This window comes from Salvelinus fontinalis, chromosome 9 (assembly GCF_029448725.1).
Source record: "Salvelinus fontinalis isolate EN_2023a chromosome 9, ASM2944872v1, whole genome shotgun sequence".
NCBI lineage: Eukaryota > Metazoa > Chordata > Actinopteri > Salmoniformes > Salmonidae > Salvelinus > Salvelinus fontinalis.
Genome location: NC_074673.1, coordinates 57177552 through 57465909, shown reverse-complemented (window position 1 = coordinate 57465909; position 288358 = coordinate 57177552). Strand labels below are relative to the sequence as shown.

The 288358-nt window shown below is 42.5% G+C and overlaps 2 protein-coding genes, 1 long non-coding RNA gene and 1 other non-coding gene across 6 annotated transcripts in view; 2 read left to right on the top strand and 2 right to left on the bottom strand.

The window, feature by feature from the left end:
- Positions 1-51746, bottom strand: part of mrpl23 (mitochondrial ribosomal protein L23) — a 100803-nt gene extending 49057 nt beyond the window's left edge. The window contains exons 1-4 of the mRNA XM_055934948.1: positions 51635-51746; positions 30806-30928; positions 15158-15240; positions 9660-9733 (exon numbers count right to left, since the gene is read on the bottom strand). Coding sequence (XP_055790923.1) covers positions 9660-9733; positions 15158-15240; positions 30806-30928; positions 51635-51651 — 297 coding nt within the window. The 5' untranslated portion in view covers positions 51652-51746. The remainder of the gene's footprint in view (positions 1-9659; positions 9734-15157; positions 15241-30805; positions 30929-51634) is intronic.
- Positions 51747-82883: 31137 nt separating this feature from the next.
- osbpl5 (oxysterol binding protein-like 5) lies at positions 82884-197574 on the top strand. 3 transcript variants are annotated; one of them, XM_055934945.1, is made up of 23 exons: positions 82884-83344; positions 100740-100801; positions 132084-132248; positions 132775-132848; positions 142062-142142; positions 142761-142862; positions 143002-143205; positions 144234-144318; positions 144523-144685; positions 167363-167558; positions 167899-168083; positions 168296-168377; positions 171304-171402; positions 182860-182956; positions 183141-183239; positions 187717-187814; positions 190450-190539; positions 190765-190901; positions 190998-191177; positions 191391-191526; positions 191909-192023; positions 192557-192659; positions 194481-197574. In XM_055934945.1, exons 3-23 carry the CDS (start codon positions 132107-132109, stop codon positions 194614-194616), a joined length of 2604 nt encoding a protein of 867 aa, XP_055790920.1. In that variant the 5' UTR covers positions 82884-83344; positions 100740-100801; positions 132084-132106; the 3' UTR covers positions 194617-197574. The 3 variants fall into 3 exon arrangements, with proteins under 3 accessions (XP_055790920.1, XP_055790921.1, XP_055790922.1); XM_055934946.1 differs by lacking the exon at positions 100740-100801; XM_055934947.1 differs by lacking the exons at positions 82884-83344; positions 100740-100801 and adding an exon at positions 120330-120719.
- Positions 144933-157172, top strand: LOC129862878 (uncharacterized). The gene is made up of 2 exons (XR_008760841.1): positions 144933-153660; positions 154615-157172. It is a non-coding gene; the product is annotated as an uncharacterized LOC129862878 (long non-coding RNA).
- Positions 197575-269337: 71763 nt separating the features above from the next.
- On the bottom strand, positions 269338-269413 carry trnaa-ugc (transfer RNA alanine (anticodon UGC)). Its single transcript has one exon. It is a non-coding gene; the product is annotated as a tRNA-Ala (tRNA).
- Between the last annotated feature and the right edge of the window lie 18945 nt (positions 269414-288358).

The window sequence follows — 288358 nt, the reverse complement described above, 5'->3', positions numbered from 1 at the left end:
ACAGGAAGCGCCCGTGCTCATGTCTGTTCAACGCTGGTCCGACCAATCGGATTCCACGCTTCAACATTGCTTCGATCACGTGGACTGGGATATGTCACGCATAGCGTCGGACGATAACATTGATGAATACGCTGATTTGGTGAGCAAGTTTGTTTAGCAAGTGCATCGGTGATGTTGTACCCAGAGCGTCTATTAAAACATTCCCCAACCAGAAACCGTGGAATGATGGCAGCATTCGCGCAAAACAGAAAGCGCAAACCACTGCTTTTAATCAGGGCAAGGTGACCGGAAACATGGCCTGAATACAAACAGTGTAGCTATTCCCTCCGCAAGGCAATCAAACAAGCTAAGTGTCAGTATAGAGACAAAGTAGAGTCGCAATTCAAAAGATCAGACACGAGAGGTATCTGGCAGGGTCTACAGTCAATCACGGACTACAAAAGGAAAACCAGCCCCGTCGCGGACCACGATGTCTTGCTCCCAGACAAACTAAACAACTTCTTTGCTCACTTTGAGGACAATACAGTGCCACTGACACGGCCCACTACCAAAACCTGCAGACTCTCCTTCACTGCAGCCAACGTGAGTAAAACATTTAAACCCTCGCAAGGCTGCCGGCCCAGCTGGCTGTTTTTTTTTACGGACATTTTCGATCAATCCTTATCCCAGTCTGCTGTTCCCAAATGCTTCAAGAGGGCCACCATTGTTCCTGTTCCCAAGAAAGCGAAGGTAACTGAGCTAAATGACTATCGCCCCGTAGCACTCACTTCCGTCATCATGAAGTGCTTTGAGAGAGTAGTCAAGGACCATATCACCTCCACCCTACCTGACACCCTAGACCCACTCCAATTTGCTTACCGCCCCAATAGGTCCATAGACGACGCAATCGCAACCACACTGCACACTGCCCTAACCCATCTGGACAAGAGGAATACCTATGTAAGAATGCTGTTCATCGACTACAGCTCAGCATTTAACATCATAGTACCCTCCAAACTCATCATTAGGCTCGAGACCCTGGGTCTAGACCCCGCCCTGTGCAACTGGGTCCTGGACTTCCTGACGGGCCACCCCCAGGTGGTGAGGGTAGGAAACAACATCTCCACCCCGCTGATCCTCAACACTGGGGCCCCACAAGGGTGTGTTCTCAGCCCTCTCCTGTACTCCCTGTTCACCCACGACTGCGTGGCCCTGCACGCCTCCAACTCAATCATCAAGTTTGCAGACGACACTGCAGTGGTAGGCTTGATTACCAACAAGGACGAGACGGCCTACAGGGAGGAGGTGAGGGCCCTCGGAGTGTGGTGTCAGAAGAATAACCTCACACTCAATGTCAACAAAACAAAGGAGATGATTGTGGACTTAAGGAAACAGCAGAGGGAGCAGCCCCCTATCCACATAGACGGGACAGTAGTGGAGAGGGTAGTAAGTTTTAAAGTTCCTTGGCGTACACATCACGGACAAACTGAAATGGTCCACCCACACAGTGTGGTGAAGGCGCAGCAACCTCAGGAGGCTGAAGAAATTCGGCTTGTCACCAAAAACACTCAAACTTTTACAGATGCACAATCGAGAGCATCCTGTCGGGCTGTATCACCGCCTGGTATGGCAACTGCTCCGCCCACAACCGTAAGGCTCTCCAGAGGGTAGTGAGGTCTGCACAACGCATCACCGGGGCCAAACTACCTGCCCTCCAGGACACCTACACCCCCCGATGTCACAGGAAAGCCAAAAATATCAAGGACAACAACAACACGAGCCACTGCCTGTTCACCCCGTTATCATCCAGAAGGCGAGGTCAGTACAGGTGCATCAAAGCGTGGACCGAGAAACTGAAAAACAGCTTCTATCTCAAGGCCATCAGACTGTTAAACAGCCACCACTCACATTGAGTGGCTGCTGCCAACATACTGACTCAACTCCAGCCACTTTAATAATGGAAAAATGTATGTAATAAATGTATCACTAGCCACATTAAACAATGCCACTTCATATAATGTTTACATACCCTACATTACTCATCTCATATGTATATACTGTACTCTATACCATCTACTGCATCTTGCCTATGCCGTTCGGCCATAGCTCATTCATATATTTTTATGTGCATATTCTTATTCATTCCTTTTTAATTCCCTGAAGTATTTACATGGTATGTAACTTACAAGTGATACATAGTGTAACTGTCATCCATGTACATTTTGTATATTTATGAGAATTGTATTTTTGCCATAAACGTATATGTATTTAATTGTTGTACCTGTACACTGTATGTACTGTTTATTATTCCTACTGTAACGGTATTTCATTATGCTCATTGCTTTATACTGTATTTACTGAAACGCTGTACCACTTTACTGATTTCAAAATATCTACTAATTCTATTTCATTCCAACAAAGCTATCTGAATATGAATTTGACAGAGAGAGAGACCGAGACAGAGACAGAGAGACAGACCGAGAGAGAGAGAGACAGACCGAGAGAGAGAGAGAGAGAGAGAGAGAGAGAGAGAGAGAGAGAGAGAGAGAGAGAGAGAGAGAGAGAGAGAGAGAGAGAGAGAGAGAGAGAGAGAGAGAGAGAGAGAGAGAGAGAGAGAGAGAGAGAGAGAGAGAGAGAGAGAGAGAGAGAGAGAGAGAGAGAGAGAGAGAGAGAGAGAGAGAGAGAGAGAGAGAGAGAGAGAGAGAGAGAGAGAGAGAGAGAGAGAGAGAGAGAGAGAGAGAGAGAGAGAGAGAGAGAGAGAGAGACAGACAGAGAGAGACAGAGAGAGAGAGAGACAGAGAGACAGAGAGAGAGACAGAGAGAGAGAGACAGAGAGAGAGAGAGAGACATTTCCTGCATATCCTGACCACATGTAAAAAATATAAAACAATGTGTCATTTCCCCACATTAAAAAAAATAAAAAACTTATTGAAGGTTTCAAAGACCTCTCTGATGAGAGTAGGCTACCCGTCCTGTTGGGGGAGGACGCAGAGAGCTGTGGGTTGGCAGCGCACTACATTGCTGCCTGCCATAAGACAAGGGACAGTGTCTGACAGACCAACCTGCACATGTCCTCTATGCCATAGTATTGTTATTGTCCATTGTATAGCTATTTTTACCCCGGATTATTGTTGTTAAGGATGATCCGTTTGACAATCTTGGTTATTATTATTTAAATTATGTTCATATTTTAAATCAATCACTTAATCTCCAAAGTACACATCTGGCAACATGTACATTGTTAAGTAATGCCAATAAAGCAAATTGAATTTAATAAAATTGAATGTAACAAAATTGAGATGAGAGAGAGAGACAGACACAGAGAGACACAGACAGACAGAGACACAGAGAGAGACAGAGAGAGACAGAGAGAGACAGAGAGAGACAGAGAGAGACAGAGAGAGACAGAGAGAGACAGAGAGAGACAGAGAGACACAAACAGAGAGAGACACAGACAGAGAGACAGAGAGACACAGACACACACAGAGAGACACACACACAGAGAGACAGAGAGACAGAGAGACACACAGAGACACAGAGAGACAGAGACACAGAGACACAGAGACACAGAGACACAGAGACACAGACACACAGAGACACAGACACAGAGAGACAGACAGACAGAGACACAGACAGACAGACAGAGACACAGACAGACAGACAGAGACACAGACAGACAGAGAGACAGACACATAGACAGACACAGACAGACACAGACAGAGACACAGACAGAGACACAGACAGAGACACAGACAGACAGGCACAGACAGACACACACACACACAGAGACACAGACAGAGACACACAGACAGAGACACTTACATTACATTCGATTATTGACTGTTACCATTTTATTGTTACTATTTTTATATTTAATTTTTGTATTATTATTTACAGACAGACAGAGTCATTGTTTATAATTTTATTACAGATGTAGACTGTAGACATTGTTGACTTTGGCAGACATTGACACAATGTTTTTCATGCCAATAAAGCAGCTTGAATTTGAAAAAAATTGAATTTGACACACAGACAGAGACACAGACAAACACAGACAGAGACACAGACAGACAGAGACACAGACAGACAGAGACACAGACAGACAGAGACACAGACAGACAGAGACACAGACAGACAGAGACACAGACAGACAGAGACACAGACAGACAGAGACACAGACAGAAAGACAGACAGAGACAGAGACACACACACACACACAGACAGAGACACACACACACACACACAAAGACACAGACAGAAACATAGACACAGACAGAAACATAGAAACAGACAGACAGAGACACACACACAGACAGAGACACACAGACAGAGACACACACACACACAGACAGACAGGCAGACACAGACAGAGACACAGACAGGCAGACACAGACAGACGAGACAGACACAGACAGGCACAGAGACATAGACACACACACACAGACAGACAGAGACACAGACAGACAGACACAGACAGGCAGACACAGACAGGCAGACAGGTAGACACAGACAGGCAGAAACAGACAGGCAGACAGGCAGACCAGACAGGCAGACACAGACAGGCAGACACAGACAGGCAGACACAGACAGGCAGACAGGTAGACACAGACAGGCAGAAACAGACAGGCAGACAGGCAGACCAGACAGGCAGACCAGACAAGGGGGGGGGGGCAAGTGGGCAGTGAGTGAGCTTGTAATGGGAAAGAAAGAAGCAAGAAGGAAAGCAAGAGCCCTTCCATAATTCTGCTGGAATATTAGCTGATGGAGGGAGGAAGGGGAAGAAGAGGAGGAGAAGGAGGGGGGGGATAGGGGAACCGCTGTGAGCATCGGGCCTCTGAACACTCCCCCACATGTGGTGTCAATTAGGAACAATCTTGTTTTCTACCCACCGCTGCAGAGAAAGGAGGGTTTTTGAGTAGTGTGTGTACGTGCGTTTGTGTTTTTTTGGTCTGCAGACCTGCCAGAGAAACAGGCTAGATATTCGTTTTATATCAATGTCTTTAACTTTTAAGCACAAGTAGACTCAGCCTTTTCAGGCTGTTCACACGAAGACGAGCAGGCCCTCAAACGAGCACAATCACACGAGCATACAACACAAGTAAAGCGTGGACGACGCGCATCGGCTCGAGGGCTCAACACGCTGCTGACTGTACACACAAAAAAGGTGAATGCGCACGGAGTTAAGTGCTGATGGAATCATTTTTAAAAGGTGCATAAAAAAAAGTTGTTCTAATTTACTGGGAAAGTCCACAAAAAGTGAGACTTTGTCCTCGTGTTTCTTGGCTATCTACATTGTTTTGTTCACAAGCTCGGGTTGCTAGTGAAGAGAGATGCCGTTTACTACTAGTCGGATCCAAAATCACAAGTGACATGACTTGAGTGACCCGTTACCGCGGTAACCGCCCCTTCTTAAAAGGGTCCAGCTGAACATTTTCGTCATCTCATAAAAACGTTGTCAAAAGTCTCAGGTCACAAAAACATTATTTTTTTTAATGAGATGTAGCAATATACCACATTACTTCTTACTAATAGAGGTCTGTTTTAGAAACATTACAATGCATATCAAAAGATCTGTTTTTTTATCTACCTGCAGCAGTGGCTGGTGGACAAACGTTTTTATTTTAGGCCCTTATCGGGGTTTCCGTTAGCCGGTAATTGCCGGATGTTGGCTGCTTATAAGCTGATAAATACAAATCGTAGCCGGGGCTTCGGTTTCAGCACCATTCTCTCACTCCTTGCACGCCGTCTTACGTGCATGTGCCTGCTGCTGAGGAGAGCGAGCGCAAGAGAGGAGCCTTGGCATGGCCAAATGCAGGCTACGGTGCAACTCGCTAATCAGGTAGGATGCAATTATTACGTTTGGATGCATTTATTTTCATCGTATTTATAAATCATTTATTTAAAAAAAAATCGGCATTATTAATGTATATCGTTGTTTTTGAAACTCCACTCTTGGTTAAGGGCTTGTAAAGTAAGCATTTCACTGTGAGGTTGTATTCGGTGCATGTGACTAATAACATTTGATTATTATTGTAGGCCTATTTATTTATTCATCTAAACCAGTTCTTTAAAAATGTCAAATGTGTTCGATTTCATTCCGTTGACATTTTCGGTGGCTAAATGAAGTTCAATCTGTCTTCTTAATTGTGCAGGCCCGTAGTAAAATAAATATAATTATTGTCTTATTGCTGTCATTTGTTGGGTAAAGTAAGCACTAGCCTTTCTTGGTAATTGCTGCAATATAGCCCGTTCAAAACGTTAGTGACGGTTTAAACCAGTCCGTATGTGTTTTGTTCGTTATTCCGTTGAGCCAATTTAAGTTACAACTGTAATGTTGTGTTTGCCTCAAAAGAATATCCTGCTCGTATTTTCCATATAATTGCTCGACTTATTTTCGATATTACCCTGACAATGTTTACAAACTTTTGTGAAGGTTTTGTGTGGTGCGACTATTAGCCTACTATACTGCAGGCCTACGATATGAATGCAGTGCACGCCGGCGCACCAACTGACTCCGACAGTTGAACTTGAGGTGAGGAAGAATGTGTTAGGCCTATCAGAGATACTCCTATAATCTAACAATATCATGAATATTTTTATAAAAACGTACAAATTAGGCCTCCCGAGTGCGTCACTACAGCCCCGGGTTCAATCCCAGGCTGTGTCACAGCCGGCCGTGACCGGGACAGGGGGAGGGTTCGGCCGTAGGGTTAGTTGCAGCGATGAGACAAATCTGTAACTACCAATTCGAAAAAATCACGAAATTGGGGAGAAAAAGGGGGGTAAAAATACATATGTTAAAATATTAATAGGCCTATCAGAGAGTGGATGCCTAAGCCTACAGTGCTCAACTCTCCGACAGCTGAACCGAGACGGACAATTGCTTTGGGAGAGTAAAAAACAATAAAATAATATGCTATAAAGTTTTGCATATGCTGCACACCGAAACACAAGGAATAGTATTAGTAATTTGTTATATTTGTAGGGATATGTAAATGTGGCTGATATGGCCAATAACTCTTGTTTAATGATGGTGCTGGCTGCGTGGGTGGATGCCGTAACGGGTTACACACCCAATGCATATGGACGACCGGTACATTTCTCAAATCGAGATCTCGGGACTTTAGATGGTTCTTAATGTAGGTGCAGTCAGATTCGAGAAGAAGTGCATGTCAAGTGTCAAATGAAAACATCTGCAGTTCTATCTGCATAAACCCATTTGAACTTGGCACGACAAGGTTCTATCTGCAATCCAATCACGAGCCTGAACAAATAGACGGGCCAATCAGAACACATCTTTGCCATCTCTCTCTCTAAGTATGGTTAAGACTAGTCTAGCCAGAAGTAACGGCACACAAGCAAAAAAACAAGACTGTCGGAAATCTTAAAGTAAATGATCACGTTGCTGTTCAGTGATGGCAGGTATTTGTCGGACGATCATTTCTTAATGTATTTGATGACGGGTTCGGACTATCTTGGTAAAACTGTTTGATCATTTATGCATTCAATTGCCATGAAGTTTAATCTGGGTACCTTTAAGGTGAGGACCTTGATGGGTTATGAAATAAGAATTCACTACAGAACTGTTGAGATCTGGGACGTGAACAATTTGAGGTTCAAGATCTCAGAACTACAGTATGCTTCGCGAAAGATAGAGCTTTAGTCCTACGGTCACGAAATATCTGATCAATGAAAAACTTCAAATGAAAATCACATGTCCGGTGCCAAATGTTTCTAAGAGAAAACTCTGGTGTGCCTGTATGTGTGTGTGTGTGTGTGTGTGTGTGCCTGTGTGCCTGTGTGCCTGTGTGCCTGTGTGCCTGTGTGCGTGTGTGCGTGTGTGCGTGTGTGTTCGCTGGGAATTAAGGATGTTTTATTGCCCCGTCATGCATACTCACACGGCTGATTATGCTCTGGGACTGGTTGCGAGGCAGACGCGTCACTGGACACACATGCCGTCACACACACCAAACACACACTCTCTCTCTCTCTCTCAGGAAGTTCTGCTTGTTTCAGACAGACAAGAGGAAGTCTCCCCTCTAAAAGATTCATGGGCGTCCTTCAATTATGTATCCCCTTTCAAATTGTCCTGTTTAGACAACGTGAATTATTCATCCCTTCGTTGGCTCCCAGATGGATGGTTCCCTGTGCTGCCTTTGATAGAGGGAGTGATAAACCAGCATCTACACCACTGTTGACTTACAAATCGACTATCCCCCATACTATCAAGCAATGTCAATCTACAATCCTCCATTGGTCAGCTTGTGAAGAAATAGCCTGTTCCAAACAGACTGACACAGTTGTAGGACGATAGATCCCTAATTCGTGAAACCAGTAGGAATAGGCTGCATTAAAAAAAAAATGAAAATAAAGTGTTGATAAACGACTATGTCTTCACATTACAAGCGCAGCAATGCACACATGGCAGTTCGTTCCATAATGCAATTAGGCACTGTACATGCGGGAGGTTTCGTGTGACAGAAATTAAAATAGCAGTTTGAAATGTAGAAAGAAGGGAGATAAAGGTGCAACAATTAGCATGGGTTGATAAAGACTAGGATTGTGCCTTTGGCTACTGGACTATGAAATAAAGCGGATTTGAAAACCAATAGAGCAATTGCATATGGAAGTCTTTATAAAAGAATGGCCTCCACGTTTCTATGGTGGTATTTTGGCTACTTTGAAGCAAGGTAAGACATGCCTCATAACGTGCAGTACAACTTGCAGGTTTCAAAAAAAAAAATGAAGGACGTGTTTTCAAAATGCCTACTGCCTCTAGCTCATTGCAAAGTGGTGTGTGAAGTGCTCAAGTCTGCCTACCGTTGCCAATGCACTTGAATGACGAATGGGAAGTAGTCATCAATAACAAGTTGAGAAGGAAAAAAAGTTGCTCTTTTTAAATCGTGGCCATCGAAGCGGTTTTAAGAAGTGATTGCGTATAGAACTGTTGCGCAGTGATTGGGCTTATTAAAATCATGTTTTCACTCCAGCAGCACACAGGAGCAGAAAGTGCTGGGCCAGTTAGTCCAGACGATAACCATACCTCTGGCGATGTACTTCCTGTAATAAGTCTGGCATGTAACTAGAGACGACCTTTTGACCCCTGGGCCGGCTAGACAGACAGACAGACAGACAGACAGACAGACAGAGAGACACAGAGACACAGAGACACAGAGACACAGAGACAGAGAGACAGAGAGACAGAGAGACAGAGAGACAGAGAGACAGAGAGACAGAGAGAGAGAGAGAGAGACAGAGAGAGAGAGAGAGAGAAGCAGGGCTAGTCTGCGTGTAGGAGAAGGAGTGCATGGAGTCTATGCCGAAGCACCAGGTGTGTGTGTGTGTGCGCATGGGAGGGGTGGGGGGGTGGGTGGGGGGATAGACACTGAAAACAGGGTTGGGACTTAAGGTACTGAGCCACAATAAGGTGAGGGGGTTTGAGTGCTCTCCCCTTCAAAGCCTATCTGCCTTGGGGCACTCTTGGGGGGAAAAAAGCCCTCACCCCTCTTACAGTCCCTCGACCTCCCAAAGACTAGCCTCTGCAAAAGACAAAAGAGGGCTTAGAGGGGCAAAAGCACCCTGTCCTACTGACTGTTCTCTTTAATAAGCCCCCCCCCCCTTCCCACCCCAATAAAAGTATGTGTGAGCTAGAGAGTGTGTGTGTGCGCGCCTTAACTCACCAGCTGAACGTAGGCCACTTTATAATCCGGCCTCTTCACTTTCTGGTTGAGGTGGTTTCTCTTCTTATTCGTACCTGTGAGATGAAGCGAGAGAGAGAGAGAGAGAGCATGAGAGACAGAGCAAGAGAGCGCTGTGGTTAGTAAAAATAAAAAAAAGTTGCAACCAAGTAAAATAGAGCAGATCCTGGTCCTGTTGACTGAGGAATGCAGGTTAACCTCTTACTTCCCCAGTCGGCGGTAATGACATCATGCGTATCAGCGAGAGAGAAACGACCACAACCAAACGAGAGGGACTGTTGCTGTAGATTAGAGTAAGCTTCATGTATTATGGAAGGATGTTTGCATCTTGCTGTTGACGACGCAGCGTGTCAATGTTTAAACGGTAGGCCTATAAACTATTAGCAGAACTATGGAAAAGTATTTATTTTTTTTATTTTTTTATTAGGATCGCCAATTACGTGGCTACTGTTCCTGGGGCCAAAACAGGAAACAAAACACAAGAAATAAAACACAGAACACGACATAATAAAACGTAAAAAAAACAATACAAAATACATCAAAATGTCTCTCTTCGTAGTCCCCATCATGCCGTAAGGTGTTCTTTTAAAAAAGAAAAATAAATAAATACTATATATATATATATATATAAATAGAGATGTTTTTATTGCTAGCTTGAGTTACCTGTGGTGGCAGAGAGTTCCATGTAGTCATGGCTCTATTTAATACTGTGCGTTTCCCAGCCTCTGTTCTGGCTGGACCTGGGGAATTTGAAGACACCTCTGGCTGCATGACCTGCACGGTGCCGATGAGGGTCCGAACGGTGAGCCAACTGCTTGAGCAGACATTTCAGTACCCTTAACCCATCAGCACCTCACACAAAGACCAACAGTGATGCAGTCAGTCTCTCCTCAGCTTTGACCCAGGAGAGATTGACATGCATACCCACTGACATTCGCCCTCCATCTACATCTAAACGCTGCACTGTTTCTGGGCCAACTGCAATTTCCCTATGCCCTTTGGCGCACATGACCACACATCTGGGCAGTAGTCCAGAAGTGACAAAACGAGGGCCTGTAGGACCTGGCTGGTTGATTTACATGTCAAGAAAGCAGAGCAACGCCCTACCACGGACAGACCTCTTACCAGTTCAGCAACCATTGAATCTATACGTTTTGACCAGGACAGCTTGCTATCTTCGGGTTAGTCTGCACTTGCTCAATTGACACATTATTCAGTAATAGATCTAGATGAGGTTTAGGGTTGAGTTAGTGATTTGTCCTAAAAACAATGTTTTTAGTTTGAGATATTTAAAATCACCAGCCTAATGCAATTTACCATTCTAAAACTAACTGGAGCTCTGGGTGAAGGGTGTTAGAGGAAGTGTACCTATTAAACCCACCAAAATGTTTGGACTTTTCAAACATACACTGCCATAGTTTCTGTAAGAAACGTGGAGAGAAAATTTAAGATGACTCTCTCATGTGATGTTTTATGACATTACTTAAAACATTGTTTTATAAGATATACAAATATTTGATCAAATGTGTAAAGTCCAACTGGGCTTCATGGGTACCGAAGGTACCGTTTAAGCCCATGGGTGTTCTAAATACGCCCACCTCTGAAATACATTTTGAAACTTTAAAAAACGTGCAAACTTACATTTCTGATGTAAAATGTGATTCTATTCATCTAAAGTTATTAATATAAACTGATCATTACTATTCATCGTGAAAGTAGCACTCATAACGGGGGGGGGGGGGTCCAATCGTATCCACAGAGATCAATGTGGACTTAGGCTTTTGTTCTTGCCAACCATTACACACCAGATTCAACTAGAGACTTCAATAAAGACATGATTAGATGAATCAGGTGTGTTATTGCTTGGCTAAAAAAAATGTTTTAACTGTCACCAACACTGGCCCTAAGTGGATAAGAAGCCATGTACAAAGACCATAAAACACGACTTTCAATGACTTTGCTGTTTGCTGTACTTTGCTGTACTGCTATTCTTGTTAATTAGTTCAACAACGCCCCCACCACGTCCAATAGTCATATTCTTGTCCTTCATTTGTTTGCATTTTTGTCACCTACTTGTAGGTCTTCTATTCCAGATATCCCTGAACCCTGCTCTTATTCTTCTCTCTCTGCATCAACGGAGGTTTCGAATTGTTGCAAATCTGGGCAAAAGCACCATGGCTAGACGAATAAAATGCACAAGTGTGTGCGTTTGAATCAAATTATGAACAAATAAACAATTTACGCTCATGTTCATTGAATAGTAGGGAAATCAAAACACTATATCCCATGTGTTTCGATGCAAACCGGGCTTAACAGGAGCATACCTGGGCTTAAACGGAACAACCGTGATTTGGGGTGAAAAAGACAGAACAGCAAAATCTAACCAGAACATTTTTGGACACCAATGGTTTGGGGTAGAAATATGCACTATACACAATATTAGACAACGTTAATAATGATCATATGGAGCTATATTTACATTCGGTGAAGGAATGCTTTTTGTGCTACCCTTTAAGCCCTCCGGAGATAAACATGTCAAATTAACAAACAAAAAATATATATATATGCATTGTGTCTTATTCGACTGTTAAATTAACCTTGCATTGTTATATATATATATATATATATTTTTTTAACAATGCAAGGTTAATTTAACAGTCAAATAAGACACAATGCATAAAAAAATGTAAGCTGTGAATGCCTGAAATCTATTATCTTGTTGTAGTTATTACTACTGTGTGACTGACATGAAGGCACAACTGCTAGCATGGACACCCCATATTCCAATTGGCAAGAAATAGTAAATAATGCCAATGAAATATGCTATCGTGTGCATTCATCTCTTCATTTTACATAGAGTATGATCGCTTATCTGAAAAGGTACACAAAATATGTTTATCTGAGCATCGACACACCTTTTTTTGCAGCTTTGAAATTGAAGAAGAAATCACATTTAACTGTCACTAACTTAATAATAAAACATCTGACTGACTTATGGATAACAACCAGATGAATTGGTATAATTTTTTATTTTTTATTTTTCAATCAAAAGATTGAAGTGGGCCTAATAGGTAATAGGTATTTTACTGTCGTAGCTGACGTGTATTCGGTTGAGTCGTCAGCGTACATAGACACACAAGCTTTATTCAAGTGGAAGGTCATTCGAAAAAAAATAAAACGGCCCAAGCAGGCTGCCCTGCGGGACACCACACTCAACCGGATTTGCATTAGAGAGGCTTTTCTTAAAGAGAACCCTCTGTGTTCTATTAGATAGGTAACTCTCAATCCATAATAAGAAAGAGGATGTAAATCCACAACACCTACATTTTTTCCGCAATAGGTTATGATCAATGACAGCAAAAGCTACACTGAAATCTAACAAAACAGCTCTCACAAAATTCTTCTCAATAAAAGCTGACCAAAGCAAATTCCCCATGTTCTCACAAACACAAAAGAACAACCCAACAAGCCATTTGTGGGTTTTTGCATATTTAGAACTCCTGTTTAAACATTCGCCTGGTCTTCCAGCCATCAGGCAACTGATAACTCCCGTTAACATGGGAGCAATTTATGACATGAAAAACGAGGGAAACATTCCGCTGTAGTGAGTCACTTGTGTGTGTGTGTGTGTGTGTGTGTGTGTGTGTGTGTGTGTGTGTGTGTGTGTGTGTGTGTGTGTGTGTGTGTGTGTAATGATCACCAGCCAGGCAGCCCACAGCTCAGGGAAAGCCCTTACCAGGGTCGTAAAACGCCCCATCACAACCCCTACCTATGTGGAGGCCCCCCGTGTGGGTGTGAAAGATAGGTGAGAGTAAGTGTAGGGGGGGACCTTCGCCCCCAACTCAGAGTCAGGTAATTAGGTAGGCTAAGTCCCCATGATGGTGTTGTTTGTCATACCCCCCCCCCTACCCCAAGTTGCACCACTACATTCACCCCATCCTACCACACAAAAGCGTGTGCATGCACACACACAAACTATTTTTTTGAAGGGGGATTGTGGTTTGGCAGCAGACTACCACGTTACAAATCCCAAAGCCGGAGGGGTAGCCATGGCAACGCCTTCCAAAATACCCGAGCCCGCCTGCCGCCCAGGCAGAGAGGGAAGAAAGGGGTCATTTGCGTCCCTCTCTCTCTCTCTCGTTCCCCTCTTTAGGCTGCCAATGGCATGGAACCCCTGACGCAGGCAGGGATACCTTCGCTGACGCACCTCAGGATCGCTTGGGCCCCCCTCGCCAACTCAGTTATTTTTTATTTCCTTCTCTCGCTCTCCCCTTTCTTTCCCCCCCTTGCCTTTAATGCAGCTCTCGTAAATGAGAGGTCTAATGGGTTCTTTTCCATATTACATAGGCCTGGCGTCTCGCTGTCTCCCTCTGCCGCTCTCTCTCTCTCTGGGGTTCTCTCTCTCCATCTTTCTCTGCCCCAAAGAGAGAGGGGGCTCCTCTTGGCCCTCCTGGCCCAGCAGCACGCCTTCCTTCTCTGGCCCTCCACCCTCTGGTCTCCAGGCCTCTCTTTCTGCTCCTCTCACTTTTTCTCTCTCCCTCCCTCCCTCCTTCCAGGAGCTAGCAAATTCGTAGCCTCGTAAAAGAGCCTCTAAACAGCCCGTGCTAACCCCAAATGTTTCCTCGCCCATGAAATGCCAAGAGAATAATTTAGTCAATCATATAACCCCTCTCTGTGGCTTTGTGATTATCTAAACTTTAAAAGAAGGGGAGAATGGGAGAGAGGGATGGATGGATGGAGAGAGGGGTAAGGTTGTGTAACCCTGCTTGGCCCACTTTTAGGCCCTTGAGAAGTGTTTGTGTGTTACGCCTTGGAGCAGGAGGAAGAGTGCAGGGACACCTTGGGACAGCTGTAGGCCAGAGTGCTGCAGCAGCAGATTCTGTGATAAGCAGCTGTGTGATGGAAAGTCCAGACAGGCACGCTAACCGTAATCACCGCTTAACAACTCTGCTTATCAATGGATACTCGATAGCTAAACATGCTAACCAATGCTAACGACCGCAAAAAAAACACTTTTGTCACTGCTCACCAACTGATCAAAAGATGAGCTAGACAGCTAACCACAAAAAATGCATTTCCCTCACTGCAATAGGTTAACACGCTAACAACCTAAAACCCGCTCTTCTTAACAAATAAAAATAATACCTCTATAGCTTACTGCTAAGAACACTCCTCTCACTGTCAATGAATTAATAAATGGGGTTAGCTAAACATGCTAATCACTGCAAAAAATACCATTTTACAAATGCGGTGAGAATGGTCTTGGATTGTGCTCAAAATAGTCTTGTTTGTCACTTTCTTTTTCTAAAACTTAGGTCAGAGAGCTTTGTTTTGTGTTATCCGCAATGATGTGATGTGTGGTTTAAATTCTTTTTTTTTTTTATTGGTCATAAAAATGCACAAAATAAATCTAACAACCAATCATTTAAATACGGATTTTCCCTTGATCGACATATGGTATGTTTAAAAATGGTACTCACAGTATTGGATCCTTGTGCGGACAGCTCCCACTGGAACGCTGTAAAGCTTCTCCAGGTAGTTCCTCACGTCACATTTGGTCATTCTGTCCACAGGTCATGAACAGACAAAGAGAGAGGAGCCCGAGGGGGGAGAGAAAGAAAAAAAATCCACAGAGTTAGCCTGTGGAAGATAACGTCCAGGTGAAGTGGCCTCTTTTCGACAGACCAAACATCAGCTTCACAACAAGTGGAGCGACATGATCCACAGATGTAGGACAGACGTATTTTTTGGGACATATGGCTTAGGCCCACACAAAGCAAACTCTTAATGTAGACCTGGGTATTGTTCAAACAGTCCTGTTTTCTTCCATGTTGTGCCTAGTGAACACGACCCTGCGCTCGTAAGGACCTACTGGCCCCGCTCATTCACATTACAATGCTGACAGTCTAACGCTAACATGATAGAAACCCGGGTGTTTATGACCCTACTTAGGCTAGTTTGAATACATTAACCCACCATTTCACCAGCAGTGGTGCAAACAAAGTGGAAACACAAATGATCCTTAGAGGACTGCGGTGCAGTCAGTGTTCGCCAAAAGTCCAGCTTCTTATTTTCTACTTTCGTTTATTCAGTAAACATTTTCTCCACTCTTTCTCGAACTGCATTGTTGGTTAAGGGCTTGTAAGTAAGCATTTTCACGGTAAAAGGTCTCCAACTTGTTGTACTCGGCGCATGTGTGACAAATAAAATGTGATTCATCTCCAAATCAACACGGATCTCTTTCGGGGAGGGGAAGACAAGAGGGACTGAAACCTCTTCAGGCTAGAATAGCAGAGCAGTCCGAGAGCCAAGGGACAATAGCCATTCTGAAGGGGAAAAAAAAAAGTGTGAACACATTTAAGATCATTTATTTATGGGGACCCGGAACAGTCTCTTTAGAGATGCAACACACAGATGCGTCTCCGTTTCCATTCCTCCTTCCCCTAATCCCTCCATCCTGTGTGTGTGTGTGTGTGTGTGCCAGAGGTTAGTGAAGCAGAGTAGAGTGGCATTAGGAGAGGAGAGAAAGAGAAGCAGGGCAGAGAAAAAGGGGTTAGAGAAGGAGAGAGAGAAAGAGTGGGTTAGAGAGTGGGAGAGAGGGCACTTGAGAAGACGAGGGAGAGAAAGAGTGTGGGATTGTGTGAGTGAGAGGATTTCCTAGAAAGCGGAGGGAGAGAAAGTGTGAGTGGAGGGGGGGGGGGGTTGGGGAATAGTCCTCTCAGGGTCATTAGAGCGAGAACACTGATCCTGATTAAAGAGAGGAACATTCTCTTAATCCCTGCTGTCACACACTCCAATTATCCTCCTGCCACACACTCACCCACTCAGAGGGGCAAGGAATTTCACTCAAGCAACAGCGCCCCCCTCTGATGGACGAGATAAAACAAACTCAAACGAGTGCAGCGATAAAGGTAGACGATAGGAAGAGTCAACACTCCACAAAACCAAACTGCCAAAAGGGTCAGTGACTCAGAGCTCGAGCCTACTGCCCAAGTAATGCAGTCCTCACGACAACGTCGCCCGGAAACTCCAGAAACAGAAGGAGCCGTAACCTTTCATCACCACTCCCAGGAAAGAACAAATACCTGTCTTAAGGCAGCTGTCAAGGCTGAGTGCATCATCGCCTCAGATACTGCTATATTTATACACAAACACACGGTTCCGCGCATTCCCCCACAGTAACACTATCCCGCGGATGACGGAAGCTTTCCACCCGGGCAAAAGAGAAGGGCATCAGATAACGTCGGGAATGGTTTCAGATTTGGCCGGCGTATGTGGAGCAGGTTGGAGACGTCGGGGACATTGGCGTGCCAGGCTTTTTTACGGATCAAAAAAGGGCTGAGGTGGTGGGTGTGGCAAAGGGGGAGTGGCAGGGGCATGGCCGCGGTGGGCCCGGCAGCAGGGCCGAATATTAGAGACTATTTTAGAGGCCCTCATCTTGGTGGTGTAGAGACATTTTAGCACATTTAAGCTTATTCACTCCAGTTCTACACATTTCTCCATGCAGCCGAGAGAAAATGTTGCAATTTGAAAGCACATTCTCTCAGAGTCTACATACTCTGCCATGGAGCTGAAAGCAGTTTTAAAGCAAATGTCCTGGAATTCTAGGCACTTTTTGGACTAAGGCGTCCCAAAAAAAACGCTTAGGCTGCCCGCCCAAGGATGTGAAGAAAAAAAATCCCTGCGTCAGGCCTCGGGGGGGGGGGGGGGGATTAATAAAGTTGTATTGTTTCGTATTGTTTTGGCCATAAATCTGATATTAAAGTTGAGTCAAAGGGAAATGGAGGCGAGTGTAATCGATGCAGCTTCCTGTGAGAGAACAGAAGGGAACATTGTGAACTTTGGGTCTTTGTCTCATGGTCTTTGTTTCCTACTAGAGTAACATATTTTGGTGGATAGATAACAGTTCAGCTATATCCATTAGGGCAGCGGATCCAAAACTCTCTTGGTTACTGTCGCACCAACTGAATTTTGCTCTGCCCTGAGTACCTCTGAAATACGCCCCTCGTGTGCATTTCATCGGTAGGCCTATGATCTCGTGAGTCTTCAAGTACCCCCTGTGGAAAAGCCTAGTACCCCTGGTTGGGAACCACTGAGTTAGGGGATTAGTCTTAGATGGTAGATGGGGGGGGGGGGGGGGGGGGTAGATTTGCAAAACTCCTGGTCATTCCCCAAACTTTTCAGAAAATGTTCAGACTTTAGTTTGGAGAAATGTGAAATGGAGATTGTCTACAGTAACTGCGTCGAGAGGGCACGTGTTGCCTACACATGAAATTCAGCAATTACATTTATACAAGCAAGTAAGTTATGTTTTCTATTGGAGACTTTATTTTTAGTAAATATGGTAAGCTGCTTGCATTGTGATGACTGGTCTAATTTATGAACGAAGCCAGAGAGTTGATATGTCCATTTCATACAACTACACCTAGAAGGCCAGCATCCCGGAGTCGCCTCTTCACTGTTGACATTGAGACTGGTGTTTTGCTTGTACTATTTAACGAAGCTGCCAGTTGAGGACTTGTGAGGTGTCCGTTTCTCAAACTAGACAATCTAACGTACTTGTCCTCTTGCTCAGTTGTGCACCAGGGCCTCCCACTCCTCTTTCTATTCTGGTTAGAGACAGTTTGCGCTGTTCTGTGAAGGGAGTAGTACAGAGTGTTGTACGAGATCTTCAGTTGCTTGGCAATTTCTTGCATGGAATAGCCTTAATTTCTCAAAACAAGAATAGACTGACGAGTTTCTGAAGAAAGGTCTTTGTTTCTGGCCATTTTGAGCCTGTAAATCGAACCAACAAATGCTGATGCTCCAGATACTCAACTAATCTAAAGGCCAGTTTTATTGCTTCTTTAATCAGCTCAACAGTTTTCAGCTGTGCTAACATAATTGCAAAAGGGTTTTCTAATGATCAATTAGCCTTTTAAAATGATAAACTTGGATTAGCTAACACAACGTGCCATTGGAACACAGGAGTGATGGTTGCTGATAATGGGCCTCTGTACGCCAGTCGATTCCAGCTACAATAGTCATTTACAACATTAACAATGTCTACACTGTATTTCTGACAATTTGATGTTATTATTTAATGGACACAAAATCTGCTGTTCTTTAACCTGTTAGGCGGGCTCTCCCGACGTCGGTACAAATATGACAACATCCAGCTCATGTGCAGGGCGCGAAATTCAAAAGCTATTTTTTTAAAATATTTAACTTTCACACATTAACAAGTCCAATACAGCATTTGAAAGATAAACATCTTGTCAATCCAGCCAACATGTCCGATTTTTTAAATGTTTTACAGAGAAAACACCACATATATTTCTGTTAGCTCACCACCAAATACAAAAGTGGACAGACACGTATGATTATGATTATGATGTATGAATTATGATTCAAGTAGCATGCACAAGCCAACCTAAATAACCTAAAACCAACCTAAAGAACCTAGAAAAAACTACCTCAGATGACAGTCCTATAACATGTTACACAATAAATCTATGTTTTGTTCATTAAATGTGCATATTTTAGCTATAAATCAGTTTTACATTACTGCTCCCATCATTGCTACAGCATAGCTACAGTCTGAAATCAGACGGGAGTAGCCAGAGAAAATACAGACACCAACGTCAACTACTAATTACACCTCATAAAACATTTCAGAAAAACATATGGTGGATAGCTAATGAAAGACAAATATCGTGTGAATAGAGCCAATATTTCCGATTTTTGAAGTGTTTTACAGCGAAAACACAATATATCGTTATATTAGCTTACAACATTAGCTAGCATACGGCAGCATTGATTCTAGTCAAGCGCTAGCATAGCACAGTTCGACAGATATATGAAAAAGCATCCCAAATTGGGTCCTTATCTTTGTTGATCTTCCATCAGAATGTTGTAACGGGGTCCATTGTCCAGTAAAGTCTTTAGTTGGGTTCCAGAACGAAATATTTCCCTCTTTGGTTAGCAAGCACAACGGCCGTGCGGCGCTAATCTGTCTTTCTTCAAAAAATTCTTCCGTCGCATGACATCTAAAGTCCAGAATAAATTGCAATAATATAATTAAAGTATATTGAAAAAACATACTTTAGGATGATTTTGTGACATGTATCAAATAATATCGTAGGCAGAGGTCATATTCACCTTTAACGAGCGGATTCCAGGAGCCGAGTCCAGATTCTGCCTCGCGCCCGGAATTTTTTTTTAACTGCGCAGGTCTCACAAGAAGATGTGGTATTCAGTCCATGGAAGAGATATTCGACTCCTTTCAACTCTCACTTCCGCATTACACCCAGATGAAGGCGTATGACGTGTTTCTACGGTCCTAAGTGTCATGACCTTGTATAGACAAGGTCTTAAAGAGACACATCGCATTTTGGAAATCTCAATTCGGCTGGGAAAATGGCTGTATAAATAGTTCTGTTCCACTTAGAGAAATAATTCAAACGTTTTTAGAAACTATAGACTGTTATCTATCCAATAGTAGTAAATATATGCATATTGTAAAATCAAAAATTTCTTAAGAGGCCGTTTGAAAATGTGCACATATTTTCCAGTTTTTTCAATATTCACCCTGCAGCCTGAAGAAGTAAAAAAAACAAGGATATTTCTAAGTGACCCCAAACTTTTGAACGGTAGTGTATGGTCATTACCTCAAATACCTTGTACCCCTGCACATTGATTCGGTACCGATATTTCTTGTACGTAGGCTCTTTTTTTCTTCTTTTTTTACATTTACTTTTTTTATTTAGCTTGTTGAAGGCTACCCGAAACGTTTGACCCAAGTTAAACAATTTAAAAGGCAATGCTACGAAATACTGATTGAGTGCATGCCAACTTCTGCTCCACTGGGAATGTGATGAAAGAAATAAAAGCTGAAATAAATCATTCTCTCTATTATTCTGACATTTCACATTCTTAAAATAAAAGTGTTGATCCTAACTGACCTATGATAGGGACATTTTACTAGGACTAAATGCCAGGAATTGTGAAAACTTAGTTTAAATGTATTTGTCTAAGGTGTATGTAAACTTCCGACTTCAACTGTATATAAATGGTTCACGGTACCCGCCTTTATTTCACTCTCAGGAAACAGGAAAGTGCTTGGTCGGAAATCAAAGGATACCGGTTAAGGTATTAAACTCCTGGGTTCGCCCCCAGGCTCTGTCGCAGCCGGCCGCGACCGGGAGGTCCGTGGGGCGACGCACAATTGGCATAGCGTTGTCCGGGTTAGGGAGGGTTTGGCCGGTAGGGATTTCCTTGTCTCATCGCGCTCCAGCGACTCCTGTGGCGGGCTGGGCGCAGTGCGCGCTAGCCAAGGGGGCCAGGTGCACGGTGTTTCCTCCGACACATTGGTGCGGCTGGCTTCCGGGTTGGAGGCGCGCTGTGTTAAAGAAGCAGTGCGGCTTGGTAGGGTTGTGCCTCGGAGGACGCATGGTTTTCGACCTTCGTCTCTCCCGAGCCCGTACGGGAGTTGTAGCGATGAGACAAGATAGTAATTACTAGCGATTGGATACCACGAAAATTGGGGAGAAAAGGGGAGAAAATGTATTTAAAAAAAAAAAAAAAAAAAAAAGGTATTAAACCCTAACCTACATACCTCAGGGGTGTACTTCTACTGTACACATTTTCTTTCTGTCTCTATCTATCCATCTCTTGTTTTCTACCGGTTACTACTGTGGGGATGTTTTTCAGCGGCAGGGACGGGGAGACTAGTCGGGATGTAGGCAAAGATGAACGGAGCACAGTACAGAGAGATCTCTCTGCAATCCACGAGGACACCGCGTGGCAGGCTGATCACCTGTTATGCGAGTGCAGCAAGGAGCCAAGGAAAGTTGCTAGCTAGCATTGAACTTATCTTATAAAAAACAATCAATCTTAACATAATCACAAGTTAACTACACATGGTTGATGATATTACTAGCTTAACTAGCTTGTCCTGCGTTGCATACAATCAATGCGGTGCCTGTTAATTTATCATTGAATCACAGCCTACTTCGCCAAACGGGTGATGATTTAACAAAAGCGCATTCGTGAAAAAAGAACAATTGTAGCACCAATGTCACAAGTTAGAACCATAAACATCAATGCCTTTCTTAAAAAGTTGCGAACTGTGTGAACAATTTCTTCCTAACAAAGACCATAATTAATTTGCCAGAATGTTACGTTATTATGACATAACATTGAAGGTTGTGCAATGTAACAGCAATATTTAGACTTAGGGTTGCCACCCATTCAATAACATATGGAACGATTCCGTATTTCACGAAATGAATAAACATTTTGTTTTCGAAATGATAGGTCATTAATATGGTCAAATTCAGAAACGAAGGCTTGTATTTCTGTGTGTTTATTATATTATAATTAAGTCTATGATTTGATATTTGATAGAGTAGTCTGACTGAGCGGTGGTAGGCAGCAGCAAGCTCGTAAGCATTCAATCAAACAGCTCTTCGCAATGCTTGAAGCACAGCGCTGTTTATGACTTCAAGCCTATCACCTCCCGAGATTAGGCTGGCAATACCATAGTGCCTATAAGAACATCCAATAGTCATAGGTAAATGAAATACAAATGGTATAGATAGAAATATTCCTATATAACTACAACCTAAAACTTCTTAACTGGGAATATTGAAGACTCATGTTAAAAGGAACCACTAGCTTTCATAAGTTCTCATGTTCTGAGCAAGGAACCTAAATGTTAGCTTTTTTACATGGTACATATTGCACTTTTACTTTCTTCTCCAACACTGTTTTTGCGTTATTTAAACCAAATTGAACATGTTGTTTCAATATTTATTTGAGACTAAATTCATTGTATCTATTACATTAAGTTAAACATACATACATACATACATACATACATACATACATACATACATACATACATACATACATACATACATACATACATATATATACACTGCTCAAAAAAATAAAGGGAACACTTAAACAACACAATGTAACTCCAAGTCAATCACACTTCTGTGAAATCAAACTGTCCACTTAGGAAGCAACACTGATTGACAATAAATTTCACATGCTGTTGTGCAAATGGAAAAGACAAAAGGTGGAAATTATAGGCAATTAGTAAGACACCCCCAAAAAGGGAATGGTTCTGCAGGTGGTGACCACAGACCACTTCTCAGTTCCTATGCTTCCTGGCTGATGTTTTGGTCACTTTTGAATGCTGGCGGTGCTTTCACTCTAGTGGTAGCATGAGACGGAGTCTACAACCCACACAAGTGGCTCAGGTAGTGCAGTTCATCCAGGATGGCACATCAATGCGAGCTGTGGCAAAAAGGTTTGTTGTTTCTGTCAGTGTAGTGTCCAGAGCATGGAGGCGCTACCAGGAGACAGGCCAGTACATCAGGAGACGTGGAGGAGGCCGTAGGAGGGCAACAACCCAGCAGCAGGACCGCTACCTCCGCCTTAGTGCAAGGAGGTGCACTGCCAGCGCCCTGCAAAATGACCTCCAGCAGGCCACTTTTGTCTATTCCATTTGCACAACAGCATGTGCAATTTATTGTCAATCAGTGTTGCTTCCTAAGTGGACAGTTTGATTTCACAGAAGTGTGATTGACTTGGAGTTACATTGTGTTGTTTAAGTGTTCCCTTTATTTTTTTGAGCAGTGTATATATATATATAAAATACAGCTTTTTTTGGTCCTCCAATAAATCTATATCGGCGTTGAAAAATCATAAAATCGGCCGACCTCTAATCTGAATAATTTCCGAAGGCACTGTACATTGTGTAATTTACTAATGGTCCTTAACTAGCACCATAAGGATATTGAATATCAAACCAAATTGAACGCGGGCATTACAAATCGGGTCAAGTGCAGCTGAGCTCCAAATGATTACTTGGATGCTGCAAGATGTGGGCATGTGGGTCGGATTAAAATAAACCCAACCCAAGGAAAACTGTTACGGTACACTTCATTCCGCGATACCATTTTTCTATCATCTCGCAAATCTTCGTTTTGGACGAGACGGACATTGTGACCAAAATGTTCCTATTTACACTTTGTGGTCAATTTTGACACTAGAATAAATGCATAGGCCATTTTCTAAACGAGAAGTTGCTTTATGGGAGAAGTTTCTCTTTAAAGGGGCAGTTGAACATTTGTCTCACTAAGTGAATCAAATATTTGAGGGTACATTGTGCTTGACTGAGCATGTAACACCCCAAAAACCTTTTATTCATGAACTTTGTCATTAAAACACTATTACGCAAAATACTTTAAAATGTGCTCAAAAATGTATTTTTGTAAATGTGCTCCTTGTAAATGTGATCCTTGTGCCCAGCACACACACACACAACGTTTTAACCGTGACAAAGTCCAACACAATAAACAGGGCACAACTCAAAAACATGAAATACCAAGAGACTAACAAAAGGTTTGCACGGATGGAAGACATGAAACCTGAGATGAGAGAAAGAAGAAACAGTTGATAGATGACATTCGGGATGTCCTGCGTGAGGAGATAAGCAGCAGTTCACACTTCATGTTATTATATAAAAGGTAAAAAGGGTAACAAGGTCTCCAACTCCCCCACACACACACATACACACACACACAGAGATGTGGAAAACTCAACCATTTCAAATATTATGCTGAGTCATCGTTTAGGAGGACACATGAAACAGCGAAGGCCAGGCACAAAATGATTTGTAGTGACATTTCCTACAGAGAGAACTGCAAATAAGCTGTGAGAGAAGTCAGCCAGTTGAGGTGGATTTAATGAAGAGGTCCACCTGCATTATCTCCCGTTTTACAATTTACATAAACTACTACGCTCAATCGTTTAACTTTCAGTGTTTGTCACTACATCATTTAGCTATTTGATTTAGATTTTTATTTTATTTTTATTTTTTATAAAATATTGATTTTGCCCATTACCACTAAAGCCCATAGAAACGCATGAAAAACACACTGATAAATGGCAAAAAGGTCAGTCCAAAAAGGTCTGTCCTAAATCTAGGAGATTACACATCATCGTCGTTTTCGTCCCATTAGTATGTAGCCAAAACGGTTCGGAAGCTACCAAACAGAAGTTGGCACGTCGACATTACAGAGTTCAGACGAGTTTCCTGACACTTGTGGGGGTTGTAGAGCGAAACGGAGAACACCATCGTGTGTGAGAGAGTCTCCTCATTTCATAGACTGGTCATAATCGTTTCTAGGCCAAACCGTTCGGTTGCTACAGAGGTTTTCGTGAGAATAGCGGGTTTTTTCGGGATGTCTCAGGGTCTGACAAACACTGCTCTAGCTCAGTCACCTTTCACAGCAGATGCGGAAGTCGTGGATTGAGGATTTCGGTGCAATGAGACCGTTCCAATGCAACAAAAAAAACAGATCTCTAGCTTAAACTGACAGATTTCGATAGGGATTGTTATGTCATTTAGATTGATGCACAGGTATTTAAATTAAGATGTAATACTATAAACTAAATGTGATTTCTGTCATTCTGAGAACCGTGGGGGGATTAAATGCCATTTTTTCAATTCAGAGACTCAGAACGTGTAACCATGGCAACCTCCTGGCAAAACAACAACACTGTTATTTTGTTCAACAGGTAGAATACATGATCCCAAGTTCACAGAATGGATGAATACATCGTAGAGATCCTATAAAATTACTAGAGGGGCTATGTCATAAACCCTCACAGTTCCAGAATTGGGTGAAAATGGCAGCCATATTGGTCAGGGAGAAAGCAGTGTAATTGGCATAAATGGCAGTGCAGGCCTATTCCGATCAGAAATTGTGCAGTAAAATTATTGTCAACTTAAAATAGTCATAATTATAAATACAGTTTATACAGGTTTTATACCGATGTTCTGTACAAACCTCTAAAATACTGTATATGTAAACAGACGACAAATGTTAAAAATGTTGCTTTCGTGGAAAGCTGTGAATGCTATGATATCAGTACAACTGATTTCCCGCCGGCTGTGGATTGACTATTGTTTGAATGGAATTGTGGCATATTGGCAGTTAATTTGAAACATTTATGGAATAATTCCTCTAAAACTGGCTGGCTGGCTAGCTAACAGACATAGGGTGCAGATACATACTTCAAATTCCTTATTTTTACACAATATCTTATCACAGCACTGGCAAACCATAGTTGCCCAACTCCCTGACCAAAATTGCTGACCTTTAATCCCATCATAAGAAGGTTCATGTCCATTATAGTATTCTAATTCCTAATTATATGGAACACATACTGTATTGTCTATGTTAGTGAGCAACAGACATTTCTCAACCCCCCCACCCCACCCCAAAGAAACTCACATTGAACTGCACAAGACAAGAGTCCACTAAGTGCGTGTGTATCCTGAAATCTGAAGCCAGTCACTGTTCTCTTACACAAGAATGTGTATGCAAACCAACGATGGCGCTGGAGAAAGGAAGAGATACTTCAAGACCACAAAATGACTCAACGAACACTCAAAATGACAAAGGAAACCAAACGACCTCAGCACTAAGGAAGCGAGAGAGAAACACTCGCCGGTTGTTTTGAGCCATTGAAAGTGCCAAGGAAGGATTAGGAGACGGCTGTGTGGTTTGAGGAACGTTTGCAGAGCGTTTGGGAAGTGTATAATGATAAAGCGAGGAGAAGAGAGAACGAGTCGAGTTCCGTCCTGTGAGTCCACAGAATAACATAGGACCTCTATGGGTGTGTGTTCATTTCAGGCCCCAGGTGCTAGGCAGACAAAGCAAACCTTGTGTTCGTCCTGAGAAAAACGAAATTAAAGCACTCAAGAAATGCTCACTACAAAAACGCTACTACCCACGGCCACAATCGCAATCAACACTTTATTGTAGTGACGGCACAGTAGTCACAGGGTTTCCGTTAGAAGGTAATAGCCGGCTTTCGGCTGATAAAAAAAAAAAAAAAGCTGATAAATAATATTGGGGGAGGCCATTGCGAAATAATGCATTTTAGCCTAATAATGAAATACCAGTTGATGTAGCGCGAGAGCTGCCAAAAACAGCTCAAACAGGTGTTTGTTTCTGCTGGAGTGAAACATGCTTTAAATAAACCCAATCAGTGTGGAACATTTTGAAAAGAAATCGCGTGTAAAAAACAACAAAAAAAATAATTCCCATAATTATAAAGGAAACATTTAATTGTTAGAATGCGGGAACGTTTTACTACATACGAGGCATGTCTTACCTTGCTTCAAAGTAGCCTAGCCAAAATCCAACCGAACGTGCAGGTTTTTATTTTAGAAAAACTTCCATATGCCATTGAAAACATTAGCCGTTTCCTCTCATGTTCTATCGGTTTTCAAATAAACTTTCTTTAAATTGTCCAGTAGTCATATTAGCAACCCATGCTAGTTGTTGCATGTTTACATGTCCCCTCTTTCAAATTTTCATGATTGATATTGTCATTTCTGTCACATGAAACCGCTCACAGGGATGTTTCCCCACTAATTCGATTATGAAACAACATTCGCGCGGAGCCTACTACCTTGTGCGCATTGCTGCGCTTATAACTTGAAGAATAGTTTACCCCTTTAAAAAAAATAACAAAAAAGATTGTTTAGCACCATTTTAACATTCTAATCTGTTGCATGAGCCTCCTTGCTTTTAAAAAAAATGTTGGATGTAGGCATATTGTATGACTTTTGGATCTATCATCCCACAACTGTCCCAGGGTCTGTTTGGAACAGGCTATTTCTTTCAGAACGACACGCTGACCAATAGAATAGGTCAACTTGCTATATTGGGGAGGTAGATTGACATAGACTAGTCATTTCTCAATGCAGCACGTAGTTACTTAGAGTAGGCATCGGCCATATACATTCCTTCTCTCTTTGCACAGGAAAATGTTGGCCTTTTATAAAAACACATTTCATGCAATTCTACCACACGTTATATGACTGGAGACCTTGGCGGAATATGTTTTAATACAACAAAAATGACAGGGTAGCCAACTCTGCCGACACTGACAAACATATCAATAAAAACTATTTTGTGTGATCATGCATTAGGCCTTGGAAAAGGGGAGACAAACACAACGACGGTAATCTAACCTGGAATCAAATCACATGCGACGAATACAACAGGTGTAGAGACCATACAGTGAAATGATTACTTACAAGCCCTTAATCAACAATGCAGATAAGACAAATACCTTAAAAAAAGAAGAAATAAAGTAACAAATAATTAAAGAGCAGCAGTAAAATAACAATAGCGAGACTATATACAGGGGGTACCGGTAAAGAGTTAATGTGCGGGGGCACTGGTTAGTCAAGTTAATATATGTGGGTAGAGTTATTAAAGTAACGTATGCATAGACAATAACAGAGAGTATCAGCAGTGTAAATGGGGGGAGGGGCAATGCAAGCAGTCTGGGTAGCCATTTGATTAGACGTTCAGCAGTCTTATGGCTTGGGGGTAGAAGCTGTTTAGAAGCCTCTTGGACCTAGACTTGGTGCTCCGGTACCGCTTGCTATGCGGAAGCAGAGAGAACAGTCTTTGACTAGATTGGCTGGAGTCTTTGACAATTTTTTGGGCCTTCCTCTGACACCGCATGGTATAGAGATACTGGATGGCAGGAAGCTTGGCCCCAGTGATGTACTGGGCCGTTCGCACTACCCTCTGTAGTGCCTTGCAGTCAGAGGCTGAGCAGTTTCCATACAAGGCAGTGATGCAACCAGTCAGGATGCTCTCGATAGTGCAGCTATAAAACCTTTTGAGGATCTGAGGACCCATGACAAATCTTTTCAGTCTCCTGAGGGGGAATAGGTTTTGTTGTGTCCTCGTCACGACTGTCTTGGTGTGCTTGGATCATGTTAGTTTGTTGGTGATGAGGACACCAAGGAACTTGAAGCACTCAACCTGCACCCCTACAGCCCAATCGATGAGAATGGGGGCGTGCTCGGTCCTCCTTTCCCTGTAGTCCACAATCATCTCCTTAGTCTTGATCACGTTGAGGGAGAGGTTGTTGTCCTGGCACCACACGGCCAGGTCTCTGACCTCCTCCCTATAGGCTGTCTCGTCGTTGTCAGTGATCAGGCCTACCACTGTTGTGTCATCGGCAAACTTAATGATGGTGATGGAGTCCCGTGGTCCCGTGTGGCTCAGTTGGTAGAGCATGGCGCTTGCAATGCCAGGGTTGTGGGTTCAATTCCCATGGGGGGACCAGGGTTCAATTCCCACGGGGGGACCGGGATGAATATGTATGAACTTTCCAATTTGTAAGTCGCTCTGGATAAGAGCGTCTGCTAAATGACGTAAATGTAAATGTAATGTAAATGAGTCGTGCCTGGCAGTGCAGTCATGAGTGAACAGGGAGTACAGGAAGAGGATAGTGAATGATAAAAACGGTGAATATGCACACTTACCGGGGATTTGACCGATCTCCGCTGGCGCCAATACTTTTTGCTCAATTAAGTTGAGAATTTTGATAACGAACAGACTCCAGTCTGTCTTTTTAGTCGTCTTCTCTTTACAGCAATAGCCATTTGTTTTCCAAACAGTTTCTCCACTTCCGACTGTAGGCTATGCGATTTAAAACAATCCACAGCCTTCTTTATTTTTAAGAAGCGAATGATCCTCTGTGGTCAAATCATGCTTTCTGGTGTAGTAGCCTATTTTGAAGGATGTTATTGATTTCTGTATAGACAGGAGTACGCTAATTAGGCTATACAATTTTGGCATTTGAACGCAATTTTCTTTAGGGAAGCTTAGCTTCCTAGCCGTATGGATGCTCCGCCTATGCATCTTCAAATTCCTCACTGGTATTCGGTAAGAATTACGCACGCCGTTACATTCGAGCTGCATGTTCCGTTAAGATGAAATACCATAAACTAAACGTGATTTCTGTCATTCTGAAAACCGTAGGTGGACGCCCTAATCAGGTCACCAAACCAATGCGTATGGGTCCGGTAAATTTCTTACATGTCCTGTAAAGGAAAAATGCTGCCGGTCAAATGTCCGGCGCCACATTTTCCAAATGGAAACCCTGAGTAGTCATCGATATCATGTACATTAGGTGATCCGGGGAGGGTATAGATGTGTGTAAGCGAGGGAGAGAGACAGTGTGTGTGTGTGTGTGTGTGTGTGTGTGTGTGTGTGTGTGTGTGTGTGTGTGTGTGTGTGTGTGTGTGTGTGTGTGTGTGTGTGTGTGTCTGAAGAGGATCAACAAGGTGTAGTAAACACACAATGTTTCGAGGGGTGGAGGTACAGCAATCATGTGCCTCTCCCTGGCCCAGGCAAATGCCCCAGGGGAAAAAAACGAATAAAAAACATTTCACCCACACACACACAGACCGACCTTTTAAAACAAGCACTCTGGAGTCTGGGGCTGGAACCCAGTACCTGAATGAATAGATTAGGAATAATCCCCTGCATAGACTGGTTTGATGCTCCACTTGAAGCATCAATTTAAATTCAGTGGAGTCAGTGGACTGTCTGATGGTCGAATAGCAGATGACTTGTGACGTCTTGGACCAAGACAATGGCGTTGTGGCAAGAAATGTAATGCCAACAAGACCCCAATAAAATGATAGTACATCTCTCAACTCTTTGTATCTACAGCTCTGGATGGTAATAATCGTTCCCTGTACATGCTTGATGTCATGTTTAAGTTGTGCGAGCGTTGATGAACTGAGCTAGCATAGCAATAAAGCAAACACTCACAGTAAGAACAAGTTGCCCTTGAAAATATACCTGACCCTGAAACAATAGTTTGGGGAAGCCACTAGCTTCTCAGTTCTGTTCTTCCCATCTCATGCTCAGTCAAATCAACTCAGCAATGGGGTCAGAGGAACAACCTACAGTAGCCTGAAGCCAATGGCTGCCGTTCATTTCTTTAGGTTAGCACTCCATCTAGTGGCCAGGATGCAGACCAGCACTTGTTCACTCCACCTCATGGAAATGGACTGGTGTAAGAAATACAGTGAAAATTCTTACACACCCATCTAATGCTTTTAAATCTATGAGGGGACGGGGAACATGTACACTAAGGAAAAAAGGAGGGGAAATGGAATTGGGTTCTGAGCTGGGGTCCGATTATCAACCATTCTCCCCCTTCAGTATGCCCTCAATCATTTGGACACACATTTAATTTACAACTCGTGTTACAGGTCAATTTTTAAAAAACAGACTTACTCCATGGGGATTCTGAACTGCACTGTGTCCTGAGGCTGCTCCTTCCCTGGTCGGACCAGAGTCAGGGAGAATGGCGGCCGGAAGATCCTCAGTTGGGGGTTCCCGATCTGGTACAGCGGGTATCTGTACGGAAAACAGGAGACTGGGTTGAAGGAGAGCCCAAGCACACTTTCCAGGGTCAGTATCCCAGACCACTACTCCTGGACTAAAAGGTATGCTCAATATAGATGATCAATGGAAAGTGTTTTTAGTCCAAGAACAATTTTAATAATCTGGCTCCAGTAAACTGGTCCATACAATCAATGCTTATTTGACACTTTTTTTGGCTATAGCAATGCTTTTGGCCGACACAGTCTTCTTCCGAACATAACAGATTAACAGTGAGAGTAGAAAGTGAGCAGGTGCAGTCAGTACAATATAGGGAAGGGGACTAAAGTCATTGGACCCATGTCAATGGGGTACATTTCAATAGTCCTGGTCCTCCCCTCTCCTCCAGTCCTAGGTGCATGAAAGGTGAAAATGTGTCAAGGAGTCTCTAGCTTTCGAGTTAAAGAAAGTCTGTTCAATCAATTTGCCAATATCAAATACAAATATTTTTTTACCACAAGTAATTTTTACAAGCCAACTGTCCCTTAGCCCGACTACCCATCCACATCAAACTACCTTTTCTTCTCCACAATGAATCAGGGTTTGCTGCTCGGAGCACATCTCTGAAGCCTCTGAGCATGTATCAATCCTGCTATAGGACTCATTGCGGCTAGCCTAAAGATTCCGACCTTACAGTCGACGTAAATACACGTTGTGCCATCTGCTGATGTAAGTAAAAAGGTCTTTATAAACACATTTGATTAATTGATTTTCCCTCATGCCATCAGCAGGTTACAGGAAGTTGAATGTAAGACTAAGACCTTTTATTGCACTCACAATAGCACCTTTGGCAGCGATTACAGCCTCAAGTCTTATTTGGCATGATGCTACAAGCTTGGCACACCTGTATCTGGGGAGTTTCTCCCATTCTCCTCTGCAGATCCTCTCACGCACTGTCAGGTTGGATGGGGGGGTGTCACAGCACAGCTATTTTCAGGTCTCTCCAGAGATGTTCAATCTGGTTCAAGTCCAGAATCTGGCTGGGCCACTCAAGAACATTAGGGGACTTGTCCCAAAGCCACTCCTGCGTTGTCTTGGCTGTGTGCTTAGGTGAACCATCGCCCCAGTCTGAGGTCATGAGCTCTCTGGAGCAGGTTTTCATCAAGGATATCTCTGTACTTTACTCCGTTCATCTTTCCCTTGATCCTGACTAGTCTCCCAGTTCCTGCCGCTGAAAAACATCCCGACAGCATGATGCTGCCACCACCATGCCTTTTACTGAGGAGTGGCTTCCGTCTGGCCACTCTACCATAAATGCCTGATTGGTGGAGTGCTGCAGAGATGGTTGTCCTTCCGGAAGGTTCTCCCATCTCCACAGAGGAACTCCGGAGCTCTGTCAGAGTGACCATCGGGTTCTGGGTCACCTCCCTGACCAAGGACCTTCTCCCCCGTTTGCTCAGTTTGGACAGGTGGCCAGCTTTAGGAAGAGTCTTGGTCGTTCCAAATGTATTCCATTTAAGAATGATGTAGGTCTCTGTGTTCTTGGGGACCTTCAATGGATGCAGACATTTTTTTGTACCCTTCTTTTTTTGCATCCTGTCTGGTGCAGATATCAACAAGGCCTATGGTGTCATCACTACCGTGTCTCGCCACCTTGGCCTGGATGAGGGCAAGGTTCTTGGCAGTCTGGCGAAGTACACTTCCAAGCAAGGGCTTTGGGATGGAGATGCAATATGGCAGTCATGCCAAAATATCTCATCAGCCACCTGGTGGTAGGGACTTTGTGGATCTGAGGCTCTTTCCCCTGTTGCCTCCATCATCCTCCAAATCCCACCAACATCAGCCGCCTCAGAGCGCAACTGGTCCTTGTTTGGGAACACACACAAAAGCATGCAACAGGCTGACCAATACCAGGGTTGAAAAATTGGTGGCCATCCGGGCAAATTTGAGGCTTTTTGAGCACGACAACGAGCCATCCTCAACAAGGTTGGAAAGTGACACTGAAGATGAGGCCTCAGAGTCTGATGTTCAAGAGGTGGACATTGAGGAAGTCCAGGGAGAAGACATGGAAGCCTGAGAGGAAGACAGCCTAGAAACTAAAGCTTTGGTTATCATTTTACAGATGTATCTTGAAAATGTTTTTGGGAGATGTGATGGATCATTGGGGATCATTCAATATTCCCTTTCTTTTGTTGTTCAGTGAAATCATCCCATGTGAAGAGTCAACTCATTTAATTAAAGTTCAATTTGTAACTAAATCGTTTTTTTATTTATATTTGAAGGATTTAATCATTTACAATTATGTCTACCTATCATAAGGTAAAAGGTTTATGTTTCTGTCTCCATATGATATGGTAGATTATAAAAAACAGAGCTGGCGCACACCCAATAATTTTTTGTGTGTGGAGGTGCTAACTAACGGCGAATAAACTATAAAAATAGTTCGGCATAACTGTGCCTTCCACAGGGTAATTACATTTACATTTAAGTCATTTAGCAGACACTCTTATCCAGTGCGACTTACAAATTGGAAAGTTCATACATATTCATCCTGGTCCCCCCGTGGGAATTGAACCCTGGTCCCCCCGTGGGAATTGAACCCACAACCCTGGCGTTGCAAGCGCCATGCTCTACCAACTGAGCCACACGGGACTGTAATGTCATGAATACATGAGTTGTCATGTCATGAATTACCCTGAGAAAGGCACAGTGATGCCGAAACGTTGGTAAATACACATTAAATTGCTGGAAGTTAAATACATGGTGTGTGCAACTTTCTTTATTTTGATAGTTTACAGTCCATATGATATGGTTTTTAAAAAACACAGCAAACAAAGAAACGTCCCTTTTTCAGGACCCTGTCCTTCAAAGATATTTGTATTTTTACAAATTAGCTTCACAGATCTTCATTATAAAGGCTTTAAACACTGTTTCCCATGCTTGCTCAATGAACCATAAACAATTAATGAACATGCACGAACGGTCGTTAAGACACCAACAGCTTACAGACGACAGGCAATTAAGGTCACAGTTATGAAAACTTAGGACACTAAAGAGACCTTTCTACCGACTCAAAAACACCAAAAGAAAAATGCCCAGGGTCCCTGCTCTTCTGCGTGAACGTGCCTTAGGCATGCTGCAAGGAGGCATGAGGACTGCAGATGTGACCAGGGCAATACATTGCAATGTTCGTACTGTGAGACGCCTAAGACAGCGCTACAGGGAGGCAGGACGGACAGCTTATCGTCCTCGCAGTGGCAGACCACGTGTAACAACACCTGCACAGGATCGGTACATCCAAACATCACACCTGCGGGACAGGTACAGGATGGCAACAACAACTGCCTGAGTTACACCAGGAATGCACAATCCCTCAATCAGTGCTCAGACTGTCCGCAATAAGCTTAGAGAGGCTGAACTGAGGGCTTGTAGGCCTGTTGTAAGGCAGGTCTTCACCAGACATCACCGGCAACAACGTCGCCTATGGGCACAAACCCACCGTCGCTGGACCAGACAGGACTGGCAAAAAGTGCTCTTCACTGACGAGTCGCGGTTTTGTCTCACCAAGAGTGATTCGCGTTTATCGTCGAAGGAATGAGCGTTACACCGAGGCCTGTACTCTGGAGCGGGATCAATTTGGAGGTGGAGGGTTCGTCATGGTCTGGGGCGGTGTGTCACAGCATCATCGGACTGAGCTTGTTGTCATTGCAGGCAATCTCAACGCTGTGCATTACAGGGAAGACATTCTCCTCCCTCATGTGGTACCCTTCCTGCAGACTCATCCTGACATAACCCTCCAGCATGACAATGCCACCAGCCATACTGCTCGTTCTGTGCGGGATTTCCTGCAAGACAGGAATGTCAGTGTTCTGCCATGGCCAGCGAAGAGCCCGGATCTCAATCCCATTGAGCACGTCTGGGAACTGTTGGATCGGAGGGTGAGGGCTAGGGCCATTCCCCCCAGAACTTGCAGGTGCCTTGGTGGAAGAGTGGGGTAACATCTCACAGCAAGAACTGACAAATCTGGTGCAGTCCATGAGGAGGAGATACACTGCAGTACTTAATGCAGCTGGTGGCCAGATACTGACTGTTACTTTTGATTTTGACACCCCCCCCCCCGCTTTGTTCAGGGACACGTTATTCCTTTTTCAGTTCATGTCTCAGTTGTTGAATCTTGTTATGTCATACACATATTTACACAAGTTTGCTGAAATTAAACACAGTTGACAGTGAGATGACGTTTCTTTTTTTGCTGAGTTTATATCCAATGCATATCTACATTTAAATGGTATTAACATTCATTCCCATATATTCCTGTGGAAAGTTTCTACCTCTGAATATTCCCCAAAATGTGCAACCCTATATGCCACACCTGTCTGGTGGATGGATTACCTTGGAAAAGGAGAAATGCACACTAACAGGGATGTAAACCAATTTGTGCACATTTGAGAGAAAAACAGTTTCTGTACATATGGAAAAATGTGGGGATCTTTTATTTCAGCTCATGAAACATGGGACCAACACTTTACATGTTGCGTTTCTATTTTTGTTCGGTGTAGCTAACTAGCCACTTAATTTGCGCTCGCACTCAAAACACAATTCCAACAGCAGAATTATAGTCCGTGTACAAAATTTTAGGGAAACATTCCTAATATTGAGTTGCAGCCCCTTTTGCCCTCAAAACAGCCTCAATTCATCGAGGCATGAACTCTACAAGGTGTCGAAAGCGTTCCACAGGGATGCTGGCCCATGTTGACTCCAGTTCCTCCCACAGTTGTGGCAAGTTGGCTGGATGTCCTTTGAGTGGTGGACCATTCTTGATACACACGGGAAAGGGTTTATCGTTGCAGTTCTTGACACACTAACCCGGTGCACCTGGCACTTAATACCACACCCAGTTCAAAGGCACTTCAATCTTTTGTCTTGCCCATTCACCCTCTGAATGGCACACGTACACAATCCATGTCTCAATTGTCTCAAGGCTTAACAATCCTTCTTTAACCTGTCTCCCCCTATTCATCTACACTGATTGAAGTGGATTTAACAAGTGAGATCAATACGGGATCATAGATTTCACCTGGTCAGTGTGTCATGGAAATAGCAGGTGTTCCTTACGTTTCAAATACTCAGGGTTTCTGAGAAATACTTATAGCATTACAAACGTAGCTGCACACAATAATAACAAAGTCAAGATCAGCATGTGAAGTAGATGGTTTGAATAAAAATCGCCTAAAACAAACTGCACTATCAATTTAGGAGTCCACAATCTCACCATGTTCAACCTGCAGATCGACGTGCCTCGCAGAGTGGAGTCTGACATTCGCAACGGCACCATGCAATGCACCCTGAACTGAAGAGGCAGACGCGAAGGAGAAATGCGGTGGGCCCTCTTAAAAATTACACATTTCTTAAGGTAGGAATATCACCAAAAATATGATCAACGGTATATCCGAGAGAAGAAAAGCTCTCGCGTTAGGACATCGCCGGTATTGAAACCTGACATGTATGACAGACGTTTTCGCAATCTCCTCGAGCGTGGTTTTGATGACAAGCTATATTGAATACATTTCGTTGGTCAAAGGGTCGTGAAACGTTCATATGGACGTAAAGGGGAACCAATAGTATTGATTCAGGTAGGAAAAATAATAGTTAAAATAATAATTTGGAGTTGTGAGATTTTCATCCAACAGCGACAGTATAATAATATAAAACTATGTAACTGAAGTGATTTGGTAAAATGTAAGTTACTTTCTACAGAAATTACTTAAGAATACAGCCCACAGCAGCACATTAATACCCACCTACGGGGAGCGGGACTGGGAGTCAGACGCGAAACAGGGAAAGGGAATATACTTTCATTGCAGGAAGCAGGTTAATGCACATTACTTTTAACCAAAGAATGGTTTTTAGAACCAAAACATCTGCAGAAACATTGTTTACCCCAATCACCAAAAGTATCGACATTAGCAAAATTGCTTCGGTATGAGGGCAATGTCGGTACTTTTCAGTATCATTCCAGCTAAAGTTATTGTCTATCAAATTGTATAGGCTTATTAGGCTACTTTGCTCTCCTCCATCTTCAACGGCCCGACTCGCACACGACACAGAGGCGCCCACGTGGTTGTATAGCTCTCTAACATCTTGAAAGAGTGCATCGGGTATTATTTCATGTTCATTTTTTATAAAGAAAATGTCAAATACCACCCACAGACCTCACCACACCCCACACCAATCTCACCCCAACGACAAGCATATACAATCAGTTCTCCGTGTTCGACAAGTAGTATGAATCTGCGGCTCACAATAACTTCTTCTTCATCCTATGGAATGTATTCTCAGTGAATTTGTTGATGTCGTCGTCCCCCCCCCCCCCCACGTTCAGAGAAATTAGTAATTGAAGTTGTTGGGTCCCATTCTACATTCTACATCCATATTACCAGGTTCTGACTACTGGATATTAAGCAAGGAGATAAACAAAAGCAAAGCACGGGTTGTGGTCCTACCTCCACCATGGACTTCTTACTGGGTAATTTGGGTGAACTAAGAATGTTTGTTCATATCCCCATTAGTGAGAATTTCTCCTTTGCCAAGATAATCCATCCACCTGACAGGTGTGGCATATCAAGAAGCTGATTAAACAGCATGATCATTACACAGCTGCATCGTGTGCTGGGGACAAAAGGTTTTACACTAAAACGTGCACTTTTGTCACACAACACAATGCCACAGATGTTTCAAGTTGAGGAAGCGTGCAATTGGCAGGCTGACTGGAGGAATGTCCACCAGAGAAGCATGGAATTCAAATGAGGAGATGGAGAGATGAGAGAGGGAGAAGAGAGAAAATCTCCACTTAGGAGAAAGGAGTAGACCTGTACCACCAACGCGACGACCAAATGCTCTTGGACTAGGAGAGAAACCATGGTCAGATGAAGGAAGAGCAGCTGGACTAGCAGTGTTCTCTGGGGTGATCCATGTCTCCATCAGGGACAAAAAGTCAAGGGACTGGAGGGCAGCATAGGCTGAGATGAACTCAGCATTCTTGACCACAGATAGCGTTTGGAACTGCCTGCCAGAGACCCGGAAATACAGTGTATTCGGAAAGTATTCAGACCCCTTGACTTTTTCCACTTTGTTACATTACAGCCTTATTCTAAAACAGATTTAAAACAGGTTTGTTTCATCATTAATCTATACACAATAGCCCATAATGACAAAAAAAAATGGTTTAGAAATGTTTGCAAATTTATAAAAAATATCACATTTACATACATTTAAGTAGTCTATTCAGACCCTTTACTCAGCTCTTTATTCAATCACCTTTGGCAGCAATTAAGCCTCGAATCTTCTTACGTATGACGCTACAAGCTTGGCACACCTGTATTTGGGGAGTTTCTCCCATTCTTTCTCCCAGATCCTCTCAACAGAGAGGGCTTAGCGAGGTAACTTCGGTCAACTCTGGGTACAACTTCATCCGGAAAAACCAGACGTTGAATTGCATTGCATTTCAGGCAGATTTTTGATCTTGTGCGCATGCTTTAAGTGATAGAAATCTGAACGTACTACTAGAGCTTTGAAAAGTTGATGTAATTACACTTTCCTGTGGATATATACTCACATTCCTACCTGCAAAAATAATCAACCGCACGGACAACCGGAAAAGCACTTTCCTGATTGAAATGCTAATTTCTGCCCAGCATAGAAATCAACTAAATGTTTCCAGGCAAGTTTAAACTCAGGCTAACTGGTACAATGAACGTGTCTCACCATTTAGCTAGGTACATTTCAATGTCAACGAATGCTTCAGAACAAACCTAATCTGGGGAAGGTTAACTAAGGACTTGCTCCATTTATCCTTCATGAAGTGTCTGAGCCACAAGTTGAGAACCAATTACATCAGATAAACCCCCCCCCCCCCGCTCGCAAAGATTGAGTTATCATCCCCTTCATTTGAGATAGACAACCAATTCTATATTTTATTGATCAAGATGTTTGTGTATAAAAAAAAGTAGTGTTAAAATCAGGGGTTGGAACTAGAGGTCGACCGATTAATCGGAATGGCCGATTAATCGGGCCGATATCAAGTTTTCATAACAATCGGAAATCTGTATTTTTGGGCGCCGATTTGCCGTTGTTTTTTTTTTTTTTTTGCAGTTAACTAGTCCAATGCTCTAACACCTGATTACATTGCACTCCACGAGGAGCCTGCCTGTTACGCGAACGCAGTAAGCTAAGGTAAGTTGCTAGCTAGCATTAAACTTATCTTATAAAAAACAATCAATCAATGACTGTCATCGCTCCAATGTGTACTTAACCATAAACATCAATGCCTTTCATAAAATCAATACACAAGTATATATTTTTAAACCTGCATATTTAGCTTAAAAACATCCAGGTTAGCAGGCAATATTAAACCTGTGAAATTGTGTCATTTCTCTTGCGTTCATTGCACGCAGAGTCAGGGTATATGCAACAGTCTGGCTCTTTGCAAACTAATTATGACATAACATTGAAGGTTGTGCAATGTAACAGGAATATTTAGACTCATGGATGCCACCCGTTTGATAAAATACGGAACGGAATAAACATTTTGTTTTCGAGGTGAGAGTTTCCAGATTAGCCAAAGGTATATGGTTTAGAGAGAAATAGTCGACGCGTTATAATTCCTGTAATAACTTACGGCTGAATTTGAAAGGGGTTCCTTCGTTATTTTACCGTTCATGTCTTCCATAGAGAATGTCTTGATCTACTTCAAATAAGGTCTGTGTTTCGTGCAGGCTTAAACCGCCTCGGCGTTTTGATACCCGTGTAAATCTCACTAGGATAAGGAAACGTTTGTCAACATATTTTCAGAAATCCACTCTACAAAAAAAAATGTTTGCTTATATTTAGCCAATATTGATCAGAGTTACCTTGTCCTATGGATATCTACACAGTTATAAACTTGGCGGTGTAAGCCTACATGAAACAGACCTTATTTTAAGTGAATCTAAAAAATATCCTATGGAATAAATGAAGGAACCGCTTTTCAGACTTTAGTATCATTGTCACTTCAGAGCTGTGTGCGTGTGTGTATTTATGTATTATATTAAAATAAAAGTGTTCATTGTTCATTCAGTATTGTTGCAATTGTCATTATTACAAAAATGTGTGTGTGTGTATGATATATATATTTTTCTAAAAAATATATATATATATAAATAAATAAATCGGTATCAGCTTTTTTTGTACTCCAATAAATCGGTATCGAAAAATCATAATCGGTCGACCTCTAGTTGGAACCAAAATAATTGTACAATATTTTTGTTCTGAACAGAACCACAAATTCTTTTCCCCCATTTGGTTCCAATGTTCCAACTAGCAAAATAAAGTTCTGAACTGGTTCAAACCAAAAGAAAAGTACCGGTTTATATCATTCCTTTCTGTTCCTTCTTCAGCCTGTGCAAACAATTTTGTACATTTGCTCATTAAATGACTTCACCAATAAGTGCAGATAGCTCGCTTGCTCTAGTTGTTTACACGCACGACCAACAGACAAGTGTAGCTTATGACGCAACAGATATTTTGCAGGTAGGGAGAGAGCAAGAGAGATTTGAGGAGGAGGCTTGAAGTACTGGGAATATTGTTATGAAATGCATTATCTGAATTAGGTCCACAGAATTATACCTAGGAGGAGAGCGGCTTCTATGCAGGGACTTTGAATGTTCTTTGAGCTAGCTAGCTAACAAGCTTGTGTGTGCAAAGCGGCATCATAAAACACATGACCTTTTTGTGGTTAATAAAACCTAACGTAAAAATGTGATAAATAGACCAATGATTCTTCACACAATGAGTGCTTATTGAGTCACATTCAGAATTTAGGCAAGCTATTATAATTTTACAACCAGGAAAAGGCGGAGCTATTTCTGCATAATAAACCTTCAACTAGCATTGGACAAGTTAATCCTTTCTTCTCTAGCTAATTAAATATCTCTTTCCTTATCTTCTGAATAATGCTTGAAACCTTCAGTACAGTAGCCAAGTGTCGCACATTATACCGGTAATATCATGGTACCAAACGTCATGATACCAACATTTTAGAATATTATAGTACCGTTTCGTATGATACTACCAACTTTTTCAGCCCTATCGATCCAAACAACCTGCCGGCGCCTGTTAAAAATGTTTATAAAGTCAGTTTTGTATAAAAAAAATATGTTTAATTTAAGCAACAGGTCCAATACCCACTTCACTTTCATGCACATATCACGTGTGGCAGCTGTAATTAGCCAGCCGCATCCCCTACCAGCCCCACTCATCTGCTTCTCTCCGTGCAATCTCCACGCGTGTCTATTCCGGGGTAAAGTTTATTCATTGTATCATTTCATTGCCTGTTTTAACTATGAGCACAGACCAGTCTGAGTAGACTTTGCAAGTCCACTGTCATGCAGCCTCAATTTAAGAGAGGGAAAATGGTACACCACTTTGTGACAGGCATGCTTGCAGCTTTATAGCAAGGAAAACGACTTGTCTCTAGCCAAAAGATTTTTTTTTTTTTTTATGACCCATATTACTGGAGAAGGGGGTTTTTCTTTCCATCTTGATTCATATAATTTCACAAACCATGTCGCGGGCCGTTTTAAACTAATCCCAGGTCACTATTTATTGGTCTGATCACAAACAACGTTGTCCAGTCATGTAACCTACAGTTGAAGTCGGAAGTTTACATACACCTTAGCCAAATACATTTAAACTCAGTTATTCACAATTCCTGACATTTAGTCCTAGTAAAAATTCCCTGTCTTAGGATCAACACTTTATTTTAAGAATGTGAAATGTCAGAATAATAGTATAGAGAATGATTCATTTCAGATTTTATTTCTTTCATCACATTCCCAGTGGGTCAGAAGTTTACATACACTCAATTAGTATTTGGTAGCACTGCCATTAAATTGTTTAACTTGGGTCAAACGTCATTTTCGGTAGCCTTCCACAAGCTTCCCACAATAAATTGGGTGAATTTTGGCCCCATTCCTCCTGACAGAGCTGGTGTAACAGTCAGGTTTGTAGGCCTCCTTGCTCACACACGCTTTTTCAGTTCTGCCAACAAATCTTCTATAGGATAGAGGTCAGGGCTTTGTGATGGCCACTCCAATACATTGACTTTGTTGTCCTTAGGCCATTTTGCAACAACTTTGGAAGTATGCTTGGGGTCATTGTCCATTTGGAAGACCCATTTGCGACCAAGCTTTAACTTCCTGACTGATGTCTTGAGATGTTGCTTCAATATACCCACAATTTTCCTTCCTTATGATGCCATCTATTTTGTGAAGTGCACCAGTCCCTGCTGCAGCAAAGCACCCCTACAACATGATGCTGCCACACCCGTGCTTCATGGTTGGGATGGTGTTCTTTGTCTTGCAAGCCTCCCCTTTTTCCTACAAAACAGAACAATGGTCATTATGTCCAAACGTTATATTTTTGTTTCATCAGACCAGGGGACATTTCTCCAAAAAACACGATCTTTGTCTCCATGTGCAATTGCAAACCCATAGTCTGGCTTTTTTAATGGCATTTATGAAGCCGTGGCTTCTGCCTTGCTGAGTGGCCTTTCAGGTTATGTCGATATAGAACTCGTTATACTGTGGATATAGATACTTTTGTACCTGTTTCCTCCAGCATCTTCACAGGGTCCTTTGCTGATGTTCTGGGATTGATGTGCACTTTCCACACCAAAATACGTTCATCTCTAGGAGACAGAGCGCATCTCCTTCCTGAGCGGTATGACGGCTGCGTGGTCCCATGGTGTTTATACTTGCGTACTATTGTTTGTACAGATGAACATGGTACCCTCAGGGGTTTGGAAATTTCTCCCAAGAATGAACCAGACTTGTGGAGGTCTACAATTATTTTTCTGAGGTCTTGGCTGATTTATTTATATCCTATGATGTCAAGCAAAGAGGCATGAGTTTGAAGGTAGGCCTTGAAATACATCCACAGGTACACATCCAATTTAATCAAATGATGTCAATTAGCCTATCAGAAGCTTCTAAAGCCATTACATCATTTTCTGGTATTTTCCAAGCTGTTTAAAGGCACAGTCAACTTAGTGTATGTAAACTTCTGACCCACTGGAATTGTGATACAGTGAATTATATGTGAAATAATCTGTCTGTAAACAACTGTTGGAAAAATTACTTGTGTCATGCACAAAGTAGATGTACTAACCGACTTGCCAAAACTATAGTTGGTTAACAAGAAATTTGTGGAGTGTTTGAAAAACGAGTTTTAATGACTCCAACACAAGTGTATGTAAACTTCCGACTTCAACTGTAGATAGCTAACAACCTGGTAACTTGACAGTAGGTTTAGGCACATTTGATTGGCACAGGAAGAAAGGAAAAGGGTCTGCTACTCATGAAATGTGCTTCAAAAGGTAGGATTCATAGTAGAGGTTAATTAGGGACGATTTCGAGTTTTCAAAACAATCGGTAATCGGCATTTTTGGACGCCGATTATATTGCAATCCATGAGGAGACTACGTGGCAGGCTGACCACCTGTTACGCGAGTGCAGGCAGCAAGGAGCCATGGTAAGTTGCTAGCTAGCATTAAACTTATCTTATAAAAAAAAAAAAAACATAATCACTAGTTAAACTAGCAATATCATCAACCATGTGTAGTTAACTAGCTTGTTCTTGCGTTGCATATAATCAATGCAGTGCCTGAAATTGTGTCACTTCTCTTGCGTTCAGTGTAAGCAGAGTCAGGGTATATGCAGCAGTTTGGGCCGCCTGGCTCGTTGCAAACTGTGTGAAGACCATTTCTTCCTAACGATGACCGTAATTAATTTGCCAGAATTTTACATAATTATGACATAACATTTAAGGTTGTGCAATGTAGCAGCAATATTTAGACTTAGGGTTGCCACCCTTTCAATAAAATACAGAACGGTTCCATATTTCACTAAAAGAAACGTTTTGTTTACGAAATGATAGTTTCCAGATTTGACATAAGGCTCGTATTTCTGTGTGTTATTATATTATAATTAAGTCTATGATTTGATATTTGATAGAGCAGTCTGACTGAGCGGTGGTAGGCAGCAGCAGGCTTGTAAGCATTCATTCAAACAGCACTTTCCTGCGTTTGCCAGCAGCTCTTCGCAATGCTTGAAGCACAGCGCTGTTTATGACTTCAAGCCTATCACCTCCCGAGATTAGGCTGGCAATACCATAGTGCCTATAAGAACATCCAATAGTCATAGGTAAATGAAATACAAATGGTATAGAGAAAAATAGTCCTATAATAACTCCAACCTAAAACTTCTTAACTGGGAATATTGAAGACTCATGTTAAAAGGAACCACTAGCTTTCATTAGTTCTCATGTTCTGAGCAAGGAACTTAAACGTTAGCTTTTTTACATGGCACATATTGCACTTTTACTTTCTTCTCCAACACTGTTTTTGCATTATTTAAACCAAATTGAACATCTTTATTTATTTAAGACTATATTGATTTTATTTATGTTAAGTTAAAATAAAGTGTTTATTGTCCATTCAGTATTGTTGTAATTGTCATTATTACAAAAATATATAAAAACACATTTTTATTTTATTTAAAAATTATAAAAATAAAAAACAAAATCGTCGAAATAATCGTTGTCGGCATTAAAAAAATCATAATTGGTCGACCTTTAATTCATATAGGCCTAATGTAAGCCTAAACTACATCAAAACTCGATTTGTTTTTGGTGCTCCTTAAATTCTGTTTGGTGCATAATGTTTTAAAAGTTGGGAGCAGTCTGTGGCGGTCGCAAAATGTTGTCAGCCGGTGATCATCAAGCAAATAACTGCCGGGCTCACAGTAATTGAATGTTAATTAGCATAAACACATTAAGCATCTCCTGGCTTCTACGCATAGTCTACAAGCCACAGATGCAGACCTTTAGAACATACTTTTTTAAATGTATAATAAATCCATTTAATATAGCCTACGCCGTCACAATATATCCATTATTTATTTTAGACAGGTCTAAAGAAACATTAAATGAAGAAAATGTAGTCTATTTCAGAAGAATGGAATACTCCGAGTTGTCTTTATGTTAGGCCCTGATCTGGCTATGCCAAATGGCTGTGGCCTACACTAGTTCATTAGCAGACAAGATGTGCTTACAATTCAGTGGCATTATTTTATAGTATGAAGAATATATTTGAATAAGGCTGAATATAACAGAAAGGATCTCAAAGGAAGTCCGCAGATGTGGCTATTCTGTGTATTCTGTTTTTAGGTGTAGATTGAGGATAAAAAATAAAAACGCATAACAAAATGTGGGAAAAAGTAAAGGGGTCTGAATACTTTCCCAGTCACCTATTCCCCCAGTCTTATCACTCCTTTTATCTGTGGAACAGCTTGTTACGTTGTGGCCATAACCATTTAATCCATAGAAGGGTTTTGGAACCTCTAACCTTGGCAATTTGAAAATAAATGAACATTTCCAAGGAACAGAAACGGAACACAAGTGATCCATACTGTTCCAGAACAGATGAAGACAGAGGAAGAGGCGAAGTGAGAGGTTTCACTCTCTACAAAATCTGTCCAATGCGTTTCTCTGGGCTTATTTTGGGCCTAGGCTTGTCGCCTGCCTTGGAACGACTCCCATTGTTAGGGCGGAAATATAAGCATCTCGTCATTATATACACACATCTCTGATAGTATTTTCTGTTGGTCATGTCATTTTACTGTTTGGGAAAAAAATGGAACCGTTTGTTGACCTGTTAAATGAGGGTCAGTTATTCGGCAGCAAAGTTGACTGAAATTTGCATCCCTACTTCTTTATTATTTCCCCTAATCCAACCATCCCTTCCCTAATTGGAGTAAAATAATGGGTAACGATATTTAGGCTTTCACTTCCAGCTTATACATACTACACACATTTCAAGGGCAACATATTTTACATGAGTTATATTTTGTTTGTTTTTAGTCTCAGCCTTCTGCTACACTCCTCAACCCCTCCCATCCATCTCTGAAGACCATCCAGTTATGACTTCTAGCTGACATATTGTTACACTATGCTGCGGTGTTTCACAAGGGCTGAAACTTTCTATTCTTATAGTTTCGACAGAGTGTAAATGAAAAGACAAACACCTTTGCTAAGAGTATTATATTATTGATCAATTGACTATGGCTTATCATCTCACCTAACGGTGCTATTTGAAGAGTTAGCTCCAAGTAAATGTTGCATTTCCTGAACCTGCGACCAAAAACAAGCTACATATGGGCAGCACCAAAACAAGTGATCTAATGATTCTGTCTCTTCGCAGCAAAATCTGCAAAGCTGGGATGTTTGTTTCCATGTAAACTCAGCAAAAAAAGAAATGTGCCTTTTTTCCAGGACCCTGTCTTTCAAAGATAATTTGAATAACTTCACAGAATGACTTCACAGATCTTCATTGTAAAGGTTTTAAACACTGTTTCCCAGGCTTGCTCAATGAACCATAAACAATGAACATGCACCTGTGGAACGATCGATAAGACACCAACAGCTTACAGATGGCAGGCAATTAAGGTCACAGTTATGAAAAATTAGAACACTAAAGAGGCCTTTCTACTGACTCTGAAAAACACCAAAAGAAAGATGCCCAGGGTCCCTGCTTATCTGCATGAACGTGCCTTAGGCATGCTGCAAGGAGGCATGAGGACTGCAGATGTGGCCAGGGCAATAAATTGCAATGTCCGTACTGTGAGACGCCTGAGACAGCGCTACAGGGAGACAGGACAGACAGCTGATCGTCCTCGCAGTGGCAGACCACATGTAACAACACCTGCACAGGATCGGTACATCCAAACATCACACCTGTGGGACAGGTACAGGACGGCAACAACAACTGCCCGAGTTAGACCAGGAACGCACAATCCCTCCATTAGTGCTCAGACTGAGAGGCTGGACTGAGGGCTTGTAGGCCTGTTGTAAGGCAGGTCCTCACCAGACATCACCGGCAACAACGCCGCCTGTGGGCACAAACCCACCGTCGCTGAACCAGACAGGACTGGTAAAAAGTGCTCTTCACTGACGAGTCGCGGTTCTGTCTCACCAGGGGTGACGGTCGGATTTGCGTTTATCTTCAAAGGAATGAGCATTACACCGAGGCCTGTACTCTGGAGCGGGATTGATTTGGAGGTGGAGGGTCCGTCATGGTCTGGGGTGGTGTGTCACAGCATCATTGGACTGAGCTTGTTGTCATTGCAGGCAATCTCAACGCTGTGCATTACAGGGAAGACATCCTCCTCCCTCATGTGGTACCCTTCCTGCAGGCTCATCCTGACATGACCCTCCAGCATGACAATGCCACCAGCCTTACTGCTCGTCCTGTGCGGGATTTCCTGCGAGACAGGAATGTCAGTGTTCTGCCATGGCCAGCGAAGAGCCCAGATCTCAATCCCATTGAGCACGTCTGGGACCTGTTGGATCAGAGGGTGAGGGTGAGGGCTAGGGCCATTCCCCCCAGAAATGTCCGGGAACTTGTAGGTGCCTTGGTGGAAGAGTGGGGTAACATCTCACAGCAAGAACTGGCAAATCTGGTGAGGTCCATGAGGAGGAAATGCATGTAGTACTTAATGCAGCTGGTGGCCACACCAGATACTGACTGTTACTTATCATTTTGAACCCCCCTTTGTTCAGGGATACATTATTCCATTTCTGTTAGTCACATGTCTGTGGAACTTCTTCAGGTTGTGTCAGTTGTTGAATCTTGTTATGTTCATACAAATATTTACACGTTAAGTTATCTGAAAATAAACGCAGTTGACAGTGAGAGGACGTTTCTTTTTTTGCTGAGTTTATAACAAGAATTTTGACCCTTGAATTTTGCATAATCATTTAAATTGAAAAACTAAGTTTTGAATCCGGCGTTGTTTTGGGTATCACTTCATTAACCATGTGCCATGGAATCGGTACATCGAAAATCTCCTCAATATTTTTCAGCCTGTATGGCGCAGCAGTCAATTTTTTTGTCCTTAAATGAAACTAGTATACACTAACGTTCAAAAGTTTGTGGCCACTTAGAAATGTCCTTGTTTTTGAAAGAAAATCAAAAGCTTTGTCCATTAAAATAACATCAAATCGATCAGAAATATAGTGTAGACATTGTTCATGTTGTAACTGACTATTGTAGCTAGAAACGGCTGATTTTTTAGAGAATATCAACATTGGCGTACAGAGGCCCATTATCAGCAACCATCACTCCTGTCTTCCAATGGCACATTGTGTTAGATAATCCAAGTTGAACATTTTAAAAGGCTAAATGATCATTAGAAAACCCTTTTGCAATTATATTAGCACAGCTGAAAACTGTTGATCTGATTAAAGAAGGAATAAAACTGGCCTTCTTTAGACTAGTTGAGTATCTGGAGCATCAGCAATTGTGGTTTCGATTACAGGCTCAAAATGGACAGAAACAAATAACTTTCTTCTGAAACTCGTCAGCCTATTCTTGTTCTGAGAAATGAAGGCTATTCCATGCGAGAAGATGCCAAGAAACTGAAGATCTCGTAGAACACTGTGTACTACTCCCTTCACAGAACATTGCAAACTGTCTCTAACCAGAATAGAATGAGGAGTGGGAGGCCCCGGTTCACAACTGAGCAAGAGGACAAGTACATTAGAGTGTCTAGTTTGAGAAACAGACACCTCACAAGTCCTCAACTGGCAGCCTCATTAATTAGTACCTGCAAAAACACCAGTCTCAACATCAACAGTGAAGAGGCGACTCCGGGATGCTGGCCTTTTAGGCAGAGTTCCTCTGTCCAGTGTCTGTATTCTTTTGCCTATCTTAATCTTTTATTTTTATTGGCCAGTCTGAGATAGGGCTTTTTCAGCAGAAGGCCAGCATCCCGGAGTCGCCCCTACACTTTTGACGTTGAGACTTGTTATACGGGTACAATTGAATAAAGCTGCCAGTTGAGGACTTGTGAGCCATCCATTTCTCATTATTCACTTTGAACTGGACTGTGTGTTCACAGGCAGGTGCAACAGCTCGACGTTAGATAATTAGAACACATTTGCCAAAAGCCAAAAAATACACCGGAATTGATTTCTGCGAATATGTAAATACCAAGCCATAAAAAAACCAAGCCATGAGGTCGAAGGAATTGTCCGTAGAGCTCCGAGGCAGGAATGTGTCGAGGCACAGATCTGGGAAAGGGTACAAAAACATGTCTGCAGCATTGAAGGTCCACAAAAATACAGTGGCCACCGTCATTCTTAAATGGAAGAAGTTTGGAACCACCAAGACTCTTCATAGAATTGGCCACCCAGCCAAACTGAGCAATCGGGGGAGAAGGGCCTGGTCAGGAAGGTGACTAAGAACCCAATGGTCACTCTGACAGAGCTCCAGAGTTCCTCTGTGGAGATGGGAGAATCTTCCAGAAGGACAACCATCTCTGCAGCACTCCACCAATCAGGCCTTTATGATAGTGGCCAGGGAAGCCACTCCTCAGTAAAGTCACATGAGAGCCTGCTTGAGACCAAGATTGAACTCTTTGGCCTGAATGCCAAGGGTCACATCTGGAGGAAACCCGGCACCATCCCTACGGTGAAGCAATAGGGTGGCAGCATCATGCTGTGGGGATGTTTTTCAGCGGCAAAGGCTAGGATCGAAGGAAAGTTTAACGGAGCAAAGCACAGAGAGATCCTTGATGAAAACCTGCTCCAGAGTGCTCACGACCTCAGACTGAGGCGAAGGTTCACCTTCCAACAGGACAACGACCCAAAACACACAGCCAAGACAACGCGGGAGTGGCTTCGGGACAAATCTCTGAATGTCCTTGAGTGGCCCAGCTAGAGCCCGGACTTGAACCCGAATGAACATCTCTGGAGAGACCTGAAAATAGCTGTGCGGCAACGCTCCCCATCCAACCTGACAGAGATTGAGAGGATCTGCAGAGAACCTCCTCAAATACAGGTGTGCCAAGCTTGTAGCATCATACCCAAGAAGACTCAAGGCTGTAATCGCTGCCATTGGAGCTTCAACAAAGCACAGATTAAAAGGTCTGAATACTTATTAAAATGTCACTTCAGTTAGTTGTTTCTAAAAACCTGTTTTTGCTTTGTCATTATGGGTAGATTGAGGGGGGGAAACTATTTAATTCCATTTTAGAATTAGGCTGTAACATAATAAAATGGGGGAAAACTCATGCGGTCTGAATACTTTCCCAATGCACTGTATACTTGCTTGTGACTTGTAGTACAGCACATCATAGGCGATATGGTAGCTGGCCAAAATGATTAGAAATTACAAATCAATGCATGGGCCAAATAGAAAAGTACAGCATCATGCCTTGAGCACAGACAGAACAATGAGAGAGACATTTCACCGGATGTATAAATGTGAAGCATTCGCTTAGCGTTTCCACTCACTATCAAATATGGTAGCGAGAAGAAGCCCACTGGCAGGCACCATGAGAAGATGGAATGAGATGGCTTTTGGCTGACATTTTCTCAACGATGAAACTTTTGATCTCAATAAAGTTCTGTTCCAAAACTAGAATCTGTTATGAACAGAGTGGACTACGTTTTGTATAATTTACCTTTTGCAAAAGTGTAATTGTATATATATATTTTTTTTCATTGTGTTTATGCGTTCAAAAGCAAATTGAGTCATTGCACGCGAGCATTTCTGAAGAGGCGTTCCCTAACGGGAATATGTAGACGATCTCGCTAGCACGTGCTTGGCTATGCCCACCTCCTTGCTTGTTCCGCACACTTTGACTAATTTGTTCCTATTGGAAACGAGACTGTGGTCTATCTTGGTTAAGTGATACAAATCTTTGCTTTGAGTTTAACACGTGCGCTAGCCTATTAGCCACGTTATGACAGACTTGTGATCATTGCACTTGCTAGTTTGATTGTATTGACATTCCCAGACTTTTTTTTCTTCAGAATATTGAGTCATTGAAACAGTGCATCCCGAAAGGGTGGTGCTGCAAACAACGTACCAGGCCATCTCTGATACAACCTGAGAGCAATATTTGTTGGATTGCCAAGAAATGTATTGGTGAAATATATGAACCATGCATTGAACAGCATCCATCTATTCTGCCCAACAACGCCTTAATGTACATTTTTATTTAAAATGTAACCTTTCTTTAACTAGGTAAGTCAGTTAAGAACAAATTCGTATTTACAATGACGCCTTACCGGGGAACAGTGGGTTAACTTGTTCAGGGGTAGAAAGACAGATTTTTACCGTGTCAGCTCGGGGATTCAATCCAGCAACACTTCGGCTACTGGCCCAACGCTCTAATCACATCATGGATTTTTTTTGTCAAATATGATTTATTTTTAAAACCTCTTATAAAGTTGGTTTTGTAGCATAAACTGGGAATTTGATACTATTGACTGACATGATTGTCTTAATATACGCAAAGCAGTTAACGCTGTCAGTTCCACTTTAACTCGTGGAGTTGATGTTAATCAGCTAAGCAACATACTGTTTGACAAGTAAGCAACTAACTAGCTAAATAATATTGTTAGTTGGAAAGATAGCTTTCTTGATCTGCAGAAAACTAAACTAACGTTACTTGCCTCTGTCTATGGTCTTTTTACAACAATAACTGGCGATTTGGCTAGCTACGGTATTAGATACCTTTACAGTTACGGCAGCTAACTAACTAGCCTACATGTAAAGATAACGTTTGCTAGGTGAGCAGACTGATTTTTCTGAAGGCGACTCGAAGCACAGTGGCATTATATATAATAACTGCAACTTACATTAATCTTCTTGCCATGGTTGTAGCCCCGTGTTTTGATAAATAAACTGTCTGTGTGTGTTATATTTTCAAGGACTTCCAAACAGCTTCTCCACAGCGACAATAAAGAAAGTACTTCCGGGTCACGGAATATCGAAAATGTTCCAAGTAAAGGTCCCCCACTTAAAAGTAGGAAAGTGTAATTAACCTGTATTTATTCATAATCTATACAGTACCTGTCCAAAGTTTCGACACACCTACTCATTCAAGAGTTTTTCTTTATTTTACTATTTTCTACATTGAAGATTAATAGTGAAGACGTCAACACTATGAAATAACACATATGGAATCATGTAGTAACCAAAAAAATGCTAAACAAATCAAAATACATTTTATATTTGAGATTCTTCAAAGTAGCCACTCTTACATTGATGATAGCTTTGCATATGCATGGCAGTCTATCAACCAGCTTCATGAGGTGGTAACCTGGAATGCATTTCAGTTAACAGGTGTGCCATGTTAAAAGTTCATGTGTGGAATTTCTTTCCTTCTTAATGCGCTTGAGCCAATCAGTTGTGTTGTGACAAGGTAGGGGTGGTATACATAAGATAGCCTTATTTTGTAAAAGTTCAAGTCCATATTATAGCAAGAACAGCTCAAATAAGCAAAGAGAAACAACAGTCCATCATTACTTTAAGACATGAAGGTCAGTCAATGGCAGAAAATGTCAAAAACTTTGAAAGTTTCTTCAAGTAGTCACAAAAACCATCAAGCGCTATGATGAAACTGGCTCTCATGAGGACCACCACAAGAAAGGAAGACCCAGAGTTACCTCTGCTGCAGAGGATAAGTTCATTAGAGTTACCAGCCTCAGAAATTGCAGCCCAAATAAATGCTTCACAGAGTTCAAGTAACAGACACATCTCAATATCAACTGTTCAGAGGGGACTGCGTGAATCTGGTCTTCATGGTCGAATTGCTGCAAAGAAACCACTACTAAAGGACACCAAAAAGAAGAAAAAACTTTCGTGGGCCAAGAAACACAAACAATGAACATTAGACTGGTGTTAATCTGCCCTTTGGTCTGATTTGAGATTTTTGGTTCCAACCGCCGTGTCTTTGTGAGACGCAGAGTAGGTGAACGGATGATCTCCGCATGTGTGGTTCCCACCGTGAAGCATGGAGGAGGAGGTGTGATGGTGTGGGGGTGCTTTGCTGGTGACACTGTCTGTGATTTATTTAGAATTGAAGGGATACTTAACCAGCATGGCTACCACAGCATTCTGCAGCGATACGCCATCCCATCTGTTTTGCACTTAGTGGGACTATCATTTGTTTTTCAACAGGACAATGACCCAACACACCTCCAGGCTGTGTAAGGGCTATTTGACGTAGAAGCAGAGTGATGGAGTGCTGCATCAGATGACCTGGCCTCCACAATCACCCGACCTCAACCCAATAGAGATGGTTTGGGATGAGTTGGACCACAGATTCCTTCAAGACTGTTGGAAAAGCATTCCAGGTGAAGCTGGTTGAGAGAATGCCAAGTGTGTGCAAAACTGTCATCAAAGCAAAGGGTGGCTACTTTGAAGAATGTCAAATATAAAATCCATTTTGATTTGTTGAACAGTTTTTTGGTTACTACATGATTCCATGTGTTATTTCATAGTTTTAATGTCTTCACTAGTAAATAGTAAAAATAAAGAAAAACCCTTGAATGAGTAAGTGTGTCCAAACTTTTGACAGGTACTGTTTATATATATATATATGTATTTATTTATTTATACACACATACACCAGCATTCAAAAGTTTGGGTCACTTACAAATGTCCTTATTTTTTTTAGAAAAACAGACTAGAAGGCCAGCATCCCAGAGTCGCCTCTTCACTGTAGACGTTGAGACTGGTGTTTTGCGGGTCTATTTAATGAAGCTGCCAGTTGAGGACTTGTGAGGTGTCTGTTTTTCAAACTAGACACTCTAATGTACTTGTCCTTTTGCTCAGTTGTGCACCAGGGCCTCTCACTCCTCATTCTATTCTGGTTAGAGACAATTTGCACTGTTTCGTGAAGGGAGTAGTACACAATGTTCTAAGAGATCTTCAGTTTCTTGACATTTTCTCACCTGGAATAGCCTTCATGTCTCAGAACAAGAATAGACTGACGAGTTTCAGAAGAAAGTTATTTGTTTCTGGCCTTTTGAGCGTGTAATCGAACTCACAAATGCTGATCCTTTTTCCTACAAACGTAACGATGGCTATTATGGCCAAACAGTTATATTTTTGTTTCATCAGACCAGAGGACATTTCTCCAAGAAGTAAGAATTGTGAAGGTCTATTATTTTTTTTCTGAGGTCTTGGCTGATTTCCTTTGATTTTCTCATGATGTCAACCAAAGAGGCACTGAGTTTGAAGGCAGGCCTTAGTAATATATCCACAAGTAGACTCAAATTATGTCAATTAGCCTACCAGAAGCATCTAAATCCATGACATAATTTTCTGGAAATGTCCAAGCTGTTTAAAGGCACAGTCAACTTAGTGTATGTAAACTTCTGACCCACTGGAATTGTGATACAGTGAATTATAAGTGAAATAATCTGTCTATAAACAATTGTTGTAAAAGTACTTGTTTCATGCATAAAGTAGATGTCCTAACCAACTTGCCAAAACTATAGTTTGTTAACAAGAAATTTGTGGAGTAGTTGAACAATGAGTTTTAATGACTCCAACCTAAGTGTATGTAAACATTCCAGCTACAATAGTAATTTACAACATTAACAATGTCTACACTGTATTTAGATACATTTGATGTTATTTTAATGGACAAAAAAAATGGCTTTTCTTTAAAGAACAAGGACATTTGTAGGTGACCCCAAACTTTTGAACGGTAGTGTATATATATATATATATATTGTGGTATCCCAGGAGGTCTCCCCCGGGGGATTGAAATAGAGGGGAGGTACGTGAGGCGACGTTGGCTCCCTCTGCTGGGAATACGGGAGCTAGGCACCCCGACACAGACAGCTCGAAGTGGAGGTAATTAGAGGAAAGTGCCAACCAGCTGTAGAGGCCAAATAAATGGAGCGCGGTGACACACCGCGAAGGAGAACGGGGAAAGCCCGACACCCAGCCAAGCCTAAGTGATTTTCTTTGTTATGTTTATTTTCTGTCTTAGAAAAGTTGTTTTTGCGGACTAAAGCCTCCCTGTCTCTGTGTCAATCTCTGCACGCTCAACCCAACACCCCATGGTTTACCACAATATATATGTATTGTCTAAACATGAACAGTTATTCATATTTTCTCATATATAAGTGACATTTGCATTACATTTGGTTCCAAAATGTTTTGCCAAATAAATGCCCCCAATGCAATACACTGTATATGAAATACATATTGGCTTACAGAGAGAAAATATTCTAGTTGCCGAAGTAGACCTAGCGAAGACAGCTATGGAACATGGCTGATGAAAAAATGTATTCATGCGGTTGAAAAAATTATGAGATGGGAGTTCTGTCGGGATACCACCGGGACGCCAGCAAAGCTGGGAGAAGATGAATATTGGGACGGAGACGGAAATGTGGATTTCGGAAGCGGAATGGAGGTGAAAAGAGGTTGAAGTGAATGAGCAAAGCAGAGGTTGAATTTGAAGCTGATCAAAGATGGTGATAAAAAGGAAGATGGTCAAGTACAAACCGAGTGAGCTGTCCTCCATATACCGAGTTCTGGAGGTAAAATGGAAGTGAATGAGAGAGATTTCAGTGAGGTGGAAGGTGTGGTGAGGAACTCGGAGCCCGAACCTTGCATCGGTTATGGACATGGCTATGATAAAGATGAGTTTGGCCACAGTGGGAGTGGGATTCTTGGAGAAAGTGGATCCAGGCCTTTTGGCTGATCCATATTTGTTATCAGGTTGGGTGGGAAAGATGTTAGGTACTGTTAAACTGATGAAGGTAACCCTAAGTGGATTTGTGATGTTTGTTTGTGTTTCTTCCTCCCAGAGTGAGCAGGCTCTCTGTGCCACGCAACTCGGGTCAATATCTGTTTCTTGCTTTGCTCATAGGAACAGGGCACCATTGAAAGGACTGATTTCTGGGGCATCGTTATGTGTGGAGGTGGAGCAATTGAAGTTAAAGATTCCTGGTGTTTGTGAGCCCGCCGCTCCCAGTGGGGAGCGTGGTGAAGCAGAGTTGACACAGTCTGTCCTTTTGAGTTTTGAAAGAGAGTCTTTACGCCGACAAAGTCATCTTAGGCTATATCAGTTGTCCTGTTAGATATTTTGTGCTGGACCTACTGCAGTGTTTCGGGTGGCATGTTTATGGTCATGTTGTAGGAGTGTAGGAGGGAAATTCCAATACATGTGAAGTGTGCAGGAGGGCATGGGACAGAGGACTGTGTAGTTTTGGTGCAAAAAGTTGTATGTGTCAAATGTAGGGGTGCCCATGTTGCTGGGGATTGGAAGTGTCCGGGTGCGAGAGAGGCAGGTTGAGGTGGCCAGGATCTGAGTAGTGCAGAAGGTGTAGAGAAGGATGGCGAAAGGCCTGTTTTGGCTGCATGCTGTTCACTGACAGATTTGCCACGCGTTCCCGACCGTAGGCAATTGCCTTGTTATGGGCCACACACAATCCAAGCTAGGCTATCAAAAAAAAGGTATTGATCCTCTGTGGCTAAATTATAGGCCTAATGCTGGTGTAGTATTCAGATGTATTTGATTTATTTCTGAACAGATGGCAGTAATTCTATAATTTTGGCAAATGTATTTCAATTCATCAGGGGTGCTGCAGCACCACCAGCGGTGCTGCAGCACCCCCAGCATCCTTCCCATGGCTCTGGTTCTATAAGGAAATAAATGATGAAGTGCAACTCTGGAGGGATGGTAGTTGCAGGCTCATGTCTATCAGAGCAGAGAGCGGGAAAGATGTCATACAAAGTGAATCTCATTCTGATAGAGATACTGGCATTGCTTCTCTCTCGCACCACACCAACTGCAAGGAGTTGGTCTCTAGGCTACAATGTTGCTCAAATCATAAACCCGGGCTGGCCCAACCCGAATCAATTCTAGGAATGTCAGGCACGAACTAAAAATCTATTTTTTCACATAAGGCTACGTTTTTTTTTAGGTGGCAGGATAGGAGGCAACTCGAATTAACCGGGATCGATTTTATTCACATTTTTACATTGCAAACAGTGAAAACGTGGTTTCATGCCACGAGAGGTACCGGATCCTGGCAAATAGGTTCCGGAAAGAAACAGTCCAAAATTGAGAGGTGCCGGATCGTTTCCCAGTTGTCTTGAGCGCACTGAAGTCGGATGTCAGAGATTTCCAAGTTCCCACTTCACAGTTGTTTTGAACGCCGCAGATATGCCCAGCAACACTTTTTACTCCAACAACTCCAATGGTCCCAATGCAATACACTATAGTCCTATAAATTTCATATTGGCTAGCCTCGTCGCAAAGTCCATGGCAAAAAATTGTTATGGGTGGGAACCTAGTGTAAATCAATGACGCCTCACAACACGTCAAACCAACCAAATACCTTGCTTGGGTGGAGATCCAATCGTACTCACTAGAATCAAATCAAATTGTATTAGTCACATACTTCGTAAACAACAGGTGTAGACTAACAGTCAAATGCTTACAGGTCATTCCTTGATTTTTTAAAAAGTGTACTTTTTACCCCTTTTTGTGATATCCAATTGGTAGTTACAGTCTTGACCCATCGCTGCAACTCTCGTATGGACTCGGGAGAGGCGAAGATCGAGAGTCATGCGTCCTCTGAAACATGACCCTGCCAAGCCACACTGCTTCATGACACACCGCTTACTTAACCCGGCAGCCAGCCACACTACCCTCTGTCGGAGGAAACACAGTCAGCTTGCAGGCGCCCGGCCCGCCACAAGGAGTCACTAGAGCACGATGGGACAAGGAAATCCCAGCTGGCCAAACCCTCCCCTCTCCCGGATGACACTGGGCCAATTGTGCACAGCCTCATGGGTCACCCGGTCATGGCCGGCAGTGACACAGCCTGGGATCGAACCCGGGGCTGTAGTGACGTTTCAAGCACTGCGATGCAGTGCCTTAGACCGCCGCGCCCCTCTGAAGGTTACGGGCCCTTCCGTAAAATGCAGAGAGAAAGAAAGAATGATAGAAAAGTAAAACAAGTAATAATAAATACACAATGAGTAACGATAACTTGGCTATATACATATGGAGTACCAGTACCGAGTCGATTTGCAGTGGTACAAGGTAATTCAGGTAGATATGTACATATAACTAGGAATAAAACTACAGATAATAAACTGTAGCAGAAGTGTATGTGATGAGGCAAAAAATTTAGATAATAAAATGTTTAACTAAATAGCTCCCAGGACTAACTATTTAACAATCATACGTCTTTGGGGTAGAAGCTGTTCAATGTGCTGTTGGTTCCAGACTTGCTGCATCGGTACTGCTTGCTGTGCAGTAGCAGAGAGAACAGTCTATGACATGGGTGGCTGGAGTATTTTTTTAGGGCCTTCATCTGACACCGCCTGGTATAGTGTTCTGGATGGCAGGCAGCTCATCCCCAGTGATGTACTGGGCTTTACACCCTACCCTCTATAATGCCTTACGGTTGGATGCCAAGCAGTTGCCATACCAAGCGGTGATGCAGCCAGTCAAGATGCTCTCAATGGTGCAGCTGTAGAACTTTTTGAGGAACTGAGGGCCTGTCATGCCAAATAGTGTCCCCCTCTACATCACAATGGGATTCGATGAGTCCTAGATTCTGTTGCTAGGGCTGTTACTAGAACTTGCAACATTCTGAATGGGCAGTTCTAGTTTTATTTCACCCCATAAACGCTCGCTCAGTCCGCGCAAAATGATTACCTCAGAATTGATCTCCAAGGACGATGTTTTTGACATTAGAGAAGCTTCCATTAAAGAAATCCCTTTGAGTTCTATTAGATAGATAGCTCTGAATCCACAATATGGTAGAGGTTGAAAAGCCATAAAACATAAGTTTTCTCAACAACAGGTTATGGTCAATAATATCAAAGGCTGCACTGAAATCTAACAGTACAGCTCCCACAATCTTCTTATTATCAATTTCTTTCAACCAATCATCAGTCATTTGTGTCAGTGCAGTACATGTTGAGTGCCCTTCTCTATAAGCATGCTGAAAGTTTGTTGTTAATTTGTTTACAGAGAATAGCATTGTATGTGGTCAAACACCATTTTTTTCCAACAGTTAGCTAAGAGCTGGCGACAAGCTTATAGGTCTGCTGTTAGAACCAGTAAAGGTCGCTTTACCACTCATGGGTAGCGGAATTACTTTGACTTCCCTCCAGGCCTGAGGACAAAGACTTTCCTCTAGCCTCAGATTAAAGATATGACAGATAGGAGTGGCTATGGAGCCACCATCCTCAGTAGCTTTCCATCTAAGTTGTCAATGCCAGGAGGTATGTCATTATTGATCGTTAACAATCATTTTTCCACCTCTCCCACACTAACTTTACAAAATTCAAACTTGCACTGATTTTCTTTCATTATTAGTTTTTTTATGCATGAATATGATGGCTCACTGTTTGTCGTGGGCATTTCCTGCCTAAGTATGCCGACTTTGCCAATGAAATAATTATTAAAATAATTGGCAGCATCAAATGGTTTTGTAATGAATAAGCCTGATTTGATTAAATATGGAGTTGAATTTGTCTTTCTGGACATAATTTAATTTAAACTTTTTTCCCATCATTCTTTATATCATTGATCTTGGCTTCATAATACAGTTTCTTCTTTTTTGTCGTTGAGTTTAGTCACAAAATGTCTCAATTTGCAGTAAGTAAGCCAGTCAGATGTGCAGCCAGATTTAATAGCCACTCCTTTTGCCCCATCTCTTTCAACCATACAGTTGTTCAATTCCTCATCAATCCATGGAGCCTTAACAGTTCTAACAGTCAGTTTCTTAACAGGTGCATGTTTATCAATAATTGGAAGAAGCAATTTCATAAATCCATCAAGTGCAGCGTCTGGATGCTCCTCATTAATCACATCAGACCAACAAATATATTTTTTAACATCATCCACATAAGAGTCACAGCAAAATCTTTTGTATGATCTCTTATACACTATTTTGTGATCCCTGCATCCGATGGGTACGGACACAGCTTTAGAACACAGTTATACAGTATTATTCCAAATGTGACATGTTTGTATGTAGCTTGCAGTTCAACGGCATCCCTCGACGAGATTTTATTTTATCTCTCCAACCAAGCTAAGTACGATCAAGACACCACTGATCTCGACCAGAGACGAAACATTCAGAGAAATTCACGATTCAGGGTAACGGTAAGCAGTTAACTTCAATTAGATAACTGGACAAATTTAGCTACAGTATGTACAACCATTTTTCAACAACCATTTTCTATCCTAGCTAGTTGCTAGCTATACATATAGTTCAGTGGAGGCTGCGGAGGGGACGACTGCTCATAATAATGTCTGGAATGGAGGAAATGGAGTGGTATCAACCAAGTGGTTTCCATGTGGTTGATAGCATTCAATTGACTCCATTCCAGCCATTACTATGAGCCGTCCTCCCCTCAGCAGCCTCCACTGATCTAGTTGTATTTCTGTCATATTGAGGTGTCTAGCTATAAGTTAAACTTGATCGATCAAATGGATAGGTGTAAACTAGATGTCTTCGCTAGACATACATAGAAAGGGGGGGGAAGAAAGGATGAAAGTGAGAGGGAGAGAGAGGTGGGGAGAGAGTGTAAGACAGACAGAGAGAGAAACAGAGAGAGAAAGACAGCAGTGCAAATATACTTAGACTTGAATATTTCAACAACTCTTCTCTTCCAACTTGTTAGGCAATCATATCTACCTACGGGGGAAGGATGGCCAGCCACACAGGAGGGTGATTTTTACTAAGGAGGAGAAGGAGGCCATGCTGACAGAGATGAATGCAGGACATTTCGGAGTGAAGCGCATGATTTCCAAAATCAACCTACGCTTCTTCTGAACGGGAATTATCAAGGAGGTGGACAGCTGGGCAAATGAATTAACCTTTTGTTTATCAATCACATTCTATTATGTCTGAAATCATTGTGATTTCAATTAATGTCATATCTGAGAGCACAAAATGTTCAATGTGTCACTTTTTGCTTAAAGGTCAGTACCCTGTCTAGCCTGCCAGAAGTTTGAGAGGGCGAAGACTGTGGCGCCAGAGTTGAAGCCCATCAACATTGTTTCACAATTTTATTTTTTTTATTTTTTTTTATTTCACCTTTATTTAACCAGGTAGGCTAGTTGAGAACAAGTTCTCATTTGCAACTGCGACCTGGCCAAGATAAAGCATAGCAGTGTGAACAGACAACACAGAGTTACACATGGAGTAAACAATAAACAAGTCAATAACATGGTAGAAAAAAGAGAATCTATATACAATGTGTGCAAAAGGCATGAGGTAGGCAATAAATCGAATAATTACAATTTAGCAGATTAACACTGGAGTGATAAATCATCAGATGAACATGTGCAAGAAGAGATACTGGTGTGCAAAAGAGCAGAAAAGTAAATAAATAAAAGCAGTATGGGGGGTGAGGTAGGTAAATTGGGTGGGTAGTTTACAGATGGACTATGTACAGCTGCAGCGATCGGTTAGCTGCTCGGATAGCAGATTTTTAAAGTTGTTGAGGGAGATAAAAGTCTCCAACTTCAGAGATTTTTGCAATTCGTTCCAGTCGCAGGCAGCAGAGAACTGGAAGGAAAGGCGTCCAAATGAGGTTTTAGCTTTAGGGATGATCAGTGAGATACACCTGCTGGAGCGCGTGCTGCGGGTGGGTGTAGCCATCGTGACCAGTGAACTGAGATAAGGCGGCACTTTACCTAGCATAGCCTTGTAGATGACCTGGAGCCAGTGGGTCTGACGACGAACATGTAGCGAGGGCCAGCCGACTAGGGCATACAGGTCGCAGTGGTGGGTCGTATAAGGTGCTTTAGTAACAAAACGAATGGCACTGTGATAAACTGCGTCCAGTTTGCTGAGTAGAGTGTTGGAAGCTATTTTGTAGATGACATCGCCGAAGTCGAGGATCGGTAGGATAGTCAGTTTTACTAGGGTAAGTTTGGCGGCGTGAGTGAAGGAGGCTTTGTTGCGGAATAGAAAGCCGATTCTTGATTTGATTTTGGATTGGAGATGTTTGATATGAGTCTGGAAGGAGAGTTTGCAGTCTAGCCAGACACCTAGGTACTTATAGATGTCCACATATTCTAGGTCGGAACCGTCCAGGGTGGTGATGCTAGACGGGCGTGCGGGTGCAGGCAGCGAACGGTTGAAAAGCATGCATTTGGTTTTACTAGCGTTTAAGAGCAGTTGGAGGCCACGGAAGGAGTGTTGTATGGCATTGAAGCTCGTTTGGAGGTTAGATAGCACAGTGTCCAAGGAAGGGCCGGAAGTATATAGAATGGTGTCGTCTGCGTAGAGGTGGATCAGGGAATCGCCCGCAGCAAGAGCAACATCATTGATGTATACAGAGAAAAGAGTCGGCCCGAGAATTGAACCCTGTGGTACCCCCATAGAGACTGCCAGAGGACCGGACAACATGCCCTCCGATTTGACACACTGAACTCTGTCTGCAAAGTAGTTGGTGAACCAGGCAAGGCAGTCATTAGAAAAACCGAGGCTACCGAGTCTGCCGATAAGAATATGGTGATTGACAGAGTCGAAAGCCTTGGCCAGGTCGATGAAGACGGCTGCACAGTAATGTCTTTTATCGATGGCGGTTATGATGTCGTTTAGTACCTTGAGCGTGGCTGAGGTGCACCCGTGACCGGCTCGGAAACCGGATTGCACAGCGGAGAAGGTACGGTGGGATTCGAGATGGTCAGTGATCTGTTTGTTGACTTGGCTTTCGAAGACCTTAGATAGGCAGGGCAGGATGGATATAGGTCTGTAACAGTTTGGGTCCAGGGTGTCTCCCCCTTTGAAGAGGGGGATGACCGCGGCAGCTTTCCAATCCTTGGGGATCTCAGATGATACGAAGGAGAGGTTGAACAGGCTGGTAATAGGGGGTGCGACAATGGCGGCGGACAGTTTCAGGAATAGGGGGTCCAGATTGTCAAGCCCAGCTGATTTGTATGGGTCCAGGTTTTCCAGCTCTTTCAGAACATCTGCTATCTGGATTTGGGTAAAGGAGAAGCTGGGGAGGCTTGGGCGAGTAGCAGCGGGGGGGGCGGGGCTGTTGGCCAAGGTTGGAGTCGCCAGGAGGAAGGCATGGCCAGCCATTGAGAAATGCTTGTTGAAGTCTTCGATTATCACGGATTTATCGGTGGTGACCGTGTTACCTAGCCTCAGTGCAGTGGGCAGCTGGGAGGAGGTGCTCTTGTTCTCCATGGACTTTACAGTATCCCAGAACTTTTTGGAGTTAGAGCTACAGGATGCGAATTTCTGCTTGAAAAAGCTGGCCTTTGCTTTCCTGACTGACTGCGTGTATTGGTTCCTGACTTCCCTGAACAGTTGCATATCGCGGGGGCTCTTCGATGCTATTGCAGTTCGCCACAGGATGTTTTTGTGCTGGTCGAGGGCAGTCAGGTCAGGAGTGAACCAAGGGCTATATCTGTTTTTGGTTCTGCATTTTTTGAACGGAGCATGCTTGTCTAATATGGTGAGGAAGTAACATTTAAAGAATGACCAGGCATCCTCAACTGACGGGATGAGGTCAATATCCTTCCAGGGTACCCGGGCCAGGTCGATTAGAAAGGCCTGCTCGCAGAAGTGTTTTAGGGAGCGTTTGACAGTGATGAGGGGTGGTCGTTTGACCGCGGACCCGTGGCGGATACAGGCAATGAGGCAGTGATCGCTGAGATCTTGATTGAAGACAGCAGAGGTGTATTTGGAGGGCAGGTTGGTCAGGATAATGTCTATTAGGGTGCCCATGTTTACGGATTTAGGGTTGTACCTGGTGGGTTCCTTGATGATTTGTGTGAGATTGAGGGCATCAAGCTTGGATTGTAGGACTGCCGGGGTGTTAAGCATATCCCAGTTTAGGTCACCTAACAGAACAAACTCTGAAGCTAGATGGGGAGCGATCAATTCACAGATGGTGTCCAGGGCACAGCTGGGAGCTGAGGGGGGTCGGTAGCAGGCGGCAACGGTGAGAGACTTATTTCTGGAGAGATTAATTTTTAAAATTAGAAGTTCGAACTGTTTGGGCATAGACCTGGAAAGTATGACAGAACTTTGCAGGCTATCTCTGCAGTAGATTGCAACTCCTCCCCCTTTGGCAGTTCTATCTTGACGGAAAGTGTTATAGTTGGGTATGGAATGGCACATGATCGGTAAGTGTCCCATGGACTGAGAAGGATGTGTTTTTTTTTTTGACCAGGTAGAAATAATTGCCCACTGTTAATTTATTTTATAACACTGCACTCATCCATCAAATTGTCTCACAGGTAAGTGTAACTTGTGTGTTTGCTTGTTTACGTCTCTGTCTCTTACCCTGTTCCCTGTTCTCCAGGACCTAGGGGTTCTGCCCAACACCCAGACGCGGATCCACCTGATGTCCTCCATTACCAACCACCCTCCAACTTTTCATTACATCATCTACAGCTACTGTTATTGTCATGTTGTCATTATCTGATAAGGAAGTTTTCTTGCTCTATCATACTGGGCACATAATATGTGAGATACACAGATGAACTAAAAACACTAGCACTGCAAACACTCAGAGAAAAGAGAGCAGCAGTGCCTGGTCTTTGCAGTCTCCCTCTTCCAGTCCCCCGTTCTGAGACTGGCTGCCTGTTGAGAACAAGTGACAGGCAGAATTCCACACACCAGAATTCAGTATTACAGTCTATGACTGCCATGTGAGTGCACAAAAACGATCAAAGTTTATGTATTTAAACCTTAAATATTGGCAGGTTGGTTGTCACAGCGGTTTCACAAGGTTATTGTAAGTTGTAAGGTGTCCTTTGATGGTGTTTATTTGTTCCACATTATTCATTGTTGTATACTAGGACCTACATGTACAATAGATACATATATGAGCATAAAGAAATGTATCATAACAGAGGACTACTGAAATGATATTATTTCCGTGTAGACAAGGGAAGGGTGGTTTGAAATAAAAACATGACATCCAGACATGCCAGTTTATGAATCAAACGTATTTGAATGGAGTGGATATTAGCTGACTTTGTGATCTGTAAGGTGAGTAACTTTAATGTGTCAAGCAGATTACATGTTTTTATTTGCCATTTCCAAAACGTAGCAACGTTTAAGAAATGGATTTCATGTTGTAACGTTAACAAGACACCCAAAAGTAGTTTGAAGTAATGTTTTCATATTATTAGCTAAATAAAAACTTGTTTAAACAGCAAAATTGTCACGGAAATCAGCCTTGTTTGCATAGCGCTGATGAAAAGAAAGTCATTTAGGCTGTAATGATCTCCAAAATTCAAATCATTAGGTCATCACACCGTTGATATAGCAACGGACGCTAATAGTTTATCAAATCCCGTTGTGACGTAGAGGGGGACACTATTTGGCCGAGGGACATTATTTGGCATGACAGGTCGGCCCATGCCAAATCTTTTCAGACTCCTGGGGGGGGAAGAGGCATTGTTGTGCGCTCTTCACAACTGGGTTGGTATGTGTGAAATATAGATGATAGATCCTTAGTGATGTGGACACTGAGGAACTTGAAGCTCTCGATCCGCTCCACTACAGCCCTGTCGAAGTGAATGCGGGCGTGCTCTGCCCTCTGTTTCCCGTAGTCAACAACGGACGCTAATAGACCTAATGATTCTGGGTCCGGTTCCAGTCCGTGGTCCACCAGTTAAGTATGTAGGTAGTACACAATAGGCCCATGAATTACATATTGGCTTATAGAGAGAAAACTAAAAGTTAAGAAAAAATGGGGGGAAATTAAATAAACGTTTGAATTATCATGCTATCTCAATGGCAATACATTACGTTATGCAGCATAATGTTCCTCCCACAACTTCCTCCCACAATTTTGGGAGGAAGTTGCCAAAACTTTGCAATGGCCAATTGGAAAACCCATTACCACTAAACACAGTGTCAAAAATCTTAGGAATTTATGGGACAAGAATTCAAAGGAAACATTCAAGGTCTTAATTAGATTGAGGAACAGGTTGAGTTGACCAACCCTTTAAGCCCGTCAACCATATGTAATAAAATAGGAGATGACGACCAAAGCAAATCAAATCAAACTTTATTAGTCACATGCACATTCAAAAAGGCACTTGCACATCTGAGCAATCTTATTTGCAGGTGCATGGCAACAATTGAACAAGATGAAGGAAAAAGGAAACCGCACACTCCTCTTGATAGTATCACCGATATGTAATAAGCTTTACGTATCGGCCACACGGCCTTCGTCAGAGCTTTTGGGATTTTTTGAAAGTTGCACCCTTATGTAGACCTGGCCCCACCCACATCCGTTCTACATATCGAAGGGGGTTGGAGGCAAAGGAAAAAACAAATAAGTGCTACCAAATATAACAATATGCATTTCATAAATATTACAAAAGTGTATAAATAAGGCGTATTGAACACTTCTGTATAATCTCAATGAGGACATAGCAATTTTTCATTAGTCATTGGGTACATCATATGAAAAACGTCAGAATAATCTACGAGACACAGATGTCATGTTCCAATTCACAGCATAACATACATAGGCATTTCATCATTAAATCCTTTAGGAAATAATGTCTGGAGGGTGAAAATCCCAAAACATTCTCTTTTACTCAGAGTATTATTAATATCACCTCCCCTGTCTGATATCTTAACTTTCTCTATGCCACAAAATCTAAAGGTGGAAATGTCATGCTTCATGTCATTGAAATGTACAGCGACTGGATAATCCCTGTCGTTTCTCCTGATTGAACTTTTATGTTCACTAATTCTCTGTTTGAGAGAGCGGGTGGTTTTACCTGCATAACATAGCCCACATGGACATTTAATAATGTAAATAACATGGGTGGTGGAACACGTAATAATGTCATTTATTTGGAACCTTTTTCCTGTGTTAGGGTGACAGAAATATTCACACTTTATCATATTGTTGCACTGTGCGCATCCTCTGCATTTATAGCTACCATTTGGTAGAGGGCGTAAAAGAGCTTGGCTAATTTTCTTAAGTGGCTGGCAGTTGGCATGAACCAATTTATCGCGTAAATTGCGACCTTTCCTATACACAATAAGTGGTGGATATTTAAATTCAGCCGGCAAAGCTGGGTCCGATGATAAAATATGCCTGTGTTTCTTGACCACCTCTCCCACTTTTCGCGAATTCAAAGTATATGTAGTTGTGAACATTACGGAGTGTTCTGTAGCTTTAGCGCGTCTTTTTTTGTAGCAGTTCATCTCGTGTTTTTCCAATGCCAAATTATGAGCTTCATCCACATATTGTGGAGAATAGCCTCTTTTTAGAAACCTCATGCGCATCTCCGCTGCTTTTTCTAGATAATCATCTGTGGAGTGGCATATACGGCGCAGTCTAAAAAATGGGCTTCTTGGAAGTCCTCTTTTTAATGGCTCAGGGTGGAAGCTGTCACCCTGTAATAGAGTATTTCTGTCCGTTTCTTTTCTACACAGACTTGTAAACAAGGTTCCATTTGATTTCTCAATCCACATATCGAGATAATGAACACGTTGAGTGTCACGTTCAATAGTGAATTTGAGATTAGGGTCAATGTCATTGAGTAGTGCCATAAAATCTGAGAGTTCTTCTTCAGTTCCTACCCATATACAAAACATGTCGTCAATTTATCGATACCACTTCAGGACTTTATTCAAAAATGGATTCTCGTTTTCATTATTAACAAAACGTTCTTCAAAAAGACCCATATAGAGGTTAGTATAGCTCGGAGCAAATGTAGAGCCCATCGATGTTAGTATTCATCATCAAACCTGAAATAGTTGTACGTCAAAACATATTCAGCCAGCTCTAGAATGAAGTTTGTTGGTGGATATTCATTAGTATCTCTGTCTCCCAAATAGTGTGCTAGTGCTGCCAGCCCCCCCCCCCCCCCCCCCCCCCCCCACATGGGGAATGCTGGTATATAGACTCTCGACATCTAATGTGACCAAAATACAGTCTTCTTTTAAACCCGTTATTGGTGAGATCTTGTTTATGAAGTCTATAGAGTCCTTTACATATGATGGAAATGATTGCACATGAGATTTAATAAAAGAGTCTACAAAGTTTGACAATGGCTCTAGCATTGAGCCTATTCCTGCAACCACTGGTCTGCCTGGATAGTTGCCTTGTTGTGTTTTGGGTTTGTGTAATTTCGGTAAAATGTATAAGCATGGACATATGGCACATTTGCAGCAAAGATATTCATATTCAGGTTTTGAGAGGGTTGTTTAATAGGGCTTGCTCCAAATTAGAGCAAATATCCCTTTGGAACACCTGTGTGGGATCAACACTCAGTATTCTATAGAAACGTTCATTGCTGAGTTGTCTCTGAATTTCTTCTTTATATTTTTCATAGTCTAAAACAACCACAGCACCCCCCTTGTCTGCAGGTTTTATAACCGAAGATGAATCTTTCATTAATTCTTTGAGTGCCAGTTCTCCTGTTCTAGTGAGATTCTTCTGCATATGGTTTGTTTGTCTCGTATATACTGACATGGCTTCTTGTTCGACTAACCTACAATAGGTATTAATCGAGGAGTTGTTAACAATGGGACAGAATTTGCTTTTGGGCTTAAAATGGGTGCCAGTTCTTTGATGTGTTACTAGGCCCGAATCAGTGTTTTGCGAAAACACATGCTTAAGTTTAATCTTGCGAAAGAATTTAAACAGATCTACTTTCGTATCGAATGGTTTATCTGTACATGTAGGTACAAAAGAGAGGCCCTTAGATAAGACTGAGACTTGAGCGTCAGTAAGGTCTTTTTTGGAGAGGTTAATTACCGCGTCCCGCTGTAGCTCCGTGTCCACGGCCTGTGTTCCTGGTCTCCTCTTCGACCGCTTGCCTCTCCTGCATCGTTTCTTTTAGTTCGTGGAGCCCTCTGTTGCTTCCGGGCTAAAAAAACGGATTGTGTGCCATGGAAGCTGGAGTCACTGTCTGTAGGGAATTCGCTCTCGGTGGATGCCTCTATGTCCAAGTTTCCATGTCCTCCCGCTGCTGCGTATCTGCTTCCCCCGATCCGCGGTGCGTCCCTCCGTCGGCCTCTCTGTGCTCCTGTCCTTGGGCCTTCCCATGCGTACACCTGGTTGAGCTGGTAATCCTCTGTGTCTCGCTGGTATTTCTTGATTTTTGTTGCTTGTAGAGAGTCTCTGTATTTCCCAATGGACTGCTTGATCGTGTCGTCTATGGCTGTAAAATTAGGGCCTAGAATCTCCTTCATTATAGCCTCATGTTCGCTAATCTTAACTTCAACTTCTTTCACTTCCTTCGACACATGCTCCACGATAAGTAGCATTAAATCTAATGAGCATTTGTTGAGTATTTCACCCCATTGCTGAACGAAAGTTTTGTCGTTTTGACCTATTGTAGGCTCCTTCTGTATTCTCAGTCCTCTTGGAATGCGCTTGTTGCGCCAATACTCACTAAGAGTGGTGCCATGCAGGAACAAACGTGTTTCTTTCTCTTGGAGTCTCTGGAGTTGGATTTTGAGTTCGACAGTTGAGTGTGGAACTTGGTTGTCCATGTTGGAGGTAGGAAAAAGAATCTTATTTGCGTCTTCTTGTGTGAATGAAAGGGTACTCGCACAATGCGTGGTAAGTGAGTTGATCTCTCGTAGTGGATCCATTGTATACTTGGTACGTCTTTAACTATTGTGTATACTCACATGCACCAAATACAACAAGTGTAGACTTTACTGTGAAATGTAAATTGTCCAGTGGTGATTTTTATGAATTTTTCAGCAGTCTAATGGCTTGGGGGTAGAAGCTGTTGAGTAGCCTTTTGGTCCTAGACTTGGCGGTCCAGTACCGGACATCATAAACTTAAATCAGTGCAACAAAGTCAAAAACAATAAACTAATTGATACATCAATCAAACAGAGTGGGGAGGAGATACGCAGTGAAACTTAAATATGGTGAAGAATGGGTCACACAGCACAAGAAACCCAAAACACTCTTTTGTTTCTGGAAATGATCAAATAACAGTAAACGAGCAATGCTAGCATGTGAAATCTGTGCAAATAGGTGTCAGTTTGATTGTGTTGGCCTATTCCAGACAGTCAAAAGGATGTAGAATCGGCTACGTTTCTATGCAACTCAGAATCATGTCAAGTTCAAGTACAGCCATTGCATGATGTAATTAGTCTTAAAGGGGACAGTGATACATTCAACTGCTTAGTGACAACATGGTGAAACTTAACAAAATGGTAGAAGAAATATGTAAACGAGCACAAAACCTATTGCCCGTGGAGAGTTTAAAGGAGGGAATGTCAACTGTTCGAAGTCCCTCAGACTGCCAACTTAATATGCAAAATATACACACTTTTGGGGATAAATAACCTGCTTCTTATGTTCATCCTGATGTAGCCAATAGTTGCTATGATGCAGTGTCAGTGGTGCAGCCCCATCAAGCCTTAGACACCCATGATATTGGGAATGAATACTCCGAGTTAGAGACAGATAGTTGTGGTAGACGTGTATCAGATGAGGAAATCGTAAGCTGTATGAAAACTGAATCAGCAGCGTGCAACTGGAGAGGTTGACATCGAAATAAGCGAGGACCCACTGAAGTGTGTTTTGTAAGGTTGAGGCACATTTTGGAGGGTTCAGGTTTACCACTAAACCAGGTCTACAGACCCTAATGAGTAATTCCCAGTGGTGTAAAGTACTTAAGTTAAAATACTTTAAAGTTCTTAAGTAGTTTTTTGGGTATCTGTACTTTATATTACTATTTGTATTTTTTACAACTTTTACTTCACTACATTTCTAAAGAAAAGTCGGTACTGTTTCCTCCGTACATTTTCCCTGACACTCAAAAGTACTCATTACCTTTAGAATGCTTAGCAGGACAGGAACATTTTCAAATTCACACACTTATCAAGAGAACATCCCTGGTCATCCCTACTGCCCCTGATCTGGCGGACTCACGAAACACTAATGCTTCGTTTGTAAATTATGAGTGTTGGAGTGTGCCCCTGGTTTCTAGTTAACACTAGAAGCTTATTACCTCAAATGGATCAATTGAAAGTGTGGGTTCACAGCTCCGATCCAGATGTGTTGGTCATTACTGAGATGTGGTAAAGAAAGAGTGTTTTGAATACTGACGTTATGTCACGTTCTGACCTTTATTTCCTTTGTTTTGTCTTTATTTAATATGGTCAGGGCGTGAGTTGGGGTGGGCTGTCTATGTGTGTTTTTCTATGTTGGGGTTTTGAGTTCGGCCTGGTATAATTCTCAATCAGAGGCAGCTGTCAATCGTTGTCCCTGATTGAGAATCATACTTAGGTAGCCTGGGTTTCACTTTTGAGTTGTGGGTGTTTGTCTTCCGTGTCAGTGTTTGTCGCCACACGGTACTGTTTCGTTTGTTCACATCGTTTATTGTTTTGTTTGGTGTTCTGAGTTTAATTGTTACGATTGATGAGGAGAATGGGTGAGGAGTCAGGCGCAGAGAGCAAAGATATGGGGGAAAAAACACACTTTAATGTCCAACCAGAAGAACAACTGGTAACGTCAAAACATAAGCGTTAAATCCACTTGAATACAGTACACAATGGAAAATAAATCCAGACAGTGGAAAACCCCACTAATACGAACAACCTCATACAAAAACAGAAAGACAAGCCCGCACAAACAGAAGCGGGCTAAACGAACTTAAATAGCACCACCCTAACAACCAAACAATGAACAGGTGAAAACAATTAGACAAAACCAAACGAAAAGGGAAAAAGGGATCGGTGGCAGCTAGTAGATCGGCGACGACGACTGCCGAGCGCCACCCGAACAGGAAGGGGAGCCACCTTCGGTAATACTCGTTACATTAATTAAAAACATCATCATGAACATCTACCACGCTGTGCTTTGGTCCTCCTCTCTTTCTCCCGAAGACGATCGTTACACGTTAACCTTTCTGGTTATAGACTTTTTCGGCAAGACATATCTTCCAAAGGTGGGGGAGTGGCAATCTTTACCATGGATCACCTTCAGTGCTCGATTGTCTCCACCAAGTCTGTCCCAAACAATTAGATTTTCTGGTTTTAAGCATTAAACTTTCAAATAGCTCTTTGTTGACTGTTGCTGGGTGCTATCGTCCTCCAACAGCACCGGCCTGTTCCCTACCTGCCCTAAACTCTCTCCTGGCCCCTTACACTAAGTGTGCATTTGTTCTGCTAGGTGACCTAAACTGGGACATGCTTAAACCACCTGACCAAGTCCTAAAGCAATGGGACTCGCTAAATCTTTCTCAGATTATTACCAATCCCACATGGTATGACTCCAAACACCCAGAAAAGGCTTCTCTCCTCGATGTTGTCCTCACAAATAATCCTGATAGGTATCAGTCTGGTGTTTTCTGTAATGACCTGAGTGATCACTGTTTTACAGTCTGTGTTCGTAATGGCTGCTCAGTGAAACGACCTGTCCTGATTTGTCATAGACGCTTGCTAAAAAACTTTAATGAGCAAGCCTTCCTTCATAAACTGGCCTCTGTGAAATGGTATAGAATCAGCTTGATCCCCTCTGTCGAAGACGCTTGGACCTTCTTTTTTGATATTTTCAGTGGTATTGTTAACAAACACGCCCCCGTAAAGAAAATGAGAATTAAAAACAGGTTCGGCCCCTGGTTCGACCGTGATCTTGCGGAGTTACTCCACCTCCAGAATTGCATTTGGCGAAATGCTCGTCACACCCATACTCAAGCTGACTGGCTATCGTTCAGACAAATTAGAAATAAGTGCACTCAGGCTATCTGGAAGGCCAAAGTTAATTAGGAGCAGTTCTCTCTCTGTGGGACTAACCATAAGAAGTTCTGGGAAAATGGTTAAAGACCTAGAGAATAAACCCTCCTCCTCACAGCTGCCCATGTCCCTTAATGTTGATGTGGTGGTTACTGACGAGAAGCACATGGCTGAGCTCTTTAATCACCACTTCAATAAGTCAGGATTCCTATTTGACTCAGCCATGCCTCCTTGCCTGTCCAACATTTCCTCATCTTCCACCCCTTCTAGTGCAACTATCCCTGATGCTACTCCCTCTTTTTGCCCTGCCCCGCTAATAAGTTTCTCCCTGCAGGCAGTCACTACGTCCGAGGTGCTAAAGGAGTTCCTTAAACTTTACCCCCCAAAAACATCTGGGTCAGATGGTTTAGACCCTTTCTTCTTTAAGGTTGCTCCCACTATCATCGCCAAGTCTATCTCCAGCCTTTTTAATTTGTCTCTCCTTTCTGGGGAGGTTCCCATTGCATGGAAGGCAGCCACGGTTCGTCCTTTGTTTAAAGGAGGAGATCAAACTTATCCTAACTGTTATAGGCCTATTTCTATTTTGCCCTGTTTATCAAAAAGTATTGGAAAAACTTGTCAATAATCAACTGACTGGCTTTCTTGATGTCTATAGTATTATCTCTGGTATGCAATCTGGTTTCCACTCAGGTTATGGATGTGTCACTGCTACCTTAAAGGTCCTCAATGATGTCACCATTGCCCTTGATTCTAAGCAATATTGTGCTGCTATTTTTATTGACTGGGCCAAAGCTTTTGATACGGAAGACCATTCCATTCTTGTGGGCCGGCTAAGAAGTATTGGTGTCTCTGAGGGGTCTTTGGCCTGGTTTGCTAACTACCTCTCTCAAAGAGTGCCATGTATGAAGTCAGAAAATATGTTGTCTCAGCCACTGCCTGTCACCAAGGGAGTACCCCAAGGCTTGATCTTAGGCTCTTCTCAATTTACATCAACAACATCGCTCAGGCAGTAGGAAGCTCTCTCATCCATTTATATGCAGATGATAGTCTTATGCTCAGCTGGCCCCTCCCCAGATGTTGTATTAAATGCTCTACAACTAAGCTTTCTTAGTGTCCAACAAGCTTTCTCTAACCTTAACCTTGTTCTGAACACCTACAAAACAAATGTCTTGTGGTTTGGTAAGAAGAATGCCCCTCTTCCCACAGGTGTTATTACTACCTCTGAGGGTTTAGAGCTTGAGGTAGTCACCTCATACAAGTACTTGGGAGATTGGATAGACAGTGCAATGTCCTTCTCTCAGCACATATCAAAGCTGCAGGCTAAAGTTAAATCTAGACTTGGTTTCGTCTGTCCTAATCAGCTGCCAAACTAACTCTGATTCAGATGACTGTCCAACCTATGCTAGATTACAGAGATGTAATTTATAGATTGGCAGGTAAGGGTGCTATCGAGCGGCTAGATGTCCTGTACCATTCGGCCATCAGATTTGCCACCAATGCTCCTTATAGGACACATCACTGCACTCTATACTCCTCTGTAAACTGGTCATGTCTGTATACCCGTCGCAAGACCCACTGGTTGATGCTTATTTATAAAACCCTCTTAGGCCTCACTCCCCCCTATCTGAGATATCTACTGCAGCCCTCATCCTCCACATACAACACCTGTTCTGCCAGTCACATTCTGTTAAAGGTCTCCAAAGCACACACATCCTTGGGTCGCTCCTCTTTACAGTTCGTTGCAGCCAGCGACTGGAACGAGCTGCAACAAACACTCAAACTGGACAGTTTTATCTCTTTATTCAAAGACTCCATCATGGACACTCTTACTGACAGTTGTGGCTGCTTTATGTGATGTATTGTTGTCTCTACCGTCTTTCCCTTTGTGCTGTTGTCTGTGCCCAATAATGTTTGTACCATGTTTTGTGGTGCTACCATGTTGTTATGTTGTGTTGCTACCATGCTGTGTTGTCATGTGTTGCTGCCTTGCTATGTTGTTGTCTTAGGTCTCTCTTTATGTAGTGTTGTGTTGTCTCTCGTTGTGATTTGTGTTTTGTCTTATTTATATTGTATTTATTTTAATCCCAGGCCCCCGTTACCGCAGGAGACCTTTTGACTTTTGTAGGCCATCATTGTAAATAAGAATTTGTTCTTAACTGACTTGCCTGGTTAAATAAAGGTTAAATAATATAAAAAATGTAAATGTAGGAAAGTGCCCATTTGGCAATGTCTGATTGTCTTTATTTACCACGTCAACCACTAATAAGCTGAGCTTCTCAGTAATTTTTTCTATACCTCACATTGTTCACAAAGTCTGTTTTTTTTAACATCCATTGAGAATGATAGTTTCTCAGTATTTGAAAAATCTTTCCAACACTCCCCAGCTCAAAGCAAAGTAAGAGCAAGAGCAAAGTATCATGATCTGATTATCCCATATATCCAGAGGAAACTTAAACAGCTGTCTGAATAGTATAGTTGATACAATGTTGCAAGCTAGCTACAGCTTCTGGCCAGACACAGTTGATGATTTGATAAAATGTTGCACTTCACCAGCAATATCTCAAGTCAAAGGGATTAATATGATTAAAATAACCAACATTTTCTTCAGGATATTTTCTACTGTTCTTATTTGTTGGCTTTAGGCATATGTATTTTACTTAGTTGATGATGGAAGTTATAGCCTTACTGCTGCATTGGCCTATAGGCCAAGCTTCCTACCATCCAGGACCTCTATACCAGGCGGTGTCAGAGGAAGGCCCTAAAAATTGTCAGACTCCAGCCACCCTAGTCATAGACTGTTCTCTTTGCTACCACACGGCAAGCGGTACCGGAGGGCCAAGTCTAGGTACAAAAGGCTTCTTAACAGCTTCTGCCCCCAAGCCATAAAACTCCTGAACAGCTAATCACACGGCTACCCAGACCCCTATTTTATGCTGCTGCTACTCTCTGTTTATTATCTATGCATGGTCACTTTAACTCTACCTACATGTACATATTACCTCAATTACCTCGACTAACCAGTGCCCCTGCACATGGACTCTGTATTGGTACCCCCTGTATATACAGTGGGGAGAACATGTATTTGATACACTGCCGATTTTGCAGGTTTTCCTACTTACAAAGCATGTAGAGGTCTGTAATTTTTATCATAGGTACACTTCAATTGTGAGAGACGGAATCTAAAACAAAAATCCAGAAAATCTACCTCTCCTTAATGCAACCGCTGTGTCAGATTTCAAAAAAACTTTACGGAAAAAGCAAACCATGCAATAATCTGAGACGGAGCTCAGAACAATAGTCAAATTAGCCGCCATGTTGGAGTCAATAGAAACCAGAAATTACATGATAAATATTCCCTTACCTTTGATGATCTTCATCAGAATGCACTCCCAGGAATCCCAGGTCCACAATAAATGCTTGATTTTTTTCGATAATGTCCGTTATTTATGTCCAATTAGCTACTTTGGTTAGCGCGTTTGGTAAACAATTCCAAAGTCACAAAGCGCGTTCGTGACCTGACGAAATGTCCAAAATTTCCGTAACAGTCAGTAGATACATGTCAAGTGATGTATTGAATCAATCTTTCGAATGTTTCTGTACAGCACTTCGAGACATTATCTGATGTACGAAGGGCTATATAAAATAAAATTGATTGATTGATATAACTTGAATAACGTTCCAACCGGAGAATTACATTGACTTCAGATGAGCGATGGAACGGAGGTCCTCCTCATGTGAATGCGCATGGTCAAAGAATGTTCACCTCATGGCAGTGGTGACTCATTCTACTCTCATTTGGCTCCCCTTCACAGTGGAGTCATCAGACAAAGTTCTACAGACTGTTGACATCTAGTGGAAGCCGTAGGAAGTGAATACTCATTCATATCTCGCTGTGATTTCAATGGGATCTTGGTTGAAACTCGACAAGCCTCAGAATTTCCACTTCCTGTTTGGATTTTCTCTCAGGTTTTTGCCTGCCATATGAGTTCTGTTATACTTACAGACATAATTCAAACAGTTTTAGAAACTTCAGAGTGTTTTCTATCCAATACTAATGCATATATTAGTAACTGGGACTGAGAAGCAGGCCATTTACTCTGGGCACCTTTCATCCAAGCTACTCAATACTGCCCCTGCAGCTATAAGAAGTTAACTGCACTGTCCAATTTACAGTAGCTATTACAGTGTAAGAAGAACATGCTATTGTTTGAGGAGCGTGCACAGTTAAGAACTTGAAAATGTATTAATAAACCAATTAGGGGCCTCCCGGGTGGCGCAGTGATCTAGGGCACTGCATCGCAACGCTAGCTGTGCCACCAGAGTCTCTGGGTTCGCGCCCAGGCTCTGTCGCAGCCGGCCGCGACCGGGAGTTTTTTTTATTTTTTATTTATTTAACCTTTATTTAACCAGGTAGGCAAATTGAGAACACGTTCTCATTTACAATTGCGACCTGGCCAAGATAAAGCAAAGCAGTTCGACACATACAACAACACAGAGTTACACATGGAGTAAAAACAAACATATAGTCAATAATACAGTGAAAAAGATAAAAAAAATAAGTCTATATACAATGTGAGCAAGTGAGGTGAGATAAGGGAGGTGAAGGCAAACAGATATATGTATAAATAAATAAAAATATAAAAAGGCCATGGAGGCGAAGTGAGTACAACACAGCAAGTAAAATAAAAACTAAAAAAAACACTGGAATGGTTGGTTTGCATTGGAAGAAAGTGCAAAGTAGAGACAGAAATAATGGGGTGCAAAGGAGCAAAATAAATTAATAAATAAATACAGTAGGTAAAGAGGTAGTTGTTTGGGCTAAATTGTAGATGGGTTATGTACAGGTGCAGTAATCTATGAGCTGCTCTGACAGCTGGTGCTTAAAGCTAGTGAGGGAGATAGGTGTTTCCAGTTTCAGAGATTTTTGTAGTTCGTTCCAGTCATTGGCAGCAGAGAACTGGAAGGAGAGGCGTCCAAAGGAAGAATTGGTTTTGGGGGTGACTAGAGAGATATACCTGCTGGAGCGCGTGCTACGGGTAGGTGCTGCTATGGTGACCAGCGAGCTGAGATAAGGGGGGACTTTACCTAGCAGGGTCTTGTAGATGACCTGGAACCAATGGGTTTGGCGACGAGTATGAAGCGAGGGCCAGCCAACGAGAGTGTACAGGTCGCAGTGGTGGGTAGTATATGGGGCTTTGGTGACAAAACGGATGGCACTGTGATAGACTGCATCCAATTTATTGAGTAGGGTTTTGGAGGCTATTTTGTAAATGACATCACCGAAGTCGAGGATTGGTAGGATGGTCAGTTTTACAAGGGTATGTTTGGCAGCATGAGTAAAGGATGCTTTGTTGCGGAATAGGAAGCCAATTCTAGATTTGACTTTGGATTGGAGATGTTTGATGTGGGTCTGGAAGGAGAGTTTACAGTCTAACCAGACACCTAGGTATTTGTAGTTGTCCACATATTCTAAGTCAGAGCCGTCCAAAGTAGTGATGTTGGACAGGCGGGCCGGAGCAGGCAGCGATCGGTTGAAGAGCATGCATTTGGTTTTACTTGTATTTAAGAGCAGTTGGAGGCCACGGAAGGAGAGTTGTATGGCATTGAAGCTCGCCTGGAGGGTTGTTAACACAGTGTCAAAAGAAGGGCCAGAAGTATACAGAATAGTGTCGTCTGCGTAGAGGTGGATCAGAGAATCACCAGCAGCAAGAGCGACATCATTGATGTAAACAGAGAAGAGAGTCGGTCCAAGAATTGAACCCTGTGGCACCCCCATAGAGACTGCCAGAGGCCCGGACAACAGACCCTCCGATTTGACACACTGAACTCTATCAGAGAAGTAGTTGGTGAACCAGGCGAGGCAATCATTAGAGAAACCAAGGCTGTCGAGTCTGCCAATGAGGATGTGGTGATTGACAGAGTCAAAAGCCTTGGCCAGGTCAATGAATACGGCTGCACAGTATTGTTTCCTATCGATGGCGGTTACGATATCGTTTATGACCTTGAGCGTGGCTGAGGTGCACCCATGACCAGCTCTGAAACCAGATTGCATAGCGGAGAAGGTGTGGTGTGATTCGAAATGGTCGGTAATCTGTTTGTTGACTTGGCTTTCGAAGACCTTAGAAAGGCAGGGTAGGATAGATATAGGTCTGTAGCAGTTAGGGTCAAGGGTGTCCCCCCCTTTGAAGAGGGGGATAACCGCAGCTGCTTTCCAATCTTTGGGTATCTCAGACGACACGAAAGAGAGGTTGAAGAGGCTAGTAATAGGGGTGGCAACAATTTCAGCAGATAGTTTTAGAAAGAAAGGGTCCAGATTATCTAGCCCGGCTGATTTGTAAGGGTCCAGATTTTGCAGCTCATTAAGAACATCAGCTGACTGTATTTGGGAGAAAGAGAAATGGGGAAGGCTTGGGCGAGTAGCAGAGGGGAGGGCAGTGCTGTTGTCCCGGGTAGGGGTAGCCAGGTGGAAAGCATGGCCAGCCGTAGAAAAATGCTTATTGAAATTCTCAATTATAGTGGATTTGTCGGTGGTGACAGTGTTTCCTATCTTCAGGGCGGTTGGAAGCTGGGAGGAGGTGTTCTTATTCTCCATGGACTTTACGGTGTCCCAGAACTTTTTTGAATTTGTGTTGCAGGAAGCAAATTTCTGCTTGAAAAAGCTAGCCTTGGCTGTTCTAACTGCCTGTGTATATTGGTTTCTGGCTTCCCTGAAAAGTTGCATATCACGGGGGCTGTTCGATGCTAATGCAGAACGCCATAGGATGTTTTTCTGTTGGTTAAGGGCAGTCAGGTCAGGAGAGAACCAAGGGCTATATCTGTTCCTGGTTCTAAATTTCTTGAATGGGGCATGCTTATTCAAGATGGTGAGGAAGGCATTTTTTAAAAATGACCAGGCATCCTCTACTGACGGGATGAGATCAATATCCTTCCAGGATACCCCGGCCAGGTCAATTAGGAAGGCCTGCTCGCTGAAGTGTTTCAGGGAGCGTTTGACAGTGATGAGTGGAGGTCGTTTGACCGCTGACCCATTACGGATGCAGGCAATGAGGCAGTGATCGCTGAGATCTTGGTTAAAAACAGCAGAGGTGTATTTGGAGGGCAAGTTTGTTAGGATGATATCTATGAGGGTACCCGTGTTTACGGAATTGGGGTGGTACCTGGTAGGTTCATTAATAATTTGTGTGAGATTGAGGGCATCAAGCTTAGATTGTAGGGTGGCTGGGGTGTTGAGCATGTTCAAATTTAGGTCGCCTAGCAGCACGAGCTCTGAAGATAGATGGGGGGCAATCAGTTCACATATAGTGTCCAGAGCACAGCTGGGGGCAGAGGGTGGTCTATAGCAGGCGGCAACGGTGAGAGACTTGTTTTTAGAGAGGTGGATTTTTAAAAGTAGAAGTTCAAATTGTTTGGGAACAGACCTGGATAGTATAACAGAACTCTGCAGGCAGTCTTTGCAGTAGATTGCAACACCGCCCCCTTTGGCCGTTCTATCTTGTCTGAAAATATTGTAATTGGGGATAAAAATGTCTGAATTTTTGGTGGTCTTTCTAAGCCAGGATTCAGACACGGCTAATACATCCGGGTTGGTAGAGTGTGCTAAAGCAGTGAACAAAACAAACTTAGGGAGGAGGCTCCTAATGTTAACATGCATGAAGCCAAGGCTATTACGGTTACAGAAGTCATCAAAAGAGAGCGCCTGGGGAATAGGAGTGGAGCCAGGTACTGCAGGGCCTGGATTCACCTCTACATCACCAGAGGAACAGAGGAGAAGTAGGATAATAGTACGGCTAAAAGCTATGAGAATTGGTCGCCTAGAGCTACCAGAGCAGAGAGTAAAAGGAAGTTTCTGGGGGCGATAAAATAGTTTAAAGGAATAATGTACAGACAAAGGTATGGTAGGATGTGAATACAGTGGAGGTAAACCTAGGTATTGAGTGATGATGAGAGAGATCTTGTCTCTAGAAACATCATTGAAACCAGGTGATGTCATCGCATATGTGGGTGGTGGAACTGCAGGGTTGGATATGGTATAGAGAGCAGGGCTAGAATCTCTACAGTGAAATAAGCCAATAAACACTAACCAGAACAGCAATGGACAAGGCATATTTACATTAAGGAGAGGCAAGCTTAATCGAGTGATAAATAAGGGTCCAGTGAGTAGAGGTTGGTTGGGGTCGTGGCGATCCAGACAGCTGGCCGGGTATATGGCTATCGGTAGCAGCATAGGATGGAGGTCTGTTTGTAGATACCTCGTGCGTTTCCGTCGGTAGGTTCCGTGTAGTGGGGTTTTGTTCAGATAGCAGCCGATAAGACAGCTAACGATTAGCGGGCCTCAGATGAGCGTTCAGGTAACGCCGGGACGGAGGTGCCGGTTGGATAAATCCCTCGGGCAGATAACGTCGGCAGTCAGTCGTGAAGGCCCGGTGGGGTTCCGTATCTGCAGCAGCAACAAAGAAGCGGGTCCGGATGGTGATGGAACTCCTCAGCTGGCTAGCTCCAGCATGATTTGAGTTAGCTCCGGGGTCGACGTAAGCCAATAGTCACACGGTATGCAGCTAGCTAGCTGCGAAATCAAGGTGCAAAATAGAGGCTGAGGCTGCGGTTGGAATCCGGGGAAACTGAGAGAGAAAAAAGTCCCGGAATGCTCCGGTCCGAGTCGCGTTGCACTAAAGTGCCGGTAGATTATCGAGCTAGAGGAATAGCTGATGACCGCAAAACGTGGGCAGCTGAAACACCAACGCTAGCCAGCAAACCGGCTAATTTCGGGGCAGCTACAGATTAGCTTCTGGCTAGCTATCGGAGTAGCTTCTGGATTAGCTTTCAGGCTAGCTTCTGAATTAGCCCCTGGCTATCTTCCACGATGGATTTTCAGATTGAGGTGAATAGTACTTATTGTAATTGGTGAAGCGGGTTGCAGGAAAGCTTTTGCAGGAAAGCTTTTGTAGTTGAGTTCTTGGATAATAAAATAAATAAAAGATATGTGAAGAAAAGGTGTAAATATATATATATACAGGACACGACACGACAACACGGAAAAATACGTCTGAACTGCTAAGCTACCTTGGTATGAGTTCCGTGGGGCGACGCACAATTGGCCTAGCGTTGTCCGGGTTAGGGAGGGTTTGGCCGGTAGGGATATCCTTGTCTCATCGCGCTCCAGCGACTCCTGTGGCAGGCCGGGCGCAGTGCGCGCTAACCAAGGGGGCCAGGTGCACAGTGTTTCCTCCGACACATTGGTGCGGCTGGCTTCCGGGTTGGAGGCGCGCTGTGTTAAGAAGCAGTGCGACTTGGTTGGGTTGTGCTTCGGAGGACGCATGGCTTTCGACCTTCGTCTCTCCCGAGCCCGTACGGGAGTTGTAGCGATGAGACAAGATAGTAATTACTAGCGATTGGATACCACGGAAATTGGGGAGAAAAGGGGGTAAAATTTAAATAAATAAATAAATACATTATTAAATAAATAAACCATTTAGGCAACCAATTTGGGCAGTCTTGATACAAACATTTTAACAGAAATGCAATAGTTCATTGGATCAGTCAAAAAATTTGCACATACACTGCTGCCATCTAGTGGCAAATCTAAATTGCACCTGGACTGGAATAATACATTGTGGCCTTGCTCTTGCATTTCAAAGATGATGGTACGTTATCTTTTACCATATCTATTGTGTTGTATTCTTCTACAATCTTTTTACATTTCCACAATCTTCAAAGTTGTTCCTTTAAAATGGTATGAAGGATATGCAATTCCTTGCTTCAGGTCCTGAGGTACAGGCAGTTAGATTTGGGTATGTCATTTTAGGCGAAAATTGAAAAAAGGGGCGGATCCTTAATTAAGAAGGAAAGAAGTTCCACAAATGAACTTTTAAGGCGGCACACCTGTTAATTGAAATGCATTCCAGGTGACTACCTCATGAAGCTGGCTGAGAGAATGCCAAGATTGTGCAAAGATGTATGTAATCAAGTCAAAGGGTGGCTACTTTGAAGAATCAAAAATACATTTTGATTTGTGTAACACTTTTTTGGTTACTACATGATTCCATATGTGTTATTTCATCATTTTGATGTCTTTACTATTATTCTACAATCTAGAAAATATAAAAAATAAAGAAAAAGCCTTGAATGAGTAGGTGTGTTCAAACTTTTGACTGGTACTGTAGATAACGATATACATACAGATATTTAGAGAACATTTATCAATTTTAGTCAGTATTCTTGTATTTCCTTGCTCATTTATTGAATAATGCATGGATATATTTATGAATTAATCTATTTATGTGTGTACTTATTTATTTCAAATAATGGCAGGTTTGGTCCTCCATAAAGGTGACGTATCGTTCAATGCATGCCGTCACGCAACGTAGCAAACGTTGAACTGAACAGGGTTGCGTTCAGGACGACAAAACAGTGTGCGACTTTTAACTCAACGGAAACGGTATTGTTCTTAACTGACTGGCTTAGTTAAGTAAATAATAAAATAACAGTATGTTCAAGAACATACAATAAGAACGTTTTGGAGAAACGTGTAGTTCGGCACATCGTTCCACAACGTAGCAAAAATGAAATCGAACTGAACCGGTCACACCCATATTGATGATCAGGCCACAGCCACCAAACCGGAGCTAAGTAATATACCTCAAAGGTTGTTGAAGAACGATGCGCACCTTTTTGGGAAACTTGTCGTTTAGTACAAACCGTCACGTAACGAAGCAAACGTTGAAGTGAACTGAACTAACCCATCAACCACCTCTCTCTGCCATTGCAGTCATATCAACATACAGGAAAATGTCGTGCTGGTGTACCGGTATCCGACTTTGAATGCCAAGTGTGAGAACTCGAATTGCGTGATCGGTGGTGTAACAGGTATGGCTCGTTTGTTTACGATGTTTGTAGCTGTTCTTTTCAGAAAAATCAACATTTGCAGCACATGTCGTTTTTCTCCCAGTAGCTAGCTGTTACATTTGCTAGCTTATCAAGCTAAGGTTACGCCACATTTATAAGGGAGTAGCTATATATCTTTAAGGTCCACGGCACTTCAAAGGGTGCTGAAATAGTTTCAACATGTAACGTTAGCTAGGTAGTTAACGTTAAACTAGCTAACATCTAACGTAGCTAGCTAACATTGTTAACACCAGATTTACAGGTAGCTGCCAAAATAAAGGAAACACCAACATAAAAGTGTTTTAATAGGGAGTTGGGCCAGAACAGCTTCAAGGCACCTTGGAATAGATTATACAAGTGTCTGAATCTCCATTGGAGGTATCCGATACATTCCTTAATTATTGGTGATTTGTTGTTGTGATTGTGTTAAGAAAACGCTGTCTCAGCTCTTGTTCCAGAATCTTCACAAGTGTTCAATTGGGTTGAGATCAGGTGACCGAGACGGCCATGGCAAATGGTTAACGTCGTTCATGCTCATCAAACCAGTCAGTGAGTGACCTGTGGACGGGGGCATTGTCATCCTATGGGGACAGAACTATGGTAGCCAAAATATGGCATGCCCAGCATTTTTATACATGACAAAATTACAAAGCATGATGGATTGGTTAATTGCTTAATAAACGTAGGATCCACACCTGTTTTAAAATATACTTTCCCCCCCTTATTTCCTCAGGCGTTTCCGTTATGTTTGCAGCTAACTGTATATTGAAGATATTAACTAGCTAACTAAATTAGCTACATGGGGATTCAAGTCAAAATAAATGGTAGCTGGCTACAGGGGTTGTGTCATTTATAATGAGAGAACTAATGTTACTGTCCCCACGACAACAAAAAATGCATGTAATTAAATACATGTAATTTTGTCCTTGAAACATTATTTAAGTACTGTAGAATTCAATCCTATGGAAGTATTCAGACCCCTTGACTATTTATCACATTTTGTTACGTTAGACCCTTATTCTAAAACGGATATAAAAAATACATTCCTCATCAATTTACACACAATACCCAATAATGACAAAGTGAAAACAGATTAGTGGACATTTTTGCACATTTATTACAAATTAGAAACGTACCTTATTTACATAAGTATTCAGACCCTTTGCTTTGGGACTCGAAATTGAGCTCAGGTGCGTCCTGTTTCCATTGATCATCCTTGAGATGTTTCTACAACTTGATTGGAGTCCACCTGTGGTAAATTAAAATTGATTGGACATAATTTGGAAAGGCACACACCTGTTTATATAAGGTCCCACAGTTGACAGTGCACGTCAGAGCAAAAACCAAGCCATGAGGTCAAAGGAATTGTCCGTAGAGCTCCGAGACAGGATTGTGTCGGGTCACAGATCTGGGGAAGGGTACCAAAACAGTCCTCCAGCATTGAAGGTCTCCCAAGAACACAGTTGCCTCCATTGTTCTTAAATGGAAGAAGTTTGGAACCACCGAGACTCTTCCTAGAGCTGTCCCCCTGGCCAAACTGAGATGGGCCTTAGTCAGGGAGGTGACTAAGAACCCGATGGTTACTCTGACAGAGCTATAGAGTTCCTCTGTGGAGATGAGAGAACCTTCCAGAAGGACAACCATCTCTGCAGCATTCCACCAATTAGGCCTTTATGGTAGAGTGGTCAGATGGAAGTAAAAGTCACTCCTCAGTAAAAGGCACATGACAGCCCGCTTGGAGTTTGCCAAAAGGCACCTAAAGCCTCTCAGACTATGAGAAACAAGATTCTCTGGTCTGATGAAACTAGGTTTGAACTCTTTTGCCTGAATGCCAAGCATCACATCTGGAGGAAACCTGGCACCATCCCTATTGTGAAACGTGGTGGCAGCGTCATGCTGTGGGGATGTTTTTCAGCGGCAGGGACTGGGATACTAGTCAAGATCGAAGGAAAGATGAATAGAGCAAAGTAGAGAGATCCTTGATGAAAACCTGCTCCAGAGTGATCAGGACCTCAGACTGGGGTGTACTTCCTAGTACATCACTGGGGCCTCTCTTCCTGCCTCTGTTTATTATCCATGCATAGTCACTTGACCTACATTTACATTACATTTAAGTCATTTAGCAGACGCTCTTATCCAGAGCGTCTTACAAATTGGAAAGTTCATACATATTCATCCTGGTCCCCCCGTGCCTCTACTTACATCTACATATTACCTAAATTACCTTGACTAACCGGTGCCCCCGCACATTGACCCTGTACTGGTACCCCATGTATATAGCCTCGCTACTGTTATTTTATTGTTGCTCTTTATTATTAGTTATTTAAATTTTTTCTAGATTTTTTTTACTGCAGTTTGAGTAAATTCTTTCTTAACCAACAATGCAGTTAAGAAAAATGTGTTAATAAGGGCTTGTTAGTTAGCATTTAACTGTAAGGTCTTCACCTGTTGTATTGTGACAAATACACTTTGATTTGATTAGTGGTGGCTATTCAGCAGCCTAGTGGTCTGCGGGTAGAAGCTGCTGGCCAGTCTCAGTTTTTGCCATGATGCTCCTGTACTGCCCGAGTCTGAGTGATTTGAAGCGGGGAGAACAGGGCATGGCTTGGGTGGCAGGCGGTCCCTGATGATCTTCTTGTCCTTCCTGCGACACTTGGTGTTGTAGATGTCCTGTAAGGCAGGCAATGTTCACCCAATGGGGTGTTCGGATGCATTCATCTCCCTTTGAAGAGCCTTGCGGTCCGCGGGGGTGTAGTTGCCGTACCAGGCTATGATGCAGCCCCACAGTATGCTCTCGTTGGTTCTCCCGTAGAACGCATACAAAGCTCTCCCTCGCAAATCTGACCATAACTATATCCTCCTGATTTGCTTACAAGCTAAATCTCAAACAGGAAGTACCAGTGACCTGCTCAAAACAGAAATGGTCCTATGAAGCAGATGCTAAGCTACATGGCTGTTTTGCTATCACAGACTGGAATATGTTCCGGGATTCATCCCATGACATTGAGGACTTTACCACATCAGTCACCGGCTTCATTAATAAGTGCATCGATGACGCAGTGACCGTACGTACATATCCCAACCAGAAGCCGTGAATTACAGGCAACACCCTCACTGAGCTAAAGGCTAGAGCTGCCGCATTCATGGATCGGGACTCTCACCCGGAAGCTTATAAGAAATCCAGCTATGGATATAGATTATTTAATCTGATTTTGAAAATTCTATTTAGCATCAAAGTAGACATGCAAAACTACAAATCCCTGCAAGCACCTGCACGTCATCTCTAGCTGGCACCTTTGCTAACAGGTATAGTGTCAATTTTAAAACTTGCCCAAGACAGTTCACAGAATTGTCCATTTTAAATAAATGTAGCCAATTTGTTAATTACTACATTTTGCTAACATTAGTTAATCCAGAGACGCTTACCTTGGCCTCGTTTCATCAGTATTTTGTGGGTAAATACAGGCGAATATATTGATAATTGACCTTGTCCTCGAGAGAGTTACACGGTAATCAAAATGGCACGCCAGGGTGAGTGTACACGAAACAAGTGTTTCTAAAATCAGTTAAGGTGAAAAATGAATAGTGTAAAATGATTGGAACCATTTCCCAGTTAGACTGCTAGGTTTTATGGGTATTATGACTTGTATTGTGGTGCTTTTTATATGAGGAGATGAAAGGGTTGGAGGAGAATAGCTTTCTCCCTGTGGTGTTTCTGAAATCGATATCTCCTGACCTTTTCACTCAACCCTCAGAAGCTTGGCATTTCAGCTGGATTTAACCCTCAATGGCTTTCAACTTTACAAAGATAGACACATTTTGTTTTTACAATAGGTTAGATAAATATTCATTCATTTAAATCATGTGAGAATGTTTAGCTGAAATGCCAGTACCTGGTTCACTGCAATATTTGGCTCTATTCGAGCACCTCGTCCAGTGCATGTAGCCCTGTCCTTTTAGTGACCATGTCATTTCTCCAGACCATGCGTTCCCTGTTCTCTCTCTTGGCACCATGTTGTATGCTGTACTAATCTCTTGGTTTCGCGGTTTAGCCAGTTTGTGTTTGAGCGGCTATATGTGGAGAGAAATGGGTCGTTGTCGTCATTTGACACACTTTCACCATTTTACAGATTTTGAGCATTGGTGGGAAGTGTCATGGAATATTATGAAATGCGATTATGAAAGAGTTGCGGTTTTAGGCCAATTCTGTCATGGTTTGTCCACTGTTTTTCCACATTGAGCAATCTGAAGATATCCTATTTGTATTCTTTTCTGAATAGTACAGAGTAGTGTTGTCTCACAATACCAGCATTTGGACATCGATACCAGGTTTAGTCTAGTGACACTTGGTACCAAAACAATAACAGGGCAGAAAAAGAAAGCGACGAGACAGACTGGGATGTTGTTTTTAATAAATTATCGCAATTTTTACGAAATAGAAAAACATTCTAAATCCAGAGCAATGCTCAAACCACATCAAGGAACCACTTTGGAGGTCTGAGAAAAATCTAAGAAATGTGTATTTGAGTGTAGCTGTTTAATTCAAGGGCAGACGCAGTGTTTCTGTAGCGTACAGTTGAAGTCGGACGTTTACATATACTTAGGCTGGAGTCATTAAAAGGGGGATGCTTGCAAGCCCAAGAACACCATCCCAACCGTGAAGCACGGGGGTGGCAGCATCATGTTGTGGGGGTGCTTTGCTGCAGGAGGGACTGGTGCGCTTCACAAAATCGATGGCATCATGAGGCAGGAAAATTATGTGGATATATTGAAGCAACATCTCAAGACATCAGTCAGGAAGTTAAAGCTTCGTCGCAAATGGGTCTTTCAAATGGACAATGACCCCAAGCATACTTCCAAAGTTGGGGCAAAATGGCTTAAGGACAACAAAGTCAAGGTATTGGAGTGGCCATCACAAAGCCCTGACCTCAATCCCATAGAAAATTTGTGGTCAGAACTGAAAAAGTGTGTGTGAGCAAGGAAGCCTACAAACCTGACTCAGTTACACCATCTCTGTCAGGAGGAACGGGGCCAAAATTCACCCAACTTATTGTGGGAAGCTTGTGGAAGGCTACCCGAAACGACGTTTGACCCAAGCTAAACAATTTAAAGGCAATGCTACCAAATACTAATTCAGAGCATGTAAACTTCTGACCCACTGGGAATGTGATGAAATAAATAAAATCTGAAATAAATCCTTCCCTCTACTATTATTCTGACATTTCACATTTTTAAAATAAACTGTTGATCCTATCTGACCTAAAACAGGGATTTTTTATTAGGATTAAATGTCAGGAATTGTAAAAAACGGAGTTTAAATGTATTTGACTAAGGTGTATGTAAACTTCCGACTTCAACTGTAGATGTGATGGACTTTTTTAAAAGCCAATGTCCACTGGATTGATGCAAACGCTCATGATTTCTGAAGGTGCGGTAGGCATAGGCTACTTTGTAGTTAACTTTTTAATTGAGACAGTTTTTGGAAAAGCCTTTCCGTTCATCCGAAGACGGTTATAATTAGCATCGCTAATGGTGGACACACTCAGACGGTGGCTTTCCCATGCCATTGCCTTTTCAGAAAGTTGCAGGGAATCACTGATGCATTCTGTTCATGTCTTATGATGGACCATTAATTTGCCCAAGTTTAAGTTCAATACATTTAGTTCATTTCCAAACGTGAGACACATTTGATAGACAAACCAAAAGTAACAATTCTAGTGCTGAACCCTTTTTCATGTTGTAGTCTCGAAAAAGTACCGACGTTTTGGTCTCACGTGCAACCTTTTGTAGAGAGGGTGTGTGGGTATCAGAGGTGTCACACAAAACAGGAACAGCGGAAAGTGCCAGTCAGTGGTGGGTCAGATTACCTAAAGGGGAACTTGTGACACCTGCTTGCACTTTGGCTCGTATTAGGGAGACCTCTGGTTTCAGCATGTGACTGGTCCACTGGGAAGGCCCCAATCACCTGACTACAGCCATTCTAGACGGGTGGAGGATGTGAACATACTTACACGTTATGTCAACGATCTAATATTTTCTATTATTTTTGATCTGAACTGCAGACACAGTTCACCATGATGGACCAATTGAACCAATGACCACTGTAATACCACAAGGTGATCTCTTAAATCATAGATGCAGGCTCAAATCATCAGTATGGGCAAAAGATCACACGCACAGTTGATGTCAATTGTCATGTCCCGCCCTAGAATTGTGGGCATTTGATTGACTTGCTGACTAACCAACTACAGCTTTCTGGAGGATGGCAACTGTTGCTAACCAAGCCTGAGTCTATCGCCAAGACAAACCATCATTTCAAATGCATGGGAGTCTATGGCAAAAATAAATGGTTAAATTGGTTCAATCATTAAACAGTGGATTTGGGGAACTTCCAAAATGACTTCCTGAAATACAGAACCTGTTAATGTAATACTTTTTTCATTTGAAGCGATACAGGTAGCATAGTGGTTAAGAGCATTGGGCAAGTAACTGAGAGGTCGCTTGTTCGAATCCCCGAGCAGACTAGGTGAACAGACTAGCTGTACCCTTGAGCAAGGCACTTAACCCTTTTTGCTCCTGTAATTCACTCTGCATAAAAGCATCTGCTAAATGACAAATGTAATGTACAGTACCAGTCAAAAGTTGGTTAAGCAGCCAGCAAGTGCTCAGCATATGCAGGAAGTCATTCAAGATTGTTGGAAAAGCAGGTGAGGCTGGTTGAGAGAATTCCAAGAGTGTGCAAAACGGTCAAGGCAAATGGTAGCTACTTTGAAAAATCTTGAATAGTGTTAAATCAAAAATATATTGTACATTTTTAAGATTGCATTTCAATTAACAGGTGTGCCTTGTTAAAAGTTAAATAGTGGAATTTCTTTCCTTCTTAATTCATTTGAGCCAATCAGTTGTGTTGTGACAAGGGTAGGGGTGGTATACAGAAAATAGCCCTATTTGGTAAAAGACCAAGTCCATATTATGGCAAGAACAGCTCAAATAAGTAAAGAGAAATTACAGTTTATCATCACTTAAAGGTCCTGTAACATTTAAAGAACTTTGAAAGTTTCTTCAAGTGCAGCCGCAAAAACCATCAAGCACTAGGATGAAACTGGCTCTCATGAGGACCGCCACTGGAAAGGAAGACCCAGAGTTACCTCTGCTGCAGAGGATAAGTTCATTAGAGTTACCAGCCTCAGAAATTGCTGCCCAAATAAATGCTTCACAGTTCAAGGAACAGACACATCTCAAAATCAACTGTTCAGAGGAGACTGCGTGAATCAGGCCTTCATGGTTGAAGTGCAGCAAAGAAACCACTACTAAAAGACACCAATAAGAAGAAGAGACATGCTTGCGCCATGAAACACATCAATGGACATTAGACTGGTGGAAATGTGTCCTTTGGTCTGGAGTCCAAATTGGAGATGTCTTTGTGAGACGCGGTGTGGGTGAACGGATGATCTCCGCATGTGTATTTCCCACCTTAAATCATGGAGGAGGTGTTGTTATGGTGTGGGGGTGCTTTGCTGGTGACACTGTCTGTGTTTAATTTAGAGTTCAAGGCACACTTAACCAGCATGGCTACCACAGAATTCTGCAGCGATACACCATCCCATCTGGTTTGCGTTTAGTGGGACTATCATTTGTTTTTCAACAGGACGTTGACCCAACACACCTCCAAGCAGTTTAAGGGCTATTTGACCAAAATCGAGAGTGATGGAGTGCTGCATCAGATGACCTGGCCTCCACAATCACCCGACCTCAACCAAGTTGAGATGGTTTGTGATGAGTTGGACCACAGAGTGGAGGAAAAGCAGCAAACAAGTGCTCAGCATATGTGTGAACTCCTTCAAGACTGTTGGATAAGCATTCCAGGTGAAGCTGGTTGAGAGAGTGCCTAGTGTGCAAAGCTGTCATCAAGGCAACGGGTGGCTACTTTGAACAAGCTAAAATATATTTTGATTTGTTTAACACTTTTTCACATTCCATATGTGTTATTTCTTTGTTTTGATGTCTTCACTATTATTCTAGAATTTAGAAAATAGTAAAAATAAAGAACCTTGAATGAGTATTTATTCTAAAACTTTTTACTGGTAGTGTATTTTGGAGTAGGATGTCCTTTAAAAAAAATGTATTCACCAGAAGTAACCTCAGTCGTTTTACCAAAAAATACCTATCGGAAACAATGCATTCCATACAACTGAGATAAAGTAGGCTATTTACTAGTTTACCATGCTAATTCTACTAATTCTACTCAATTTCCCTACAGTTTGTGAATGTAAAACATCTGTAGGCCTACTTTTACAGATGTATTCCAATTTATCTAGGCCTAATACATTTATTACAGCTTGTCTTAATAAAGTGGGGTTCATTTCTTATCAAACTATGTTCAGCTTGTTCGTTGCACCTGGCTAATCAGGTATTAGTGGGATTCACTTTCAACCCAGTCTGTGGCTATTGTGGGCAAACATTTTTTTTCTCTTGGTTTTAATTGCTCAGTAGTTTAGTAAACGTTTCAAAAGCCTTTTTCCGACACCTCGTTGTAGCCTATGCAAAGACGTAGAAGTATCATTGAATTAGAAGCCCATTTCCTATGCTTGGTGTGTATTTGTGTCTCAACTCCAGCTCAGCACTGGTAGATGCTGTGGCCTACTTTTTCCCTGGGCAGAATAGAGCTGCACTGCATTGCAGCTGCGTGCTTGGGCTTCAGCAGTGTTTGGAATTGCATGGAAACTTGAATTAGAGGGGTACGCGTTTAGTTGAGTTAGAGCTCCGTCCTTTTCTCTACTCTGTTTCCTCCACGCTTAAGCTGTGCTTTTTCCTGATGAATCGGGAATCCTTGATTTTTATGACCTCCGGGAAATCTGTAGCCCTTGTATGCCTATAGCATAAGTACGCCGGGCCTGATTGGAAAGCCTCCCTCTATGTTTTTAAAGTATTTTGCAAACCTGGCTGTGACATTATGCGGCAAACTGTGATTTTGCGATTGGGTTTATGTTAAGGTGGGGGGGGGGTCAAATACAAATGTGAAGGAGGCCTTGCCAAAACGACTCAGGAACCGCATTGGAACTCTCAATAAAGTTAAGAGGGCGGAAGTATAGGAGATGAGCGAGCCGCGACCGCTAATGTATGGGTTAGAAGAGGGTCTGGGTATTAGTGCCTGTCACGTGCTCTCTTCATTCATCTCTTTATATAGAGAGCTAAGATAGTCATAGACTGGTGGCCACAAAACCAATGAGCGCATGTTCACAACTTGCCTTGAGCGCTCACTGCAGCAGTCAGTGTGTGGTTACCTAGCAGCGATCTCTTCATAACCACTGCATGTGAGGTGAGAGGAGGTCTATTAGGAACTCAGTCAAACGGTGTGTTTGCTCGCTCACATATGTTCTCTTACCTTAGTTAAATAAAGGGCAGAGGCTGCGTATCCCAAGGTAACCCCCCCCCCCCCCCCATCCCTTTTCCTCAGAGCTGAATATCCAAATCACTTTTTGTGAATGTGTTTCTTTATCTCTAACGTACAAATGTTTGGTCGCCCTCCCTTCAAATGACTTACCGTCAGTGGTGAAACGTCCATGCAGCATCTGCATGCCGACTATTTGATCTCAGTCAGTTTCACGGGAATATGCATTTAGATGTTCTTACATTTATACAGCATTTTGAATTATGTACACAGAGCGAATTTGGGCAGATGGTCTTAACAAACTGTAGCGTACCTGTGTTTAGTTTAAATCAAAGCACGTATTTTGCCTCGTGGCCCGCGCTGTTGAGTTTTGGCAACACGTGAGGAAAATGATCCAATTCCGAGGTGCATATTTAAGTTATTGGAAGAACTGTCCACATTTTACTTTTCGTCAGCCAACGAGATGAGTAGGCCTAACGAACAGCAAAAGCACTAGCCTATGTCAATCTACTATCCCCAATAGTACAAAAGTTGACCTATTCTGTGCAAATTTTTTTTTATTATGAGTATAGTCTGGGACAGTTAATACAACAACTTACAACTTTTCTTTGCGCGATGAGGCTGACGCAACAGATCAGAACGTTTAGCTTCAAACGTGTATGAAGTATGAGGCCACCTTCACATTATAAGCGCAACAATTCGCAGTAGGCTATAAGTGCAAACTTTCCATTAGTGTGAATACACCAATATCAAAAGTGATCGCAAATGTGATTATACATGTCATGCTTTTATTATAAAGGTGCATTTTTATGGTAAAGGATCTTTCCCCAAACTTAAAACTCACGCGCTGCGGTATGTATGCCAGTTAATCTGCTTTTACAAGGGGTGTGAAGCCTAATGTGCTTCATTTTAAGAAGTTATTTGGCCACTTTAGTGAGGTGTGCGACTGATTTTGAAAAAGGCATTGGTTCTTGCCTTATGCCGGGCACCATTCACAAGTGATAATGTATAATTTACAAGTGATGGGGCTAATATTTTCACCCATCACACTATTCTTGTGTTAATATTGTCTTCACATATGCTAAATAATATATGTGTGAAGTTTGTTTTGATTTAGAAGGGATCCATTTATCATGCACCGGTCTAGAAACGGGCTGAGGGAATAAGATGCATGTAATCTCTGCACTTAAATAGCTAATGGAGGATGCTTTTTCCCTTGGTTCAGTTTCATTCCAGCCAGGTAGGCTACACCCCTGTTGTAAATATAAGCAAGTCGGCTGCTAATGACCATCAGCAGCATCAGAGCCTGGAGAAGCCTAATTACCGTGACTAAACGGTCACATGAAATATGACTGCCTTCATGACTCGTGACCGGCGGTAATATGGTCACTGCAACAGCTCAGTCCGGGTAGCTGTTTGGTTAATTATTTAGTAGTCTTTCTCTCTCTATATGTGTGTGTGAGAGAGACGCTGAGCAGGCCTACCACCGTTGTCAGCAAACTTAATGATGGTGTTGGAGTCATGCGCGGTCACTCAGTCGTGTGTGTGAACAGGGAGTACAGGAGGGGACTAACAGGCCCCCGTGTTGCAGGGCAGATGTGTTGTTGCCTACCCTCACCACCTAGAGGCGGCGTGTCAAAGTCCAGTATCCAGTTGAAGAGGGAGTTGTTAAGTCTCAGGATCCTGAGCTTAGTGATGAGCTTGGAGGGTACTATTGTGTTGATTGCTGAGCTGTAGTCGATGAAAGGGAAGTGTGGAGTGCAATAGAGATTGCGTCGTCTGTGGATCTGTTGGGGTGTTATGCGATTTGGAGTGGGTCCACAGTTCTGGGATGATGGTGTTGTGAGCCATGACCAGCCTTTAAAAGCGCTTCATAGCTACACATGTGAGCGCTACGGGGCGATAGTCATTTAGACCGGTTACCTTGTATGTTCTGGGTCAGGGAGAGGTTTTAAATGCCATGGAAAACACTTTCCAGCTGGTCAGTGCATGCTCTGAGTATAGGTCCTGGTAATCCGTCTGAATCCGGGGCCTTGTGACTGTTTACCTGTTTTAAGGTCTTACTCACATTGTGTGATCTCACTCTGTAGCCAGTCGTCCCGAACAGCTTGTGCTCTCACTCATGGTTCAGTGTTGCTAGGCTCAAGTCACTGTTTAGTTCGCAGCTGGATTTCCCTTTGTAGTCTGGAATAGTTTACAAGCCCTGCCACATCTGACGAGCATCCAAGCAGGCGTAGTAGGATTCAAACCTCGTCCTGTATTGACGCTTTGCCTGTCTGATGGCTCGGAGGTCATAGTGGGATTTCTATTTGTGTGTGTATTTTCCCCAATTTCATGGCATCCAATTGGTAGTTAGTCTTGTCTCATCGCTGCAACTCCCGTACGGACTCGGGAGTGGCGAAGGTCGAGGGCCGTGCATCCTCCGAAACACAACCCAACCAAGCCGCACTGCTTCTTGACATGTCTGTCTAACCCGGAAGCCAGCAGCACCAATGTGTCGGAGGAAACACCGTACACCTGGCGACCGTGTCAGCGTGCAATGTGCCCGGCCCGCCACAGGAGTCGCTAGTGCGCGATGGGGTAAGAACATCCCTGCCGGCCAAACCCTCCCCTAACCCAGACGACGCTGGGCCAATTGTACGCCGCCCCATGGGTCTCTCGGTTGCGGCCGGCTGCGACCGAGCCTGGACTCATACCCAGAATCTTTAGTGGCACAGCTAGCACTGGGATGCAGTGCCTTAGACCATTGCGCCACTAGGGAGGCCACAGTGGGATTTCTTACAAGCGTCTGGGTTAGTGTCCCGCACCTTGAAAGCGGAAGCTCTAGCCTTCAGCACAGTGTGGATGATACCTGTAATCCATGTTTTTTTTTTCTCTCTACTTTTCTCTCTGATCCTATCAAGGATCTCTCTGTACTTTGCTCTGCTCATTTTTCCCCACAGCATGATGCCGCCACCACCATGCTTCACCGTAGGGATGGTGCCAAGTTACGCTTGGCGTTCAAGCCAAAGAGTTCAATCTTGGTTTCATCAGACCAGAGAATCTTGTTTATCATGGTCTGAGAGTCTTTTAGGTGCCTTTTGGCAAACTCCAAGCGGGCTGTCATGTGCCTTTTCCTGAGGAGTGGCTTCCGTCTGGCTACTCTACCATAAAGGGCTGATTGGTGGAGTGCTTCAGGCCCTCTTCATTAAAATAACTTGTCCTTCATCAGTGAAATACCACAAGGTCAATGTTTGTTTATAATCCTTTTCAAAATTATAAGCCTTTTCAAAACTACTGATTAAAAGGTCAACTCCCTTTTTAGAACCAACTTCACTGGTTTTAAAAAGGACCAATGTGGCATCGATAAGAGACCGAAAACTATAATATAGTGTCACTCTGACTACAGTGTGAATCTGATAAAACTTTGTTCATGAAGTTAATATTGTCCAAAATTGAGTTTTGTACAAGAGTTTGTCATGACTTACTGGTAGGTTGGGTATGGATTACAGTCATGCCCACTTGCCCAGTGCTAACACTTGAGAAGCAGCCGGGCTGATTGTGCTCTATCAGCTGTATGCTCTATCCGATCATAGCAGCCAGAACCTCCAGACAGTGAGACAGACCTGCCCATTACGCAGCGTCAGACTTGTTTTCATAAGAGAATAGAAAAATAAAATGAACACTCAGCAAACTACAGACAATACCCCGTAATGACAAAGAAAAAAGAGGTTTAGAAATGTTTGTTAATGTATTAAAAATGAAACTAATGCCTTATTTACATAATTATTCAGGGACTCTGCAATGAGACTCGAAATTGAGCTCAGGTGCATCCTGTTTCCATTTATCATCCTTGAAGTTTCTACAACTTGATTGGAGTCCACCTGTGGTAAATTCAAAATTCAATTGATTGAACATGATTTGGAAAGGCACACACCTGTCTATATAAGGTCCCACAGTTGACAGTGCATGTCAGAGCAAAAACCAAGCCATGAGGTCAAAGGAATTATCTGTAGAGCTCCGAGACAGAATTGTGTCGAGGCACAGATTTGGGGAAGTGTACCAAAACATGTCTGCAACATTCAACGTCCACAAGAACGCAGTGGCCTCCATCATTCTTAAATTGAAGAAGTTTGGAACTCCCTAGAGCTGGCCGCTTGGCCAAACTGAACAATCGGGGGAGAAGGGCCTTGGTAAGGGAGGTGTCCAAAAACCTGATGGTCACTCTGACAGAGCTCCAGAGTTCCTCTGTGGAGATGGGAGAACCTTACATATAAGGACAACTGTCTCTGCAGCACTCCACCAATTAGGCCTTTATGGTGGAGTGGCCAGACGGAAGCCACTCCTCAGTAAAAGGCACATGTTAAATGTTTTTGCCACAGAACACAACTGTGAAGAGTTAACCCAAATATTGGCGTTGTAGCTCTTATCGCAGGACTGTGACTGTGTGAAATCACCTCCCCAGTCAGCCTATTGTGTGTACTGACATTCATATTGCATTGTACAGCTTTACCTAAGGATTGGGGATCAATGAAATGGGGTATCATTCTACTCAATACCCAATGCTTTATTATAGACAGAAATATTGATCAGTATGCAACATTTTATAGAATCCTTTTATTTCAGCTCATGAAACATGGGACCAACACTTTACAATTATTGACTGGGTAACCCCTGAAGTATTCCTGCCAAAACATGGACTAGCCTATTTCAGTGGACTATTTCAAGGTTTCTTCATTCAGAATAAAAGGCTGCTGAGGCATTTGGACCAGTTAAATCAGACTTGCTGTATCTGTACTAGAGGTCGACCGATTATGATTTTTCAACGCTGATACCGATACCAATTATTGGAGGACAAAAAAAGCCGATACCGATACCAATTATTGGAGGACAAAAAAAGCCGATACCGATACCAATTATTGGAGGACAAAAAAAGCCGATACCGATTAATCGGCCAATAAATAAATAAATAAATAAATAAATAATAATAATAAAAATAATAATATATATATATATATATATACAGTGGTGGCTGACTAAATACTTTTTTGCCCCAATTGTGCAAGTTCTCCCACTTAAAAAGATGAGAGGCCTGTAATTTTCATCATAGGTACACTTCCAATATGACAGACAAAATGAGCAAAAAAATCCAGAAAATCACATTGTAGGATTTTTAATGAATTTATTTGCAAATTATGGTGGAAAATAAGTATTTGGTCACCTACAAACAAGCAAGATTTCTGGCTCTCACAGACCTGTAACTTCTTCTTTAAGAGGCTCCTCTGTCCTCCACTCGTTACCTGTATTAATGGCACCTGTTTGAACTTGTTATCGGTATAAAAGACACCTGTCCACAACCTCAAACAGTCACACTCCAAACTCCACTATGGCCAAGACCAAAGAGCTGTCAAAGGACACCAGAAACAAAATTGTAGACCTGCACCAGGCTGGGAAGACTGAATCTGCAATAGGTAAGCAGCTTGGTTTGAAGAAATCAACTGTGGGAGCAATTATTAGGAAATGGAAGACTTACAAGACCACTGATAATCTCCCTCGATCTGGGGCTCCACGCAAGATCTCACCCCGTGGGGACAAAATGATCACAAGAACGGTGAGCAAAAATCCCAGAACCACACGGGGGGACCTAGTGAATGACCTGCAGAGAGCTGGGACCAAAGTAACAAAGCCTACCATCAATAACACACTACGCCGCCAGGGACACAAATCCTGCAGTGCCAGACGTGTCCCCCTGCTTAAGCCAGTACATGTCCAGGCCCGTCTGAAGTTTGCTAGAGAGCATTTGGATGATCCGGAAGAAGATTGGGAGAATGTCATATGGTCAGATGAAACCAAAATATAAATTTTTGGTAAAAACTCAACTCGTCGTGTTTGGAGGACAAAGAATGCTGAGTTGCATCCAAAGAACACCATACCTACTGTGAAGCATGGGGGTGGAAACATCATGCTTTGGGGCTGTTTTTCTGCAAAGGGACCAGGACGACTGATCCGTGTAAAGGAAAGAATGAATGGGGCCATGTATCGTGAGATTTTGAGTGAAAACCTCCTTCCATCAGCAAGGGCATTGAAGATGAAACGTAGCTGGGTCTTTCAGCATGACAATGATCCCAAACACACCGCCCGGGCAACGAAGGAGTGGCTTTGTAAGAAGCATTTCAAGGTCCTGGAGTGGCCTAGCCAGTCTCCAGATCTCAACCCAATAGAAAATCTTTGGAGGGAGTTGAAAGTCCGTGTTGCCCAGCAACAGCCCCAAAACATCACTGCTCTAGAGGAGATCTGCATAGAGGAATGGGCCAAAATACCAGCAACAGTGTGTGAAAACCTTGTGAAGACTTACAGAAAATGTTTGACCTCTGTCATTGCCAACAAATGGTATATAACAAAGTATTGAGAAACTTTTGTTTTTGACAATACTTATTTTCCACAATATTTTGCAAATAAATTCATTAAAAATCCTACAATGTGATTTTCTGGATTTTTTTTCTCTCATTTTGTCTGTCATAGTTGAAGTTTACCTATGATGAAAATTACAGGCCTCTCATCTTTTTAAGTGGGAGAACTTGCACAATTGGTGGCTGACTAAATACTTTTTTGCCCCACTGTATATCATACACACACACACACACGTTTTTGTAATAATGACAATTGCAGCAATACTGAATGAACAATGAACACTTTTATTTTAACTTAATATAATACATAAATAAAATCAATTTAGTCTCAAATAACATGAGAACATATGTTAAAACGAACCACCAGCTTTCATGGGTCTTCAATATTCCCAGTTAAGAAGTTTTCGGTTGTAGTGCAGAAAGCAGAGCTTGTCTGCATGGTCCCCTGTCAGTCTGCTCCTCCGCGAAACACAAACCTTATTTGAAGTAGATCAAGACATTCTCTATGGAAGACATGAACGGTAAAATAACGAAGGAACCCCTTTCAAGTTCAGCCGCAAGTTATTACAGGAATTATAACGCGTTGACTATTTCTCTCTAAACCATATACCTTTGACTAATCTGGAAACTATCACCTCAAACAAAACGTTTATTCCGTTCCGTATTTTATCAAACGGGTGGCATCTGTGAGTCTAAATATTCCTGTTACATTGCACAACCTTCAATGTTATGTCATAATTACGTAAAATTCCGGCAAATTAGTTCGCAAAGAGCCAGGCGGCCCAAACTGTTGCATATACCCTGACTCTGCGTGCAATGAATTCAAGAGAAATGACACAATTTCACCTGGTAAATATTGCCTGCTAACCTGGATTTCTTTTAGCTAAATATGCAGGTTTAAAAATATATACTTGTGTATTGATTTTAAGAAAGGCATTGATGTTTATGGTTAAGTACACATTGGAGCAATGACAGTCATTGATTGATTGTTTTTTATAAGATAAGTTTAATGCTAGCTAGCAACTTACCTTAGCTTACTGTATTCGCGTAACAGGCAGGCTCCTCGTGGAGTGCAATGTAATCATGTGTTAGAGCATTGGACTAGTTAACTGTAAAGTTGCAAGATTGGATCCACTGAGCTGACAAGGTTAAAAATCTGTCGTTCTGCCTCGTTCCTAGGCCGTCATTGAAAATAAGAATGTGTTCTTAACTAACTTGCCTAGTTAAATAAAGATTAAATAAAGGTGTAATTTTTTTTATTTTTTTAAATAAACGGCAAATCGGCCCCAAAAATACCGATTTCCGATTGTTATGAAAACTTGAAATCGGCCCTAATTAATCGGCCATTCGGATTAATCGGTCGACCTCTAATCTGTACTGTGGTTTTCATCACTAACAGGGTAAACGGGCAGCTTGATCTACCCAGGGAGACATAAATGCTTCCCGTCTCTGCTCTTTCAGGACAACTGGGTGGGGCTCAGGAGTTGGTTGTGTGATATGGAGGGTGTGTGTCTGTGGGAGGGACGTGCAGACTCTGCCTGTGATTCATAAGGAGCATGTGATTCAGAATTCAACTTCTCTCTCTCTCTCTCCCAAGGTAAGGCAGACTGTTCTTACGTAGGCTTCTGGATGTGGTATCCTGTGCTGATCAGGTGAAAGGTAAGCTGAGCTCACTGCTACAATCAGTCTGTGTGTTAGCTAGTAGTAGTGAGAATGTAGTTTTTTGTGCCATACACACCTGTTTACCTGGTATAAACTAGTGGGAGTGTGGTGTTGCATAACAGAGCTAGTTTCTGGGCCAAGCTGATGGCAGCAAAACTCTTGTTTCAGTGTGGCACGCATGTTTTATGAGGGTGAGTTATGTTTGAGCACAGGCAGAAATTGGAAATGGGGCATGTCCCAAAAGGTGCATAGTGCATTTTATTATCTTTTATATGCCGCAAGTTTTTTTTTTATGGTCTTTTTGCCGCGTTTTATATAGGCCTAAAGTGTTTTACCTATTGTCATTTGTACCAAAATGTAAATCATTAAACCTCAATCAGTAAACCTTCACCTAACCTATTGATTTGGCTTAGTTATTCTCTCCCGAGGAGCACATTGCCACATGAGTGAACTGACTGCAGGTCAGGTGTGTCCTCTGAAATAAAGCAGGGAACCCGGTGAAGACTGAACTAGGATCCTCAGGCGGGGTTGTGTCTGAGACTTTTGGGTCGGTTGAAGGGAGTAGATGTTTGGGAGGTTGTTCTGGGACAGATGGTTATAATGATACCCCCGGCTGCTATAGAAAGCACAGCAACACAGTTTGCCTGCAGGAAACGTTTACATTTTATACATAAGAAAAACCCTATAATGAGAAGGTGATTTTAGACGTTTTTTTGTATTCTCTCATTAGCACAGTGGATGTTTAGGTTGTGGGCCTTCCTGGTCGTTTCCTAGTTGTGTCATCGTGATCCACGTGGAGTAGGTGAACAAACCGCTGTGGAAATATTCAGCTGTTATTGGGATTGAGATGTGTGTTTGTTCTGTTTTTAAGTTCAACATTTTATTTAGCAAGTCGCAAACTACAGCAAACTCTCTGAAATACTTGATGTATTTTAAAATCTCCAGCTCCGAAATTATATTAACAAGGCAATGTGCGGCACTTATAAATAATGCATAGAACTAACACAACCTATTCCATAAATAGATATACAAGAGACTAATTAAGCAGTAATGGCAAGCTCTAGGTCCGAACACACAAAGACAGAATGTCGGACAGGCTGAAATGGTAGGTAAGTGGTCATGTAGCAAGCGTTTCGCCCTCTTATCAGGCAGGAAGCATGTTTACATTCTGCCTCTCCCATGTTTGTCTTGGCGAGTGAAAGTCCTGCCAACGGTTTTGAGATTTAACTGTAAATTACACGTCAACTAGGCCTAGTCTACGCTTAGAACCCTTATGCACAGCTGAGATTATTCTGAGACAGCTGGGTCCTGTCCAAAAACTACCGCTGCACCGAGAGCGTCCTGACCCGTTGCATCACGGCCTGGTACGGGAATATTCCCGTCCACCACCATAAGGCCCTCCAGCGGGTGGTGAAGACGGCCCAGTACATCAGTGGGACCGTGCTACCATCCATCCAGGACATATACTCAAAGCTGTGTCTGAGGATGACCTGCAGCATCATCAAGGACCCCAGCCCACAAGCTGTTCACTCCCTTACCGTTGGGAAGTCTGTATCGACGCATGAGTTCTGATACCAACAGGCTCCGAGACCATTTTTTTAAATCAACAAGCAATCAGACTGCTGAACACTTGAACTGGACTGATCACCAGCCCTGATTCTCCACACACACACACATATACACACTCGTCACAACTGCTGCTATCAGACCTTTATTATGAATGCTAAATTCAGCAAATCTTAACACTTGCCCCCCTTTCCCAAAACATGTGTAAATATTGGACTATAAATTGTGCCGTCCTGTATTATACTTTTGCAAAAAGGTTTATTCTACCGAGCCATTTACTTTATATTCGTATTATTTTATTATTTCTTGTTGCGTTGTTTAACAAAGTGTTGAATTGTCCCTTTTTATGTAGTGATGAGTACCCAATACTCCCTATAAGTATGTTTAATCTCTAAATGATTTACCCAAATGTATAACTGCTAAAAGATACCTTATTTTAAAGTGTCAATCCACTGATCATTAACAAATGCGTTACCAACATTTATAACTCCTGAAAAGATACACTACATGGCCAAAAGTATGTGGACACCTCGTCGAACATCTCATTCCAAAATCATGGGCATTAATATGGAGTTGATCCCCCTTTGCTGCTACAACATCCTCCACGCTTCTGGGAAGGCTTTCCACTAGATGTTGGAACATTGCTGCGGGGACTTGCTTCCATTCAGCCACAAAGAGCATTAGTGAGGTCGGGCAGTGAGGTTGGGTGATTAGGCCCGGCTCACAGTCGGCACTCCAATTCCTCCCAAAGGTGTTTGATGGGGTTGAGGTCAGGGCTCTGTTCCAGCCAGTAAAGTTCTTCCACACCGATCTCAACAAACCATTTCTATATGGACCTCGCATTGTCATGCTGAAACAGCAAACGGCCTTCCCCCAAATAGTTGAAAGCACAGAATTGTCTACAATGTCATTGTATGCTGAAGAGTTAAGATTTCCCTTCACTGGAACTAACCATGAAAAAAAAAAAGATGCCCCATACCATTATTCATCCTCCAACAAACGTTACAGTTGGCACTATGCATTTGGGCTGGTAGCATTCTCCTGGGACCTGCCAAACCCAGATTAGTCCGTCGGACTGCCAGATGGTGAAGCGTGATTCATCACTCCAGAGAACGCGTTTCCACTGCTCCAGAGTTCAATGTCAGCGAGTTTTACACCACTCCAACCACTGCTTGGCATTGCGCATGGTGATCTTCAGCTTGTGTGCGGGTGCTCGGCCATGGAAACCCATTTAATGAAGCAGTTATTGTGCTGACATTGCTTCCAGAAGCCAGTTTGGAACTCGTATTGAGTGTTGCAATCAAGGACAGACACTTTTTTGGGGAGCGACGCGCCTCAGCACTCGGTCCCATTCTGTGAGCTTGTGTGGCCTACCACTTCACGGCTGAGCCATTGTTGCTCCTAGAGGTTTCCACTTCACATTAACAGCACTAACAGTTGACCGGGGCAGCTCTAGCAGGGCACACATTTTACGAACTCACTTGTTGGAAAGGTGGCATCCTATGATGGTGCCACTTTGAAAGCCAATGAGCTCTTCTGTAAGGTCATTCTTCTACAGCCAATGTTTGTCTATGGAGATTGCATGGCTGTGTGCAAGATTTGATACACTTGTCATTAACGGGTGTGGCTGAAATAGCCAAATCCACTAATTTGAAGAAGTGTAGACATACTTTTTTTGTATATAGTGTACCTTTTAAAGAAAGTGGAAACCTACCGACCATGTAAGTTAGGTCTAACAATATTATTAATTTATGAAAATATACCTTAAAAGGAAGCTTCTGGACATTTTATTAGTGAGTTGCAAACATTTAGAACAAAATGTAATTTAATAGAAAGATGTATTTGTACAACTTAATTGCAGTGACTCATCTGTAGCCTGTCATTGGTATAGTGAGTAGCCTCGCTAATTCAGATAAACGGGGTCTTTTTCTCCCCTTTTTAACATTACAAGTCAGAATAGAAATTGACAACAGATTAACTATTTGAAATACAACAGGGTCTCATGGTCCTCTTCTGTCTTAATCTGTTTATTTCTTGTTATGCATTTTCCCATCCTCGAGTCTGAGACCTTTTTAGAGGAGTCTGGGGAGGATATATGAATTTTTAGCATACACACTAGATACCTCTACTATCATTATCATTGTCATGATTTATACCATTTAGGCTTAGCTAGTTATCTATTACTAGCTCATAATAATAGGTAGCTAGTGTTTAACAGTACATGTTAACACATAACTAGCTATCAAAATGTTTGCTAATACGCTAGCTAGCTAGTCTTAAAATTGGAACAACTATTGTGCTGACAAAGGATGCTAGCTAACTTACCAGCTATCTAGATAGAGACAGTACCTGGGTTCAAAGGTTAGCTAGCTAGCTAGAGTTCTGATCCAAAAAAGCTGGCTAAACCAAATTGCATGGAAATTCTGTCATGTCGACGTTAGCTAGCTGGCAGCTAACATTTGCTAGCTTGGGAAGCTAACTAGCCATTAAATGTGATCTACTTAGCTAGCTAAATATATCATGCCAAAGATTATTGTGGAGGCTGTGTCTGATTAAAACCCGGTCGATCATCTCTGGAGATACTTGAAGATACCTGTGCAGTGACGCTGCCCATCCAACCTGACAGAGCTTGAGAGGATCTGCAGAGAAGAATGCAATAAACTCCCAAAATACAGGTGTGCCAAGCTTGCAGGGTCATACCCAAGAAGACTTGAGGCTGTAATTGCTGCCAAAGGTTCTTCAACAAAGTACTGAGCAAAGGGTCTGAATAATTATCTAAATGTATATAGTGGAATGTTTTTATTATAAAAAAAAAAAAAAAAATCAAAATAAGGCTGTAACGTAAGAAAATGTGGAAAAAGTCAAGGGGTCTGAATACTTTCTGAATGCACTGTATGGCTGCCCACACTATAACCCCACCACCATGGGGCACTCTGTTCACAACGTTGACATCAGCAAACCGCTTACACGTCGTTTGCGATTGAGGCCATTTGAACGTACTGCCAAATTTTCGAAAACGATGTGAGATGATTGTGCCACCAAAATATTACGTGTATTTAAACTTTACATGGGAGATGTAAATTTACTCACAGGAGACGATGAAGAAGCATCATGCTCTACTTCCATGAAAAGAAATCTGCCAGAGCTCACAAAAATATTACAGGTACCAAGTGGCGGAACAGACAGCAGGCTGACAAACCAGCCCTGTGTCCCAGTCAAATCAAATTGTATTCGTCACATGCGCTGAATACAACAGGTAGACCTTACAGTGAAATGCTTTCTTACGAGCCCCTAACCAACAATGCAGTTTAAAAAAATGCGAATAAGGAATAGAAAAACAAGTAATTAAAGAGCAGCAGTAAAATAACTATAGCGAGACTACATACAGGTGGGGTACCGGTACAGAGTCAATGTGCAGGGGTACCGGTTGAGGTAATATGTACAGTTGAAGTCGTACATTTACATACACTTAGGTTCGCGTAATTAAAACAAATTTTTCAACCATTCCACAAATTTCTTGTTAACAAACTATAGTTTTGGCAAGTCGGTTAGGACATGTACTTTGTGCATGACACAAGTAATTTTTACAACAATTGTTTACAGACCGATTATTTAACTTCTAATTCACTGTATCACAATTCCAGTGGGTCAGAAGTTTAGACAACTTGGAAAATTCCAGAAAATGATGTCATGGCTTTAGAAAGCTTCTGATAGGCTAATTGACATCATTTGAGTCAATTGGAGGTGTTCCTGTGGATGTATTTCAAGGCCTACCTTCAAACGCAGAGCCTCTATGCTTGACATCATGGAAAAATCTAAATAAATCAATCGAGACCTAAAAAAATTTTTTGTAGACCTCCACAAGTCTGGTTCATCCTTGGGACCACACTGCCGTCGTACCGCTCAGGAAGGAGATGCGTTCTGTCTCCTAGAGTTGAACGTACTTTGGTGTGAAAAGTGCATCACAAAGCCCTGACCTCAATCACATGGAATATTTGTGGGCAGAACTGAAAAAGCGTGTGCGAGCAAGGAGGCCTACAAACCTGATGCAGTTACACCAGCTCTGTCAGGAGGAATGGGCCAAAATTCACACAACTTATTGTGGAAGCTTGTGGAAGGCTACCTGAAAGTTTTGACCCAAGTTAAACAATTTAAAGGCAATGCTACCAAATACTAATTGCGTGTATGTAAACTTCTGACCCACTGGGAATGTGATGAAACAAAATAAAAGCTGAAATAAATCCTTCTCTCTACTATTATTCTGACATTTCACATTCTTAAAATAAAGTGGTGATACTAACTGACCTAAGACAGGGAATCTTTACTAGGATTACATTTCAGGAATTGTGAAAAACTGAGTTTAAATGTACTTGGCTAAGGTGTATGTAAACTTCCGACTTCAACTGTACATGTAGTTATTAAAGTGACTGTGCATAGATGGTAACAACAGAGAGTAGCAGCATTGTAAAAGGGGGGAGGATCCAGTTGCAGAGGGAGGTGTTTAGTCCCAGGGTTCTTAGCTTAGTGATGAGCTTTTAGGGCACTATGGTGTTGAATGCTGAGCTGTAGTCAATGAATAGCATTAACACATAGGTGTTCCTTTTGTCCAGGTGGCAAAGTGCATTGTGGAGTGCAATAGAGATTGCATCATCTGTGGATCTTTTGGGGGGGTATGCATATTGGCGTGGGTCTAGGGTTTCTGGGATAATGGTGTTGATGTGAGCCATGACCAGCCTTTCAAAGCACTTCATGGCTACAGATGTGAGTGCTACGGGTTGGTAGTCATTTAGGCAGGTTACCTTAGTGTTCTTTGGCACAGGCACTGTGGTGGTCTGCTTGAAACATGTTGGTATTACAGATTCGGACAGGGAGAGGTTGAAAATGTCAGTGAAGACACTTGCCAGTTGGTCAGAGCATGCTCGCAGTACACATCCTGGTAATCCGTCTGGCCCTGCGGCCTTGTGAATGTTGGCCATGTTTAACGGTCTTCCTCACATCGGCTGCGGAGAGCTTGATCACAGTCTTCCGGAACAGCTGGTGCTCTCATGCATGTTTAATCCGAGGAGCATCAGAGCCGGTGTAGTACTATTCAATCTTAGTCCTGTATTGATGCTTTCTTATAAACTTCTGGGTTAGAGTCCCGCTCCTTGAAAGCGGCAGCTCAAGCCTTTAGCTCAATGCAGATGTTGCCTGTAATCCATGGCTTCTGGTTGGGTACTGTCAATTTGGGGACGATGTAATCGATGCACTTATTGATGAATCCAATGACTGATGTGGTGTACCCCTCCATCATTATAGCCAGCAGCATACCACCCTGCATACCACTGCTGGCTTGCTTCTGAAGCTAAGCAGGGTTGGTCCTGGTCGGTCCCTGGATGGGAGACCAGATGCTGCTGGAAGTGGTGTTGGAGGGCCAGTAGGAGGCACTCTTTCCTCTGGTCTAAAAAATATCCCAATGCCCCAGGGCAGTGATTGGGGACACTGCCCTGTGTAGGGTGCCGTCTTTCGGATGGGACGTTAAACGGGTGTCCTGACTCTCTGAGGTCATTAAAGATCCCATGGCACTTATCGTAAGAGTAGGGGTGTTAACCCCGGTGTCCTGGCTAAATTCCCAATCTGGCCCTCAAACCATCATGGTCACCTAATAATCCCCAGTTTACAATTGGCTCATTCATCCCCCTCCTCTCCCCTGTAACTATTCCCCAGGTCGTTGCTGCAAAAGAGAACGTGTTCTCAGTCAACTTACCTGGTAAAATAAAAATAAATAAAATCGGAGGAATCCTGGAACATATTCCAGTCTGTGCTAGCAAAACTGTCCTGTAGCTTAGCATCTGCTTCGTCTAACCACTTTTTTTTATTGAACTAGTCACCGGTGATTCCTGTTTAATTTTAGCTTGCAAGCAGGAATCAGGAGAATATAATTATGTTCATATTTGCCAAATGGAGGGCGAGGGAGAGCTGTGTGTGTGGAGTAAATGTGGTCTGTAGTTTTTAAAAATGTATTCCCTCTGGTTGCACATTTAACATGTTGATGGAAATTTGGTAAAGTGGATTTAAGTTTCCCTCCGTTAAAGTCCCTGGCTACTAGGAGTGCCGCCTCTGGGTGAGCGTTTTCTTGTTTGCTTATGGCGGAATACAGCTCATTCAATGCTGTCTTAGTGCCAGCCTCTGACTGGTGGTATGTAAACAGCTACGAAAAATACAGATACACTCTCTAGGTAGATGGTGTGGTCTACAGCTTATCATGAGATACTCTACCTCTGGTGAGTAATAGCTCGAGACTTCCTTAGATATTGTGCACCAGCTGATTTTTGCAAAAATACACTGTCATCCGCCCCTTGTCTTACCAGATGCCCCTGTTCTATCCTGCCGGCACAGCGTATAACCAGCCAGCAGATATTGTCGTCGTCCAGCCACGACCTCATGATTCATAAGGTATTACAGTTTTGAATGGCCCGTTGGTAGTTTAATCTTCCGCATATTTTATTCTCCAAAGATTGCACGTTTGCTAGCAGAATGGAAGGAAGTGGAGGTTTATTCGATCACCTACGAATTCTCTGAAGGCTTCCTCTGGCCCCTTTTTCTCTGCCTCTCCTTCACGCAAATCACGGGGATCTGGGCCTATAAACATTATATCCATTCAGAAACACATCAGTATATCATTCGTGTTGGGCTCGTCAGACTCGTTAAAGGAGCAAAAAGGTTTCTGCCAGTTCGTGGTGAGGAATCGCAGTCCTGATGTCCAGAAGTTTTATTTTTGTGTTGGTCATAGCGCTAACATTTTATGTACAAAATAAGTTAAAATATTTGACAAACAACACATAAGTGAATAAAAAAACACAATCTGTTGGGGACATGTAGAACACGCCGCCTTCTCCGGCGCCATTGTTACAGTCAACGCTCGCTTTGTGACTGACAGGCGCCTGTCCTATCAATAAATCACAAGAAGATGCATATTGTTAATTACAGTGGGGGAAGGCTATACAGACCTTTCTGACTTGCCAATTGACATTTTTAACTGAAAAGAAGCCTAGGTAATATTTTAAATGAAAGAAGTAGTCTCCTGACAATGAGTTTGTTTTCTGCTATTTAGCCGACTGCTGGCACTTTTTGAAAACACGACTCCAGTCATGCAGGGCACTCTAGAATGTTATGTTAACTTTCATTTTCTGGGGGTGACCTCCTTAGTGACTCTGGCTTCCTACTGAAATGCTCTCTGGCGGAGTGTCCCTGCTGCTCTGAGATACACATTCTTGCTACCTCTCTCAGGGCCTCTCTCTGGCTATGAATTATATCCCCTTCAAAGTGTTGTAGGAGGCAAGGCCTATGATATTATTCATGTGATCTATAAGGAAAATAAATGTGTAAAACTTAACGAAATGTGTAAAAGTCACGCCTCTAAGCACTGAGATGCAGTGCCTTACACCGCTGCGCCACTTGTGAGCCTGTATACATTTCTATAAGTAGATACATTTATACGGGGTCTAATGTACCAGTTAAGAATTTGGCTTCTTTTTTTTTGGACTCTGTCATAACTCCAATCCTTCTATATGGCAGCAAAAGTCGGTATCCCTTTTACAATCATGGGATAAAAGCCCCACTAAAATTTTACACCTGAAATTTTTGGGGTGTTGCACAGAAATGCACCAATCCTAGCCTGTATGGAAGAATTTGGGAAATTCCCTCTAGCACTCCAAATTGAAAAAAAGAGCCACCAAATTCAACATGCAACAATTTCAACAATTATACTGAGTTACAGTTCATATGAGAATCATTCAATTGACATGAATTCATAATGCTCTAATGTATGGATTTCACACGACTGGGCAGAGGCACAGCCATGGGTGGGCCTGGCAGGGCAGCCAATCAGAATGAGTTTTTCCCCACAAATGGGCTTTTTTACAGACAGAAATAATCCTCAGTTTCATAGGCTGTCCAAATGGCAGGTCTCAGACGATCCCGCAGGAGAAGAAGCCAGATGTGGAGGTCCTGGGCTGGCGTGGTTACACGTGGTCTGCTGTTGTGAGACCGATTGGACGCACTGCCAAGTTCTCTAAAACGATGTTGGATGCAGCTTATGGTAAAGAAATGAAGATTAAGTTCTCTGACAACCGCTTTGGTGGACATTCCTGCAGACAGCATACCAATTGCATGCTCCCTCAACTTGAGACATCTGTGGCATTGTGTTGTGACATAACTGCACATTTTAGTGGCCTTTTCCCCCCAGCACAAGGTGCACCTGTGTAATGTAATGTAATGTTCGTGCTGTTTAATCAGCTTCTTGATATGCCACACCTGTCAGGTGGATGGATTATCTTGGCAAAGGAAAAATGCTCACAAGCAGGGATGTTAAAAAATTTGTGCAAAAAAATCTGAGAAATAAGCTTTTTGTTCGTTAGGAACATTTGTGGGACCTTTTTATTTAGGCTCATGAAACATGTGACCAACACTTTACACGTTGTGTTTATTTTTGTTCAGTATATAAATTTTGCCATAGTGTGTAGAGAAATGTTTGCAGTTTTTAACATGATTTCTGAGTGAGAGGGGAAAAAATTGATGGTGGCCCCCTTGGTGGGTAATTCGACCAAGATTACTACAAGTTTTTAGATGGCTGGCTGCTAGACTAATTTATAAATCTAAAAAATGTTAGCTGATACGGCTAATTGAGTGTCTGTTAGTGACTGACAATAAGAAATAAACTGCTGATGCACAACCAAATTTAGAAATAGCAATTTGTTTATTCTACTATTCCTAACTCTCAAATTGGTTTAGAGGGAGTCCTTTCTTTCACCTCTAAACTGCAGAGATTCACTTCCAGGCAGGGAGTCCTTTCTTTCACCTGTAAACTGCAGAGATTCACTTCCAGGCACACACACTTTTTTTTCTTCAATTTGAACCATTTTTTTGTCAGTATCTAGGTTTCCATCCAGTTGGCGAGATGTTCATGCTAATATTCAAAAATCTGCATCATTTTTTAATTCGTTTTCCTACCAGTGGTGTGTTTCCACAAAACGGACTTGTTGTGGATAAAAATCAGTGCACAATATATACTTTTTTTGCTTAAGTTTTCATGTATTGAATAAAAAAAATCTAAAGTTCAATGTGTTTCCAACGCATTCAACTCTTCATATAGTTTTGTCACAAAAAACTGTTACGTTAAATAGCAAATGTGCCTACTCTGGTCTTGGAACGTGATCTCTAGCCAACAGCTCACAGATACAGTACCGGTCAAAAGTTTGAACACACCTACTCGTTCAAGGGTTTTTCTTTATTTTGACAATTTTCTACATTGTAGAATAATAGTGAAGACATCAAAACTATGAAATAACACACATGGAATCATGTAGTAACCATTTATATTTGAGATTCTTCAAAGTAGCCACCCTTTGCCTTGATGACAGCTTTGAACACGCTTGGCATTCTCTCAACCAGCTTCATGAGGTAGTCACCTGGAATGCATTTCAATTAACAGGTGTGCCTTGTTAAAAGTTAATTTGAGGCTCAAACGGATTAAGGAAAGAAATTCCAATCAGTTGTTGAGACAAGGTAGGGGTGGTATACAAAAACCAAGTCCATAATATGGAAAGAGCAGCTCAAATAAGCAAGAGAAACGACAGTCCATTACTTTTAAGACATGAAGGTCAGTAAATCTGCAAAATGTCAAGAACTTTTAAAGTTTCTTCAAGTACAGTCGCAAAAACCATCAAGGTCTATGATGAAACTGGCTCTCACGAGGACCGCCACAGGAATGGAAAACCCAGAATTACATCTGTTGCAGAGGATAAGTTCATTAGAGTTACCAGCCTCAGAAATTGCAGCCCAAATAAATGCTTCACAGAGTTCAAGTAACAGACACATCTCAACATCAACTGTTCAGAGGAGACTGCAGGAATCAGGCCTTCATGGTCGAATTGCTGCAAAGAAACCACTACTAAAGGACACCAATAAGAAGAAGAGACTTGCTTGGGCCAAGAAACACATTAGACTGGTGGAAATCTGCCCTTCTGGTCTGGAGTCCAAGTTTGAGATTCTTGGTTCCAACCGCTGTGTCTTTGTGAGACACAGAGTAGGTGAACAGATGATCTCCGCACGTTTCCAACCGCCATGTCTCACAAAGACTGACACTGTTTATTTAGAATTCAAGGCATACTTAACCAGCATGGCTACCACAGCATTCTGCAGATATACGCCACCCCATCTGGTTTGAGCTTAGTCCCACTATCGTTTGTTTTTCAAAAGGACAGTGACTCCACATCTTGTCTGTGTAAGGGCTATTTGACCAAGAAGGAGAGTGATGGAGTGCTGCATCAGATGACCTGGCCTCCACAAACACCTGACCTCAACCCAATTTGGGATGAGTTGGACCGCAGAGTGAAGGAAAAGCAGCCAACAAGTGCTCAGCATATGTGGGAACTCCTTCAAGACTGTTTAGAAAAGCATTCCAGATGAAGCTGGTTTAGAGAATGCCAAGAGTGTGCAAAGCTGTCATCAAGGCAAAGGGGGACTATGTTATATAACACATATATTTTGATTTGTTTAACACTTTTTTTTTTTTTGGTTTCTACATGATTTCATATGTTTTAACAGCTTTGACGTCTTCACTATTATTCTACTATGTAGATCAGTTAAAAACCCTTGAATGAGTAGGTGTGTCGAACCTTTGACCGGTACTGTTCATGATGAGATTATTATGGTTAAGAGCGAGAGTGTTTTGTTTTTCAAGCGTCGATCCTCATGTCATCAGAATAAAGACCATGTTTTTTACTTCTTTTATTGGAAAGGCGCATCAAGATCACGTGCACTTTCCTTTTGACCTAGATAAGTATCACCACATTTCAAAACTATCTTGCCTTGCAAACACATTGGAATCACTGGCAGACTCTCAGCTAAGAGCTTTTTTAAACCTCAAAAGGACAGTATATTGTTAATGTGCACCAGTCTGTTTCAGACCTGGACAAAGCACCGTTTCAGCTGCTACGCTCGTCTTCGATGATATATTGCTTCGATCATAGGACTCACTGTGCTGCCATATTTATAGACCGATCCAAGGCCTTTGATTCTGCAACTCGCTGTTGGCTGGGCTCCCTGCCTGTGCCATTAAACCCCTACAACTCATCCAGAACGCCGCAGCCCGTCTGGTGTTCAACCTTCCCAAGTTCTCTCACGTCACCCCGCTCCTCCGCTCTCTCCACTGGCTTCCAGTTGAAGCTCGCATCCGCTACAAGACCATGGTGCTTGCCTACGGAGCTGTGAGGGAAACGGCACCTCAGTACCTTCAGGCTCTGATCAGGCCCTACACCCAAACAAGGGCACTGCGTTCATCCACCTCTGGCCTGCTCGCCTCCCTACCACTGAGGAAGTACAGTTCCCGCTCAGCCCAGTCAAAACTGTTCGCTGCTCTGGCACCCCAATGGTGGAACAAACTCCCTCACGACGCCAGGACAGCGGAGTCAATCACCACCTTCCGGAGACACCTGAAACCCCACCTCTTCAAGGAATACCTAGGATAAAGCAATCCTTCTGCCCCCCCCCCCCCCTTAAAATGATCTAGATGCACTATTGTAAAGTGGCTGTTCCACTGGATGTCATAAGGTGAATGCACCAATTTGTAAGTCGCTCTGGATAAGAGCGTCTGCTAAATGACTTAAATGTAAATGTAAATGTAAATTCTGTCAACCATCCCCTACTCATTCAAAGGTTCTCTGAAATGGGTCTCGACCAGGTGTCTTGCAAGTGGTTTGGGAACTATCTGTCAGACAGGGCACTGTTTATATATTACTAAAGGTATCCCACAGGTCGATTTTGGGACCTTTCCTCTTCACTATTTATTGGTCTATTTGCAAAAACCTGTAACTTTCATCTGTATGCAGATGACAGCATTATGTACGCTATTGGCCCTACTGCTGACCAGGCTATGTTAACAGCTGCAATCTGATTTTGTTTCCTTGCAGAAAGCCCTTGTTTAATAATTGGTACGTCATGCGGGGGAAAAACATTATGTATACTATATATACAAAAGTATGTGGACACCCCTTGAAACCACTAATTTTTTGAATATTTCAGCTACACACGCTGCTGACAGGTGTATAAAGTCGAGCACACAGCCATGCAATCTCCATAGACAAACATTGGCTTTAGAAAAATGGCCTTACTGAAGAGCTCAGTGACTTTCAACGTGGCACCGTTGAATGCCACCTTTCCAACAAGTCAGTTTGTCCAATTTATGCCCTGCTAGAGCTGCCCCAGTCAACTGTAAGTGCAGTTAAGTGGAAACATCTAGGAGCAACAATGGCTCAGCCGCGATGTGGTAGGCCACGAGCACACACAACAGCACCGCCGAGTGCTGAAGTGCGTAAAAAATTGTCTGTCCTCTGTTGCAACACTCACTAATGAGTTCCAAACTGCCTCTGGAAGCAACGTCAGTACAATAACTGTTCGTTGGGAGCTTCATGAAATGGGTTTCCATGGCCGAGCAGCCACACACAAGCTTAAAATCACCATGTGAAATGCCAAGCGTCGGCTGGAGTGGTGCAAAGCTCTTAACACTACAGCATACAATGACATTCTAGACTATTCTGTGCTTCCAACTTTGTGGCAACAGTTTGGGGAAGGCCCGTTCCTGTTTCATCATGACAATACCCCGCCAAGCCGCACTAAAACATGACCCCGCCAAGCCGCACTGCTTCTTGACAAACTGCTCACTTAACCTGGAAGCCAGCCACACCAATGTGTCGGAGGAGACACCGTACTGCTGGCAACCGAAGCCAGTGTGCATGCGTCCGGCCGCCACAAGGAGTCACTATAGCGTGATGGGACATGGACATCCCTACTGTCCAAACCCGTCCTAACCCGGACGACGCTGGGCCAATTGTGCGGCACCTCATGGGAGTCTCTTGTTGCGGCCGGTGTTTACACATCGAGCAGGTTCCCGGCTATATTATTATTTTTTTATTTATTTTTTTTAAGACTACCCAATTTCGTGATATTCAATTTGTAGTTAGTCTTGTCCCATCGCTGCAACTGCTGTACGGACTCGGGAGAGGCAAAAGTCGAGAGCCATGCGTCCTCCGAAACACTACCCTGCCAAACCTTCCCCTAACCCGGACGACGCTGGGCCAATTGTGCAACGGCTCATGGGTCTCCCGATCGTGGCTGGCTGCGACACAGCCCGTGATCGAACCCGGGTCTGTAGGGACGCCTGAAGCACTGTGACGCAGTGCCTTAGGCCGCTGCGCCACTCGGGAGGCCTAAATCATTTGACACTTGAAAACATAGATGAGCTAGTTAAGAAGCTTAGATTTAAAGTAGTCTTCTTTTATAGAACTAGATCATGCCTCCCTAAACGGCAGGAAGTAGGTTGTACTGGCAACCTTCCTGCCAGCTCTTGATTATGGTGACACCATTTATCAGAATGCAGCAGCGGCTACTCTAAAACCCTTGGATGCAGTGTGCCATAGCGCGCTTCGCCTTTATCACAGGTGACAGGTTTAACGCTCATCGCTGTATCTTTTCGCAAGAAGGTCGGCCGGACGTCTCTACCTTCCCGTCGATGACTTCTCGTTTACAAAGCTCTGCTGCACAAGCTTCCAAGGTACCTCACTTCTCTGTTGAGTTATAAAAATACGAGGCACAAAACACGCTCACAGGGTTTCTTATCACTTCACGTCCCTAGTGTCTCTACTAACCTAAGTAAATCATCCATTCGTTTTCACGCCCCTCCCCCCCGTGTTCAGAATCATTTGCAATCGCCATTACATCTTGAATCCCTGGAGCCAAAAGGGCAGTTTAGAACACTGATGGGTGAGTGAGTTCACGGAGGTTTTATTTGTGTTGTTGAAGTGTAGTGTATCCGTTGCGTCTTGTATTTTCTTTGTTTGGTTGTTCTGTTGAATTATGTTGATTTATTTATTTCTCAGGGCACCATTTTGAGAATTAGACCCTGGTTGGAGTCCCCTGAAGTAAATAAACGTTCAAATAAAATGAAGCAGATTCAGTGACCATAGCCTGACAATAGAGACGGGGACGCCGTAGAAAAACATGTAAGGTCAGAGAAGAAAGACTATGTAAGCACTGCGTTTCTCTTTCGCTCACTTCCATGGGGTTATTCAGTCATTCCTGCGAGGCCAATTCACACCTTAGGCACGGCGTTTGACCTATAACCTTGACGTCGAGCCAGTTTTAGGCTATGCTACTCATAGCTCTGATAAGGGTGTGAAATACAGTCGGTCAATGCTGGGGTTCTACTTGATGTTAAACGTCTAACGTGCGGGGAGTTGAAGAGGCCCAATCTACAGAGCAAAAACCGAAAGCTCTCTTTTAATGAGTGGAATGCTAAAATGTTAATTGAGTCAAGGGCGCATTTCTAGTTTGGTTTGAGAGAGGGGCTTTTTGTGTGTCCGCCCATGCGTGTGTTTGTGTTTGATCTGATATCTCTCGAACAGCCACATGAAAACCAGTCGGTCCAATTCCCTCAGTGGTCTCTATAAATGGGTGACAACCACAGTTAGTGAAATGGAGACCTTCCCGGTGACAGTCCTTCTCATGGGTATGGTAAAGAAGAACTCCCTAAGATAATACTGGAGCACATATCTTATGTTTGCAGCTTCCTTCTTTGCCACCCTCTTGTCCCAAGACCGCTTCCTAGTTCTAATGACATGCCAGCATTTCATCAACAATGCTGCTGCCAACCTAAATGACCCGTTACACAAAATAAGAAAGGTTCTTACCAGCCTGACATCAGCATTTGATCAGGTCTTTGTGCCATACAAGGAAAGGGGGATACCTAGTCAGTTGTACAACAGAATGCCTTCAACTGAAATGCGTCTTCCGCATTTAATCCAACCCCTCTGAATCCGAGAGGTGCGGGGGGCTGCCTTAATCGACCTATGCGTTGATGATTCCTTGATGTTATGGAAGGTTAGGCTGGGGTTAACTACATTGTCAAAAGTATGTGGACACCAGCTCGTCGAACATCTCGTTCCAAAATCATGGGCATTTATATGGAGTTGGTCCCCCTTTGCTGCAATAACAGCCTCTACTCTTTTGGGAAGTCTTTCCAATAGATGTTGGAACATTGCTGTGTGGACTTGCTTCCATTCAGCCACAAAGAGCATTAGTGAGGTCGGGCACTGATGTTGCGCGATCGGGCCTGGCTCGCAGTCTGTGCTCCAATTCATCGCAAAGGTGTTCAATGGGGTTTAGGTCAGGGGTCTGCAGGCCAGTCAAGTTCTTCCACACCAATCTCGACAAACCATTTCTGTATGAACAGTTCTTGTGCTGACGTTGCTTCCAGAGGCAGTTTGGAACTCGGTAGTGAGTTTTGCAACCGAGGACTGGCAAACATTTTATTTTTTACGTGCTTCCCGTTCTTTGAGCTTGTGTGGCCTACCACTTCGCAGCTGAGCCGTTGTTACTGCTAGACGTTGCCACTTGACAATAACAGCACTTAGTTGACCGTGGCAGCTCTAGCAGGGCAGAAATTTGACTAACTGACTTGTTTAGAAAGGTGGCGTCCTATGACGGCACCACGTTAAGTCTCTGAGCTCTTCAGTAAGGCCATTCTACTGCCAGTATGTGTCTATGGAGATTGCATGGCTGCGTACTCATTTTTATACACTGGTCAGAAACAGGTGTGCTTGAAATAGCCAAATCCACTATTTTGAAGGTGTGTCCACTACCATTAAAAAGTTTGGACACACCTACTCATTCAAGGGTTTTTCTTAGTTTTTACTATTTTCTACTTTGTAGAATAAAGGTGAAGACATCAAAACTATGAAACAACACATATGGAATTATGTAGTAACTAAAAGCCTGTTAAACAAATCAAGATATATATCATCAAGGCGAAGGATGGCTACATTGAAGAATCTCAAATCTAAAACATATATTGTTTTAAACTTTTTTTTGTTTAATACATGATTCCATGTGCTATTTCATAGTTTGATATCTTCACTATTCTTCTACAGTGTAGAAAATAGTAAAAATAAAGAAAAACCCTTGAATGAGTGTGTCCAGACTTTTGACTGGTACTGTGTATATAATTGGTATCTATATATTATTTGTTGTTTGAAATGAGCAGCAGCACTACAGAACCATCGCTACACCCCGGCACATTAGACTGCACATTCCTCACTTGCTAGAGCTGCAAATAAAAGGGAAATTACACAAAATGATCAATTTGTTAGTGTTCTTCCAGACAAGAAATTGGTGATATGATTTAAGCATTGACATGGACTCCGAACATTGAATTTTCTGTCTTTTTGAGCAATTGTAATATAACTGAGAACACCATTTGGGAAAATATAAAACATAATTTGGGATCAAATCACATATTTTACATGGCTCCCTTCAGAGTTGTTTATTAATCGTCATTCAGGGAAGAGTTGCAGGGGACAGGAGAAAATAAGAATGTGGCTATTTGAAGGCTATAAAAAAATTATTTTTTTAAAACTTTTTTTAAAAGTAGCTTTCATGCTAGAAATGGATGTTGATCTGAAATAGTATCTAGACCTATTAGTTTATACATTAGTATCCAGACATTTATTCTATCCTTCAGCTCTTAATTTGAGTCGATTTACAAATGTAGACCTACTACTGTGCTTAGCCTTCACCGGACCCTTTTTGAAGTGTGGAGTCCTGCTGGAGTAAGCGCATAATTGGCATCTCTGGAATATCCCTTATTTTGATATACTCCCAAGAGAATTGTAGAATACAGGAAACAGCAGAGCTAAATTCTATATTGCCTTTAAAATCAAACCTTTATGGGCTTACTGTTGGTCTTTGTCATGATGACGTGTGTGTGTGTGTGTGTGTGTGTGTGTGTGTGTGTGTGTGTGTGTGTGTGTAGTGGTGGGCAACCCCAGACAACTGATCCCAGGCCCGATTTGTCATTATGCACTGTGCAGACCACCAGTTTGGGTTAAATGTGGAAGTGGAGAGATCTGAAACCAGCTTTTACAAGCAGACCATGGTGGTTCTGAAGCCATATTCATCATGGATAATGCCTTAAGAATACCCCATCTTGCGTAGTCGTGTCAAGTTACAAATTGTGGGGCTGCGCACATATTTTTGCTACGCAAGTACGCACACCGGCATTTTTTGTTGCGTACTTGCATAGGCGATACATTTTGCTTCAGACACATTGTAGCTCATAAACAGCCCAACTTCCTTTTTCTCAGACATGACTGTCCCATCCCGGTGTGTCTCGTGACAGTCACTGAGGTGGCTGGGTTCAGGTTGTGACAGACGTCCCCTACAGCGTGTAGCTATCAGATGACCACCCACACAAAGGGCCGAACTTGCACCCTTCGTCATCCTGACCCAATTAGGCTACTCACTCACTTTCCCCCGAGCAGCAGTTTAAAACATTCATGAGTGTGTCTTGCTTTTTTGTTGTTGAACAGCCGTATTTATCTGGAGCTGTAAGTAGATCCTCTCCATCTGCCTTCTTCCTAAGTGAGGTTCAGTGTGGGAGGTAGTGCTTCATGGAGGTTCCTGTGGTCACAGGTCAGTGTGTTTCTCTCTATGTAGGCTTGCTATCCTCCCTCCGCTCAAACTGCAGACGATTTTCTACTACTGTGTGTGTGTGTGTGTGTGTGTGTGTGTGAGAGCTTTCCATAGTCTCAAAATACTTCCTCTTCCGGTCTCTTTTTGTTGCAGTTGCCTATAAACACAGGACAGGACTATTGAAAGCCAAGTCCCTGATGGGCTTTGTGAAATGACACACTGGTTCTGCTCCTTGAACCGGAACGCAGCACTGAAGTAGCCATTTCAAATGGTTCTCTTTTTCCTCCCTGCTCAAACTCTCATTCTGTGTAGGTAGGCCTATATGGCTCTTTCAGAGAAGGCATGTGTGTCAGACAAAAGAGAGGTCAGCTCTCTGAAGAGCTAGGCTATAACCTGCCATGCCCCCCCCCAGCACACCCTTCACACAGAAGTCTAATCAGCCACAAGCTCAAAACTCCTCCTGCAGCTTGCCAGTGGCTGCTCCTCCACCACTCATTATTCCCTTATTTTTAGCTTGGAGGTTTTTAGATCAGAAAAAAAGTTGGTTGTCACGATGTAACGGTAGCTGTATAGGAATTGCTGCAGAGTGAGAGGGTGGGAGAGATTCTCATTTACTCAGCCGTAATGCATCATTCAAACTGCCATGAAACAGCTAAAATTAGCTGACTATTTCATTTAAACATTTTTTTTTTATAGTTGTAACTTTTCTCCCAGGAGTGCAAGAGGTATAGCCTAATGGAGGGGAATGGCATTTACAGCTAGGCTATATTCAGGGTAGGGTAAATGGACAATGCGACGGGCTATCTGTTATGTGTGGACTGACTGGGGTTCATTCTTCTACCATGTGAGTACTAGTTTTAAATTCATCTGCTTTTCCCCCCCCCCCATGAGCTCCCCATTTTCTGGTAGGATTTGTTGTTGTTGTGGGAGAATGCCATACGGTTGGGCACGTATCCCCAGCCACTTTAAAGACGATATCCAAAGCATGGCGTCTGTCTGAATGCACAAAACGTTAGTCCAGGCCTGGATATGTAGCCACTCCGTATATTGGGATGATGCCGATTCGAATCGCTGGCTCTCGAAGGACGTGTTCGCCCTCTCGTTAACACTTTGAGACAATGGAGGCAGCTATAGGAACCGTCACTCATTCGCAGGGCTGCGTCATTTTCCCTCAACCACTATTGTCTGTGAAGGAGGTTCTTAATGACCTCTACTGTGTGCTTCCTTTCTCCTTCAAGACTTAAAATGAATCCTACGTCACCTCGATTCTATCATTGACACAACTATCCCAAACAGTATTTTGGTGAATCTCCTTATCCGTCATGCCCCTTGCTACACTTGAGCCGGGCTCTCTGTCTGTGGCCATGTGCCCTTCATCTAGTCTCCCTGTACACTCCTTCCTCCCACCCCCCACCCATACATCAGTCCCTTTCTTCCCAGCATTAGTAATCCCTGTGTTTATTTAGTTTTTTTTTTTTGGTGGTGGTGGTGGTGGTGTGTTTTTGAGTCAGTCTTCGGGAGACACCAGCAGCCACCGACTAGCCTACGGGGTAGTTTCTTACCGTCTTGAATTTAGAGCGCACAAGGAATTGTGCACAGGCCTAGTTGCGGCCCAGTTTTGTTGGAAAGGGCAGGAAAAAACACTGATAGTGCTATGTAAGAAAAGGGAGTGTGTACTTCGCCTCTCAGTCGTAAAGGAAGTGAAGCAAAGTGGAAAAAACACATCACGTAATCTTGTTTGCTTATGCCTTTGCTGCTTATGCCCTTTTTATTAAGGTCAGTCAAGGAAACAAACTACGCATGTGTCTACCCTGCACGGTGACTGGCCTCATGTGAAGGGCGTCCGGGAGACACGGCTCACTTAGCAGTGCAAAATGAAGGACCAGGCGGCATCATAGGTTAGGCCTTTCTAACCCAGGGTCACCGACGTTCCTGTGTTTGGCAGACACTCTGAGTGACGTCTCTTGAGGAGGAGCCTGTTTGCACGTGTGTGTGCTGTAGGGTTCACCAAGGCGTCAGGTTTGACGTGTCAACCACACTAGTGTAGTTCTGAACGGAACTGAAGTACTGTATACTGTACTGTGACTTTCCTTGATTCTCAGAGGGGACGGCCGGGAGCTGAAGACGGATGGAAAGAAAGTGTGAGAGAAGTGAAGCTTTCCAGTTAAATGAGCAGCAGAAGTGACACCATACACTTCCAAGTCGTGGTTGCAGGCTCAAGGTGGAATAATGGCGTGACTCACATTCAGCTGTTCTGACAGCGACTGTAATAGACTCCTGGACTGAAGTAATTCTAAAAGACCCACTTGCTGGAGCGGCCTCTGAAAAAAGGCCTCCGTTTTCCTTTGAACGTCCAATGTCCCACAACCTTTCACCAGTCCTGGTTCCCTCTGGCATTTTTAAAACACTCTCTCTATCAGTAGCTCCTATTCTACATGTTCTGGTTATTATAAACCAGACTTTAAAAATGATATCCAAGTGTTATATCAAAGTTAGCTGGCCAACGGATTGACTCTCTCTGTCAAGTCCCTGGCTGTGGTTCAGCGTGGAAAATGTTTGGCAGGGCCCCGTGCCACAGGCTCAGCCTCGCCTCAGTCACTCATTTCTGGGCCTGTCCCTGGCCTACACATAGACACAGCCCCCTGGCCTAGAGCATACCGGCAGATAGATCTAGACACCCTAGATCTGCTATGCATTACTGCAGCTCTATCATGCATTTCTGCAGTCTGCACCTCTACATAACAATGTGTGCATTTGATGGCGTTTCACTGCTGAAGTCAGAGTAGGCTATTGCAGTTATGCTGGTCATGTCCTACTGTTCAGTTGACTATTGGTACGTACACTAAGGATAAGTGTAGTAGCCAATTCAAATGCATTCCTCTTTCTTGAGCTACACACCCGGACTTTGTTCACATTCGCGACCGTCTCGAGCCATGTACGGGAGTGGACTGTATGTCCTGACTTTGGCCTCGATTGCAGCACTATATGACAGTATTGATGATGGGATTGTACTCAGTCGAAGTTGGAGCATTTCAGTGACGCAGGTCAACATGAAAAGTCTACATGGCATTTTTTTGTCTGTAGGTCCTTTCAGGTTTCATATTTCATGCCATGTTTACCAAAGGCAGTCAGTAATGCATCCGTTTAACCACAGGTAGACAGAAAAAAAAGTGTATCTACAGTGCATTCGGGAATTATTCAGACCCCTTCAACTTTTCCACATTTTTGTAACGTTAAAGCCTTATTCTAAAATTGATAATAATTTTTTGCCCCTCATCAATCTACAGACAATACCCCATAATGACAAAGCAAAAACAGGTGTTTAGACATTGTTCCTAATTTATAAAAAAATAATTCTATTACATTTATATAAGTATTCAGACCCTTTACTCAGTACTTTGTTGAAGCACCTTTGGCAGCGATTACATCCTCTAGTCTTCTTGTGTATGATGCTACAAGCTTAGCACACTTGTATTTGGGGAGTTTCTCCCATTCTTCTCTGCAGATCCTCTTAAGCTCTGTCAGGTTGGATGGGGAGTGTCACTGCACAGCTATTTTCAGACCTCTCCAGAGAGGCTGGGCCACTCAAGGACATTCAGAGACTCGTCTGGAGCAGGATTTCTGTACTTTCTGTAAGAATCTTTCTGTACTTTGCTCCATTCATCTTTCACTCGATCCTGACTGGTCTCCCAGTCTCTGCCGCTGAAAAACATCCCCACTACATGAAGCTGCCACCACCATGCTTCACCGTAGGGTTGTTGACAGTTTTCCTCCAGACGTGATGCTTGGCATTCAGGCCAAAGAGTTCAATCTTGGTTTCATCCGACCAGAGAATCTTGTTTCTCATGGTCTGAGATTCCTTTTGGAGCCTTTTTGGCAAACTCTAAGCGGGCTGTCATGTGCCTTTTGACTGAGTGGCTTTCGTCTGGCTACTCTACCATAAAGGCCTGATTGGTGGAGTGCTGCAGAGATGGTTGTCCTTCTGGAAGGCTCTGTCAGAGTGACCATTGGGTTCTTGGTCACCTCCCTGACCAAGCCCCTTCTCTCCCGATTGCTCAGTTTTGCTGGGTTGGGCAGCTGTAGGAAGAGTATTGGTGGTTCCAAACTTCTTACATTTAAGAAAGGTGGATGCCACTGTTCTTGGGGACCTTCAATGCTGCAGACATTTTTTGGTACCCTTCCCCAGATCTGTGCCTCAACACAATCCTGTCTTGGAGCTCTACGGAGAATTCCTTCAACCTAATGGCTTGGTTTTTGCTCTGACATGCACGGTCAACTGTGGGACCTTATATAGACAGGTGTGTGTGCCTTTCCAAATCATGTCCAATCAATTGAATTTACCACAGGTGAAGTTCAATCAAGTTGTAGAAACATCAAGGATGATCAATGGAAACAGGATGCACCTGAGCTCAATTTCGAGTCTCATAGAGAATGTTCTAAATACACATATGTAAATAAGGTATCTTTTTTTTTTTTTATGCATTTGCTAACATTTCTAAAAACCTGTTTTCACTTTTTCATTGTGGGGTATTGTGTGTAGATTAAGATTTTTTAAATTTGAATCCATTTTAGAATAAGGCTGTAACGTAACTGTGGAAGAAGTCAAGGGGTCTGAATACTTTCTGAGTGCACTGTAAGTATGTTTTCCAAAATGCATACGTCCTCTAGCTCATTGCAAAGTGGTTTGTGAAGCGCTGAGGAAGCCTCCTGTCCATTGCCAATTGCTGCGTTCATTTGCTCGTCGGAACTAGGAATCTCTGAATTTTTCCATTTGCTAACCGGTTGCAGTTATACATGTGCCACATTCAATCAGTTGGGAAGTTGAACATTTCAGAGTTTCGTAGTTCTGACTGACACGCGAACGTGGCATATGCATTTGCTGTTTGAGAAGCTGTAGCATCAGCTCTCGTGCCGTCTGGCAGGTTTTCCGCTCAAAGGCTCTGTGTCTATATGCTGTAAATGAGATGCATAACTAATATAATGGACACACACCAATATGTGACAAACCACTTTTTGTAAAAAAACAAATTCAAGAAAGATAGATTGGGACAGACATTCCCATTCTGCCCAATTTAGTCTAGTCCAGTCCCGGGAGCTGTGTCCCTGTACGGCCTTGTCTTCATCAGGACTGAGTGGAGCTTAGAGTATAGCAGCCTCTCTAGTGATTGTGATTGTTGTCCTCAGCTAGCCTGCCCACTCAGGCACTGACAGAGGGCTCTTACTGATCCCCATGAGAGCTCCCCAAAATACCCCCGATCAGTCTCACACACACACACACACACACACACACACACACACACACACACACACACACACACACACACACACACACACACACACACACACACACACACACACACACCCCAACCAGCATCTAGACTAGCCTATGCACCCCATCACCCCTTCCCCAAACAGCCAGCGTTTCCAAATAGAAACACACGGCTCGAGCTCCTACTAAGCGCACTCAGTATAACAGAGCTGTCATTCTGCAGCCGTATGACGTTCTCTCTTTCTTAAAATAGACCTGGCTAAACCAGACTAGTTAGCTGAACCACCCTATCCCCCATAAAGTACACTGCTTTTGACCAGGGTTCATATGCCCCCTGGTAAAGACGGACGATGTAGGGAATACGGTGTAATCAGCAATTAATCCCGTCTCCTTTTATAGCCCCCTGACATGCAATACAGCAAAATACAGCTTTGGGAGAGGTTTATGTAGGCCAGGGGTGTCAAATGTATGGCCTGCGGTTTTGACAATCTTTTTCGAAATAATTAGTGAGGAAAAAATGAAATGTAACCAAGATACATCATACAGAAAGCCACTAAAATACAGTATTTGTCAAACCTGGGCTTTAGCCTGCCTGGATGGTAGATGGGCAGATTTTGCACCAGGCAAGCTCAATCAAGCCCAGCTAAAGTATTTGAAATCATATCAAATAGTATTTGAACCCAGTCTGGTTTGTATGTGTGAGGATGTGGCTGCAGCCCAGCCAATGCAGTATGTAGGTCATCTGGCCAGCCAGAATTCCTGATGTCGGAGGAATGAGGGGGAGGTGAGAGAGGGGGAGGATGGATGGAGAGAGAGGGAGGGAGGGAGAGAGAGAGAGAGAGAGAGAGAGAAAATCAAGGGGAGTTTAATCTGTGCCATCATGTAGAAACAGCTGGCTCACCAGTCAATCTTATCATCTCCCTCTCAAAACTCGAACACACACACATATTGCAGAGCCACACGTATGAGCTTGAGCTGCTAGTCATCTGACGTATCCCATCAGGGTGTGCCAGACGGTACTTTCCCTAACAGCGGTGTGGTGTTGTGATGGTCATAGGACTGACAGACAGCGGGGACAATAGGTCAGGGGATCAGCTGCTTTTTAACTGTTTATTTAACCTTTTATTTAACTAGGCAAGTCCAGTAAAGAACCATTTCTTATTTTACAATGATGGCCTACCACGGCGAAACCCTCCCCTAACCCGGACGACTCTGGGCCAATCGTGCGCCGCCCTGTGGGGTTGTGATACAGCCCGGGATCAAACCAGGGTCTGTAGTGAGGCCTCTAGCACTGAGATGCAGTGCCTTAGACCGCTATGCCACTCGGGAGGTAAAGGAAGTGCCCGACATGGGGCACGAACCTACGACACTGAGATTAAGAGTCTCATGCTCCACCGACTCACCAATCTCAACTGTTTTTGTATGTTGGGGTTTATCCTACCAGACCACTCAAAATTGTGTGGACAATGGAGCCTATTTCAAGTCATTCATAATTCACGTTTGTTGCAAAATTCCCTATATTAGTGCCCTATGGGTCAAAAGTAGTGCACTATATAGGAAGTGGGGTGCCATTAGGGACGTAGCCAATGCCATCATAGTCCTGCTAGTGGTGTGTGCCGTTTGGGAGCCGTTGAACAGCCTAATTCTCAGTCCTGTACCTAGACTACTAATGTATTCTTTTTTGGGGGGGCGTGGGGATTGAAGATTGGCTCTAACATGGATACACATTTTTAAACGAAATGCCTGGAGCCCCGGCTGCAATGCCAGCTTAACATTCAGGCTATGTTATCATGACAAAGTAGGCCTATGTATTGTCTACAGGGAAGGGAGAATGACTGTTTGTCAGCAGCAGAACAGATTCAAGTCAAGTTGAAGACTAGTTAGATCGTTTTGGCGGCTAACTAGCTGTTTCATCTAGGCTACATTCCCTATGATCAGCTGATAGCCCACACCAGTAGTGGTTGCTTGCTTAGCCTATGATAAGTAATCATATATTTCGTTGTCACACACCGGATGGGCACAATGAAATGTGTTGTTTTACGGGGTCAGCCATAGTAGTACAGCGCCCCTGGAGCAAATTAGGGTTTAAGTGCCTTGCTCAAGGAAACATATTTTCACCTTGACCTACTACTATGTGTGATGAGTGATTTTTGTAGAAAAGTAAAGGGGCAATGTGCAGGTGCTATATCCATTTTTGGACTGATACATTAACGATATGTACCCATTTAATTATTGAGGAATATCACTTATAAACGCCTCATGAGTTTAGCTCAACTGTCGTAACTCATCAGAGCCCCAAATATATACGCTTGTTTTACTTCAGTGTTTTTAGAAACAATGTAAAATGGAGGCCACTGTGTTCTTGGGGACATTCAATGCTGCAGGAATGTTTTGGTACCCTTCCCCAGATCTGTACTTCGACACAATCCTGTCTCGGCGCTCCACAGACAATTCCTTCGATCTCATGGCTTGGTTTTTGCTCTGACGTGCACTGTCAACTGTGGGACCTTATATAGACAGGTGCGTGCCTTACCAAATCATGTCCAATCAATTAGATTTTCCACAGGTGGTTTCTACAACTTTGAGTCCATCTTAAGGATGATCAATGGAAACAGAATGCACCTGAGCTCAATTTCGAGTCTCATAGCAGAGTCCCTGAATATTTATGTAAATAAGGTATTTCTGTAGATTTTTTTTTTGTTGTAATAAATTTGCAAAAATGTCTACAAACCTAGTTTCACTTAGTCATTATTGAGTGTTGTGTGTAGATTGAAAAAACATTCCATTTTAGATTAAGGCTGTAACGGAACAAAATGTGGGAAAAGTCGAGGGGTCTGAATACTTTCCAAATACATTGTAGTTATTTTCTAGAAACCTACCTACAGTCCACTTAGCAAAGGTAGTGACCTCAGACTGATGGTGGTAGTTAGCTAACTTACCTCCAGCAGTTTCAAGCTAGCTAATGTCATTTAAAAAAAATCGACTATCAATCAGATGGGTAGCCTAGCAAATATAGCTTTTCGATTTCTCCTCGCATGTAAAGCTGCCTGATACATTAATAGCAACTGGCAAGCTGTATCATGAATAAGTCAGAAGCCAGCTAGCAATTCCAAGTTCTTGCCTTTTTTATTTTTTTTATTTTTTTTTACCAACAAAATTCATGTACACTTATAAAAGAGACTTAACTTTGAGCAGATCATTTTAGTTTTATTCTAGGACTCCAAGCCTAAGAGTAATAGCTACTTGTTTGTAGAACGTGTGTCTTCACCAGATGTCGTCCCCAGTCAGCTCCCACAGTCTTCACCTGAACGAGTGTCACGGGCAAAATCATAGGCTGCGTCGTGTACTTGAGGGGGCGTTATTTGTCAGCGCACGTGCTTCACCTTTTTGACAGAATGACAGCTTTTTAAATGTTTTATTATTGCCATCTACAAGGGGTGTATATTCTATTTATATTGGCTAATTTAAACTTGAAACATGGCCTTTCAATGTCTGCTTTTTATTTATTTTTACCCATTTAACAATAGGTACCCTTCTTTGGGGGATTGGAAAACCTCCCTGGTCTTTATGGGTGAATCTGTGTTTGAAATTCACTGCTCGACTGCGGGACCTTAGAGATGATTGTTTGCGTGGGGTACAGAGATGATGTAGTCATTCAAAAGAATTACGTTAAACACTATTTATTGTGCACAGAGTGAGTCCATACAACTTATTATGTGACTTGTTTCGAAAATTTGTACTCCTGAACTTATTCAGGCTTGCCACAACAAAGGGGTTGAATACTTATTGGCTCGAGACATTTTAGCTTTTCATTTCGAATTCATGTGGGAAAAATGTCTCTGAACAATTCCACTTTGACATGATGGGGTATTTAAAGTCAGGCTGTAAAACAACAACATGTGGAAAAAGTCCAGGGGTGTGAATACTTTCTGAAGGCACTGTGTGTATAGGCTGCATTTGGATTACTGTTACAATGCAATTTGGGTTGTTATAATTGGATTCGTTATGCCATTTTTTATTATTATTAATGTACGTGTTTGACATTTTACTGCATTGTTAGGAGCTAGTAACATAAGCATTTCGCTGCGCCCACGACAACATCTACTAAACTGTGTACGTGACCAGTAAACTTTGATTTGATGTGATTGGCTGATTGTTACCGTGTAGCAACAATGGGTCATGTGACTCGAAACGTCAAACTGTGGCTATGCATTCTAAGAATACTTCTGTGTCTCCCCTCCTATTTGACACTATTGATAGGAAGTCTCTTTGACACTACTGATCGCTGACGATCCCGTCTCCCACGGGTCCTCCTTTCTCCGTCACCCCCGATTTATGAGCAGTGTGAATATTAATGGTACGGTTGGAACACGACGCCTAACTGTGCCTGTCTCAAAGCACTTGGACGTTTAATTGCCTGTTCCTTCCTGTGGTGGAGGTCCAGCTGTGGCTTTCCTTCGGTGTAGTCGTCTCATTACACACCCAGGCAGACTAGAGTTACTGCAGCACAATGCCAGACGCTGTCCCCTCGCACTCAGGACATACACACGCTAATACACAACCTATAACTCGACGCACGTATAACGCGGCATAGGCTAAGTGACTGTGTAAGAGTGCATGTCATCGTCAGTACTCACTGCCTCCTCTCTCTCCTGTGTGTGTGTGTGTGTGTGTGTGTGTGTGTTAGAGAGAGCTGGGATTGGTCGGTATAGCATCCCCCCCCCCCCCCCCCCACTGTAGCATGAGCTTGTATAATCCCCCTTAGCGAGGAAAAGCAGACGGACACAGCCACGAAACACACACACAAGCAATAATTCCCCTGCCCTCCAACTGTTTTTGCCTGTCGAGATTGGGTCTGCCAAAAGGTCTCGGCGTCTGGGCTGGTATGGGAAGTGGGTCTGTCCTCTCTGTCTGACGTTGGCCTGCCGCCGTGTCTATGGGCTGTTGTGTAACAATGGAAATAACAGGCTCTCTGCTGCTGCTCCGCAACCCACCCTACACACTCTCTCTCTTACTCTCTCTCTCGCTCTCTCCTCTGTCACACACACACACACACTGCAGCAGCAACGGGAGACTATTTATAGACCAACCCAGCTCGGGGAAATTTGGGGAAGGCTAAATTCTCCCACTCGCATTTGCTCTCCCTGTCCCCCTCTCTCGATGTCCCTCCTCTTCCTCGCGTCTTTCTCTCTCTCCCCTCTGCCTCACACACACTAAAACACATTAATTTATATGCTAAGTTTTGAACAGCAAAAAAAATGCAGTTGTGTGATGGTCTAGCTCAAAAGCTGTGTGGTCAGGCAGTTGCACCACATATCTACGTTCTAGATCACATTTTGTACTCTGAATGGGTTGTAGCTGTGGCCTTTCGATGCGTCTTTTCTCAGCAACTGTGCTCTCGTTCAGAGAGAGAGACCGGAGCGAGAGAGACCGAGAAAGAGCGGGATGTGAGGGGGCAGAGAGGAAGTGCGGATAGGGGATGGGAGTGTGAGTGGATTGAGCGATTTTAAGTGGTAGAGGGCACCTTTTCTTTGAGAAAGAGGAAAACGAGAGAGCCATGACCGGCTTGAGTTGTAGGCCTCCAGCGAGCCTAGGCCTATATATAATGAGCCTACTGAATCCCCATTGATCGGTGCTCTTCGACTCGTCGTGGAACGCCACATGGAGGAAGAAAGAAGCGCAGCAGGGAGGGGCTGGAGAGAGTGAGCTCGTGTCTGTCCCATTGTGCTCTCTCTACTTCCCTTTTCGATGTTCACTGCAAATCAAGGCTAAGGTGGATGCAACACTGCCCAAGCCTAGTCCGACCTATCCAGACCTTTCAGATCTGAAAACATTGAATGTTTAGGGCCAAGGGGAAGTGGTAGGGGATTTGGTACGTTGTTTCATTCATTATCGATACACGTGCAGACCTCACTATCCCTAGGGATGCAACTGCTGCTCCTACATAACATCACATGTTTACATTTGAGTAATTTAGCAGGCGCTCTCATCCAGAGCGAATTACAGAAGCAATTAGGGTTAAGTGCCATCGACAGATATTTCACCTAGTCGGCTCGGTGATTCGAACCAGCGACCTTTCGCTCTTAACCGCTAGGCTACCTGCCGCCCTTACGTCACAGTTAAAGCCAAACAAAGGAGTGAGTAGTGTGTCATATTTATGGGTCAAAACTCTTTGGGCGTTAAGGGTCAGACCCTGGGCCAGTGAACTCTGTGTCTTGTTGGCTGAGGTCTACCTTTCCCCTCTAAACATGGCGAGCCTGGTGACTGTCATGCTCTGTGTGGAGTGGCGATGATGTCAGCCAATCGGTGACGGAGAGCCTGTCTGCCACAGACTGGCAATTGTATAGACGGTCGGTCGCATAGACTGGCATTGTGGTACGGCCACATTGTGTGGACAGGCTGACGTAGCATAGCTGAGTCGAGCACGGTTCTCTGAAAGTCCAGGACAGTGAGGTGGGAGGAAGCGTCATGAGGGAGAGAGAGAAACTGTAGAAATAGATATGGAGGAGACTAAAAGACGGAAGGGCATGTGAAAGCTGACTTTTTAAAAATGAAGCAGTGCTGAAGGTGACGTTTTGGGTATCAGTTTTGTCTGGACAGCACACAAATGCACAACTGAAAAATGAAACGTAACACATTTTCACCTCGCTGGAACACTCATCTTCGTGTTACCCCTGCTCTGTAGTCTAGTCGCTTTTTCAAAATGTTGTACTCGTGTGGTGGTTTAGAAAAATGACCAACCTTAAGTCGAGTATTTGATCGAAATCTAATGGTCTGGATTTACTCGTCATGCGGTGCTTTACTATTTTTCACCATTATAGTATTTACAACTTTTAGTATTTACAACTTTTAGTATTTCCAACATACTAGGCTGTTTTTGTCATCTGGATTGGGTGGAGTGAGTAACAAGTCTCTCTCCTCTCTCCACTCCCCCCCCAGAGGAAGAGTAGGCAGCAGACAGGATGAAGGAGGAGAACTTGTTTCATCGGAGGATGTCGCTGTCTCCCAACGCCACCTCTCCCTCCCCTCCTAAGATCGACCACCGCTCTCTGACCCGCAACATGTCTTACGGAGGAGAAAGCGAGCTCTTCCCCCTCAACCCAGGTAAGGCTGGTGTATTTTCACTAGTAACCAAACCGAAGCAAACTCACCAAAACGGGGAGGAACTACCTAACAATGTTTGCTACGTTTGTACACTAATGAATACACCCCTTGATATATATACTCCACCAGACGTTTCCGTAGCCACCTTGTGACTTCACCACGCACCGCACAGAGCTTTTAATGTGTGCACTAGGTTATACCTTTACGCTAGCGCCAGGAACGTATTGTTGAGAGGAATGTTTGGTGAAGTATAAACCCTAGTGGTCACCTTTCAGTCCCAGCAGGTTACCACTAGAAATGACTGTAAACGAGTCTATCCAGGGATTTGACATTAAGCTCTTCCAGACTTTTACCTGTCTGGCAAGTCGAGAGCATTTTTTACTTTCATAAACATCTTTTGTTACTTGCCCAGTTTATTGGGGAACGACATCTAGAGCATGCACAAATTGCAGTTGTCTGTTTGTCCAAATGCCTGCCTGCTCTCTCCAATCTGCTCTGTCTGATTGTGTATGTGTCCTGTTTGCAGGTATGGAGTCAGAAGGGAATGGTCTGTCCATGATGAGTGACGAGCTCAGCCCCGCCCAGTCGCCTAGCAGCAAGGTAAGAAGACCGCTTCTGATTGGACCTCTGTGTAACAATATCAGGTGGGTTTCCCGATATTGATGGATCTTTAGGATGAGTGGTTAGTTTTGCCAGTTTTCCCAAACCACCTTGTTAATAATCACATCACATGCTTGCTGTTCTGGGATCAGCCTCTTCTACCCAAATGTCAATCTTCTTATTTTGTGTGTGTTTATTTTTGTGCACTGCCTAGTGGGTCTCCCGGTCACGGCCGGCTGTGACACAGCCTGGGATCAAACCCGGGTCTGTAGTGACGCCTCAAGCACAGCCATGCAGTGCCTTAGATCGCTGCGCCACTCAGGAGGCCTCCAATCTTAATATGACTACCGTAATTTCCGGACTATAAGCCGCTACTTTTTTCCCACGCTATGAACCTTGCGCTTTATACAATGACACGGCTAATTTATGGATTTTTCCCGCTTTCACAAATTCATGCCGCCAAAAAACTGAGCACCGTCACATAATGTGACGTAAATCGAGCGCGCTCAAACTTTCCATCATTCTGATTACGGTAGTCATTTTGTCACCCTCATCATGGCAAAGACACGGAGAAATGCATATGATGCAGCTTTCAATTTGAAGGCGATCGATCTGGCTGTTGGAAAAGGAAATAGTGCTGCTGCACGGGAGCCTTAATGAGTCGATGATAAGACGTTGGAAACAGCAGCGTGAGAAACTGACTTAGTGCAAAAAGACAACAAAAGTTTTCAGAGGAAAGAAAAGCAGATGGCCCGAACTAGAAAATGAGGCTTGGATGAGTTTGCCTCCGGATGAAAGTGAGGAGAGCGCAATGAAAACGATCCAACATCGGATGAAGCAATTCTGAGGCTATTCAACTCCAACACCAAAGGAGATGACTTCAGTGGTTTCAGTGCACAGGAGGAAGATAGTGACCAAGGACTTTCTTGGTAGGCTATTGTTTACTGCTATTTAAAAAAAAAAAAAATGTTACAAGCCTGTTTCGTTAAAGCCTATTTATTTTTGTTACAAGACGTGTTTCGTTAAAGCCTATTTATTTTTGTTACAAGCCGTGCTTCGTTTAAAGGCTGTGTAAAGTTCATTTGTTTCAATGTACCGGTAGGCACCTGCGGCTTATAGACACGTGCGGCTTATTTATGTACAAAAAAATAAATAAAAAAAATTCAGTGGGTGCGGCTTATATTCAGGTGCGCTTAATAGTCCAGCAATTACGGTATACAATGGAGACACTGGACCAGTTCTGAAAAACGGCTTTGTCATATGCCAATATTGAGGCGCTCGCTTTTAATGTGTCCCGGACAAAAATATAAACACAACATGCAACAATTTCCATGATTTTACTAAGTTACAGTTCATATAAGGAAACCGGTCAATTTATATAAATTCATTAGGCCCTAATCTATGGATTTCACATGACTGGGAATACAAATATGCGTCTGTTGTTCACAGATACCTTAAAAAAGGTAGGGTTGTTTATCAGAAAACCGGTCAGTATCTCGTGTGACCATTCACCTCATGCAGGGTGACACAACTCCTTTCACATAGAGTTGATTTGGCTGTTGATTGTGGCCTGTGGAATGTTGTCCCACTGCTCTTCAATGGCTGTTTCAAGTTGCTGGATATTGGCGGGGTCGTACAGATTGATCCAGCGCATCCCAAATTAGTGCAATGGGTGACATTTCTGAGTACAGATTCTTGCGACATGGCAATTCATCATTATCGTGCTTAAACATGAGGTGATGGCGGCAGATGAATGGAACTGCACGGTATCTCTGTACATTCAAATTGTCATCAATAAAATGCAATTGTGTTTGTTGTCCGTAGCTTATGCCTGCTCATACCATAACCCCACTGCCACCATGGGCACTCGGCTCACAACATTGACATCAACAAATCCTTCGCCCACACAACGCCATACATGTGGTACTGCCAAATTCTGTAAAATGACGTTGGAGGCGGCTTATGGTAGAGAAATTAACATTCAATTGTCTGGCAACAGCTCTGGTGGACATTCCTGCAGTCAGCATGCTAATTACATTCTCCCTCTTGTGGCATTGTGTTGTCACAAAACTGCACATTTTAGAGCAGCATTTTATTGTCCCCAGCACAAGGTGCACCTGCATAATGATCATTCTGTTTAATCAACTTCTTGTTATGCCACAACTGTCAGGTGTATGGATTATCTTGGCAAAGGAGAAATGCTCATTTACAGGGATGTAAACAAATTTGTGCGCAACATTTTAGAGAATCAAGCTTTTTGTGCTTACGGAACATTTCTGGTATCTTTTGTTTCAGCTTTTCAAATTTACATTTACATTTAAGTCATTTAGCAGACGCTCTTATCCAGAGCGACTTACAAATTGGTGCATTCACCTTATGACATCCAGTGGAACAGCCACTTTACAATAGTGCATCTAAATCTTTTAAGGGGGGGGGGGGGTCAGAAGGATTACTTTATCCTATCCTATCCTTTATCCTATCCTAGGTATTCCTTAAAGAGGTGGGGAATATGGGACCAACACTTTACATGTCGCGTTTATATATTTTTTCAGTGTACAGTAGATGCAAAGCTTTTCATGAACCTCAACACACAAGTTTGTTTAGACAATTTAGAAATGGGCCTACATACAATGTTTTAAAATAAATATTATGTTATTAGATTATTAGATGCCATGCTTGTTTCAGAAAGTGAATCCTTTTATTCAGGGATATTCATTGTTTAGTCTAACGAATGTAGGTGGCAATTCGCTGATTCTAGGTTATATCCGTCATACATCGCATCAGCACAAAACACAGCACTTATTCCGAGCGTTTCTTTTCTGTGATGACTCATCAATAATAGCAGTTCCCGTCGATCATTAAGCGTTTCCAGCAGCACTGTGGCCAGGTTAAGGACATGTCCTCTCCCATTGCCCCCGACACACACACACACACACACACACACACACACACACACACACACACACACACACACACACACACACACACACACACACACACACACACACACACACACACACACACACACACACACACACACACACACACACAGATCTGTGTATGGAGTGATTCCGAACTACATTGAATATCTATGGGGCTTTGACCCATCTCCCACCCAACACCCCTCGTAACTCCAGAGACAATTGCGGACTCAACACAACACAGTCACACACAGCTCTCTACCGAACACTCTAAAACACTCCCGAGTGCCAGTATGTGAAGGCTCACTTCGGAAATGCAGTGTGGATGTGATTCATGCATAAACAGCAGACATAGTCAGGTCCAATAGTGGTTAAAATGATTGGCGCACCTTTTTTCAAAACCTTGTGATAACACTGATCCTTTTTCTTGAATGTTTTATGAGATTGGAGAAAACGTTGGGAGGGATCTTAGACCAGTCCTCCATACAGAATTTTTCCAGATCCTTGATATCCATCGTCTGGTCTTCTGGACGGCCCTCTTCAATTCAAACCACAGGTTTTCAATAGGGTTCAAGTCCGGAGACTGATATAGGCATTGCAAAAAGTAGATTTTATGTTTAGTTAACCATTTCTTTGTGGATTTTGATGTGTGCTTGGGGTTATTGTGGTGCTGGAAGATGCACTTGCGGCCAAGCTTCCGCCACGTGGCAGAGGCATCCAGGTTTTTATCTTGAGGGAACTGTCCAGTGTTTCCAGATTTGATGAAATATGATTAATTAAAATGAGTGAAATAGTTTCACTTCCAAAAAATTGTAATGATAATTAAGTATGTTTTAAGTAGCTTTACCATTTCCTCATAGAACAGGACGTCATGTTGGCTCACTGGCCGAGCTGGCCAATCAACGGTCTACTCTATTTTTAATGACCGGTATACAGTGCATTAAAGTATTCAGACCCCTTCACTTTTTCCACATTTTGTTACGTTACAGCCTTACTCTAAAAATGATTCATCACCTCCCTGGCCCTTCTCCCCCGATTGCTCAGTTTGGCCAGGCAGCCATTTCTAGAAAAAGTCTTGGTGGTTCCAAACATCTTCCATTTTAGAATGATGGAGGCCACTGTGTTCTTGGGGACCTTTAATGCTGCAGACATGTTTTTGGTACCCTTCCCCCAGATCTGTGCCTCGACACAATCCTGTCTCTGAGCTCTGTGAACAATTCCTTCGACCTCATGGCTTGGATTTTGCTCTGATATTTACACTCAACTGTGGGACCTTATATAAACAGGTGTGTGCCTTTTCAAAATCAAGTCCAATCAATGTAATTTACCACAGGTGGACTCCAATCAAGTTGTAGAAACATCTCAAGGTTGATCAATGGAAACAGGATGAACCTGAGCTCAATTTCGAGTCTCATAGCAAAGGGTCTGAAAACTTATGTAAATCAGGTATTTCTGTTCTTAGTTTTAATTAATTGTAAACATTTCCAATAACCTGTTTTCGCCTTGTCATGGGGTATTGTGTGTAGGTTGATGCGGCTGTAACGTAACAAAATGTGGGAAAAGTCAAGGGGTCCAAAGACTTTTGAATGCACTGTATTTCAACACAGGACAGTTACTTCAAGCCAAAACCCCTGTTTGCCTGGATCTTCCAGCAAGACAATAACTCCAAGGACACATCAAAATCCACAAAGAAATGGTTAATTGATCACAAAATCAACATTTTGCCATGGTCATCTCATTCTCCAAACTTGAATCCCAGTCCATAAGCACAGACAAAGGATATCAAGGATCTGGGAAATGTATGGCGGAATGGTCTAAGATCATGTGTTTTCCAATCTCATGAAATATTTTTGAAAAAGGCTCAACGTCGTTATTCTTGCAAAGTAATATATTAAAACAGGGGTGCCAATAATTCTTTGACAATCTCTTTATTTGAGCAATTGTATTAGTATAAAAATTATTATTTCCAAATGTTTTGGCGCATACAGTGTAGCTCAGTATTTGTTTTTAGTCTTTTTTGCTAATCTTTATCAAGGGAGCCAATCATTTTTGACCTTACTCTATGTGTGGGAAACCCTGCCTAGGGGAACGGAAACCTGCGCACTTAATTTCTGCTGAAATTCCAAAAGTAGCTGGCATATACAGTGCCTTCAGAAAGTATTCACACCCCTTGACTTTTCCCACATTTTGTTGTTACAGCCTTTTAAATTAATTAAATTTAGATTTTTTTTTGTCACTGGCCTTCACATAATGTCGAAGTGGGATTATGTTTTTTGAATTATTTACAAATTAATAAAAAATGAAAAGTTGAAATGCCTTGAGTCAAGTTTTCAACACCTTTGTTATGGCAAGCCTAAATAAGTTCAGGAGGAAACATTTGCTTAACAATTCACATGGAATCACTTTGTGTGCAATAATAGTGTTTAACATTTTTGAATTAATACCTAATCTCTGTACATCACACATTTTAATTATCTCTAAGGTCACTCGGTCGAGCAGTGAATTTCAAAACACCGATTCAACCACAAAGACCAGGGAGGTTTTCCAATGCCTCACAAATAAGAGCACTTATTGGTAGATGGATTTAAAAAAAAGTTGAATATCCCTTTGGGCATGGTGAAGTTATTTATTACACATTGATGGTGTATCAATACACCCAGTCACTACAAACTCAGTTGCCAGAGAGGTAGGAAACTGCTCAGGGATTTCACCATAAGGCCAATGGTGACTTTAAAACAGGTTCAGAGTTAATGACTGTGATAGGTTAAACTGAGGATGGATCAACAACATTGTAGTTACTCCACAATACTAATCCAATTGATGGAGTTAAAAGAAGGCCTGTACAGAATTAAAACAAATCCAAAACATGCATCCTGTTTGCAACAACTTACTTAAGTAATAGTGCAAAAAAATGTGGCAAAGCAATTCACTTTATGTCCTAAATACAAAGTGTTATGTTTGGGGCAAATCCAATACAATATTACTGAGTACCACTCTCCATATCTTCAAGCATGGTGGTGGCTGCTTCATGTTATGGGTATGCTTGGAATTATGAAGGACTGGGAAGGGAGCTAATCACAGGCAAAATCCTAGAAGAAAACCTGGTTGTCTGCTTTCCATCAGACACTGCGATACGAATTCACCTTTCAGCAGGACAATAACCCAAAAAATGCAAGGCCAAATCTATCGAGTTGCTTACCAAGAAGACCGTGAATGTTCCTGAATGGCCAAGTTAAAGTTTTGACTTAAAAAATAAAAATGGTTGTTTAGCAATGATCACCAATAAATTTGACAGAGCTTGAAGAATTTTGAAAAGAATAATGGGAAAATGTTGCTCAATCCAGGTGTGTAAAGCTTTTTAGAGACTTACCCAGAAAGACTCACAGCTGTAATGGCAATTAAATCCATTTTAATCCCACGTTGTAACACAACGTAATGTTGAAAAAGTCAAGGCGGCGTTAATACTTTGAAGGCACTGTATGACATCCATGACTTCTTGTTTCACTGGGGTATACATTTGAGGTGACATACAGACCAAGTTCACATGGTCAACCATCACTATGGGAAAGATCTGAGAATACAGTAATGATGTGCGACAAACGCTTGTTGAGCTGCGCAAATCAGGAAATGGCTATGAGAAAATAGCTTAACGGTTGAAAATGCCTATTTTCACTATCAGGACAATAATTAAGAAGTTTAAAGCAACTGGTGATGTTAACAATCGGCCTGGAAGAGGACGTGTGTCTATATTGACCCCACGCACAGTGAGGAGGATCGTTCGAGTGATCAAAACATCTCCAAGGATCACAGCTGGAGAATTGCAGACGTTAGTTGGGTCTTGGGGTCAGAAAGTCTCCAACTACGATCAGACGCCACCTACGTAACCGCAAGTTGTTTGGGAGGGTTGCCATAAAAAAGCCTTTGCTGTCATCAAACAACAAACTCAAGCCTACAGTTTGCCAAACGTTACTGGAACTTTCAATAGGACCGGGTTCTATGGTCAGATGAGACCAAAATGTAGCCTTTTGGAAACGAACACCAGAGGTGGGTTTGGCGTAGACAGACAGATATCCATGCAGAAAAGTACCTCATCCCCACTGAAGTATGATGGTGGATTTTTGATTTTGTGAGCCTGTTTTTCTTCCAAAGGCCCTGGGCAACTTGTTAGGATACAGTTGAAGTCGGAAGTTTACATACACTTAGGTTAGAGTCATTAAAACTCGTTTTTCAACAACTCCACAAATTTCTTGTTAACGAACTATAGTTTTGGCAAGTTGGTAAGGACATCTACTTTGTGCATGATACAAGTCCTTTTTCCAACAATTGTTTACAGACAGATTATTTCACTTATAATTCACTGTATCACAATTCTAGTGGGTCAGAAGTTTACATACACGAAGTTGACTGTGCCTTTAAACAGCTTGGAAAATTCAAGAAAATGATTTCATGGCTTTAGAAGCTTCTGATGGGTTAATTGACATAATTTGAGTCAATTGGAGGTGTACCTGTGGATGTATTTCAAGGCCTACCTTCAAACTCAGTGCCTTTTTGCTTGACATCATGGGAAAATCTAAAGAAATCAGCCAAGACCTCAGAAAATATGTGGACCTCCACAAGTCTGCAGCAAAGGACCTTGTGAAGATGCTGGAGGAAATAGGTGCAGAAGTATCTATATCTACAGTAAAACGAGTCCTATATCGACATAACCTGAAAGGCTGCTCAGCAAGGAAGAAGCCAATGCTCCAAAAACGTCATAAAAAAGACAGACTACGGTTTGCAACTGCACATGGGGACAAAGATCATACTTTTTGGAGAAATGTCCTCTTGTCTGATGAAACAAAAATAGAACTGTTTGGCCATAATGACCATCGTTATGTTTGTAGGAAAAAGGGGGAGGCTTGCAAGCCGAAGAACACCATCCCAACCGTGAAGCACGGGGCTGGCAGCATCATGTTGTGGGGATGCTTTGCTGCAGGAGGGACTGGTACACTTCACAAAATAGATGGCATCATCAGGAAAGAAAATTATGTGGATATATTGAAGCAACATATCAAGACATCAGTCAGGAAGTTAAAGCTTGGTCGCAAATGGGTTCCAAATGGACAATGACCCCAAACATACTTCCAAAGTTGTGGCAAAATGGGACAAAGGACAAAAAAAAGGACATATGCAGTGCGTATGCAGTGCATCTCAACCAATAGAAGACAGGCAGATTTATAAATGGATCTCAGAACAGCCAGCAGAATTCAGCATTCTCACATCCTCATAGGAAAATTGCTCTAACTCGAGTTCTGTTTTACTCACAGATATAATTCAAACGGTTTTAGAAACTAGAGAGTGTTTTCTATCCAATAGTAATAATAATATGCATATTGTACAAGCAAGAATTGAGTACGAGGCAGTTTAATTTTGGAACGAAATTATTACAAAGTGCAAACAGCACCCCCTATTGAAAAAAGGTTTTAAGCAAGGCCCCTGATCTCTCGTGTATTTTCTGCACTATGCTATGATATGTGCAGCGATGTATTTGGCTAAGGTGTATGTAAACATCCGACTTCATCTTTACACAGTATCATGGACTCTACCAAGTACCAGCAGATATTAAATCAAAACCTTACTGCCTCTGCTAGGAAACTTAAACTGGGCCTTGGTTGGATCTTCCAGCAGGACAATGAACCAAAGCACACCTCAAAATCAACACAAAAATTGTTCGCTGACCACAGAATCACGGTTTTGCTATGACCATCCCAGTCCCTTGGCATAAACCCCATGGGAAACTTGTGGGATGAGCTGAAGAGGAGAGCCCACAAGCGTGGACCTCGGAATCTGAAGTATCTGGAGAGATTCTGTATGGAGGAGTGGTCTCCGATACCATTATGCATTATAGGAGAAGACTCAGAGCTGTTATCTCTGTAAAGGGAGGTTGCACAAAGTATTGAATGAAGTATTGAATAATTGTGGCACACATATTTGAGAAATATTTGTTTTATGTTAAGAATTTATTTTTACTTTCAATTATTTTACTTGAATTAAAAGTTAGATTTTTGTAAATATTTAGATATTTTTTTACAGCTTGTTTTGCTCATTTTTACTAAGGGTGCCAATATTAGTGGGCACTGTATCATGGCTGTACTCTGTTCAGGTCAGACACTGAAGTGATGTGTGTGTTATTTAAATGTAATCTCTGAATGGGATAGACCAGAGTGTTATGAGGCTGTTTATAGGTGAGCTCACAAGAAGAGGAGTGTGTCTATCATTGACTCTCTCATCTGTCCATCTCTCCCTCCTTCAGTCTGAGTCCAGGATGTTCAATAACGGTCTGGAGGACTGCTCCTCCCCCACGGAGAAGCTGGCCCGGAAGGAGTCTCTCAAGGTAACTCATCACACCCTAACCGGGAAGGGGTCGCAGAGAGGGGATATCTTGCAGGAAAAATATTGCTGGGCATTTAGGATGGTTGGGGGAAAATATTTAAATTTGCATATATTTAGATCAGCGTTTCCCAATTGGTTCCTCTGGGACCCATTTAGGTCAGCACATTTTGGTTGCAGCCATGCATCAGCGCACCTGATTCAACTAATGAGAGCTGTGTGATTAGTTGAATAAGCCTAGGTTTGTACAGGGCTGGAATGTGAATGTGCTGTCCTAAGTATCCACAAGGAATGGATTGGGAGACATGCATCTGCCTAACATACAACTACTAATGAAAAGGAATCGAGGTTGTGTCAAGACAAGGTTTAGACGCAAGAGCTCTGGTCCTTTGTGTAATTCACAGAATGGGATATCGTTCCCTTTTTCTATTATCATTAGTTAACGTACACTGCTGCCGGAACTAGAGGCACATAATAAATACACGTCTGCCTGTGTGTATGTATGCCTTGTGTTTGACTGTACCTCCCCCTGGTGCGTATCTGACTACTTGTTTTGTCTTGTTCATTTGCAAGTCACAAAACAATGACTCATCCTAAAAGACTCCGTCTGTGTGTGCTGCAGGTCCAGAAGAAGAATTACAGACAGGAGAAGAAGCGGGCAGCCAAAGAACTGTCAAGCGCTCTGAAGGACCCCAGTGTTGTCATCACGGCTAACTGGCTAAAGGTAATTTGGGAATATCTCCTCACCGACTGTTGCTTTCCAGGGATGTTTTTTCCCCTATATTACCTCGGCACATTGAAACGTGTCGTACACACTCATAATGTAATAGTATTGAGGCCTCCTCCACTCTCACTCCTGGTAGATCCGTGGTTCGCTAAAGAGCTGGACCAAGCTGTGGTGCGCCCTGAAGCCGGGGGTCCTGCTGATCTATAAGACCCCTAAATCGGACCACTGGGTGGGCACCCTCCTGCTCAACGCGTGCAAGCTCATTGAGAGGCCCTCCAAGAAGGACGGCTTCTGCTTCAAGCTCTACCACCCGCTGGACAAGTCCATCTGGGCTGTCAAGGTCAGACACGGAGCTCTCATCAATGACAGAGTTCACCGTTGCTCTGTATCTGGATGACTCTGTTATTGTTATCAGCTTCAGTTTCCTGTCTCATGACATGAGTGCATGGAGAGGGCCTGGTTGCTGTACTTTACAAACGGCTTGTGTAGCATTTGTAATGCCATATTCGGGCTTCAGAACTCTTGGGTTGTGTTGTCTCATCTTGTTATAATTGTATAATTATACTGAACAAAAATATGAAAGCAACATGCAACAATTTACAAGATACAGTTCATATAAGGACATTTAAATAAATCAATTCATTAGGCCCTCATCTATGGATTTCACATGACTTGGCAGGGTTGCAGCCATGGGTGGGCCTGGGAGGGCACCCACTGGGTAGCTGGGCCAAGCCAGTCAGAATGAGTTTTTCCCTACAGAAGGGCTTTATTGCAGACAGAAATACACCCTGGGCTGGCATGGTTACACCTGGTCTGCGGTTGTGAGGCCGATTGGACGTACTGCCAATTCTCTAAAAATGACGTTGGATGCAGCTTATGGTAGAGAAATGTACATAAAATACTCTGGCAACAGCTCTGGTGGACATTCCTGCAGTCCCTCAACTTGCACAATCCCTCAAAACTTGAGACATCAATGGCATTGGGTTGTGTGACCAAACTGCACATTTTAGAGTGGCCATTTATTGTCCCCAGCACAAGGTACACATGTGTAATGATCATGCTGTTTAATTAGCTTCTTGCTATGCCACACCTGTCAGGTGGATGGATTATCTTGACAAAGGATAAAATGCTCACTAAAAGGGATGTTAACACATTTGGGCACATCATTTTAATAAGCTCTTTGTGCGAATGGAACATTTCTGGGATATTTTATTTCAGCTCATGAAATATGGTACCAGCACTTTACATATTGCTTTCATATTTTTGTTCACTGACCTTTATTCACAGCAGTATAAAGATTGTCCATATAGTGATACTATTAAGCATGAGGAAGTGTAATGTTAACCCCTCTGTCTTTGGTGTCCTCAGGGTCCTAAAGGGGAAAACGTTGGCTCCATCACCCAGCCTCTACCCAGCAACTACCTGATCTTCAGAGCTGCGTCAGAGTCTGACGGTGAGATTTTTTTTTGGCCTGCTTACGTGTGTGTGTGCGTGCTCGCTTTCACGCTATAATCAGAACACAACGACCCTCGTGGTATTAGAGCTGTGTGTCTGTCTGAGTGGCTGTACAATCGGTGTGTGCGTGCAAGCACCTGTTGGTGTCTGATGACCTTTGACCCTTGACCCCCCCCCCCCCCCCCCCCTCTCTCCACCCCAGGTCGGTGTTGGATGGATGCTCTGGAGCTGGCTCTGAGCTGCTCCAGCCTCTACAAGCTGACAGCTAAAGCAGGGAGAGATGGAGACCTCAGCACCTCCTCGGAGTCCTCCCATATACTACAGCTACTGCAGTCGACTGCCCTCACTGATGCTGAGCTACTACAGTGAGTAGCACATACATACATACTACTACAGCTACTGCAGTCGACTGCCCTCACTGACGCTGAGCTACTACAGTGAGTAGCACATACATACATACTACTACAGCTATTGTAGTCGACTGCCCTCACTGACGCTGAGCTACTACAGTGAGTAGCACATACATACATACTACTACAGCTACTGCAGTCGACTGCCCTCACTGATGCTGAGCTACTACAGTAAGTAGCACACATACATACATACATACATACATGCATACATACATGCATGCATGCATGCATGCATGCATGCATACATACATGCATGCATGCATGCATACATACATACATACATACATACATACATACATACATACATACATACATACATACATACATACATACATACATACATACATACATACTAACTACAGCAATCGACTGCTCTCAGTAGCTATGTTTCCATTAACTTGTCCAGTGATTTTTTTGTTGTTGTTGTTGACATTTCTAAAGTTTGCATAGAAAATAAATGTGACAATTGCCTGTTAGGGTGCATGTCCATTTAACTATCTTGTCTATAAAAACACCTGGACGTAATGAAGTAACATAAACACAATTTTCTTTTAATGGCAAAAAACCTTGTGTCGAATAAAAATGCAATGTTTCCATTACCCATTTAGGCAAATTGCACATGAATACATTGGCGACAGCCTGTATTCCCTCCCACCTGTCTGTTTCATGTCTGAGGTAGCCCGTGAAAGCCAGCATGGACAGAATGCAATAATTGACTTATATATTCGAATAGTTCTCGTGCCAACGTATCGCCAAGGTCCGTGCCATGTTTTTACATTTTTTATTTAACCTTTATTTAACTAGGCAAGTCAGTTAAGAACAAATTCTTGTGGTGACGGGGATTAAAAATAAAATAAAAATATAGGACAAAACACACATCACGACAAGAGAGACCCCACAACACTACATAAAGAGAGACCCAAGATGACAACATAGCATGGCAGCAACACACGATAACACAGCATGTTAGCAATACAACATGACAACAACATGGTAGCAAGACAACATGGTAGCAGCACAAAACATGGTACAATCATTATTGGGCACAGACAACAGCACATAAGGCAAGACGGTAGAGACAACAATACATCACGCGAAGCAGCCACGGCTGTCACCTGTAATAATTGGATGGAGAAACTTGCCAGCCAACCACAATAGCAAGGGGACGCAATACAGGCATTCTTGAAAGTCAGGACAATTTTTGTCCTGCAAATAAAAAAAATATTCTAGTTGAACATGCTACAATTTAGAAGATTTTTACCAAGTTACAGTTCATGTAAGGAAATCAGTCAATTGAAATCATTTCATTAGACCCTAGTCTATGGATTTCACATGACCGCGTAAACAGATATGCATCTGTTCATCACAGATACTTAAAAAAAAAGAAGGTAGGGGTGAGGATCAGAAAACCGGTCAGTATCTGGTGTGACCACCATTTTGCCTCATGCAGCACGACACATCTCCTTCGCATCGAGTTGATCAAGCTGTTGGTTGTGGCCTGTGGAATGTTGTGACCATGCTCAATGGGTGACATGTCTGGTGACAATGCAGACCGTGGAAGAACTGGGACATGTTCAGCTTCCAGGAGTTGTGTACAGATCCTTGTGACATGGAGCTGTGAGTTATCATGCTGAGACATGAGGTGATGGCGGCAGATGATTGGCACGACAATAGGTCTCAGGATCTCATCACGGTCCATTCAAATTGCCATCGATAAAATGCAATTGTGTTCATTGTCCTTAGCTTATGCCTGCCCGTACCATAACTCCACCGCCATGGGGAACTTTGTTTACAATGTTGACATAAGCAAATCGCTCGCCCACACAAAGCCTTACACACTGTCTGCCATCTGCCTGGTACAGTTGAAACCGGGATTGATCCATGATGAGCACACTGCCAGTCGCCATCGAAGTTGGTTTCGACTCCAACTGCAGTCAGACCCTGGTGAGGAGGACCAGCATGCAGATGAGCTTCCCTGAGACGATTTCTGACCGTTTGTGCAGAAATTCTTCAGTTGTGCAAACCCACAGTTTGATCAGCTGTCTGGGTGGCTGGTCTCAGGAGATCCCGTAGGTGAAGAAGCCGGATGTGGAGGTCCTGGGCTTGCGTGGTTATACGTGGTCTGCGGTTTTGAGGCTGGTTGGACGTACTGCCAAATTCTCTAGAACTATGTTTGAAGCGGCTTATGGTAGACAAATTAACGTTCAATCCGCTGGCAACAGCTCGGGTGGACATTCCTGCAGTCAGAATGCCATTTGCACACTCCCTCAACTTGAGACATCTCTGGCATTGTGTTGTGTGACACAACTTCACAAGTGGCCTTTTATTTTCCCCAGCACAAGGTGCTCCTGTGTAATGATCATGCTGTTTGATTAACTTCTTGATATTATCTTGGCAAAGGAGAAATGCTCACTAACAGGGATGTAAACAAATTGATGCACAACATTTGAGAGAGAAGCTTTTTGTGTGTATGGAACATTCCTTGATCTTTTATTTCAGCTCATGAAACATGGGACCAACACTTTGCATGTTGCGTTTGTATTTTTTGTTCAGTGTAATATGTTCTCCGAGCAGTTGCCATTTAAAATAGGTCCTGAATGGAACAGATTGTTTGTCATCTGTATCCCCATGAAATCAGCTAAAACAAACTCAATAACTTAATGCATGCCACACACTGCTATTGACTTCAATGCATTCACTTGTATTGTGAATGGACCTAGGCTACATCTTGATTTACAGTTTATCAGTAGAGATGTACCATTCAAATAAATAATGACCATTGTTTTGTAGTTCGATTGGTAAAAACAAAGTCAAATTGATTGTATAATTGATTCATTACTGCATTATTGCTGTCTCTAAAACAAAATGTACAAACACGTGTTCAAATCTAATTATATTGAGCTCAAAAGATGCCCGACGATTGAACAGAGCGCTGAGAGCAGTAGCTGACTTTCTGTCAGGATCAAGTGCCATTCTGTGACTTTGCCATTCTGTGACTTTGTCTAATGCGCCTTTTTTTTGTGGTATAGTTTTGGTATTGTGATACTAAAGCTGGTGTCCGAGTCCAAATTCTGGTATCGTGAAAACACAACTGGTGGCGCAGTCAACAGCATCTGCTTTGTTTATTTCAACACAGATGTCTCATGTGATTTTGGCACGAACATAATTATATGATCTCGGATTCCACATGAAGTGGAGTTGCTTATAAATCGCTTTTAACGTGTGAGCCCCACGTTTTACACAGTATTTACTGAAATGTACACTTGATACACATGCCACAGCACTACTGCATGTCAATGCCTTTAGGTTTCTTATGTGGGGAATCCTAAGAGAGAGAACTAATTGTGACTGCAGGATCTGGTGCATGGTCCTTGCTCAATGACCAACGTTTCTGGGTTTGTCCTTTCCAGGAGTCCCCTCTGATCATTGGGTGATTATCAGTATAGTCTTCCCAGGTGTTGAAAGTCAGAATCATAAGGATGTTGAAAAATACCATCTCTGGGTTTCTGATCACCTTTGAGGAAATGAACTGCTGTTGTTGCAATTGCATCGTAAGGATTCTTAGTGCCCCCCTGCTATCTTGGTAATTGATTTAGGATAATCACTATATGTATAATAAATGCCAAAGCACAGCCCCCACACCACTAGAGTGATTACTTCAACCACCAACTTACCATCCTGAGATAAGGCCGAGTATAGCCCACAAAGATCTCCGCCACGGCACAAACCAAGGGGGGGCGCCAACCCAGACACGAAGATCACGTCAGTGACTCAACCCACTGAAGTGACGCACCCCTCCTAGGGACGGCATGAAAGAGCACCACTAAGCCAGTGACTCAGCCCCTGTAATAGGGTTAGAGGCAGAGAATCCCAGTGGAGAGAGGGGAACCGGCCAGGCAGAGACAGCAAGGGCGGTTCGTTGCTCCAGAGCCTTTCCGTTCACCTTCACACACCTGGGCCAGACCACTCAATCATAAGACCCACTGAAGAGATAAGTCTTCAGTAAAGACTTAAAGGTTGAGACCGAGTCTGCGTCTCTCACATGGGTAGGCAGACCATTCCATAAAAATGGAGATCTTATAGGAGAAAGCCCTGCCTCCAGCTGTTTGCTTAGAAATTCTAGGGACAATTAGGAGGCCTGCGTCTTGTGACCGTAGCGTACGTGTAGGTATGTACCGCAGGACCAACTCGGAAAGATAGGTAGGAGCAAGCCCATGTAACGCTTTGTAGGTTAACTGTAAAACCTTGAAATCAGTCCTTGCTTTAACAGGAAAACAGTGTAGGGAAGCTAGCACTGGAGTAATATGATCATTTTTTGGGGTTCTAGTCATGATTCTAGCAGCCGCATTTAGCACTAACTGAAGTTTATTTAGTGCTTTATCCGGGTAGCCGGAAAGTAGAGCATTGCAGTAGTCTAACCTATAAGTAACAAAAGCATGGATTAATTTTTCTGCATCATTTTTGGACAGAACATTTCAGATTTTTGCAATGTTACGTAGATGGAAAAAAGCTGTCCTTGAAACAGTCTTGATATGTTCATCAAAAGAAAGATCAGGGTCCAGAGTAACGCCGAGGTCCTTCAGTTTTATTTGAGATGACTTTACAACCATCAAGATTAATTGTCAGATTCAACAGAACATCTCTTTGTTTCTTGGGACCTAGAACAAGCATCTCTGTTTTGTCCGAGTTTAAAAGTAGAACGTTTTCAGCCATCCTTATGTCTAAAACACAGGCTTCTAGCGAGGGAAATTTTGGGGCTTCAGCATGTTTCATTGAAATGTACAGCTGTGTGTCATCCGCATAGCAGTGAAAGTTATCATTATGTTTTCAAATGACATCCCCAAGAGGTAAAATATATATAGTGAAAACAATAGTGGTCCTAAAACGGAACCTTGAGGAACACCGAAATGTCAGTTGATTTGTCAGAGGACAAACCATTCACAGAGACAAACTGATATCTTTCCGACAGATAAGATCTAAACCAGTCCAGAACTTGTCCGTGTAGACCAATTTGGGTTTCCAATCTCCAAAAGAATGTGGTGATCGATGGTATCAAAGGCAGCACTAAGGTCTAGTAGCACGAGGACAGATGCATAGCCTCGGTCTGACCCCAGTAAAAGGTCATTTACCACCAATATGTTTTGTATCATTTAATTCTATGAGCCTCGGTTTGTCCATTAAAATTATTAGTCTGATTGTGTGGATGTTACGAAACACATTTTAAGATATTTACATACACAGCCCTGATTGGCTGATAGGATGGTCTATAGTCCACCCCCTTACCCAGATTAACAGTCATTTGGTCTATTTTAATCAGGTCATGATGTGGGCCAAAGGTCCCATCCCAACTGAACAGGCTGAAATTCCAGGCATTTTTTCAAACCGCTCTTACACAAAAATGGCATTATCGTTTTCACTATTTCAAATCAACATCAAATTTTATTTGTCACATGCGCCAAATACAACAGGTGGACACCTTACAGTGAAACGCTTACTTACAAGTCCTTAACCAACAATGTTTTAAGAAGTTAAGAAAAAAAGTGTTAAGTACAAAATAGAAAAATCATAGTAACAAATAATTAAACAGCAGCAGTAAAATAGCGAGGCGATATACAGGGCGTACCGGTACAGAGTCAATGTGCGGGGCACTGGTTAATTGAGGTAATATGTACATGAAGGTAGATTTAAAGTGACTATGCATAGAGAGTAGCAGCAGCGTAAAGAGGGGTCTGGGTAGCCCTTTGATTAGCTGTTCAGGAGTCTTATGGCTTGGGGGTAGAAGCTGTTAAGAAACCTCTTGGACCTAGACTTGGTGATCCGGTACCGCTTGCCGTGTGGTAGCAGAGAGAACAGTCTATGACTAGAGTGGCTGGAGTCTTTGACATTTTTTAGGGCCTTCCTCTGACACTGGTATAGTGATCCTGGATGGCAGGAAGCTTGGCCCCAGTGATGTACCATGATAGTTTGTTGGTGATGTGGACACCAAGGAACTTGAAGCTCTCAACCTGCTCCACTGCAGCCCTGTCAATGAGAAAGGGGGCGTGTTCGGTCTTCCTTTTCCTGTAGTCCACAGTCATCTCCTTTGTCTGGATCACATTGAGGGAGAGGTTGTTGTCCTGGCACCACACGGCCAGGTCTCTGACCTCCTCCCTATAGGCTGTCTCGTTGTTGGTGATCAGGCCTACCACTGTTGTCATCGGCAAACTTGATGATGGTGTTGAAGTCGTGCCTGGCCATGCAGTCATGAGTGAACAGGGAGTACAGGAGGGGACTGAGCACGCACCCCTGAGGGGCCCCCGTGTTGAGGATCAGCGTTGCGATGTGTTGTTGCCTATCCTTACCACCTGGGGTCGGCCTGTCAGGAAGTCCAGGATCCAGTTGCAGACAGAGGTGTTTAGTCCCAGAATCCTTAGCTTAGTGATGAGCTTTGAGGGCACTATGGTGTTGAAGATTTAGCTGTAGTCAAATAGGTGTTCCTTTTGTCCAGGTGGGAAAGGATAGTGTTGAGTGCAGTAGAGATTGCATCATCTGTGGATCTGTTGGGGCGTTATGCAAATTGGACTTGGTCTAGGGTTTCTGGGATAATGGTGTTGATTTGAGCCATGACCAGCATTTCAAAGCATTTCATGGCTACAGACGTGAGTGCTACGAGTCGGTAGCCATTTAGGCAGGTTACCTTAGTGTTCTTTGGCACAGGGACCATGGTGGTCTGCTTGAAACAACATGTTGGTGTTACAGACTCCGTCAGGGACAGGTTGAGAATGTCAGTGAAGACACTTGCCAGTTGGTCAGTCCATGCTCGGAGTACACGTCCTGGTAATCCGTCTGGCCCTGCGGCCTTGTGAATGTTGACCTGTTTAAAGGTCTTCCTCACATCGGCTGCGGAGAGTGTGATCACAGTCTTCCGGAACAGCTGGTGCTCTCATGCATCTTTCAGTGTTACTTGCCTCGATGCGAGCATAGAGTAATTAAGCTCCTCTGGTAGGCTCATGTCACTGGGCAGCTCGCGGCTGTGCTTCCCTTTGTAGTCTGTAATAGTTTCGTCCGCCACATCGGACGAGCATCAGAGCCGGTGTTGTAGGATTCAATCTTAGTCCTGTATTGACGCTTTGCCTGTTTGATGGTTCGTTGGAGGGAATAGCGGGATTTCTTGTAACCTTCCCGTGTTAGTCCCACTCCTTCATTTTCAGATTTATTTTGACCTCCTAGTGTGGATTTTTAAAAATTGTAATTGCACTCCCCTTTAACAATCTGACAGTTCATTATGATTCCCTTTGATTACATGCCAAAGTGTCTTTGAGCATTTCTTTAAAAAATAATTAGTTCCATTGCTGCTTAAATTATCATAAAACCATAGCTTTCGTGAACATGAAGATCCTTAGGTTAGTTTCAAGCTTCTGATAGTGGCACTGCATACTGTATATATTGTCAGGCAACAGCTCTATAAGGAAATTGCCATCGAAATGAACTGGCTCTGTGCCCAAGCCTTTGCTTGGATCACTCCATCTCCTAATTAGACCTGAGATGGTCTCATCATAATTTATTGCTTTTATAATTTGACCACTGTTTTTAAGTCTCTGCCGTTGTCTCCAGGAATTTTGACTATGTTCTCAGTTTTAACTGTAAAGTCATTATATGCCTAATAGATTTCTATGCTTAAATCTCTATTGTCGTGAATATTTTCAATGACTGTCTTGTCACATTTGCATTCACAGTCTGTGACACCATCTTTGGGAACTGGCCGTCCACTTTCATCTAGTGATTATTGTGAACTTCTTGTGTACATCTCCTTACATTTTCCTTTTGGCCTATATGGACAGGGTTAAATTCAAATGTTTCTTACAGAAGAAATATGAAAAGGATTAGCAATTGAAAGGCAACAGTTTGGAGATCACGGGGAAACGTATTAGACCATAGGTGAGGACACAAGTTGTTTAATCCAAACATTACACCGTTGATTTTATGTGCATTTTACATTTACTCTATGTTTTGCTGCATTTGTTGATTACAAAATCTGAAAATACATTCAGTAACGTGATACGATTATTCCTGGGAAATGTGGCGCGACATAAGACAAACAAATTACAAGGGTGTGAGGTGTAACTGGTGTCTTCACGCTTTGGGGAGTTGTGCCTAAGTAATTTGAACAGTTGAACCTAAGTAATTTCAAAGCACTTCTGTGAGAAGTCTCCAACTATAAGATCTTTGTTTTGGAGCTCTCCTTGCTATGCCGTCTGGGAACTAGAGCAAGCACACTTGTAGTTGTTTTGTTTATAACAACCCTGTATCCCCACCAATTTCTGTTTATGCAATCCAAAAACAGTCTCTTATATATCGCAATCTGAGTCAAGTGTGCATCATTTGAAAGCTTGTTCTATTGCCAACATGACTGTCTAATTAAAAAAATATGAAATTAGTGTTAGGCTTTCACAATGCAATTTAGAGAAACAGTTCATAACATACACCAACATACACCATTTTTATGCTGTATTCATTTTAAATACAATTCAACTTCTGAATTGCCCAAAAATATTCATCATGGTATAAATAGGTCCAATGTATGACTCGTAAGATATTGCACAAGAGAGGAAAAGATGAAGTCAGGAATCCGTAGGTAGTAGTGTGTAGTAGTGTTTTAAATTTGAATGAAAACGAGGGCGTTGAGCTCTGAGTCAACTTGGGCTGGCATTCTGGGCTAGGTGCATCTTTGCGCTAAGCTGAGAGCAAGTGAAAGTCAGAAACAAAAATGGAGCAGACGAAGCCAACAAGCATAGTTCTATGTTCTTGGATCTGAATCAACCTGACCGCAAAAGAGAAAAAGAAGCAAGAAAGACTGCTCGTGACCAATCCAGAAACCGGATAAACATTGGAATGAATTTTGAAAGGTGGAAGAGGGACACCGTAATGACCACTGTTCTCATGGACTGGTAAGTGTTGATTGCGTTTTTAGCCTGCTAGCTACATTAGTAGCTAACCTTAGTGTTCAATGTTTAAGCTAGCTGACACTGCTAGATGTGAGGGGGAAAACAAATATATGTATATTATCTTTTAAAGATGATGAAAAGGCCATTAGCTAAATGCAATAGGATCCGGGTCAGGCTCTCTTTTCTGTTTCACTGCAGCTCAGACCTGTTGGATGAGCTAGCTAGATAGGTTGAAACTGCCGGGGAAGAGCTAACTCCCACCATCAGCTGAGTTTATCAAGGTAGCTAGCTAATGATTTTAGAAAGAAAAAAAAGATATTTGCCAGCCATATTTTAAAGACTTGCTACTGACTATTGGACCATGTTTGCCAAACAAGTGAGCGAGTTCCCCTGACTGTTTGTTTATTAATTGGTAACTGAAAAAGTAGCAGAGGCTGTTGGCTGAATATGCTTGTACATGTACACGTTAGTGTTTCATTAGTAAGCTAAGTTACTGACTGAGTAGACACATTGTTAGTCATGTTTTGGTTGTTGCATTTCAGGTATAGAGGGCGTAAGATCACTAGAAAGGAGCATGCAGACAGACCAGGAAGAAAGCTGTGGTTGCACAGCAGCAGTAGTACAGTCAATGCTTATGAATGCTTAATATTGTGTGTTAATTGCTCATTTTTACCTGTGTGTCATCGGCACTTACAAAAGGGTTGGATGGTTCAGCAACATGTGCAGTAAATGCTAACACTGCTTTGGTGATGAAAGAAAGATATGTCACGGAGGTGACTGTATCTATTAGAAGCTGCCTTCATACATTGCATTATATGCCCGGGAACTTAATCGACCTGGTATGGGTTTCGCCTCTTTTGCCCCTGTTAACTCGTCCCCCTGTTGATCACGGGAATAATTAATTGACGCGTCACTGATTTGGACCTGGGAGTTTCTTGCACCTGTTCTTTATTCAAGGTGAATAGCCAGAAGCGGCACGCTGTCGTGTTGAGAGGGGATCAGCTTGGTTGCAGAGCTGGAGCCGAGACGACTGAGGAGAGCGCATGGCTGTTGCTGGAGCAGACCAACCAGTTTCCATTTCAAGAAGTCCTTTAATGTGAATTGGTAGGGTGAACACGTCACCCTTCCCAGAGCTAAGTATACCTCTCTACATCCAACTCTAACTTCATGCCCGATAGAGCTGTATGCCGATAGAGTGTGCCTGTGCATTGAGCCTTTAGCTAACGTGTGACCTGGGAGGACGAACTACGGATCAACGAGCCACTGTGGACCGGGTTGATGGCTGCCGGTGGAACGGAGAGGGGGCCTTTTGGGGAAATTGGGAGGGTGAACACGTCACCTTTCCTAAAGCTAAGTAACGTTCCATAGTTAATTTCCAACATTTCGCCTGCTGACATTCTCTACTGCTTTGTGTGCTACACACTTGTTAATGCCATTGCACCTACTGTGAATTGTATCGAACCAGAGAGGAGGCCTTAAGTAGCCTACCCCTCTCATTCCATCCGCGCTAGTATAGACTTTCTTACCATATTTCTCCAATGTCAAACCAGAGTGTCTTGTTTTCAGCGAAACGGTTGCTGTTTGCAAATAATTATATGTTAGACATCCTTTTGAATCTAAGCATGGCACTTTCAAAAGTTACCTTTCCACCCAGACAGAGGCTCGACTAACGCAGGAAAATGTAAGCTTCATCTGCTGGATACTCGTCTGTTGCTTAACCCAACAACAGAAGTGCTTCCCTAAAAGCTGGCTGAGTGTAAACATCTCTTTTCAGAAAAGCTAATTTAATAGGGATGGAATTAGCAGTCCATTTTTTTGGGCTCCTCTTATATTGAAGGCCGCAGCTTAGCTTCAGAATGTCAGAGACTAATCAATATATCCCCATATGAATCAGTCACATCTTTGGTGGTCATTTTAAAGCTTTTCTCTAGCATATCAGAGTTAAGAACTCTTTGTCTTATCTGGATTTTTTTTTATGAATTTATTTCAAACTATAAAGCCAACAATTGATATCCTTGTTGCCGTTTTCTTTAAGAAACTGTATTGCATACCCTCACTCAATTCGAGCCCTGATTTTAACCAAACACACCAAGCCCTTTAAGGAGTGGAGTGCATGGTGACAGTATTGGAGGATTTGGCTATAGTGACACATCTATGGATGGCATAACTGCGTCTGTCAAACAAGTAGGCCTACCTCTTATTTTTTTTAATAGGAAGAAATAGGCTCCAACAAAACCCTGTTGTTAGTGAAGTCTAATTAAAATCGGGACAATTGTTGAAATGAGTTACTTTCAGCACCATTTGCTGTCCAACTCTGTTTGATTCGTGCCGCAGCCGCTCAAAAGCCGATGTCTGATGTTTTAGTTGACTTTCTCCTGCACTCTCTCCACATGAATATGTTAATGATTTAAAAAGTGTCAGTCTCATGACATTGCAATTCATTTGGTCTCCAGTCTGCGCTTGCAGATAAACCACATACGGTACTACTCTTTCTATCGTAGGCCACTTCAAATCATTTGGTGGAGCGACGCAGCGCTGCGTTGGCATCATGCGCTCACCTAAATAGCCGTCACGCCACTGGGTGAGAGAAATGGCCTCCAACCAGTGGTGAATGGAAAGAGACATGTGTTCCACAAAGCGCCTAAAGTGTAATGACATTTGGCGATTGTCAGTAGAGCAGAATGAATGCATCCACTGCTGTCCTTGCACGTCTCGGGTGTAGGCCACTCATCTCTGCCTTGGCAAAATGTCTGTTCTTGTCGAGCGCGCATCGCATTTTGGAGCTTAGGCTGTGCTGCCCGTTTTCAAGTCCATTCGCACATTTTTCATGCCTCTGACATACGGTAATGATAATGTTTTAATAGCCTACAGTTTTCTTGACATTTTGTTTTCATTATTGTGAAAAGCTCACGTTTTACCGGTACGGCGTACCCCCCACTTTATTTTGCCAGGACACCATACCGGACCATATCGCCTTACTTTCACCCCACCTATTTTCCCATTATCGTTTGTTTTTGCTTTGATTTTAATGTACTCCTTTCCTTGGTTTTATTGTGGCTTTGTGATTTAGTTTATACTCTTTGGAAAGGTGTTGTGGGTTTTGTACTTGGCCCGACGGTGCCTCAGCGTGATCTGACAGTCTTTTTTTTGTCTTTCACTCAGTACAACACCACCCAGGAGAGGCCTGCTGCGAACACTGGAGTGGATCCCTCAGAGCGTGCCTGCCGTGGGGGGACCACGGAACGTTCCTCAATATGCCTCGATATTTTGGAACTTTTAGCTACTGTTAAATAAAGATTGTCGAACACCCTTCTGTCTGTGTGTTTGGAAAGTCTACATGTCTTGTAACCACTCATTGATACAAATGGAAGAACTGACTTATATTCGCTTGTCTATTGTCCCATTCTTCAACCTGGTCTTTATGTATTTTAGTTGACACGTTAGTAAAAATGTATTCACCCTGGACTTTGGATTTTTAGAACTTCTTTATCAATAAAGACAACACTTAAAGATTATGATTAAGTCTGCATTAGTAAAAAATGGGAAGACCAACAGCCTATGAAAAAAAGTTATTATTTTGTAACCTAACTACTTGTGAAGAATTATACATGCATAGTTTATGCACAGCTTTATTACATTTAGTGACCCCCCCCAAAAAAACAACATTTTTTGACAGCCTTGACTGTTGCGTCCTTGCTCAGGGAACTGTCCGCTGATAGCTGACAGCAGGATGGCAGGTTTGTTGATGTGCTGCTCTAGAGTTCTATAGCCCAGCAGACTCACCTGGGACTTTGGGAAGGACACACGTTAGTTTGTATTAAAGTCGGGGAGACTTTTAGAGGGGGAGAGCATGAGTTTTGAAATAAAGTCCACCCAACCGGTGACCCTTGATTACATAACACACAGACAGCAATAGTGAAGGTGCATAAGTATACTGTTACGAACAGAGCCTACTTCTCTGTGCTCTTGAGCAATCGCATGTAGTTGGTCAGAAGGCTCTGGAGGTCCTTGGACTATTCTATTGCTGTGGCACCTGGCGAGAGATGGATAGAAGTACTGAATGTACTTGAAAGAAAGAGCAAGAATTAACATGTAACAGGTATTAAATTGTTGATTATTGATGACTATAAAGGGGCCTTTAAATCAGAAAAATGGATGTGTATAAGACACAGCAGCTCAGTGGTTTTCAATGGGAGGAGTGTGTTGCGGGAGGCCCCTAGCATTGTGTTGCACCGTCTGTTAGAAAAGTTGCAAAGACGTACGTCTCCATTGTAAACAGAGCAGTGTTTCTCCTCACTCCGTTGGACATGCGTTTATACTGTATGCATGTTTTATTTGAAGACAGCCTTACTCTGTAGTTCAAGTTGTATGTTCATGTCTGTAACTACACTTTAACTGGGCGAGTTTGTTTTGCATACCCCGCAGCCCGGGTGGGTGGAGATTTCACTTAAGGACCATTGGAATGGGTTAGGTTAGCAGCTAACGTAGCTAGCACACCCTCCCACCTCAAAGAATTAACTCTAAATAATGTTTGCAACCACAAATAACAACTGTAGCGGCCCTGTGTTTATAAACATGGATATCGACTTTTCCACTTAAGCATGCTTTTTTAAGCACAGTCGATGCCACGCAGGGCTACGGGCTAGAAGGTTGAGGGTCCAAAAATGTGTCCAAAAATATATACATATACACACAGTACAAATATTTTTTACAGTGACAGGGATTGCACAATAAAGTTGGGGACTTATTTCCATTGTGGTCCCTATTGTTTTACAAAAAAACATACACTGAGTGTACAAAACATTAGGAACACCTTTCTAATATTGAGTTGGACCTACTTTTGTCCTCAGAGTAGCCTCAATTTGTCGGGCATGGACTCAACAAGGTTTTGAAAGCATTCCACAGGGACGCTGGCCCATTCTGACGCCAATGCTTCCCACAGGTGTGTCTAGTTGGCTTGTAGTGGATCTCTACTCTGAATAGCTCGTTCCATCTCATCCCACAGATGCTCAATTGGATTACGATCTGGTGACTGGGCAGGCCACTGCAGTAGGCTGAATTCACTGTCATTTTCGTGGAACCATTCCTGGACAATCCTAGCCTTGTTGCATGGTCTATTTGCAGATGGATACACTGCTGCTATGAAGGGATACACGTCATTGGCAATGATCTTAAGATATCTTGTGGCATTCAAACGTTGCTCCACTTTTATCAAGGGCCCCAATATGTGCCATGTGTTCCATACCCTAGTTCTCCGATCAGCTTGAAACAGCAGGAACCAGGATTCATCAGACCAGGCAATGTTTTTCCAATTCTCCATTGTCCAGTGTTTTTGTTCATTAGCCCACTGCAACCATAGTTAGTTTTTTGCTAAAAGTGGAACTCTGTAAGGTCATTGGCTGCCATACCCCATTCGTGTCAACGATGAGTTGACCCATTCTTTAATGGGTCTTTAGGCATCAATGTTGTACTGGACTGTCAGTTGACTAACTGTAGCCTGTCTGTTGCTCTGCACAATGTGTCACCCTCCTTTGGTTTCTTTCATCAATGACCTGTTTTCGACCACTGGCTTGCCGTTGGCTGGGTGTCCTTTGGTTGATGGACCTTTCTTGATACACACAGGAAACTGTTGAGCGTGAAAAACCCAGCAGCGTTGCAGTTCTTGACACGCTCAAAACGGTGCGCCTTGCACCTGCTACCATACCCCCGTTCAAAGGCACTTGAATCTACACTACACTAATTGGAAGTGGATTTAACAGGTGACATCAATAAGGGATCATAGCTTTCACCTGGATTCACCTAGTCAGTCTTTCATGGAAAGAGCAGGTGTTCCTAATGTTTTGTACACTCTGTCAATATTTTCATAGAGGTAAAAAAGGTTATACTATTCACACATTTGCCAGCTTTTGACATTATTTTAAAAAGTGGTTATGGTTGGTATGGCTTTGAATTGCTGTGGTAGTTTGTTTCACTCAACAGCTCTGGTATATAAAAATGTGTTCTTACCAGATAGACTCTTATATTTAAAAGTGAATATTAGAGTCTCTGGCTCTGGTAGTATGCTGGATAGGTACCTGGGGGCTGAGTCGGTGATAATTCTGTGAACCAGACCAAGTTGAATTAATTTTTCCACAGATAGCTGCTTAAAATGCTCAACCTCCAGATGAGTATGAGAGGAGAGTTTAAGTACAATTCTTACAAGCTTGTTTTGGCAGGTCTGTAGCTTATTCTTTCGATGTTTGGTGAACCATGATATGCAGGCAAAATCAAAGTGACGCTGGACTATTACAGTTGCCAGAGTCTTCAGGACAGGGTTCCCCAACTGGCAGCTCACAGGCAGAATTTGGCACGCAGGTGGTTTTATTGGGTCCCCTATGTTTTCTGAGCAAATGTAAATATTTCTTACAAAAAGGAAAACACTTATTTCCCTTGTTGGACATAAAAGACTAAAAACACCAAGAAATCCGCTCCAATTTATTTTATTTTTTATTTTCAGTCAAGTATTATACAGTGTATTCGGAAAGTATTTAGACCCCTTTACTTTTTCCACATTTCGTTACGTTACAGCCTTATTCTAAAATGTATTAAATAGTTTTCCCCCCCCTCATCAATCGACACACAATGCCCCATAACGACAAAGCCAAAACAATTTTGGGAATTTTTGCATATTTTTTAAAAACATTTACATAAGTTTTCAGACCCTTTACTCAGTACTTAGTTGATGCACCTTTGGCAGTGATTTTACAGCCTCGAGTCATCTTGGGAATGGCGCTAAAAGCTTGGCACACCCGTACTTGGAGTTTCTCCAAAAATCTCTGCATATCCTCTCAAGCTCTGTACAGCTTTTTTTAGGTCTCTCCAGAGATGTTTGATTTGGTTCAAGTCTTGGCTCTAGCTGGGCCAGGACATTCTTGTTCCGAAGCCACTCCTGCATTGTCTTGGCTGTGCGCTTAGGGCCGTTGTCCTGTTAGAAGGTGAAACTTCGCCCCAGTCTGAGGTCCTGAGCACTCTGGAGCAGGTTCTCATCAAAGATCTCTATGTACTGTTCCATTCATCTCTCCCTCGATCCTGACTAGTCCCCCAGTCCCTGCCGCTGAAAAACGTCAACCAACATGATGCTGCCGCCATGCTTGACCTTTGGGATGGTGCCAATTTTCCACAGGTGGATTCCAATCAAGTTCGGTCTGAATACTTATGTAAATAAGATCTGTTTTTTTATTTTTAATACATTTGCAAAAATTCAACATAAAAAAAAAATGTTTTCGCTTTGTCGTCATGTGTGCCGATTTGATGAGTAAAACATGTATTTAATACATTTCAGAATAGGGCTGTAATGTAAGAAAACGTGTCAAGTCAAGGTGGTCTGAATACTTTTTGAATGCACTGTATTTTATTAGGATCCCCAGTAGCTGTTGCAAAAGCAGCAGGTCGAAGGAACTGTCTAGAGGGTACTAAAACATTTCTGCAGCATTGAAGGTCCCCAAGAACACAGTGCTTTTTCTGTTTATTGAAACCAGGTTTGCTGTTTATTTGAGCAATATGTGATGGAAGGAAGTTCCATGCAATAAGGGCTCTATATAATACTGTAAGCTTTCTTGAATTTGTTTTGGATTTGGGGACTGTGAAAAGACCCCGGGTGGCATGTCTGGTGGTGTAAGGGTATGTGTCAGAGCTGTAACTTGACAATGCAAACAATTTGGGATTTTCAACGCATTACTGTTTCTTATAAAAAGAAGTGATGTAGTCAGTCTCTCCTCGACTCTTAGCCAAGAGAGAATGGCATGCATAGTATTTATATCAGCCCTATGATTACAATTAAGAGCAAAGCATGTCACTGTTCTGGGCTTAACTAGGTCTTTCCTTGCATCACTGGACCACATGACTGGACAATAATCAAGATTAGACAAAACTAGAGCCTGCAGAACTTGCTTTTTGGAGTGTGGTGTCAAAAAAGCAGAGCATCTCTTTATTACGGCTAGACCTCTCCACCTTGAGAGGCTAGACCGGCTAGACCTCTCACATCTCCATCATCATTGAATCTATATATTTTGACCATGACAGTTTACAATCTAAGGTAACGCCATTAGCGACAGATTTTCATGAAAATATTAGAAAATCCACATAAAACCAATATGCACATTTTCCCATCAGTTGTTTCCAACAAATTGGCTTGTTTCTGGTAAAAGTATGTGCGTAAATACGTGGTGCACATAAAAATGACTTAAATTCATGTACCAAATAAAAAAGTACAACTTAATTGGGTTTCCATTTCCAAAAACAAATTGTAGGTATAGCGACTGTGCCCACTCTGGTATACAGTGCGGGTATAGCCTACATGATGAAATTATCAACAAAAGTGCGAAATTATTTTTATTTGTCAAACAGCAGCCAAGCATCGATCATCATGTGACCAGAATAAGACCCTCGATATTTATTGAAAGGAGCATCAAGCTCATCACTATGCACATTCACCACCTGGTGGAGTTCATCATTATTTTGTCTGTAGCCTAATAAACTGCATGCTTTCCCATGATGTCATGATATTTTTTTTATCCAACGTGTACTTTACATGCATTAAAAGGTTGGATGGAAACCTGATTGATGTCAAGCCATTATATTTTGGACGGACGTGCACACGCCCACAGGAGACTTTTGAAGTAGCCTAATCAGATTAAAACATTGAGGGGTTGTGTTTATGCCACATAGAAAATGTGATAAATACTTTTTAAAGGTTAAATGACAAATACAGTATTTAAGCTATATTGAAGCATTAGGTTCTAGGTGTGTGAGGAATAGCTGGTCGTATTGAAGAAGAGACAGAGGGCCTGTTAAGTTTTCCTGAATAGCTAGGCCTACCAGAAGCATATGTGGCCACATTATTATATACTGAACAAAAATATAAATGCAACATGTAAAGTGTTGGTCCCATGTTTCATGAGCTGAAATAAAAGATCCCAGAAATGTTCCAAATTAATAAAAAGCTTATTTCTCTCAAATGTTGTGCACAGATTTGTTTACATCCCTGTTAGTGAGCATTTCTCCTTTGCCAAGATAATCCATCCACCTGACAGGTGTGGCATATCAAGAAGCTGATTAAACAGCATGATCATTACACATGTGCACCTTGTGCTGGGGACAATAAAATACCACTAAAATCTGCAGCTTTGTCACACAGCACAATGCCACAAATGTCTCAAGTGTTGAGGGAGTGTGCAATTGGCATGCTGACTTCAGGAATGTCCACCAGAGCTGTTGCCAGAGAATTGAATGTTAATTTCTTTACCATAAGCTCCGCCAACGTTGTTTTAGAGAATTTGGCTGTACGTTCAACCAGCCTCACGACCGCAGACCACCAGCCCAGGACTTCCACATCCGGCTTCTTCACCTGCGGGATCATCTGAGACCAGCCACCCCGCCAGCTGATGAAACTGAGGAGTATTTCTGTCTGTATTAAAGCCCTTTTGTGGGGGAAAAACGAATCCTGATTGGCTAGGCTTGGCTCCCCAGTGGGTGGTCCTGGCTCCCAAGTAGGTGGGCCTATACCCTCCCAAGCTCACCCATGGCTCTGCCCCTGCCCATTCACATGAAATCCATAGATTAGGCCCTTCCTCAGTAAAATCGCTGAAATGGTTGCATGTTGCGTTTTATATTTTTGTTACGTATAGGATGACTTGGGAGAATCATGATCGGCAACAGACGGCGCATCTCACTATCGGAAGTAAAAATCCAGCCAGACTGACCTTATAAACTGTAGAGAGTTGACAGACCCACACCTGATCCAGTTGCAATGACACATTGAAATCACAGGGCTTTTGTGCCGTTATTCATATTCCATTTTCACTGCAGCCAGGAGTAGCATTTGAAAACAATAATGCAATTATTCATTGCATGGTGGTGTTGTAGGCTTGTTAGAGCCAAGTAGCCAATGTGTATACAATAGCCAGAGCATTATTAGTTGAATTACTAGTGTGAAGCCGTTATTGGAGATGAATACCCCCCTTGCGGCCGGTGCGGTGGCTACGGGAGGAGGAAAGGTTATTTGAGGGAGGGAGTCGGGCCTACGAGGAGTCCTGGTTAGACGGGGTGTAGTTTTTTGACCGCACTTACATTTCCTGCAGACAATAGCCTTCATTTATTGCACTTATACGTTATTAGAATTAGAGGAACTACAAGGATCATTTTGTTTTCCACTTTTATATTAGAAAGTCTACGTTTTATATGCCTGAACGAAGAAGCATCCTTTTGTTTGTAGCTTGCGATCTGAAGTGCCACACTGCCGTCATCTCGACGGACGTGCAGTAAAGCCTGCGGTGAGGGTGTGTCCGAAATAGCCCCTCTCTCACCAGGACAGTGGTCATATGTATTGGATGGAATAGAGACAATATGGGGTTGTGGTATATGGCCAATATACCACGGCTAAGGACTGTTGTAAGGCACGACCCAACGCAGAGTTATATTGACCTGTGGTATAGTTAAACAATAAGGCACGAGGGGTTGTGGTATATGGCCAATATACCACGGCTAAGGGCTGTTCTAAGGCGCAACGCAGAGTGCCTTGATACAGCCCTTAGTCGTGGTATATTGGCCATATACCACAAACCCCCGATGTGCCTTATTGCTTTTATAAACTGGTTACCAATGTAATTAGAACAATAAATACCATGGTATACGGTCTGATATACCATGGCTTTCAGCCAATCAGCATTCAGGGCTCGAACCACCAGGTTAATAATAAAAGATAGCGCACGGAAAAGCATAGTGCATAAAGGAAATACCGCCTTGACATAGGGGAGGCGCATGCAAGCAGATGAAGAACTGTGGCTAGGGTGGAATAAATGACATAGTAAAAGCTGCAAAAGAATGAATGTGAACCTGAAGAAAAAAAAGACGCAACCCTCCCCAAGCAAAATAATTATAATTGGGAGCTAAGAAAAGCTGTCTTCCAAAGTCTTCAATTCAAAGTTGAAACGGATCTACGGTGATTTTGTCGCAGCGTTGTCTTGTATATAATTACATGTTATAACTCGTCATTTAATAGGATCTCTGTGGGTTCAAGTATGTATAGGCTGTTTTGGGGAGCTATTTTGGGAAGATTTTGGGAAGTCAATCGTTTGCTGACCTCAAAGAGAAGTTAAGATTGGGGGAATACTATCCCTTAGTCAGCTCGCAGAACAATACACAATACCATTTAGCATGAAACTCAGAGTATAAAAAAATCGACTTGAATTTCTTTGTCAGGGGTTATAACAAAGAGAGGGCACACCTGCTGATTCAAAGATAAGTAGGGTCATTAAATAGGGCACCCGAGCAGTGACATATTCAATAAGGTGTGCCTTAAATAGTGGTCACAATTTTATTGGGTTTCAATGGAGTCTTCATGCCAAATAATGGTCAGAGCAAAATTTTCCATGATTTCGCTAAGTAATTGAGAGTCATGGTGTATGTTTGTGTGCGTTTGCTAGATTGCACTCTCTAGCCCCTCCCTGTTTGTGCCCCTCTCTCCTTTCAGCCAATCCAATCATGGGTCATGTGACAGGAGGCAGATACTCAGGAAGAAATATTCGACCAACCAGTGAAGCAGACCCCCACACACACACGGTTACACACCAGAGATCTGTATATAATGACCAGATACTCATGTTTCCGCCCTAACAATGGGAGTCGTTGTTCCAAAGGCAGGCAGGCGACAAGCTTAGGTCCAAAAATAAGCCCATATAAATGCATTGTGCTTAATTTGGACAGATTTTGGTGAGCGTGAATCCTCTTGCTTCGCCTCTTCCTTTCTGCACACACACACACACACACACACACACATACATTCTGACACACATCCAGGAAGCAGGCGTGGCAGAGAAGACAGGAAAACAAATCCCTACGCTTTAGTCGCTGATTTGTGATAATAACAGACACGTGCCTTTGTATTTCGAGACGAGAAGAGAGGAGAGGGAAGGGCTTTTTGTGCCTGTGGGATGTATGTTATATACATCGCTTGTTGTTGTGCTTAAGTGGAACCGGGTGGATAATTGCCGTTTGCTTACAAGGTAAGAAAGGCCATGCTTCCCAAGTTCATGGCCAACGGTGTAATGTGTTTGTGTAATATTTCCAATTGGCCGGTGAGGTAGAACATATGACAGGCAACGTATGACTTTTGACCTGCGTGGCCTTTATGGCCTTACCGTTTCAGTGTGTACTGGGTGGAGAACCGGCGTGTGCATCTGTGAGAAGGCGGCTGTGTGTGTTTCCGTCCATCTGTCCACCGGAGAGCCACACACACTGGTCTGCCGTTAATGGCTCCAATCTAACAGCCATTAACGTCCTCTTTAGCCTTTTTCTCTCTTTTACGGACTGATGCTTTTCTACTCACTGGTCGTCTTAAGGTTACGTCTAGTAGTTGTTCACAAAATGTTTTTTTTTTTTTTAAATGGCAGGATGTACGATATGATGTGAATATGGTTCTCATTCAGTACCACACACAGCTGGGGCAAGCTGTGAATATTGTAGGAAATGTATTTCTTATATCCAGGGCTCTATCGTTCTTGGGCTCTGTGTCCGGTGGGTGTGCAACCGTGCATGTGCGTCATCCTCTGAGTGACATCATTATTGACAGTGACATTCAGGCCACTGAAAGCGGGGGGTTGCGGTGGGGGATGTGGTTGCCTAGGCAGCCATGTTGTACGAATCAAATCCAATGTTATTTGTCACGTGTGCCGAATACAACAGGTGTAGGTAGACCTTACAGTGAAACGCTTACAGATGTTGGACATGCGTCCTGTCCTTTAGACATTAGGCCCTACCCCTCTATCTAGTACACAGGAGGCTGGTGAGGAGAGGGTGGCTCATAATGGTGACTGGAATGAAGTGACTGGTATCAAACAGAAGGAAACCACGTTTGATGTGTCAATACCATTCCATTCCAGCAATTAGTATGGGCCCGTCCTCCACAGTTAAGGTGGCACCAGCCTGCGATCTAGTCTCTGTCTGCTGGTCTTTGTGTAACCATATCCAGCTCTCTCACAATATGGAGAAGGAAAAACCCTTTAGGAATTGAGAAATGACATTTTTCAGGCCTTTCAATGTGCGATGATTCTTCAATCATTTGGAGGCGCTTTGTCAGTGAGTTGTGTCATAGCCGTGACATCATTATGTTACGATGCTGTTAAGGAGATGCGGTCGCTATTAGGATCTCATTATTAGGATTCGTTTCATACGGGGGTGACGAGGGATGACTTAGTACTGTCTCTTATATGTGAATTACAGTTCAGAGCAGCATACAATGCCTTTCTGTCCAAATCTCCCAGAGAATCATGTCACTTGGCCTGCTTTCAAGCTAAGCTTGCGTGTGCTGCGAGTGACCATTAATTGCACAGGTATAAAAACGGAGGTGTCGGGAGCCGAGGCTGTTGTTTTTGACACCGGTGCAAAATTCTGCTTTATTCATCTTTCTTGACTTTGTTCTGAGGCAGAGTTTCCTGTACGCCCCTGAAACTGGTAATATAATATACGTGTGGAAGTTATTCAGTTGAAATCAAATTCTGCTACAGTTGTATTAATGAAATATGCAAACCCAATAGCTTACCAATGTGCAGATGGACATGAAGTTAATAAATACCAGCGTTGTACCATCACGTTTCTGTAACAGACACAAACTTTATTCATGTGTGCTCCTGCTAATTAAACCATATCTGTGTGTTTCTCCTCTCTTAAGGTTGGCCAACCAACAGATGGAGAATGACGGCTACTCTGAGAAATCGGAGCACGATGCCCAGGAGGATTGGGACAACGGGGCCAATGAGAACGGAGGTCGGCTGACGGAGGAGAGCGACATGGACCAATCGGACGAGCTGTCTCCGGGGCTGCAGGCCACATCTTACGTCGAGCAGAGCCAGGAGGAGATGGCCGAGGTGAAACACGACAGGACATCACTCACAGACGGCTAACATACACCGACAGGTTATTAGGGGTTCGGCACGTTACAAAGCCTATAGCTAGCCGGCGATGATTTATTCGAAATCGATCAAATTTATTGGTGAACATCAGGGGCCACATGAAATGTGACGTGGGGCTGGCTTTGACCACCGTGCAGCTACGTGATTATCAGGACTGTAGGGTAAAGACAAAGAGACATGATGACTATTTATCGTAGGAATGGGAAATACCGTTTTTCTCTACTGGAAGGAGTCTATTCGAATGAATCAAAACTTTCATTTTCCAACCCTGCTTCTGTGTGTCCCTTTCTCCCAGGCTGGTGAGGCGTCCCAGGTGGAGACGGTGTCTGAGGAGAACAAGGGTCTGATCTGGACCCTGCTAAAGCAGCTGCGGCCTGGCATGGACCTGTCTAAAGTGGTCTTGCCCACCTTCATCCTGGAGCCACGCTCTTTCCTGGACAAACTGTCAGACTACTACTACCACGCCAATCTGCTGTCGGAGTATGACAATACTAGACTAGTAGTATACTTGTAGCTCAACTATTACCGCCATTACTTTCTCTCTACCACGTCACTACCACTACACCAATCTACTGTATGAGTTAGTATATACACTCAAACTGAACAAAGCACTGTGTCCATCTCTCCCTTTCTCTCTCTCTCCTTTTTGTCTTCTATGTCCTCTCTCGCTCTTGCTCTCTCTCTGGTCCCAGGGCTGCGAGGGAGGAGAGTCCATATGGCAGAATAAAGCAGGTTGTGCGCTGGTACCTGTCTGGCTTCTACAAGAAGCCCAAGGTAAACTCGCCTGTTCTTTAAGGGTAATAATACAACGTGACACTCCCCTATTTCTGGGGTTGGCTGGAGGAGTCATTGTAGTTCTGAGTGACTGGTCTGACTTCCACTGTATGAACATACAACCGACATTCAAGCCAAAATTTGAAAAACAAAAATTCCATAGTGTTAACGGTGTGGGTTGTGGAATTGGAGATTGAGGATTTAGGTTAGTTATTTAATTTCTGCAGGGTCTTGGTAAAGAATTTATACCATAGATGGTCAAAAAAAAAAACTACTTTACTCCCATATAGGCTAGATTTGAGTCGTTGTTCTTTCAGGCTTATATACTTTATCTTATATACGCTAGCCTGGGAACGAGGTTAGAGTGTCTCTGGTGTAACTGCCACAGGGCCTCCCAGCATTACAGGTTCAGCTGGTTTCCAAGCCAGGTGTACCTGATACACACAGCAACACAGACACGTGATAGGGTGTGGCAAACAGAGGGGGTAGAGCACCGCTTTAATTTTTGTTTAATGTGTCACTCTTTTATTCTTTCATTTCGTATTTGCCCGTTAATCTATTTTGTAGTGCTGACCCCAATTAGTTGACTGGTCGATTGTTTGGTCGTTAGGCTGTTGGTCGACCGAGATTTGTTTTAGTTGAGCAGTAACACATATATACATACATAGAGACATATATACATACATACATACATACATACACTAACGTTCAAAAGTTCGGGGTCACTTAGAAATGTCCTTGTTTTTGAAAGAAAAGCTAATTTAAATCAGAAATACAGTGTAGACATTGTTAATGTTGTAAATGACTATTGTAGCTGGAAACAGCTGATTTTTTATGGAATGTCTACATAGGCGTACAGAGGCCCATTATCAGCAACCATCACTCCTGTGTTCCAATGACACGTTGTGTTAGCTAATCCAAGTTTATCATTTTAAAAGGCTAATGTGTCATTAGAAAACCCTTTTGCAATTATGTTAGCACAGCTGAAAACTGTTGTCCTGATTAAAGAAGGAATAAAACTGGCCTTCTTTAGACTAGTTGAGTATCTAGAGCATCAGCATTTGTGGGTTCGATTACAGGCAAAAAATGGCCAGAAACAAAGAACTTTCTTCTGAAATTCATCAGTCTATTCTTGTTATGAGAAATGAAGGCTATTCTATGTGAGAAATTGCCAAGAAACTGAAGATCTCGTACAACGCTGTGTACTATTCCCTTCGAAGAGCAGCGCAAACTGGCCCTAACCAGAATAGAAAGAGGAGTGGGAGGCCCCGGTGCACAACTGAGCAAGAGGACAAGTACATTAGAGTGTCTAGTTTGAGAAACAGATGCCTCACAAGTCCTCAACTGGCAGCTTCATTAAATAGTACCTGCAAAACACCAGTCTCAACAGTAAAGAGGCGACTCCGGGATGCTGGCCTTCTACACACACAAAAATATATACAAACACACACATATAAAATCTGCCCATTTGGGGATCTGATAGTACTTTTGATTGGCTTAATGCACCACCACTAATAACCCATGGAGCTTTTCAAAGTAATGTTTTCTTCAGCTCAAACAGCAAGCAAACAAAGTCTGTTTTTACTTCCATCGAGAATTACAATAGTTCAATGTACTTAAAATCTTACCAGCTCTCTCCCTTTCGATAACCACTCGGCGTGAAGGGGGAAAAATGTCATGCTCTGATCCAGTGGAAACGTCATAAAATAGGCCTACCTGATTACAACTTATCAGTGTTGGACTTGGACTGAAATAGGTTCTGGTACTAATTTTGGGTGCTGGTACTGTTTATATTTAGGTGCAGGAGCTACACAGTACTTTTGAGCTAATATTCTATAGGAGGAACAGCAAGTTCGCTAGCTCCGGGCCAGACCCAAGTTAATAGTTGATACAATGTTTCAAGTTCGTTGCAAACAGGCCAATGTGATATATAGAATCAAAAAGAAAGGAGGACCAAGGCACTCTTCGTATAGTTAATTAAAATGCCTTTATTAGTATGGCATGTTCAATGGAAACAAAGTTGTTTAAAAACCGACGCGTTTCGGCTGCATGGCCTTCGTCAGGGAGGCCAGAGCACCTTCTATCTACCAAAATATACCTAGTGTACCTTAGTAGCGCTTCCCTTCCTCCTCTTTCTACTAGTGATGTATAGAATATTTATTTTCATCAGGATATTTTCTACCTGCAGGTAGTTTATTGGTTGGCTATATTTACATAGTTGGCAATGGCAATAGAAGTGACTTTTCAGGTTGGTCATTTTTATTTCGATTTGGATAGAATTTTGATTAGCCACATGACAATGATTTTGAGACCTGAAGACGTTATTATAAATGAAATGAAACTGTTTCATGAAAATGTGCATATGAACACCATAACTGGCACGCAGATCAGGAGAAATGGTAAGATAAATTGGTATTCAACATGGGACTCCTCGTGTAATCTATTACCGGCAACTTCAGGAGAATACTGGCAGAATCTGCTAAAGCCAACAGGAGTGGAAGGAGAATAGTTGGGTCAGGTGAAGTTTTTTTCTTCGTCTGGAGCCCTCTTGAGGCATTTGTCATAAGCTTAAAGCATCAGACAAGCTCAATACATGTAGTTGATTTTATTAAAACACATTTAAAAATGTTGACCAATCGATTGGTCGAAAGAACAGGCAACTTTCTGTCGACCAATATTTTTTGTTTCGTCGGGGACAGCCCTACTATTTTGTATGATACACAGTTTGGAATGAGTGCATTCATGTGATAAATATTAACAGTATGTATGTGTGTCTATGCTTGGGTGTGTCTGTATCCATCATTGTGTACATGCAGCTATGATTTTTTTGTGTTTGAATCCTTTGATTTGATGATTTATATGAAGTATGGCTGTGTGCATGCATGTGATAGATTTTAACAGTAGTGGATGGGTGTGCGTGTTACAGGGTCTGAAGAAGCCCTATAACCCCATCCTAGGAGAGACGTTTCGCTGTTGCTGGCTCCACCCTCAGACAGACAGCTGCACCTTTTACATCGCAGAGCAGGTGAGACGACCCATAAACTTCTTACACACACACACAGCAAGTGTGTACCGCTGTCTCTGTCATACCTCTGCAGGTCTTTTGTCCAGAAGCTAGCTCAACCCTAGCTATTGTCCAAATGGCTGCCTCAGACCTGAGGCCATGTTAGTGGCAAATCTACATGCTTCGTCCCCAGACTTCAGCTGCCTCCTAACCAAACTCATTGACAGCCCTACTGCTTAATATTACAGTTATGTATCTGAAATACCAGTATTGGACAAGTCCAAGTAGTAACCTACGTCCCCGTGTCACACTGTTCTCTTCTGTTTTGTGCCTAATGAACACGACCCAGATGACGGTACCATTAATGACCTCACATCTGACCCAGTCCAATCATTCAGTTTCCCCTAAATCAGTGGGTCTCAACCGGTTTTGCCTGGGGACCCAAATTTGACAATGACAATAGAGCCGTGACCCAATAGTATAGACTATTGATGATTTACATTTTGTAATGTTGTATTGCAGCTGCCTTCTTGGGCAGGCTTCACATGCAAAATGGACTCTGTCTCAATGGGATACTATTATGATATTTAAAAAATGAACAGTAACACACACCAGTCCAATAATGTTAACAGTAACACACACCAGTCCAATAATGTTAACAGTAACACACACCAGTCCAATAATGTTAACGGTAACACACACCAGTCCAATAATGTTAACAGTAACACACACCAGTCCAATAATGTTAACAGTAACACACACCAGTCCAATAATGTTAAAAGTAACACACACCAGTCCAATAATGTTAACACACACCAGTCCAATAATGTTAACAGTAACACACACCAGTCCAATAATGTTAACGGTAACACACACCAGTCCAATAATGTTAACGGCAACACACACCAGTCCAATAATGTTAACAGTAACACACACCAGTCCAATAATGTTAACGGTAACACACACCAGTCCAATAATGTTAACGGTAACACACATCAGTCCAATAATGTTAACGGTAACACACACCAGTCCAATAATGTTAACAGTAACACACACCAGTCCAATAATGTTAACGGTAACACACATCAGTCCAATAATGTTAATGAACAGTAACACACACCAGTCCAATAATGTTAATGAACAGTAACACACACCAGTCCAATAATGTTAATGAACAGTAACACACACCAGTCCAATAATGTTAATGAACAGTAACACACACCAGTCCAATAATGTTAACGGTAACACACACCAGTCCAATAATGTTAACGGTAACACACACCAGTCCAATAATGTTAACGGTAACACACATCAGTCCAATAATGTTAACGGTAACACACACCAGTCCAATAATGTTAACGGTAACACACACCAGTCCAATAATGTTAACGGTAACACACACCAGTCCAATAATGTTAAAAGTAACACACACCAGTCCAATAATGTTAACACACACCAGTCCAATAATGTTAACAGTAACACACACCAGTCCAATAATGTTAACGGTAACACACATCAGTCCAATAATGTTAACGGTAACACACACCAGTCCAATAATGTTAACAGTAACACACACCAGTCCAATAATGTTAACGGTAACACACATCACTCCAATAATGTTAACAGTAACACACACCAGTCCAATAATGTTAATGAACAGTAACACACACCAGTCCAATAATGTTAATGAACAGTAACACACACCAGTCCAATAATGTTAATGAACAGTAACACACACCAGTCCAATAATGTTAACGGTAACACACACCAGTCCAATAATGTTAACGGTAACACACATCAGTCCAATAATGTTAACGGTAACACACACCAGTCCAATAATGTTAACGGTAACACACACCAGTCCAATAATGTTAACGGTAACACACACCAGTCCAATAATGTTAACGGTAACACACATCAGTCCAATAATGTTAACGGTAACACACACCAGTCCAATAATGTTAACGGTAACACACATCAGTCCAATAATGTTAACGGTAACACACACCAGTCCAATAATGTTAACGGTAACACACACCAGTCCAATAATGTTAACGGTAACACACACCAGTCCAATAATGTTAATGAACAGTAACACACACCAGTCCAATAATGTTAATGAACAGTAACACACACCAGTCCAATAATGTTAATGAACAGTAACACACACCAGTCCAATAATGTTAACGGTAACACACACCAGTCCAATAATGTTAACAGTAACACACACCAGTCCAATAATGTTAATGAACAGTAACACACACCAGTCCAATAATGTTAATGAACAGTAACACACACCAGTCCAATAATGTTAACGGTAACACACACCAGTCCAATAATGTTAACGGTAACACACACCAGTCCAATAATGTTAACGGTAACACACACCAGTCCAATAATGTTAACAGTAACACACACCAGTCCAATAATGTTAACAGTAACACACACCAGTCCAATAATGTTAATGAACAGTAACACACACCAGTCCAATAATGTTAATGAACAGTAACACACACCAGTCCAATAATGTTAATGAACAGTAACACACACCAGTCCAATAATGTTAATGAACAGTAACACACACCAGTCCAATAATGTTAACGGTAACACACACCAGTCCAATAATGTTAACGGTACCACACATCAGTCCAATAATGTTAACGGTAACACACACCAGTCCAATAATGTTAACGGTAACACACACCAGTCCAATAATGTTAACAGTAACACACACCAGTCCAATAATGTTAACGGTAACACACATCAGTCCAATAATGTTAACGGTAACACACACCAGTCCAATAATGTTAACAGTAACACACACCAGTCCAATAATGTTAACAGTAACACACACCAGTCCAATAATGTTAACAGTAACACACACCAGTCCAATAATTTTAACAGTAACACACACTAGTCCAATAATGTTAACGGTAACACACATCAGTCCAATAATGTTAACAGTAACACACACCAGTCCAATAATGTTAATGAACAGTAACACACACCAGTCCAATAATGTTAATGAACAGTAACACACACCAGTCCAATAATGTTAATGAACAGTAACACACACCAGTCCAATAATGTTAATGAACAGTAACACACACCAGTCCAATAATGTTAACGGTAACACACACCAGTCCAATAATGTTAACGGTAACACACACCAGTCCAATAATGTTAACGGTAACACACACCAGTCCAATAATGTTAACAGTAACACACACCAGTCCAATAATGTTAACGGTAACACACACCAGTCCAATAATGTTAACGGTAACACACACCAGTCCAATAATGTTAACGGTAACACACACCAGTCCAATAATGTTAACGGTAACACACACCAGTCCAATAATGTTAACGGTAACACACACCAGTCCAATAATGTTAACGGTAACACACATCAGTCCAATAATGTTAACAGTAACACACACCAGTCCAATAATGTTAACAGTAACACACACCAGTCCAATAATGTTAACAGTAACACACACCAGTCCAATAATGTTAACGGTAACACACACCAGTCCAATAATTTTAACGGTAACACACACCAGTCCAATAATGTTAACGGTAACACACACCAGTCCAATAATGTTAACGGTAACACACATCAGTCCAATAATGTTAACGGTAACACACACCAGTCCAATAATGTTAACGGTAACACACACCAGTCCAATAATGTTAACAGTAACACACATCAGTCCAATAATGTTAACGGTAACACACACCAGTCCAATAATGTTAACAGTAACACACACCAGTCCAATAATGTTAACAGTAACACACACCAGTCCAATAATGTTAATGAACAGTAACACACACCAGTCCAATAATGTTAATGAACAGTAACACACACCAGTCCAATAATGTTAATGAACAGTAACACACACCAGTCCAATAATGTTAACGGTAACACACACCAGTCCAATAATGTTAACGGTAACACACACCAGTCCAATAATGTTAACGGTAACACACACCAGTCCAATAATGTTAACAGTAACACACACCAGTCCAATAATGTTAACAGTAACACACACCAGTCCAATAATGTTAACGGTAACACACACCAGTCCAATAATGTTAACGGTAACACACACCAGTCCAATAATGTTAACGGTAACACACACCAGTCCAATAATGTTAATGAACAGTAACACACACCAGTCCAATAATGTTAATGAACAGTAACACACACCAGTCCAATAATGTTAATGAACAGTAACACACACCAGTCCAATAATGTTAATGAACAGTAACACACACCAGTCCAATAATGTTAACGGTAACACACACCAGTCCAATAATGTTAACGGTAACACACACCAGTCCAATAATGTTAACGGTAACACACACCAGTCCAATAATGTTAACGGTAACACACACCAGTCCAATAATGTTAACAGTAACACACACCAGTCCAATAATGTTAACAGTAACACACACCAGTCCAATAATGTTAACGGTAACACACATCAGTCCAATAATGTTAACGGTAACACACACCAGTCCAATAATGTTAACAGTAAAACACACCAGTCCAATAATGTTAACAGTAACACACACCAGTCCAATAATGTTAACGGTAACACACATCAGTCCAATAATGTTAACAGTAACACACACCAGTCCAATAATGTTAACAGTAACACACACCAGTCCAATAATGTTAACGGTAACACACATCAGTCCAATAATGTTAACGGTAACACACACCAGTCCAATAATGTTAACGGTAACACACACCAGTCCAATAATGTTAACGGTAACACACACCAGTCCAATAATGTTAACGGTAACACACACCAGTCCAATAATGTTAACAGTAACACACACCAGTCCAATAATGTTAACAGTAACACACACCAGTCCAATAATGTTAACAGTAACACACACCAGTCCAATAATGTTAACAGTAACACACACCAGTCCAATAATGTTAACAGTAACACACACCAGTCCAATAATGTTAACGGTAACACACACCAGTCCAATAATGTTAACGGTAACACACACCAGTCCAATAATGTTAACGGTAACACACACCAGTCCAATAATGTTAACAGTAACACACACCAGTCCAATAATGTTAACAGTAACACACACCAGTCCAATAATGTTAACGGTAACACACACCAGTCCAATAATGTTAACGGTAACACACACCAGTCCAATAATGTTAACGGTAACACACACCAGTCCAATAATGTTAATGAACAGTAACACACACCAGTCCAATAATGTTAATGAACAGTAACACACACCAGTCCAATAATGTTAATGAACAGTAACACACACCAGTCCAATAATGTTAATGAACAGTAACACACACCAGTCCAATAATGTTAACGGTAACACACATCAGTCCAATAATGTTAACGGTAACACACACCAGTCCAATAATGTTAACAGTAACACACACCAGTCCAATAATGTTAACGGTAACACACATCAGTCCAATAATGTTAACGGTAACACACACCAGTCCAATAATGTTAACAGTAACACACACCAGTCCAATAATGTTAACGGTAACACACACCAGTCCAATAATGTTAACGGTAACACACATCAGTCCAATAATGTTAACGGTAACACACACCAGTCCAATAATGTTAACAGTAACACACACCAGTCCAATAATGTTAACAGTAACACACACCAGTCCAATAATGTTAACGGTAACACACACCAGTCCAATAATGTTAACGGTAACACACATCAGTCCAATAATGTTAACGGTAACACACACCAGTCCAATAATGTTAACAGTAACACACACCAGTCCAATAATGTTAATGAACAGTAACACACACCAGTCCAATAATGTTAATGAACAGTAACACACACCAGTCCAATAATGTTAATGAACAGTAACACACACCAGGCCAATAATGTTAACGGTAACACACACCAGTCCAATAATGTTAACGGTAACACACACCAGTCCAATAATGTTAACGGTAACACACACCAGTCCAATAATGTTAACAGTAACACACACCAGTCCAATAATGTTAACAGTAACACACACCAGTCCAATAATGTTAATGAACAGTAACACACACCAGTCCAATAATGTTAATGAACAGTAACACACACCAGTCCAATAATGTTAATGAACAGTAACACACACCAGTCCAATAATGTTAATGAACAGTAACACACACCAGTCCAATAATGTTAATGAACAGTAACACACACCAGTCCAATAATGTTAACAGTAACACACACCAGTCCAATAATGTTAACGGTAACACACACCAGTCCAATAATGTTAACGGTAACACACACCAGTCCAATAATGTTAACAGTAACACACACCAGTCCAATAATGTTAACAGTAACACACACCAGTCCAATAATGTTAACGGTAACACACATCAGTCCAATAATGTTAACGGTAACACACACCAGTCCAATAATGTTAACAGTAACACACACCAGTCCAATAATGTTAATGAACAGTAACACACACCAGTCCAATAATGTTAATGAACAGTAACACACACCAGTCCAATAATGTTAATGAACAGTAACACACACCAGTCCAATAATGTTAATGAACAGTAACACACACCAGTCCAATAATGTTAACGGTAACACACACCAGTCCAATAATGTTAACGGTAACACACACCAGTCCAATAATGTTAACGGTAACACACACCAGTCCAATAATGTTAACAGTAACACACACCAGTCCAATAATGTTAACAGTAACACACACCAGTCCAATAATGTTAACAGTAACACACACCAGTCCAATAATGTTAACGGTAACACACACCAGTCCAATAATGTTAACAGTAACACACACCAGTCCAATAATGTTAACAGTAACACACACCAGTCCAATAATGTTAACGGTAACACACATCAGTCCAATAATGTTAACGGTAACACACACCAGTCCAATAATGTTAACGGTAACACACACCAGTCCAATAATGTTAACGGTAACACACACCAGTCCAATAATGTTAACGGTAACACACATCAGTCCAATAATGTTAACAGTAACACACACCAGTCCAATAATGTTAACAGTAACACACACCAGTCCAATAATGTTAACAGTAACACACACCAGTCCAATAATGTTAACAGTAACACACACCAGTCCAATAATGTTAACAGTAACACACACCAGTCCAATAATGTTAACGGTAACACACACCAGTCCAATAATGTTAACGGTAACACACACCAGTCCAATAATGTTAACGGTAACACACACCAGTCCAATAATGTTAACGGTAACACACACCAGTCCAATAATGTTAACGGTAACACACACCAGTCCAATAATGTTAACAGTAACACACACCAGTCCAATAATGTTAACAGTAACACACACCAGTCCAATAATGTTAACGGTAACACACACCAGTCCAATAATGTTAATGAACAGTAACACACACCAGTCCAATAATGTTAATGAACAGTAACACACACCAGTCCAATAATGTTAATGAACAGTAACACACACCAGTCCAATAATGTTAATGAACAGTAACACACACCAGTCCAATAATGTTAATGAACAGTAACACACACCAGTCCAATAATGTTAACGGTAACACACATCAGTCCAATAATGTTAACGGTAACACACATCAGTCCAATAATGTTAACGGTAACACACACCAGTCCAATAATGTTAACGGTAACACACACCAGTCCAATAATGTTAACGGTAACACACACCAGTCCAATAATGTTAACGGCAACACACATCAGTCCATTAATGTTAACGGTAACACACACCAGTCCAATAATGTTAACGGTAACACACACCAGTCCAATAATGTTAACGGTAACACACACCAGTCCAATAATGTTAATGGTAACACACATCAGTCCAATAATGTTAACGGTAACACACACCAGTCCAATAATGTTAACGGTAACACACACCAGTCCAATAATGTTAACAGTAACACACACCAGTCCAATAATGTTAACAGTAACACACACCAGTCCAATAATGTTAACAGTAACACACACCAGTCCAATAATGTTAACGGTAACACACACCAGTCCAATAATGTTAATGAACAGTAACACACACCAGTCCAATAATGTTAATGAACAGTAACACACACCAGTCCAATAATGTTAACAGTAACACACACCAGGCCAATAATGTTAACAGTAACACACACCAGTCCAATAATGTTAACAGTAACACACACCAGGCCAATAATGTTAACAGTAACACACACCAGTCCAATAATGTTAATGAACAGTAACACACACCAGTCCAATAATGTTAATGAACAGTAACACACACCAGTCCAATAATGTTAACAGTAACACACCAGTCCAATAATGTTAATGAACAGTAACACACACCAGTCCAATAATGTTAATGAACAGTAACACACACCAGTCCAATAATGTTAACAGTAACACACACCAGTCCAATAATGTTAACAGTAACACACACCAGTCCAATAATGTTAATGAACAGTAACACACACCAGTCCAATAATGTTAATGAACAGTAACACACACCGGTCCAATAATGTTAACAGTAACACACACCAGTCCAATAATGTTAACAGTAACACACACCAGGCCAATAATGTTAACAGTAACACACACCAGTCCAATAATGTTAATGAACAGTAACACACACCAGTCCAATAATGTTAATGAACAGTAACACACACCAGTCCAATAATGTTAACAGTAACACACACCAGTCCAATAATGTTAATGAACAGTAACACACACCAGTCCAATAATGTTAATGAACAGTAACACACACCGGTCCAATAATGTTAACGGTAACACACACCAGTCCAATAATGTTAACGGTAACACACATCAGTCCAATAATGTTAATGAACAGTAACACACACCAGTCCAATAATGTTAACAGTAACACACACCAGTCCAATAATGTTAACAGTAACACACACCAGTCCAATAATGTTAACAGTAACACACACCAGTCCAATAATGTTAATGAACAGTAACACACACCGGTCCAATAATGTTAACGGTAACACACATCAGTCCAATAATGTTAATGAACAGTAACACACACCAGTCCAATAATGTTAATGAACAGTAACACACACCAGTCCAATAATGTTAATGAACAGTAACACACACCGGTCCAATAATGTTAACACACACCAGTCCAATAATGTTAACAGTAACACACACCAGTCCAATAATGTTAACGGTAACACACATCAGTCCAATAATGTTAACGGTAACACACACCAGTCCAATAATGTTAACAGTAACACACACCAGTCCAATAATGTTAACAGTAACACACACCAGTCCAATAATGTTAATGAACAGGAATACACTTCTTGTAGTCAGCTGTAACTTTAAACAGAGGAGATAAGGAACACAATAGGCATTCTGCATTTTAAGTTATGTTGTTTTGAAGTAATTCTTCTAGCTCTGCGTTTTTGATATTGAGTAATAATAGCTACACAATAGCAATGTGTAGCCTGTGTCCAAAACACCCTCGTCTTGAATGTCTTGTGCATTTGTTCAGCTCCAATGCTTTGACGATGTCCGATCCGCTGTCGGTAGTCATACATACTTGCCGCGACTCTTTCAAGCCCCGGGATGCAAGTGCCTCCCTCAGCTCAGCTGCAATTATTTTTCCCGGCGTGGTCGTCTGGGAAATAAGAGGTCTAAAGGCATTTGCTTTGCAGCTTCCAGTTGTCGTCAATGTAATGAATCGCGAGGCTAACGTATGGCTCTGTGGTCCGGCTTGACCATACGTCTGCAGTGGTGGAGAGGAATGCAGCGTTGCGGATTTCGTTGGCAACTCTGTCCCGAGTTCTGTCAGACATGTTTTTGCTGAAGTATTTACGGCTCGGGATCTCATATCTTGGGTCTAGAGTTCTCATCAGCTTGGTGAAACCGTCTTTCTCCACAGTTTGAATTGGTTCTATGTCTTTCGCTGTGTGATACATAATTGCACTCGTTATCTCATTCCACTTCTTGCTCTTCTTGTCTTAGGCAGTACCACTAACGAATGATTCCTTGAGGGATAGCTGAGTGCGGGTCTGGCTTGAAGATGTCTTGCTCCAGGGGTTTGCTGCCCGCATTCTGGTAGATACTTCACATTCACGCACATGCAGGGTTTTCAGGTGGTGAGAAAGTTTGCTGGTGTTTCCACGTTTGACTAGCACAATGCGTCGACACGACTTACACAGTACTGTTTGTTGGTCGAGGTCGGATATCTTGAAGCCAGGCCAATGCAAAATCCATATCATGGCACAACGTCATAGCGGTATTCACGTTCATACCGGTATACCGCCCACCCCCACTCACTACTGTAAGTCACTCTATATAAGAGTGACTGCTAAATGACTCAAATGTAAATGGTTCCACATCGCACTCGGTAATTTTCTATGGGATTAAGGTCTGGAGACTGGCTAGGCCACTCCAAGACCTTAATGTGCTTCTTCTTGAGCCACTCCTTTGTTGCCTTGGCCGTGTGTTTTGGGTCATTGTCATGCTGGAATACCCCATCTACGACCCATTTTCAATGCCCTGGCTGAGGGAAGGAGGTTCTCACGCAAGATTTGACGATACATGGCCCCGTCTTTTGTGTTTCTTCCATTTGCGAATAATTGCACCAACTGTTGTCACCTTCTCACCAAGCTGCTTGGCGATGGTCTTGTAGCCCATTCCAGCCTTGTGTAGGTCTACAATCTTGTCTTGGAGAGCTCTTTGGACTTGGCCATGGTGGAGAGTCTGGAATCTGATTGATTGATTGCTTCTGTGGACAGGTGTCTTTTATACAGGTAACAAGCTGAGATTAGGAGCACTCCCTTTAAGAGTGTGCTCCCAATCTCAGCTCGTTACCTGTATAAAAGACACCTGGGAGCCAGAAATCTTTCTGATTGAGAGGGGGTCAAATACTTATTTCCCTCATTAAAATGCAAATCAAGTTATAACATTTTTGACATGCGTTTCTCTGGATTTTTTTGTTGTTATTCTGTCTCTCACTGTTCAACTAAACCTACCATTAAAATTATAGACTGATCATTTCTTTGTCAGTGGGCAAATGTACAAAATCAGCAGGGGGGGGGGGATCAAATACTTTCCCACCCTCACTGTATGTGTGTGTTTATGGGGCGAGAATGTTATTGTATTGGTCATTGAGTGTGTGCAGCACAAGAACCCTCAGAGTCCGAACATAACTAGCCATTTTACTACTGCGGACTCGCTGCACGAGTAAAGTGAACAACAATAAGCGGTGCACAGTGCATACACACCTGTGTAAGCAGTGCGGCGGTATCCTTTCAAAATCAACATTTTGGTACGGCGTTTACCTTAAAAAATATATATGCTTAATATATTATTTTATACAAGTCGTGTGACCCCTTAAAATCCTCAAGCGGACCCCATGGAGGTCGCGACTTCCCCCAGTTGAGAATCACTGCCCTAAATAACACACTCCCTATTTTTATATCTCAGATCTCCCACCACCCACCGATCTCTGCCTTCTACATCTGCAACAAGAAGGACGGCTTCTATATCAGCGGCAGCATCTTGGCCAAGTCCAAGTTTTACGGTACGCTGGGTTATTTTGCACACCACAATCTTTGTTCTTGTGTAGTCAATCTGTTAGGTCGGGAATTCAATTGAGCTTCATGGTGTTTCTATCTATGCCTAAAGGTGTCTATGAAACAGATCTTTACAGCATGAACAGATCTGGGACCAGGTTGAAAGATGTAAATTCTAATTTCCTGTTCCAGGTAACTCTCTGTCTGCCATACTGGATGGCAGGGCCAGATTGATGCTGCTGGGCAGGGATGAGGAGTACGTCATCACCATGCCTTACGCCCACTGTAAAGGTACTACTTTTAAAAAATCCATAAACGGTCTTTCTGGAATCTAAATATCTCTGGTTTTCTGAGCAACTCTAACTTTGAATCCGTAATTGCTGCATCCATTGTTGGGCTTGTGTATATTCATATCATTCATTTTAAAAATGAACACGAGCTTAGTTCAACAGTCGTACCCCATCAGAACCCAATATAAGTACATCTAAACAAATGCTGTATAGCAGGGGTGTCAAACAAATTTTGCCCCGGGGGGCTAATTCAGTCTACGACATTTCCTCGGCGTAAACATTTGCAAAGGATAGTCCTCTATTCATTGTTTTTGGAATTGTCAATACTCCCTGACTGTCTAGCTTTACATTTCTGTGATTCATTAGCGAGCTGGAAACATTCAAGAAACTCTAAGACTGTAGGTCCGTTATCATTTCTACACGGCGTCGATTCGGTTTCAGTCATTTGAAAAATACAGTGCATTCGGAAAGTATTCAGACCCCTTAACATTTTTCACATTTTGTTACGTTACAGCCCTTTTCTAAAATTGATGAAAAAACATATTTTATTTAATCAATCTACACATAATAACCCATAATGAAAAAGCAAAAAAACACATTTTTAGAAATGTTTGCAAATGTATTACAATTCAAAAACAAATACCTGATTTACATAAGTATTCAGACCCTTTGCTATGAGACTAGAAATTGAGCTCAGGTGCATCCTGTTTCCATTCATCATCCTTGAAGTTTCTACAACTTGATTGGAGTTCACCTGTGGTAAATTCAAAATTCAATTGATTGAACATGATTTTGAAAGGCACACACCTGTCTATATAAGGTCCCACAGTTGACAGTGCATGTCAGAGAAAAAAACAAGCCATGAGGTCGAAGGAACTGTCTGTAGAGCTCTGAGACAGGATTGTGTCGAGGCACAGATCTGGGGAAGGGTACCAAAACATTTCTGCAGCATTGAAGGTCCCCAAGAACACAGTGGCCTCCATTCTTAAATGGAAGAAGTTTGGAACCATCAAGTCTTCTTAGAGCTGGCTGGAGCCAAACTGAGCAATCGGGGGAGAAAGGGCTTGGTCAGGGAGGTAACCTAGAACCCGATGGTCACTCTGACAGAGCTCCAGAGTTCCTCTGTGGAGGTGGGAGAAACTTCCAGAAGGACAACCATCTCTGTGGCACTCAACCAATCAGGCCTTTATGGTAGAGTGGCCAGACGGAAGCCACTCCTCAGTAAAAGGCACAGGACAGCCCGCTTGGAGTTTGCCAAAATGGACCTAAAGGACTCTGACCATGAGAAACAAGATGGTCTGATCTCTGGTCTGATGAAACCAAGATTGAACTCTTTGGCCTGAATGCCAAGCGTCACGTCTGGAGGAAACCTAGCACCATCCCTACTGTGAAGCATGGTGGTGGCAGCATCATGCTGTGGGGATGTTTTCAGCGGCAGGCACTGGGAGACTAGTCAGGATCGAGGGAAAGATGAACGGAGCAACGTACAGAGAGATCCTTGATGAAAACCTACTCCAGAGCGCTCAGTACCTCAGACTGGGGTGACGGTTCACCTTCCAACAGGACAACGCAGGAGTGGCTTTGAGAAAAGTCTCTGAATGCCCTTGAGTGGCCCAGCCAGAGCCCGGACTTGAACCCAATCTAACATCTCTGGAGGGACCTGAAAATAGCTGTGCAGCGATGCTCCCCATACAACCCGACAGAGCTTGAGAGGATCTGCAGAGGAGAATGGGAGAAACTCTCCAAATACAGGTGTGCCTAGCGTGAGCGTCATACCCAAGAAGAGTCAACGCTGTAATTGTTGCCAAAGCTGCTTCAACAAAGTGCTGAGTAAAGAGTTTGAATAATTATGAAAATTCTAAAAAGTTGTTTTTGCTTTGTCGTTATGGGGTATTGTGTATAGATTGATGAGGGGGAAAAACAACAATTTAATCCATTTTAGAATAAGGCAATAATGTAACAAAATGTGGAAAATGTCAAGGGGTCTGAATACTCTCTGAAGGCACTGTATATTGAGTTTTTTTTTGCTCAAACCACCCGCAGGCCAGATTTGTGCCGACACAGATTGGCCTCAAAACATGGTTAAAACTATAATTTTGTTATCGTGGATGCTCAGTCCTTGCATCCATAGCTCTGTCTCTGAATTTGAGAGGCTACATTTCTCCAGGCCCATCCCTCAAATTTTTACCAAGACAGGCGGGTTGACCGCTTTGCCATTGTTTCAACAAGGATTGTAGTTTTAACACTAGAAATGCTGTGCCTCGATGGACTCCTCTTCAAGTCATTCTGACTGCAGCATTCTAACAGTGTAATTCATGTATTTCATATATGCTATTATTATTTCAAATAACAGTAGCATTTATTAGTTTGTTACTGTAGGATATATATAAACTGAAAAAAACACATACGCCAACATTCGTTTTAAAAACAAAATATTAGTGAAGGGCCTTTGTTACAACTGTGAAACAGATAGCATATGTGTTGGAACAAGGTAACAGCTGCTTTTTATAATGACAAAATGTAAATACCCCAACCACCAAGACGGTCAAATGATGAAAACATCAGTAGCCTAAACATTATAAGCGCCAAGTGGCCTCGCTAAATAGTGAAACTCACACATATTCCAGTGTCGGGAGAAGGAGCGGAGCTACTGTCAGGAGAAAGAGGGGCAACTGGGGACAACCATTCTAATAATGACAAGCCCTCCTAAAACTGGTTATAACTCCAGTTTTGTTTGTGATATTAAGATTCTAACAACGACAGTGTGTTCTAAACTTATTTAGGAAAAGTCAAGGACGGAGGGGGGCATTAATGAAAAACATTGGCTGCTTTAGCGGTTCTAGTGTTAAAGGCTTGTCTTTTCTGATCTGCTTATTCCAGTGCCCGAGTAATGGTTTTGTCTTACTTTCATAATACAGTTGAAGTCGGAAGTTTACTTAGGTTGGAGTCATTAAAACTCGTTTTTCAACCACTTCCAAGAAGTGGGCCGCAACTGGATATATGTTTGAATGATTCCCTTAATTTGTTCAGAGCACTTTGAATAGCGCTTATTTAGGTACGCAAGAATGCTTCTTTCTCCAGACTGTCCTTGAAAAAGATCATGTCTCGATTTGTTTTGAATTTTCTCAATGGCAGTATTCAAATCGGACCATTTTTATACCCCCCTCTCCTTGAATTTTCTTTGCGTCACAGTCATATTTCTGTCGAAATCTGATTGTTTTTTGCAAATTCCTTTGATTCGACAGAATTGGGTGTAGGGCAAACTGTTGTCTCTTATCAGCGTTGAAGCTCTGCTAGCTAGCTACAAGCCAGTGATTTGTTTAGCAAAGCAATGTCAAATTAATATATTTATTTGAATTAACACCTGGGTCAAAACATGAGAAAATAACGACCAGCCTGCTTGGGTAGCAACTTAAGAACGCAAAAGTTGTCCGATGCGGGCCTGGAGGCAAGGGGAAATAATGGCAGTGAGTGGCCAGTGTGAGAGCTCACTCAACTTATCGGCAGCCCCTAACATGGAGAACCGAAAGTGCTAGAGTGCCATTTTAGCAGGCTACGATTTGAGTGGGATGTATTCTCAGCCAAAGAGGCAAACACTGGCTGTCACCAACCAGCACCAGACCATGGACAGTTCTTCCCGTCGTGTGCCATCAACGGAAACGTCACTATTAACATAACATCACAAACTAGCTTTGTTAGCTTGGACTCGTCAACCATAATAGTTGTTGCCTATGTAGGCCTTTTAGATATTTATTAAATCATTATTTATGTAAGTTCTTGTCTCATCATCATTAAATCTCTGCTAGCTAGATTCCAGTGATTTGTTTAGCATAGCAACGTCGAATTAATAGAATTAACAAATGACCAACCCGCTTTGACATGCACATTCAGAATGCAAAAACCATTTTACTCGTTAAAATGTTAACGAGAATTATTTTATTCATATTTGTTTAACTATGTTGGCAACGATTTACTAAAAGCAATTATTGCTTGAGTACCCGGGGATTATCGTGTGATAACTCCCTCCGAAGGGCTGTTCCCGGGCCTCGGCTTTGCCTTGGGCCTAAGAACAGCCCTTAGTCATTAGTTATAGTACGATAACCTTACTGCTTAAACACCCAGTCCCCTTATCTGATTATCAGCCGGGTCTGAAAAACAAGATTCTCTTCCTCAATGTGCCGCGAACTCAAAATAGATGAAAAGCCGCAATTATCAAGCGTTCTTATTTTGCATAACCAAACTGCCTACTATTTAGATGGGTAATCGAGCATGGCCCATTTACTGACTGCTTACTGTCTAAAGTGTGTACTTCTTTCCAACTGCTTTCTGTCTGAAGTGGCTTGCCTTGTAGCTCCTGTATTTACACTGTTGTTCTGGCTCTGTTGCATTCGCTGACCTTTTCCATTTCGTTCATGATAGGAGTGTTTCTACGTGTGTGTGTGTGTGTGTGTAAATGTTGCTCCTTGTTTCTATATTAGGTATTCTGTATGGCACCATGACACTGGAGCTGGGAGGGAAGATCACTATTGAGTGTGAGAAAACCAAATATGTGGCAGAACTGGAGTTCAAGTTGAAGGTATGTGTGTGTTTGTGTGTACTTCCTACGTTCGCATCTTTTCCATGTTGTGCAGAAACATACATACGAAATGAATAAAAACAGACTTTGGTGAAACAACTGCGCAGTGAGAGGCAAAAGAAAACTAGAGGCAGACCCATATATAGTTGAAGTCGGAGGTTTACATACACTTAGGTTGGAGTCATTAAAACTCGTTTTTCAACCACTTCACAATTTTTTTGTAAACAAACTATAGTTCTGGCAAGTCAGTTAGGACATCTACTTTGTGCATGACAAGTCATTTTTCCAACAATAGTTTACAGACAGATTATTTCACTGTATCACAATTCCAGTGGGTCAGAAGTTTAGATACACCAAGTTGACTGTGCCTTTAAACAGCTTGGAACATTCCAGAAAATTATGTCAATGCTTTAGAAGCTTCTGATAGGCTAATTGCCATAATTTGAGTCAATTGGAGGTGTACCTGTGGATGTATTTCAAGGGCTACCTTCAAACTCAGTGCCTCTTTGCTTGACATCATGGGAAAATCAAAATAAATCAGCCAAGACCCCAGAAAAAAATATGTAGACCTCCACAAGTCTGGTTCATCCTTGGGAGCAATTTCCAAACGCCTGAAGGTACCACGTTTATCTGTACAAACAATAGTACGCAAGTATATGGGACCACGCAGCCGTCATACCACTCAGGAAGGAGACGTGTTCTGTCTCCTAGAGATTAACATACTTTGGTGCGAAAAGTGCAAATCAATCCCAGAACAACAGCAAAGGACCTTGTGAAGATGCTGGGGGAAACAGGTACAAAAGTATCTATATCCACAGTAAAACGAGTCCTATATCGACATAACCTGAAAGGCCGCTCAGCAAGGAAGAAGCCAATGCTCCGAAACCGCCATAAAAAAGACAGACTACGGTTTGCAACTGCACATGGAGACAAAGATCGTACTTTTTGGAGAAATGTCCTCTGGTCTGATGAAACAAAAATAGAACTGTTTGGCCATAATGATCATCGTTATGTTTGGAGAAAAAAGGGGGAGGCTTGCAAGCCGAAGAATACCACCCCAACCGTGAAGCACGGGGGTGGCAGCATCATGTTGTGGGGATGCTTTGCTACATAATGATCATCGTTATGTTTGGAGAAAAAAGGGGGAGGATTGCAAGCTGAATAATACTATCCCAACCGTGAAGCACGGGGGTGGCAGCATCATGTTGTGGGGATGCTTTGCTACAGGAGGGACTGGTGCAATTCACAAAATAGATGGCATAATGAGGTAGGAAAATTATGTGGATATATTGAAGCAATATTTCAAGACATCAGTCAGGAAGTTAAAGCTTGGATGCAAATGGGTCTTCCAAATGGACAATGACCCCAAGCATACTTCCAAAGTTGTAGCAAAATCTCCTTAAGGACAACAAAGTCAAGGTATTGGAGTGGCCATTACAAAGCCCTGACCTCAATCCTATAGAACATTTGTAGGCAGAACTGAAAAAGCGTGTGCGAGCAAGGAGGCCTACAAACCATCTCTGTCAGGAGGAATGGGCCAAAATATACCCAACTTATTGTGGGAAGCTTGTGGAAGGCTACCCGAAACGACGTTTGACCCAAGTTAAACAATTTAAAGGCAATGCTACCATGTACTAATTGAGTGTATGTAAACTTCTGACCAACTGGGAATGTGATGAAAGAAAATAAAGCTGAAATAAATAATTCTCTCAATTGTTATTCTGATATTTCACATTGTTAAAATAAAGTGGTGATCCTAAGACAGGGAATTTTTACTCAAATTAAATAAATGTCAGGAATTGTGAAAAACTGAGTTGAAATGTATTTTGCTATGGTGTATGTAAACTTCTGACTTCAACTGTATCCTTTCACCGACTTTATAGGCTGATATTGTCCGTTTAACGATATATCGATATCATCCGATAGCCAATATTAAAAAAAAAAAAAAAAAAAAAAGTTATCCGAACACTTGTGGCCATGATGTCATTACTGTCACAATGTAAGAAATCAATATTTGAAACAAATTTCTTGGACAATTGCTTTTTTTGGATAGCAATTTATGTGGAAAATTGTACTTTTTCATTTCCCCGCTGTAAAACAGTATATCAGCAGATCACGTTTTGTCCCCAAAAATATCAGACCCAAGAAAACCCATATCGGCCGGGCTCAAAAAAAAAACCCAGCTGAATTGATTGTAGACAGCTTCTCTACCAAACAAAAGTAGTTATTTTATGAATTAAATTAACTAGCCACTGCTTGAAAGCAAATAGAAAGACAAAACAGTGAAGGGGCCAGAAAGAAATTGGGGTAAGTACTGTGACCGTTGGTTATTTGAACTGAGTTTGATGGGGTTCGTCCAAAAGGTACTGTTTAAAATGTTTTATTATATTTAAAATGTACTGTTAAAAGGACGTGTAATATATAAAATGACCCGGTAGGATTCAATCCATGAATGGAGACAATGCTGTTTGTAAAGGCAATCAGATGAAATCCCTGTCTAACTGTGACACATGGCACTATGTCATTACATGTGGTAGCTTCAGATCAAGTTGGGTCTCATAAGGTCTAGGAGCAGGGTTGTTGTGTTCTTGCTCTAGTCACCTGTAAGGGACGGTCTTCTCTCTCTGTCTTGTAGCCCTTCCTGGGAGGCTCCAGCAGTGTGAACGTGATCTCGGGAAAGATCCAGCAGGGAGACGAGCTGCTGGCCACGGTGGACGGACACTGGGTAAGAGTACATGCATGCATCTCCCTCTCTCTTATGTGCATGTGCTATCACAATATCCCTCTCTTTCTCTCTCTCTATATGGATGGATGGATGGATGGATGGACGGATGGATTAATGGACGACATACAATAGCATTGGCAATGTACAAAAATAAGGCATGTGTGTAAATAGCACAAAACATATTAAAGGTTGTGTGTGTGCGCATGTGCGTGCGTGTGTGATCAGGATGGTGAGGTGTTCCTACAGGAGAAGAAGTCAGGGCAGCAGGAGCACCTGTGGAACCCTACTCCAGAGGTCCGCAGCACCAGACTGAAGAGGCAGGTGGTACAGCTGGACCAGCAAGGGCAGTTTGAGTCGGAAAGGTAAGGACACACACAACACAGTGTTCTGTCTGCAGGTTTTTACATACATTGGATGGAAGCTTTCCTAAGGCCTTTGTCTGTCTGTGTGCCTTGCAGGCTGTGGCAGCATGTGACCAGGGCTATAGTGGACCGTGACCAGAACCAGGCAACCCAGGAGAAGTTCGTACTGGAGGAGGCTCAGAGGAATCAGGCCAAAGACCGTGGAGACCAACCTTGGCGCCCCAGACTCTTCAACCTGGACTCTGTCACCAACGAATGGACATACACACACATAGAGTATGTACACAGCACACCATCAAGTGGTCATACACACACACAGATAGATAGAGTGCGTACACACACACACACACACCAAATGGCATTACAAATATAACAACTAATACAGACATTGCATCCACACTGGCACACAAACCCCAGAATACATTTCCCCACCTGAAGCTCTGGTATGTATGTGAACTTGCCCTCCCTCCCTCCCTCTCTCCTCTCCAGCACACGGCCGTGGGACCCTGAGCGCTGTCTGGTGCAGTTTGAGAAGCATGGGGTGATCCAGACCAAGGAGAAATCACAGAGGCGACATAAAGGACTGGCGTACAGCCGCGCCTCAGCCTGGGCTAGCCAGCAGAAGGTAAGAGAGAGAGACACACCGATGTTCCCTCTTTCCATCTTAGTTTCTTTGCCAAACTGACTAGTTCTAACCATAGAATTTCAATTAGACTGGACACTCACCGCAGTCTTCTGGTGTTTGTGGACCAGTTGCCATAATGGGTATGCCATTTACAATAGTCTGGCTTCAATGTGTAGTTTTGTGAAGATTTGACATTACAGGTGTGTGTGTGTGTGTGTGTGTGTGTGTGTGTGTGTGTGTGTGTGTGTGTGTGTGTGTGTGTGTGTGTGTGTGTGTGTGTGTGTGTGTGTGTGTGGCGCACGCGTGTCTGTGTGTGTGGCGCGTGTGTGTGTGTGTGTGTGTGTGTGTGTTTGGCGTGGTCTTGCGTGCCCGTGTCTCTCAGGCCCAGGTGAATGGGAAACACAGGAAAGGCAGCAGCCAGCCGTCTAGCTGCAGCCAGAACACTGAGAGCAGCAGCACTACACCAGAACCTACACACGAGTCCTCTGATAATGAAGGTAAGACACACATTCACCACGTCAGAACCTACACACGAGTCCTCTGATAATGAAGGTAAGACACGCACACATTCACCACGTCAGAACCTACACACGAGTCCTCTGATAATGAAGGTAAGACACACATTCACCACGTCAGAACCTACACACGAGTCCTCTGATAATGAAGGTAAGACGCACACATTCACCACGTCAGAACCTACACACGAGTCCTCTGATAATGAAGGTAAGACACACATTCACCACGTCAGAACCTACACACGAGTCCTCTGATAATGAAGGTAAGACGCACACATTCACCACGTCAGAACCTACACACGAGTCCTCTGATAATGAAGGTAAGACACACACATTCACCACGTCAGAACCTACACATGAGTCCTCTGATAAGGAAAGTAAGTAAAAAACACACTTGCTCACAGGCATGCATGTACACACACACACACACACGATCCCCATACATCTCGCCTTGTCTTATCCTCAGACGATCAGTCAACCAAACATAGATTCTCTCTCCCTTGTCACATTACTAGGGTACCTGAACCAGTGTGCACGGTGCAACAAGGAAGTGAAGGACCTCGCTCTCATAGAGGCCTCCATCGCATCCGTACAGAAGACACAGCAAGACATCCAGAGGTAAGAGAGCGCGCGCGCATTTCGCTTTAAACACAAAAGATCATTTAGCAGACGATCTTATCCAGAGCGATTTACAGGAGCAATTAGGGTAAAGCTCAAGGGCACAACGACACCCACATACCGTGCCTTCGGGAAGAATTCAGAACCCTTGACTTTTGACATTTTGTTACGTTACAGCCTTAAACCTGAAATGGATTAAATAAAGAAAACATATCCAGCAATCTACACAATACCCCACAAATACAAAATGAAAACAGTAATACCTTATTTACATAAGTATTCAGACCCTTTACTATGAGACTGGAAATTGAGCTCAGGTGCATCCTGTTTCCATTGATCATCCTTGATGGACTGCCAAGTTGTAGAAACCACCTGTGGTAAATCTAATTGATTGGGCATGATTTGGGAAGGCACACACCTGTCTATATAAGGTCCCACAGTTGACAGTGCATGTCAGAGCAAAAACCAAGCCATGAGGTTGAAGGAACTGTCCGTAGAGCTCCGAGACAGGATTGTGTCGAAGTACAGATCCGGGGAAGGGTACCAAAACATTCCTGCAGCATTGAAGGTCCCTAAGAACATAGTGGCCTCCATCATTCTTAAATGGAAGAAGTTTGGAACCACCAAGTCTCTTCCTAGAGCTGGCCGCCCGGCCAAACTGAACAATCGGAGGAGAAGGGCCTTGGTCAGGGAGGTAACCTAGAACCCGATGGTCACTCTGACAGAGCTCCAGAGTTCCTCTGTCGAGATGGGAGAACCTTGCAGAAGGACAACCATCTCTTCACCACTCCACCAATCAGGCATTGGTGGTAGTGGCCAGACAGAAGCCACTCCTCAGTAAAAGGCACAGGACAGCTTGAAGTTTGCCAAAAGGCACATAAAGGACTCTCAAGCCATGAGAAACAAGATTCTCTGGTCTGATGAAAGATTGAACTCTTTGGCCTGAATGCCACGCGTCACGTCTGGAGGAAACTTGGCACCATCACTACGGAGAAGCATGGTGGTGACACCATAATGCTATGGGGATGTTTTTCAGCGGCAGGGGCTGGGAGACTGGTCAGGGTCAAGGCAAAGATGAATGGAGCAAAGTACAGAGAGATCCTTGATGAAAACCTGCTCCAGAGCGCTCAGGACCTCAGACAAGGGGCGAAGGTTCACCTTCCAACAGGACAACGACCCTGAGCACACAACCAAAGCAACATAGGAATGGCTACGGGACAAGTCTCTGAATGTCCTTGAGGGGCCCAGCCAGAGCCTGGACTTGAACCCGATCAAACATCTCTGGAGAGACCTGAAAATAGCTGTGCAGCAACGCTCCCCATCCAAGCTGACAGAGCTTGAGAAGATCTGCAGAGAAGAATGGGAGAAACTCCCCAAATTAAGGTGTGCCAAGCTTGTAGCGTCATACCCAAGAAGGCTGTAATCGCTGCCAAAGGTGCTTCAACAAAGTACTGAGTAAAGGATCTCAATACTAATGTAAATGTAATATTTAAAATGTTCTAAAAACCTGTTTTTGCTTTGTCGTCATGGGGTATTGTGTGTGTAGATTGATGAGGGGGGAAAACGAATTAATCAGATAGAATAAGGCTGTAACCTAACAAAATGTGGGAAAAGTAATGGGGTCTGAATTCTTTCCGAAGGCACACAATAAACAGGACGCTGCAAGATGGCGATGATAGAGCAACTCTGCCCCCTCCTGGTCAACTTGGGCACCTTCAGTTTTAGCAGGTTTTCAAGTTGTCGTAGTTCATACCAATGCTGGGATAGGAAAGATTTTAGAACTTTGATAGATGACTGAAACTCCTGCCTGTCCTTCCGTAGGAACCTGATAGCGTTGGGTCGTCAACTGGGCCGTCGCCGGGAGACTGAGGACAATGTGACACTAACTGGACGCCACTGTTTCATCCTGTGTGTCCTCCTGCTCTCTCAACTCTTCCTCAACTACATTTTCACCTGAACTAGCCTGTGACAGGAGAAGTTACCCCTCCCCCCCCCAGGCACGGATCTAGGATCAGCTCAACACTCCCTATTAACCCTGACCTTAACTATTAGATGGAGAAGAAGCAACACTGACCTTTGATCAGCGTCTAGGGGCAGCTTCGTCCTGTTCTCCTGATTACGGGAGGGCCACACGTGCCATAGCAATAAACACAGCCACCCACAGCCACCACTCACCTGCCAACCAGAGCGGAGCAGAGCGCCCTCCAGTGTAGCCAGACAGCACGGCACCCAAGCACTTTGGACTGAGAAGACCACGACAGAAAGAGAAGATCAGAAAAAGAAAGAGTGGACTGACTGAGGGTGTTTTTCTAAAAGATGAATGAGAGAATAGGGACTGAATGAGCTCTTTTTTTTATATAGGAATGAGAAGGTATTATGGTTTTACAGAAGAGGATGTTCCACCTGTCTTTTATTAATGGATGTGTACTTTTTATACTCCCCCCTGCAATACTATTGTGTGTGTGTGTGTGTGTGTGTGTGTTGTGTGTACGTACAGTAGGCCCTATGTGGCATTGATGGACTACGGCTTGGAGTCCTTAATAGTCCGCCTTCACTACAGACTTTGGGCCTTAACGCTAAAGCCACAAAGAAGAGAAAACAATGTGACGTCGACAAAACGTTGAGATAAGAAAAAGAAACTTCCAATAATGCATTTGTCTTTCTGTGTAGATCTATAATATGTAACTGTTTGGGCGTTCTGACCAAATTCACGTAGACATATGTGCTATAGATCTGTCACTGATTGAAAGCGAGTCTATGAAGCCGTAGATATGTTCTATGTGCTTCATTTCTATGCTTCCCATGAAGTTTTTGCGTCTTTCGCTTTCGGTTTTGTACACTAGCTTCAAACAGCTGAAAATACGAAATATATTTCCCAGCGGTTTAGATGGTACAATTATACTCTACACTATACTTGCTTGTTTTGTCACAAACTGAAATTTGGCGAATTAGAATTTTTGCAACCAGGAAACAATTTCCGCGTAGTGCATCTAATAATGATGATGATGATTTTACCAAAACAGTATTTATAACCTGAAAGGTAAAGAGTACTTGTTTACAGGTTTGTGTGTGTGTGTGTGTGTGTGTGTTTATATTGACATATATAAACGAAGGGTAGGCAGAGAGCGGCAGGTTAGAAAGCCAAAAGAGGGACGTGTGTCTGTCTGCGTCTGCCTGTAAGCGCCATCAGGGAATGGATTTATAGCACTGCTCTGGTGTAGACCGTGACACTAGTGTAGACAATCAGTCATAGAGGACAGATGGTTGGCGGTGTAGAGAGAATGAACAGGGGGAGAGAAAAAAGTGAAATAACGAAAGACCGTTAAAGGTAATGGGGTTGTCGATGGGTCGGACGGCGCTGTTTGGAAGAACTGTTCTAGATGCGATTACAATTTCTCGGGGATCAATATACCCATATGTATATATTAGTCTGGAGCACACACACACACACACACACACAAGCACTGTGTTACCAATGAGATTCAGAATGTATTTATCGTGTGATTCACCTTGATTTACGGATCATACTCCGCTTGGAAGATGGATGCAAGTGGTGACAATCGCGAGTAAGTTTGTTCTCCCAGCTGTGTATGTTTGCCTCCCGTGTTCGTTTGGCACCAAACAGGAAAATAGACTGAAACAGGAAGTCCTACTGGACTAATTTCCGTTCGGGTTTTAAAATGGGTTGTACCCTATTGAACGTGACCCAGGTGTACCAGGGGAACCAGGTCTGTGATCTAGCCTTGGGATGTTACTCGTACGTACGGACAGTCAGGCAAGTAGGAGTCAAACAGGGTCAAAATTGAAAAACCAACGTCATTGGTTGGTGTAAACTTGCCCTTGTCCAGGCACCCAATGGGGAAGAGGAGATGAAGGAAGTAGGAATTCGACTTTGAATGCTTTGATTCACAGTTTGTTCTCTTGTTTTGCACTCTACTGTCATGTACACAGATCTTTTTGTCATATGAGAATGAAAGAAAATGATTTTTCTAAAAAAAAATATATATATATGTATGTTCATACCTGTTGCATACTGTAGCACCACAGTAAACATTGACATTTTGCCTGGACACCCATTCTTGCTCTGTTGATTGAGTTTCTCCACTAAATGGTCAGTGCTGAAAGTCACGTCTGGTTATACAGTGTTGCAAGGAAAGTCATACAGCATAGACGCTAGCCAGGTTTCCGTAGACCCAGGTTTATCCGACAAATGATGATGGAAACTGTGTTTTTGAATACATGATTGGCGAATAATTGAAGGTACGCAGGTCCCTTGATGTCATCACCTAACTACAAAACTCCACTTCGTTCATTTAATTATAAATTCCTACTTGCTTGCTAAATAAAACAACGTCAACTATCAAAAGAATGTGTCTGCAAAACAAGGGTTGTCCTGACTTTCATGAATGCAAGTTTCGCCGTCGAATTACTTCAGAAACACTTTTAGCCACTTCATTTTCACTTGACACCTTTTTGGTATTTTGCACCAGCTTCCGTCTCTACCGAGGCACGGTCTGGACGATGGCAAAACATGTCATAATAATAATTGATTGAACTTACATTTCTAGACACCCAAAGCTCTTCAAAGTGTAAGGAGAAACTCACCACCCTAACCCCACTTCCATACTCTTTTATTTGTATTTATTTTATTGGCCAATCCTACAGCAAAGTCACTTCGTTTGACTTTTTTACAGTTTGATAAAAGATATGCAGTTAAAACAATAAGACAATAAGCACCCCGCCCCATGGGATCTTTATTGACCACAGAGTTGGGACACCCATTTGAAGTCCCCATCTTCTTCAATTTGATTGAGGAACATTCCATTGTAAAGTTAGTACTTCAACGTTATTCAAATGTAAAATAATGTTGTCAAAGTGTATGGTATAAAATGACAGTGATCTGTCTTTGAACTTACGACCTCGTTCATTCCAGCAGCATATTTCTCGTTGGTTTTTGTTTGTCTTTCCTCTGGTGCGATTCATATGTCTTTGTCTTAAAAATTACTGTCCCATCTGTTGAAGGTCAAGAATAGTATATGTTACTATTAGAGTGAAAGGCTTGTAGGGAAACGAACAATGTTGCTCTATCGAATAGAAGAACTCTTCTGTGCTCTTATCATGTTAGATAACTTGTAGCTAACTTTTGCTACTCTTATCTAAAAAAGAAAACACAACTTACCCTTTTGCCCAAAACTTTTGTCCTTTCTCAATGTTCTGAATTTTAGTGACATTGCCCATTATTTTTCCCGAATGTGTATTTAGTTATTTGGATCTCAATCTTGAACTTGAGATATGCCATTTTGAAAGTTAGGTGTTTCCTGCTGACCGGAATACAAGTCATCACACTCCCTCTTCTGATTGGTCGAGTAGGCGGGCCTTCTGACTTTGTGGCTCTGGTAACTAGTGAAGTCCATACAGACAACTGCAGGACTGTCCCCCTGTGTTAGTCCTCTGATCTCCACTAGAGAGCGCTGTTGGCTTGAGTTACCAGAAGGGACTCAAGGAAGCCCAATGACTAAAGGCACAGTGACAAGAGCATAGAGAGTGGTCTAGGGCAGTCATCAAAATCCATCAACATTTAGCTGTTGCTATATGCTAGAAAAAAGATAATCAATCTATAGGGCAAGTTAGGTAATATATAGACAATGTATTTACTAGGACAAGTTCTGTAGCCATACTGTAACTTATGGATCATGGATCCATAGGGCATGTACTTTAGCTCAGGGAGCCCTCCCACGATGTACCAGGGCTGATCTGAGGCCTGCTAAGAGGGGCGTGTCAGGACAGCTGTGTGTGTGTGTGTGTGTGTGTGTGTGTGTGTGTGTGTGTGTGTGTGTGTGTGTGTGTGTGTGTGTGTGTGTGTGTGTGTGTGTGTGTGTGTGGAGGAAAGGAATGGCTGAGGGATTACGAGGAAGCTTCTCCAGCTAAACACACTGGCTTCAACACATGCCTGTTATTCAAAGGAGATCAGTTTTGCCTGCAACTCCTGCTGACCACACACCCTGAGGATCCTCCCTAAAATCAGTGGTACATTTTACACACACACACACACACTGATGTGACGACTCTCCCTCTGTTATCTTACACGCACACGCTCAGAGACACCGTATCTCTGTCATTGGGATATGAAAAGAACTCATTGATACGGGGCGGCAGGTAGCCTAGTGGTTAGAGTGTAGGGGTGGCAGGTAGCCTAGTGGTTAGAGCGTTGGGCCAGTAACCGAAAGGTTGCTAGATCAAATCCCAGAGCTGACAAGGTAAAAATCTGTCGTTCTGCCCCTGACCAAGGCAGTTAACCCACTGTTCCTTGCCTAGTTAAATAAATAAATAAAATATATATTGGGTCATGTCACTATGATTCAAGGGTTTCTATGAAAACCATGTTCACATTGCTATCAACATCATCACTCAAGAAATAAGCATTTGTTTTAAAGCCTTCGGCTTTCTTTTATTATCCATGTAAAAATGTATTTGATCAAATCTATACAAAAGATCATGTAAACCCTTAACCGTGTAATATGGCAGAGTGATGTAAAAATGTATTTGATCAAATCTATGCAAAAGATAATGTAAACCCTTAACCATGTAATATGGCAGAGTGGTTTCATTTGAAACGCTTCTTTTGACAACAAACATGTCAATGTTTTAGCGTGCAACAGGAAAAACAAAGCAGGCTAACTGTGGCTTAAAGTGGTATGTCATAGTCATGGTCAAACTAAGGTAAGCAAACCGCTGTTTCCAGAGTTTGCATTCCACTTTTTTGGCGTCATCCTTTACTACAATGAAATGCTGCTATACTGCAGACTTTCCCCACATTTTGTCTTAAATAGGCCTATTAAAAGTAGCTACCGTATGTACCGGTTGGTAAGTCTTAGGCTGCAATTAGGCTAAATAACAACCGCTAAATAAGTCATCTGCTCATGAATAATAGAAAACTTAATTACTCTAACATTTTTTTGTCTTTTCCACCTCCTTCCTTGACTTTTCCTGAATAAGTCTTTGTAACAAACTGTCTTTGTTAAAATCTTATTATCACAAACAGTATGATGGGGGAGAAAGGGTGAGTTGATGAGCGAGTGCATGCGAACAATGCACAATTATGTAATTACCAGAACAGGGCAGGCCATTCTATTGTATTGATCTATTCCAATTACAATCTCAAAATGGTATGTACCCTAATTTATATCAGTCCACCGAATCCAAGCCGTTTTATCAGTCTACTCTGGCCTACTTGGAGTACACAGTGATAGTGCGTATTTGACAGTGCAAGAAGACTGCAAAATCGGAACGAAATCGACTCAGATGGTGGGTAAGAAATGTATCATGACATCTCTAATGAGTAATTCATCTGACTCTGAGCCTCAACCTGAACCCTACACCTCCAAGGCCTAAGCACACAAAAAAAAGCCAGAACACTGAGTAGGTGTCCACGCCACCCCCAAACGAGACGGTGAGAGAGGATAGAAGAATCCCGCACTGTTTGGATAGAGGATAGGATAGAACAATCCGGTGACAACGCTACAGGCCGACTATCAGCGCAAACGTCACAGAGAGCAGGCCCTACATCTCAAGCAAAGAAACTAGATTAGCGAAGCGCTCGCCAGTTTTTGTTATGTGACACGGACCAGCTCCAACTGATGCTGTTGCGGGAAGACGCACACCATGCAAGCACGAGCTGACAATAATTGATCGGGTTTTTTTTGTCTGTCATATCAACACTTGTATTCATTATAATGCCATTATTGCTTTTGTACTGATTTTCGCAATTTATCAAGCACACTTGGCGCTTATAATGAAGGTTTTGACTACTGGTGCTTTCATCATTTGATCCCCGCATCTGGCTGACCAAGTGTCTTGGTGTTTAGATTTATTTAGTTGACTTTACAAAAGAAGCCGTCACTGCATTCCAACACATGTGCTTTCTGTTTCATAGTTGAAACAAATGCACTATCACAAATAGAAATGAACAATTTTTTTTTTTACACAGTAACTTAAAATAATGAAAATGCTTGTGTATTATTTGAAATGTATATTTTTGGGGTATTCTAATGTCACCTAAGACTTTCGTAAACACAACCTATGGATTTTGTTTTGCGAAAGCATATCTGAAATGTTGCAACCACACTAAAAAGTCTGAAATCATTTGGACTATATTTCAAGTGTGGCTGCTTCATCAGGTTTTTTTTATTGGGGTCATTCCTATCAAGGCAAGATTATTCCATTGTCACTGGCATTCTTGTGTGTTATTTGGCCAATATCCCACAGGTTTTCTTCTTATGCACGTTGCGAAGCGGAGTTGTATATTAGCCATTTACCACAAACCCCATGAGGGTTTTATAGACCGGTTACCAACATATTAAAACAATGAGTTACGTATTTTCATAAGAAAATGTATTTTGATAAATACATGTATACTATTTCAAATATTCAGAACAAAAATCTGGTTTCTATGCAATCAAAGAATGGTTGCTTATCCAGTCTGGCTAGCCTTTCATCTGTGGGCTCACGTTCTGTCGCCTGCTAGCTAGCCATTGACTTGTTAGATAGCTTTTGCAGATAAAATGACAGCAAACTAGCTTCATTTTTGTTAGTTTTAGCTGTTTTATCTGGACTTTTTTTTGGATATTTCTATAATAATAATGCTGATGCATTATTTTGCCTGGGTCTGGTCAGACAAGCTGCTGTCTCACCAGGACATCGTTCACTCTTTATGGTAGGCTACAGCCAGGGGAGATCAAATTTCAACATTGCAACATTGTTGCCGAGGTCGGAGAGGCAGACAGCAAGGTTTATACAACCCCCGCTGTTGCAAACCAAATGCTAGGCTACAAGCAAGGGGAAATAATGTGTTAATCGAAGCCTTATTGCTTTTCTCTTGTCATTTGTGGTATGCATAGTGACACTTAAAACAACTCTTTTTGCATCATACCTGTGGTATATCGTCTCATATACACATGGCTGCAATGCTGTTTTAGCCAATCAGAATCCAGGATCCAAACTACTCAGTTTATGAATGCCTATGCTCTATGCTATATTTTGGTTTGGAAGTGTATTGTTTTTCATTTTAGCATGCAAGTTTGTCAAGAATCTTGGGTGCAAGATCACCCACAGGGCTGGACAGCCAATCAGAATTAGTTTTTCCTTCAATAAGGGCTTTATTACAGACAGAAATACTCCTCAGCACCCCCTTCACCTGATCCTGCAGGTGAAGATGCCAGATGTGGAGGTCCTAGGCTGGTGTGGTTACACGTGGCCTGCGGTTCTGCGGCTGGTTGGATGTACTGCCAAATTCTCTGAAACAACGTTGAAGGCGGCTAATGGTGAAGAAATGAACTTTCAAATCTCTGGCAACAGCTCCGTTGGACATTTCTGCAGTCGGCACGCCAATTGTACGCTCCCTCAACTTCTCCCTCAAGACATCTGTGGCATTGTGTTGTGTGACAGTGGCCTTTTATTGTCCCCAGCACAAGGTGCACCTGTGTAATGATGATGCTGTTTAATCAGCTTCTTGATATGCCACGCCTTATCTTGGCTAAGTAGAAATGCTCACTAACAGGGACATGAACACATTTGTGCACAAAATTTGAGAGAAATAAGCTTTTTGTGCTTATGGAACATTTCTGGGATCTTTTATTTCAGCTAATGAAACATGGGACCAACACTTTACATGTTGCCTTTATATTTTTGTTCAGTATATATCAAGACACTCGTCCTCTCTCACACTTCCTAACTGCACTCATCCGTTTCCTCCCTCGCTCTTTGTTAGAGTATGCACTTGAGTTGTTCAGTGAATCACTGGCATGTTTAGCTGTCAGGGCTGTCCAAACACAGACAAAAAAAATATTTTATTTTTTATTGAGTCAATCAATATTATTGTTAATACATTTTTAAAACTTTTTATTGGTCCCCTGTATTCTGCACACATTTTACATACATGGCACTTTTTTATTACACAGTAGTTACATAGAAGAAATACTAATGAGCAACTGTTAATATTTTTTTTTTTAATGTAAAAAGACTGCACTGCATTTCATAGCAGTTTCCATTCACGTAAAACATGATTGCGTTGCAGGATATGTTGAACGAAACGCTAAATGTGGTTTTAATCATGGCACAAAAAGCAACTGTTTCTGATGATGTAAATGCAAGCTTACATATTGAGATACAAAGACTGTGGACAGTGCTAAAATAAGGAAAATTATGCCTTGCAATGTTGGTAGCCTACTTTTAACTACCTACTTTTGTACTGCTTGTGTTGAGGTAGAATTGCAACCAAATATATTTGGCACACTTGCACTTCTTAAATCATTCCCAATATCTTATAAAATAAGTTGAAATCGAAATAAAATGTGTGGAAAAGATTGCTGTACCTTTCTACTGGAAGTTTGGCCCACTCTTCTGCTGAAAACGGCTTAAATTCTGCAATGTATGAGGGGTGCCGTCCACCAACTGCTGTTTTCCGATCTCGCCATAGGTTATCAATGGGATTCAGATCTGAACTCAACTCCACAGTCTAGTGTATGTTTTTAAAGGGATACTTCGGTACTTGGGGATTTTGGGTCATTTATGTGACTGTGAAGATTGTTGACATGGCTGAAAGTATTAGCAAATAGCTAGCTAGCCTACATAGCTAAGTGTGGTGAGACTTGGGTTGCATCGACCGACTACCATCACTTGCCCAATATCGAATCTGGTTCGTGGGTGTACTGTAAAAATATGCAAATAACAAACCAAGGAAGTGGTCGGCTATAATCTTTCAAACTTCCATTGAATGAACCGGACCAATTGAAACTATGGCTATCTGCCCTGAATATATATAACACTCCAACCAACGACCTCAGAAAGTCAGTTGTTGGCCTTGATGACAGCTTTGCACACTCTTGGTATTCTCTCAACCAGCTTCATGAGGTAGCCACCTGGAATGCATTTCAATTAACAGGTGTGCCTTGTTAAAAGTACATTTGTGGAATTTCTTTCATTCTTAATGTGTTTGAGCCAATCAGTTGTTGTGACAAGGTAGGGGTGGTATACAGAAGATAGCCCTATTTGGTAAAAGACCAAGTCCATATTATGGCAAGAACAGCTAAATTAAGAAAATAGAAATGACAGTCCATCATTACTTGAAGGTCAGTCAAAAAAAAATGCAAGAACTTTGAAAGTTTCTTCAAGTGCAGTCGCAAAAAACATTAAGCGCTATGATGAAACTGGCTCTCATGAGGACAGCCACTGCAAAAGAAGACCCAGAGTTACCTCTGCTGCAGAGGATAAGTTCATTAGAGTAAACTGTACCTCAAATTGCAGCCCAAATAAATGCTTCACAGAGTTCAAGTAACAGACTGTCATGGTTCCACCTGTCACCAGACGACGTCAGAGACTGTCCTAGAGACATTAACGACACTCAGGTGAGTCCTATTTACTCATAATTTCCCTGTTAAAAGAGGTGTGTTTTCTGTTGTCCTTTGTAGAATCTTGCATTGTTTACCGTGTGCGTTCATTTCGTGAGTTAGTTTGAGACTTAGTGTTTGTTGTTTTTTCAAGTGTACTGTGATCGTGCGGCTACCGTTTCTCAGTAAAGTATTATATTTATCCTTAACCACTGATTCCTCGTCTGGTCTCTTTTCTGCACCTGGGTCCAAACTTACCACGTCAAACCGACACATCTCAACATCAACTGTTCAGAGGAGACTCCGTAAATCAGGCCTTCATTGTCGAAATGCTGCAAAGAAACCACTACTAAAGGACACCAATAATAAGAAGAGACTTGCTTGGGCCAAGAAACACGAGCAATGGGACATTAGACTGGTGGAAATCTGTGGTCTGATAAGTTCAAAAACATTTGCCATGTCTTTGTGAGACGCAGAGAAGGTGAATGGATGATCTTTGCCTGTGTGGTTCCCACCGTGAAGCATGGAGGAGGAGGTGTGATGGTGCTTTGCTGGTGACACTGTAATTAATTTAGAATTCAAGGCACACTTAACCACAGAATTCTGCAGCAATACGCTATTCCATCTGGTTTGGCTTAGTGGGAATATTGTTTGTTTTTCAACAGGACAATGACCCAAAACACACCTCCAGGCTGTGTAAGGGCTATTTGACCAAGAAGGAGGGTGATGGAGTGCTGCATCAGATGACCTGGCCTTCACAATCAGCCGACCTCAACCCAATCGAGATGGTTAGGGATGAGTTGGACTGCAGAGATATGGAAAAGCAGCCAACAAGGGCTCAGCATATGTGGGAATTCCTTTAAACTGTTTTCTCCATCTGTTGGGGTGCAACATCTGCATAACAAGCTATCTATATTTTCAGCACCAGCCACTGTTCACCTCCTATTGATTGCACTGCAGTTGCCACCAGTTGTGTTTTAAATTGAACCTATATTTAACTATGCAAGTACAAATTCTTATTTACAACGAAGGCCTACCCGGGATGATGCTGGGACAATTGTGCGCCACCCTATGGCACTCCCAATCACGGTCGGATGTGATACAACCTGAATTTGAACCAGGGACTGTTGCACTGAGATGCAATGCCTTAGACCTTTACGCGACTCAGGAGCCATAACCAATATATTTATACCATTTTTTCCCCAGAACATTAATCGTGTGCAGGTAGATGTGGAAAGTTAGATACAAATGATTTGTTGCAAGTTGGGGAGGGGGGGGCGGTTCACAACTAGCTCAGCTATTAGACATTTCTTTAGTAAATGCTGCCTGTCTGTCTCATCTTGACTCCCGACCCCTACATGTTCATTACTATGGGACAGCTGGAGATCGAATTTGAATATTGAAACAATGTTGCAAATTTCGAAGAGACAGACAGCAAGTTTTATTACAATCTCCACTGCTGAAAACTAAATGTCAGTCTAAAAGAAATGTGAGATAATCAAAGTCAATCAATCAAAGCCCTTTTCTAGATGCTTTTTATAGTGGAGATCAAGTTTACAACTTCCCTGGCTGGGCTGATGAGTCAGTGGATTGCAAAGTCAGATGGAACAGAGTAAATAGGCACTTTAACATCATAAAAATTTAGCCAGTGGTAACTTGTGGAATAGACACTGGCTGGAATGCACTTTTTTCCGATGCGAAGGATATACTGCTTCTCCGAGACCAGGCCCAAATCCCCGTCATTCGCGTGAAGACAAGACGGAAATACAGGGGGCGGAGATTGGGTTACCTTGTGAGAATTCATCGGTGAGTAGGTAACCCACCTCTACCATCCGTTCTATTGTCCAACGTGCAATCACTGGAGAATAAACTGGATGACCTCCATTCGAGACTATCCTACCAACAGGACATTAAAAACTGTAATATCTTATGTTTCAGAGCAGGTCACAGATCACTGCACCTGTACATAGCCCATCTGTAGACATCCCATCCAACTACCTCTTCCCCATAATGTATTTATTTATTTATCTTGCTCCTTTGCACCCCAGTATCTCTACTTGCTCATTACTCTTCTGCACATCTACCATTCCAGTGTCTAATTGCTATATTGTAATTACTTTGCCACCATGACCTATTTATTGCCTATTATTGTCACTGTAGATAGATTTTTTTTCTACTGTATTATTGACTGCATGTTTGTTTATTCCATGTGTAACTCTGTGTTGTTGTATGTGTCGAACTGCTGTGCTTTATCTTGGCCAGGTCGCAGTTGTAAACGAGAACTTGTTCTCAACTGGCCTACCTGGTTAAATAAAGGTGAAATAAAATAAATAAATAAAACTCTCCCCAATCTTCAAAGACATCCGATTAGTATATCGAATTTCACTCTTAGCCTGCACCCCCTAGAGGAAATGTTTTGTTCAAGACCATTCCAAGCTGTAAGATCAGACATTGTTTGTCACATAAGTAGAGTCAATGTTATCTTTAAAATAAAAGTGTTTCATTCTTTTTGACAGAGTTTTAAGCACGTTTTGGTGCAAGCAGTGTTTTTTGGGTCACTCCACATAAAAATGTTTTGATATCACATGAAACAGAGACTATGTGTTCCATTGCTTCCAAAAACCACTGTCCTATCAACAGGCTACGCACCAACCCTCAAGAAAGTGTATTAACAAACTTCACCTACTACAATCAAAAATACAAAAACACAAAGTAAAACACTAAATACATGTTCATTATTAGAGTAAATCAGAAACATTGTACTTATGATACTATTCTTTAAAATGACATTGTAATAACTCAACTTTTGACATACTCTGCGATATATTTAATAATATTGAAAGTACATAGTAATTACACTTTAAGGTGCTGTAACAACGTTTTTCCGAGATTGAGATGGATTCCCATTGATCACAACTACAAGTACTGTATTGGGTGTCTTCCATTGTTGTAATATAGTAACTACATAGTACTGTAATTACATTTGTTACCATTTAGTTACATATGAATGAAAGTAAGGTGAAGTGAAGTGAAGTGTTACCAAAAAGGTAAAGGAAGTTTGTTTTGAAGTGTCTGTCCTATATCTGAGAGATATAGTATAAGAAAGATTCGGCCACTATAGAAAAAGAATTGACACATATTTAACCTCTTTTTTTTGTGCACTAAACTACTTCCATATATACTTCCATCATTTTTTATTTCTTGAACCGGGGTCTTGTGAGGCTTGTGGGCATCCAAGAGCGAAACAACATGTACGTGTGTGTGAGTCTCACCTTTCCACAGAGGGGTCATATTAGTCTGTAGCCCAAACTGTTTGGATGCTAGAGACAGAAGTTGGCACTTCTCCTGTACCGACTTCAGACAAGGCTTGTGGGGGTCGTAGAGCAAAACGGAGAACATCATTTGGAAGCTACGGATGTTTTTGTGAGAAGATCGGGGAAGATCGGGATGTCTCATGGTCTGACAAACACCGCTGTAGCTTTATCACCCTGCCAAGAAGCATTATGACCATTCTGTGTCACTTTCCTTAGACTAAGAAGATACACTTATCACCCTGTCAAGAAGCATTATGACCATTCTGTGTCACTTTACTTAGACTTAGAAGATACACTTTATCACCCTGTCAAGAAGCATTATGACCATTCTGTGTCACTTTACTTAGACTAAGAAGATACACTTTATCACCCTGCCAAGAAGCATTATGACCATTCTGTGTCACTTTACTTAGACTTAGAAGATACACTTTATCCTCTTTGGGCTGCAGGGGCAGTATTGAGTAGCCTGGATAAAAGGTGCCCATTTCAAACGGCCTCGTACTCAATTCTTGCTCGTACAATATGCAAATTATTATTACTATTGGATAGAAAACACTCTCTCGTTTCTAAAACCGTTTGAATTATATCTGTGAGTAAAACAGAACTAATTTTGCAGCAAACTTCCTGGCAGGAAGTGGAAAATATGAAATCGATGCTCTGTTCTAGGGCCTGCCCATAAATGTCCTTGATATATATCAGTATACATGCACTTCATACGTCTTCCACTAGATGTCGACAGGCAGTGAGAGAAGAAATGGAGTGTATAACTTGATCTGGGGTCGAATAAATGCTCTTTGTATGACGTGTCACCAGTTTCCTGTTTTCTGGAGAGCGCGTGAAGGGACCTGGTTTTGCCTTCTGTACAGCTGTCGTTATAGATGACTAATATCTCCGGCTTTGATTTTATTTGATACATGTGACAATATCATCGTAAAGTATGTTTTTTCAATATAGTTGTATTAGATTATTGACATTTTTTTGGGACGTTAGGCGGTTGCGTTGTCTGCGTTTGTTCATGAATTAGAGCTTAGCGCTTTGCTAGCTTTCCGTGCTAATTGACTGGAGAAGAGGACATTCTAAATCCAAACAACGATTGTTCCCGACAAAGGACCCCTTGTACAACATTCTGATGAAAGGTCATCAAAAGTAGGACCCATTTTATGATGTTATTTCATATATCTGTCGAAACATGTTGTACTAGTAGTTTGCGGCCAGGTTTTGGGCACGCTCTCGCCATAACGTAAACTGCATATTGTAATGAAGTTATTTTTAGAATTCTAACACGGCGATTGCATTAAGAAGTAGTGTATCGATCATTTCCTATACAACATGTATTTTTTAGTTATGTTTATGAATAGTTATTTGGTCAGAATATGTGAGTGTCAGAAAAATATCCGGACGTTGTGGGAAAAAGATGCTACGTTAGCACAATGTATAACCACTGATTTCAGCTCTAAATATGCACATTTTCGAACAAAACATAAGTGTATGTATAACCTGATGTTATAGGACTGTTATCTGATGAAGCTTATCAAGGTTAGTCAAAAATTATATATCTTTTGCTGGTTTGTTACGATCGCTAACTTTTGCTGCTGGGGAATGGCTTGTGTTTCTGGCTATTGTGGTAAGCTAATATAATGCTATATTGTGTTTTCGCTGTAAAACACTTAAGAAATCGGAAATATTGGCTGGAATCACAAGATGCCTGTCTTTCATTTGCTGTACACCATGTATTTTTCAGAAATGTTTTATGATGAGTATTTAGGTATTTGACGTTGGTGTCTGTAATTACTCTGGCTGCTTCGGTGCCATTTATGACAGTAGCTGTGATGGTAGCTGCAACGTAAAACTGATTTATAGCTCAAATATGCACATTTTTCAAACAAAACATAGATTTATTGAATAACATTTTATAAGACTGTCATCTGATGAAGTTGTTTCTTGGTTAGTTTGGTTGGTTCTTGGTTAGTTAGGTTGGTTTTGTGCATGCTACCTGTGCTGTGAAAAATGTCTGTCCTTTTTTGTATTTGGTGGTGAGTTAACATAAATATACGTGGTGTTTTCGCTGTAAAACATTTAAAAAATCGGACATGTTGGCCTGATTCACAAGATGTTTATCTTTCAAATACTGTATTGGACTTGTTAATGTGTGAAAGTTAAATATTTCTAAAAAATATATTTTGAATTTCGCGCCCTGCACTTGAAGTGGCTGTTGTCATATTGTGCCCGGCTTCGGGCTTGCAGCCAGAAGAAGTTAAGAACAAGTGTATCTTTAATTCTATGTAAAACATGTATCTTTCATCAAAGTTCATGATGAGTATTTCTGTTTGATGTGGCTCTGCAATTTCTCCTGATATTTTGGAGGCATTTCTGAACATGGCGCCAATGTAAACTGAGATTTTTGGATATAAATATGAGCTTTATCGAACAAAACATACATGTATTGTATAACATGATGTCCTACGAGTGTCATCTGATGAAGATCATCAAAGGTTAGTGATTAATTTTATCTCTATTTCTGCTTTTTGTGACTCCTATCTTTGGCTGGGAAAATGGCTGTGTGATTTTTGGACTTGGCGGTGATCTAACATAATCAAATGTTGTGTTTTCGCTGTAAAGCATTTTTTAAATCGGACACGATGGGTAGATGTTTATATTTCATTTGCTGTATTGGACTTGTTAATGTGTGTCATACATATTTAAAAAATATATTTTTGAATTTCCCGCGCTGCCTTTCCAGCAGAATGTTGTCAAGGGGTTCCGCTAGCGGAACGTGTGTCCTAGAAAGGTTAATGAATTACAGTGCTACCCTAATAGTCTCTCAGTTCATTACAATTGCATTGTCTCCTAACCAGCCTTGGGCCCCCAGTTGGCCCAAAGGTTATCTTAAGATCGGGTGAGGTGGCGATGACGGGACTGGCTTCCTCTCTCACATCAAAACACATCTGCAGACGAGTGACAGATGGATAGAGAGAGAGCATGATTAAGCCTTGCTTTTTTTATTCTAACACAGTCAGTCATCTTAATCAGGGCAATTTTTCCATAAATAAACAGGTATTTACCTCTTCATGGTTGCAGGATCTTGTCTATTTTTACAAGTTTTCTACTGAAATTCATTGTGAAGAGCTTATTTATATCTTTTGTGATATGAATACCAAGTATGTCTACTTCACCATCAGCCCATTTTATAGGTAAACCGCAGGGTAATGTAAAATTTAATTTTTTAAAGATCCAATACGTAATATTGTACACTTATCATAATTAGGTTTTAGTCCAGAAAGTACACAAAAAGTATCTGGATCTTCAATGAGACATTGCAGAGATCTAGCTAGCGGAACTTAATACATAACTTGACTCATCGGCATACATGGACACCTTTGTTTTTAAGCCTTGGATTTCTAATCCTCTAATGTTGTTATTGGATCTGATTTTAATAGCTAGCAATTGGATGGCCGTAACGAATAGATATGGTGACAGCGGACCCTTGTTTAACTCCTCTTGACAATTCAAAACTCTCTGAGAAGTAGCCGTTATTTACTATTTTACACCTGGGTTGTTATACATTATTTTTACCCATTTTACAAGAGAATTACCGAAATTTAAAAAATCCAGGCATTTATAAATAAAATCCAGTCTATTTTATCAAATGCCTTTTCAAAATTCGCTATAAATACCAGGCCTGGCTTCTTAGATCTTTCATGATGTTCTATTATTTCTAGGAGTTGTAGTATATTATCTCCAATGTATCATCCATGTAAAAAACCTGTCTGATCAGGATGAACAATACCTGGTAAAACAGTTTTAATTCTGAGTGCTATGCATTTCGCAAGTATTTTTGCATCACAACATTGAAGTGTAAGGAGGCTCCAGTGTTTTAGATAGACTGGGTCTTTATATTTGCCATCTGGGTCTTGTTTTAATAATAGAGAAATCAGACCTTCCTGCTGAGTCCCTGACAGACTACCATTTCTATAGGAGTAGTTAAAACTATCTAACAATGGAGCTTTTAGTATATCAAAAAATACTTGACATACCTCTACCGGTATGCCATCAAGCTCTGGGGTTTTTCCAGACTGAAAGGATTTAATAGCCTCAAGAAGTTCTTCCTTTATAATTTGGCCTTCGCACTAATCTTTCTGTACATTTGTTATTTTTCCATTTTTTATATTGTTTGGAAATAATTCCTTACCGTAATCTTCATTCAGTGAGAGCTCCCACTTTTAAAATATAATTCAGAAAATCATAGATGACATAATTGCAAAAGGGATTTCTAATGATCAATTAGCCTTTTAAAATGATCAACTTGAAATAGCTAACACAACGTGCCATTGGAACACAGGAGTGATGGTGGCTGATAATGGGCCTCTATACGCCTATGTAGATATTCCATAAAGAATCTGCAGTTCCCAGCTACAATAGTCATTTACAACATTAACAATGTCTACACTGTATTTCTGATCAATTTTATGTTATTTAAAGGTACAAAAAATTTGCTTTAAAAAAAAAAACAAGGACATTTCTAAGTGACCCCAAACTTTTGAACGGTAGTGTGCATAAAACAACAACTTTGAATGGCTCAGAGTGGGTGTCAGAGGTTACGTGTTTGACTGCCGGCACGCACCACTTGTATCAATATATCACTATCTGAAAATGTTTGGTGTGGTAATTACTGTTTAATTCACATTTTCAAGTACTGATGACAAGTCATGCATTCCGATTCTTGCATAGATTGTAATGGGCACATATGATGTTTGTGTTAAACACTTTTTTGAAGGTTGTACTGATTATAATGAGATAATGCTAAGCTATTTGCCAGCTATGTGTGGTGCCATTTTTGTTGACATTATACAATTTACTCTGGGTGTCACCTAAACGTCTGTCAGACCAAAGATGTGAGGTGTGGGAGGATTCACTCATCTTTCGAGTAAACTACCGGAAGTGAATGATGGGATGTGAATGATGGTAGATGACACACAACCTTCAACATGCATACTGCAAACAGACAAAACTCATCTTGTCTCCTCATATTATCTTTGGTTAACACGAAAAAAACACATGGCAGCACGCGCAAACTACCCATCGTCGCATTACTTTCGATTTCTAGAAAATGTTTTACTCAATTATTTCGATCAACGATGAGCTCACCTATGATGTGATGAATTATAAATAGTAATTGCTATTGGCTAATTCATATTGTGCTTTCTGTCAATCTTTCTTCAGTTAATGCTAGGACTACTGTAGCCTACATTTTCCAGTTTGGATAATTGTGTTATACTGTTGCTACTTCTGTGAATGTCTGAACATTGCATCCAAAAATGAACTGCTCACATTCAGGACATAACTTTGTAAGGACTGTGTTTGTGCAAAAAGTTTCTGTGAAAAAACAATGTGGCTAACTCAAATGTTGACTGTATGGTCAATCGAAACTGGACATTCTAAATAAGCGTTCTAATCACACCGGTTTGAGTTTATGCTGCAGGGACCTATGTAGAATGAGCCTACCTATTTGTTGGTACGTGTTAAATGGGTACTAATGTAAAAAATCCCGACCTGAAAATGTGTTTTCTAATGTCATTTAAGCATGAGTAGTTGCATTATTGAGTAAAAAAGACAGAAAAAAAATCTAAAAGCATGAAAAAAACCACAGGAGAAAATAGAATTCCGGAAAATACAAAAATATTATTTTATTGGGCCCTTCAGGGTTGTTTATTAACTATTATTTTGCTAAATATATTGACAGAAAACACTTGTAAACACATTTAACCTTTATTTAACTAAGGAAGTCATAAGAACAAATTCTTATATACAATGACAGCCTACCCCGGCCAAACCCTAACCCAGATGACGCTGGGCCAATTGTGCACCGCCCTATGATACAGCTTGGAATTAAACCAGGTTCTGTAGTGACGCCTCTAGCACTGAGATGCAGTGCCTTAGACCGCTGCGCCACTCGGGCGCTCAAAAAGTTACAGGGTAGAGGAGAAGAGAAGAATGTTCCTATTTGAAAGCTATAAAAAAAATAGTAGCTCAAGAGCTAAAAGTATCTCTCATGCTAGAAAAGTTTCCCTGGTTTAGGGGATGCTTTTGTTACATACAGTACATATATGATCTTGTCGGTATTAGATTTTGTAAAACGTATTGTACAGTAAAATCATAATAGCCATCATCATAATAGTACATTACAGTATATAATATATCATACTTAATGTTTACACTTTACGAACATACATTTTCATTGTGTAGTTCACAATCTGTAGAAGACAAAGTTTCAAATCTATAAGTTTAACAAACTGTTAAGTGATTATCAATTTAGATCAGTTGGATTAATTGTAGTGTATTTTAACAAATGGGAAGACAATAATATCAAAAGTAATGTGAGCATTGCATTGTGAAAGGAAATGACTTCATATGAACATGTATTGCAATGTGAAACATGTATTTCTAGATGAAACATTGACTAAGTTTGGTGAAACAGTGTATGATTTTGTGTGTTTGTACTTAGTAAATTGAAAATGTGCTTAGAGTTTTGAAACAACTGCCCTTTTGATGATTTTGTACTAAGCGTTGTGAAAATGTACCACATACTTTGGATAATTGCACCAAAGTGAATGAAATAAACTGTATTTTTCTTAATTTTAACTGCATTGTTGGGAAGGTCTTGTTTATAAAGCCCTTTTTACATCAGCAGATGTCACACCTGTTGTATTCAGTGCATGTGAAAAATAACATTTATTTGAAAACATCAGTCTCTGTTTATTTTTTCCATATTTGTCTCCTTTTACACTCTCTCTCCTGTTCACTCTTGCTCTTCAACTATTCTTTTCTTTCTCTCCTGTTCTGTCTTTCTCTAGCTCTCCTCCCCCGCCCTCTCCCCAGGTGAGTGAGTAGGTGTGAGAGTGGACTGAGTACACAGTCTTTAGGTGTGTCTAATCTGTTGTACTGTGTCTTGGCTAAAGGGCGCAGACGGATCAGATGTTTGCTCAGTTCAGTGGTTATGGCCCCTGGTGCAGCTGAGGCCGCTCTAAAACAATCTCAACAATGTGGAGTGATGAAAGGCACGTGAGGGTGGAGAGCAGAGAGACGGACAAGTCTGGACATGCCTGAGCGAGCAGGAGCGAAGGAGAGGAAGAGGAGGAGAACAGAGAGGAGCAGAGAGGAGGCACGTGAGGGTGGAGAGCAGAGAGACAGACAAGTCTGGGCATGCCTGAGCGAGCAGGAGCGAAGGAGAGGAAGAGGAGGAGAGCAGAGAGGAAGAAAGGAGAGAAGAGTGGTGTGCTGGGAGAAGAGAGACAGACAAGTCTGGGCATGCCTGAGCGAGCAGGAGCGAAGGAGAGGAAGAGGAGGAGAGCAGAGAGGAGCAGAGAGGAGCAGAGAGGAGGAAGTGGTGTGCTGGGAGAAGAGAGAAACAAGTCTGGGCATGCCTGAGCGAGGGTGCAAATGGAGGAGAGGAGAACAAAAGGGGAGGAAGGAGGAGAGGAATAGGAGTAGAAGAGCAGAGTGTTGAACGAAAGGAAAGGACAAGTCTGTGCATCCAATAGCGAGAGTAGAAAGGCAACAGTGAGAGGAGAGGAGGATGAAAGTGAGAGGAGAGGAGGATGAAAGTGAGATAAGCCGAGTAAGGGGGGTAGTAGAAGTAGAGGAGGAGCAGAGCGGAGAAGTGAGAAGGGTGTTGACAGACAACAGAGTAGAGGAGAGAGGGACAAGTCCAGGCATGCCTGAGCAAGAGTGTGAGTGGGTGGAGGAGAGGAAAGACAGACTCCTGCGCCAAATCTGGTATGATCTGGGTCTACCACCCTCAGGAAACATGTGTCATTATTTCTTACGTGCTCTATAATTGTTTCTGTAGCTTCCCTTAGTCAATTGTGGCTAAGTACATATGAAAGGGAATACTTTTCTTTCCAATTACCGTGTGTGAGTGACAATATAACTAGCTCAGATGTGATCAAAATATTTAAAAAATATGGTGTGGAAAAACTACAATAAAAAAAGGTGAAACATGGCCAACATGAACTCATTGTCCTGCATTATAACAGATCTAGACAGGGTGACACTTTCAAGGGTTTATTGCAAGATCTGATAAATATTTCAGTCCTATGTGAATGTCGATGGTTACCCTAGTTGAAGGAAATGAACACCCGTGAACTGTTAGTAACTCTAACCTTTCATGGTACATTTGACTTGCAGATTTCACTTTCTGTTTCCTATGTGGTTGATTCATTTGGGATCTTTGGAAGGTGAATCACAAGTACATGCAGTTGAAGTGCACATAATTCCCTGTACTTTGCTTTTCCTTTTTGATTCACTTGATTACACATTGCAATGTGAGAAGTCTTTGAAAAGAGAACTGAAGGGAACTTTACGAATGAAAAGCTGTAATGATTATATGACAGCGTCTGATATGGAGTGACTCATGAAAAATATGTTTATAATGAAAGTGGACGTCTGGTGATTCAAACTGTATGAAGTTCATTTTTCTATAAACATGGGTCACCAGTTCATGGAATATGTTGTTTTGTCTTGTAGCTACTGTAGTGGCGGATTTCTACTGGAGATTTACCTCGGCTTTAGACCTAAAAGCCTCAGACTTTTCTATTTCCACCACCTCTATGGTCTCGGTGGACCTGCTCTGACTTCGGGCCAGACTGAGGGGGACTGGGACTTTTCAGAATACATTAACATAACAATGGCTAACTTTTCACGATTAACACCTTCTCACAAAGCAACTGTTTTAATTACGCAGAGGTTATGCAGAGGTTGTTGATTATGTTCTTCACAAGTCCTCAGTGTCAGCTCTAGCTATGGAAACATAATTGTATGACTATAACTACTGTTCCCTGAAGGAGAGAAATGAGGTACATCATACTATACTCTCGCGAATTCGGTTGAATGATCTAAAATCCCGCCTGACAAGGCAAATAAAATCCACGCCTCGCTGGAAGCCCCGTCTTGCACAGGTGATAAGCGTGAGGCTCATTCCTTCAATTTAAAGAGAAACTTCACCACTAGACCCTTTGGGGTGTTTTTCCAGTCTACCTACATAATTATGAGTGGCAAGAGGGTGTTTCAGACATACTGTAATTATGCACTATGGTTGTATTTTAGAGTTTTTGCGCCAGGAGAGATCAACCAATGACATCATTGGTTGATTGAGCCTGCTGTCTGATCTAAAAATGAATGGAGACATGTTTTGTAGCAATTATTGTGTGCTTAGTGTTTCACCGATTGCAGCGAGTAGATAAGGTTGTCTATGGTCAATAGAGCCAGTAGACTTGTCTCAACAATGTTCCTATCTGCCAGGACATTGCAGGATATCTAGGTTGACTCATTATCCCTGGCTCTGTAAAGACTACAGGTAGGCTTTTCAAAACGGGGGTGGTACTAGTTTACAGGGTCACTGGAGCTATGAAACCGTGCACTGTCTATCCAAGTTCGCAAAATACAGCCCTATTGTAACGGCTGTCTTCGGGTGAAAGAGAGGAGGACCAAGATGCAGCGTGAATATCATCCATATTTAATGGGAAATACTTCAACACTGAACAAAACAACAAACCGACAAAGAAGGAACGAAGACGATACAGTCCCGTAACGTGAACACTAAACACTGGTACACTGAAACAGGAACAATCACCCACAAACAGTGAAAACAGGCTACCTTAATATGGTTCCCAATCAGAGACAATGACAAACACCTGCCTCTGATTGAGAACCATATTAGGCCAAACAACAAACCCAACATAGAAACACAAAACATAGAATGCCCACCCAGCTCACGTCCTGACCAACTAAACAAAGACTAAACAAAAGAAATAAGGTCAGGAACGTGACACCTATTTACTTTTTTTACCTTTATTTAACTAGGCAAGCCAATTAAAAACAAATTCTTATTTTCAATGATGGCCTCGGAACAGTGGGTTAACTGCCTTGTTCAGGGGCAGAACGACAGATTTTCACCTTGTCAGCTCGGGTATTCGATCTTGCAACCATTTCAGTTATTAGTCCAACACTCTAACCACTAGGCTACCTGCCACCCCAACTTGACCCGGAATACACTGAAGAGGAGTTGAGACAGGGAGGAAAAATAACTACAAGACCATCATGCAGCAGCCTAGACCAGCTGGACCAGGACTCAGGAGGGCAAATGACAAACAAGTAAGTTTTGCTGTCAGTAGCTAGCGAGCAATATAACCTCTCTTTTTACATGAGGCAGTGTTGTTCAGTACAGTACAATTTGGTGATCGATTCGGCCATAACAGGGCTTGCTAGTACCACTACAAGCCAAGCTAGCCAAGTTTAGCTAGCTAGCTGTGTTTGCTATACCTAAAATGTACTGTAGACTAACGTTATAGCTCGTTAGCAAACTAGCCTCAGTGCCTCTGGAGGTCATTTTGCAGGGCTCTGGCAGTGCACCTCCTTGCACAAAGGTGGAGGTAGCGGTCCTGCTGCTGGGTTGTTGCCCTCCTGCGGCCTCCTCCACATCTCCTGATGTACTGGCCTGTCTCCTGGTAGCGCCTCCATGCTCTGGACACTACGCTGACAGACACAGCAAACCTTTTTGCCACAGCTCGCATTGATGTGCCATCCTGGATGAACTGCACTACCTGAGCCACTTGTGTGGGTTGTAGACTCCGTCTCATGCTACCACTAGAGTGAAAGCACCGCCAGCATTCAAAAGTGACCAAAACATCAGCCAGGAAGCATAGGAACTGAGAAGTGGTCTGTGGTCACCACCTGCAGAATCACTCCTTTTTTGGGGGTGTCTTGCTAATTGCCTATAATTTCCACCTTTTGTCTATTCCATTTGCACAACAGCATGTGCAATTTATTGTCAATCAGTGTTGCTTCCTAAGTGGACAGTTTGATTTCACAGAAGTGTGATTGACTTGGAGTTACATTGTGTTGTTTAAGTGTTCCCTTTATTTTTTTGAGCAGTGTATTATATTTCACTAAAACATTTCTAGGATGGCCAAACCTCTTTCGCTCTTGGGTGCATAGTCAATATTGGACCTGCCTTCAACTTCCCCCAAAATGCTGTCCTGCAATATGACACACACACACACACACAGCAAAACACGTTGGTATGGCCTTTTAAAAATCTGTTTTTAATTTTTGTCTACTTGTTTTTTTCCCAAAATATGTTTTCTTATTTCTGTTTTCCCAGGTTTTGTATTTCACCCGTTTTTTTCTGTTTTCCCCCAGTTTTGATACTTTTTTAAATAGAAAAACAACTAACACAGTCGAAAGTAATACATGTTGCTAAACCTTGCCCATTTCCACAGTTGATCTTCGTAAAATGTGATTTCAATCCTAACCCTAATTAATGAACGGCAAGTTTGAATGCGTTGGTCCACCAGACCTTCAGCACATTTGGGCAGAAGTGTCTAGGAACGGAATTAGGTGTCATGTGACTAACATCACATCACTTTAGAGTGTATGCCATCCTTCAGCACAACATGTCACCCTATATACAAAGCACATGTTTATATCATATTTGACCTAGTGGGTTATGTCACATTTGACATATGTGATTATGTCACAGTTATTCCACATTTATGAACCCTTTATCCGGTTATATATGCTTTGTAACACATTTATCTAGTGATTATGAAGGCTTTGTGATGCCTTTAGAAGCTGGACGTCATTTAAAGCGGGACCCAACTACTGTAAGCCTCCATAAGAGAAAACTACAGTAGAAGTTGTAGTCTACTTGTAAACCCAAAAAACTATGACAACAAGACACGGACCATGTTTATGCCAAGTTCCAGTATATTTATTTGCTCATCATGGAGTCATGAAAAGATTTGGTAGATTTTATAAGCTTACTTACACTAGTTCCTGGTGCTGCAGATGTTGATGGGATCGGACTCTAAATAGAACACATAACGTTAGCCTCTGCGGTAGTTAGTTAGCTAGTTAATGTAACCTAACGAAGCTAACGCTAGCTTGCTGAGTTACAAATCACATCGCCAGATAGCAGGTGGCCATTTACATTGATATGCTTGGAAATGCCTACTCAGCGTATTATGAAAGCTAGCTAGCTGGATTAGCAAAACAGATAAAAAGATGGTCACATAAGAGGATATCCCGGGTCCGTTCAAAGTGTGTAAAGCTAAGGATCCACAAACTCCAGTGGCTCAGAAGGGAACTTCACACAACATCCCAAAAAAATCCCAAGCGGACACAATAGGTTTAGAAACCAGTCTGAGACAGTGCACACCCTTTAGGAACTGCACCAGGGTACAAGCCCTGGGGTGGCTCCACAGTTTCACCCATGACACGCTGTAATAGCCCCCATGTACATTTTCAAAATAGAGAATGAATGATCCTGTCCGAAAAGCTCCTGTAAAGGCATTAAAATGTCCCCTACATCACTCTGAAAAGGAACAATTCCTTTATTTTGGTACCAAAGCTCCAACGCCTGCCACTTTTATGCATACAGCCCTCCTGGGGAGGACGAATAGTAGCAATCCCTTCCTGAGGTAAACCTGTAGCCGCAAGATTGAACCTCTCAAGGGCTCCAAACCTCTGACAGAGGGTGCCAAACCTGTCCGTGCATTTGGGATAAGTTGCCACGAGACGATCTCTGCGAACTAACGTTTCTTGGGCCGTGGCGAGACACAAAAAGCAAGAGCATGGGTGCACTGCTCCCAAGCAATAGGGAGTGGGCCAAGGTTAGGATGAAGAGACACAGAGTCCGACAAGGACACCCGAGGCGTCCGGTTTAGGCTATGAGATGCGTCCGGGTGAGTGGTTAGCACTCAGCGCTGGAAGGGCCGCATCAACAACAGCCCCAGGGGAACGACTTCCATCACAGAAGCTATGCATTGCCATAACCTGGACACCCTCCATGGGGATAGAAAAGTGTGATTTGCTAGTGAGTCTAGCTTGAGGTCCAAAAAAGGAATGCGCTGAGATTGAGTCAGACAGCTCTTTTCTGGTTTCTTATGAAGCCTAGAGACTGAATACAAGACAATAGAGCGTTTGACAGTGATGAGGGGTGGTCGTTTGACCGCAGACCCATTACGGATGCAGGCAATGAGGCAGTGATCGCTGAGATCTTGTTTGAAAACAGCAGAGGTGTATTTGGAGGGCGAGTTAGTTAGGATGATATCTATGAGGGTGCCCGTGTTTACGGATTTGGGGTTGTACCTGCTAGGATCATTGATACTTTGTGTGAGATTGAGGGCATCAAGCTTAGATTGCAGGATGGCCGGGGTGTTAAGCATGTCCCAGATTAGGTCACCTAGCAGCATGAGCTCAGAAGATAGATGGGGGGCATTCAATTCAAATATGGTGTCCAGGGCACAGCTGGGGGCAGAGGGTGGTCTATAGCAAGCGACAACGGTGAGAGACTTGTTTCTGGAAAGGTGAATTTTTAGAAGTAGAAGCTCGAATTGTTTTGGTACAGACATGGATAGTGAGACAGAACTCTGCAGGCTATCTCTGCAGTAGATTGCAACACTGCCCCCTTTGGCAGTTCTATCTTGGCGGAAAATGTTATAGTTAGGGATGGAAATTTTTTGTGGTTTTCCTAAGCCAGGATTCAGAAACGGCTAAAACATCTGGGTTAGCAGTGAATAAAGCAAACTTAGGGAGTAGGCTTCTAATGTTAACATGCATGAAACCAAGGCTTTTACGGTTACAGAAGTCAACAAATGAGAGCATCTGGGGAGTGGGAGTGGAGCTAGGCGCTGCAGGACCTGGATTAACCTCTACATCACCAGAGGAACAGAGGAGAAGTAGGATAAGGGTACGGCTAAATGCTGTAAGAACTGGCCGTCTAGCACGTTCGGAACAGAGAGTAAAAGGAGCAGGTTTCTGGGCACAATAGCATAGATTCAAGGCATAATGTACAGACAAAGGTATGGTAGGAAGAGAGTACATTGGAGTAAAACTTAGGCATTGAGTAATGATGAGAGAGAAATAGTGTCACGCCCTGGCCTTAGTTATCTTTGGTTTCTTTATTATTTTAGTTAGGTCAGGGTGTGACATGGGGGAGGTATGTGTTTTGTATTGTCTAGGGGTTTTTGTATGTTTATGGGGCAGTGTTTAGTCTAGGTGTACGTATGTCTATGGTTGCCTAGATTGGTTCTCAATTAGAGACAGCTGTCTATCGTTGTCTCTGATTTAGAGCCATATTTAGGCAACCATAGTCATTAGGTAGTTTGTGGGTGATTGTCTATGTCTATGTTGCATGTTAGCACTTAGTTTGTATAGCTTCACGTTCGTCGGTTTATTGTTTTGATTAGTTTGTATAGTGTTCGTTTCGTCTTCGTCTGATAATAAAGAAGATGTATTCATTTCACGCTGCGCCTTGGTCCTCTTCTCTTCCACGTTACGACGATCGTGACATATAGTCTCTAGAGACATTTAACTTCTTGACGCTAAGGTTCAGATTTTTATTTTATTTTTTATAACGTTCCCAACGTAAACGGACTATTTCTCAGGCCCAGATCGTAGAATATGCATATAATTTACAGATTAGGATAGAAAACACTCCAAAGTTTCCAAAACTGTCAAAATATTGTCTGTGAGTATAATAAAACTGATTCTGCAGGCGAAAACCTGAGGAAATCCAACCCGGAAGTGCTTTTTATTTTATTTTATCCCTGTTCTGTTGCCTGCCCCTCCTTCATTTAAAGGCGTATCAACCAGACTCCTTTTCCAATGGCTTCCTCAGGATGTGACCAGGCTTTAGACATAGTTTCAGGCTTTTATTTTGAAAAATGAGCGAGATTTTTCAAAACGATTCAGGTGTCCTTTGATTAGTTCCTGCGCGCGAGAGGGGTAGCTCGACATTTTCTTTCTCTCTTTTATTGAATAGCTTACCGTCCGGTTGCAATATTATCGATTATGTATGTTAAAAACATGTATGTTAAAAAACGTTTGACATGTTTCTACGAACATTACGGATACTTTTTGGAACGGAACGAGGCTGTGGTTTTCTGAACATAATGCGCAACCCAAATGGTGCTTTTTTGTTATAAAACTAATATTTATCGAACAAAAATAACATTTATTGTGTAACTGGGAGTCTCGTGAGTACAAACATCCGAAGATTATCAAAGGTAAGCGATTAATTTTATTGCTTTTCTGACTTTCGTGACCAAGCTAATTTAAGGCTAACTGTTCTAGCATTGACTGATACACTCACAAACGCTTGGATTGCTTTCGCTGTAAAGCATATTTTCAAAATCTGACACAATAGGTGGATTAACAACAAGCTAAGCTGTGTTTTGGTATATTTCACTTGTGATTGCATGATTATAAATATTTTTACTATTATTTTTGAATTTGGCGCTCTGCAATTCAGTGGTTGTTTAGGAAAATGATGCTGGTAACGGGATCCGTAGCGCCAAGAAGTTAAACCAGGTGATGTCATCGCATATGTGGGAGGTGGAACAACATGGTTGGTTAAGGAATATTGAGCAGGGCTAGAGGCTCTACAGTGAAATAAGACAGTAATCACTAACCAGGACAGTAATGGACAAGGCATATTGATATTAGGGAGAGGCATGCGTAGCCAAGTGATCATATGGGTCCAGTGCGTGGTTGGGCTGGCTGGGGACACGGCGATTCAGACAGTTAGCAGGCCGGGGCTAGCAAGCTAGCATAAGGGCCTTAGAGGGACGTCACGATGGGGGAAAGTTTGTTTTTGCCTCCTCGTGCGGTGACGTCGATAGACCAGTTGTGGATTAGTAGGGTTCCAAGTAGCAGAGGGGTCCAAGTCCAATTGGCAAAATGGGTATAGTGGTCCAAGAAACTGGCCGATGGATCAGCTAACAGTCCAATATGCTCTAGATAGCTAGCAGGCCGCGGTTAGCAGAATGTAAAGTCCATGGAGAACAAGAGCACCTCCTCCCAGCTGCCCACTGCACTGAGGCTAGGTAACACGGTCACCACCGATAAATCCATAATAATTGAAAACTTCAACAAGCATTTCTCAACGGCTGGCCATGCCTTCCACCTGGCTACTCCAACATCGGCCAACAGTCCCCCCCCCCCCCCCCCCCCCCACCGCAGCTACTCGCCCAAGCGAGACCTGGACCCATACAAATCAGCTGGGCTTGACAATCTAGACCCTCTATTTCTGAAACTATCCGCCGCCATTGTCGCAACTCCTATTACCAGCCTGTTCAACCTCGCTTTCATATCGTCTGAGATCCCCAAGGATTGGAAAGCTGCCGCGGTCATCCCCCTCTTCAAAGGGGGAGACACCCTGGACATAAACTGTTACAGACCTATATCCATCCTGCCCTGCCTATCTAAGGTCTTCGAAAGCCAAGTTAATAAACAGATCAGTGGCCATCTCGAATCCCACCGTACCTTCTCCGCTGTGCAATCCGGTTTCCGAGCCGGTCACGGGTGCACCTCAGCCACGCTCAAGGTACTAAACGATATCATAACCTCCATCGATAAAAGACAGTACTGTGCAGCCGTCTTCATCGACCTGGCCAAGGCTTTCGACTCTGTCAATCACCATATTCTTATCGGCAGACTCAGTAGCCTCGGTTTTTCTGATGACTGCCTTGCCTGGTTCACCAACTACTTTGCAGACAGAGTTCAGTTTGTCAAATCGGAGGGCATGTTGTCCGGTCCTCTGGCACTCTCTATGGGGGTACCACAGGGTTAAATCCTCGGGCCGACTCTTTTCTCTGCATATATCAATGATGTTGCTCTTGCTGCGGGCGATTCCCTGATCCACATCTACGCAGACGACACCATTCTGTATACTTCTGGCCCTTCCTTTCTATCTAACCTCCAAACGAGCTTCAATGCCATACAACACTCCTTCCGTGGCCTCCAACTGCTCTTAAATGCTAGTAAAACCAAATGCATGCTTTTCAACCGTTTGCTGCCTGCACCCGCCCGCCGACTAGCATCACCACCTTGGACGGTTCCGACCTAGAATATGTGGACATCTATAAATACCTAGGTGTCTGGCTAGACTGTAAACTCTCCTTCCAGACTCATATTAAACATCTCCAATCCAAAATCAAATCAAGAATCGGCTTTCTATTTCGCAACAAAGCCTCCTTCACTCACGCCGCCAAACTTACCCTAGTAAAACTGACTATCCTACCGATCCTCAACTTCGGCGATGTCATCTACAAAATAGCTTCCAATACTCTACTCAGCAAACTAGATGCAGTTTATCATAGTGCCATCCGTTTTGTTACTAAAACACCTTATACCACCCACCACTGCGACCTGTATGCTCTAGTCGGCTGGCCCTCGCTACATATTCGTTGCCAGACCCACTGGCTCCAGGTCATCTATAAGTCCATGCTAGGTAAAGCTCCGCCTTATCTCAGTTCACTGGTCACGATAACAACACCCACCCGTAGCACGCGCTCCAGCAGGTATATCTCACTGATCATCCCAAAAGCCAACACCTCTTTTGGCCGCCTTTCCTTCCAGTTCTCTGCTGCCTGTGACTGGAATGAATTGCAAAAATCGCTGAAGTTGGAGACTTTTATTTCCCTCACCAACTTTAAACATGTGCTATCTGAGCAGCTAACCGATCGCTGCAGCTGTACATAGTCCATCTGTAAACAGCCCACCCAATTTACCTACCTCATCCCCTTACTGTTTTCTATTTATTTACTTTTCTGCTCTTTTGCACACCAGTATCTCTTCTTGCACATGATCATCTGATGATTTATCACTCCAGTGTTAATCTGCTAAATTGTAATTATTCGCTCCTATGGCCTATTTATTGCCTACCTCATGCCTTTTGCACACAATGTATATAGACTATTTTTTTTATTTTTTATTTTCCTACTGTGTTATTGACTTGTTTATGGTTTACTCCATGTGTAACTCTGTGTTGTTGTCTGTTCACACTGCTATGCTTTATCTTGGCCAGGTCGCAGTTGTAAATGAGATCTTGTTCTCAACTAGCCTACCTGGTTAAATAAAGGTGAAACAAATAAAAAACAAAGTAAAAAATTTGCCTTCAGGGGACGTCGTGCCTGAGGGGCCTGTTGGAATCCTCGGGCAGATTATGTCGGTATTCCAGTCGTGAAGGATCGGCGGGGTTCCGTGCCCCGTACCGGCAGTAGAAGGGGTCCGGATATTGTAGCCCAGGAGTGGGCTTCAGGAGTAGCCCAGGAGCCCGAGCCGGGAGATGGGCCTAGCATGGGCTAGCTCCAGGCTAATTGATGCTTGCCCCGGGACGGAAACGTTAGCCAGGAGTAGTCAACCCGGGTGGCGGTTAGCTAGCTGCGATGATCCAGATGAAAAGTTTCAGAGTTTGCGGTAGGAATCCGGGGATATGGAGAGAAACTTAGGTCCAGTGTGCTCTGGTTTGAAACGCGTTGTACGAACTGGCGAAATCTTCCCGAGCTAATGGTTAGCTGACTGATAGCTGCTAGCTAGTTAGCTAGCTAGCTTCAGTTGAGGGATTCCAGATCCACACCACATTGGGTGAGGATAGGAGAGTATTTTGAAGTTGAGGTTGAGGAAAAATATTTAAAAAGAATGCGAAGAAAAATATATAAAAGATATATAAATGGGACAAGACAAGACAAAGACGTCTGCCTGCTACGCCATCTTTGGAGTACCTGTGGAAGACTGGGCTTCCAGCGAGGCATGATTTTAGATCCTTCAACCGAAGTTGCAAGCGTGCGATTTCCCATAGTATGTTGTACCGAGGTTGACTGACTGAAAGGGAACACAATTTCTCTCAACTTCAGGGTGTATACACCAGTGTAACACCGGTGTCACAGTCGATAAAACAGCCTCTCTGAGTGCCTGACTGTCTTTCTGTAGCTGTGACAACTTCTGCTTGTCATTGAGAGGGCGAGAAGGCAAGGTGGTCTCGTTTAGAGCCATATATGGATGCTCTATAGTTCTGTCTAGACAGAAAGCACCTGAGCACAGTCAGAAAGGACTACAACCCCGCAACATACCCTCATGTCATCCCCATCAAAGAGATCTAGGGAATGGGGGGGGATAGAGGCGCTAAGCCTATGGAGACACGCAAATTGAAATCACATGGGTGTTTGTGAGCGCGTGTGTGTGCAAGTATGCATTTAAGTGTGTCTGTGCGTATGCTTGTGTGTGTTTGTGTTAACAATCCATGTAATAGTGTTTTTTAAACTACTTATAACCAAACCATCAAGTAAAATGTTACCTTTCTCCATGATTCATGTTGCCCTCTGAAGCTCTGCTTTGATGTGTTGTCATGACGTCTTCGTGTTTGGTGTTGTGTGGAAAGTTGATTCTGACTGGAGTGGCAGTGCGCTTCTCTGGTCTTGCTGCAGAACACATACTTTCAGCTCTATGGACACAAATTCAGACAGGCATAAAACAAAGACATAAGGCAGCAGGTACCACTTTCAACACACTTCTACACCCACACTCACACAGTAACAGCACCCAACCCCTGGGTAATGTTTTATACTGAACACAAATATAAAGAGAACATGTAAAGTGTTGGTCCCATGTTTCATGGGAAAAATGAAAAATGTTCCATTTGCACAAAAAGTGTATTTCTCTCAAATTTTCTTTACATCCCTTTCAGTGAGCATTCCTCCTTTGCCAAGAAAATCTATCAGAGTGACAGCTGTGGCATATGAAGAAGCTGATTTTTACATCTGTATGTATTGTTGTGAATTGTTAGATACTACTGCACTGTTGTAGCTAGGAACACAAGCATTTCGATACACCCGCAATAACATCTGCTAAATATGTGTATGTGACCAATACAACTTGATTTGACTAGTATATTACCATATTTCCGCCCTCTTTACATGTATATTTGCCTATCACACCTACACTGACACAATGCACAAACACACACACTTACACTTTGTCAGGATTAAGAGATTATGCTCAAATTTGTGGAAAATGCTGAACCCAAAGATAATGCAAATGACTGCTAAATTTAAAGGTTTAATTAATATACTAACAATAAACAGGCATATGGGGAGACACACACGTTCCTCTGAGAGGTTTGTAGCAATTTGCCCCATTCTAAAGACAAGACCATTTTTACATGCTCATCCTCTGTTCGCTCTCCAGCTGCCTCCGAGTGCCTGGGCCTTGGTCAAAACATAAGCCAACTTGCAAGGCCAGAGTGAACCCTGGATTAGACATCTCTATCACTTTAAAGGGACTATAGCTGAATTTCAGCCAGCGGCCTTAGTCCCAGGAATGTCAATAAGGGCATTAAATGCTGTTTTAGGGTGACCCCTATCCTCAGAGAGGCATTTCTTTTTCTGAGGCATTTCTTTGATCTACGAGAGGAAATCGGACAGTTCATGGAGAAAAAAGGAAAACCGGTGTTGGAATTACAATCTCAGGAATGGCTACGGGACCTTGCATTCTTGGTTGATATTACTGAACACTTGAACAATCTGAACAAAATGTTGCAAGGCCGCAAAAAAGTTGTCACACAGTTTTCTGACAACATACATGCATTTAAGTTGAAGCTGACTTTGTGGGAGATGCAACTGGCAAATGGCAACCCTGCTCATTTCCCCTGTCTGAGAGATGTGTGTGTGACCAGACCTGATGCGGACATGAAACGGTACAAAGACAAAATTGCAGGACTACTGCGGGAGTTTGAGAAACGTTTTCAGGTATTTGGTGAACTTGAGACAGAATTTTCAGTTTTTCGCTCACCTTTCACAGTTAAAGCTTCTGATCTGCCGGTCGAAATTCAGCTAGAGATAATTGATTTGCAGTGTGATGCAGATTTGAAGGGCAAATTTGCCTCTGTAGGTCTGGACAGATTTTATCAGTATCTACTACCAGGGTACCCCAAATTAACAGCCCTGGCTGCTAAAATTTTGTGCATGTTTGGGACAACCTACCTTTGTGAACAAATTTTCTCAGTGATGAATATCAATAAAACAAAAATGCGTTCAAGGCTCACAAACAAGCACTTAAATAACATTCTGAAAGTGACAGCTAGTCAGGACATGACACCTGGTGCTGATGCACTTGTACAGGCCAAAAGATGCCAAGTTTCAGGAACAAATACAAGTCCAGACTAGACTAACACCTTTAAAATGCTGCCTTAGATACTGTTTGCATTGAAAGAATACAGCTCTGTGAAGATGAATCCTTACTGTGGTGATTTAAAAAATGTGCACTTTAATGTTAGTCAGCAGCTTCAAAACAAAAGTTGTGTGATGGAATTCTACTGTTCATACAACTCCATAAATTTTCAGTATGTATTGTATGTGTATGTATGTTTCATGTATGAAGTTTACAGATTTACAGGACAGGCGAACACTTTCTTCATTACACATTTAAAATCACTCTCCTTAGTTTGTAAGGTGTACGCAGGGATTACATTTAGATTTTATATGCGTATGTGTAAGTGGTTTAAAAATTCCTTTCTTTAAAAGTCTCATTTAATCTTAAAGTGCATTACTATATTTTTCAGTACCAATTAAAGTTTTGTGCCTTTGTACAATCAGTGGGATCAGTTGCAATGCATATTTGTGAATGATAAAAGTAAATTGCACATTTGTCTAAGGAAATATGAGGTGTTTCATGAAATGTTTTGTAAAAGGATAGTTCATTAAATTTCAATATTTTCCTAATGTTCTTGTGCTTCTTTACACCAAAACAAAGGAAAGACATGATATTTTGGTTATTTATAGCAGAGTATGGTATAATTTTAATGGTCCGGCCCACTTGACATCTCCCTAGGCCGTATGTGGCCCACGATGCGAAATGAGTTTGACACCCCTGGTCTAGGAGCAACAACAGCTCAGCTTCGAAGTGGTAGGCCACACAAGCTCACAAAACGGGACCGCCCAGTGCTGAAGCGCATAGCGTGTAAAAATGGTTTGTCCTCAGTTGCAGCACTCACTACGAGTTCCAAACTGCGTCTGGAAGCAACATCAGCACAATAACTGTTTGTCAGGAAATAGGTTTTCATTGCTGAGCAGCCGCACACAAGCCTAAGATCACCATGCGCAATGCCAAACGTTGGCTGGAATGGTGTACAGCTCGCCGCCATTGGACTCTGGGCACTGGAAACGCATTCTCTGGAGTGATGAATCACGCTTCACCATCTGGCAGTCCGACTGACAAATCCGGGTTTGGCGGATGCCAGGAGAATGCTATCTGCCCGAATCCAAAATTCCAACTGTAAAGTTTGGTGGAGGAGGAATAATGGTCTGGGTCTGTTTTCATGGTTCAGTCTAGGCCCCTTAGTTCCAGTGAAGGGAAATCTTAAAGCTACAGCATACAATGACATTCAAGACGATTCTGTCCTTCCAACTTTGTGAGGGGAAGGCCCTTTCCTGTTTCAGCATAACAATGTCCCCATGCACAAAGCAAGGCCCATATAGAAATAGTTTGTCCAGATCGGTGTGGAAGAACTTGACTGGACTGGATGAATTGGAATGCCGACCTCGCTAATGCTCTTGTGGCTGAATGGAAGCAAGTCCTCGGCAGCAATGTTCCAACATCTAGTGGAAAGTTTTCCTAGAAGAGCGGAGGCTGTTATAGTAGTGACACTACAGTACATGACCAAAAGTATGTGGACACCCGCTCGTCAAACATCTCATTCCAAAATCATGGGCATTAATATGGAGTTGGTCCCCCCTTTGCTGCTGTAATAGCCTCCATCTGCATTAGAACAACTGTTTGAGGAGCATGCTCTCACTGTGTGATACGTGATATTCAGCCCAAACAGAGCTTTCCAACCCTGTTCCTGCAGCTACCCCGTGCTTCATTTGGAAACCAAGTGAAATCTGTTTGGGAACATTGTGTGTGTGTGTGTGTGTGTGTGTGTGTGTGTGTGTGTGTGTGTGTGTGTGTGTGTGCGTGCGTGCGTGCGTGCGTGCGTGCGTGTGACTCAAGCCCGATCCCGATGATAAGGATGTTCATAATTGTACCTTTCACGCTCCCTGTCTGGCCTGCAAGTCCATACATGTATTTTTGTTCCTCTGTCTGACTTCACCTATAGAGTGTCTATGATCTATAGAGCACCTATGACTTCACCCTTCCATCTCTTCACTAGTCTCAGAAATCCTAGACCTAGGGCAACAGCACCTAGGTCTGGGAATCGTGTCGGATTTTCTTGACCACTTCGAAAGGGGAGAAAACATTTTTGGGAAGAGTGCTCCTCAGACAACTCTTCCAACATTTTACAAGTATGGGTAGGCAGGGCTTATAAATAATCCCCTCGGAAACATGACAGATGACATCATGGTGCATGCAAACTACTCACTTGTGAAACACACTCATTGAAAACATCCACCTCAAGTTCCATCCAGCTAACTACCGGACATTTTTTATGGCAGGACATGAATGGATAGGACTCTGGATGGATTTCCAGAGCGTGTCCCAACTCAGCCCTTTCCTCTCTGCCAAACTGACCTAAGTACAGACATGTATGCTGAAACATTGGTACATTGTGGGAGGCAACCTGTCTGTCTCGACTTCGCCCGCTGTCAATCATCAGCTGCCTCATAGCTGTGATTGGTCAGTTCAATTTGTGAAAGATGTAATAGTTTCACTAAGACTCTAATTAGATCACTGCTGTCCAGGGGTGGAAGTAACAAATTACAAATACTCTTGTTACTGTAATTATGTAGCTTTTTCCAGTGCTTGTACTTTTATTATTTTCAATGTCAGTGGCCATGTCCGAATACCCATACTAGCGTATCAAATCAAATTTATTCATAAAACCCTTTTTACATCAGCAGATGTCACAAAGTGCTGTACAGAAACCCAGCCTAAAACCCCAAACAGCAAACAATGCAGATGTAGAAGCACGGTGGCTAAGAAAAACTCCCTAGAAAGGCAGGAAATTAGGATGAAATCTAGAGAGGAACCAGGCTCTGAGGGGTGGCCAGTCCTCTTCTGGCTGCCGAGTGGAGATTATAAGAGTACATGGCCATTAAGGCCAGATTGTTCTTCAAGATGTTCCAATGTTCATAAATTACCGGCAGGGTCAAATAATAACCACAGTGGTTGTAGAGGGTGCAACATGTCAGTACCTCAGGAGTAAAGTCAGTTGGCTTTTCATAACTGAGCATTCAGAGGTCGAGACAACAGGTGTGGTAGAGAGAGAAAGAGAGAAGGTCGAAACAGCGGGTCCGTGACCAGGTAGCATGACCGGTGAACAGGTCAGGGTTCCATAGCCGCAGGCAGAACAGTTGAAATTGGAGCAGCAGCACAACCAGGTGGACTGAGGACAGCCAGGAGTCATCCGGCCAGGTAGTCCTGAGGCATGGTCCTAGGGCTCAGATCCTCCGGGAGGTGAGGGAGAGAGAGAATCAGAAGGAGCATACATAAATTCACACAGGACACCAGATAAGACAGGAGAATTACCTCACATATAACAGACTGACCCTAGCCCCCGGCACATAGAGTATTGCTGCATAGATACTGGATGCTGAGACAGGGGGCTCGGGGACACTGTGGCCCCGTTTGATGATACCACCAGACAGGGCCAACCAGGCAGGATATAACCCCAACCCAATTTACCAAAGGACAGCCCCAACACCACTAGATCAACATCAACATACCACCAACTTACTACCCTGAGACAAGGCTGAGTATAGCCCACGAAGATCTCCTCCACCGCACGAGCCAGAGGGGGCGCAAAACCGGACAGGAAGATCAAGTCAGTGACTCAACCCACTCAAGTGATGCACCCTTTCTAGGGACGGCATGGAAGAGCACTAGTAAACCAGTGACTCAGCCCCCGTAATAGAGTCAGAGGCAGATCATCCCATTGGAGACAGGGAAGCCAGCCAGGCAGAGACAGCAAGGGTGGTTTGTTGCTCCAGTGCCTTGGGCCAGACTACACTCAATCATAGGACCTACTGAAGAGATTAGTCTTCAATAAAGACTTAAAGGTCGATACTGAGGCAGACCATTCCATAAAATAGAGCTCTATAGGAGAACGTCCTGCCTCCAGCTGTTTGCACAGAAATTCTAGGTTCAATAAGGAGGCCTGTGTCTTGTGATCGTAGCGTACGTGTAGGTACGTACGGCAGGACCAAATCATAGAGATAGATAGCCTACAAAGCATTACATGGACTTGCTCCTATCAGAAAAATCTTGAAATCAGTCCTAGCCTTAACAAGAAGCCAATGTAGAGAGGCAAGCACTGGAATAGAATAATATGATCAAATTATTTGGTTCCAGTCAAGATTATAGCAGCTATGTTTAGCACTAAGTGAAGTTTATTTAGTGCTTTATCCAGGTAGCCGTAGTCTAATCTACAAGTAACAAAAAACTGGGTTAGCTTTTCTGCATCATTTTTGGACAAAACGTTTTTGATTTTTGCAATACTACAAAGATGGAAAAAAGCTGTCCGTGAAATATTCTTCATGTTTGTCAAAAGAGAGATCGGGATCCAGAGCAATGCCGAGGTCCTTCAGTTTTATTTGAGACGACTGTACAACCAACAATATTAATTGTCATATCCAACAGCATATCCCTTTTGTTTCTTGGGACCTAGAATTGTTTTGTCTGAGTTTAAAAGTAAAACATTTGCTGCCATCCACTTCCTTAGTCTGAAACAGGCTTCCAGGGTAGGCAATTTTGGGAATTCACCATGTTCCATCGAAATGTATAGCTGTTTGTTGTCCGCATAGCATTGAAAGTTGACAATGTGTTTCCGAATGACATAACCAAGAGGTAGAATATAAAGTGACAACAATAGTGGTCCTAAAATAGAACCTTAAGGAACACCGAAAATGTCAATTGATTGGTCAGAGGACAAACCATCCACAGAGACAAACTGACCAATTAGGGTTTCCATTCTCTCCAAAATAATGTGGTGATCGATGGTGTCAAAAGCAACACTAAGGTCTAGGAAAATGAGGACAGATGCAGAGCCTTGGTCTGATGCCATTAAGAGGTCATTTATCAACTTCATGAGTGCAGTCTCAGTGCTATGATGGAGTCTAAAACCAGACAATCATTTCTTATGCATTATTCGTCTTCAGGAAGGCAGTGAGCTGCTGCACAACAGCTCTTTCCCAAAAAATTGAGAGGAGTGGGAGATTCAATATCGGCCAATAGTAGTTTACATTGTGTGTGTCAAAGTTTGGCTTTTTCAAGACATGCTTTATTACTGCCACTTTTAGGTGAGTTTGGTTCACATCCAGAGGATAGGGAGCCATTTACTATGTTCAATATAGGAGGGTCAAGTACAGTTAGTAGCTCTTTCAGTAGTTTAGTTGGAATATGGTCCAGTATGCAGCTTGAAGGTTTAGAGGCCATTACTATTTTCATGAATGTGTAAAAAATATTATCACTTCTGAAGTAAAATGCATACTATGTACTCATCGTCGCAAACTAATTAGCACATACCATTTAGTAAAAAGTATGCAGTAGTGGCTCCTGACTTGCTGAGTAGGTGGGGCAGGGAGGGTGGATTTTTCCAAATTCAACAGACATGAATCACATTAGCCAGCCTGATAATAGCTAATTTCCAATTCAATTAATTTATCTAAACTCTGAATGGAATACGAATGGAGGTATAGGCCTATTCAGGCTGGTTATAGGCAGACTATTACATTCGACCTATACCATAGCCCATATAGCCAATCTATTCCCATTTAAAAAAGACTGAAGACAGAAACAGATCATTTGGTTCCATTTCAACATATTTATTTGTGAAACCAAAGTGCTGTAACATTACAGTACCTGTCAAAAGTTTAGACACACCTACTCATTCAAGGGTTTTTATTTATTTTTACTATTTTCTACATTGTAGAGTAATAGTGAAGAAATCAAAACTATGAAATAACACATATGGAATCACCCTGGTTCAAATCCAGGCTGTATCACAACCAGCCGTGATTGGGAGTCCCATAGGGCGGCGCAAAATTGGCCCAGCGTCGTCTGGGTTTGGCCGGTGTAGGCCGTCATTGTAATTAAGAATTTGTTCTTATCCGATTTGCCTAGTTAAATAAAAAAAATAAAAAATGAGGAAGTCAAGTTAGTCTTTGATTTCCTCCGATAATCCATGAAGGAAGGTGTGGAACAGGGACTCTGGGTTCAAGGAAGTCTTGGCAGCCAGTGTGCGAAAGTCTATTGCGTAGTCTGCCACACTACGGGAGTCTTGATGCAGACAAAGTAGCTTCCAAGCTGCCTCTCTCCCGGACACCGGTGAATCGAACACCTTCCTTACCTCTGCTCCAAAATCCTCCAGACTAAGGCAAACGGCGGATTTTTGATCCCACACCGCCGTAGCCCAAGCATCCAGACATCAGTGTTAATAGATACGCTATCTTCGACCGATCCGAAGGAAACGAAGAGGGCTGTAGCTCAAAGAAGAGGGAGCACTGGGAGAGAAACGCCCGGCAGGTTCCAGGATCTCCAGCATAACGCTCCGGAGGGGGTAAGCGGGGTTCTCGGGAAGCCGGGGTAGTCTGGGGAGAAGCATCGCTAGTAGCAAGGTTACTGAGCGTCCGGGAGGTTTCCGTTGTGGCTTGCTCCAGTAATGAGTTTAATATATGGTCATGGCGTTCCTGCAAGCTATGGTGTTCCTCCATAAGGTTCTGAAGTAGCTCCTCCTCTTGTCTTCCAATGGTGGTTCCTTGCAGGGAGACAGTGTTGTGAAGCTGGTCTGCTGGATCAGTTATGGTCATACTATGACCTAGATGCAGACACAGGAGGCAGATGGTTCGGTTCTCAGACAATGTATTATCACAAAGGGTCAGGCAAAAGGGCAGGTCGAGGGCAAGCAGAGGTTCGTAATCCTAGAGGAGCCAACAAGGGACAGAATGGCAGGCAGGTTCATGGTCAGGGTAGGCAGTAAAGTCGGAACTGGGAAGACTACAAAACAAAACTAGAGAGAAGGTAACACACGGAAAACACTGGAACAACTTGACGAGACAAGACGAACTGGCAACAGGCAAACAGAAAACACAGGTATAAATACACAGGGGATAATAGGGAGAAATAGGAGACACCTGCTGGGGGGTGGAGACAAGCACAAGACAGGTGAAAGATCAGGGTGTGACACCAGGCAAGGCTGCTGTCTTTGTTCTGCAGTGCTAGTGTTTTTAGTTAACCTCGCATATTATGTCCCCATTATGATAGAGCAAGAACACTTCCTTATCAGATAATGACAACATGACAATAACAGTAGCTGTAGATGATGTAATGAAAAGTTGGAGGGTGGTTGGTAATGGAGGACATCAGGTGGATCCACATCTGGGTGTTGGGCAGAACCCCTAGGTCCTGGAGAACAGGGAACAGGGTAGGAGACAGAGACGTAAACAAGCAAATACACAAGTTAAACTTTACTGTGAGACAATTTGATGGATTAGTGCGGTGTTATAAATGGGAGATATGTATTTTACAACAGTTTTGAAAGGTATAGCCTACCATAAATTGATCCCCGTCTGAATCAGAGCACAGAGAATCAGACTGATCCGAACTCACTGGCTCTGGTGAGTTTGACTACCGCCCCGTAGCACTCACTTCCGTCATCATGAAGTCCTTTGAGAGACTAGTCAAGGACCATATCACCTCCACCCTACCTGACACCCTAGACCCACTCCAATTTGCTTACCGCCCCAATAGGTCCACGGACAACGCAATCGCAACCACACTACACACTCCACTAACCCATCTGGACAAGAGGAATACCTATGTGAGAATGCTGTTCATCAACTACAGCTCAGCATTTAACACCATAGTACCCTCCAAACTCAGGTGGTGAGGGTAAGTAACAACATCTCCACTCCGCTGATCCTCAACACTGGGGCCCCACAAGGGTGCGTTCTGAGCCCTCTCCTGTACTCCCTGTTCTCGGTCAGCATGGCCTCCTTCTCCTCCTTAGTAACAATCACCCTCATGTGTGGCTGGCCATCCTTCCCCTGTAGGTACATGTGAGTGCCTAACAAGTTGGAAGAGTCGAGTTGTTGAAATACTCCAGTCTAAGAAAACTTGCACAGCTGTCTTTCTCTCTGTTTCTTTCTCCATCTTCTCTCTGTTCCTACCTCTCTCTCTCCCTCTCTCATGTTCATCCTCTCTCACTTTCTACCTCTCTATCCCCCCCTCTTTCTCTGTCTGTGTCTGTCTAGCGAAGACACGTAGTTAAGGGCATTTGGAATATCCAGAATTGCTTACACCTATCCATTTGATTGATCAGCTTTAACTTATAGCTACGGTAGATACCTCAATATGACATACATATATGTATAGCTAGCAACATGAAGATGACCAACTAGCTAGATGGATAATGGTTGTACATAGCTAAATCCGTCCAGTTATCTAATTAAGTAATAAGGCCCGAGGTGGTGTGGTATATGGATACAGCTCTTAGCCATGGTATATTGGCCATATACCACAAACCCCCGGCGTACCTTATTGCTATTATAAACTGGTTACCAACGTAATTAGAGCAGTAAAAATAAATGTTTTGTCATACCCGTGGTATACCACGGGTGTCAGCCAATGAGAATTCAGGGCTGAAACCACCCAGTTGATAATAGAGTAACTGCTTAACGTTACCCTGAATAGTGAATTTCTCTGAATGTTGCGCCTCTTGTCGAGATCAGCGGTGCCTTCACAGCACTCGAGGGATGCCATTGAAGTGCAAGCTACATACAAACAGAAAGCTAACCTTAGCTAAATACAACTGTCTAGCTGACTAGGCAGGCTGAGGTAAATAAGTTTAGTAGCTAGCAACGTCAATCTAAAAACAGCTCAAATTATTTATTCCTATTTAAATCAAATCAAATGTTATTTGTCACATACACATATTTAGCAGATGTTATTGCAGTTTAAAAAATATATATATATTTTAAAAGAATTAAAACACTTTAAAAATACTGCAAAATTGCTAAGGAGCTTGAAGCATAGTCAATCAATCAATCAATCAATTTTATTTTATATAGCCCTTCGTACATCAGATAATATCTCGAAGTGCTGTACAGAAACCCAGCCTAAAACCCCAAACAGCTAGAATGCAGGTGTAGAAGCACGGCTGCCATATCTGTCGGCGTATTCTTGATTCCCCAATATTTTCTTACATAAATACAAATATATGGTAAAGAGTGTTCTCTTTCCAGTCCTCTGAAGCAGTAAGTTGTCCCAGTCAAAAACACCGTCCTTGGAGAGCAATTCCGGGGTAATAATTTTGAGCGGACTGAGCGAGCACTTATGAGGTGAAATAGAACTACAACTGCCCGCATCCTCCGTCCTACGCGACCGCTACGAGGTAAAATAGAGCCAAGCAACCAGCATAGCAACGGACACATTGGTGTATTACGTAAGCCGGTCAGAATTTTGCAAGTTCTAGCAACAGCCCTAGCAACGGAAGCTAGAACTCATCGAATCCCATTGTGACGCAGGGGACACACACTTTTTGGCAGGAGGACACTATTTGGCATGACAGGCCCACAGCAGAAGCCCAGGATTGCTGCTTTCAGCTATATTTAAAGTTGCTTTTGTAAGTATTGGCCTAGACTATAATATGAAATATATGGATAGATTAAGGTGTAGTACATATTCAATATTATTTCACTTGGGATGAGAGTTCGTAAATTCGTCAGTTATTCTGCACTCTGGCACACTCAGACGATAGTGCTCTGTAATCGGATTAGATAGCCAGAGCGAATTTACCAGCTACGTCTATCGACAGTGGTCACGTGACATCATAAATATTCTATTGGAATAGTTACTTGCATAGTGGAGTCTTTTGTTTAGATGTGTAGCTAGCTAGCTAAACAACTAACCATAATTCCAACTCATAATGTTACTACCCTGCATGAATCTGCAGGTAGCTAACCAACCAGGTTCAATGTTAGCTAGCTAACATTAGGCTATAACTAGCAATGCAAATGTTTCTGATATCCGAATGATATTAATACACAGATCATAGACGTAACAGTAGCTAGCTAGCCAGCTAACGTTAGCTAGCTAGCTAACAGTACACTTTAACTATCTGATAAAATTAGAAAGGTGTAATATCTGAAAAGGTGATTTATAAAACAGCCTTCTGTGTGTTCTCTTTTTGACTCCGTCTGCATGTTTGCAATCAAACGTCAGAATTTTCTCCATCTCCTTGGCTATCATACTCTAATATTACTGATTTCAAAAGTGGAGAGCAACACTCAACACTTATGCAAGACGTGATATCTTTCAAAAAAGCAGCGTTGGAAAGGATTACCTACACATACCGACCAGCTCATGATATGGACAAAAGCGTGCTACATGGCAGACCAATCCAAACTCATCTATCGACTTGTGGAGGTCTACACATTTTTTTCTGAGGTCTTTGCTGATTTCTTTTGATTTTCCCATGATGTCAAGCAAAGAGGCACTGAGTTTGAAGGTAGGCCTTGAAATACATCCACAGGTACACTTCCAATTGACTACAATTATGTAAACTAGCCTATCAGAATCTTCTAAAGCCATGACATAATAATCTGGAATTTTCCAAGCTGTTTAAAGGCAGTCAACTTAGTGTATGTAAACTTCTGACTCACTGGAATTGTAATACAGTGAATTATAAATGAAATAAACTGTCTGTAAACAATTGTTGAAAAAATTACTTTAGTCATGCACAAAGTAGATGTCCTAACCGACTTGCCAAAACTATAGTTTGTTAACAAGAAATTTGTGGAGTTGTTGAACAGCGAGTTTTAATCTTTCTGGCGCAGGCGTTCCGCTAGCGACCCACCTCGACAACATCCAGTGAAATTGCAGAGCGCCAAATTCAAAACACAGAAATAGTCATAATAAACTTTCATAAAAATACAAGTGTTATACATCGGCTTAAAGATTAACTTCTTGTTAATCCAGCCACTTTGTCAGATTTCCAAAACTCTTTACTGCGAAAGCTTACTATGCGATTATCTGAGGACAGCGCCTCGCTTACAAAAGCATTCAAACATTTTCCAACCAAGTAGAGGAGTCACGAAAGTCAGAAATAGCGATAAAATGAATCCCTTACCTTTGAAGATCTTCATCTGGTTGCAGTCACAAGAGTCCCAGGTACACAATAAATGTTATTTTTGTTCTATCAAGTCCCTCTTTTTATCCCAAAAACTCAGTTTTGTTGGCGCGTTTTGTTCAGTAATCCACTGGCACAAAGGCGGTCAAAACATGCAGACGAATACATCCTAATAGTACCGGCAAACTTTGTCGAAACATGTCAAACGATGTTTATAATTAATCCTCAGGTTGTCAATTGTCTAAATAATCGATAATATTTCAAACGGACAATAGCGTATTCAATAGAAAGGAAAAACAATGAAGGGCGCACACTCAGTCACACGCGCAAACCAGCACGCTTCTACAGTCCACTGACAGAAAGGTCTCATTCTTCTTCATTTTTCAGAAAACAAGCCTGAAACAATGTCTAAAGACTGTTGACATCAGTGGAAACAATAGGAACTGCAATCTGGGTCCTAACCCATTAGATACTCTATAGGCATTCAATTGAAAATACCCTCATAAAAAAAATCCCACTTCCTGGATGGATTTTCATCAGGTTTTCGCCTGCCATATCAGTTCTGTTATACTCACAGACATTATTTAAATGGTTTTGGAAACTTTAGAGTGTTTTAAATCTACCAATTATATGCATATCATAGCTTCTGGGCCTGAGTAACAGGCAGTTTACTTTGGGCTTCTCATCCAGACGTCGAAATACTGCCCGGAAGCCATATGAAGTTAATGACTCCAACCTAAGTGTATGTAAACTTCCGACTTCAACTGTAGATCCTCTAGATACACTTTACAGGAACATTATATATATACACTGTACAGGAACATGATCACTATATACAGGAATCGAGTAATATTTCAACCAAGAACACATGAACTGCTACATGATCCCATCTGCACACACATACACATCACATGGAGACACAGCCCTACTGATTGCACTGTAGAGGACGTTTTATTTGTGACCAACTTTTTATTTCATTTTGTCTTTTTTGGAGGGATGGTTACAGGTTCAAAAAAATGTCAAAGAATTGCATACAAAGATAATCCCAAGCCATTCCACCCCTCAGTCCCCATCCACTTGCCCACATCTTCCCTCCCCAACCAGAAACATCCCACCCTGCCTAGCATCAGGTATGTTTGTCCAGGTCTCAATTGTTCCTTGACTAGCACCATTCTTTATCACTGTCGATAATTCTATAACTTACTAACAGTAACTGTATCCACTGGTTAAATGGGAGAGAGGGAGGTGGTTGCGAACATTTTTTGCTGCAGTGTTGCCTACCATTAGTAGTCGTCTCTGATTGACTGAGAGATTCAAGGAGCTTTCATCACTAACTGGTATAATAGATGCAAAGCATTGAATATTTAAATTCATGCAATTCGAAATGTATTTTGTAACTTTGCCCCAGAAGCATTTAACTGTAGGGCACTCCCACGTCATATGAAGGAATGTGCCTACCTGATTTAGGGGACACATGGAACAGTTGAGAGTTGGGGCCAATTTTATTGTAAAACGGATCCTTGGTTCACAGACAGTAGATACTGTCTGTGAACAAACTTAAAATGTATAAATTGATGGTTCTGATTACAGGATGCCAAGATCATATTTTTCCATATTCTGTTCCAGTTAAAGAGTTGTTCAGATTCAATTAGATCTGTGGACCATACTTTTTTAATGGCTAGCTCAGAATATGAGCTTTCCGAAAGTTGTTTATATATTATGGAGATCAGTCCTTTCGGGAGCTCAGAAAATGTATTTATAAATCCCATCAATGGATGGTTTGGTAGATAGGTTTCCCAAGGGACTACATAAACCAGTTGTAAATATAGAAAAAAGGAGTTGTCTGGCAATGTGTATCTTTCAAATCTTGGAATGTTTTCAAACCATTACTGTCCATGACATTGGTAAGGGTACGGATTCCACATTTGGACCTTTGGGTGTGGATGAAAATGACTGCCCTCCAGATCACAAGGCATCAATGTGAAAAATTGGAGTATGGGCATTCCATTTTGATTCCCAGTTGCATTATTTTTCAATTTTGCGCCAAGTAGAAATTGTGTGATCAATAATAGGACCATAGTTTACATTGTTTAAGTGATATATCTGTGAAGCCAACCTCTTCCAAGGCAATAGGAGACACCATAATTGGTGTTGGGATTCTATAAGTATCAATGGGAGTCCTCCATCGGGGGGTCTTGAGAGGCAGTAAGTCTGATTTGGTTAGATTCATTTTAAAATTTGAGATTAAGCTGAATTTATCTTTGATTTTCAATGCGTTCGGGAGTGATTGAGATACATTGTCTAGATATTGTGAAATATTGGCATGCGTATAATGAGAAGTGATCAGTAGATTTGAGGGAAATTTGTGTTATGTCCTTAGATTTACGAATTGCCTGGGCCAAGGGTTCAATAGATAATAAGAAAAGGTGAAATTTGATCACCTTGTCTGCTGCTTCTAGTGATTTGTAATGGAGTAGGGCAGATATTCCCTGTTATAACTATGGCTGAGGGATTGGCATATAGTATTTTAATCATATTAATGAAATTGGAGCCAATTCCCATATGTTCCAAGAGAGACCAGAGATATAACCATTCTATTATATCAAAATATTTTTCTGCATCAAGAGATTATACAGTCCAAGGAGCTGTTGTTTCTAATGAAGCATCTAAGATCTGTAATAGTCGACAGAGGTTATCCGAATATAAAAGTTTTTTAATTCGTGGGGACCAATTTGGGTCTTGAGACAGGACGACAACATTTTAGAAAACATTTGAACATCTGTGTTTATCAAAGATAGTGAGAACACTGGGTGGCCTCTTCACCTTTTTGTAATAAAAGTGAAATTAGTGCTGTCTCTATTATTCACATCTCTCCCAATTGAACCTTTGTGAACAGTTGTTTTAATCATTTCGAGCAATACTGGGCATAATTGCCTTTATTCATGCTATCCAATGCCCTTTTGAAAGATATTTAGGCTGCAAGCGACATGGCTTCCTCTGTTGAGAGAAGAGGAGTTCTTAATTCTTCTAAATTGAGAGAAGAGAAGTTCTTAATTCTTCTAAATCTGGCATGGTGTGGATTTACAATCAGAGGTGTACAGTTCTTTGTAGAATCGGGAGAATCTTTGATTGATTAATTTGGGTTCTGATAGTAATGCAGTGTATATCCCACCAGGGGCAAATCTGGTGTTTTTAGATCAAATCCAGACAGGAAGTATTACTTTAGCAGGTGACGCAAATCATACATTTTACAAGATTGTAAAAACGTAGTAATAAAAAAAGCACATTTAGGGAGCCTCCAAAAAGTCTGAAAAATGTCATTTCTACAACTAATTTACAGGACAACTATAAAAGATTATTCATTTTTTTCTCAAAATAAGAAAAGCTATTCAAGAATTGACTGCATTTTTGGAAATAAAAATTACTGGGTAATTTTTTTTAATGATATAGTGATATCGGATCATTCGCCGGTATTATGCTTAACTAGACCAACAGAAAATACATTTAGCAACGGAATTTGGAGAATGAACAGAACAGATATTTTGTATTAAATACGTAAACTAAAAAATGTTAACCTTAACCATTACAAATGTAGACACAGAGAACAGAGAAAAGCCAACCGCCGATATAATTTGGGGAATGAGAATCTCATACTCAAAATAATATTAATAAAAATAAAAATAAATCACTATCTTAGAAAAAGTCCCTAAAAATATCTAAATGGTAAAGAAGAAAATACATTTTCTGAACTTAAGCAGGAATATGATATTTTACTTCTGAAGAGAGCCAAGAACTACAGGTTAAACTAAAATAAAGCATGCTACTTAATAGCAAATACACCTGGTAAATATCTCACAACTCTCACAAAACAAATACATGCTAAACCAGCTATAATTTTAAAAGATAAAGATACAAAAGCGTTAATTAGAAACAACAATGCGATTAATGTCAACTTGAAAAGTTTCTATGAAAATGTATATACATTCGAATTAAACAACAGTGGGATGGATCCTATTGTTACGTCCTGACCTTAGAGATCCTTTTTATGTCTCTGTTTTGGTTGGTCAGGGCGTGAGTTTGGGTGGGCATTCTATGTCTGGTGTTCTATGTTGTCCTTGTGTTGTATTTCTGTGTGTTTGTCCTGGTATGGTTCTCAATCAGAGGCAGATGTCATTCACTGTCTCTGTTTGAGAATCATATTTAGGTAGCCTGTTCCCACCTGTGTTTGTGGGTGGTTGTTTCCGGTTTAGTGTTTGTGTCACCTTTCAGGAGTGTGCGTTTGTCATGTTTGTTGTTTTGTTTAGTGTTGCATATTTTATTAAATGATATGAACACTTACCACGCTGCACCTTGGTCCTCTTCTTCTCCTCCAGATGACAAACGTTACACCTATAGCTTTCTTAGACTCAACAGCTCTTAAGCAACTATCAGCAGACAACAAATAATCATTAAAAACAGAGATTTACCCAAGAAGAAATATTCGATACTGTTCAAACATTTGCCTGGAGTCAAGCACCTGGAATGGATGGCTTTCCCATCTAATCCCATTCAACATTTTGGGACAAAGTAGCCCCCCTATTTACACAAATGAACACACACATGTCACTTAATTCAGTACTTCCTAGTTCCATGTATCAAACAGTTATTTCAGTTATATTAAAACCAGGAAATTCTGGAGAATCCCCTGCTGATTATAGACCCATAAGTTAAATAAACTGTGACAATAAAATAATAACAAAGCTTATAAGTAATAGAATGGCAATAGTCAGTGTGCGAGATTGGGGGTGACCTGGGGGGCTCTGAGGTACCAGAATGCATGAAAAGCAAATCTCCATAAGCATTGCATGCATTATCAGCGCTTTTGCGTAGTGGCATAGAGCAGTAGTGTAGAGGTGCTTTCAGAAGTTGCACACATGGGAGATAATTGTGGACTTCAGAAAAATGAGGGCTGAGCACGTCACCATTCTCATTGACGGGGCTGTAGTGGAGCAGGTTGAGAGCTTCAAGTTCCTTGGTGTCCACATCACCAACAAACTATCATGGTCCAAACACACCAAGACAGTCGTGAAGAGGACACAACAATGCCTATTCCCCCCCAGGAGACTGAAAAGATTTGGGATGGGTCCTCAGATCCTCAAAAAGTTCTATAGCTGCATCTAGAGCATCCTGACTGGTTCCATCACCGCCTGGTATGGCAACTGCTCGGCATCCGACCGCAGGTCACTACAGAGGGTAGTGCGTATGGCCCAATACATCATTAGGGCCAAGCTTCCTGCCATCCAGGATCTCGATACCAGGCGGTGTCAGAGGAATGCCCAAAAAACTGCCAAAGACTCCAGCCACCCCAGTCGTAGACTGTTCCCTCTGCTACTGCACGGCAAGAGGTACTGGAGCACCAAGTCTAGGTCCAAAAGGCTTCTCAACAGCTTCTAACCCCAAGCCATAAGTCTCCTGAACAGCTAATCAAATGGCTACCCGGATTATTTGCATTGTCATCTTGAAAAAACGTATACAAAAATTTTGGAAGTCAACTAATCTGCCACCATTGACACAATAGAAAAATCGAATGATTTATTATTGAAATATTGAAATAGCATGGGCGATCGAGAAAAACGAATTGGTACAATTTAAGGCCAAGAGGCAAACAATAATGCAGGCACTAGGGATCGGAGTGTGAGCATGGGGTCTGGGCAGAATTAGATCTAGTCATTGTTTGTGTATCTGTAAGTTGTCGTTCATCTGTATAAGTTTGTTTTAAAAAATTTCACATTCAGCATTTTCTATATCAGCTTATTGAAAATTACTGCATAGCTTTTTGGCCAGTAAACTACTGGGACGATTACCATGGAAGTAATGGTTGAGTCTTAAGCGATGGATGGCAGATTCTGCTCTCTGTCCTATCAATAAATTAAGTCCTGTCTTGACTTTGGAAAGAGTAATAGCTATCTGGTCTGAAAATAGTGTTTGTTGAGAACCCTCTAACACAGTTAACAGTTATCTTCTTTAATTGTAATTTATTCAACCCAGATCCAAATGCAGTTGCATAATTTTTTATAAAACCTTTGGTGGCCTCCCATAGAATCCGTGGGTTATCGACTGAATTTTTATTGATCATTATGAATTAGTTTTGTTCCATTTTAAATTGGTCCGAGAATGTAGGATTTTGTAGTTAATGAAACGTTGAAACGCCAGCATGTGGCTCTTTTAGGAGATTCAGAAATGGGAAGCTGGCAGTAGAAAGCGTGGAAGTCAGACAAGCTCATAGATAAAATTTACATTTTCTTAATTAAAGAAAAAATATGTGTAGATAATAGTATGAACTTGAGAATGATTTACGGTTTATTCGGGAAAGTATTCAGACCTGTGACACCCTGGCCTTTGTTATCTTTGTTTTCTGTAATAGTTTGGTTAGGTCAGGGTGTGACAGGGGGGATGTTTGTGTGTTTTTGTCTCGTCTTGGGTGGTTGTATGGTATAGGGGGTTTAGGTAGAGTAGATGGGTTTGTGTTTGAGTGTAGGTGTAGGTGTCTAGGTATGTCTATGGTTGCCTGAATGGTTCTCAATCAGAGACAGCTGTCATTCATTGTCTCTGATTGGGAGCCATATCTAAGGCAGCCATAGGCAGTAGGCTTTTGGTGGGTAGTTGTCTATGTCTATGTTGCATGTTAGCACTTAGTCTTTTATAGCTTCACGTTCGTCTGTTTGTTGTTTTGTTTTCGTTCGTTTTCGTCTTCCAATAAAAAATATGTATTTTTCACACGCTGCGCCTTGGTCCACTCATTGTCCTCAAGACGATCGTGACAAGACCCCTTTCCTTTTTCCACATTTTGTTACTTAACAGCATTATTCTAAAATGGATTAAATATGTATTTTTTCTCATCAATTTACACAAAATAATGACAAAGCGAAAACAGGTTTTAGAAATGTTTGCAAATTCTAACAAATAAAAAACATAAATACCGTATTTACATAAGTATTCAGACCCTTTGCTATGAGACTCGAAATTGAGCTCAGGTGCATCCTGTTTCCATGGATCATCCTTGAGATGTTTCCACAACTTGATTGGAGTCCACCTGTGGTAAATTCAATTGATTGGACATGATTTGGAAAGGCACACACCTGTCTATATAAGGTTGACAGGGCATGTCAGAGCAAAACCAAGCAATGAGGTCGAGAGAATTGTCCGTAGAGCTCCGAGACAGAATTGTGAGGAGGGACAGATCTGGGGAAGGGTAGCAAAACATTTCTGCAGCATTGAAGGTCCCCAAGATCACAGTGGCCTCCATCATTCTAAAATGGAAGAAGTTTGGGACCATCAAGACTCTTCCTAGAGCTGGCCACCCCACCAAAATGAGCAATTGGGGGAGAAGGGCTTTGGTCAGGGAGGTAACCAAGAACCCGATGGTCACACTGACAGTTCCTCTGTGAAGATGGGATACGCTTCCAGAAGGACAACCATCTCTGCAGCACTCCACCAATTAGGCCGTTATGGTAGAGGGGCCAGACAGAAGCCATTCCTCAGTAAAAGGCATATTACAGCCTGCTTGGAGTTTGCAAAAGGCAACCTAAAGGACTCTCAGACCATGAGAAACAAGGTTCTCTGGTCTGATGAAATCAAGATTGAACTCTGTGGCCTGAATGTCAAGCTTCACGTCTGGAGGACACCTGGCACCATCTCTACGGTGAAGTATGGTGGTGGCAGAATCATACTGTGGGGATGTTTTTCACTGGCAGGGACTGGGAGACTAGTCAGGATCAGGGAAAGATGAAAGGAGAGGTACAGAGAGATCCCTGATGAAAACCTACTCCAGAGCACTCAGGACTTCAGACTGGGGCAAAGGTCCACCTTCCAACAGAACAACGACCCTAAGCTCACAGCCAAGACAACGCAGGTGTGGCTTCTGGACAAGTCTCTAAATGTCCTTGAGTGGCCCAGCAAGAGCCCGAGCTTGAACCCGATCGAACATCTCTGGAGAGACCTGAAAATAGCTGTGCAGCAACGCTCCCCATCCAACTTGACAGACCTTGAGAGGATCTGCAGAGAAGAACGGGAGAAACTCCCCAAATACAGGTGTGATAAGCATGTAGCGTCATACCCAAGAAGTCTCGAGGCTGTAATCGCTGCCAAACATGCTTCAACAAAGTACTGAGTAAAGGGTCTGAATACTTATGTAAATGTGATTTTTCAGCTCTTTGTTTTTTAATAAATTTGCACCCCAAAAAATATGATTTTGCTTTTTCATTATCGGTTATTGTGTGTAGATTAATTATGGGGGAAAAAACTATTTAATCCATTTTAGAATGAGGCTGTAATGTAACAAAATTTGGAAAAAAGTTAGAGGTCTGAATATTTCCGAAGGCACCGTATGCCTCTTGGAATAGAAAGTGTGATCTTTTGCTTTAGGAATATGGATTATGTGCTCGCCAGGCATCAATGACGTTGTAATCACAGAGTGTATGCCGCAGAGGCTTGTTTGTGTGTGGATTGTAATTGGTCTAATTCAATTTGTTCCACTTGTCCAACATGGCATTCCTGTCTGTCCTTATAACCAGATGGAATTCAGTTCATTCCAACAATATGCTGTTCGGAGAATCAAAAAATGTAGGCTCATTTGGAGCGTGCACATTAGTAAAGGCAATTTTCTTTCCTTTATGGATACATTTAAGGAAAGTGGTTTGGCCTTCCGGGTCTTCACCTTTACCCAAGATGGTATTTTTTGGTTTCTTGTGTATCATTATGATTGAACCTTTAGTTTTGTTTGGAGCTGATGAAAAAGCAGATATTGTGTACAAATGGTTCTCTATTCTATGTGAGTCATTTTGGAGCAGGTGTGTTTTTGGAGCATTGCTATATCAACATGATATCTTGCTAGGATAAGACAGCTGGAACGTTTAATAGGACAGTTTAAGGCCTTTCAAATTCCAAGAGAGAATAGCTAGCATTGCCATTATAAAAAAAAGTATATGTTAATAATAATATATTTGTTATCTCGCCCTCTGTTTCAGCAGTTCGGCACTCAGATCTGGGTAGATGCTGATCCTCTTCTCCTCATAGGTCAGAGCCCCCGATTCCGCTGCGAAGCAAAACATTTTCAGTTTGACATCAAAACTGGGATTTGTTCAATCATATACCGAAAATAAGTCTTTTAATTCCTAGTTATTTTGCAAAAGAAAGTCATGAGGAAGCCACACGCTTCAATGCATTCCGCCGCAACCGGGTCCTGGCAGTGTGTGTGTGTGTGTGTGTGTGTGTGTGTGTGTGTGTGTGTGTGTGTGTGTGTGTGTGTGTGTGTGTGTGTGTGTGTGTGTGTGTGTGTGTGTGTGTGTGTGTGTGTGTGTACATGCTACCCCTACCCCCAGTAGGGGTAGGGGGTAGAGGCCAGGCTTTGAAGGGAGCTTCAGTGACTCATACTATCCCCCACCCCACTGCCCGTCTGCTCCAGCCTCTGTTCCCCCCACCTCACTCCAGTACTAGTCCCCCTGGCTCAGATAGCCGACACACAGTCCCTGTTCGCTCGCAGAATAAAAAAGATGATCTTTCCACACCCACAGAACAGGGATTGGGAGGACCTCTTTTCTGTGAATGAGACCTCTGTGTGTGTGGGGAGGGGCGTCATGCACCACAAAAATCCGAGGGGGCACAAAGTATGTGAGGATGTCTGGGGGAGGGTGCTCCGGAGTGATGCTAGGCCACCCGTCTGTACATTGGAGAACTTTACATTTTTCAAACACCATAACCTCATTTTCCTGCAATCTAGAACCTTAATCATTATGCTTAATTCTATACAGCAAAAAAAAAAAAAAATCTGCATATCTAAGCATACCTCTTGAGCTGTCTGTATCCTCAGGACTGGTGGTTATTTTATAAAAGAAACTTTGCTTGTCTGCATCTCTGCTAAAAAAAAGGAGTCTTATTCAGTACATTTAGTACTTAGAATTGCGCTGGAATGTATAGTGGCCGTGTAAAGGGAACTTTTTGCAGGCTCCTGACCAATTCTGCTATTTTGTGTTTTTTTTTATGCATAATGTTTCTGCCATCATTTCCTATGAACGAAAATAGCTTCTAGACATCAGAACAGCGGTCACTAACCTCAATTCGGATGAAGATTTCTACTTCAATGAGTCGTCGGCACAGAACACACTGCTCACCCTGGTCCAGGCCCTTATCCCCGACACTTGGAAGAGGCAGATGTGCAGGCACCCTGGTGAAATTACTGCGGCGAGTAAATAATCCGCCTCTACCCTCAATTCTATTGGCAAATGTACAATCGCTGGAGAACAAACATTGGATGAGCTCCGTTCGAGACTATCCTGTCAACGGGTCCTGAAGAACTGTAATATCCTATGTTTCTCTGAAAATTGGCTGAAGAAGGACATGGATAAGGTCGTAGCTGGTTTTTCCATGCATCGGCAGGACAGAACAGCAGTCGGGTAGGTTCAAGGGGCTGGTTTGTGTCTCTTTGTTAACAACCGCTGGTGCGCAATCTCTAATATTAAGGAAGTCTTCGAGGTTCTGCTCACCTGATTTATAAAACCTCATGATAATTTGTAGACCATATTATTTACCAAGAGAGTTTTTATCCATATTTTTCGTATCTGTCTATTTACATTTTATTTAAAAAATAAGTTGTCGCCAGGACCCATGGTCCATATTGACTACGTTCTTGTGCTAGTTCAGGACAGCAGTCCGCAGTTGAGTATGGGGTTTTCATCCATATTTTTCATAGCTGTTTATTTACCACCACAAACCAATGATGGCACTAAGACCACACTCAACGAGCTTCAACCGAAAGGTTGTTGGATCGAATTCCCGAGCTGACAAGTTCAAATCTGTCATTCTGCCCCTGAGCAAGGCAGTTAACCCACTGTTCCCCGGGTGCCGAAAACGTGGATGTCGATTAAGGCAGCCTCCCACACCTTTCTGATTCAGAGGGGTTGGGTTAAATGCAGAAGAAACATTTCAGTTGAATGCATTCAGTTGTACAACTGACTAGGTGTCCCCCTTTCCATTTTCCCCTTTCGTAGGGCCATAAGCAAACAAGAAAATGTTCATCCAGAGCTGGTGCTCCTAGTGGCTGGTGATTAATGCAGGAAAACTGAAATCCGTCTTACCTAATTTTTACCAGCATGTCACCTGTGCAACTAGAGCGAAAATACTCTAGATTACCTTTTACTTCATACACAGAGACACATGCAAAGCTCTCCCTCGCCCTTCATTTGGCAAATCTGACCGAAACTCTATCCTCCTGATTTCCGCTTACAAGCGGAAGTGTTCCAATGAAGCGGATGCTAAGCTACAGAACTGATTCGCCAGCACAGACATATGTTTGGGGACTCATCCGATGGCATCGAGGAGTTTACCACATCAGTCACCAGCTTCATTAATAATAAGTGCATCGACAACGTCTACCCCAGAGTGATCCTGCGTACATATCCCAACCAGAAGCCAAGGATTAGAGGCAACATCCGCACTCAAGGAGCTAGAGCTGCCGCACTCAAGTGAATACATTTCAACTCAGTTTTTCACAATACCTGACATTTAATTCTAGTAAAAATTCTTAAGTCAGTTAGGATCATCACTTTTTTTTAAGAATGTGAAATGTCAGAATAATATTAGAGAGAATTATTTATTTAAGCTTTTATTTCTTTCATGACATTCCCAGTGGGTCAGACGTTTACATACACTCAATTAGTATTTGGTAGCATTGCCTTTAAATTGCTTAACTTGGGTCAAACGTTTCGGGTAACCTTCCACAAGCTTCCCACAATCAGTTGGGTGTAACTGAGTCAGGTTTGTAGGCCTCCTTGCTCGCACACGCTTTTTGAGGTCTGTCCACAGGATTGATTGAGGTCAGGGCTTTGTGATGGCCACTCCAATACCTTGACTTTGTTGTCCTTAAGCCATTTTGCCACAACTTTGGAAGTATGCTTGTGGTCATTGTCCATTTGGAAGACCCATTTGCGATCAAGCTTTAACTTCCTGACTGATGTCCTGAGATGTTGCTTCAATATATCCACATCATTTTCCCACCTCATGATACAATCTATTTTGTGAAGTGTACCAGTTCCTCTTGCAGCAAACCACACCCAAATCAAATCAAACTGCTTCACAGTTGGGATGGTGTTCTTCGGCTTACAAGCCTCCCCCTTTTTCCTCCAAACATAACAACGGTCATTATTGCCAAACAGTTCTATTTTTGTTTCATCAGACCAGAGGACATTTCTCCAAGAAGTACGATATTTGTACCCATGTGCAGTTGCAAACTGTAGTCTGGCTTTTTTATGCCGGTTTTGGAGCAGTGGCTTATTCCTTGCTGAGCAGCCTTTCAGGTTATGTCGATATCGGATGGGGCCACAGTGTCTCCTGACCCCTCCTGTCTCAGCCTCCAGTATTTATGCTGCAGTGGTTTATGTGTCGGGGGCTAGGGTCAGTCTGTTATATCTGGAGTACTTCTCCTGTCTTATCCGGTGTCCTGTGTGAATTTAAGTATGCTCTCTCTAATTCTCTCTTTCTCTCTTTCTCTCTTTCTTTCTCTCTCTCTGAGGACCAGAGCCCTAGGACCATGCCTCAGGACTACCTGGCATGATGACTCCTTGCTGTCCCCAGTCCACCGGACGTGCTACCTGTCCCAGACCTGCTGTTTTCACTCTAGAGACAGCAGGAGCGGTAGAGATACTCTTAATGATCGGCTATGAAAAGCCAACTGACATTTACTCCTGAGGTGCTGACTTGTTGCACCCTCGACAACTACTGTGATTATTATTATTTGACCATGCTGGTCATTTATGAACATTTGAACATCTTGGCCATGTTCAGTTATAATCTCCACCCGGCACAGCCAGAAGAGGACTGGCCACCCCTCATAGCCTGGTTCCTCTCTAGGTTTCTTCCTAGGTTTTGGCCTTTCTAGGGAGTTTTTCCTAGCCACCATGCTAGGCTGGGTTTTTGTACAGCACTTTGAGATATCAGCTGATGTAAGAAGAGCTATATAAATAAATTTGATTTGATTTGATATAGGATTCATTCTACTGTGAATATAGATACGTTTGTTTCCCCCAGCATCTTTACTAGGTCTTTTGCTGTTGTTCTGGGATTGATTTGCACTTTTCGCACCAAAGTACGTTCATCTCAAGTAGACAGAATGCCTCTCCTTCCTGAGCGGTATGACGGCTGCGTGGTCCCAAGGTGTTTATACTTGCGTACTATTGTTTGAACGTGGTACCTTCAGGCATTTGGAAATTGCTCCCAATGATGAACCAGACTTGGAGAGGTCTACAATTTTTTTTCTGAGGTCTTGGCTGATTTCTTTTCATTTTCCCATGTCAAGCAAAGACGCACTGAGTTTGAAGGTAGGCCTTGAAATACATCCACAGGTACACCTCCAATTGACTCAAATTATGTCAATTATCCTATCAGAAGCTTCTAAAGCCATGACATAATTTTCTGGAATTTTCCAAGCTGTTTAAAGGCACAGTCAACTTAGTGTATGAAAACTTGTGATACAGTGAATGATATGTGAAATATTCTCTCTGTAAACAATTGTTGGAAAAATGTATTGTGTCATCCACAAAGTAGATGTCCTAACCGACTTGCCAAAACTATAGGTTGTTAATTAACAAGACATTTGTGGAGTGGTTGAAAAATGAGTTTTAATGACTCCAACCTAAGTGTATGTAAACTTCTGACTTCAACTGTAGGTAGGCCTCTTGTCCAGATGGGGCAGTGTGCAGTGTGGTGGCGTTTGCATTGTCTGTGGATCTAAGCAAATTGAAGTGGGTCTAGGTTGGCATTTACAGTGGAAGTGATATGATCCTTGACTAGTCTCTCAAAGCATTTCATGATGACAGAAGTGAGTGCTGTGTGGGGATAGTCATTTAGTTCAATTACCTTTGCTTTCTTAGGTACAAGGACAATGGTGGCCATCTTGAAGCATGTGGGGACAACAGACTGGGATAAGGAAAGATTTAATACATCTGTAAACATTCCAGCCAGCTGGTCTGTGCATGCTCTGAAGACGTGACTAGGGATACCATCTTGGCCGGCAGCCTTGCGAGGGTTAACACGCTTAAATGTTGTACTCACGTCAGCCACAGAGAAGGAGGGTCCACAGTCCTTGATAGCGGGCCACGAGCCACTGCCTGTTCATCCCGCTCTTTGAAGACTGTCGTGTGTTATCCTCAAAGCAAGCGAAGGTGTTCAACCTGTCCAGAAGCATGATGTCGGTGTCGGTTTGAATACTGACTGTCCTAACTGCAAGCTACAAGTGACCAAATCAGATTAGTGTATCTTCAGACAGCAGTCATTTGTTAACATGGCTACACTAGTTGTGTGTGCGCAATGGCAAAGGCTGATTGGTGGTGGTGCTCATGTGTCCTATCACTCATAAGCTATGTAACAAGCTAAGGTGACAACAATGCCTGCCATGGATGTGTAAGAACACTTTTAAAGCCTCAAAGGATAAGATTATGCAACTTTTAAAACGAGTCCCTTTTGGCTAGCCACAGCAGTGAACTAGCTAGCTAGTTAGCTGTTTAGCTTTCTAGCACATTCACAAATGTGTTTGTAAAGAATTAACAAGCTAGTTAGCTACCACATATTCTTGTCAAACTGTCAACAGCTATGCCAAATAACAGTCTAAACACCACTTGAGGGCAAATAAACCAGATCTGAGCATTCAGACAGAAGTCACATGGACAGGAATCTGATTTGTATCAATTTTTTAAACCACCTGAAGAGGTAGTTTGAAATGTGAGTTGATATATCCGATTCCATTTGCTTTAGGCTGTTTAGACTGCAGGAAAAATAATAGATTTGAATCGGATATGCAACAAAATACGATTTTAGGCACTGCCACTGTGAACATGGCTTTAGAGTTTAGGGCTGTATTTATGTATCATGTCTTTTTTTGTATACATGACATGCCAACTATGTGTATGGCTGGCAATATATCTGTATGCACTTTGTTGACAATTTAATGGTAATTTCCGATTGAATGTGGTAGCATAGCTTTTTCTCCACGAATGCAGTAGCCTAGCCTTTAAAAGCCGCACTATTGACAGGGTTATGTGGATTGAATCCCGGCCTAGTGTATGTTTTCCAACTTAGATCTTTGCTGTGTCTTGCTAGTTTCGCCAATGTAGTTTGAATTTGAGAGTTTGATTTTTGTTAATAATCTAAATGTCTCATTTGTGAGACAGTTTCATTTCATTTCCAATTTCAAAATGTCAATCCAGCACCTTCTCATGGACAGTTTATACAGTCATCGACATTCCTATTCATATGGAGACTTCCTATGTGGTGTGTGTTATTTACATCTCTCTCCTCCGTCTGCTCTGTTAACTTTTACTGCCTCTGAAACCCGGATCCGGGATCCCCCCCCCCCCCCCCCCCACACTGATTAGCATCGCTAGCATAGCGTCACATTTAAATAGTAGCATCTAAATATCATTAAATCACAAGTCCAAGACACCTAATGAAAGATACAGATCTTGTGAATCAAGTCACCATTTCAGATTTTTTAAATGTTTTACAGGGAAGACAAAATATGTAAATCTATTAGTTAACCATGTTAGCAAAAGACACCCTTTTTCTTTGTCCACCATTTTTTCTCAACACCAGTAGCTATCACCAATTCGGCTAAACTAAGATATTGATAGCCACTAACCAAGAAAAAAGCTCATCAGATGACAGTCTGATAACATCTTTATGGTATAGGATAGGTTTTGTTAGAAAAATGTGCATATTTCAGGTATAAATCATAGTTTGCCATTGCAGCCACCAACACAAATCTCACCAAAGCGACTAGAATTACTATAGAGAGCAACGTGTATGACCAATTTACTCATCATTAAACATTTCATAAAAATAGACAAAGCATAGCAATGGAAAGACACAGATCTTGTGATTTCAGACAACATTTCAGATTTTCTAAGCGTTTTACAGCGAAAACACAATAAATCGATAAGTTAGCATACCACATGTGCAAACGTCACCCCAGCATGAATTCAAGCCAAAGGGAGCGATATCGTTATCATCGCCAAAAGATATACATTTTTTCACTAACCTTTTCAGAATTCTTCCGATGACACTCCTGTAACATCACATTACAACATACATATATTGTTTGTTCGAAAATGTGCATATTTAGCCATAAAAAAACGTGGTTATACAATGAAAATAGTAGCAAATCAAGCCTGAACATGTCGGACGCCATCTTTCATAGTGATCTAGTTCCTGCTCTTTCCATGACAGCTATGATCCCTTATTAAAGGCACTTGTTAAATCCACTTCAATCAGAGGAGACAGGTTAAATAAAGATTTTTAAGCCTTGAGACAATTGAGACATGGATTGTGTATGTGTCCCATTTAGAGGGTGAATGGGCAAAACAAAATGTGTAAGTGCCTTTGAATGGGGTATGGTAGTAGGTGCCAGGCGCGCTGGTTTGAGTGTGTCAAGAACTGCAATGCTGCTGGGTTTTTCACGCTCAACAGTTTCCCGTGTATATCAAGAATGGTCCACCACCGAAAGTACATCCAGCCAAATTGACACAACTGTGGGAAGCATTGGAGTCAACATGGGCCAACATCCCTGTGGAACGCTTTCGACACCTTGTAGAGTCCATACCCCGACGAATTGAGTCTGTTCTGAGGGCAAACGGGGGTGCAACTCAATATTAGGAAGGTGTTCCTAATGATTTGTACACTCAGTTTTTAACATAGATGTTTTTGTGTTGGAGCTGATGACCATGTGACATGCATGTATCATTTACTGTATGGGTTTAGTTTCAATCCATTCAAATGTTGCACATTAAAATCAAATGTAGCCTAATGTCTTCGTTTTAAATAACTAGCATAGCTACTTTGTTGCTGTATGTTGACCCAATTGTTGTTTGATGTCACGCATTTCTGTATGTTGTAATCAGTGGCGGCTGCTGAGGGGAGAACGGCTCATAATAATGGTCGGAACAGAGCAAATGGAATGGCATCAAACACCTGGAAACCATGTGTTTGACGTATTTGATACCATTCCACTCATTCCAATCCAGTCATTACCATGAGCCCGTTCTCCCCAATTAACCTCCTGTGGTTGTAATGCAAACCAGATGGAAAACACATTTGTGTGCATACTGTGAAAGTAGCAAAGTCTAAACACCACTTATACAGTTTTCACATTTTGCTGCCTTCAAATTAAATGTAAAAAGCAAATCAAATATATATTTTTTCACTACTGATGTACAACCTGCTCCACACTCTGAAAGTGAAAGAAAAATGATAAATGTTTTAAAATAAAATTAAAATTAAAACAAAGATGTCTTGATTGCGAATGTCTTCACACCCCAGAGATAAAAGTTGGTGGGAGCACCTTTGGCAGCAATTGCAGCTGTAAATCAATTTGAATAAGATTCTACCTATTTTGCACAACTCTTAGGGCAACATACAGTGCCTCCGGGAAGTATACAGACCCCTTGACTTTTCCAAAATTTGTTACGTTACAGCCTTGGTGTAACGTCCTGACCAGAGTTATTATGTGTTTTGCTTGTTTAGTGTTGGTCAGGACGTGAGCTGGGTGGGAATTCTATGTTGTGTGTCTAGTTTGTCTGTTTCTATGTCCAGCCTAATATGGTTCTCAATCAGAGGCAGATGGTATTCGTTGTCCCTGATTGAGAATCATATATAGGAGGCTTGTTTTGTGTTGGGATTTTGTGGGTGTTTGTTTCCTGTCTCTGTGGTTGTCTGCACCAGATAGGTCTGTCTCGGTTTTTGCACATTTTGTTATTTTGTTATTTTTCACTTGTTCTTTTATTAAACATGTTGAATACTAGCCGCGCTGCACTTTGGTCCTCTCCTTCACCTATGGAAGAAAGCCGTTACAGAAACACCCACCAAACCCGGACCAAGCAGCGTGGCAACGGGCAGCAGCAACAGCAGCAGCGGTCCCAGGAGGAATGGTCATGGGAGGAAATCATGAACGGAAAAGGACCCTGGGCAAAGGTTGGAGAGAATCGCCGCTCTCGGGAGGAGGAGGCAGCCACAGCCCAGGAGCGGTGGATTGAGGAGGCAGCACGTAAGAGAGGCTGGAAGCCCGAGAGGCTCACCCAAAAATTTCTTGGCGGGTGGGTGGCTAAAGGGGAGTGTGGCAAAGCCGGGTTGGATACCTGAGCCAACTCCCCGGGCTTACCATGGAGTGAGAGGGTGTCGTACTGGTCAGACACCGTGTTATGCGGTAAAGCGCACGGTGTCCCCAGTACGCGTGCTTAGCCCAGTGCGGGCTATTCCACCTTGCCGCACTGGTAGGGCTAGGTTGGGCATCGAGCCGGGTGCCGTGAAGCCGGCCCAACATATCTGGCCTCCAGTACGTCTCCTCGGGCCGGCGTACATGGCACCAGCCTTACAGGTGGTGTCCCCGGTTCGCCTGCATAGCCCAGTGCGGGCTATTCCACCTCGCCGCACTGGCAGGGCTGCGGGGACCATTCAACCTGGTAAGGTTGGAGAGGCTCGGTGCTCAAGAGCGCGTGTCCTCCTTCACGGTCCGGTATATCCGGCGCCACCTTCCCGCCCCAGCCCAGTACCACCAGTGCCTACACCACGCACCAGGCTTCCAGTGCATCTCCAGAGCCCTGTTCCTCCTCCCCGCACTCGCACTGAGGTGCGTGCCCTCAGCCCGGTACCTCCAGTTCCGGCACCACGCATCAGGCCTATAGTGCGTCTCAGCCAGCCAGAGTCTGCCGTCTGCCCAGCGGTGCCTGAACTGCCCGTCTGTCCAGCGGCGCCTGAACTGTCCGTCTGCCCAACGCCGTCTGAACTGTCCGTCTGCCCAACGCCGTCAGAGCTGGCCGTCTGCCAAGCGCCATCGGAGCCATCCGTCTCCCCAGCGCCATCTGAGCCATCCGTCTCCCCAGCGCCATCTGAGCCATCCGTCTCCCCAGCGCCATCTGAGCCATCCGTCCCCCCAGCGCCATCTGAGCCATCCGTCCCCCCAGCGCCATCTGAGCCATCCGTCTCCCCAGCCCCGTTGGAGCCATCCGTCTGTCCCGAGCCGTTAGAGCCGCCCGTCTGTCCCGAGCCGTCAGAGCCGTTCGTCAGTCAGGAGCCGCTAGAGCCATTCGTCAGTCAGGATCTGCCAGGGCCGCCAACCAGACAGGATCTGCCAGAGCCGCCAACCAGACAGGATCTGCCAGAGCCGCCAACCAGACAGGATCTGCCGGAGCCGTCAGTCAGCCATGAGCGTCCAGAGCCGTCAGCCAGTCATGAGCTGCCCTACGGTCATGAGCTGCCCTACGGTCATGAGCTGCCCTACGGTCATGGGCTGTCCTACAGTCATGAGCTGCCTTACAGTCATGAGCTGCCCTACAGTCATGAGCTGCCCTACTGTAATGAGCTGCCCTACAGTCATGAGCTGCCACTCAGTCCGGAGCTGCCACTCAGTCCGGAGCTGCCACTAGTCCGGAGCTGCCACTAGTCCGGAGCTACCTCTCTGTCGTGAGCTACCGCTCTGTCCTGAGCTACCTCTCTGTCCTGAGCTACCGCTCTGTCCTGAGCTACCTCTCTGTCCTGAGCTACCGCCAAAATCATGTGGGGGCCTTGGGGAGGATTCTTAGGCTAAGGTCGTGGGCGAGGGTCGCCACTCAAAGGACGCTAAGGAGGGGGACAAAGACAGTGGTGGAGTGGTGTCCTCGTCCACCGCCGGAGCCGCCACCGCGGACAGATGCCCACCCAGACCCTCCTCTTGAGTTGTAGGGGTGCGTTCGGAGTCCGACCTCAGGAGGGGGGTACTGTAACGTCCTGACCAGAGTTATTATGTGTTTTCCTTGTTTAGTGTTGGTCAGGACGTGAGCTGGGTGGGAATTCTATGTTGTGTGTCTAGTTTGTCTGTTTCTATGTCCAGCCTAATATGGTTCTCAATGAGAGGCAGATGGTATTCGTTGTCCCTGATTGAGAATCATATATAGGAGGCTTGTTTTGTGTTGGGATTTTGTGGGTGTTTGTTTCCTGTCTCTGTGGTTGTCTGCACCAGATAGGTCTGTCTCGGTTTTTGCACATTTTGTTATTTTGTATGTTGTTTGTAGTGTTTCACTTGTTCTTTTATTAAACATGTTGAACACTAGCCGCGCTGCACTTTGGTCCTCTCCTTCACCTATGGAAGAAAGCCGTTACACTTGGTCTAAAATTGATTAAATAGTATTTTTTCCTGATCAATCTACACACAATACCCCATAATGACAAAGCAAAAAAAGAGGTTTTCATACATTATTGCAAATGTATTACAAAGAAAACAGGGAAATATTACATTTACATAAGTATTCAGACCCTTTACTCAGTACTTTGTTGAAGCACATTTGGCAGCAATTACAGCCTCGAGTCTTCTTTTTTTGGGTATGATGCTACAAGCTTGGCACACCTGTATTTGGTTTCTCCCATTCTTCTCTGCAGGACTCTCAAGCTCTGTCAGGTTGGATGGGGAGCGTTGCTGCACAGACATTTTCAGGTCTCTCCGGAGATGTCGATCGGGTTCAAGTCCGGGCTCTTGCTGGGACACTCAAGGACATTTAGAGACTTGTCCCGAAGGCACTCCTGCAGTGTGCTTAGGGTCATTGTCCTGTTGGAAGGTGAACCATCGCCCCCCATCTGAGGTCCTGAGTGCTCTGGAGCAGGTTTTTCATCAAGGATCTCTCTGTACTTTGCTCCGTTCATCTTTGCCTCAATCCTGACTTTCAGTCCCTGCCACTGAAAAACATCCCCACAGCATGATGCTGCCACCACCATGCTTCACCGTAGGGATGGTGCCAGGTTTCCTCCAGACGTGGCGGTTGGCATTCAGGCCAAATAGTCCAATCTTGGTTTCATCAGACCAGAGAATCTTGTTTCTCATGGTCTGAGAGTCTTTAGGTGCCTTTCGGCAAACTCAAAGCAGGCTGTCACGTGCCTTTTACTGAGGAGTGGCTTCTGTCTGGCCACTCTACCATAAAGGCATAATTGGTGGAGTGCTGCAGAGATGGTTGTCCTTCTAGAAGTTTCTCCCATCTCCACAGAGGAACTCTAGCTCTGTCACCATCGGGTTCTTGGCCACCTCCCTGACCAAGGCCCGTCCCCCATGATTGCTGGGCGGCCAGCACTAGGAAGAGCCTTGGTGGTTCCAAACTTCCTCCATTTAAGAATGATGGAGACCACTGTGATCTTGTTTTCGTACCCTTCCCCAGATCTGTGCCTTGATACAATCCTGTCTCTGAGCTCTACAGATGGTTCCTTCGACCTCATGGCTTGGTTTTTGATCTGACATGTACTATCAACTGTGGGACCTTATATAGACAGTTGTGTGCCTTTCCAAATCATGGCCAATCAATTAAATTTACCACAGGTGGACTCCAGTCAAGTTGTAGAAACATCTCAAGGATGATCAATGGAAACAGGATGCACCTGAGCTCAATTTTGAGTCTCATAGCAAAGGGTCTGAAAACTTAAGTAAATAAGGTATTTCTGTTTATTATTTTTAATACTTTTGCGAAAATACTGTTTTCGCTTTGTCATTATGGGGTATTGCTTGTAAATTGCTTAGGATGTATATTTTCATTTTTTTCATTTTAGAAAAATGTAACGTAACAAAATGTGTAAAAAGTCAATGGGTCTGAATACTTTCCGTCAAAAATACTTTTTGTCAAAAATACTTGAGCTTAGTAAATTTGGTTGGGAATAATTGATGGACAGCAATATTCAAACCATGCCTATGATTTGAAACAAGACTGAGACTGGACTCATCAGGAACACCCAACACCTCTTGGAAAGCCATTTTGTTGTCATTGGCATAAAACTGTGTGTAATTGCCCCGCTGAAAAATATAACTATAGCCCAGGATTAGTTACTCAGAAGACTGAGGCAGGTTTTACCATTATCTTTTTACCTGGGCTTTGCTCCTTTCATATTTATTTGGATCCTGTCAAAATCCCCAGTCCCTGCAGGTGACAAGCATACCCGAAACATAATGTTGCCACGACAGTACATGGAAATACAGAAGGTTCCACAACATTGCATTCAATCCACAATACTGGCCTGTATGACAATGGGAACAGAAGGAAGCCTGTGTTATACATTCTAAATCATCCATTCTGTTTGCAACAAGGCCCTTAAGTAATACTACAAGACAACATGGCAAAGAAATTAACTTAAAAACTTCTTAACTTCTTATGGCTGGGGGGCAGCATTGAGTAGCTTGGATGAATAAAGTGCCCAGAGTAAACTGCCTGCTACTCAGGCCCAGAAGCTAAGATATGCATATTATCAGTAGATATGGATAGAAAACACTCTGAAGTTTCTAAAACTGTTTGAATGATGTCTGTGAGTATAACAGAACTCATATGGCAGGCGAAAACCTGAGAAAAATCAAACCAGGAAGTTAAAAATCTGAGGTTTGTAGTTTTTCAACTCTTTGCCTATCCAAGATACAGTGTAAATTTGGTCTGATTGCACTTCCTAAGGCTTCCACTAGATGTCAACAGTCTTTAAAACCTTGTTTCAGGCTTCTACTGTGAAGGGGGAGAGAATGAGAGCTGTTTCAACCAGAGGTCTGGCAGAGTGCCATGAGCTCAGTCTTGCGCGTGCCCGTAAGAGTTAGCTTGTCAACCCTGTCACTTATAGTCATTTTTCTTCATTTAACCTCTTGAGATGGGATACCATGCTTGTTATGAAGTTGAACATGTGGTCTTTATGACAGAATATATATATTAGGTGAAATAAATAGTTATTTTTGACAAAATTACACTACCCATAGGTGGAATGACACGTCTAGGGACAAGGCACTAGCCTCTGTATGCCAGCGATCATGCTCGTGGGAGTGTGTAGGAGGGGAATGGCATTTCCTCTGACCTGCTCCCATTACGGGTCTCTGGACTCAGGAAAGGACTAGTGTGTTCATCATATTCAATCCAGTTTACTGAATGACACAAACCGCTATAAGCAGGTGAACAAATCAAACCACATTAGAGCAAAATGTACTTTCAAGTATTCTTGTGTAATGTATACCTACTGTTCTTGTGTAAAGTGTCCTCACAGATGTGTTGTTTCTGATCTGTCCTTGATTAACAGTGACCTCTCATCCAACTGTATCCTGCAGTGAAAATCTTGGCCCAGTTGAATTTTCATACAGAGAGGGCCTTTGTAAGGTGTTGTGTTCCTCGAGAAAGACCCTTGAGCCATGACAAACAGGAAATCCCCTCGTCTCTTATCCATTCCCCCATTTCCCCAGCCTGGGGCAGATATACTACGACATGGACAATTTTTAGCTCAATGAAAAAAGGAATTCATAACTGCATATTAATTACATAATTACTTGATATTTAATTGCATCAAGCCATATTAAAACATTAAAAACCTCCTAAGTCTAGTACAAAGAAGTCCATATTGATCCAATTTCACCAGAGCAGATAAGAACAGTTTGAATTGTATATAAACATCACACCTGGTCTACTTGCGTCTCCAGGGGTCCTCTTCGCAATGAATAACTGTGTTTGTGTGAGCATTTGTGTGTGTATGTATTTTTTTTTAGTGTGTGTCTGGCATGTGTATTATAACGAGCAGATTACTTCAACTGAAGGTATAGTACAGAGCCGTATTAGCTAAAGGAGCACACAATAGTCTACTTGTTCAGGGTGAAGTAGCCATCTTGTAATTTACTGTCCAGGTGCCTGAGCCATGTCTTCATCTTCCATGTAGTATCCACTGTAGATTTTGGTGTGGCGAGGCTAGGGAAATTCCTTAGCCTCCTCTATCTCTCTTTCTCCCACACACCCTCTTTCTTCCTCTTGTGTTCTCTGTCGTAGGCCGGGGGTGCATTTGTAAAGTAGCTCTGGCCCTTTTAGAGCATTCTGGTTTGAGAACTGGTTTGAGTCCAGAAAGACTCTCAGTGCTCCGGGATGACCAGGTGCTTTCGCTCTCTGAGGCTGACGTGAGGAAAACTCTCAAAAAAGTGAATATTCACAAAGCTACCGGCCCAGATGGCCTCCCTGGCCACGTCCTCAGAGTGTGTGCTGACCAGCTGGCTGGCTTTTTATAATCCCTACCTGCTTTAAGGAGTATCATCCCAGTGCCCAAGTCAAACAAGTTGACATGCCCAAATGACTATTGGCCTGTCGCGCTCACCTCGGTCATCATGAAGTACTTCAAGAGGCTGGTCATGGCCCACATCAAGGCCAGCATGTCAGGCACACATGTCCATCACTATTCACATGACAGTAACACATCTGGACGAGAGGAAAACCTATGTCAGAATGTTGGTCATTGACTACAGTTCAGCATTCAACAATATTGTTCCCTCCAAGCTCGACACCAAGCTCAGAGCTCCTGGGTCTGGACAACCCCCTCTGCAACTGGATCCTGGACTTCCTGACGGACAGACCATAGACTGTGAGGATTGGCAACAACACCTCCTCCACACTGACTTAACACAGGGTCCCCCCAGGGGTGTGTCCTCAGTCCTCTGCTGTACTCTCTATTCACCCACGACTGCGTGGCTATGAACGACTCCAACTCCATCATCAAGTTTGCTGACAACATCACGGTTGTAGGCCTGATAACCAACAACGACCAACAATGACGTCAGCCTATAGGGAGGAGGTATGTGAACTGGCATTGGGGTGTCATGAAAATAACCTCTCCCTCAACATCAGCAAAACAAAGCAGTTGATTGTTGACTTCAGGAAGCAGAGGAGGGAACATGCCCCGACGGGACTGCAGTAGAGAGAGTCACGAGTTTTAAGTTCCTCAGCGTCCACATCACCGAGGACTTGTCATGGACCAATAAGACCACTCTTGTCAACAGGGCGCAACAGCGTCTCTACTTCCCAAGGAGGCTGAAGAAATTTGGCATGCCGCCCTGGGTCCTCTCCAAATACTACCGCTGCACCATCGACACCGTCCTAAACAGTTGCATCACGGCCTGGTAAGGGAATTGCTCTGTCCACCACTGCAAGACCACCATTCAGCAGGGGGTGAAGACGGCCAGTACATCACTGGGCCTGTGCTCCAACCCATCCAGGACATCTACTCGAACCAGTGCCAGAGGAAGTCATGCAGCATCATCCCCAGACATGAGCTGTTCTCTCCCTCACCATTGGGCCGACGGTATCGGAGCATGAGGGAAAGGGAAAGGGGGATACCTAGTCAGTTGTCCAACTGAATTTATTCAACTGAAATGTGTCTTCCACATTTAACCCAAACCCTCTGAATCAGAGAGGTTCGGGGCGCTTCCTTAATTGACATCCACGTCTTCAGCGCACGGGGAACAGTGAACTTCCTCAGGAGCAGAACGACAGATTTTTACCTTGTCAGCTCTGGGATTCAATCCAGCAACCTTCCGGGTTACTGGCCCAATGCTCTAACCACTAGGTCTGATACCAATAGGTTCTATCTACAAGCCATTAGACTGATGAACACTAGAACTGGACTGCTTTAATTCTACTCACCTTAGCACATATGCAATCACTCACGCACACACCCACACAGACATACACACACACATACATTCGAGCTACACACACATCACAGCTGCTGCTACCACACTTTTATTATACTGCTCAATTTATACACTGCCCACCCATCCCCCCCTTCCCCAATACATGTTTAAATATTGGACTATAAATTCTGCCTTCCTGTATTATACTTATGCTAAAATGTTTATTATATTCTAATGAGGCATTTACTTTATGTTTGTATTCTTTTCTTTTACCTTTTTTACATTTATTTATTGCTGTTGCGTTGTTGAGAAGTAAGACTTTCGTTGGACGATGTGTATACCCCATACTGTACATTTCTGCTCAGTATTGGAGACTGTACATACAGCTAATACAACTTGAAACTTCAGTCTCTTTACAGTTTGAAAGAACTCAACTCTTTCTTCAACTGGAATCCCATGTAAAGTCTTTCACATTCGGACACATTCCAAAGGTTCAGTAGTCTGTGCTGTCCCTCTTTCGCTCTCCTTCTTTTTTTCCCTCCCGCTCTATCTCCCTCTCTATCTCCCTCTCTTGTAGACATTTCTGACAATGTCTCATCTCTCTTTCTGAAGACTCGCCAGACAGCTGGGCCTTAGCAACATGAGCTCTGGTTAGTCTGTGTGTGTGTACGTGTCTGTGTGTGTGATTCTGTTTTAACTATCCTTGTGGGGACCGGAAGGATAGTTAAAACAAGGAAAGTTTGGACATGTGGGGACATTTCACTGGTTGCAACAAGGAAAAAAGCTTAGGGGGTTAGATTAAGGGTTAGGGTTACAATTAGAGTTAGGGTTAGAATTAGGGTGAGGTTTGGGGTTAAGGTTAGGGTTAGGATTGTGTGTGTGTTTGTGTGTGTGTGTGTGTCACAGGAGGTTGGTGGCACCTTAATTAGGGAGGACGAGCTCCTGGTAATGGCTGGAGCGGAATTAATGGAATAGTATAAAATACATCAAACACATGTTTTCCATATGTTTGATGCCATTCCATTTGTTTCAAAACATTACTATGAGCTGTCCTCCCCTCAGCATTCTCCACTGGTGTGTAATAATAATGAATAATCATTTGGTGGGTGTTTCACACATGTACAAGTTTGTATTATACGCATGTGTGAATTTGTGCATATCCCAACTCTCCCTGGCCGTGTCTACACTTGACAGGTACAGTGCCTTAGATAATATTCACACCCCTTGACTTTTTCCACATTTGTGACCAACTGCCTCGATTCGGTCTTATGTAGCAGAATTTGAAATTGTTTTTTACATTGAATAAAAGTAGAGACTCAGAGCTACATAAGGGTATGGGATACACTGCAGTTGAAGAACAATGGGAAAGTAATTCTGCTTTAAAAGTTGATAAACTTGTAACCCCACTTTTTGAAAATGGTCCTTGATTGTTTTGGTACACCTACTGGAGAGCTCTTCTTTGTCAACACCCATTCAGCATCGTTCACACTCTCTTAAGCCTTAGCCCCACCCATCTCTTTAAGGATTCACATGAGGCCATGTGGTAAACACACGCTTTATCAAATAAAATCTAAGTTTATTTGTCACATGCACAGGATCCAGGTGTAAACGGTACAGCGAAGTGGTTACTTGCATAGTAGCAATATCAAAAGCAAAAAGTGTCCAGATAAAATATTTGTATCATTATTATACGACACTTACCCAACACACTTGATAGATCATGTTAAGGAAATGCTATAACCACAATGTACACATGTTCATGAAATACAATAGATGGCCGTAATCACCCCCAGACACACCTAACTAATTTGATGGGTCATGTAATTGTAACAGTTTAACCTGTCTAGGATGAGAGTGCCGCTAGCGGCACTCCCCCCCCACCCCCACTGAAAAACCAGTGCCGCGAAATTCCAAAAAAATATATTTTTTAAATATTTAACTTTCACACATTAAAGTCCAATACAGCTAATGAAAGACACAGATCTTGTGAATCCAGCCAACATGTCCGATTTTTAAAATGTTTTACAGGGAAGACACAATATGTAAAGATGTACATCTATTACCTAAAAACACATTAGCATAATCCACCATCTTTTATTTGTCCACCAACACCAGTAGCTATCACCAATTCTGCTAAACTAAGATATTTATAGCCCCTAACCAAGAAAAAAACTCATCAGATGACAGTCTGATAACATATTTATGGTATGGGATAGGTTTTGTTAGAAAAAAGTGCATATTTCAGGTAGATGGCATAGGTTACAATTGCACCCAGCGTCACAAATGGACTAGAAGAACTACATTGAGCAACGTGTTTACCTATTTACTAATCATCAAACATTTCGTAAAGATACACAGCATACACTAATCGAAAGACACAGATCCTGTGAATACAGACAATATTTCAGATTTTCTAAGTGTCTTACAGCGAAAACACAATAAATCGTTATATTAGCATAGCACATAGCACATAGCAGCCCAGCATTGATTCTAGCCAAAGTGAGCGATAAAAGTCAACATCGCCAAAATATATTAATTTTTTCAATAACCTTCTCAGAATTCTTCAGATGACACTCCTGTAACATCATATTACACAATCCATATAGAGTTTGATCGAAAATGTTTATATTTAGCCACCAAAATCATGGTTAGACAATGTGAAATGTAGACCAGCTGGTGAGAAAATGTCCGTGCGCCACTTAGACAGTGATCTACTCTTATACATAAATACTCATAAACGTGACTAAAAAATATAGGGTGGACAGGGATTGATAGACAATTTAATTCTTAATACAATCGCGGAATTACATTTTTTTTATTATCCTTACTTTTCAATACAGTTTGCGCCAAGCGAAGCTACGTCAAAAAACATGGCGTCCTAAGCCACTAATATTTTTCGACAGAAACACGATTTATCATAATAAAAATGTCCTACTTTGAGCTGTTCTTCCATCAGTATCTTGGGCAAAGGATCCTTTCTTGGGTCCAATCGTCTTTTGGTGGAAAGCTGTCCTCTTGCCATGTGGAAATGCCAACTGCGTTCGGGATGAACTGGAAGCGTGCCCAGCAATTCAGAGCGTTTCAGAAATAAATGTCCCAAAATCGCACTAAACGGATATAAATTGCTATAAAACGCTTTAAATTAACTACCTTATGATGTTTTTAACTCCTATAACGAGTCTTAACATGACCGGAGAAAGATTACTCCCAACACTAATGCTTGGAACAGGAGCGGGTCGGTGTCCTCCACGCGCGTTACGCACCAAGAAAAGACTTGCTAGCTACAGGGTTTTTTAATTTATAGTGCCTGTGAACGCGCAATCGACCCCATTCAAATCGTCATCACGTAAAGGCATCCAGGGGAAGACGTAAGCAGTGTCCGTATACTCATAGCAATAACAGTGCCCTTTTAACTGACTCCAGATCAGGGGCCAAAATTTCTGAAATCTGACTCCATGTCAGGGAAATTGCTGTAGAATGGGCTCTGTTCCAGTTAGAGACAAAATTTCAACTCCTATAGAAACTATAGACTGTTTTCTATCCAATAATAATAATAATATGCATATTGTACGATCAAGGATTTTGTGGGAAGCCGTTTCAAAAATTACACGATTAGCATAAATAGTCACAACAGCGCCCCCATCCTCAACAGGTTAACTTTAGTCCGTCCCCTCGCCCCGACCCGGGCGCGAACCAGGGACCCTCTGCACACATCAACAACAGTCACCCACGAAGCATCGTTACCCATCGCTCCACAAAAGCCTCTGCAAGGGGAACCACTACTTCAAGGTCTCAAAGCGAGTGACGTCACCGATTGAAACGCTATTAGCGCGCACCACCGCTAACTAGCTAGCCATTTCACATCGGTTACACTCACCCCCCCTTTTCCGCAGCAACCAGTGATCCGGGTCAACAGCATCAATGTAACAGTTTAACTTTAGTCCGTCCCCTCGCGCGAACCAGGGACCCTCTGCACACATCAACAACAGTCACCCACAAAGCATCGTTACCCATCGCTCCACAAAAGCCACGGCCCTTGCAGAGCAAGGGGAACCACTACTTCAAGGTCTCAGAGCAAGTGACGTCACCGATTGAAAGGCTGTTAGCGCGCACCACCGCTAACTAGCTAGCCATTTCACATCGGTTACATAATACTCCAGCCGAAGTGGAGTCTTTTGCTTAGACATGTAGCTAGCTAGGTAGCTGTGACGTGGTGAGGTTGGACCCAGGTGCAGAGAAGAGACCAGACGAGGAATCAGTGGCTAAGGATTAACATAATACTTTACTGAGAAACGGTAGTTGCAGGATCACAGTACACTTGAAATACAACAAACTTGGCAGCTCATTAGTTTCCATCCTCTGGAGGAGCAGAAAACACGATAGCTGCTGAAATCTTATCAGCCAGAGAGGAACAGTTCACCTTACATTATTTTAATAACATTTCACAGGGGAGAGAGAGAGAACACATGTTATAACAGTTTCAAACCAACCTTGATAAGAATGAGATTGGGGCAAGGTTAGCCCAAGCTACAATTTTTACATTTACATTTAAATTACATTTAAGTCATTTAGCAGACGCTCTTATCCAGAGCGACTTACAAGTACATACATTCATACTTTTTTTTTTTTTTTTTTGTACTGGCCCCCTGTGGGAATCGAACCCACAACCCTGGCGTTGCAAGCGCCATGCTCTACCAACTGAGCCACACGGGGCCCCAATCAAGTGGCTCTCCTCACATTTTAGGGCACAGCTCTGTCTCTAGAAGCATTGCCTTTCCAAATCATAATTAGAACTATCGATACATTATCTAACCCAAATTTAGAATGACAGTCATTAGTGCTTCATGTTGGTTCTATCACTTTAATTTAATACCCAACTTTTCTCATCACTTGTTTAATGACAGATATCTCAATGCATTCTTAGTCTAAATTGCTATACATTTCACAGTGTGCAGACCTCCACAATCAACCTGATACCCAAAATAAACAATTTTGGATAAGCCTAAATCAATTAAGGGCACGGTTGACCTGCCCCCTCCACCCCCGGCACTCATCCTTCCTGACATTTCTTCAAGTTTATCCTTTTTAATGGCACATGTTCAAAGTGGATGGCCCTTGTCTCTCACCTGAGCCGCCAATGTCTTCCACAGTCCATTATGTCTTTGTCCATTTTCCCACCAGTACACCAGCAGCATGAGAAAAGTTTGGATTGGATCTCTCTAAATGCTCACTCCACATGGGCCCATGTCGCACTCCTGGGAGAAAAAACATGAGAGAAAAGGCAGTTGATAGCTTCGAATGGATGCTGTGTACAGGTTGCTGGCTCGGACTCAGGTCTCATGGTAGAAGTTGTGAAGGACCATACTGAACGCCATTACTTCAGCCAGTTAGAGGGGGTGTTGAGGTTCACACTGTTTTCGGTCAAATTACCTTCCATGCACCTAGATACCATCTGTGGTCACCTTCGCCATAACCTCTCGAGAGGACAGACCAGAACAATTGTAGTTTAGGGCATTTCTGTTTCAGGAAATCCAGACTTCTAAGACAAATATCAAAGAGAATAACAACACACAGGTGAAACCCCCCCCCCCCCTTCCCTAAATTGGCTTTTACTCCCCTATCATCTTGGCTATCTCACTGCAGAGATACAGGTCAGGGAGTCAGAGGGCTAATCCTTAAGGAGAATCCTGACCATCCAGTAGACCCAATCTGGTGAGGTTTGTTATAGAAGCAAGACAGCATGTGAAGAACATTTGCATATTTACCAAAGGGCCCAGGGGACTGGTAATTCCCCCTTTGGACACATGACTCACATGACTCACTCACAAAACAACAACACTGCTTGAAGGGATAGGTGTCCCGCTAGCGGTCGACAACATCCGGTGAAATTGGAGGGCGCACAATTCAAATAAATAATTGTAATATTAAACATGCACGAACATACAAGTATCGTATATCATTTAAAAGCTTACGTTTTTGTTAATCTAACTGCGTTGTCCGATTTACAATAGACGCCCCACATCAACATATTTTTCAACCAGCACAGACTTCATAAAATCACAAATAGCGATTAAATAAATCACTTACTGTTGAATATCTTACTCTGTTTGCAATCCCAAGGGTCCCAGCAACAACATGAATGGTTGTTTTGTCACGATCGTGTGGCGGATTAACGGACCAAAATGCAGCAGTTGGAAAATATGCCATCTTCTTTTATTTTAACACGAAGATGAACACGACACAAAAACACTTTAACAAAACAACAAAATAACAAAACGACCGTGAAGCTACAAACGTTGTGCACTTACACACACTGGCTACAAACGTTCTTACATAGACAATTACCCACAACCAATGAGAGCCTATGGCTACCCTAAATAAGGCTCCCAATCAGAGACAACCGAAATCAGCTGTCTCTAATTGGGAACTCATTCAGGTAACCATAGACTCTCCTAGATAACTAACCAACATAGACAACGCTAGACATATACACTCAACACAAAACCATATACTCCACCCCATAACCCCTTTACCAAATAAACACCCAAAACCAACAAAAACATAAACATAACCCATGTCACACCCTGACCTAACTAAAATAATAAAGAAAACCAATAATACTAAGGCCAGGGCGTGACATAACCCCCCCCTTGAGGCGCGAACTCCGGGCGCACCATACACAGTCTAGGGGAGGGTCTGGGTGGGCTTCCATCCACGGTGGCGGCTCCGGCTCTGGTCGCGGTCCCCACGTCACCACAGTACCTAAACACCTCCTAGGCTTCCTCCAAACGACCCCCCTCCACCTTAACCCCATTGCATTCAGGGGCAGTTCCGGACTAAGGGGCAGTACCAGGGTAAGAGGCAGTACCAGGGTCAGGGGCAGTACTAGGGTCAGGGACAGTACCAGGGTCAGGGACAGTACCAGGGTCAGGGGCAGCACCAGGGTAAGGGGCAGCTCCGGACTGAGGAATGGCAGCTCCGGACTGAGGGACTGCAGCTCCGGACTGAGGGACTGCAGCTCCGGACTGAGGGATGGCCCATGGCTGGCTGACGGATCTGGCTGCTCATGGCTAGCTGACGGATCTGGCTGCTCATGGCTAGCTGACGGATCTGGCTGCTCATGGCTAGCTGACGGATCTGGCTGCTCATGGCTAGCTGACGGATCTGGCTGCTCATGGCTAGCTGACGGATCTGGCTGCTCATGGCTAGCTGACGGATCTGGCTGCTCATGGCTGGCTGACAGATCTGGCTGCTCATGGCTAGCTGACGGATCTGGCTGCTCATGGCTAGCTGACGGATCTGGCTGCTCATGGCTGGCTGACTGATCTGGCTGCTCCTGTCTGGTTGGCGGCTCTGGCAGATCCTGTCTGGTTGGCGGCTCTGGCAGATCCTGTCTGGTTGGCGGCTCTGGCAGATCCTGTCTGACGGACGGCTCTAGCGGCTCCTGTCTGGCTGGCGGCTCTAGCGGCTCCTGTCTGGCGGACGGCTCAGTGGGCTCATGGCAGACGGGCGGCTTTGCAGGCTCATGGCAGACGGGCGGCTTTGCAGGCTCATTGCAGACGGATGGCTCAGATGGCGCTGGGGAGACGGATGGCTCAGATGGCGCTGGGGAGACGGATGGCTCAGATGGCGCTGGGGAGACGAGCAGTTCAGTCATCGCTGTGCAGACGGCAGACTCCTGCCGGCTGAGGCGCACTGTAGGCCTGGTGCGTGGTGCCGGGACTGGTGGCACCGGGCTGGGGACACGCATCTCAGGGCTAGTGCGGGGAGCAGGAACAGGGCATACTGGACCCTGGGGACGCACATTAGGCCTAGTGCGTGGGGCCGGAACTGGTGGTACCGGACTGGGGACACGCATCTCAGGGCTAATGCGGGGAGCAGCAACAGGATGCACAGGACTCTGGAGACGCACAAAAGGCTTAGTGCGTGGTGCCGGAATTGGTGATACCGGGCTGGAGACACGCACCATAAGGCTAGTGCGTGGAGGAGGCACTGGTGGTACTGGGTTGGGGCGGGGAGGTGGCGCCGGAAATACCGGACCGTGCAGGCGTACTGGCTCTCTTGAGCATTGAGCCTGCCCAACCTTACCTGGTTGAATGCTCCCGGTCGCCCAACCAGTGCGGGGAGGTGGAATAACCCGCACCGGGCTATGTAGGCGAACCGGGGAAACCATGCGTAAGGCAGGTGCCATGTATGCCGGCCCGAGGAGACGCACTGGAGACCAGACGCGTTGAGCCGGCCTCATGACACCTGGCTCAATGCCCAATCTAGCCCTACCAGTGCGGGGAGGTGGAATAACCCGCACCGGACTATGCACACGTACAGGAGACACCGTGCGCTCTACTGCGTAACACGGTGTCTGCCCGTACTCCCGCTCTCCACGGTTAGCCTGGGAAGTGGGCGCAGGTCTCCTACCTGCCCTTGGCCCACAACCCCTTAGCCCCCCCCCAAGAAATTTTTGGGAGTTACTCACGGGCTTTTCGGGCTTCCGTGCAAGACGTGTCCCCTCATAATTCCGGTTTCGAGCTTGATTCTCCGGCTTCCATCCACGTCTCCTAGCTGCCTCCTTAAACCACCTCTCCTGGGCTGTGGCTGCCTCACCTTTCACACGAGAGCAGCGATATTCTCCAGTTTGCGCCCAAGGTCCATCTCTTTCCAATTCGTCCTCCCAACTCCAGAGATCCTGTGTAGGTAGGTCCTGTTGCCGCCTTCCATGCCGCTTGGTCCTATGGTGGGTAATTCTGTCACGATCGTGTGGCGGATTAACGGACCAAAATGCAGCAGTTGGAAAATATGCCATCTTCTTTTATTTTAACACGAAGATGAACACGACACAAAAACACTTTAACAAAACAACAAAATAACAAAACGACCGTGAAGCTACAAACGTTGTGCACTTACACACACTGGCTACAAACGTTCTTACATAGACAATTACCCACAACCAATGAGAGCCTATGGCTACCCTAAATAAGGCTCCCAATCAGAGACAACCGAAATCAGCTGTCTCTAATTGGGAACTCATTCAGGTAACCATAGACTCTCCTAGATAACTAACCAACATAGACAACGCTAGACATATACACTCAACACAAAACCATATACTCCACCCCATAACCCCTTTACCAAATAAACACCCAAAACCAACAAAAACATAAACATAACCCATGTCACACCCTGACCTAACTAAAATAATAAAGAAAACCAATAATACTAAGGCCAGGGCGTGACATGTTTTGTTTGATATGATCCCTTTTTATATCCCAAAAAGTCTGTTTAGTTGGCGCCATCGATTTCAGTAATCCAAAAAGCTACCACTAAACTTCGTCCAAACAAGTCAAACGACGTTTCTATTTCATCCTCAGGTACTCTAAAATGTAAATAAACTATAATATTTCATACGGAAAGTAGTATGTTCAATAGGAAAGTAACATTAGTAAGCCCATGCCCTCTTCCTCGCGCGCCAAAAGACTGATACTGTTCTGGTGCTCTCTTCACCAAAACTCCAAATTCTTGCTTGTTTTTCAAAAAACAAGCCTGAAACCTTGGATAAAGACTGTTGACATCTACTGGAAGCCATAGGAATAACAATCTTGGAGCCGGAATTACATAGGACCCATAGCTTTGGTAAGAGCCTGGGACCTAAAAAAAAAATCTGGTTGGTTTTTCTTCAGATTTTTGCCTGCCATATCAATTCTGTGATAGTCTCAGACATTCTTTTAACCGTTTTAGAAACTTCAAAGTGTTTTCTATCCCATGCTACCAATTATATGCATAATTGGCTTCTGGGCCTGAGTAACATGCAGTTTACTTTGGGCATGCCAGTCAGGCGGAAATTCAAGAAACTAGACCCTATCCCTAAATCAATATAACAAATTAGAATAATTCTCTTTAAATAATTGTATCCCATAAGCGCGCTCTCTCTGTCCTTCTCCTGTTCCGACTCACCCATAGGACTATTGCTAAATTATACACTTCTTCCTAATTATTTGTTTTTACAGCCCATAAAAAAACAATGTCTCCTGTCTTTCTAGTGAGAGTGATCAGGCCTCACCAGGAAGTCAGCCCTATTAATTGAGTGTTTCTTTTCCTGTGCCTTAGACATTATGTAAAGATATTTCAAACATTTCAAACAGTTTGTGTATCAGGTTTACATTGGGTTTTTCAGTGCATTTGTTTCTAATCGAGAGAATGTACATGTGTGCAACCAAAACTCTGACAACAGAAACTTTCATTTGTGTACAGCATCCTTTCTAACCCGTGAAAAAGCCAGGAAAACCAAATAAAGCTCTCCCAAGGCACCTGCCTCAGGAAGCCATTTAAAGAGATACAGAATCATAGATAAACATTTTTAAAAACCTAGCGGACATATCTTCAGGATCGGTGGGTCCCCTGCGGGACGGTTGAGCTAACATAGGCTAATGCAATTAGCATGAGGTTGTAAGTAACAAGAACATTTCCCAGGATATAGACATATCTGATATGGGCAGAAAGCTTCAATTCTTGTTAATCTAATTGCACTCTCCAATTTACAGTAGCTATTATAGTGAAAGAATACCATGCTATTGTTTGAGGAGAGTGCACAGTTTTGAACATGAAAAGTTATTAACTTCTTATGGCTGCAGCCCGACACCGGTACACTTATGACAACATCCAGCTCAAGTGCAGGGCGCGAAATTCAAAAGATATTTTTTTTAAATATTTAACTTTCACACATTAACAAGTCCAAGACACCAGATGAAAGGTGCACATCTTGTGAATCAAGCCAACATGTCCGATTTTTTAAATGTTTTACAGGGAAGACACAATATGTAAATCTATTAGCTAATCACGTTAGCAAAAGACACCAATATTCTTATTCCATCAGTTTATGACTCCATCAGTAGCTATCACAAATTCGGCCAAATAAAGATAAAAATAGCCACTAACCAAGAAACAACCTCATCAGATGACAGTCTGATAACATATTTATTGTATAGCATATGTTTTTTCAAAAAATGTGCATATTTCAGGTGTAATTCATAGTTTACATTTCAGCTACAATCAGAAATTGCACCGAAAGCAGCCATAATATTTACAGACACCAACGTCAAATACCTGATTACTCATCATAAAACATTTCTGAAAAATACATAGTGTACAGCAATTGAAAGACAGGCATCTTGTGATTCTAGACAATATTTCCGATTTATTAAATGTTTTACAGCGCAAACAAAATGTAGCGTGATATTAGCATAGCCACAATAGCCAGAAACACTTGGGCGCCCACGACCAGTCAACATGCACGACAGATATTAGAAATAGCATCATAAAATGTTTCTTACTTTTGGTGATCTACCGTCAGAATGTTGGATAAGGTGTCCTTTGTCCAGAATAGTCGTTGTTTTGATCTGGAACGGCAAATATCCCTCTTCATTTACCATGGGCACTTGCCAAGTGACACGGATTACTCCAACGTCAACAAAGTTAGAAAACGGAACACAGCAAAACTCCCGAAAAAGTTTCAATAATCTGATTAAACTATATTGAAAAAACATACGTTACGATGATATGGTGACATGTATCAAATCAAATCTAAGACGGAGATGTTCGTATTTCATAACGACAGCTAAACAGAAGCCATATCAATGTCCTCTTTCGCGCGCTCCAGCAACAGGAAATGAACGGTCATGTCAAACAAAGACCTTTTACTCCACCTCTGACCAAGATAGACACGAAATGTCTTCTCTCACCGCATCTTGACAACCAGGGAAAGGCATAGGAAGTGTTTGTAGACTCCTACGTCACACGCCCATGTATAGGCATGCAGTTGAACAGAGCATAGATTTCTGACATTTCACTTCCTGGTCAGGAAAAGTGCTGCAGAAGGATTTCTGTTTCACTCAGAGAAATAATTCAAACGTTTTTAGAAACTAGAGAGTGTTTTCTATCCAATTGTAATAATAATATGCATATTGTACGAGCAAGAATTGAGTACGACGCCGTTTGAAATGGGCACATATTTTCTGGCTACTCAATACGTCCCCTGCAGCCATTTAATAAACAAATTAGGCACATTTGGGAAGTCTTGATACAAAATATTGAACATAATTGCAATGGTTACTTGGATCATTCTAAAACTTTGCACATACACTGCTGCCACCTAGTGGCCGAAATCTAAATTGCACCTGGGCTGGAATAATACATTATGGCCTGTCTCTTGCATTTCAAAGATGGTGGTACAAAAAAAATACAAAAAACGGTTGGTTTTCTCTTTGTATTATCTTTTACCAGATCTAATGTGTTATATTCTCCTACATTCCTTTCACATTTCCACAGACTGTGAAATGTTTCCTTTCAAATGGTACCAAGAAAATGCATATCCTTATTTCAGGTCCTGAGCTACAGGCAGTTAGATTTGGTTATGTCATTGTAGGCGGAAATTGAAAAAAGGGGCCGATTCTGAAGAGGTTGTTGTATCTATCATTTCCTATACAACATGTATTTTCTAGTAACGTTTATGAATAGTTATTTGGTCAGAACAGTTGGAGTGTCATAAAAATATCTGCACATTCTGGGAAAAAGATGCTACGTTAGCACAATGTATAACCATTGATTTCAGCTCTAAATATGCACATTTTTGAACAAAACATAAGTGTATGTATAACCTGATGTTATAGGACTGTCATCTGATGAAGGTTTATGAAGGTTAGTGAAAATTAATATCTTTTGCTGGTTTATTCCCTATCGCTAACGTGCCTATTGCTATCGCTAACGTGCCTTGATGAATGAATGCGGTAGTGTGGTAGGCTATTGTAGTAAGCTAATATAATGCTATATTGTGTTTTCGCTGTAAAACACTTAAGAAATCTGAAATATTGGCTGGATTCACAAGATGTTTGTCTTTAATTTGCTGTACACCATCGATTTTTCAGAAATGTTTTATGATGAGTATTTAGGTATTTGACGTTGGTGTCTGTAATTACTCTGGCTGCTTCGGTTCTATTTCTGACGGTAGCTGAGATGGCAGCTGCAATGTAAAACTGATTTATACCTCAAATATGCACATTTTTCGAACAAATCATAGATTTATTGTATAACATGTTATAAGACTGTCATCTGATGAAGTTGTTTCTTGGTTAGTTTGGTTGGTTCTTGGTTAGTTAGGTTGGCTTTGTGCATGCTACCTGTACTGTGAAAAATGTCTGTCCTTTTTTGTATTTGGTGGTGAGCTAACATAAATATATGTGGTGTTTTCGCTGTAAAACATTTAAAAAATCGGACATGTTGACTGGATTCACAAGATGTGTATCTTTCATTTGCTGTATTGGACATGTTAATGTGTGAAAGTTAAATATTTCAAAAAAATATCTTTTGAATTTCGCGCTCTGCCTTTTCAGTGGAATGTGGGAGGAGTTCCGCTAGCGGAACGCCAGAGCCAGACAGGTTAATGCGGTATTCACCTTGATTTTCTTTTTCGTAATTTTGTTTAAAAAAAATCGGATTCATTTAAATTGACTTACTGAAATCAGTTGCCGTCCCTCAATTGTTTGTGGATGATGTGTTTCCTCCTGGGCAGCTCACAGTAAGGGTCTATTCCAGGCGTGTCTCGTCGTCTTTTGGTCAGATTGGAATTTCCCTTACGCTTCATAAAATGCGCCATCGGTTATCCTCACAGACCCCCACTGGAAAGCGCCTCAGGCAGAATCAATCATCCTATTCGTGACGCCAAATTGTCTTCACATGGACATTGTTTAATGTCAGTACCCTGGAGAGTTTCCAACCAACTCCATGCACCATAGTACACAGTACAATCAGGAGCTCAATCAGGAGCTCTGCTGCGGCAGTCCCAGCAGTTGTTTTATATACGGCTATACACAGACAAGTTATATTTGCATCATTTTCATAATTAATTAATCACTACCAATTTGTTTCATTCATGTGACTGACCAATACTGGTTCACAACATGTGACAGACCACATGTTGTAAATTTCAAACACAGATTCAACCACAAAGACCAGGGGGGGTTTATAATGCCTTGCGAAGAAGAGCACCTATTGGCAGACATTGAATATCCCTTTGAGCATTGGTGGAGTTATTAATTACACTTTGGATGATGTATCAATACACCCAGCCACTACAAAGATACAGGTCGTCACCATAAAAACGTTAGTGGCTGTGATAGGAAAAAACTGAGGATGGATCAACAACAGAAGGAAGCCTGTACATAATTTTAAAAAATCCAAAACATGCATCCTGTTTGCAACAAGGCACTAAAGTAATATTGTAAAAAAACTATTCACTTTTTGTCCTGATTGCAAAGTTTTATGTTTGGGGCAAATCCAATACAACAATTACAGAGTACCACTCTCCATATCATATTTTCAAGCATAGTGGTGGCTGCATCATGTTATGGGTATGCTTGTAATTGTTAAGGACTGGGGAGGTTTTCATGATAAAAAACAAACGGAATGGAGCTAAGCACAGGAAAAATCCTAGAGGAAGTCCCAGTTCAGTCTGCTTTCCACTAGATACTGGGAGATGAATTCACCTTTGAGCAGGACAATAACCTAAAACACAAGGCCAAATCTCACACTGGAGTAGCTTACCAAGAAGGCAGTGAATGTTTCTGAGTGGCCGAGTTACGGTTTTGACTTAAATGTGCTTGAAAATCTATGATAAGACTTGAAAGTGGTTGTCTAGCAATGATCAACAACCAATTTGAAAGAGCTTGAAGAATTTTTTAAGAATAATGAGAAAATATTTTACAATCCAGGTATTCAAAGCTCTCACAGACTTACCCAGAAAGACTCAAAGCTGTAATCACTGTCAAAGGTGATTATAACATTAACTCAGGGGGTATTGACTCAGGGGTGTGAATACTTATCTAAATTGCATATTTCTGTATTTCATTTTCAAAAAAATTGCCAACATTTCGAAAAACATGTTTTCACTTTGTCATTATGGGATGTTGTGTGTAGTCTAGTGAATCCATTTTGAATTCAGGCTGTAACAAAACAAAATGTGGAATAAGTCAAGGGGTATGAATACTTCCTGAAGGCACTGTACATGCGACTTCTGCTATCAGATTACCAAGATCACATTGAAAAGACAGGTCTAGATGCAGAAAGTCGCATTGTGGTCTGATTGTGTTCAGATCTGGCTGACCACCTCAGGAGTTGGCCAGGGATGCATTGTGTGCGGATTTCTCCTCAGTCTGGAGTCAACCGAAAGTGCATACAGTGGGCGATGTCATCAGCACTCTGCCCACAAGAAATAATCTATTTTCTTGCCTTATAAATGCTAGCTAGCTCGCTAATATTTACAATCATTTTGTTGTTGTTTGGCTAGAGATACGCTAACCCGTATGCAATCTCTTTAGCTTTGCTTGCTAGCTCGCTGGCTAGTTATCTACAGTGTTAGCTACTGCCATCAAGTTGTTGTTGTGTTATTATCATATTTGACCAATTCCACCGTTTCCAGAATGCATTCTGGCTTTTGAATATAGCGTGGGAAAAGGGATTCCGGACACACTGAGGACATGGTGGACACATTTCAAATCATGATGTGTTCGGATTGCCATGATCAGAACTCCAAACTGCATCAACTGTCAAATCTAGACACGGCCCCTGAGACACACTCAGAGAGTGGGATCACGGCCAGGGTCAGCCATTATCAATGGCGACCCCGAAGCAATTAGGGTTAACGGCATTGCTCAAGGGCACATCGACAGATTTTTCACCTTGTCTGCTCATGGATTTGAAGTAACGACCCTTGGGTTCACCAGCGAATGCTGAATTTGCTTGTTGTCCTAAAGCAGGGGTGTCAAACTCATTCCACGGAGGGCCTAGTGTCTGCAGGTTTTTGGTTTTTCCTTTCAATAAAGCCCTAGACAACCAGGTGTGGGGAGTTCCTAACTAATTAGTGATGTTAATTCATCAATCAAGTACAAGGGAGGAGCGAAAACCCGCAGACACTCGGCCCCCCGTGGAATGAGTTTGACACCTGTGTCCTAAAGTCTCATTTGTATTCATTTACAACCGGTGCCGTGTCCATTTGCCAGAGTTACGTTTTCTATGTGAGGAAACGTTTTGTACAAAGACACAAACTTCCTCCAGCTGCTGTTATGAAATGTTTGTGTGGAGTAATCTTTCTCGGACCAAAAAACATAACACCCCATAAACAAGGAGGCAGCTCGTGTTTGTCCCATGGTGGTTTGAGAATCCTCCACCTGAGTTAATGCTTCCTGTTGGAGAAATCTGAGGCAGAATGGCTGCCATCGCTGGGAAAGGTATGGTGATTGACCTTATTTATGGCAGTTGCTATTAGCAGTGAGATCTCTTCATTCAGTGTGTAGTAAGTATACTTCCTCCATGTCTGAATGGGCCAGCGGCTCACAGAAGTTTCCCCACTGATCTTTGTTCAGTTTTGCTTCCCCCACACCCTATAGTTAAGGTTATGATTACGGGAGGGTTAGCTGATCTTAGATCAGTGGTTATGGGCAACTCCTTCCCGCAGCGTGGTTTACATACAAGCTGAAGACAGGAATACGGAGAGTTCCTTCAACATGAGTCAGCAGACAGTAATGGACATTCAGACAGCAACAAACAGTGTTGTCATAGAGACAGGCAATTATGAGAATAAGGCTTTTGTTAAGGGCGGGGAAATTCTAGATTAATCCCACGATGATGGGATCTGGGACAACACTGACCTTTAATTTGATTTTTAAATGATACATACTGTATGAAGGAAATAAAGTGTAACATGGATACAGCACAGTAGGCTGGCCCATACCAGAGCCCATTTTTGTACAGCATAACTCTCTCTCTCTCTCTCTCTCTCTCTCTCTCTCTCTGAGGTATGCGCTCAGGTATGAGTTCAGGTATGCACTCACCTAACCACGTGGGGAGAGTCCTACATCATTTACCAAATTCCCACACACATACAGCGTTGTATACATGACATTTCAGGAGTATAAAAATGTTTGACCATTAAAATCATATTTTCCCTAAACCCTGCCCCCACCGCTTAACCTAACCCTAACCCTAACCTTAACCCCAAAAACCCTCAACCTAACCCAAAACCCCTAAACCTAACCCTTTTGTTTTCCTACATTTTCAGGAAATTTGGGTGAATTGTTAGGACATTGGGTTCCTGATAATGTAGGAAAACAAGTACACACACACACCACATGCACACACACACGAACATACACAAACAGAGACACACTGTCACACACACACACACACACACAACCTGAGAGGTGGGACTAACCGCCTGTGACGTGAGATGTGGGAATATTAGTAATCACACAGAAGTATAGTTGCTCAACCTCCCAGCCCCCATGTGTTTACAGAGTTCCAGTAGTATTTACGTGAAGGCCCACGTTGCTTTAGAAGTGCTGGTGTCTGTGTGATGATGGGAAATGTCTGTGAAGGTGAAGGGTCGAGTAGGTTGTCTGTGACGTGTGTGGTGGGACAGTTTGATCCAAGAGTCTGTCTGTGTAGAGGGGTGTGTGTTGGGGAATGTCGTGAGCCGTGTGGCTGCTTCATGCTAGTGTAATGGAATGTCTGAGCTCTGATGGGAAATGTGGGTGTGGGGAAAGAGCAGGCTTCGGTGAGAGATGGATGGATCTCTCTCTACTTCAGGGACTGGCGGCAAAAGGCCTCTCCATACCACAGTCATGGTGGCTCTATGACTCACTTTGCCATTGTGTGGACTAGAGGTCGACCAATTATGATTTTTCGACGCCGATACCGATTATTGGAGGACAAAACGCCGATACCGATTAATCGGGCGATTAAAAAAGTATATACATGTATTTATATATATATATATATATCATACACACACATTTTTGTAATAATGACAATTGCAACAATACTGAATGAACAATGAACACTTTTATTTTAACTTAATATAATACATAAATAAAATCAATTTAGTCTCAAATAACATGAGAACATATGTTAAAACGAACCACCAGCTTTCATGGGTCTTCAATATTCCCAGTTAAGAAATTTTAGGTTGTAGTGCAGAAAGCAGAGCTTGTCTGCATGGTCCCCTGTCAGTCTGCTCCTCCGCGAAACACAAACCTTATTAGAAGTAGATCAAGACATTCTCTATGGAAGACATGAACGGTAAAATAACGAAGGAACCCCTTTCAAGTTCAGCCGCAAGTTATTACAGGAATTATAACGCGTCGACTATTTCTCTCTAAACCATATACCTTTGACTAATCCGGAAACTATCACCTCGAAAACAAAACGTTTATTCCGTTCCGTATTTTATCAAACGGGTGGCATCCGTGAGTCTAAATATTCCTGTTACATTGCACAACCTTCAATGTTATCTCATAATTACGTAAAATTCTGGCAAATAAGTTCGCAAAGAGCCAGGCGGCCCAAACTGTTGAATATACACTGACTCTGCGTGCAATGAACGCAAGAGAAATGACACAATTTCACCTGGTTAATATTGCCTGCTAACCTGGATTTCTTTTAGCTAAATATGCAGGTTTAAAAATATATACTTGTGTATTGATGTACACACAAATGTGTACTTGTGTACACATTGGAGCAATGACAGTCATTGATTGATTGTTTTTTATAAGATAAGTTTAATGCTAGCTAGCAACTTACCTTAGCTTACTGCATTTGCGTAACAGGCAGGCTCCTCGTGGAGTGCAATGTAATCAGGTGTTAGAGCATTGGACTAGTTAACTGTAAGGTTGCAAGATTGGATCCCCAAAACGTTCCTAGGCTGTCATTGAAAATAAGAATGTGTTCTTAACTGACTTGCCTAGTTAAATAAAGATTAACTAAAGGTGTAAATTATAAAAAAAATACAAATAAATATGTAATTCGGCAAATCGGCGCCCAAAAATACCGATTTCCGATTGTTATGAAAACTTGAAATCGGCCCTAATTAATCGGCCATTCCGATTAATCGGTCGACCTCTAGTGTGGACGTAATCTGGGGACTACTTTTATCTTACTTCAGAGTTAGTCATCTTACTTATATTACAACAGAATAATATTGTCAAAAAGTGTCTTTTGAGTTGAATTCCAGGTGATGGTGAGTTCCAATAGTGTTTTTTTTTAATACAAGAGGAAGTAAAAGCAGTGGTGGAAATGGTACACAATTGTCATATTTGAGTAAAAGTAGATACGTTAATAGAAAATGACTCAAGTAAAAGTGAAAGTCACACAGTAAAATACTACTTGAGTAAAAGTCTAAAAGTATTTGGATTTAAATATACTTCTATATCAAAAGTAAATGTTATTGCTAAAATATACTTAAGTATCAAAAGTCAAAGTAAAAGTATGAATAATTTCAAATTCCTTATATTAATCAAACCAGACAGCACTATTTTATTGTTTTTTAAATTTACGGATAGCCAGGGGCCCACTCCAACACTCAGACATAGTTTGCAAACAAAGCATGTGTGTTTAGTGAGTCCGCCAGATCAGAAGCAGTAGTGATGACCAGGGATGTTCTCTTGATAAGTGTGTGAATTTGACAATTTTCTGTCCTGCTGAGCATTCAAAATGTAACGAGTACTTTTGGGTGTCAGGGAAAATGTACGGAGAAAAAAGTACATTATTTTCTTTAGGAATGTAGTGAAGTAAAATTAAAAGTTGTCAAAAATAGAAATAGTGAAGTAAATAAAATAAAAAATAAGCATATGACATTGTTGCTGCCCGTAGCATTGAATGCAAAAGAGGTGGGGGGGGGGGGATTTTACCCATCCACCACTACTGCTGTAAGGACATGAGAGGAGTAGTGTGGGAGAGGCTTATGTCTCTGATAACTAATAGAGAGATATTTCCGACGCCCACCCATCCTCTCGCCACACACACTGCCCAACTCTCGCCAGTCACCACTAGGGCTGCAAAATTCCTGGAACTTTCAATAAATTCCTTGTTTTTCCAGAAATCCGGGTTGGAGGATTCCGGACTTCCTGCTTATTTCCTCCTGATTCAAGGAATCCTCCAACTGGAATTTCGGGAAAACCAGGGAATTTATTGAAAGTTTTGCAACCCTAACCACCACGTCCACAGAAAACACGAGACTCAGTGAGGTTGCTTACTGAGGTTGCTTACTATATACTGCAGTTCCGTTGAGGTTCACTGTTGGATCCAAATACATAGTTCATCTAGGAATAGTATGACGAAGCAATGGCCTGGATCTCAGAAAAGAGAGTATTGTGAGATCATCGGTGTACTTGCTTCATATTGACTCCAACTATACCAAATGGTCACAGCTCTCTCCTATCTATCTTCTCTCTTGGTTGCATTGTGCCCAAGTGAAAACACTCCCCAACAATACAATCACTATTCCACAGCCTGCCATGTTCAGCAGTCCACATAATGACAGCCTGTTGTCTATTGACGACACTAGGAATAAAGTATGGGCTGAGCCTGCGCCAAGAGTACACGTCAGAGGATGTTTAAACAGATGCAGTACAGTAAAGAGAGGACAAGGTCTATTTGGTCTGTCTAGTCTTCTGTTATATCTCATTGTAAGTGTCTATCCATGGAAGGAGGAGAAGTACAACAGCCCAGATGCTCCGGAGAGCGATAAGAGAACCACATCTACGATGACCATCATGAGGGATGGATTGAATACATACACTATATATACAAAAGTATGTGGACACCCCTTCAAATTAGTGGATTTGGCTATTTCTGCCACACCTGTTGCTGACAGGTGTATAAAATTGAGCACACTGCCATGCAATCTCCATAGACAAACATTGGCAGTAGGCCTTACTGAAGCGCTCAGTGACTTTCAATGTGGCTGTCGTAGGATGCCACCTTTCCAACAAGTCAGTTCATCAAATTTTTGCCCTGCTAGATCTTCCCCAGTCAATTTTAAGTGCTGTTATTGTGAAGTGAAATGTCTAGGAGCACCAACGGCTCAGCCGCAAAGTGGTAGGCCACACAAGCTCCCATAACGTGATCGCCAAGGGCTGAAACGCGTAGCATGTAAAAATCGTCTGTCCTCGGTTGCAACACTCACTACCGAGTTCAAAACTTCCTCTGGAAGCAATGTCAGCACAAGAACTGTTCCTCGGGAGCAACATGAAATGGGTTTCCATGGCCGAGTAGCCGCACACAAGCTTAAGATCACCATGCAAAATGCAGAGTGTCGGCTGGAGTGGTGTTAAGCTCGCCGCCATTGGACTCTGGAGCAGTGCAAACAAGTTCTCTTGAGTGACGAATCAAGCTTCACCATCTGGCAGTCTGAAAGAGGAATCAGGGTTTGGCGGATGTCAGGAGAATACCTGCCCGAATGCATAGTGCCAACTGTAAAGTTTGGTGGAGGAGATATAATGGTCTGGTGCTATTTTTAATGGTTTGGGCTAGGCCCCTTAGTTCCAGTGAAGGGAAATCTTAATGCTACAGCATACAAATCAAATCGAATCAAATTGTATTTGTCACATGCGCCGAATACAACAGGTGTTGTAGACCATACCGTGAAATGCTTAGTTACAAGCCCTTAACCAACAATGCAGTTCAAGAAATAGAGTTGAGAAAATATTTACTAAATAAACTGAAGTAAAAAAATAAAATAAATATGTAACACAATAAAATAACAATAACTAGGCTATATACAGGGGGTATAGGTACCGAGTCAATGTGTGGGGGTACAGGTTAGTCGAGGTAATTTGTACATGTAGGTAGGGGTAAAGTGACACTGCATAGATAATAAACAGCGAGTAGCAGCGGTGTTAATGCAAATAGTCCAGGTGGCCATTTGATTAATTGTTCAGCAGTCTTGTGGCTTGGGGTAGAAGCTGATAAGGAGTCTTTGGGTCCTAGACTTGGCGCTCTGGTACCGCTTACCGTGCAGTAGCAGAGATAAGAGTCTATGACTTGGGTGACTGGAGTCTTTGACAATTCTTCGGGCCTTCCTCTGGCACCGCCTAGTTTATAGGTCCTGGACTGGTCCCCAGTGATGTACTGGGCCAAACGCACTAACCTCTGCAGCGCCTTACGGTCGGATGTGGAGCAGGTGCCCTACCAGGTGGTGATGCAACCGGTCAGGATTCTCCCAATGGTGCAGTTGTATAACTTTTGAGGATCTGGGGACCCAAGCCAAATCTTTTCAGTCTACTGAGAGGGAAAAGGTGTTGTCATGCCCGCTTTACGACTGTCTTGGTGTGTTTGGATCATGATAGTTTGTTGGTGATGTGGACACCAAGGAACTTGAAGCTCTCGACCCATTCCACTACAACCCCATTGATGTTAATGGGGGCCTGTTCGGCCCACCTTTTCTTGTAGTCCATGTTCAGCTCTTTTGTCTTGCTCACATTGAGGCAGAGGTGGTTGTCCTAGCACCACACTGCCAGGTCTCTGACATCCTCCCTACAGGCTGTCTCATCATTGTCGGTGATCAGGCCTACCACTTTTGTGTCATCAGCAAACTTAATGATGGTGTTGGAGTCGTGTTTGGCTACTTAGCCTTGGTTGAACAGGGAGTACATGAGGGGACTAAGCATGCACCCCTGAGGGGCCCCAGCGTTGAGAATCAGCGTGGCAGATATGTTGTTGCCTACCCTTACCACCTGTGGGCAGGACATCAGGAAGTCCAGGATCCAGTTGCAGAGGGTGGTGTTTAGTCCCAGGGTCCTTAGTTTAGTGATGAGCTTTGTGGCCACTGTGGTGGTGAACGCTGAGCTGTAGTCAATGAACAGCATTCTCACATAGGTGTTCGTTTTGTCCAGGAGTGAAAGGGCAGTGTGGAGTGCAATAGAGATTGCGTCATCTGTGGATTTGTTGGAGCGGTATTCAAATTGGAGTGGGTCTTGGTTGATCTGTTGATCTTGGGTCTTGTTGATGTGAGCCATGTCCAGCCTTTTAAAGGCTGGCTACCGACATGAGTGCTATGGGTCGGTAATAATTTAGGCAGGTTACCTTTGCTTTCTTGGGCACAGGCACTATGGTGGTCTGCTTGAAACATGTAGGTATTACAAACTCTGTCAGGGAGAGATTGAAAATGCTTTGAGTAAACGTCCTGGTAATCATTCTGGCCCGCGGCTTTGTGATTGTTGACATGTTTAAAGGTCTTGCTTACATCGGCTGATGCATGCTTCAGTGTTGCTTGCCTCGAAGTGAGCATAAAAAGCATTTAGTTCATCTGGCCGGCCCGCGTCACTGGGAAGCTTGTGGCTGGGTTTCCCTTTGTAGTCCGTAATAGTTTGCAAGCCCTGCCACATCCGAGGAGTGTCAGAGCCGGTGTAGTAGGATTCATTTTTAGTCCTGTTGCGGGACTTCTTATAAGCATCCGGATTAGTGTTGCGCTCCTTGAATGCGGCAGCTCTAGCCTTTAGCTTGGTGCGGATGTTGCCTGTAACCCATTGCTTCTGGTTGGGATATGTTGGTACGGTCACTGTGGGGACGACGTTGTCGATGCACTTATTGATGAAGCCTGTGACTGAGGTGGTATACTCTTCAATGCCATTGGATGAATCCCGGAACAAATTCCAGTCTGTGCTAGCAAAACAGTCCTGTAGCGTAGCATCCGTGTCATCTGACCACTTACGTATTGAGCGAGTCACGGGTACTTCCTGCTTTAGTTTTTGTTTGTAAGCTGGAATCAGGAGGATAGAATTATGGTCAGATTTGCCAAAATGGAGGGCGAGGAAGAGCTTTGTATGCGTCTCTGTGTGTGG

Coding starts and splice junctions, on each gene's coding strand:
- osbpl5 (XM_055934946.1), top strand. CDS start 132,107: ATGAAGGAGGAGAACTTGTTTCATCGGAGGATGTCGCTGTCTCCCAAC. Junction 132,849..142,061: donor CCCAGTCGCCTAGCAGCAAG/GTAAGAAGACCG, acceptor TCCCTCCTTCAG/TCTGAGTCCAGGATGTTCAA. Junction 168,378..171,303: donor GCTTCTACAAGAAGCCCAAG/GTAAACTCGCCT, acceptor TGCGTGTTACAG/GGTCTGAAGAAGCCCTATAA.